The following is a 256,558-nucleotide window of genomic DNA, read 5'->3' as shown; positions in this document are numbered from 1 at the left end:
GTCATGTATCTTTCTAGATGTCACCAGAGCTGCAGGTACACAGGTAAAGTCCTAGGTATAGGTAAGAAGAACGTTCACTTCAACCCTCTGGGGGAAAAAAAAGTGCACCAGTATTACTGAGTTTGGTTATTTTTTAACAAAATGTTGGCACCCACGGGGCAGAATAAGAGATTTGTGGCTAAAATAGAGCCAGGGAAAGAGCAAGTGAATCTATTCAGGGATACAGTTGGGAACACTGTGCTTGGATCAGACAGCAATGGCTCTCACCAGATCCATTCCCAGCTCAGCCGTGCCTCCATCAGGGATCAACCAAGACGAGGGATCAGGTCACAGAAATGCTCCAGCAATTCTCTTCTTCCCAGAAATCTAAATTTAAAAAGGGCCTAGTGCACACATAGCAAATGTTTCACAAAGTTTGATGGTGTGTAATTGCTTGTGGCACATGCAATTCCTCAGCTGGGGTTTTCTGTGGATTTGCAGTAGGTCTTCCTCCCAAAGCTGCACTGTGTGCACAATCCTGTAATTACACCTGTAAATCCTCACCCCACCTCTTTCAACTAAATATAAAACATGTTTCAATTTGCAAAAATGGTAAAATTGTGTGTTGCAACCTTCACACCTGTTGCAGAAACTATAAATTTTTCAAGTATCTACAGTTTCCTCCATGGTACTGCAGGAAAATTCTGAGTCAAGGATCACATCTTGTCTGCCCATGGTTTAAAAGCAGTTACTGATTTTTGTCTGCCCATTGGAATGGCTTTTCCTTGTAGAAAACAGAGCCAATTCAGACACATTTAATGCAAGCACCAGTTTGCTTGGACCAAGAAGAACATGACACCATCCTGCAGCATGCAGGAAAAGAAAACCAGGAGCACCCATGGGAAGGGGGCACCCCAGTGCTGCTGGACAAGGGGGTCCTTTTGTAGGATGCCAAATACCACAGATGCTCATTTGTAAGAGAAAAAACTGCAGATCTTGAGAAGGGCAGATCCAGCTAACTCACATTTTCCTCATTCTTCTACTTCTTGTCCTGACTTGGAGCCACAGAAAATCCTCCCTCATTTGTATCACATAAGACTATTTTTATGTGCCTTTTCACTGCCTTCCACCTACTCATGAAGTCCTGCTGATGACTTTAGTGTCACTTCCCATTATTTGACTGCAGCTCTTGGTCATTTCCCCAGGTTTTTTGCTGTTTTATGCTGTGCTATAAAATGGAGTTACCTCATGGCAGCAGGACTGACTCAGCTCTACCTTGGGAACGCTGGTAGCTGATCTCTAGTCAGTGTTTTAGAGCTTCTACCATGTTTTCTTGCCATTATTTCCTAATGGCTTAAGACTCTGCTTCAGTTTGGTTATAGCCTGTTTGTTGTCTGCCTAATTCCTGAGCATGTCCTGAGAAACTGCAAGCAGGTGGAGTGGGAGCTTGGTGCTGGGCTGGGCTAGGTGACATCAATGACTGCCACTTGTAAAGTCCTTCTCTTGCTCTTTAATCCTTGGGACTCCCACATGCCCACAGTTCCACTCACAGCAACCCTAACACTCCTATTTTGAATAAGAAAGTGCCTTTTTACTTCCTCCCCTTTTTTTTTTTAAGCAGCAGAGTGCCATGGAAGTCCCTGCCCTGAGTGTTTGTAGCTATAAAAGCATGTCAGATGTGGCTGTATTTGCAGACAACAGTGGCACTTCCTCTCTTCGGAAATGGAGCAAGTTTCTATTTTGGGCTCTGCTGACTCAAGGCTGAGGTACCCAAGCTGATTCAGCAGCTGGGCAAGTGAGGAGAACTTCTGGTTATGAATGAAATGAGCAGTAAATTTAAGCTTGTCTTCATCTTAAAGAAATGTGTATTTGAGTGAAGCCACCTCCTGGTGGCAGACATTTTGTCAGATAAGTGGAATTTTCTGCACTGCTTTTGGCAAAAAGACCACTCCAATGAGCCAACCATAAAGCCTGCAAGTAAAATCCTGGTCCCAGAGGAGTCAGAGATTTCCACTCATCCAGACTGGGATTCATCCTCTCTCTTGAGTCACATAAAAAGATCTTCTACTGCTTACTTGCTTATTTAATCTGTGCATCTCATCTGGGATATGAAATCCTCTCAGTGATATGAATAAATTGAACAGCAATTTCAGAAGGATGAAAATAGAGAACACAAAACCAACCTGGGCACTGCAAGGAGGTGAGAATGCCCCACCCATTTACTCAGCTTCTGTGGGTTCATATGGAACAGATGTCAAAGGCAACCCATGTGCTCTTCTGCTATGGAATAATGAAATAAACATTGTGATACTTTATAATTTTTAAAACCATGAAGGAGTAACAGTGTTTCACAATATTTGTCAAGGTTTACCTGTTAGTCTGTGAAAAGAAGCCAGAAGATTTGTTGAGTTTTGGTTTTCCTAAATGAGTTCTTTCACCTGGAGGCTTCCAGGATTCAAAACAAAACTTACAATGATTGCTCTGCATGTCAGTAAGGATGAAGATACAGCAATTTGTCACAAAGTGAGATCTTTCTGTTTATTAAGAGAAGATAGCATGACATGGGGCATCTGAGCTGTCTCCCTTGAGCCCCCTTCTGTCTGTGGATGGTCCAAACATGTTTTAACATATTTGCCTCCATCTTTATGCTGTTTCCAGGCAGGATCAATAATAACCCCCACAGTCCCCACCCATGGCATCCACCATGCTGTTCCTTCAGGCTGCAAGCTCTTCCTTTGACAGCACACAACAAAAGCTGCAAACCTTCAAAGGCCATTTCTCCTCCCCAGCCCCAGCAGCCCTGCTGGCATTAAGGCAGGCTGTTGTTGCAGCTAGCCAGGTTCTCCTCCCTCCTGAAGGCGGTTTGTGAAGTCTAAAAAAGCATCATGTGGGCTGTCACATTTCAGAAGCCCCTAAATAGCTTTGCATACCTCCATCAGATAAGCAGTCAAGTACAATATTATGAATGTCAAACAACAGCTCATCATTACAGCTGACAAAGCTTGTTCCTCTGAGAGGGGAAGTAAATACAGTTCCATAGACTAAATGTGTATTCAGTGGCTTGAAGTTAAAAGAACTCTGCAAGGAGGGTTTGCATTTGCCCAGCTATTGCTCTGTGAAATATTTCCTCTAACTAATTTTCCTCTGAGAAAGGAAAGCAGTCCCAGAGTATTTTGGAAGGGTGGTCAGAGTTCTCCACAGGGAAGCAGCACAACCAAGTCCAGAATGAAGCCAGGGCTCAGGATCCAGCCTGCATGGAGGATCCCAGCTCTACAGGATGGCTCATTGTGCTGGCTAAAAAGTGATCCAGAGGAAGCATCTTCCTTAAAGGATGCCACAGACATGACCCACTCAGGTGCTGCCTTAGGGACACAATGGCTGTTACACCCATCTGGATAAAAACAAATCAGAAGGTGGTGGTGGTGAGGAAATAACAAATACAACCTCAAACCACTTCTTGTTCTCTAAAACAAATCTCAGTCACACTTAAAATGAATCCAAGCATCACTGGTGTTTGTGGTTTTCTGCTTCATGCATTTAATCTGCTACTTGAATTCAACAGAGAAAAATTTACACAATAAAAGCAAAGTGAAATTAAAAATTCAGTGTTTGAGGAGACAGCACGAGATCTGTCCCAGCCAGAGCTAATGAAAATTGAAGAGAACTGTTCCTTGACTGCACATGCAGGATGTTTCCATGGACAGGGGAAGATGGGGAGTGTTGGTGGCTGTTCCACCCAAAAGATCAAGTGGAGGAGCAGGATGGGAGCCTGCAGCTTAAAAGTTTAATGGGAGCTCCTTGGGGGAGCAAGGATTCTGCATAACCCTGAAACCCCCATGTGCAGTTTACCACAGGAGGGTCTGACAAGTCAGATGTCTCCTTCCATCCCATCTCCCTCCTTCAAACTCATAAACAAAAGCTGGGAAAGAGGAACTATTTGGCATCATGTGGGTGACTCAGTGAAAACTTGTGATGTAGCCAGTATCTTTGATGTGATTCTGTTTATTCTAAGAACATACAAAGTCCCACTTTATGGAGCCCAGGGGAACAAGACAAAAAAATCTATGCTGGAATTTCAGTATCTTTTAAATCTCTAAGTTCAAATCACCCAACATAAATCTTACAGGTTTGCTTAAAAAAAAAAAAAAAAAAAACCACTGGTAGTTTTACCTTAAATTCTCTGCCAATGAGGTAAAAAACTTTTTTCTTTTCCCACCACACCTTTGAATCCTTGGAAACTGTTGCACTTCTTTAATCCTGCAGATTAAATAAATTCATCATCCTGTATGAAGTAAGAATGTAACTTAAAGTATATTTAGATGAATCAATAAAAAGGCTGGAAAGAAGTTTTAGTAATTTTATCAATTAATAGCCAAGCCCAGGAGGCCATCCTGCCTTTCTGCTCTGTCAGCTCAGGGATTTCTCTCTTCCCAACAGTGTTTATGTAAGAGCTGCATGGTAAGCAGCACTTCCTATAAAATATTGATCAGCTGAGCCATTAGCTGGAATTCAAGAGACAACTATGTCACAGCAAAACCAGAACAATTATTGCTATTAACTGGAATTTTTGGAGATTACTTTGATATTTGAGCATGTCAGGAAATACAAATTTCTTCTAAACAATAACACTACGAACATATGTTACAGCATGGTTACAGGACATCTTTACAAAGGTAATGGAAAATAGGGCAGGTTTCAATTTCAGTCATGGTGTGGCCACAGATTTTCTATTACTATTTTTGAAAAAGAGTACAGAGAGTCATAGATCATTATGGCTGGAAAAGACCTCCAAGGCCATTGAGTCCACCCTTTGACCCAATATTACTGTGCCCACTAATCCATACTGTGAAGTACCATGTCCACTTGTTTTTTGAGCACTTCCAGGGATGGTGACTCCACCACTGCCACGGGCACCTTGTGCCAGTGTCTGACTGCCTTTCCAGTGAAGAATTGTTCCCAGTATCTGATCTGAACTGGTTTTGGCACAACTTGAGGCTGTTTCATCCTGTCCCTGTTCCCTGGGAGCAGAGCCCAACCCTTACCCGGCTGTCCCCTCCTGTCAGGAGCTGTGCAGAGCCACAGGGTCCCCCCTGAGCCTCCTTTTCTCCAGGCTGAGCCCCTTCCCAGCTCCCTCAGCCCCTCCTGGTGCTCCTGACCCATCCCAGAACACTCTCCAGCCCCTCAATGTCTGTCTTGTCTTGAGAGGCCAAAAACTCACCCCGGGATTGGAGGTGCCCAGCACAGGGGATGGTCACTGCCCTGTTCCCATGGCCACAATGTCACTATTTTTACATTAGCGCCATTGGCTTTATTTTACGGTATGCTGGGGTCTTCAGAGGAGAAGGGACCGCAGGAGGAAGGGAGGCTGGAGTGAAGTGCTTCACTGGAGAAGGCTCATCTGGAATAAAGTAAATGGGATTCAGGGAAGGAGAAGCCACAGCAGGAAGAACTGGGGCTGGAGCTGAGGGGGATGAGGTGGGACCAATACGGGAACATCACCTGTGAGCAAGAGTGAGGGATGCAGAGCTGGGGAGAGGAGAGGGAGCTCTAGCACCAGCAGAGAGAAGCCCTGTGAAGAAGGAAAGCTACGGTCCATCTGCGAGGAGAGATAATGAAACCGAGGGAGCGGTGCAGGCGAGATAGCGTCAGCCATAAACAAGCGGAGAACGAGGAGAAAAATAACCCAGCGAGTTTGCAGCGGGGCTCGGGCTGAATTGTTTGGTGAAGTGCATGTTGTCTGCGCATGGCAAATGTCAGCCGGTGGGGAGGGCGGTGGCGGGGGCAGCCCGGGAACCCCGGCGCTCGGCCCCGCGGACTGTCCCCGCTAAGGTGCCGCCCGGCCCCCGCCACCCTCGCTGTCCCGTCCCTGCCTCACGGAGAGCGATATTGACATCACGCCCGTCCCTGTCTGAGGGCACCGTCCCCGCTCCTGCCCGCGACCCTCGCGCTGAGGCGGGAAGTGTGTGTTTGTGTGTAGGGGGGGGCGCGCTCCCGCCGCGCCGCCGCGCCCAATTGGCCAGCGGGGGCGCGCTCCCGCAGCCCCCCCGAACCCCCCCCCGCGCCGTGAGGAAGATGGTGGCGGCCGCTTGAGCGCGTCCCCGCGCTCCCCTTCCTCCCCTCAGACGGGCGGGCGGGCGGAGCAGAGGACCGCGGCTGCTGCTGCCGTCCCGGCTGGGCGGGCGGCTGAGGGCGGGAGGCGGCCCCTCGTCGGCGGCCGTGCGGGGAGGAAGCGGCGGGCAGCTGCAGCCGACATGGAGGAGCGGTCCCCTCCCGGCGGGGGCCCGACGTCCCCCCCGCGGGGCTGAGCCAGCGGCCCGCCCGCCCCGCGCCTCGGGAGGGCTGCGGGGGAGCGGGGCCGGCGGCGGGCAGCGGCAGCCCCGGCCCGGCTCGGCCCAGGCGAGGGGACTATGCGGGGCAGCCCCGGCGCGCAGTGTGCGGAGCCCGGCGAGCGGCCGATCGCCGCGGCGCTGCCCGGCCGCCCCTACGCGGCGGGGACCGGAGGAGACTAGAGGCGACTCTGCGAGGAGCCCGGTGGCTTCGGCAACCCCAGAGACCCAAGTCCGGCGCGGGCTCTTGAGGAGGAATTGACAACATGGCTTCCCCACCGCACCAGCAGCTGCTGCATCACCACAGCACCGAGGTGAGCTGCGACTCCAGCGGGGACAGCAACAGCGTGACGGTGAAAATCAACCCCAAGCAGCACCAGGGCTGCACCTCTTCCAAGCACTGCAAGTACAGCATCTCCTCCAGCTGCAGCTCGGGGGAGTCGGGGGGCGCCCGCCGAGCCGGCGGAGCGGGCGGCACTGGCTCCGGCCTCCGCCGGCAGAAGAAGCTGCCGCAGCTCTTCGAGAGGGCCTCTTCCAAGTGGTGGAACCCCAAGTTCGACTCCAACAACCTGGAGGAGGCTTGCATGGAGAGATGCTTCCCGCAGACGCAGCGCAGGTTTCGCTATGCCCTCTTCTACATTGGCGTGGCCTGTCTGCTCTGGGGCATCTACTTCGGCATACACATGAGAGAGAAACAGATTGTTTTCATGGTGCCGGCTCTGTGCTTCCTCCTGGTATGTGTAGCTTTTTTTGTGTTCACTTTCACTAAGACTTATGCCCGCCATTACGTATGGACTTCGCTGATACTCACCCTCCTGGTGTTTGCTCTGACCCTCGCTCCGCAGTTCCAGGCTCTGAAGCCTGTCTCAGGAAGTGGTGACATGTCCAACCGGACTCTCCCGGCAGATCCCACGGACACTTGTCTTTCTCAAGTGGGCAGTTTTTCTATGTGTATTGAAGTGCTCTTGTTGCTTTACACAGTGATGCACTTACCCCTGTATTTAAGCTTGTTCCTGGGACTGTCGTACTCGGTCCTCTTCGAGACCTTTGGTTATCACTTCCGTGATGAGAACTGTTTCACACCTCTGGGAGCTGGTGCGGTTTACTGGGAGCTGTTGAGTAAAGCCTTCCTGCACATCTGCATCCACGCCATCGGTATTCATTTATTTATCATGTCCGAAGTCAGATCAAGAAGCACATTCCTGAAAGTGGGGCAATCCATCATGCATGGAAAAGACTTGGAAGTGGAAAAAGCCCTGAAAGAGAGGATGATTCATTCTGTTATGCCAAGAATAATAGCCGATGACTTAATGAAGCAGGGGGATGATGAAAGTGAAAACTCCATCAAACGTCATTCCACCTCAAGCCCCAAAAACAGGAAGAAGAAGCCCTCCATACAGAAAACCCCCATAATATTCCGTCCCTTTAAAATGCAGCAGATCGAGCAAGTGAGCATTTTGTTCGCGGATATCGTCGGCTTCACGAAAATGAGCGCCAACAAATCAGCCCACGCCCTGGTGGGACTCCTGAATGACCTCTTCGGACGCTTTGACCGTCTGTGTGAGGACACTAAATGTGAGAAGATCAGCACTTTGGGGGACTGTTACTACTGCGTGGCCGGCTGCCCTGAGCCCCGGGCAGACCATGCCTACTGCTGCATCGAGATGGGCTTGGGGATGATCAAAGCCATCGAGCAGTTCTGCCAGGAGAAGAAAGAAATGGTGAACATGAGAGTCGGTGTTCACACCGGGACAGTCCTGTGTGGCATCTTAGGCATGAGGAGGTTCAAGTTCGATGTGTGGTCCAACGATGTCAATTTGGCCAATCTGATGGAGCAGCTTGGGGTGGCTGGCAAGGTCCATATTTCGGAAGCTACTGCCAAATATTTGGATGATCGCTATGAAATGGAGGATGGCAAGGTGGTGGAGCGCGTCGGTCAGAGCGTGGTAGCCGACCAGTTAAAAGGTACGTGCTTTTATTTTGTGCTTGTTTTTCTTTTGTGAGGTAACAGAGTTGCCCCAGTGCCTGCTCTGTGCTTGCTGACCGTGTTTTACATTTAACTCAGTGTGCTGACCATCACAAACACCGGGGGAATTACAGGATAAAAGATGCCAGGGAGATAAGCGTGAGAGATCATCTGTGGTACTCAACATAGGCTTTGAAACTCAGCGCTCCTTCTGAGAGTGTTGCTTTGCAGGGAGGAGAAGGTTCGTGTGTTTGCTGTCTGCGAGAGGTTTTTGTTTTACTGTTGTGTGTCATCCTTTAATTCTGTAAGTAAACTTGTTAATTGACTTCATGTGCCATACAGAGAGCATATGTGTTTTGCAAAATTATGTATATCTGTGAAAAGGTTTTTTTTGGCATCAGGAGAGTTGGGACTGAGAAGGCATTTGGGAAAAATGACAGCTGGATTCACAGAAAGAAATGAGCACTGTAGATTTGGCAGTTTGATATGGCAAGTTGTTGCAGTTTGGAGTTAGGCTGGAAAAAGTTACTCAGGTGGCTCAGTGAGCTGGCAGATGCTCTCATTTCTGCAGCTCAAGGGATCTGGGGATGAAATGGCAAATTTGCCTTTTGGAGAAGAAAATTAAGGATCCTTCGGTTCCCCTTGGTTAAAAGTCTGATTTTCATTTTTTCACAATGTTCATTTTGAAGGGAAACTCCTGGCTGCTTTCTAGCAGCACTTAGAGGCGCGTGCAGGAGGGTTGTACGAGCTGAGGGTTTAATTGTCTCTTTTGTCAGAGCTGTGTCTCCCCAGTGCCCTGCCTTTGTCTCACAGAGAGATTGTTGTCTGCAGTGCTCCCAGTCCAAGGTGGGGAGCAGATGGATCTAAATGGGAGTGGAATATGTAACGAACCCTGGCATGCCCTGTGAGTTTATTTGTTCTGCTTATAAAAATACCCATTTTGATGAAGTAACCTGGAAAACTGAGTGGAAGAACCCGAAGGAGTCATAAACTGGCATAGTGATGGAGGAAGGAGATATTTGTGGCAGCAAACACAAAAGGAGGCCGGGATGGTGGTGGAAAGGTCAGTGAGTAAGGACGTGGGGACAGCACTGCAGAGCAGTGGTGGCAGTGGCAGCTGCTTGCCCCTGGCAGGTGCTTGTTTTGATGTGACACAAAAACTTATTTTTGGTGAGCGAGCTGTCTGCCTGCACAGGGCAGCGTGGCTGCAGCAGGAGCCTCCCAGGCAGCAGCGACATCAGCTGTGACATTGCTGCCTGGGGCCACGGGGCTGAAGCAGATGTGTGTCCCTGGGCTTGGGCTTTCTGCTTGGCTCCTAAAAATACCGATTCACTGAATTTCTTTGGGAAGTGTTGACACTGATGGATTTCAGTGGGAGTGTGCTTTCAAGAAAACAGCATAAGATGTAACCTCGTTGTTACTCTAAGATGAATTTTGCTGTTCTAATGGAAATAGATTGAACAGGTTGTAGAGGAGCAGCCCTGTGATATTTCCCCCTTCCATGTACCTTTACAGCCAAATGCAGTGTGAAGGCTGTGTTGTAGGTACAAATAAAATTCAATGTTTTTGCTGCATTTATTACTGTCCTCAATATTAGTCCCAAACTGACATGAACTTAGCTGTGGAGACTGCTCCTAAATATTCTTATTTGTTTATATTTTCTAGGAGATCACAAGAGCACTGTGTAGAGCAATTATACCACATGCCAGCAGTGTGTTTTTCATGGTCTTTCTCAGACTTCTGTTCTGTCCTTGGTTGCCATTTATCACGAGAGGGCACAGGCTGCTCTGCCTCCTCAGTACAGAGGTTTGGATTTTGCAGCTCTGAATGCCTTTCACAGCTCCTGCTTCAGCCAGGGTACCACAGATGGACAAACTGACGTGCAGGCTAGATAAGATGAGATTTGCTTTGTGAATTGACATTTAATGGTCTCTTCTTACCCTGAAGTGTAGCTACGAAAGCAGCTGGAGCATGTGGTAAGAATTACTTTAACAAGGAATATGGGTTGGGCTTTGCTTTTTCCCCATTTCACTTCTGTATTTTTCTTTTTTTTGTAGAGCTGTAATCAGCTGCCATTTCTTACCAATGTCTTATGCAGTTATAGAAATCAGAGGCTGTGTGTGTTTCTAAGCCAAGCAGACCTTTGCCATGACTTTGCCCTTAGCCACAGGTTTGTAGCACACTTAACTCTGTTCCCTCCCTGCCCAGACCCTCAGGGGATGTGGTAGTTAGTGGATGCTTCAGAGCTGCCCATTTTTCCTGTTTCCTCAGAACTTTGTTCTGCAGCCAGATTACTCAGCTTATAGGTAAATGCCATCAGGGGAAAAAATACATCAAAGGCAATGATAAAAGCCATCAAACAGCAGTGCCAGGGGCTGGTGTGTAGAATCTGCTGCAGGGGAGGGTTTTGTTAGGGAGCAGCTCTGAGATTTAATAAGGAAAACTGAGATTTCACCTCTTAATTAATTGATCTCTGCCAAGCACCTGCTCAGTTCTGTGAATGGAGGTGCTGTTAGGAAGCTTTGCTTTACTGTTTTCCCTGAAAATCTGTTGATAGTAGCAATAGAGAAGAGGAAGTTTGTAGTGGTTGTTTAATTATCTCATACCCTGTACTCTCTTCAAGTATAAAAGTGTTGTACAGATAGCACACATAAGCTTTGTTTCCCTACCAGTACTTCAATTCTCAGCTTCCTTTCAACCTTTGATATCTTAATTATATCCTATTTTTGATGCTGTATGTCTAGTGTATTATCTCTTAATTGTCTGAGCTGCAGCAGGCGTAGCTATCTTTGAGGCTGAGTCAACAGGAGCAAGTAAACTCTTCAAAGAGCACAAGTAGGAGGTGCTGAGCACACCGTGTCCACGTTCTGCACACTTCAGGACTTGCACCTAACACTGCTTCTGGAGCAGCTCTTGGAACAAAAGCCCCTCTGTGCTGGAGCATGCCAGGCTGCTCCTTTGGCTGCCTTCACCCCCAAGGAACCCAGGTACAGCTCTCCAGGGTGTGGGGGAATCACTTGGGAAACTGCTTCAAAACCCTGCTCCCCATTCCCTTTGAAACACTCAGCTTCATGTGCTCCAAGTTATCCTAGTGCTGCTCTTCCTGGATTTGGAGATGAGGCAAAACTCAATTTCTTTCTGGAATCTTAGGATGGGAGTATCTTATCTTCCTCCTTTGCTTCCTTGGCTCCTTAGTGCAAGCAGGGAGGCCCTGGTGTGTTCCCTGCAGTTTCTGACTTTGGAATTAAATAGATGGTGTCTAGAAGAAATGAACAAGGAGAGCTTACCAGTGATGCCTTGCAAAAAAATTTGCCTATTTCTGACTGCTCTATGTTTTAAGATTCCTTAGATCCCTGTTTTCACAGTACCTGATCCCCTTGGATGTGAAGGGAGTGCAGGAGAGTTTTGCAGGGAAATTTTTGAGATCCACAGATAAACCCCAGCCATCAGTCCAATTATATCTTCCATAATAATTTTCCTGTAGGATTTGAGACAATTCACTTTTTCTGTTTTCTTGCAGAGCTTCCTAGCAAATAAATTTATTGAGGATTGTGAGATACTGAGAGTCACATAACACAGGTTAATGTGTCCCTTTTGAGCTCTGGAGGCAGAGATCTCTTGGGATAGAAAAACTTCTGCTTATGGAAATATTTTTGTTTTGCTCTGTTCTTCTTGGTTGTTTGCATTTCTCTTTCTTGTTGCTTGGGAGGTCACAATATTGCTATTTACCAGCCAGCAACTCTTCCAGAAATATCAGGGTCACTGGCATCTTGTTTTTTAAGTGCTCAAAATAAGTATGTTGGGGCAAGAATGCTTTCTCTGTGTTTATAGGGCATAGCACAGCAGAACCAAGATTTCATTTGGGGCCTCTCTGTGTGCACTGATACCCAAAATAATTCCCAAACTTTTTGCAGCCAGACATCTCCTTGTTAAGTTTGCCTCAAGGAGTGGCTTTATTGCTGTACTCCTGTTAGAAGCTCTTGATAATACAGCCACGCTTTTCTCTCTGATTTTATCCCTTATTTCATCATGGAGAAAGTGCTGAGGGATTGCTGTGCTCTGTGTCACCTGGCTGAGGCAGGGCTGGTGGCACAGGGAAGGGTGGCTTTCGCAGCAAATACTGCAGGAGCACCCACCAGGTCACCTGTGGCCAGCAGTTCCTGATAAAGCTTTTCAAAGATCTCCTCTGATGTGCTGCTTTCACTGTTCTCTGTGTTTCTTTTAATATTTACTAATAAATGTTTCTTTAGTAATAAGTAAATTGGTTATAAAAATCACCATTTTGCTCAGTGGTGAAACCTTTTAGTCCATGAATAAATAGCCTGGCTCTTTTCAGGGTGGCAGCCTGTGAGCTTCTCCCATGGCACATGGGCTGCAGCTCTGCTTGGTGACTTGATATCCCACTGCTGCTTCATGTTTGGGTTGCAGGGAGCAGGACATGGGTGCTGCTGAAAGACAAAATCTTGGGTCAAGTTATGAAGAGAAATCATTGAATTTTTCTTCCCTTCCTCCCCTCTGCAGCTGCTCAGGGAAGAGCACCCCTGACAAGCACTGGAGCCTGCCCTGACTCCCTGGCCTTTACCAGCACTGGGCACAGAGAGAACCTGTAGCTGTCATGTGCTTCTGGAAGTTCAGAGGTAGATGAAAGATCAGATGACAGTTTTCCTTGGCCTTTTGAGCCCAGCCTGCTCAGTGGTGAAACCTTTTAGTCCATGAATAACCTGGCTCTTTTCAGGGTGGCAGCCTGTGATCTTCTCCCTTGGCACATGGGCTGCAGCTCTGCTTGGTGACTTGATACTCCACTGCTGCTTCATGTTTGGGCTGCAGGGAACATGGCAGGGGTGTTCCTGAAAGACAAAAATCTCGGTCAGTTATGAAGAGAAATAATTGAATTTTTTTCCCTCCCCTCTGCAGCTGGTCAGGGGAGACCTTAAAACAAGCCCTGGAGTCTGCCCTGCCTGCCCTGACTCCCTGGCCTTTACCAGCACTCTGCACAGAGAGAACCTGTAGCTGTCTTGTGCTTCTGGAAGTTCAGAGGTAGAGAAAGATCAGATGAAAGTTTTCCTTGGCTTTTTGAGGCCAGCCTGCTGGGCACAGTGTAAATCTAGAAGGCTTGTGCTTGTGCCAGCAGGATGGCTCTGCAGAGAGCTCTGCAGATTCAGCTTTGCTCTGGGGCTAAGGGCAGCTTTAGTCCTTAACAAGTGAAGGTTTTGGAGTCAATGAGGGGGTTAGGGTGCTTGTCTTGTGTCTTGCCAGCTGCTGTGCAGGTCTTTTTGTTCAATTTCTGGTTTCATCATGTTCTATAAAAGTAAGTCTTTAGATACAGGCTTTTTATATTTATTGAGCTGGCTTGTGACACACTGATTCTGGATTTCATGTGTTCTGATACTGATCTGATGATCAGGCCAAAGTAGACAGAACAAATGTCCATTTTTTAAAAAAGTGGTAATTAGGTAAGCATGTGTATATATTTCTGCTTTCCCACAAACAGAATTTTAAGTGCTGCTCATGATAGAAAATTGTAGTGACCAGTCAGTTTATCAGCTTTACATAATCTGACTATTAACTGTTGTTGAGGTAGTGAGGTTCATGATTTTATGTGTGACATAAGGTAGGGAACCTCATGTTGTGAGGTTCATGATTTTCTGTGTGACAGTGAAAATAAAATATCATACACAGGCTGACTTCACTCTGGTATTTCAAAAATAGAAAGTATTCAGTGACAGATAAAGAATAATAATTAGAGGTAATTTGCACAAAGGCATATTGCCAGGGAGAAGCAAATTCTACATTGATTTAACATTTTGACATGATCTGTAATTTTACCATGTAATAGCATAAAGAAAAGGAGGTAAATAGTGACTGTAGTTGCTCAACCTGGTTCTTGTCAAGTCTTCACTCTGTGAAGATGTCTTTCACAGCTATAAACAAAAGAAAGAACTCAGTAGGAAAACCTAGTGAATACTGAGCTTTCCAAGTATGACTTGATGAAATGACAGAACTTTTTCTCTAAGTAAGCCTGAGTTTGTGTGCAGGTACTGCCAGACCTGGACAGGAAGGCCACAATTTCTTCACATTTTGAGGAAGATTTTTTTGAGTTGCTCATAGTTTTATTTGTGCAAAACCAAGTAGAAAAAAATCTCTCCATTAAAAATACTCACACTTCAGCTGCTTTTATTATTTAAGGGAAACTTGGATGTTGGCATTTGAGGCTTTGAGTTTTGATAAGTGGGACAGAGTGAAAAATAATTTATAAACAGTGTTAGAACTTGTGTAAGGTTCTTCACTTTGAAGGGGATGGAGCCTAACCATACACTTTATTTAACAACACGGGCTCTGATTTCAATTTCTCATATCCTGACACTAGTTAATCAATAAGTCAATGCAATACTGAGGGTCTGGTTGTCAGGTGATGCAGCTCTGCCTGCTTAAACCCTTTAGCCCTGAACCACTGTGGGGTGAAGGAACAGTTTGAACAGACCTTAAAACATTTATATCCTGCAGGAACTGAAGTGAGCATGGCCACAGTGGAGCTTCATTCCAGAAATCTCAGGTCCTGGGATACTGGAGGGGCTTCTGCTGCATCCTTGATCATCTGCAGAGTCTTTGACCTGTATGTCTGCCTTTGGTTACCCCAAATCTGGGTGCATGGTGTACACAGGTACCCTACCAATTCAAATCTGAGTTTTCTTCTCCTGTTTACATCAGAAAATCTTGAGAGGTAGGGAACTGTTTAAATGCGAGAGATCACCGTTTTTAAATAAAAGCCTTGACATGGTGCTTTTTGGGGAAAAAGATTGATGGAAAAGACAAAACAAAGTCAAAGACATGTAATTTATATTCATCTTCTGTCGTGAGGAGGATGCATTATTTGAATGGGTTGTTTGAAACTCTTTTTGCAGTTATTTCACAATATGTACTTGTGCTAGTAGGCAAAGATTATAAGAATTTACATTCACCAGTTTTAAAGTACAATATCACTGGATTTCAATTTGCTGTAGATTGTCCTGGAATATTATTAAAATGAGGAAATTAGAATTATTTCTGACCATCTACAGTTTGTGTGTAAGCTCTCTATCTTGATCCTGGATCACAAGCTCCCTCCATCCATCCTGGCTCTGTAAGGAGAGACAGCCATTCCTCTTTGCGTTACAGCTGACACTTGAAAATTCTCTGCTATTTTTAGATGATTCTCAATCTCATTTCTGTCCTTTGAAAAGAAAGGAAGAAAAATAAATTCCTAGCCTTTAAATTTTTAACTTCCAGTGGGAGTTGCTTTTGCAGAGAAGCCAGCTAGTCAATATAGTCTCATTAACACATTTTAACAGGTTCTGTTATATAAGTTTGCATTATTGTGATGGCTCTTTCATAGGTTTGGAGGGAATTGTTGGAACTCAATTTAAAGAGGAGCCATGCAGGGTTTGAAAGTGTAGCTGCTTGCTTCCAAGTAATAATTTTTGAAAATATAAAGTGGCAGTTGGAAGAGAAGCCTAAATTGGGGATGTACCATGGAATTACAGCTCGTTCTTTCCTCAGAGGTTGTGTTTGGGCACGGCTTCTGTCTTAGGCAGCAGCACAGATTTGGCTGGTGAGGTGGTTCTGGGAAGGCATTTCTCAGTATTGGACTACCCCAGAAATCTTTACTGCCCTTTCAAGCCAAATTGTTTCCACCAAATTAATATTCTCTTTCATTTGCCCCCCCAAAATGTTTTAACCTTGAGCACTAAGCCTGCTTTGAGGGATTGGTATTTTTTCATGGTTCTGAAATTTCTTTGTGGAGGAACAACATGTTCTAGATATATTTCTTCAGCTAACATCCCTCAGGATCACAATCTCCCTCTCAACTGCTTGTAAATTTTTTGAGTTTGTATTTGCTACAGTAACTTACTGTGGGAATTCTTGGCAAACCATGTAAATAACGATTATATTGCAAGTCTTTATTTCACTGATAGCACTTAATGTTCCTCTTGTTGCACGTATAAAACTGTTGCCTTCTACTTGACTTGATAAATTTAGAAATCACGTTGCTGTCATAAAATAGCATTACTTCTAAAATCTCCAAAATTGGCACAGTCCAGAAGAACTGGCTGAATAAAGTCCACTAGAGCTTGGTGATGGGATCTTTCCTTCTGCCTGCCTGCCTAATGTGTATGGGAACATGCAAACAAAGGAAAAGTAACATCTTGATCATCTGCTCATGAAAGAGCATTTGCTTCCTTTTGGTGGGTTTTTTTCCCCTTCAGCTGAAGTTAACTCAAATCTGCACGGGCTGGAATTCCCAGAGAACCTGCTGGGTACATGATTCCATAAAGCACAGGTCCTGCCACTGCAATGGGGACAAAGGGGCTGGGCAGAAAAGACCTCAAAAGCATCCAAATCCAGCTGTCTCTGTTTGTAAAGGCTTAATTTCCTTCCAGTGTTACTGATTTTTAGGCCTTGATGGGAAGGCCTTCAAAACAGAGGGTGAAAAGTGGAAAGCAAAACTAGCTGATAAACAGTACCATTGATATTAACAATTATTTGTATGTTTGAAGGGGCAAAGTTGTTGTAGTTTGACTGTGTTTAACTGCTCAATAAGCTAAAAAAACCACTAAAAACCCTCAGCAACACCCACCTCATAAAAAAAGGTAAAGTCTATAATTGAAATAAAACATGCTATGAAACATTGACACAGACCACAGGAAATGTATGAAAACTTCTTCAGATGTTGGATGCTTAATTCTTGAAGTTTATTAGATAAATGAGGGCGTTTGAGTCAGAAATGGGATCTTTTCAGTGTTTAAATGTGCAGCTTTGCTGTTTGATTCAGATGCACGTGCCTGAGAGATGGAGCAGAAGTTAATCTTTGTTTGTGCTGTTTTCAGATGACCTCCCTGGGAAGTTTTTTCATAGGTGTTTCCAGTAGTTCTTGGAATCAAATCTTTGCTTCTTTAAGTGGTGTTTAGTGGCCATTTGAAGTGTGTCCTGTAGGTACTGAGTGTCTCTAACCTCTGACCGACTTGGACGGGCGAGCAGCAGATAAATCTCCTGGAATTGCTCAGGGCCTGACAGGAGTGGTGCTACAGGCAGGATGTCATGAGGAAATGTTCCTCTATAAGGGCATTATTTGCAAAGAGACCAGGTACAACATCAGCTCCAAATTTCCTTTGTTTAGACAGCATGATGCTTGGGAAAAGCTGTTCCAGCAGGTCTGAGCTCAGTTTGTGCTTAGAGAAGAAGTGGCCACAGGCTTCCAGGGCAGGGATGGGGACCCTGTGGTGTCACACACTGTGACTGTGCACCAGCAGATAACCAGGCTTTGGTCCAAGGCTTTTCCAGCTTTTCCCATCTATTTCCAGGTTTTAAAACTTGGCTTTTATTTGGAGTGGGTCCAGAGGAGGCCACTGAGTTGATTAGAGAGATGGAGCACCTCTCCTGTGAGGAAATGCTGAGGGAATGGGGAATGTTCATCCTGAGAAGAGAAGGCTTTGGGTGACCTGGTGGTTTTCCAGTACCTGAAGGGAACTGACAAGAAACATGAAGAGAGATTATTTACAAGGGTCTGGAGGGACAGGACAAGGGGCAGTGGCTTCCTATTGCTGAAGGGCAGGGTTAGTTGGGATATTGGGAATGAGGAATTGTTCCCTGTGAGGGTGGGCAGGCCCTGGCACAGGGTGCCCAGAGCAGCTGTGGCTGCCCCTGGATCCCTGGCAGTGCCCAAGGCCAGGCTGGGCAGGGCTTGGAGTGACCTGGGACAGTGGAAATTGTCCCTGCCCATAGCAGGGGTAGCACTGGATGGTGTAAGGTCCTTCCAACCCAAACCATTCCATGATTTTGGGAAGTTGTTTGCATCTGTCTGACTCCCTGTTTGGGACTGACCTTGCTGGTAAGATCCATGTTATGAAAGAGATTCTCTCTCATGCACATATAAGTTACTAATGAGACAATATGAGTAGTGTTTAATCTTTCACTTGCTGCTTGGCAATGTGGCATCATCTAGAAGCAGAGTGTGTTCTTAAAAGTACCATGTGAGGATGAGAAAATTTATTATAAGTTGTTTCATAATTCCAATAAACTGTTGAAGAGAAACATACACACCCCGTGCCTCACCCGAGGTTCTGGAATCCTTGATGATCAGCAACTGCATTTTTCTGCTGAGAATGTTAAAGTAACATATATGTCTTTGGTTATGAAACACTGGTGCTGCTGGAAATTTCTGTGGATACAGAAATAAACAAAAGGTCTGTTAGTCTTCACTGAAGTCATATTTTCTTACCTGTGTCAGATGCTTTAATTTGATATTTGATGATAATTTTCTGCAGATAAGTCTGAAAATCTTACATAAAGCTGTTGAGTTCAAAGCATTGTGGAATGATTTGGGTTGGAAGGGATCTTGAATATCATCTAGTTCTGCTTCCCTACCTTGGGTGGGGACACCTCCCACTGTCCCAGGCTGCTCCCAGCCCTGCCCAGCCTGGCCTTGGGCACTGCCAGGGATCCAGGGGCAGCCACAGCTGCTCTGGGCACCCTGTGCCAGGGCCTGCCCACCCTCACAGGGAACAATTCCCAATTCCCAATATCCCATCCATCCCTGCCCTCTGGCACTGGGAGCCATTCCCCCTTCTCCTGTCACTCTCTCTTTCCCCATATATATGTGTATATATAGCATTTCAGTAACTATGTGCACCCTTAGAATGTTTTTTTTTATATGAAAATGATCTGAGTTGTTGCTGCAGTCTGTTATTTCTCCAGAATCAGATGCTTGGATCGTGTTTAGTCAGCTTGGAAAACGTGTTTAATTCTTGTAGCATGAATGGCTGTGTGTTCATGAACTGGGTGACACTAATTAGTAAAATTTTGCTTGGCTCTGTTTAATAGGGAGCATCACAGAATTTACCTGTTGGCAGTGCAAGGTGGGTTCAGCACATCAAGAATGGCATTTTTAGGTGTGAAGGCAGAGGATCCTGACAGGAAGGTGCTGTTTCTGAGCCCTGGGATGATCCTTTTGCTTGGTTGCTTATCCCTGCTCATAGACAGAGCCAGTTTGGCCATTGCTGTTTGCTGATCAGGAGTCAGGAATGATTTTGTGTCCATAATGGGGTACTGAAAGTGAATCAGAGCACAAGGGAGGCATTTTTATCAGGCACAGTGTTTTCTGTGTGTTCTAAAAAACGCGTGCGTGATGTGGCTATATTTAAAATGGAGTACATCTGTTATGCATTTCATTCTTTCCAAGATTTCAGGAGGTGACAAAGTTGGAATTTGTCTTAAAATTCAGATTAAAATTTTGTTTTTCCAAGTTAGGAGATTTGCCTGCTTGGCTTTCATCCTCACCAGTGTTTCTTTGAAGCAGTGTATTTGCAGAGCACTTAAAGAAATGGTATTAGTTATGTATTTTGGGATTTAGGTTGTGATGGGAGTTGTATGATCCTAATATCAGCCCCAGCCAAGTGTGCAGCCAAGAGGGTCATAAATCACTGTGAGTTGTGCTGCTGCTGTAATGGAGTGGGATTGTGCTGACGGGGCATTATTTGTGTGCCTCATTTGGAGCAAAGGATTTGTTAATTCTTGTGCTGCTTATTAGTGCAGCAGTTGGACCATGCCCCACCAGTGTTTGGGGCAGCTTTTGAAACACCAAATCCTCTGAATTCAAATGGCACTTGTTGAAGTTTACGGTTTGAATTGTGACACTTCAAAGAGGAGCTGGTTGGTTTTAAATTAATGAATGAAATAGGTTTTAAATAGCAGAATTATTGATTTGTGGAAATAATGTGATTGTTTGTGTTAAATGTCATCTTTGGGATGTTATGGTAACACAACAGCCTGGGTGAGGGAAATACATAACACAATTCAGGAACTGCATCTAATATACATTGAGCATGCCTATAGCCTGTCTAAATAAAACAGCTTTAAATGTAGCCTATGACTCACTGATATAAGTAAAGCAAAATGTTGCTCCAAAAGTCTTTGCTGCTGTATTTAGGTGATTCAGTATCAAATCAGAGAATCACAGAATGGTTTGGGTTGGAAGGGACCTTAAAGCTCATCCAGCTCCACTCCCTGCTATGGGCAGGGACACTTTCCACTGCACCAGGTTGGTCCAAGCCCCATCCCAGCCTGGTCTTGGACACTTCCAGGGATTCAGGGGCAGCCACAGCTTCTCTGGGCAGCAAACACAAAGAGTTACTCTATAAACACAGATTTTTGGGGTCAGAAGAAGGATGACCTGCTGTATTTATGTATTTTATTGCCCTTCCAATGCATGTATAAAATTACAGCCCTGCTGTAATGACTGTTGGAGGGCAATCTTATGGAGAGTGAGGCAGTGAAGTATAGCTGGTGTTAGATATCACTGAAAGGGTTAATTCACAGAATCACAGAAGTTCAAGACTGGAAGAGACCTATAAGATCATCAAGTCCAGCCGATGTTCTAACTGTTCAACTAGATCATGGCAGCAAGTGCCACATCCAGTCTTTTGAATTCTTCAAGGGATGATGACACCACCACCTCACTGGGTAAATGATTCCAGTATCTGACCACTCTTTCTGTGAAATATTTCCTTCTTAATTCTAACTTACATCTCGCTTGACGCAACTTGAGACTGTGTCCTCTTGTTCTATCTGTTGTCGCCCGGAGAAAGAGACCGACCCCAGCTCACTACAGCCACCCTTCAGGAGAGACCGACCCCAGCTCACTACAGCCACCCTTCAGGAGAGACCGACCCCCAGCTCACCACAGCCACCCTTCAGGAAGTTGTAGAGAGTGAGAAGGTCACCCCTGAGTCTCCTTTTCTCCAGGCTGAACAACCCCAGCTCCCTCAGTTGTTCTTCATATGGCTTGTGCTCCAAGCCCCTCACCAGTCTCGTTGCCCTCCTCTGGACACGCTCAAGTAACTCAATGTCCCTCCTAAAGTGAGGGGCCCAGAACTGGATACAATACTCCAGGTGAGGCCTCACCAGTGCCGAGTACAGGGGAAGAATGACCTCCCTGCTCCTGCTGGCCACACCCTTCCTGATACTGGCCAGGATGGCATTGGCCCTCTTGGCTACCTGGGTACATTGCTGGCTCATATTCAATCGACTGTCAACCAGCACCCCCAGGTCCCTTTCCACCTGGGCACTATCCAGCCACTCCATCCCCAGCTTATATCGGTGCAGGGGGTTATTGTGGCCAAAGTGCAGTACTCGGCACTTGGACTTACTGAAGTTCATCCCGTTTGATTCTGCCCATGCGTCCAACCGTTCCAAATCTCTCTGGAGAGCCCTACACCCCTCTAGCAGATCTACACACGTTCCCAATTTAGTGTCATCAGCAAATTTACTAATAAAAGACTCTAAGCCCTCATCCATGTCGTCAATAAAAATATTGAACAAAACTGGCCCCAGCACAGACCCCTGAGGGACACCACTGGTGACTGGTCGCCAGCTGGATGTGACACCATTCACCAGCACTCTCTGGGCCCGGCCATCCAGCCAGTTCTGAACCCAGCAAAGAGTATTCCTATCCAGACCAGGGCCGGCGAGTTTGTCTAGGAGTATGCTATGGGAAACAGTGTCGAGGGCCTTGCTGAAATTGGTACTTTATTTGTAAACTGAGGCAAGGAGCAGCATTGACCTGATGATGCCTCTGCTGCTGCCTGGGCTCCCCAGGTGCTGAGGAGCCAGGGGGGCTGAGCCCCAGTGAGGTTTGTGCTCACAGAATGACAGCAGACAGACCCCAATAACCCACTCCACGTGTGCTGAGGGGCTGTGGATGATCAAGGAAGGAAGGAAGGTGAGGCAGCCTGAATTCATGGCTGGGCCACAATCCAGTAAATCCAGCAAGGATCCCATCCCTGTGCTGGAGCTGCTCACGGCTCTGTTAGAACCTTGCAGGACAAAGAAATGCTTCTCATTTTCTGAGCTGCTTCTTTTCCTGGTCTGACTTTGCCCTGTCTCCTAAATTGAAGGAAATCATGCTTTACTTTCAAGGAAGTTTTGATTTATATACATTTGGTTATTTCCATGTTAATATATATCTGAACCATGATAAATGGGGATGAAATTTTACTTTTTAGTATTTACTCTTTCCTTTGTCAGGGGATAAAAATCTCCCACATTGGCACAGTACAAGCACTGGAAAGATTACCAGGTATTTGAATAACTGGTGTGGATTAAAGGAGTGTTATTTGTGCATGGATATTGCAGTGAAGGAGGGTGGGTCAGGTGCCTGATTTGAAAACTCTTTAGAATCTTTTTATTTTCCTGATGAATAAACTCACCTGTGGCTGTGGAGCCCATTCCTAAAACCCCCTTGTCCAGACATTTTGCTGAGTGTTTCATTTTTGGCCATGCCAGCTCAATAACCTGCCAGAGGAGATGAGTCCTCCATCCAGCTCCACTTCAAGCTCTTGTTGGGTGTCTCAGGGGCTGTTTTGTGGTGTTCCTGCTTGCTCTTACAAACTTCTGGAAAACCCTGCTTCAAACTTCTGGAAAACCCTGCTGTTTCCTGTTCCATGAAGTGGAATTGTTGCCAGTGTGAGGAATTTAAATGTGACACCAGACACATCCTGAAGATCTGGTGTTGCTTGAGATTTCTACTACACATTGTGCTGTGGGAATCCTGTAGCCAGCTTTAATCCCAAGCAGGTTTAAATCCCTGTGTTCACTTCTAAACTGTGCCTGTGGTCCATGAGACCCTCCAAGTGCTGCTCTGTGCTGAGGCAGGGACATGAACTCATTTATTCATAAGAAACTGTGCTAATGTTTTGGTGACAGTGGTTCCCAAAATGCTGTGTTTGAAATTTGTCCAGAAATCCAGGTGCTTGTTACTGGAGCAGGGTTAAATGGACTAAATAGTGAATAGTGAGTAGCTAAAATTAGAATTACTGTTCCATGGGACACAGGGTGTCTCACTCTTTTTATTTTCTCATATCACAGTCTCAAATATTTTCAGCCTACTGCATTTTTATTCACATGTTGAAGGGGGAATAAAGGGGAGAATTGTACTTTGTGGCAGTAGAAATCCTTCATAAAGTAATGGGAAGTCTTAAAACGTCAAATCTGCTTTTGGATATTAGAATGAAAAGAGATGGGGGACTGTGGGCATACCAGGCACTGACATTCCAAAAATGGGATAAAGGATTGCAAGTTCAGCACAACAGCATTTGAATTTTATTTTATTTTTGTAATTTGTTTGTTTATCTGTTTAAAAACAAAGCATTTAATGACTACTCTTTCTTTTGCACTGGCTCTAGAAGACAGAGGGGTTTTAAGTGACACTTTTTGGGAGGAAGGAAATGATTCTTTAATAGCCTAAAGTTTTCAAATGCTGCTTTGCATCTGGGGCAATTCCTGCTGTTTCCTGAACCAAAATTTAACTTTTAGGGTGTTTAAGATAGAAAGAACATGCTGAAAGAAAAAAAGAAATATCTGAACATACTGAAATAACAATATCCACGATTATTTTTGTTATTTTATGCTTCCCAAAGAAAATTCCAGGACCTTTAAAACGTGGAGGAGCCTCCACCTGTGCCAGATGTGGAAGTGGCTGATTCAGTAAATATATCCAGCTAATAATTTTGTTTTGGATACAGGGACTACTTAGCACAACTGTTTATGTGAGCACTTCTGTTGTCAGCATGTCTCCATGTGGGGAGAAATTGGGAGTTTTTGAACTGTCAGTGTACATTGTACAAAAATGTTCACATGTTTTTAGCTGCTTCACATGAGAAGTTCACATATTTCCATCAGCCAAGAAAGCAGAGAGCAAATGTATATAAACCTTGAAAATCTGAGAGGTCATCACTAAAGTGATGTTAACAACACAATAAGTAAATTGAGTTTCTTCATGTTTGAATCTAAAATATACTATTATCAGATTTAATTGCTTAATTTAAAAATATATTGCCCTTTTTGATTGTTTTTTAAATCTACTTAAATAAGCTGTTAATGGATGAAAAAGTTTTAAAAGAATCTAAGTGAAAGGGAGATTAACAGCTGATTTTTGGCCCAGTGGGGATGATTAATTCCCATGATCTCCTGAGCACTGAGACCATGGTGCTTCTCTATTTTGTGAGCTCTCCATGAAGGCTGAGTTTTCCTTCTGGATGCTCTTCCATGTTCTTGATTGCAGATTTTAGGGGCCACACAGGAGTTGAATTTTCTCTGTGAAGCACAACCCATGATAACTCATGTGCTCTGAAGAAAGGTCGTATTTGCTGGTAGTTCATTCTTCCTCCTCCCAAAAAAACCTGACAGCTGTTTTAAGAAGTTATTTTCAGGCTGGAACGTGAAGCTTGGAAGAGAACCAGGCTCCTTTATATACAAACTTTGCAGTCCTTGTCCCCCACATAAAAACTACTCCATATTTTTAAGTTTCATGTACTTGCTCATATGTTAATTCTCTCATTTATTCCCCTCTTTTTATTTACTTCAATATTTCTTAGTACTTGTTTGCCAATAATGCAAAAGCATAAACAAGTAGTGATGGATTTCATGGTGGGAGTTGTAACAGTGTTGCCAATGCAATTTGCTGATATGAAATAGGAAAAGTGGGATTTGCAGATATTGGTAATATTGTTGTTTCTAGCCATGGAACTGAAGAGCAAAACTGACCTCTGAGCAGTATCTCACATATTTTGGTGCAAGTTTCCAAGGTCCCATAGCACTGTAGCAGCTTTTCTCAAAATATTGTGGCTTTTTAAGATAATTTTTAAGTGTTTGTTTTCATTGTTCTCTTGCAACTGAAGATAATCCCTGTAGGCATTATGACTGCAAAATATTTTAATGGGATGGAAGCTGTTAGGGGAAAATACTTATTCCTAAATTTTCTTTTGTATTTTTAATTACCCATTAGATTGTATCTTCTGAGAAGTAAATTAGAGAGGAATTTCGTGATGGTGTTTGGAAAAACTGGAAGGCAGTGGTGAAGTGAAAGCCAAAGGCAGGGTGGGTTACAGTGTGAGAGAAGAGATTGTAAGAAATTAAAATCTGCAGGAAACCAATCTGAAGCACTTTTTGAGGGGTGTTTTCTGTTTAGTCCTTAAATCTCAGAAGTTGTTTCAATAGTAGAAGAAACATGAATTAAAGAGATGTGAACTAAATGCAGAGAGCAAGTGGGATGGATGGATGGATGGATGGATGGATGGATGGATGGATGGATGGATGGATGGATGGATGGATGGATGGATGGATGGATGGATGGATGGATGGATGGATATCTAGAAAAGAGCAAGGAACTGCAGTTCCTGCAGTCTGGAGGGAAAAGCTCTGGATGGGAGAGATGGCCACGTTCTCCAGACAAGGAAGGGAAGGAGCTGGAGCTGGAATCTCTGTGCTTGAATGCTGCAGGAGCACTGCCTTGGTGGGAGCACCAACACCTCCAGCAGGGATTCAGGAGCTCTGTGGGAGCAGCTCTGGGCTGTGGCCTTGGGGCAGGTGGGCCTGGAGTGGTGAGAGAGTAATTCAGCACCTCCCAGGAGGCACTGGAGCAGCCATGGATCATGGGGATGGATCACTGCTGTGCCACTGGGAAATAACCACACAGTGTTCAGCAACAGGGCATTGCAAGAATTTTAATCCTCTTTCTGAATAATTTGAATAATTTGGCATAGAGCTGTTGCTGATTTACTGAGGTTGTTGTTTTGGGGTTTTTTGTGTGTTGTGAACTGTCTGGCTCGTCCAGGACATGGAATGAAGGAGAATTGCTCCACTCATCTTTGCTGTCATCAAGAGCCACATGGAGCCACTGGATTGCTGGAGCTGTGCCTCTCTCTCCTCACTGCTGGCATGGAGGTGCTCCATCCCTGTGTTGCCCAAGGAGCTCAGGGGTGCACAGGTCCAGGTTTGCCCACAAGTGCCAGCTGCATGTTGATATCTGGTGCCCATTTCTGGCTGAGCACAGCAAGGGGCTTCAGAGGGTTACAGTCTCTTTTTTTCTTCTTTTCTATTTTAGCATTCAATCAGTCTCTGCTTCTCATTACCAAAGTTTTTCCTATTGGTAGAAATCCAACACCCAATGATACTAATTTTTGTCTCTATGTGCACATGTATAAGTATATAAATAAACCCATTGATTCAGTTAGTTCAGAACTGAAAAAAATACATCACAAAGGAACATTTGGGGGTTGTTTTGCTTTTGATGTGAAAACCTTTGGATGCTGCAGCCTTTCCAAATGCCAAGCCAGAAGCTGGATGTCTCTTTCCATGCCTGGTGCTGGAGCTGCAGGAGCAGCCCATGTCCCTGCAGGTGGATGTGCCAGCCCAGGGCAGCAGTGCCTGTTGTGTCTTCCCTTCCCATGTTTATCCTTGGCCAGCTGACCCAATCCCAGTGAACTCAGCCAGGTTTGCAGAGCTGCTGATCCCTGCTCTGAAGGTGCTTTTGTTGTGGGTACACTTGTGTGATAAGTTTTTGTGATTACAAATGTGTTTGTTGTTGGAATTTATTCTGCCCTGCTCTGCAGTTCTTGCATTTCCAAGTCCATTTAACTGGAAACTTCACTCACACTGTCTAAACTTAAAAAAGCAAACCAGATGTAGCTATCTGGAAAAGGTTTTGTGTGAGCCATTCTTTCTGTGGATTTTCCAAAATTATGTTGCAAATGGTCAGATGAAAATGAAAAATAGGTGATTTGGGTGAAAATATGAGCCATGGTAGGAAAAAATCCATTTCCTCCTTGTGCAAACAAGAGCACTTGCATCGTAAGACATTCTCAAATATTTTCCCTTTTCAAATATTTTCCCTTTCTATTTTCATTTTTCCTTATCTACCTGTACAATTATATAGGCTTATCAATAAGCAGGTAAATATCAAAGAACAAGAAAAGAAATTTGATTTTTTGATTGAGATGAAGCTGGCAAGTGATGGAAGCTCTCTGTGTGTGTGTGTGTTCTCTGAGGCTGCTGAGCCCTAATGGTTTGTTAGTAATATTTCAGACTTAAAGCTTCTCTCAGCCATCAAATCATTAATTTAATATTGTGTTAGCAGCTCCTCCTTGCAGTTATCTACAGGGAGACTAAATAAAAATACCTTAAAACCCATGTGACTAAGATCAAAATATCCTGAGGGGAGGAGCCCTTCAAGGGCTGTTTTTAGGTACCGAAAACTTGAGACTCTTCCCTCTCCCTCCTGCACACTTTGGGTGTTTTTGGTGCCTTTGTTTGGTGGCTTTATTTGGTTTTTTGTTGTTTTAGGATTTTTTCAAATGAATTATATTTCTTTTCTTAATTGGGAAAATTGTTGCCTTGAAGTACTAATTTTTGAGGGTCACAGCAAGTTTTAAGGAATTGTATTTTTAGATTAATTTTAATCAGTTTTTTTACATAAGGATTTCTTTGCATCTATTTTATTAATTTATATACCTCTTTAATTTCCCTGGTAAATTGCACAGGGCCATGTTTATTACAAAAGTCTGCCAGTGTATATTTGTATCCAGTTTCCTCAATAATTTGTTCTCTCTCCAAGTTTGAAACTTGAATCTTTTATTTGGTTTTGTTCAAGTCTGATGTAACAGTGCCAGATCTAATTATTTAAATTTCCCATTATAACCGTCTTACAATTTAAACAGTTTCTACAACACTGAACTTTCACAAGCCCCAAGTTTCTCCAGGCTATGCCTTGCCTTTAATTTGCAATTTAAAATTACAGTGGGAGTTGTGTCCCTAACTCATTTTGATCTCTCCATCTACAGGTTGTGGAAACTGAGTTTTAAACTTGAATTGGGGAAGAAAAGCAAAATATAAATATATTTCACTCATTTTAAGGCCTTGGTATGATTAGCACATTCCCAAGAAGCAGTGGGGAGAACTGGTGGCCTGTTTGTCCAGTCTCCCACTCCTGTGGGATCAATGTAATTGGAATAGAACTGAGATTTACTCCAAAAATCTACATCCCTCCTTCTCACAGAACCATGGAATCTCAGCCTGGTTTGGGCTGGAGAGACCTTAAAGCCCATCCCATCCCACCCCTGCCATGGCAGGGACAGCTCCCACTGTCCCAGGCTGCTCCCAGCCCTGCCCAGCCTGGCCTTGGGCACTGCCAGGGATCCAGGGGCAGCCACAGCTGCTCTGGGCACCCTGTGCCAGGGCCTGCCCACCCTGCCAGGGAACAATTCCCAATTCCCAATCTCCCATCCAGCCCTGCCCTCTGGCAGTGGGAGTCATTGCCCCTTGTGCAGTCCCTCCAGACCCTTGCAAATAATCTCTCTTTGGTGCTTCTGACAGAAAGGAGACAAATTTTTAATTTCTCCATTCAGTTTCCAAGCTCAGTTTTTTCAGAATTGCTGGAGTTGCACATTGTGTGCAGGAGGAGCAGAGGAGCCCAACCAGGCTGGGGCTGAGGCAGTGGCCAGGATGTGTTTCCCTGCAGGATTTTCCATCACAGGAGGTTTTGTGTTTCCTGACAACCTTTGCAGTTTTCCCATGCCTGTAAAGCTTGTGCAAATAACTGACCAGCAAAGCTGCATCCCTACAGCTCAGCCTCCAGGCTCAGCACTAATGCCCCTCAGGCTGATTCCCTCCATTCCTGCTGCTCACTTGCAGGTTTTCCCCTGGTTTTCCCCCTTTCTCTGCTGGTTCTCCCCCTCTCTTCTCTTTTATTCAAGTAAGGAACCACATGGGAAAGTAAATTCAGTTCAAGAGGCTGGTTCTCCTCTGCTTGTGCAGTGGTTGAGTTTGCCTTCATCAAAATGCCATTTTTTGCTGCTTGAGTTTGTCTTCATCAAAATTTCAGTTTTGCTTTGTTTTAGAAAAGATCAGAAGTTAGATAAGCATTTTTAAGTAGGGGAGGTAATTATGCTTTGCTGTTTGTAATATGATGCAGACACTGTTCAGCCCTGATTTCTTGGCCTTCTACTTTCCATGTAGATTAGAACTGTTGAATTTCCAATTAACCCTTTGGAAAATTTGCTTTATCTTCCTATGTTTTTCTTCCATGCCTCCAGCGTCTTGCTTTTCCCTGTTGCCCTTTTCTTCCTTCCAGTCTTTCCTTCCAGGTTTCCACACTGAGATTAAAGCTACAAAAAAGGGCTGGCTCAGTGTTTGATAGAAGTGGAGAGCTGAAGTAAATGAAGGAATGGGAGTAAGTGGGCAGGGTTGGGATCCTGCTCAGCAGATCTGCTCCTGGGCAGGTGTTCCTTGTCTATCTGCAGCTCATCTGCTACAGGGCTTTCCCACTTTCTCTGCCCTCTTGCTTTCTTCCTTGCAGTTGTTCCAGCTTAAGTGCCCCTCAGTTCAGAATTCCCAAGGAAACAGCCAAAATCTTGATTGGAAACGGTCACAGTCATCCTTTAATTCTGTACAGCCACAACATGGGACATTGTGCAATCTCAGTGTTGGTGAATTGGCAGTGAATTTCCAGGCCATTTGTTCTTCAAAATCCATTTTAGCTGGTTTTAATGGCACAAAAATGTAAATATACAAGTGAAAAAGTGGTAGAGCAGTTGAGCCTGTCTTGGTTCCTTTGCAGGAGAGGAGCCCAGATCTGGTGGGCTGGGAAGTGCCCATAAACGGATTTCAGTCCGAGTCGCTTGTTTAAACTCTGCATTTATGGGACCTAAAATAGAGCAGAAGGGAAAGTAAAGAATACAATATCCTATCTGGAGTGTTTCTTCTGCACTTGAAAATAAGTGAGTGCTAGAAGGGAGCCATCAGGGTGTCCCTGGGAAGAGCAGCTGGACCTGGGATGGCAGCGCTGTCGGATGAAGCTTGGGGTGTTTGCCCGCTGCCTTCCCACCCCAGACTACAGCCACCAACTCTGGCCCATAAAAGGAAACAACTTTTCTTGTCAAAATACAGCTGCCCAGCCCATTTGCTTTCTGGGAAAAATGTCCAGTAACTGCTGGTACAGCTGTGTGATGTGCAGCTCTTCATAGAAAACTTACTCTGAACTTACTCGTTGGTTTTTCAGAGCCCATGTGGCAGGGAATAACATAATGCTGCCAGCTGATGAATGGTCTCCATGTAGCAATGGAAAGCCTGGATAGAGTTTAAAGTTCAAAACAGTTTGCTTTCCAAAAAAAGTTGATTTTTTAAAATCAGAACAAATAATGTGAAGTACCTGATTACTTGTAGAAATCGTGCATCTCTGCATGAAATTAATTTTTGCATCAAATGTAGCAAATATGTTTTGCCTTCTAATTTAATTTCTTACTTCATAATACCTTTCCTCATTGCTCTGATAGTTTTAAATTTCTATAAGCTCTTTAAATGATGCAAGAAAGTGCTCTGCTGGCACAACATATAAACCAAGTGAGTGGAAAAGTAAATATTTAGGGCTGACATATTGAAGTATAAATAGCGGTTACTGTGTGTAATGTTTCAATTGTAAAACTATTTCTAGGACTCTATTAGTGTGCACCATTGCTTGTTAAAATGGGAATGTTTTCTAAAAGCTGCATTTCTGTTTTGGAAAGTGGATCCCAAAGTGGTCACCAAAACGTCTCTGACATGGATCCCTTGCGTGTTTGTCACGTAACCTGGAACGGGTCAGAGCAGCACAAACTGATGGGCAGTGAAGTTTAACATTCTTAGAGGTTTATCCATCTATTCCAGGCTGGATTTGGTGCTGTCCAGTGAAAAAAGGAGGAATATGGTCAGGTAATGGGAGCTGGCTCTGTCACATGCCAGGGTTGAGTCATTTGAGGTCCAGGGTTTCTGCCTGGCTCCAGCAGGAGCAGCATTCCCTGGGAGCTGCTCTGGGGGATGTGAGTGTTACCCTCAGAGACACTGAGTTAACTTATGTGTGAGTTACCCTCAGAGACACTGAGTTAACTTAGGTGTGAGTTACCCTCAGAGACACTGAGTTAACTTACCTGTGTGTTACCCTCAGAGACACTGAGTTAACTTACCTGTGTGTTACCCTCAGAGACACTGAGTTAACTTATCTGTGTGTTACCCTCAGAGACACTGAGTTAACTTACCTGTGTGTTACCCTCAGAGACACTGAGTTAACTTATGTGTGAGTTACCCTCAGAGACACTGAGTTAACTTACCTGTGTGTTACCCTCAGAGACACTGAGTTAACTTACCTGTGTGTTACCCTCAGAGACACTGAGTTAACTTATGTGTGAGTTACCCTCAGAGACACTGAGTTAACTTATGTGTGTGTTACCCTCAGAGACACTGAGTTAACTTATGTGTGAGTTACCCTCAGAGACACTGAGTTAGCTTATGTGTGAGTTATCCTCAGAGACACTGAGTTAACTTATCTGTGTGTTACCCTCAGAGACACTGAGTTAACTTATCTCACACATCTCACTCAACAAGTGGAGTTTGCTTCTTCTTTTCTCTGGAATTTGATCTTTAGCATTTGTGTTTTGCAAGAGCAGGGAATTTATCCTACCTTGTGTCTTGGGGTACCTTGTCCCACTCTCCTCTAGAGAGTCCTCTCCTCTACAATTCCCTTTCTTGCAGATTTAGGGAAGAGCCCAGTGGTGTTTTAGCTCAGTTCTGTTCAGCAGCAATGAACAATTTTCCTGTCCATTCTCTGTGGCAGGAGGGCTGGGTGGCTTCCACATGGGCACAAAAATGAAGCTTTTAGTGCTGTGATATTGCACAAGAGCTGTAAACTACTCAGAGCTAAAGTTTAGCTCAGGCTGAGCCAACCTGACATTTGAATTTAATGTTTAACGTGTTTTGCTGTAGAAATAATATTGTAGGAAGGCATCCCTCTGTTGAGAAGTTATTGTGGTAGCAGGTATTGGTGATCCTGCTGGTAACTGCAGCTAAATCTGCTTATATTTTGTACTGGAAACAGATTCTTACCAAAACTTTTCTGGAAGAGAATAATGTGAGTGATCTTCTGAATTTCAGCTTTTATAGCTCTTAAAATAATAAGTCTGAAATGCAAAAATTTGGGCTTGGATTGCCCTGTAGGGTGTGATCACACTGGAATCTTTCAGAGTATTCCTTTTCTGAAATTTCTAGTTTGCTTGGGCCAGGTTAATAACTTTGTCACTGGTTCTAAATCTCATTATGTCTATGTCAGCTCATGCTTTCTCCTGTTGGTTTTTATTTAATTTACTGGTTTTTGTAATTTATGTGAAACATGCTGAAGCATTTAGCAATAAAGAGTTGCTCTTGCACTCCCATACCCCTTCTCAGCCTGACACACATTTTTGTTATTACCTCAATATAAATAATTAATTTAGTAAGTTATTCCTTTATGTATTAGTTTCAAATCTAATATATAATTATAAAATAGTGTTAATCAAAATCATTGTCCCAAGTACTCTTAAAATGAAACAAAAAACTCTTCATTTCTGTAAATTCTGATTTCAATAAACAAGATAGAGAGATACAGCCCACAGCAGAAATGAATTGGTATTCAGGATAGGAATATACCTAAATATTTTCTCTCAAAATGAGGTTTTAGAGAGTACTATTTAATGTCCCATCTTAGATACTTAAAAGTCTGAAAGCTTTGTTCAGAATGATCAAATGTGCTGTGCTGATGATGCAATACAGATAATTCAGAGGCTGTTTAGCACTTAACAAAAGACCAATCCTGCCAACTTTCCTCTTAGATTTGTTCTCTCCTCCATTTGATCAGCTGCATTTTTGCAGCCTCCTGCTCCTTTTCCATCTCCCCAGTTCCATCATTTATTTGCTCTCCCTGACATTCCAGAATCAGCATTTGGGAACTGTGGAATGTGACCATGTTCACAGGGGTCTGAGGATGATGGAGGAGATGAGGATCTGACTCCATGTTTCAGAAGGCTGATTTATTATTTTATTATATATATTATATTTAAACTATACTAAATGAATAGAAGAAAGGATTTCATCAGAAGGCTGGCTAAGAATAGAATAGGAAAGAATGATAACAAAGGTTTGTGGCTCAGAGAGAGAGTCCAAGCCAGCTGACTGTGATTGGCCATTAATTAGAAACAACCACATGGGACCAATCACAGATGCACCTGTTGCATTCCACAGCAGCAGATAATCAATGTTCACATTTTGTTCCTGAGGCCTCTCAGCTTCTCAGGAGAAAAAGTCCTAAGGAAAGGATTTTTCATAAAATGTGTCTGTGACAGTGGAAGAGCAGGGCTGCCCTGCAGCTGCTGTGCAGCAGGGAGATACCCAGGGGTATCCATCCTGGAATCACAGAATCAGCCAGGGTTGGATTGGAAGGGACCTCAGAGCTCATCTCCTTCCACCCCATCCACCATCCCAGGCTGCTCCCAGCCCTGCCCAGCCTGGCCTTGGGCACTGCCAGGGATCCAGGGGCAGCCACAGCTGCTCTGGGCACCCTGTGCCAGGGCCTGCCCACCCTCACAGGGAACAATTCCCAATTCCCAATATCCCATCCAGCCCTGCCCTCTGGCACTGGGAGCCATTCCCTGTGTCCTGTCCCTCCATCCCTTGTCCAAAGTCTCTCTCGTGTTCCTTGCAGGTTCCCCTTCCCTGGAAGGGGCAGTTCCATCACTCAGGATCCTTCTCTTCTCCAGACTGAACAATTCCAGCTCTCTCAGCTTTCACTTCTCTTAGCCCACCACAAGCACTTTTTGCCTTCTATTTTTTTCTAATGGTGATTTTTAAAATCTCTTCTACTTGCTACTTTAAAATCTCAGACTCACTTGCTGTGTTTTAAGCATATTCACATACTTTAGTCCACATGGCTGTTTGGAAACAAACTACTCAAATTCATTTAGGTAGTAACTGTAAGCAGCACATTTAAATCCCATTTCATATTTTTTCACAGTTTGTAAATCCATCAGTAATTGATTAGAAATATTCTTCAGGTATTCTGGATATGGTACAGCCAGGTACTTTGGGTGCTTGCTTTAGGCTTATTCCCTTCTTAGTGCTAAAAAAAGTAGATTTTTTTTTCTCCTCATGGTAGTGCCCATCATGCAAGTGTTTGAATGCTGGAGGTGAGAGTTTTCCAGTAGCTCCTCCCTAATTTCAGAGCTCAGGAAGGACCAGCTCACTTCCTGAGGTAGGAATTACTGATTTGACTTCTGTAAACCATACATATTTCTGCCTTCAGCAGCATTAACTCCAATACATTTGTATAATCTATAAAGCTTTAATCCCCACATGTTGTACAGGTTGTACATAGTTGATTCTTATCTCACAATGTTATCTTGAGCAAATATTTAATTTCTTTTATCTCCCCAGAAACACAAAGTGCTAATTTATGATGCAGTTGCATTCAGGTTGACTCTTAATTTCATGTGTGTATCACTTAACAGATGCTCTGGGGAGTAAAGATTCCTATAATTAGGTTTGACATATGTTTTCATGCGAGGTGAAATAGTTTGCATGCTTCTAGAATAAATATTGACTGGAGCCTGGATTTCTAATCCCAGTAAACAATTGGACATGTGCTGGGAGCCCTCCATGCCAAGTGTAAGCTGTGGCTTTGGGAGCATGGACCCTTGTGATTCCCAAATATTGAGTCCTTCCTAATGGCCTTTTTTTGTTGTTGTTTTTGCTCCAAAAAAGGGCAAGATCAAAGTGCAGTCTGTTCTTTCCTGCCCTTCTAGATATACAAAACAGCTGCAAAGCACAATCAGCTATTGTAGTGATATGTGCCCCAGGTCTATAAATAGATGGAGAGCTGCAGGCTTGGGCTGTGCTGCTGCAGAGGCCAGGGGATTTTTGCTTGGGGTTACCAAACATTCCCTTGCTTGTTTGTGGTTTAGAACCATCATTTCCGAGGCTGCTGACTTCCAATTGAATTGGAATTCAAAAGGATTTTGCCATGGAAGCTTTATGTGACTTCACCGTTTGCATTTGCATTTTCTCCTTCCTTTTTTTTTTTTTTTTTTTGCAGGTTTCTAAAGGAAGCCAATTCAAACACAATAATTAATTTGCTCAACTAAAAAAAAAAAAAAAAAAAAAAAAAGGGGGGGCAAGAAAAAGCTGTGATATATAGCCCTAAGTGGGAAGTTTCCAGAGACATGTATGGAGAGTGAGAATGAGAACCACTTTTCATGAAATTGTGCTCTGGCCTCTCCTCCAGGCTGGAAATGTGGAGTGAGACACTTGATGGGAGCTCTGTGTTCTCCTGAGCTGGGAGGTGGGTGGCTGTGAGTGTGCTCTGCCTCCTGTCTCCTGTGCAGGAGGGACCAAATCTGCATGGCAGAGCCAGAGCTGGCAGAGCTGTTCCCAGATTTTATTTTTTTTTCTTTTAATTCAATATGCTGCATATTTTTTATTCATTATGTTAACTCAGAAGAGCTGTTGAGAGTGTGCAAGCTAAGGACTTGTTAGAGATGAGAGAAAAATGAGTGTGTTTGGTAGAAGTGAGGTGTTGGAGATAATTTGGGTTTTGGTTATCCAGGAGGTGGCTGAAGCTGCTGCTGGCAGAGGTGAAGCAGTTTTAAACTGCTCATCTCCTTTTCCAAGCTCTCTCTTCCTGGAAAAACTATTGATTCCCCTTGCATTTCAACAACATTAGCACCTCACAGTATCACTACTGTTGTCCTGCTTTAAATTTAAATGAGAGGGAGGGATAAAAATAACTCCTGTGGCATTTCACATGGATACTTTTCAGCTGTAACCTTCATGCTTTGAGTCAGGTGAACCGGTTCACCTCTGGAGCTTTTTTCCTTTCAACAACAGGACCTGAAAATTGGATTTCCCACTGTGAATCAGGAGGTCTTGCCCCACATAGGCATCTCACTGATGGTGCAGAAATGCAGTCCCAGTAATGTGGTCAGTGTTTTCCAAGGCCATGTGAGGTTATGGTGGAAATTCCTCAGAACAGGGCAGGAATTTCTCATTTCTAACCTCCTTCTTGTTTCTGAAGAAACAACAGTAAGAATGTTGAAGGAAAAATGTTGAAAATGTTGAAATCTCAACTAAAAGGAATTCATATTTACCTGAATTCAAAGAATTCACCTAATATGACCTTTCTCTGGGAAAATTAGAGCATGAACTGGAGTTTTAAAGCCAAGTATGACAATAACTTGGAAAACTTCTACCTGCCTATGTGTTCTGCTGCATCAGTGACAATGTAAACCAGAGGGGCACACAGCAGATCTTGGAGGGAAATCTGACTTTTCCTGTAGTTTTCTATGTGGCAGCCATTTGATTTCCATTGGTTTGGTTAAACATAACACACAGGCTGTTGAGGGACCTCTGAGGTTGCCTTGTCCAAACTCAGGCTCAGCAGAGGTTTGGAGCTGGTTTTAGGCATCTCTCCCACTGTAACTTGTCCTTGTCACATCCTGCCTGGTGCTGTGCTCCTCTGTGGAGAGCCTGCTCTGGTAGGTGATTGTAGCTTCCTCCTCTCAGAGCTCCCCAAACCCAGCTCTGTCCTTACACACCAAGTACTTCAGCCCCTGATCATTGTGGGGTCCTCTCTGGTGTTTTTGCAGATGGTTTTGCAGGTGCTGTTTTGGTGCTCACTGGGATGCTCTCAGGGCTGAGGTCCCTCTGAAGAGCAGCCTGGTCTGTTGACTGCTCCCAGCTTGGCATTGTGAACTCAGTGGTGACATGAAGTTGTCATCTTGCTCAGACTGAGATCTGCAAACTGAGCTGTCACTCTGTGTGGCAAGGAGCCAGAACAAACCTGGGTGCAGCACTTGGTGACAAAAACTCCATTTGAGAGACCCCAGTGCTTCACCTCATCAGCTTCCAGCAAACAGATCTTTATGAATCCCAGCAGAATGAGGAGGGGAAGTGCCAAACCTTGCTCTCAGATCTTGCTTTCAGGCTGAGGCAGCCACAAGGAGAGAGGATCCCTCTCTCCCAGCCACTGAGGCTCATCTGTGTGGAGGCAAACACGGTGGGAGAGGCTGAGAGAGAAAATCAGCCTCCTTCCTGCAGATGCACTGAGGATTTTAGCTGCTTTGGGAAGACTTGTGCTCTTCCTTTGCGTAGATTTTGATTTATCCCCTCTTTTTCAGGAGAAACATTTCAAAATGTAATTACAAGATGGATTTCAGCTCTTCTCATTGGAGTGAAACAGAGGGAATAAAACCACAGAGAGATGGAGGTGCAGATGATCCAACTGATCACACACAGAAGCAGAGAGAGGGAGGGAAAGGAGCAGAGCACTTTTTGTTTTCATTTCCATCCAGGGTTCCTGTGGCAGCCCCAGCTGCAGGCACAGCAGGGATGTGGAAACTGAGGAGATACCAGCCATGGAGAGGGTCCAGGGGCAGCACAGCTTCCACCCCAAAATAACAGCTTCAGGATGCAGTCAGCACAGCTACATTTTATTTTTAATTATCTTTTCCCCCCCCCAGGCTTCTGTGCTTGCTGGTTTGCCTTGGAAAGTGCAGCTTCCCTGCATGCATGCACAATCCAGGTCCAGCAGAAAAGATAAATGCTTTGCTTGTGCTCTGGTGCTAATGGGAGAGCAGACTTCAAATAATCAGTTTTCCTCTAAAGTAAACATCTTCTATGCTTCTGACAGAAAAGATGAAAAGCACACCTCCTTTTAAAAGCAGACCTTGCTCCTTAACACTGTGGCAGCTTTATAAATAAAAAAAGAAAATTAAAACTACTGTATAGGCTTGGTATGAGAAATTCTTTCTAGGAAATAGTGTATGAATTCCATATTCTGTGTATTCCCTGTATTCTGCAAAGAGGACACCCAGCTGTTCTGTATCACCTTGGCTAGATGGCTGTGACTCAGTGGAGCCCTCCAGTAACTATTAGAAAAATATTTATTTTCTCACTTTTAAGTTCATACAGTTCCATTCCAGTTCCCCAGGCAAAGTCTTGCATGAGATTCCAATGGCACAGATCAATGAGAAATTGAAATGTCCTTTCTTGGGCTAGGAAGCTAACTGGAAAAAAAAAGCAACCTATGGATTTAGCACCAAAAAAAAACCTGGTATAGGTTGGGTTTTGTGCTCTGTAGGAAGATAATGCTTTTCATTTTGAAACTTCATTTTCCTGAGAGCCATGAGTAGAGGTTTCCAGCCTAGGGAAGTGTCCCAAGTGGAACAAGCCCCATTGTATTAGCAATGTGTATTTCCATTGTTTCTGTGTATCATAATATACTTACCATTCTGATTTTCTTGGTGTTTCTGAGATACCCTGTGATGATCAAGAAAAATCTCCTGCTTATGATACCCACAGCAGTAACATGTCTTCCTTTATATTCAAAACTGTGTTTACAACATATTTCTTCATTTATTGAAAAGTATGAACATTAAGCAAGTTTAACAAAGTTTTTAAAATTTAATAATTTAGGAGGACAAGCTTTTATTTTGACATCAAATTCATCTATGATTTATCTGTTGGTGATTACGGAATGAAAGTGTGCAAGAGCAACAGGACAAGTGAAACGAAGTCAGAAATCCACTCAGGAGGGCAAAATATCCATAAAGAGCAGAGATCTCTCTGTACACACAGTGATGTGAAAACTTAGAGTGGATTTTGGTGCTGGTGCCAAGGAATAGATGTACTGAGCAAGCTGTGAGCTCACCTGTAAATCATGCACTCTGTCTGAAACCATTCTGTGATATCAGTCTTTAATTTCAGTTTCCTTGAGGGAAGACATTGTAAATCAAATGGTGATTTTAGCACTGTGATTTTTTTTCTCTCTGCTTTTTTGCTTTGCCCCTCTGAGGTGTGCAGCTGCCTTGCTGCACTCTAGATAAGCTGTTGCTTCTAAACCAGCAAAAGCTCATACTGGTTATCTCAGGGTCATGCTGAAAAATGTCAAAAGTTGATTATAAAATCCTCCCTTTGCATAAAATAGTTTACACAAGTGTGAGGGTAGCAAAAAGCATATTCTGTTTCTCATTCAAACAAGTTGTCTCAAATACTTTTGAAAAAAAGAATTGCTTGTTATCAGATTAAAAAACCCACACTTTTTAAGATGAGTAAGCTAAAACCACTGTGACTCATGGTGTTTCTGAGAAACCTTGATCCCTAACCTCAGGGAAAGAGTAATCCCACAAAACACTTCATTCTTCATTGAGGAATTTTGTTTTTGAATGCTTAAATCTTCAAATAAGCCATGAAAGACTTCATTAGGCAAGTGATTCTGTGGAAGTACAAAGGAATTGGGCTATGAAGTTGTCTCTTCCAATTCTAACAGAGTTGTGGCAGCAAATGGCAGCAGCATCAGAGAGGCAAATACAGAGGTTAGGGAAATATTTAGTCTTTGTTGGATTTCTTTCAGTTTTTCTAAGCACAGCCAAGAGCTTTTTTTTTTTTAGAGTGTGATGGGAAAGGGGATATTTTCTTTGTTTCTGTGCTTTCATTTGATCTTAATTCTTTAGGTTGTTTTTAAAGCTTTTTTTTTTTTTTTTTTTTTTTTTTTTTGCCTAAAGGCTGCAAATAAATAGGTTGTTTTTACAACAGTCTTCTTCTGGAGACCCATAATCTTTACTTTCCCCAGTGTCTTCTGTACCTCAAAGTGATTGAGAATAGCTCAATGAGAAGGGATCTAAGTTACACAGAGGCAGCACAAAGCCCCAAAAAGCAAACTAGGGGGATGGATCCCTAATTTCCATGGGTGCCATAAATCCTGTTCACAGCCTTTGCAGGGCTGCTCTCTTGCTGAGTGCTGAAACCCCCTTGCAGAGACTGCAAGGAGAGACCAGACCTCAGTGATGATCTCATGGCTTAATCCTCAGCTTGAACTTCCAGGTGGAGGCTGATGCAGGAATCTGCTTGGACCACAGTAAGTTTGTATACCAGAAACTTTCTGTCAATAAACCTGCCATCATTCAACCATGGAGAAAGCTTCCCTAAGAATAACTTTTTCCCCCATTTCTTTCCAAGATGTGAAGCATTTGGCATATCACGAAACTGCCGTCTCTTACGTGAGTTTATCAACAGATTACGCAGGGTGCTTCTCTGTCTGGCATGCAAGCACAACAAAACATTATTGATGGATTTGTGGAGATTGGACATGCCTCTTCTAAGGGCTGGGAGATGGCTGACTCAGTTCTCCAGTGAGATTAACTGGAGGAGATAAGGGGCACTGTCTTTGGGTTTGGTTTTTGAGAGGAGATGAGTTTCCACAGGGAACTATCTATTTATACCAGCTCAGAGCCCACTGATTTTTCACCCCCGTTGTTTTTGCATTCCAGACACATTCCTGCACTCCCCAGTAATAACTTTTAGCCCGAGGGTTTGAAATGTAATCAGCTAGTTATTAGCACAAAGTCTGAGAATGTTTTTGCAAAGGATGAAAAAATCAAATGTGGGCCATGAGCTGATGGAGGAGCTGGTGGTTGGGGGCTTGCTCTGGTATGTGCTAGGTTGCCAGGACTGGTCCAAGTGCAGAGAATAATAATAGATGATTTATAGAATATTCAAACCTGGGAGAAACAGAAATGCTGATTTTACCCATGTCTGGTTTATGTCACTTGAAGGACTTCTCCTTGTTTGTGTGGTGGTGCTGGTACCTCCTTCACCCTTAAAAATAGGTTTGAGCATCAGCACTGGGCAAAGATTTGCTGCTGGGAGCATGGGGGTGGAGTAATTTCAAAAGAACAAATAGAATGTTTCAATGGATGTGCATTTAGAGAATGTTTCTTTAACTGCATGTTATTTAATGTCCTTCCCACTGGATAGATTTACTGACATGATGTAATGGTGATCAAGCAAATCTGTTGGGTACCAAGTGACAAATCTCCATATCTGTTTCTTTGGGTGTTCCCGTGGATACATGAAAGAATTCATTGCCTGTGTTATGTACTTTATGGGCATGAATCATGTTCTAATCCATGTGTTGTGTTACTTGGTGAGGTACGTGCTGCTGCAGTGCTCCAGCATTTGCAGTGAGTACACAGGAGCACAGGTTCACCTGTGGTCACCACACGTGGTTTAAGGCTTGGTACAAGATATTTCTGTGAGCTCTGATGATTCCTCACCCAGGTGTTTGGCTCCTCTGTGCTAGGAGCTCTGAGGGATGAGCTAAAACCCTCAGCAGCTGCTTGTGTGACAGAGAATTTGTTTTCTGTCCTTGCAGTTTTGGGGGTGGGAGTGTCATCACCCTTTTTGCCCTTCATGGTGTTTTCCAGAAATAAGAGATGCAGTGAACTCCACTGGACAGTGATCCATTGGGGAGAGCAGTAGAATGTCCTAGAAGATCAAGGCCAGGTTGGAACTGGTCTAGTGGAGAAGTCCCTGCTCATGGCAGGAGGGTGTGGAACTAGATGGGTTTTAAGGTGCCTTCCAACCCAAACCATTCCGCAATTCCTGATTCTTGGTTGTGGTGCTTTCAGAGTTTGGGTGCCTTGGCACACTTAGAGGCCACAGCCCGAGGAGCACAAGGTGGAAACCTTCACTGGAGGTTGGATCAGCTGTTGGAGAAGACTGTTCCAGTGAAGAGCTGGCCATGGCTGTCCCACCACGCTGCCCAGCCAAGAGCACAGTGTCCTTTTCACCGGGTGACAGGGCTGTCCTGCAGCCAGCATCACTGCAGCCCCATGGCCTTGAGGGCCTGCCCCGTGTGTAGCAACTCTTGATCCATCTCCAGGATGGGTTTAGTGTCACCTGGGTGGAAGAGATCCATGCTGTGGATCCAGCCTGGTGTGCAAAGAGGAGGGGACAATTCATATGTGGCCTGTCAGGACTGGAGGTTTCTTCAGTGTTGTACACTGAGGAAATGGAAGGAATTTCAGAAACGTTTTGACTGTGTAAATAAACACATTTCTGGTACTATTTCCTTTTTAACCTTGTTTTTGGACTTTCAGATGGTTTTTATTTTGGGGACTGATTATTTGCTTACAATTTTACCTAAGGAGAGGAATAAACTGAAAAGCTGATCCTCTGCTTGGGGGAGACACAACACTCATGTAGCTGTTCTGAAAAGAGCAGTGGCTCTGAAATTCTTATTTTGAGCTAGAAACACTGCAAATACTCAGTGGCTGAAGCTTGCCAGTTAAAATACAGCTCTGTAGTGATACATACTTAGGTGGTGGCAGCTCTTGGGAGTTTCTTCTTCACCACCTCACCAGTGTTTATACCACTGTGAGATATTGTTATTCTGAAGTGCCTCCTGCAGCAGTTTTATTTGCATTAGCTTTATTTTTCAGTACTGAATTAGTAACCATTTAAAACTGTCAACCACATGTAAACAAGTGGTGTGTAAGTTATGAATAACAACTTACCTGGAATTACAACTGCCTGTTTGGATTGCACAAGGCTCGGCGCTGGGGGAGTTGTGAAATGACTGAATTCACTACTGCAACATGATTTCTGTTTGTCTGGCTTCTTGCAGCCAATTTGAATAAATACCCTGGTGCTCACATGGTTCCCTCAGCCAGCAATCCTTGGGGGGGAATGCTGGCTTCCCAAGTGTTGGAATATGTGTGCTCAACTCCAGCCCATGTGATGAGCAGCATTTTTTGCAGGCTCTGTCAAAACTGTGCTTGCTCACTGGGTAACTTGTCAGTTCAGACCAAAGATCCTGGATGGGGGAAGAAATACCATTATTAACTGATCTAATAATAAAATGTGTTGAACGAGTGTTTGGTATAAACATCAACTCTTCAAACTGTGCTGGTGGGCTCTGATGGCAGGTGGGGAAATGATCATAGAATTGTGGAATGGTTTGAGTTGGAAAGGACCTTAAAGTGTTGGTTTTTCGGCTGTTTTTATGGCCTGGAAAGGCTTGGGATGGCCTTGGGCAGCCCGCGCTCCAAAGGACGAGAAGAGGCTTCAGGTTTTTTCTCGGTCTTCAGTGTTTATTAGTTATTTATCTAAAAGATTTTCTCTCGGCCCGACAGAGGTCTGCACAGCAGCCAGCCATGAGCACACTGAGAGCCCCCGGGGCAGTCACTTATCTTTATACTCAAAACTACATATACAATATTTACCTATTTCCCCAATACCTTTCACCCTTATTGACCAGTGCACCTTTAGTAATAACCAATCCCAAAGTGCCAACATCACCACAGAAGATGGAGGCCAAGAAGAAGAAGAAGAAGAAGGACAGGACACGCCCCAATTCCTCCATCTTACTTCTTTAGACCCCCCTGTACAGAAATCCTAGACCCTGTGTTTCACACTCTAATTAACCTATCCCTTCACCATTCACCCCAGTGAAATCCTCCCATCCTCACACAGGTGTTGTCTCCCGTGCAGGATCAAAGTCCAGCCACCAGACACTTCTGGCAACATTCCAGGACCTCCAAGCCCCCCAAGGGTGGTCTCGGTGACTCTGCACATCAGTCCTGAGGTGCTGAGATCCCACATTAAAGCTCATCTTGTTCCCTAAATATGCCATGGGCAGGGACACCTCCCACGGTCCCAGGCTGCTCCAAGCCCTGTCCAGCCTGGCCTTGGGCACTGCCAGGGATCCAGGGGCAGCCACAGCCAGGCCCTCCCCACCCTCACAGGGAACAATTTTTCCTCAATAACCCATCTAACCCTGCCCTTCTGTGACAGTGGGAAGCCATTCCTCCTTTCCTGTCACTCCAGGCCCTTGCCCAAAGTCTCTCTCATCTTCCTGGCAGGTTCCCTTCAGGTCCTGGAAGGCCACAATTAGGTCACCCCAAAGGTTCTTTTCTCCAGGCAGAACAATCCCAATTCCCCCAGGCTTTCCTCAAAGCAGAGCTGCTCCATCCCTCTGCTCACCTTGGTGACCTCCTCAGGACTCTCTCCCCACAGGTCCATGTCCTTCCTGTGCTGGGGACCCCAGGTGACCTTTTTCTTTGCTTGGAGCACTGATACACAGACATATACAACTTTTTAAAAACCCTATGTTTTAATGCAGGAATTATCTAAGACATGCAGATTTACTTCTTTTCATTTGATCCCTTAAGGACAAATCTTTTATGTTCTCTGAGTATGTCTTAAGGCTAATCAAGCTAATGAATTGTTGTTCAAGGTAACAGCATGGAAGGTACTTGTGTTCCCCATGCAGAGCCCACCAGCTTTGCACGTGGATTTGAGCTGATTTGGGTTTTGCTTCCCTCTGAATCCCTGGAGCACAGGACACTGCCAGCCCGTGGGATTGCCCTGCTCCCTGTAAAATGCTGATTAAGCATCCAGCTACCTGCATTATGCAACAGGGAAAGAATTTGCCTGATGGTAGAGCCCTGTCAACACAAAGGGATTGCAGCAGTAGAACAAAACAGGCTTCTAAAGTCTTGTTTAAATTGAATCTGGATTCTATTAAAAGTGTTAGTCCAGAGAGCCACAATAGCTCACTCGGTTACCATGGGCCGAGCAGGCTCCAGTTGCATCAGACTATTGTTCTTTATTGGAGTCCTCTCTTCCATCCTGCACGTTTGTTATTCATTAATTCTGAAATATCAATCAAAAAGATAGGTGGCATCCTCTGGTCCCAAGTGGAATTTTCCTGGGTGGGATTTTAATAAGCTTCCAACTGCTTTCACTGTGGCCTCGCCTTTTTAGTTTAAAATGAATGATTTTCCATTCTTAAAAGCCTGGAGCTAAGAAAACTTGCACCTAGAGCCTCTCTTTGACTTCTTTTTAATTCTGCCTGTGTGTAGCAGAGGCTGGTGCAGCCATCCATAGTTCCTGAGGTATGCCAGCTACTGTGTGGGAAGAAAATGTAATATATATGATGTCTTTCTGGGTGTTTGTGGCTTTGTATAATTGTCCTGTCTAGAGCAGTGGAATTTTTTTGTTGAGAAATCCTTATCTGTTCATAGATCTCTGGTTTATAATGCTGCTGTTTAAATAAATTGTTTGAAGTCCTTGCCTTGGAGATATCTCCTGTGCCGTGTTCACATTGCTTGTTTCCCTCCCACAGTGGTTTTAAGTTGGAAATGCTTTTCTGTTTATAATAAAAGGAAGTTTTGAAAGTATATTCTACACATCCCAAAGGATTGCTGCACTCTTTGGGTGATGTGGAATGTCAGAACTTCCCATGTGTGCAAATTCACCAGGGAAACGTGGACAGATCCTGCCCAAAAGTTTGGATGGCAGAGGCAATACAGAAAACTGTTCCCAAAGGTTTCCTCTGTCATCCTGCTGCCTTCCATGCTGCTGCCATGCAGCAGGGGTTTCAGGTGTGGACAGGGATGTGTGTAATGGATTTGTGTTGCAGAAGAGCCCCAGGGGCTGATCTGGGCCCTGTGTTTGACATTGTGGAGCTGCTGGGGTTGGTTCTGGCCTTGGCTGGCTGGGTTTGGGCTCTGAGGTACCTTCCTGGCAGTGATGAGGGGGAGAAAAAACTCCAAACCCACATTTGCATCCTGAACAAGAAACTGGAAGAAAGAGACTCTCAGTAATGTCTTCAAAAGACTTCACAGTGCTGTGACCTTATAATTTTCCTTGAAGCACAGAGTCCTGAGCTGCCAAAAGTGGCATTTTGTGTGTCAAAAGTGTATTTACACCTGCTTTACCTCACTGCAGCCACACTCAGAGGATGGAGCTCTGCATCCCACAGCTCCCAGTCTGCAGTGGGAGCAGCAGGAGCTGGACCCTGCTGGGCAGTGGCTGCACTGGGGCTGAGGCTCTCGGTCTCCATCCCTGCTCCTCCTGCTCTTCCACCTCTGCTCTGGCACCTCATTCCCACTCCAGCAGTGAAATGATGAATTCTGAATGGGCTGTGTCTTTATTAGATTCAGTTTCTAATTCATTATTATTTCTGTTTCCAGAAAAGGCATTCTGTGGGAGGAATATAATAATTGTTGAAGTGTTTGGACCCCCCTGCAAGTGCCATGCCCTCATTTGCTTGGGTGACTTGTGCTTTGGCCACCTGCATGGTTCAAACATTTCTGGTTCTCATAGCATGTTTATTTCTTTCCAGGTGTTAAAATTAACACAGAGGGCAAAGGGATTGTCAATAAATGTGAAAAATAATGTCAATAAAATAATAGCAGATGCCTTTTCAGGCGTGGCATTGCATCATGGAATTTGTTTTCGTGACCCAGACTGCAGGAGAGTTTACAGGGTGGCTGAGCAGTGTCAGTGAAAGCCAGACAGTATTTTTACCAGTTAATCCCCAACATCCTAGAGCTGGAATTAGGGCCTCTTTTTAGCTTTAAATGTAGGAACATGATATATCTCCTAAGTTTTGTGAGGGACCCTTAGGACAGAATCTCTTCTCTGCAGCATGTTAGTAAATTTGCTGGACTTCAAGCTTCCCTTGCCCCTGGCAAGACTGCAAAATCCCAGGCTTACCTTTCCTTAAACTTGCTTTTCTGTGCTATTAAGGTGACAAGCTGTGAGCTGAACTGAGGTGAAAAAATGAGTTAAAAACCCAGAGTCACTGCAGGGAATGGGCTCATCTGCTGTTCACTCTCAGGCTGCAGTCTGAGGCACTTGGGCACCAGCAGAGCTGAACATAAATAAGGGCAGTCATAAAGCCCAGTGTAGGAATCAGTCTCTCTTCAGCCTCTTTCATCTGCCAGGAGAGTTAAAAAATAATTATATATATATATATATATATATATATATATATATATATATATTTCTGAGCCAGCAGTGGCAGCTGGACCAGTGTGTTTGAGCTGCATGTTTGCCTAGGCCTTTTTCCTTTTTCTGCTGTGTTTTTCCTTTGGCTGGGTTATTTTATCTCACCCAGGTGAGAAGAAGATAAAAGACACCAAACAAGGGTGGATTACCAGCCTGCAACTTCCTTTCTGCAGCTTAGCTAGAAATGTAAATTGTGGGTTTGGGTCCAGGGTTCCCCACTTAAAACTGGCAGATGTTGAATACCAAAATTGCACATGTGTTGTTGATCAGCATTTTGCAAACCCACTGTTGTCTGTTGGAGGATCAAAAGATCAAAAATAAGTATTTTTCTGAACAAAGGAGGCATAAGGAAAAGAGCAGTTTACCATAATACAGAAGATGCCTCTGGTTTCTCTGGCTCTCTGCAGATCTTCCTTGGAGATTATGGGGATAGGTTTGGGGCTTTGGCTTTTTTGAGTTTCTTTTGTCTCTCCAGTCTATAAAGTTCTGTTTCTTATTATCATTGTTTCTGCTTTCCAGAGACCTAAGATAGCAAGTTGGCTCAGAAATTCTCTTTCTCATTTTAGCCACAGGAAATGTTGCTCCATACATTGAAAGTGCTTTTCCAGGTAGGCTTGTTTGGAATCTCAGTGCTTTGGGTTACAGGCTTTGTTTGCACTGAGCTGGAAGTGGTTTCTGTGGGTTAGAGGGTGGGATTTGCTTCATTGCTTTGCAGGTTGGGGGAAATAAATTCAATTTTTTATATATATTTTTTATATGCAATGTCCTTTTGTGCAGCCCTGCAGGGTGAGTGTCACAAAGCCTGCTGTATAAAAGACAGTGGTGTGATTCTGGCTTCCAGCTTTGTCACTGAAATATCTGCAGATAAAAAGCTGGAATTCTCTTAGGGGTATTTTTAGGGCTTTAAAATAGAAATAAAACCTCATGAATATTTTTTTTCACGTTATTCTGCACAGCCTCCATCAGAGCAGTCAGTTGCATTGTGTTTATCTTTACTGATGCTTCCCTGACTGTTTTTCAAGAATAGATATGATGATGTGGGTCTGTAGGGTGTATTTGGTCTTGAACTACTGTGTGTGATGTTACACACACCCTGGTTTGTAGGAGGAGTAGAAATAGGTAAGCTGGGTTTATAAGAATTAACATATTATTATTATTATTATTATTACTATTATTATTATTATTATCCCCAAACATGGGGTTATTATGGGGTTATAAAAATTAACATAAAACTCTTCATTAATTATGTATGTGTGGGAAATAAATTCAAAGAAAATTTTAAAATCTTGACAGAAGGCTCACATAATATACATTTGTATGTAAACTTTGAGATAAATGTTAACTAAGAAATGCTGTAGAATAAGAGACATTGTTGAGAGAGAAATAGAACTATAAAATATGTAATAAAATAATTACATATATGTAATAAACACATAAATATATAAAATATAAAATAATTGTATCAAAATAAGATAATATATAAAGAGATGTAAAATAATATTTAATATATTAAGATATTTTAATATATAATAATATACAAATAAATATATAATATATTTTAACATATGATATATTTTATATATTATTATATATTAATATATTAAGATATAATCTATTTTAATATATTAATATATGATAATATATAAATAAAATATAAAATAAATAACTATATATCTATATATATAGTAATTAAGAAATAGTTAGCTTCTAATTGTAATAGCATGAATGATGTGGCTCCTGGTGGCCCTGCAGCCCTGGCTGTTCTGCTGGCCCTTCCAATGCCTGGCTGCCCTTTCTCTGAAAAATTTTCCCTAATTCCCAAACTAAACCTTGAGTGGTGACAAAACAACAGCTTTTTGTTGTGGTGGTGTAAAATCCCAGTTCCCAGTTCAGTGTTGTGCAGGGAGGAAGGAAGAAATTTGTGTGAACTCCCTGGCTGTAATAAAGTGAGAAGCCAGTCCCCATAAATACAGATTTGGCAACTGTTGAACTTTAAGAATGAGGGAGAATATTTGCTACTGGAAATCATCTTTAGATTCAGCTTGGACCCAAAGAATGCTAAAGCTCCTGGACTGGTGATTTGTGCTGGATTGTTGCATGATAAGGTAGGTTAGTGCCTGAAAAATCATTTGGGCTTTGACAAGGGAAAAAAACAAACCAACCAGCACAGAAAAGTGAGATGCCTAAAAAACCTGCAATTAGAAGTAAATACATTGATGGGATTTTTTTAGTTACTATTTGCCAGTCATGTTACATACCAGAAATCACAGTGAATAATTTATTTTACAGAGCAAGTCAGTCTAATGAAATTGTGGAGCAGCACCTTTTATTGTATGAGGAAACCTCACCATTGGTCTGTTTCCTTTCCCTGGAGTGGCAGTGCCTGAATATCAGTATTTTCTTGATAAAGTGCAAAGATGTCTTTAAAAGGCATGGAGGAAACTTTTTATTGTCTTTGTAAAAAGAGAAAGCAAAAAGCTGATGGATTGCAGAGAAGCACAACCCAGAAATGAGTTATCCATCAGTTCAGAAAGGAGCTCAGACCTGAGATGTGATTAAATGGTTAAAGCAAGGAGACTGCAAGGGAAATGTTGGAAAGTTAAACAGTGAAAGAGCAGCATTAATATCCAGCTGTTTGGTCAAAGGGGTTGTAATCAATACAATTTGGATTTTATTACATCAGTAGAAGGAATGTTGCTGTCTCCCAGCACAGAGGGCTGTGGACTGGCAAACATTTAATCAGAAAAGGATGCTCACCTGTTGAACTGCCCATAGTGCAGCTAAAAAGGTGAAGTGATCCAGGGAGGGAGGAACAGGGGTGTATGAGAAAAATGAGATTTTATTTTGATGAAATGAATCCATAAGGCAATGACTGAAAATGTTGCCATTGTTTTTAGTCTCTTTTCAAATCAGTGCTGAGAAGCATTTCAAAAGAATTTGAATTTCTTACACAGAGACATTAGAAGTGTAAAAATCTTTGCTAGAGAAAGAAATTTTCCTGTGTGTTATCAACAGAGAGGTAAAAAGTTTCATTTCCAAACAGGTGAAGCATCAAAAATTGAAACTTGAATATTTTGTTCAAGAATTTCTTATCAGTATTTGTGTTAATCCCTCATTTCCTGTAGGAAAAGACATCCTGTCCTAAAGAGATGCATGGAGGGATGTCCTCTCCTAATGTAAAAATCAGATTAGATTGGATTACAGCAACTTCTGACCTGAAGCAGTGAGGATAAATGAGCTGAAAGGAAGGACTAAATGTCTGAATGAAGGACTTGAAGGATCAGAACATTTTCCCTCTCCCTTTCCCTGTTCCTTCCTGGCCAGTAACTTCCTACACATTACCTGGGCTGCTTTTCCTCTGCAGGCCCTGCTGGGGATGGGGATTCACCCCAGGGCTGCTCTGGGTGTCCCTGGGGATGGCAGGAGGGAGCTGCAGCCTCTCCCTGTGCTCCTAAATCCCCTTTTATCACTTCAGGAGGGAGCTGCAGCCTCTCCCTGTGCTCCTAAATCCCCTTTTCCCACTGCAGGAGGGAGCTGCAGCCTCTCCCTGTGCTCCTACATCCCCTTTGCTTGTGTCAGGAGGGAGCTGCAGCCTCTCCCTGTGCTCCTGAATCCCCTTTTATCACTGCAGGAGGGAGCTGCAGCCTCTCCCTGTGCTCCTGAATCCCCTTTTATCACTTCAGGAGGGAGCTGCAGCCTCTCCCTGTGCTCCTACATCCCCTTTGCTTGTGACAGGAGGGAGCTGCAGCCTCTCCCTGTGCTCCTGAATCCCCTTTTATCACTGCAGGAGGGAGCTGCAGCCTCTCCCTGTGCTCCTGAATCCCCTTTTCTCATGGCAGGAGGGAGCTGCAGCCTCTCCCTGTGCTCCTGAATCCCCTTTTATCACTGCAGGAGGGAGCTGCAGCCTCTCCCTGTGCTCCTGAATCCCCTCTGCTCACAGCCTCTGGCTTTTCTCACGCCACCACAACCTGGGGGAAGCCTGGGATGTTTATAGCCAGCCTTATTTATAATAACTCCTGTTTATTTTTGTGCAGACGGAAAAGAATTTGTGTGTGAGCGCATGCATCTGATTTTTTGTTGTTCTTAGCAGTGGTTTTTAGTGGTTGGGGTGGGTTTGCTGTTTTTGTAAGCTCAGAGAAATGCCAGGGATCAAAGCAAGGCAATCTGAAGGAAGGAGCCAAGTGCAGAGACTCACTAATGCTTCTGAAATTCCACAGTAGTAGGACTAAGAAAGCCACAGCCCTTCTATGAAGATCTCATCTGTTATTATTTTGTCAAAAATACACTTTGCAAACACTGCCATGTCAATATTCAAAGTAGATGACTTCAAGCAATGAGTGTTTTGGCTCAGTGTGCAGGAGCTGTTATTCTTTATAATGCTTACAGGATCTCAGACCTTGAAGAGCAGTGAAAGGAATGGTTTGTGTTCCTCAGAGAAACACCAGAGAGCTCAGTTTTTTCCCAAGGCAGAAAATATTACTGTGTTCAGTTGGTTTATTGGGGTTGTTGTAGCCTGTTCCCTGTCTTTCCTTCCAAGAACCACCTCTGGAAAAAGCAGAATTGCAGGTTAAAGCTTGCCAGAGGACAGATTTGCTATCAGGCACTTTGAGGTTGTGCTTCAGCATTTATTTTGGATAAATTTCGGGGAAGGAAGTGAGTACAAGATTGATCTTGGCCTTTATAAATAGCACTCCAAGCACCTCATATCATTTTCTGCATTGCCATGTCTTGAGTTACTTGGTTGCGCAGCAACACAGACCAAAAATTGCATTTTCACATAAAATAGCAGCTCCTCTATTTATTCATTCCTTATTGTCATGTTACTTAATTGATTTAAAGGTGCTGCTGTGGATGTTTTTCACTCCCTGCTTGTGTGGAAAATGACAGTGCTGGTTGTACCAATTCCCTGGAAATGTCAAAGGAGGAAGAACAGTTCTCAAATGATGCATTTTAGTTACACCAGTACAGTTCTACTCAATTAATGACCCTTTTTCTACCCAAATATTTCAGACTCAGCCTGGGAGGTGCTTTGTGAAGTGTCTCAGAGTTCCAAGGAACACTGAGGTAAATGGAGTTTTCCCATCATAGGGATTTAATAACAAACAAGTATCAGCTAAACCATGTTAGCAAAGTTTTGTAAAGATGAGAGGTTTTTACATCTCTCCTTTTCCAAAACTTTACAAAAATAACTTTTTTCTCCTCCTAGCTCTCCTGTTGGCTCCACACAAAACACATGCAGGATATTGGTTTTTCTCTTTCTGTCCCAATTTAAATTTCCCTTTTTGAGTAACACTCCTTGTGCAGGGATATGGTGGGGCTGGGAGCACAAGGAGGGAATACAGAGATTTTTAGCGTCCTTGGTGCCAACAACCAAACATTTTAGCCACATTTAAAGCCTGGAGGACAGAGTGGCTGCTCTTGATGTGCTGAGGGCTGGTGGGGTTGGCAGGGATGGAGAGGACAAGGTGGGCAGTGGGGTCAAGGAGTTGATGTTTCAGACTGGGATTCTGCTTTCCCAGATCCATTTGCAGTGTGTGGTGTGTTGTAGCCTTTCCTCCTTTTCCTCCTTTTCCTCCTTTTCCTTGGTGTGGAGCTCAAACTGGAGATAATTTTACTGCATGCAACAAGATTGACAAAATAATTTTCCTGCACGGCACAGTAAGACATGAAAAGTGCCTTTTCAAAAGTACAATAAACAAAGAAAAGATGTTTGTGTAGGAAAAAAAATTGGAGGAAATAATAGGAGCAGGGAAATTGCTCCTGTTGCTTTAAGGTAGCTTTTAAAAATAGGAGTAGTCAGTTAATGCTCCAGCCTTTACCACAGTAAACATATAATTGTGAGCTGATTGTGGTGAATTCCTAAACAACAGCCCCCATCAGCAGAAGTCTGAAAGAGAGAACTCGACATCTGGAAGCCAGCAGCAGTCAGGATTTTATTAAGCAGCACTGCCAAATAAAATCTGAGCACTGCTATAAATGATATAAAAATAAAGATTGGCTATGGTGTAACATCTCGAGATGCCAGCAAGTGTGCCTGGCTTTGGAGCTCTGAGAGCAGCAGAGCTTTCCCAGCAGCTTTGGAGCCTGAGGGGGACATGGTGGGTAGGGATGTGGCTTTCTGTGCTGCTTGTCATGTGGAATAAAGAGAGAAACTGCAAAATTGCTCTCAGTGTGCCTGAGTTATTTTTATTGGAAAGGTTTTGGCCACGTTCAGTCTGTGTTGTGTATTACAGACCTAAAGCAGGGTTTATGGAATATGATTTTCTGTCTGTGAAGGAGGTTATGAGAGAGTGACCTTATCACAGGGAGCAGGAACCTGCCCTCTTCCTCAGGCTGCAGCTTGACACATCTATTTGCAGTGCTCACCCTGTGCACGGAGCCAGTTGAATGAATGGGGGATGGCTGTGCCAGCCCTGTCTGGCTGCTCTGGGAGCCAGGCCTCAGGGTGAGGGAGGGGATGCAGAGCTGCCCCAGATGGCACCCAGCAGCCATCCCAGGAGCCTGGGACAGGGGGGATTTGGGGCAGCATCCCCTGGGAATGTGGCCTCTGGCAGCACAGAGAAAGGAACATTTTCCCCTTGTGCACACTCCTTTTGGGGGACATTGGTGCCCCTCCGTGCTGAGCAGGACATTGCCCATCCAGTGGCAATCAAATGAACGCCTGTGAATTCAGAAAGCTGTGATTAAGAGCTTCTTCTCAGCCTTTGTGTCTAGAAATAGCCCAGAACACCACAGCACAAAGTTCAAGGATGTAAAAGAAGTGCTATGTTAAATGAAATTCTGATCTTTCATTTTTTGAACAGGTTTTTGATACAGCTCAGCTTGATACAACCTGCTGTTTACCAGCCTGGCCTTTAATATTGGATCTGCTTTCCAATTATGCTTCAATTCATACACCAGTTGCAGAGGGCGTGTGTGGGTGTACGTGCGAGAGAGGGAGATTGATTTTGTTCTTTAAAAATGTGAAGTCTGCACTAACTATGAAAACCCATCAGAATTTCTAGCACTTAAATGCCATCTCCTTTCTCAATGTGCTACCAGCACTAAGTAATGTTCACGACATCTCTCTGGCAAGTGAAGGAGTACATGCTGCTTTTGCAGAAGTAGAATATTAATACAGATATCAGTGAAAACCAGGCTGCAGATCCTTTCCAGAAGTAAAGAGTTAAAGTGAAAGCTCAAATTATGACTTAGAAGCAAATGCATAAGGTCTTAGCTGTGTTTTTCAGAAATACATGAGTGAAAATGGAATAAATACATGAGTGAAAATGGAATAAAGAGAGTACACATTGCTGTGTGTTGGAGTCACCTCTTGTGTCTGGAACAGCAGATTTGGGGAACCCTTTGTGCCACCACTTTGCACAGAGCATATTTGAATTCCTGGTTGTTTTTCCCAGCCACTGTCTTTTCTGTGTGCTGTATTCCTGAATCTTGGCAGTGCTTTGGTAGTCACTGTGTCTGAGAAGCCCAAAGCAGTGTTCTCTCTGCCTTTCTGTAGTTCTGACTGGTCATTTCTATTTGTTCTAGGTTTAAAGACCTATCTGATCTCGGGTCAGAAGGTGAAGGAGCCCCAGTGCAGCTGTTCCCAAGCTTTGCTCCCTGGCTTGGAGTCTGCAGACGGAGCCAGGACTCCGGGGACGTCGGCAGCCGACAGCTCCAGCGACCCCTCCAAGACAACCAAACAGGTGGAGAAGCCCAAGGTGAGCTGTCCTCTCAAAGCCCAGCAGCACAGACCTCAAAGCAGGGCTGGGGAAACCTTATGGGCTTGTTTATGCACTGTTTTACATATTTACATATGTATGGGTGTGTGTGCATAGAGTGACAAAACAGAGTTTGAGGGAGGAAAAATGTACCGAGTTAAATGGCTCGCTCCCCACTTGGCAAACAATCCCTGAAATAAGGTGGTTTCACATAAATATTTCTATTTGTATTTCAGTTCTGAGAGGTCAGTGATGCTTTTTAAATGGTCTGGATTTTATGGGGGGGAAGAATATGATTTATGCAGCTGCTGGAACTTCTGGGATTTTCTGGTTTTGCTGCTTCTGCTGTTCCTCTGTTGTGAAGGTCATGTACCTGTGAACCTTTCCATGAGTATTCAACAGACCTCCCTGCAGAAGATAATTGGATTGTTTTTGTGATGGGAGAAAATGCGCTGGTGGGTTGGGAGATTGGTTTATCTGCTTGCTCTAGAAACCTATATCTGGAGCTGAGGGCAATGATTTGTATGGATTCAGCTTGGAGGAATGATGACACTTTGTTATGTTCACACCTCTCACAAGATCTCTTGACAAGGAAATCTGTGAAACAATGTGTATTGCTTCAGAGCTTTGCTGTTACTCTCCATCTTCCATCTCAGAGCAGATTTCCCAAACAACAGATGTCTATTCTCTCTTTTCATTTGTGCTAAGAATTCCTTCTCCTGGGCTGCCTGAGGTGGGCACAAATGTCAGAGCCAGGGGTGGCCATCTGCAGGTCCCTGTCCTTACACTTCAGTGTGGTCACTCCTGACTGCATCTCTTCAACTCAGGTTTGAGACTCAGCTGACAGAGTTGATGTGAGGATAATTGGATAATTTTCATGCTACTTCATTTTTACTGCTTCTCATTTGTTTCTGGATTAGGAGAGCATGAGTAGGGCACCTTTACCCTGCCTCTGCTCCCAGTTTTAAGATCTGAGGTAAAAACACTGGATTGCAGGTGAGATCAGCTGGAGGGCTGACCCAAAGAGATGGTCCAAGGTGGAGTGAGCTCCTTAGAGAGTAGGCCAGGGCTGTTTAACCACAGAAGGGAGCTGTAGCCATCTTTATCCCTCCCCAGAATGTGCTCTGAGTGTGGTTTGACAGCATCCAAGTTATGGGTGATATGTTGCTATTCCTTTTCCTGTGTAAGAAAGAATATATTTGGCATCCTACTGGCACCAGCTTTCCAGCTCCTTCTTGCCTTTCAGTGGAGGCAAAGGCAAATAAGGCAGGAAAATACATCTTAGAGCTGGGGGGAGCTGTGCAGATAAAGCTGTGAGTGCTGCCCAGGCTGTGGTCCTGCAGAGCTCCAGGTGTGGCAGTGACAGAAACTCCTCATTTCAAGCACTGAAGGGAGAAGAATATGCCAAGTGGAGCAGGATTGCTGAGCTGCCAGAGTGGAGCAGAAGGGAGAGAGGAGGGATGAAGCCAAGCAGTGAAGCTGTGGCTGCTGTTCTGAGAGACAGTGAGGATGCCTTGGGAATGTCAGACAGCAGAGGAGGCTGTGACTGAGGATTAAACTGCAGTGGAGGATGGGACTGACCTGCCTGCAGCTGGGGCTTGGTAACATTGATGTGGGATCTCAGCACCTCAGGACTGATGTGCAGAGTGACCAAGACCACCCTTGGGGGGCTCGGGAGTCCTGGGATGTTGCCAGCAGTGTCTGGTGGCTGGACTTTGATCCTGCACAGGAGACAACACCTGTATGAGGATGGGAGGATTTCACTGGGTGAATGGTGAAGGGATAGGTTAATTAGAGAGTGAAACACAGGGTTTAGGATTTCTGTACAGGGGGGTCTGGAGAAGTAAGATGGAGGAATTGGGGCGTGTCCTGTCCTTCTTCTTCTTCTTCTTCTTGGCCTCCATCTTCTGTGGTGGTGGTGGCACTTTGGGATTGGTTATTACTAAAAGTGCACTGGTTAATAAGGGTAAAAGGTATTGGGGAAAAATGATAAATATTGTATACGTAACTTTGGGTATAAAGATAAGTGACCGCCCCGGGGGCTCTCAGTGTGCTCATGGCTGGCTGCTGTGCAGACCTCTGTCGGGCCGAGAGAAAATCTTTTAGATAAACAATTAATAAACACCGAGACTGAGAAAAGATCTGAAGTCTCTCCTCGTCCTTTGAAGCGCCGGACTGTCCAAGGCCACCCTGGGCCTTTCCAGGCCACCTAAACAGCCGAGAAACCGACACATTGTTATGTACAAACTTGGGCTGGTACTTGTTAAAATGATCTGGGTGCAAAATGGAGTCTGTGGTTAAGGATCAGCTCTGAAATGTGAGGTGATTTACCTTGCACAAGGGCAGGTACATGTGCACCATTCTTCCTGAGCAGCTGGGATGTGATGTGGAGCATGCTGCTGCCCCACCACACTCAGTCTCTGATTTTCTGCTCTAGGACTATTGCTGGGTGTTAATTTAGAATATCCTGAGTGGAAGGGATTCACAAGGATCATTGCAGTCCACCTCCTGGCTCTTGAAATGTTTTATTGCTAAGTGAAAGTCTGTAGAGTGTAAAAATATCAGCATGGCTGTGAGTGAGATAGAGAAACTAAAAGAAGCTGCTCAGAAGAGCATCTCAGACAAGTGCCAGCCCAGATTCAGCTGCCTTGGCTGCCCTGTTGTGCTCCAGCTACTGCAGAGTTTGTGTCTGGAGGTGCCTGGTTTTACTCACCCCCTCAGCACTGCAGCTCTGGCCAGGGATTCCCTGAGTGGCCTCACAGCTGTGACTCCTGAGCCTGCCCTGCCCCAGGGCTCTGGTGCTGCAGGGAGTTCTGGATGAGCCCAGGTTTCCCTGTGACTGTGTGAGCACTGCCTACAACCTGTTCTGAGCCTGGAGAGGCAGCACAGCAGTGTGGAGCATCCCTGCCTCTCCAGCACAGCCAGCTCCAGGGATTCCTGACTCCACAGCACGCTCTGGATGTGCACCAGCCTTCCCTCTGCTGGGGAGAATCACAGAATCATGGAATGCTTTAGGTCCTTCCAACCTTACAGCCCATCTGATACACCCCATGCCACTTTCCACTCTCCCAGGTTGCTCCAAGCCCCCTCCAGCCTGGCCTTGGACACTTCCAGGGATGGAGCAGCCACCACCTCACTGGGCAAACCTGTGCCAGTGTTTCACCACTCCCATTGTAAAAAATTTCTTCATTGTATTGAATTTAAATTTCCTCTCTTTTGCTTTAAATATATATGTATGCTAAAAAACCCCCACAAGGTATGACTGCAGTTTGATCAGAGATCATGCACAATTTTTGAAAAGGAGTGGGTTTCTTTTTTACAGCTTTTGGGCTTTTCGTGAGGGTTTTTTTTAAAGCCTGCAGCTTGCTGGTAGGGTCTGGAGATAATAATTTGCAAAAGAATCATGACTTACATGCCGACTGTTTTAAATACAAAGCTGGAAATGGTGTCAGTGTAGGAGGAGATGACTCCAGCTCTGCAAAAGAGACTTAAGTAGGAGAGGCAAAATTACAGGCGAGTTGAAATATTTTTATTTTAAAGGGAATAAGTGGCTATATTGGATGCAAAGGATGACTTTCACATTTTGGGCTTAAAAGGATGTTCTAGAGGACAAGATCTGTAAAGGAAAGTCAGGAGGGAGAATGCAACAGTAATTGATCCATGAAAGGAATTGTATTTCCTCCTCTGGTGCATCTGTCGTTCATTTAACTGCAAACCTTGTTGCAGTTTGAATGTCAATAAGATGTGTTTACATTACTGAAATGGTGAACACAGAGGGTAAGAACTCTGAGTAAATCTATAATAGCAGGTGGGTTTTTGAATGAAAACACTCTACCCTGCTTAAGTGGTTTTGGTGTCAGTTTATCTTCCCTATCATCTTTTATGACATGCCTCACTTGACAGGGAATCATAAGCTGTTGTAAAAATGTTTTAATGATTGCTTGGTATGAAAACAGAAAGTCCTTTGCTTGTCTTAGTGTTTGCTGGAAGTGCATTAATGTTTTATTCATGGCACTGAGGTCACAGCACACAGCCTGTAAATGCCTGCCATAGAGAGGGAAGTTAATGATGTTGACTTGAACACATGGGGAAAGTCACAGGAACTTCTGCCTCTTCTCAAAGGTCAGGCTGCTTTTCCAAGCCCTTTGTCTTCTGGCTTCACCCTGGGAGCTGAGTGTTGGAGGTGGTCTTGCTAATTTATTAGCAGGATCAAACAGGGAGTGGTTTCTTCAATTTTTGTTACTTTTTTTTTGTCACCATTACCTGACTTTTGTCATGGATAAATGTAAATCTAACTCCCCAGAAGGTTAGTAAGGCTTGGTAGACCACTGCTGATTTATTTTTTAGTCCATCTAGCAATGCCTTCCACCAAGTGGCCAAGACATTTGTGATAGTTACTCAGAGATTATTTTTAAGCAAAACCATTTGAGAACCAACTCCACAGTTTCTTCAGCTGTGTTGGTATTTGTTCAGACTGCACAGGTTCAGAACTGGATGTAAATTGTTTATCTGATGCCAGCTTAGGAAACTCAGAGTAATTTCAGTGCCCAGCCTGGACTGTGTCCCTGAGGAACAGCAGACAGGATGATCTGCTGGCTGCTGAGGAGCCTCCAGGTCCTACATGAAAGCCTCTGAGAGGCATTGGTGAGTGGGTAGATGTCACAGGGAGAGCAGGCTGGGAGAAACATCTGAAAATTAAACAAGCTGGGTGTTTCCAGGTGGGACATCAAAGGTGGAAAGGGAGCATTAGGTGAAAAGTTAGTCCTGAAAAGACTCAACATGCTGGTCTCTGAAATGGGGAGTGAACCTGGAGGCAGAAGTTGTGGGTTTGGACTAGAGAGGCTTGAACATGTCCAGAACAAACTGACAAAATTAAATGGGATGTTGAGTTTGGGAGAAAAGGCTCAAGTTCTTGCTGGAAAACTTGCTGTGGTGTTAAGTAGCAGACTTTGGTGAGCCTGGTCACCCTGAACATCTCCAGAGCCAGGAGGGCTCAGGCTCAGGGTCCCTCTGAGCAGGATCCTGCCTCGACACTGCCTGCACTGGAGAAGAGAGTGAAGAACTTCCAGGCTTCATTCCTCTAAAGAAGATTGCATTTTAGCTTGAAGGAATTAGCTTGTTTTAAGAGCTCAAATGCAGCATTTAAAGTTTCTTCCAAAATGCACAACCTGAAACTGGTACAAATGCTGATGGTTTTGCTTTCCTTGTTCCCTGTGACATTTGCTGGGTGTTTGGCTCCAACAGCCTGATCTCCCCTCTCCTGTTTTAGAGCTCTGTATGAAAAAGCATTTGCCTTTATTAATTTCAGATTTGTTGCTTTCCATTTCCCTGGACTGTTCATAATGCATCATGGTGTTTCATGTTTTTTCTGGATTTTGCTGCATTTTGTGCTGTCTTGTCTCCTAATGGCATTTAGATCCCTTCACAGGCAGGTTTCACCCAGGAAATTGCACTTCTCCTGCTAAAGAGTGTTTTATTCCTCTTGGGGAAGTCCTTTGCCTGTGCACAGTGATTACAGTGTATCTGTGATCTTACACTAGTGAAGCTTTCCTGGATTAGATTTTGCTTCAGCAAACAGCAAATCTGTGATTTATTTTTGAAATGGTGCATTCTGTTCCAGTCAAATTTTGCTCCCTGCCTCCCATTCTGTAGCTTTGTTTATCTTTGAACAGTGCTGCAAGTATACAAGTGGACTGAATTACGAATTGCATCATCCTACAAGGACACCAGAACATTCCTGGCTAAAATTCTTTTGTCTCATTTCAGCCTTGCCCTTCATGTAGTACCACCCTTGCTCCCCAGTGCGATGTCAGCATAGATGAAGGAGCTATCCAAAATGGTTGTCAGGATGAGCATAAAAACAGTACAAAGGTAATTGAAGTATTTCTCACTTCCCTTTCCCCCTTATTTTTCTGCTTCCCCCAGCTTTCTTATTTTTGCACCACTGTTCCTTTATCTAAGCTCTTAAGCAGCAGAACTGATTCTGATTTTTTTTGTGTTCAGAAATTTAGTTGAGTTTCCCTGCCCCAATTTTCAAAATTTTAGTAATTTTGTGAGCTCAGCTTGATTCTGAGAAGGACCTGAAGTTAGGATTCTTTAACCTATGCTGATGGTACCCAAAGAGGGAGGTCCAAGGAGCACTCCCACACTCTCCATGCTCACACAGCAGGCTGGGTCACCTCACCACAAGTTCTGTGTCTCTCCAGCATCTCCTGCATCACTGCTCTAAGATGAGGTTATTCTGTTCACACACAGAATTCACAGCTTTAAGTCAGTTTGCATCCTTTCCTGACCTACAGAAACAGCCTCTCTCATATTCCTCATGCTGCTGCCATGCTTGTTTCCTTGCCTGTTGCTTTGATATTCTCACTAAAGCCACCTAATTCCTGTGCCATGCCAGACACTGCCTGTTTGTCATCCTGTTTGTGGCCTTTGCAGCCTCTCTGCTCTGCCTATTCCCTCTCACTCCTCCCTGAATGTTAAACTAAATGCAGACTGAGGACCAGTGCTCATTACCTGGTTGTTATATATTCAAATAAATAGAATATTTTCCCTCCTTGGGGAGAATCACTTCACAGACATGCTCTGAGACAGTGAGCTTGTTCTTCATGTCTGTCTTACAGCTCTTCTCACCAGTAAAGCAGATTGAAAACCTTGCCAGTGCTGAGCCACTGCATTAATGTGTGTTTGTCCCTCTCTGTACTTGACATGTTGTCTCATGCTGAAGCTGTAAGCTCAGGAGCAGGGCCTGCCTCACTGGGCTGGAGGGGTGTGTTACACAGCAGCTCTGTGCCAGAGTTCCAGGAAACAGCCTAGGAAAAGAATAAAACCATGATCCCTTCAGCCCTGAGGGAGGTGTCAGCAGGGACTTGTCTCGAACCAGCTGGAGATCTGTAAGACAGAGAACATGTGGGAGATCTGCCTGGGCTGCCAAGATGGTAGGCAGGAGATGCTTCTTCCCCAGGTGGCCTCTGCCCACGTGCAGGGATCTCCAAGAATCAGCTGAGGAGGGGTTGTTTGTCCTTAGGTGCCAACTGCCTGCTTTAAATTGCTTCCTACTGTACCTGCATTGGCTTCATGTGTGTGAATCAGCAAATCATCTGACCTTCCTTGGAGGAGATTTCTATACAGAGTTGAGGGAGAGCTCTGTAATTGCACTGGAGGAATTCCAGTGGAGCCCAAATCTCACTCCTTGGGTTTGGTTCAGTTTTCGCTCAGCCAAAAATGGGAGCTGTGTCATGGCTGTCAGTGAGTCTGGGGTGCCTGTTCAGCTGGAAGCTCAGGGAACAGCCACATGCACAGAGTTGCTGTGGCATTTGGTTCCCAAGCCTTCCTTGCAGCCTCAGCTCTCTTGGGAAGCAGAGATGGAAGCTCCCTCTGCCCATCTCTGTTCCCTTCCCACAGCCCGTGCTGCACTCCAGCCCCCTGTCTTTAGGGAATGTTAATGATGTTTAATCATATCCTTGGACTTGCAAGCCTCTGGAGCTTCCTTGTCTCTTGCTGGGACGAAACTCCACACAAGCCTCCAAGTTCTCAGGGAAACCCTACAGCCTGTTCCTTCAGAAGTCCCAGTAACATTGGAGCTAACAACATTTAATAAATAGGGATTTTCTCCTACACAAACAGTTTCATACTCTAATCCCTGCCTGTTGAGATTAACAGAGCACAGAGAAACCTTGAGCTGACTGAAGGGAAGAATTTTCTTGGGGATTTGAGCCTTTGCCAAGAAGCTAAAGAGAAAGTCCATGCTGACCTTCTTTGAAAGAGAGAAATTTTCGCTGCATTTTTCAAATGATCTTGAGGAACAGCAGGGAAAGCAGACAGTGCCTAGGAGTCCAAATCTTTTGTTTGAGCTGATCATGGCAAAAACTGAGTTCTTGGCTTCTGCTTTTCAAGTACCGAGTGGTGAGGAAGAGGAGAAAGATTGTTTCACAGGGGGAAAGAAAAGATTGTAACTATGACTTTCAGTTTTTCTTTAGGCCTCAGGTTGTTCTGGGAGATGCTCTAAGCAAATATAATCTTTAGCATAAATTAAGAAAAACCAACCCACCAAGCAATGAAGGCTCTCACTAAGAGCTAGTTGGTCAGTTGATTTGGTTTCCCTTTGCTACTCCTCCTCACCCCAAAACCAGAGGGGTTTGCCCTGGTGTGACAGAATTCACAGGGGTCTGAGGATGAGGGAAGAGATGAGGATCTGACTCCATGTTTCAGAAGGCTGATTTATTATTTTATGATATATATTATATTTAAACTATACTAAAAGAATAGAGAAAGGATTTCATCAGAAGGCTAGCTAAGAAAAGAAGAAGAAAGAATGATAACAAAGGTTTGTGTCTCAGACAGAGAGTCCAAGCCAGCTGACTGTGATTGGCCATTAATTAGAAACAACCACATGAGACCAATCCCAGATGCACCTGTTGCATTCCACAGCAGCAGATAATCATTGTTTACATTTTGTTCCTGAAGCCTCTCAGCTTCTCAGGAGAAAAAATCTTAAGGAAAGGATTTTTCAGAAAATATCATGGCTACAGCCTGGCTCTGCAGGATGCTCCATAGCCCTGTTCCCTCTGGGCAGCCTGGATAACCTGGCAGAGGTGTAGGAGCACTTGCTCAGGAGCTGCTCAGTCTCTTCTCTTAGAAAAGAACCTGGTGACATTTTATGTGAGGAATCCTTGTGCCTCTCCCTTCCAAGAGTGTCCCTGTGTCCCCTGGTGTGCCCCTGCTGGGATCTGTGGCTGCAATCCCCTTTTCCTTCTGCTGATTATGGTCTGCAGCAAAGCATTGGCAGCACCCCAAGGAAACCACCCCATTTCCTGTTCCTTCCTCAGCTGCTGTCACTGTGCTGGGAGCACCTGCAAGCTGCCAAAACAACTGCTGTGAGGGCTAGAAGGGCCCAGACTGGGCCTCCTTCCATCTCCTGGCTCCCAGCACGTGGCTCTGGGGCTCACAGGGGCCAGGGCAGCCCACAGGGTGGGGATCCCCATTCCCCAGGGAGGCAGGAGGAAGGGGAAGCACAACCCACCTCCCTCCTGCTTTTCCTGCAGCTCCAGGGAACCATTCCAACACACCTTGTTGTGCCTTTAGCTCTGGAGGTCCTGGCTGTGACAGGAGCCAAGCCCAAGGGCTTCCTGACCCTTCCCTGTGCAGGGTTCTCCTGCTGCCCCCTCAATCTTCTCTTGCCTGGCTCTGTCTGAACCTTTCCCTTCACCTCTCTGTGTTTATTTGCCTCCTTTGCTTCACAGGACACATCACACAAGGAAATGGAACTGATTTTGCATGGGCAGCCAGAAAGAATATATTTTTTAACTTTAACTAAGTTGATTTTACAATGTCAGTAACATATTTCAGCACGTGGTTGGGGTGGTGATGATATTTATGGTATTTATTTATGGTCACTGTGGTGGCATCTAAGAATAGTCTTCTGGAGGAGCTTGTCACTTCTGTACAAGCAGGAATGGAGAAACTTCTGTCATGAGTGGGCTTCAGGATGAGGATAAATGCTACATGATAAGTGATAAGATATGGAGGGGGGGAGATGAACACTCAAATATGCCAAGTTTGTTCTATGTTTGCATTTGAAAATGATCCTGACTAACTGCAGTTCATTTTCATTCTAACCACACTTAGCTGTCTAATTCTTTTGGAATTGCTTCAGTACATATTGGTCTAGGTCAAACAAAATGCAAAAGAGGAAACTTCAGGCTCCACAAAAATAGAATTATTTTTGTTTAAAAGTAATTTGTGCTCTCCGATGACAGCAGAATTGGTGATACTGTGTACCTAAGCCATGTTGCAAATTGTCAAAATTAAAGCTGTCTTAACTAACAAAAAGGTAAAAGAAAACCAGTAAAAAGAAGTGTATCTTAGAGAAGGAGATGTGGTTTAATTTGCAGGAGTTTTTGTTGTAGGATGAGATGCAGGAGTTTTTGTTGTAGGATGGGATGTACAAAAGGGCTGATCCCACAGGTGAGGAAGAGGAGGAACCTCTGGGAAAGCAGCAGGCCTGTGGTGGTCAGGGGCAGGATCAGCAAGGTCTGGCAGAGTGAGCTGTCTCATGACCCAGGGAGAGTCAGCACAAATTAAATGTGTATTTAAAATCTTTCTAGAAGAATCTTATCCATAAAATGAGTGAATGAAATTTGGGCTTGTGGTTGGTTATCATTGAGCGTGTGAAAATGTGCTTTATTTTCTGCTCCTTGGAGAGCACAAAGGTGGCACCTGAGGAGGCACATGGGAGGTGTGGGAGGTACAAGCCCAGGAAATGTGGATGGTTCAGGGCAGGGGCAGAGCTCAGGGTGCTGAGGGCAGAGCCCCTCTCAGTTTTTGTCCTTGCAACCTCTCCTGTCCATTTTTCTGACATTCCCTGGCTGTGTTTTGCTCTCTGCTGTCCAGGCTCCAGGAGGACACAGCCCAAAGACCCAGAATGGACTTCTGAGTCCTCCCCAGGAGGAGAAGCTGAGCAACAGCCAGACCTCTCTGTATGAGATGCTGCAGGAGAAGGGGCGCTGGGGCGGCGTCAGCCTGGACCAGTCAGCTCTGCTCCCCCTGAGGTTCAAAAACATCAGGGAAAAGACAGATGCCCACTTTGTGGATGTGATTAAAGAAGACAGGTAAGGAGAATGGAGCTGTGCAGTAGAAAACACTGTGAAGGTATAAAGGAAAATCCTGAGAAGGCATACTGGGGTCCCATATCTTTACTATTTGTGTGGTTTTTTTTCTGATTTCAGTAATTGTCAACATACAGCACGTTATAAGTTTTCTGATTTTAGTCTTTATTCTGCTTAAACTACAGGAGAAACTTGATGTCAGAAACTTTCTGTTTAAAATAAGTTAAACCAGTTTTTCATTGCTTCCAGGGTGAACAGTCCTCCTGTCAGTCCTTCAGCTGAGTCTTTGAAGGGGAAATTGCTCTTTAAATCACTTGTCACGAAGCTGAGCTCCATTTTATAATCCAAAGTCCTCTTAATGCATGTAGTGTGTACCCTCCTCTGCAGTTTAGGGTGTAACATAAAATCTGAACCACAAACCTTGTAGTAAAAGAAGGATGTCTGATAACATGTTATTAATGAAATCCTACTGGGCTTGGAGGCAGAATAATAGGAGTGAATTCTCATGGACTCACTATCTACTTAGACATTGTAAAATGAGTTTCTCTCTCTGTTTCAAACAAAAAAGCTTATTTTGGGCAGAGGAAATATTCTCAAAATTCAGAAATGTGGGATTTTTATCAACACACATCCATATCTCCATTATGGCAGGGACTTGACTGGAGCAGTTAAACAGATAATTGGAGTTTGTTATTATTTATTTTTATTTTTATTTCATTGCTTCCATTCAGATTGAGAGTATTTTGTCTAAATATCCTTGAAACTGTGTTCTCCTGTGGACTCAGCTGCTTGGAACAGGGACACCATCACCTTTATGGAAACATGACTTAGGCAGGGAGAAGTGAGAAGGAGGGACAGGAGTCCCTCTCCAGTCTCTTACCTAGATTTTGTCAGTCTACCTTTCTCCTGTTGCCACTTGAGTCAAAATTTAGGGTTCTTTATTGTTTTTCTCAGTGTGTGGTCTGTCATTAGTGGCTGAGAATGGAGATTTAGCTGATATTTCCAAATATTAGAAAATAAATTAATTTGGCATGTCCAGGTGTTGGCAGAAATCAGCCAGAACAAACAGGAATATTTTTTAAAATGTAACCAGCACTCTGCAAACTGTAAGTTAGAGAAACAGCTTAATTTATGCAGTTGGTCTGCTGAAGATACCTCACTCAAGTTCTTGTGTTCTGGTGCTTTCCTCCTCCACTCCCAAAATGGGTAATTTTTTCTGATTTGGAAGAAGTACCATGATTTGAGATCAGTCAAAGCCTGGCTTTTTTTTGGTCCCAATTAAATATCATCATTACCATATTAAGTGGGCCATTTCTTGTTGCCAGGGAAACTTCTCTGCTGAGTTCAGTTCATGTAAACATAACTTTCCAAAAATAATCTTCTGATTAATTAGATCTATGCAAAATGCTTTAAGCCTACCAGTTTACACTGATTTTTTTTCAACATTTCTCAATGAGAAATTATATGGAATAAGCCATTTTAAAAATGTTCTTGGTCCCCTTTTGTAAAACATAATGTTAGTCTTGATGAATCCAATATCTCTGAGGATTTTTGAATTTGAGGTGTCTCAAGGAGGGAACAAAATTTCTTCATGGTCATTTTACAGAAATCTCAATTTTCAGTGAGTTCTGCTGTGTTGGTTTGATGCTGTTGCACAGCCAAGTGATCTTCCCTGAGCACTGAGCAGTGATTTCCACTTGGATATAAATTCCTGTTAACAGAAAATACCTAACCCAGATATGATGATAAAGTGCATCAATTAATCCCACAGGCTTCCTGCAGAGCTGGGAAGGGTTAAACATCTCCTGGGGGGATTCAGGAGCCTGGAGACTGCATTAGGAAGCTGCTTGGGGCTAGCTGGGAGGAAATGCTGGACACTGGAGATATTGAGCTCAGCTGTGTGCTTGAGAGCTTTTGGCATGCCAAGATTTCACCTTGGAGCTGATACCTGGGCACAATTCCAATGTTCTTTAAAAATAATATTAATAAAGACAGTATTAGTGTGGTATGTTTGTATTAGTACATTACAAAAGAGTCCTTTTGTGAAAGTTACCAGTTCTTACAACTTGATTCTCTGTATTTGACAAACAGTGAATACTTCCAGCTTCAAGTCTGGCTTTACTTCTATAAAAATCCTGTTCTTTGTTCATTGTAACCTGCACATTATTGTGCTCTTTAAAAGAAAACTGTAGTGTAAGATTTAGAATGTTTGAATTTAATTTCACTGGGAATGTCCTCAAAGGATTCTTGCTTTGAGGACTTTTGTTTCCAACAAAAATTAGGTATTTCTTAGATTATAGAAGATACATAAACCTTCTGAAGTACATGAAGCAAGTACTGGTATGCTGCTCAGGGCAGTACTACAATGATCTCTTCAGACTCCAGAGCAGAATCTCAGGGATGTCTGAAGCTCCCCCAGAACTGGGTTCTGTGCACCCTTCATCCCCTCCTTCGGGCAGTTTCTTGTTGAAATATTTTTTCATTATTTAAATTATTTTTGTTTCTTTCATTTCCCACTTCTCAGTCTTGCTTGATCTGGGGAACACCCTGTGCTGGGAGGCAGAGACCTCCTGGGAAACAGATTCTGTACTTGACTGTTTCATCAAGTGGGCTCTTCCTTTTGGAGGCAGAATGAGCTGACAGGGAGCTGAGAAGGCCTCATGAATGCTGCCTTTCCCTGGCTCCATCGTGTTCCACCTCCTGTTTCGTGCTGCACTGTGGAGCTGGACTGATCCTCCTACACCCTCACCAGCACAGCAGCACCATCACCACCCCCCCTGAGCTTCCCTGCAGGAAAAAAAAGGGGATTCAGCAGTATTTTAAAAAAATTAACAACCCAAAAGCTTTCAAAAATTTTATTATAAGATGCTCTTAGAAATGTCTAAGAAAGGTGAGGAATGAAGACAAGAATGAAAGAGAGAGGGGTGACTCAAGTGAGTGTATCCTGATATTTTTAATGTGTTGGCCAAAGCCAGAATGTTTAAAGGTTACCAAGTATTGGCCTTATTCATGCTTAGACTCCTTTGTCTTCTCTAGCATCAGTCTAGGAATGTGTGTTTGGTTGATCTTGCATCTAAGTTTAAAAAAAAAATGCTTCCCACATGCCATCTTCTGCTGGGAGCTTCCAAGAAAACCTCTTAGGCAAGAGCTCCATAAAAATAAACAGAAAATAACCCTGAAACCAAACCCCCTTAAAAAGAGAATTCAGGCACAGACAAGCTCTGTAGGATCTTTCTTTCAGCTTCTTCATCTGCTTGGAATTTGACCTCATGTGCATCTCTGGTTTTTGCTCAGAGTCACCAGCTTGGAAATTGCCCACTGTGCCTGTGGCTTTGATGCTGCAGCTCCCAGGGTGGGAATAGGAGCCTTGGATTCAGATGGATTTTAGAAACAATTCCCTGTAAATAACACATGGAATCAGCTGGTTGAAAATGAGAGGAGGTTCCCAGGCAGGGAGGAGTGTGTTTGGAAGCTGCTCAGAGCAGGGGACAGGCACCCCAGTGCCACAAGCAGCTGTGACCTTGCTCTGTGACCCTGGCATGAAGCACTCGGTGCTCTCCAGTCCCTTCAGGGGACAAAAGACTGGCAGAAGTGCCATCAGGAAACTTCATTCATAAACCTCATACTGCAAAACTCAGCTTCTTCCAGAGGATGGGGAATAAACCTGACTTGCAATGATTGAAGTCTCTTTTATGTTGTTGTGGGATTTTTCCACCTTCTGTAGGAAAGATGAAGGTGAAGGAGGGCACAAACACCCTCTGGTGGATGCTGCCTCTGGGTTCCTTAGCCCTGATGTCATTAGTTGTCACTGCCTCTGTTGATGGTGCTGGTCATTCCAAATCTCCCAGTTCAGAAGTAAATCTCAGCTCTCCATCTCTTCTCTGCAACCCAGATCATTAAGGGAATGTTCCCAGTTGAGTTACTTAGTTATTTTAGTGTCTGAAATAACAAGAAACTGCTGTTTTCTAAAATGGGCAATGGGGTTTTTTTTCCCCCATAACAATTTGTCACCTTTGTCATCCTTGGCTTGCTTTGAGCCATAGAATTCCACCCAAGACACAAATATCCCACAGCCACGTGGCTCCAGAGGTTGTGTGTCTGCAGCAGCAATTAACCTTTACTATTTGCTGGCTTATGTTACAATTATCTGTACTCATCAGTTAGATCTGTTAAATTTCTGGAAGGACTTATTAGACTCTTCCTGGAAATATAAAAGTTTGCTTTTTTTGTGGAATATTTCCTTTCACTGAGCAAGTGATGTGGGTAAGAGGATACTTTGGTGATCAAGAAAGAAGAAAAACCACAGGAACTTCAAAGCCAAGTGCCAGCATCCTTGGAAACAGAAGCCACAGTCTGGGGGGGGGCTGAAGGAGGTACAGCTGAACAAACTGATGTTGATTTTGTCTTCTCTCTTCAGCCTCATGAAAGATTACTTCTTTAAACCACCTATTAACAAGCTGAGCCTCAACTTCTTGGATCAGGATTTGGAGATGTCCTACAGGACGAGCTACCAGGAGGAGGTGTGTTTCTGCTGGCATTGGTTTCTGTCTGTGATCTGTCTGAGCCCTGTCTGCCTGTCCTTGGGGTTTTTAACACATTTTGTTGCAGCTGTTTCATGAGAAGGGTTGTGAAATGTCAAATGTGATTTGCTGCTTGATATTGCTGCCTCTGTAAAGAGTCTCATTTCAGTTTATTATAGAAATGTGGAATGGTTTGGGTTGGAAAGGACCTTAAAGCTCATCCCACCCCACCCCTGCCATGGCAGGGGCACCTCCCACTGTCCCAGGCTGCTCCCAGCCCTGCCCAGCCTGGCCTTGGGCACTGCCAGGGATGCAGGGGCAGCCACAGCTGCTCTGGGCACCCTGTGCCAGGGCCTGCCCACCCTCACAGGGAACAATTCCCAATTCCCAATATCCCATCCATCCCTGTCCTCTGGCAGTGGGAAGCCATTCCCTGTGTCCTGTTACCCCAGGCCATCATCCAAAGTCCCTCTCCATCTCTCCTGGAGCCCCCTTAGGCCCTGGCAGGGGCTCTGAGGTGTCCCTGGAGCCTTCTCTTCTCCAGGCTGAACACCCCTAGCATTCCAAGCCTGACATCAGAGCAGAGGAGTTCCAGCCTCTGGAGCATCTTTGGCCATGCCCTAGTCCAGTGTTTGGGCTGGAAATCTGAGGTACACTGATTATCTCCAGGTCCAGGTTAATGTTCCAAGTCTTTAGGGTGGCCAGAGAACCATGCTGAGATGGTAAAGGACCAATTGCTGCTTGTCTTCTCATCAAATATTCTAACTTTGACAATGGTAACTTGGAATTTGGTTATTGTTTAGTCACAGTTTCATGGTTATCCCTGAATCCAAACCTGAATTCGAATGTCCTATTTCCAGAAGTGTGCAGCTCAAAACACTGGAATTGTAAGGAACTTGGTGTTTTCTTCAGTATTCTGCACTGAGTCTAAAAACTCCTTCATTCCCTTGGGGGCTAATAATATCACAGGCTTTCCACAGCACTGGATTTTCCTGCCTGACTGATAGGAACTGGCAAGATAGTTTAAATTTACCTAAAGTGACATTAGGTGTCAGTTAGAACTGAGGCTGCATTTCCACCAGCGGCTGCAAAATTGCTGCCAAGAAAAGGCAAATGCTCTGCCCTCCTTGCTCCTCCTCCTCCTCTTCCTCCCTGCTCCTTCTAATGGCTCTGGTGCTTCTCAGCCTTCCCCCTTGTGAACACTTCATTTACTGGCTTAGCATGAAATATTCATGATTGGTTTTTCTGTTTGGGGGCTCTTTTTATTTTCTGTTTGGGGCTCTTTCTCTTTGCATCTGGGGCTGTTTTGTGCTGGGTGGAAGCAGCAGCAGCTCTGGAGGGGTTGGCAAGTGCCCGAGGCAGCACAGATAAGCGTCCGGCAGCAGGAAGGGGAGTGGGCCCTTCCCTTCCAGCACCATGAGCTGCTCATTTGGGTGATCCCTCTGCACAACTGCATCTGGAGAAATCAGGGCTGGGTTTCTTTTCTTCCCAGTGTGTCCTGCATCTGAGGGCAGCACAATTTCTGCTTTTGCTGTTTGTTGTTTTGAGTTCTGGGCAGTGTTGTCACATTCTCCTTAGCAATATTTGCTTGTTTTCCAATACTTCCAGGTGACACCTCACTTAATTTATTGTATTTTAGCAAAGGAAAGCCCAGTTGTGCTGGAATTCAATCTCTTCACTTTGGTGAGCTCCATGCTCATCCTGTAATTTAGTTTCATCTCTCTGCATAAAGTTCCTGTAGCAACAACAGGGAGAAACTTCCTGTGGGATGCAGCCTGCAAAATTTGCAAACTTTACTTTTTTCTATTGTAAAGAAAATAGTAAAGTTTGCAAAGTTTTACTATTTTCTTTTGTAATAAAATAGTAAATCAAGTAGTTTCCAGTGGAAAGACTGGAAAGAGAAGCAAAGCAGAGATAGTAAAGCATATGGAGATGGACCTATTAATGTAGCTATGTAGGAAATTCCTAGAAAGAGCAGAAATGTGGCCTGTGCATTTTGTTAGTGGCAAGCTAATAATTTGAAAATTATCACATAAGCCTCCTTGAAAGTGGGAATTTTCACTCTCTAATAGTAACTCTGCATCATTGGGGCAAAAACTTGTTAAAGCAGAGTTCTGGTTCAAAACAACAATGAAACCTTTTTTCTTTTTCTCTCTAGATCACTGGGGCAAAAACCTGTTAAAGCTGTAATGTTAGCAGAGTTCTGGTTGAAAACAACAATGAAATCTTCTTTTGGAGAGTGAAAAGATTTGACGACAGTCCAGGTTCTCTAATGGCCTGACAGTCAATGCTGCTAAAAGTGACTCCAGCACCCCTGAATTCCCCTCTGATTATGCAGTGCCAGCTGCAGGCTCAAGTTGTGATCCCTCTCTGGAATCAGCTCTGCTTCCCAAGAGCCTCAATCTGTTCTCATTTGGAAATGAAGGCACTACTTAGCACTGTTAGAGCATCTCTGACTGTCACTGGGGACACAGTGCTGCTTCCCTTAATTCAATTGATGGCACTTGGTGTGCATGAACAGGGTTCTGCCACCCCTTCAAGTTAAAAGGTCATTTAGGCACTGAAGTGATGCTGGCTGGATTTGTTAGGTTGCAGAGAGGTACAAATGAGGAACAAGTTTGTTTCCCAGTGTTGCTGAGCACAGGAACAAAAGAAACTTCCAAATTAAACCAGAGCGCTCCAACTGGGCGCCTTCATGGTGACATTGATAACATAATTTCTGGTTTTCTTTGGAGCTTGCTTTCTAAGCTTGGGCAGATACAAACACTCCTAGGACTGGGCTCACCTTCATAATCAGCATGTGGAGCTCCTGATCTGGTTTTCAGCAGGACTGGCCATGGTAGCACAAAGCACAGCTGCACAAGCACTGGGCCAGGCCAGGATGGGATGGGAATGTGTGGTGAGGGGTTATGGAAGAGCAGAACTGGATGTCCTGGGCTCTGGTCAATTTGGATTACACAGCTTTTAATCTGGTGTGAAAGGGAAATGTGAATTCTGCCACAGGAGTTGTGTCTGTGGAGTGGTGTTAGGAGGGTTTTCTTAAGGTTAAAACGGTTATAGTAAAATCTGTTATTATTTTAGATTAAAAGAATAGAAGAAAATATCCCATAACTTACCTTCTACTTATTATATTTATCTTTCTTTGCACAGAATATTCAATTTTTGTGTTGTATTATTTCTATATCATAATAGTGTGTAAAAACCACCCCAGGCCTGGGGGCTGTGCCACCAATACTTCTTCTCAACATGGTCTGCTCAGAGAGCTGTGACACCATCAAACCACCTCTTCTGCTTCTTGTTTCCAACCAGTGCTTACACCGGATTAATGAAGTGGCCAAAATTTCCTCATTCTGTTGTTCATCATCCAATTGAATCCAACAAAATATCATTTATTCCTTTCCATCCCTTCCCTCAATCCCCGTGCTCCACACAGGTTATAAGGAATGCTCCAGTGAAGACGTTTGCCAGTGCCACCTTCAGCTCTCTGCTGGACGTGTTCCTGTCCACCACAGTCTTCCTCATCCTCTCCATCACGTGTTTCCTGAGGCACGGCATGGTGGCAGCCCCGCCGCCGCCCGCCGCCGTCGCCGTGTTCGTCATCGCCATCCTGCTGGAAGTGCTGTCCCTCGTCGTCTCCATCAGGTAAGGACAGTGTGACAAAGCCTGCAGAGAGCAGGGACAGCTGCACTGGTGCCTGGCTCAGGGACATTTTGTTTGACAGCATCCCAGGAGCTGCTTTATTGGAAAAATAGCTCCCAATATTCCCAGTTGGATTGTGCCTGGGCCAGTCTGACCCTCGCTGCAACTGCAAAGGCAGCAACTGCGGTGTGTCACCCCAGAGATACCTTGGCTTGCTGGTGGTTGCAGCTGGGCACTGAACAAGTCCAGGCTTGTTAGGAACCCCGTTTACCTCAGGAGGAATGACTTCAGGTGATGGTGAAGAGAAAAAGGAGAGGATTCTGCTGGAGGGTTTAATGTCCAGAGGTTTATTCCATGGTTACAGAGGTCTGAACGTGAGCAACTGCTCCAACAGAACCTCGGCCGCATGCTCTGATCACCTTTTAAGCTCAGGGACAGGGGGAGGGGAGGTACAGGTGAGCCACCAACCAGGTGAGAGGGGCAGGGTCTCAGGGGAAGATGACACCCAGACAGGCCAGTGACCCCTGGGCATAGGGGCATCCTTTGAACTTGACCAACCACACGAGGCCTTGCTGGAATGTTCAGCCTGATTGACAGGACTCACTCAGCATGGGGGCAAGGGGGAAGGGAGAGAGGTATAGGCACACCTGGGGGGATGACCTGGAAGGCCAAAATGGGACATTACAGCACACTGGTTGGGATGGGCTGGAAGAGCAGAGGCAGAGCAGCCAAGGCTCACAGCACAGGCTGGGCAGGGAGAGCTCTGGCTGCAGGAATTGCAGCAGGATTTTGTGACTGATAGAGTTCACATGGGGAAATGGAATCTGCACCCCATCCCTGCCCCTCTGACCGTTCCTTGGGATGCCATGTGCCACTGTATGTCTTCTCTCCTCACAGCACTGTCAGAATTCAAACAGAAAACTTTGATCTCTTGTTACAGGGCTTGCAAGGGTTCCTCAGGGGTGAAGAGATAGACAAGAATCTTGATCTCATGATCAGAAGGCTGGATTTATTATTTTATTATATATTTTACATTATGATTATGCTAATAGGAATAGAGAGAAAAGTTTAGAAGCTGCTATGCTAAGAATAGAATAGGAATGAATAAACAAGGGAGCTCTCTCTGATTCTGTCCCAGAGAGAGCTCAGTCTTTGATTGGCCATTAATTGTAAACATGGAACATGGGCCAATCACAGGTGCTCCTGTTGCATTCCACAGCAGCAGATAATCATTGTTTAAATTCTCTTTCTGGGGCCTCAGCCTTCCAGAAGAGGGAAAAATCCTAAAGAAAGGATTTTTCACAAAAGATGTCTGTGACAATCTCTCCTGCAAACAAATCCACCCAAAAAACTGCTCCTTTAAACTCCAAGATAAAAGTACAGAGTTCTGGGGTTAAAACTGACATCATGTGTCAGAGCTGCAAAGAGCAATGCTGCCCTCAACGAAGGAAAAAAGAGAAGTTGCTGAAGGCACATTGTGTCTGCCCAGAATTTATTTTTTTTTAAGTTTCATGGGTTAACATTGAGATAGTTCATGTTTTCTGTGTCTGGCATGTAACAGGAGTCCAGTGTTTCCCCAGAAGGGAAGGGGCACTGCTCTGTCTCTGCAGAAGGGGTGGCATTGGCAGGGCTGTGCTCAGAGGTGCCAACCCCACTCCTGAGCCCTTGTCCTGCCCCTCAGCCTCTCCTGTGCCCTCAGCACACTTGGCTGCAGGTGCCAGGTTTTTAACAGCAGCTCCTCATTCCCCATTTGTGCCCAGTCCCCCCAGTGCTGGGCTGTTCTGGGCTTCCAGGGCACTGCTGTGGTGACTGCTCCACCCCAGGGTTACTCACACACTCAGAGCACTTTGCTCAGTGCAGCTCCTGCTCTCCTGGGTGTAACCTGTCATTAACCCAGGGGATCGACCTGTGAATGAGCTGATTGTTTGTCTGGGCCTGAGGGAGCCCCTTCACTCTGCCCTCCTCATCCTGGTGTTCCCTCCCTTCCCTGACACAGGGATAAGGGTGGTGTGTGCACATGGGTGTCCTCTCCTGGACTTCTGCAGATCTGTCAGTCAAAATGCTTTTGTAATTATGAGCTGGAAGCAATTTCTGCTGCTGTTTCAAAAGAAACAAAAGATTGCAGTTTGCACTCCCATTTTGGCTTTGCAGGGTCGAGTTTAAAAACTACTGAATTAATGCTTTAGTCACTGAAGGAATTTGTACTTCACTGGGCATATAAATGTGTGCAAGTGGATTTACATCAAAGCTGGCATGTGAAGTGGAGAGAAGCCATCTCTGAAATACTTTAAAGATAGCATTTCTTAGCAGGTGTGTTTGCTTGTTGCAATTTGAATAGTTTTTAGAAAATCTAAAAATTCAGAGTTAAAAGCTGTACTGGGAGATGGTTGAACTGCTAGAGTTGTCATTCTAAACTGTGTTAATTATTGGTGTGTCCTCTCTCTTGCATCAGAAATGCATTTTCCCCTTTGCAGAAGATTCTGTACTCTGGTTTGGGTGGGGCAGAAGTTGAATTTCAGGCAGTTTTCAGGCAGCTCTTTCAGGTGGTCTGGGTTTGGTGGCCATGAATTTGTTCAGATGGGAACAGCTCAACCACTGCTTTCCAGAAGTGCTGCTCTCTGCTGTCCAAGTATATTTGGAGAAAATTTGTGTTCACTTGCTGTACAGGTGAATTCTTACTTCATTTTCGTGTTTTTCAATTTGTTGTTTTCCCCACAGGACATTGCTTTTGCCTTATTTTGTACATTTATAAAAATTATTGCTATAACATTAGAAATATTTATAGGTAGATACATAAGGTTTTATTGCTCTGTAATTGGTGGTTTATGAGTTCCTTAAGGAGAAGAAAAATTGTTGTTTTCAGTCTGTATAGAGTTGGCAAAGTGGTTTTGTGTGTGAGTGGCTGTGCAGGGGTTTGGCTTCCCTGCAGCTCTGTGCTGTCAGCTTGACCTGTGATCTCCAGACCCTTCAAACTGTCCTGGTTACCTTGGGAACCAGCAATGGCTGGATGGGACAGGTGACCTCTGCTTTTCCCTGTCCTCTCCTTCAAACCAGCAGGGATGTTTTGAATTTTTATTGTGTATTTGCTTTATAGTAAATACCCAAAATACACTTCTGGGCCACCCCAGTCTCCATAACCTGAGGCACACACTTTGTCAGGGAGGTGAAAATCATCTTTTTCCTCTTCAAATCCTCTTCCAAGTGAGGACTGCTCCCTCTGACCACTCATTATGCACAGAAACAGTGCAGAACTTCCTGTGCAGAAATGTCATCCCAAATGACAATCACAGAATACCACTGAGATATCTTTGGGGAGGAGACTGGACTACAATGCTGGGCACACTCCCAGAATTTCAGGAAAAGGGATTATTTTAAGACCAGAAAATTCTTGTCTAAGTTTCACATTGTATTTTCATTATCATGATGCTAAACACCCTGCCTTTAAATCAGCTAAATTGTAATTAAATGATTAAATCCAGGGCTCAGCCTAGCAAGGGCTCCCCTGGCTCAGCCCAGCTGTGGGAGGGGAGAGCACAGCACTGTCACAGCCTGGGCAGTGGAAACACCTTAAAACTTGAATTCTGCAACAGCAGAAGTCCTCATGGAGCAAAGCTTACGAGGGGGAAGGATGTTTTGATTCCTCTGAAGTGTCTGATAATAAATTATTGGAGTACCTATAGATGAGCATCCCACTGTTAGCACAAGAGCCACTCGAAAATTAATTGTATAAAGCTGCAGGCAAAAATTGGTGCTTCATTTGTGAGCACGTGGAAGATGTCATCTCCTCTGTGAATGTTCTCTGAAGAATGTCCTTCTGCCCACTTGAAATGCAGCTACTTTGACGAGCTCAGCTGAAGTGTAACAGATCCTAAAGTTCTGGTATTTAAAAAAACCCCGTTGTCATTGAATGTACAACGGTGTGTGAGATTCCACTTGGGAGTCTGAGGAGTGGCTCTGCAGGAATAGAGATTAGAGATTCTGCCCAGCAGCTGCCCAATATTTAGTGTAAATCTAGAAGTTTTGTTCACTAGATAATTTTGATACGTTACCCTCGAGTAAAACTGCTTATAAATAAGTTTATTTACAAGAAATGTGTTGCTTTTGATAGCGTGCTTCAGTGAGGGGTGGAGGGCAGAAGAGTGGGTGTTTAGCCCTGTTCAAGAGAGTCAACTTTCAGTTAATTCATGAATTTAAAAGGACCTTTTTAGACAGCAGAACAGAATCCTCTGGATGAAGAAAGCAAGTGCAATCCAACAGTCAAAGGGAAGAGCTGTTATATGACCAAAGAACTGTCTTATACCTGGTGCTTCACCTTCCCAACCTTGCTGAGGTGCCACTCCTGTCTCTCTCAGCCAAGACCTGTGGGCAGCATTGGATCTTCCTGAATTCCTCATGACCAGGAGCAGAAATTGCTCTCTGCCCCTCGAGCCTAATGAAGCAGATCTGTTAACACGGCTGATACAGAGTATTGATGCTGAGGAAAACAATGTAGTCTGTTTGCCTTTATTTATTTCTAACATCTGGTATTTAATATCCCACCAAATTGCTGCTATGCCAAAAGCTTTTGATTTGAACTCTGGGAATTGATTTTAAACTGCCAGTAAATACAAAAATGATGGTAACAGTCTCCATTAGCCATTAATCATTTATGTCAAAGTTACTAATTTGAACTCCAGCTTGTGTAAACAGCTCAGATGCTTTAGCATTTAAGCCCTGTTGAGCTGCCCACTGACACTGCATTATTTACTGATACTGCCCTGTAGCCATTAAATCTGTCTGCAGCTCTCACTGCTGTCTGGATTTAATGCACCCCTGACTTCCTGTGCTGGGAGCATTGGGCTGGATTCACTGCTAAGGAGGAGAATTCCATCCTGTAATTCCAGAGTGCAGAGCCCAACATTAAATCCATCCCAAAAAAAATGAGTGCAAGAAGGTAAAGATTAGCAGGAGAAAGGTGGCATTGCCCTGGAATCTGCACCTGCCTAAATAAAGCAGAGTCCTCCTGGCAGGATTAACCCCTCAGCTGCACCCCTGGATTTGTTGCTATGGTTCCCACAGGAGTTTGTCCTGGCATGGAGGCTTGGCAGGAAGGGAGATGCCAACCCTGGAGTCCCTGGTGTGTGGGCTGGGGTGAGAGACACGAGCTGGGCGTGTGCCACAGGGGCTGTGCCAGCCACAGGGGAGCGTGGGCACAGGTGGCACTGCTGCCTCACAGGGAGCCCTGGGCTGGCATCCCTTCCCTTCCCCTTTCCCCTTCCCGGGCTCCCAGCTCAGCCCTGGCACTGCCAATCCCAACCCATCGGTGCTGGAGGACGGGACTTCATTTCAGAGCTGGGAAGTTGGGTGGTGATTTCAGACCTGGGCACAGGGACAGTTCTTACACTCTGTACCCCTTCAGAAACCCCAGTTCATACTCTAGAGACCCTTTTAAAACATCTTTTATATGCAGTTTTGAAATTTCAGGGCTTTGCTGGAAATTCTGTTTTCCAGTGGAACACAGTTAGACTTTTTGGTGTGAGGGGAAGTTCATTAAACCTGCAAATCTGTGAGCACCCTCTCGTGGGCTCCCGATGAATTACAATGTGTTCCATCCTCCCAAATTCCTCATTTCCCATGAATTTAACTGTAATTTACAGATTTTAACACATGCAATTAGAGAAGAGTTCTTTATGCTGCACAAAATACTTCTGATTGCAATTCACAGAATTCCAGACTGGAGAATTAAAATCTCATTCACAAACAATTTATATTTAAAGGTGTGGAATGAGTGTCAAACAGGCATATAGAAATTTAAATTCAGCTTAGTTTGTGTCAGGTTTTTATCCCATATAAAACCTGGTATTTCAGACAACAGGGTTAAAAATGAGTGGATATATTTTCTCTTTTTGGAGGTATAGGTGATGTGGGGTAATTTATGTGACTTTGGAGACTGGGAATTTCATTTTTGGGGTTTTTTTTTCAGCTGTGAGCATCTCTGTCCATGCAGAAGGTGTGATTCTGTATTGTTTGGGCTCTGTAGTCCAGAATCACCTGCTCAGCCTGAGTCTGATCACTCCACACGTGCCATTCGTGGCTCTGGATGCAGCCAACTGTGCTCCACCACCTTTTTACAGCTTCTTAAAAATAATTAGGCACTTGAACAGCAGTTGCACTTTTTCTCAAGTGACTAATGTTGAGCTTTGAGAAGGATTTATCCCGAAGATGTATTTCTGTGGATAAATACGAGTTTTCTATGCAATGCCCTTGAGCATTGAGCATCCTTTTCCCTTCCCTTATTCATTTTAGCAATTAGAGCTGCTCTCATTTGAGAAGCATCTCCGGTAAGCTGCTCTCCAGAGCTTTCCCAGTTGGCTCCTTCAGCTTTTCACAGGTTGGGGCCGTGGTTTTCTCGGCAGCTCCGGGCGGGAGCGGCTCCTTCCCGCGGGGCGGTGCCAGCCGGGCTCGGCTCCTGCCAGCCCGCAGCCCACGCTCCCCTTCCCCTTCCTAATGACAGGGAGCTGCCTGCACAATGGCTGCTTCCAACTGGGAGAACTGGTTTGGGTTGCACTGTGATGGGTGCTGGAGCTGCCCTGCTCCTCAGACGGTCTTGGTGTTATTTTCAGTAGGTTTCACTTGGGAAAGTTTCCCCTCTCCCTGCCTGCTTTATTTATGAATGGAGAGGAGTCTTCTCTCTGCTTAAGCTTCCAAGGAAGTGAAGTTTGGCTTTCAATTTGCTTCCTCTCCCTCCCTTTGCTGCCTCTCCTCACTGGAGCAGCCGGGCTGGATTATTCCCTGGTGTCACCAGCAGGTGCTGTGGCACCTTGGTTGCTCACAGAACCCAAGTGATGGATTTGAAGCTGTGTTATTACAGGTAAATGAGGGGTACAGGGAGATGTGCTGCCATTAATGCCTGGCTCCCTGCTTTCCTGTGTTCCAGGATGGCTTTTTTCCTGGAGGAGGTGATGACTTGCACCAAGCGTCTCCTGGAGGTGATATCTGGCTGGCTGCCCCGACACTTCTTCGGTGCAATCCTGGTTTCTCTCCCAGCTCTTGCAGTTTTTTCACACTTCACCTCTGATTTTGAAACAAATATACATGTAAGTTGTTGAACTCCATTCCCTAAAGTGAGTGTTTGCAGCTACCAAAGCTTGTTGCTTGCCTGCCTTCCTCCACCTCCCTCCTGCTTTTCATCTGTGTGATAGAGATCCCTTGGAGGGATGGGGCTTTGTGGATGAAGGAATTCCTGGTCTGTTATGTAAACACAGCCATGGTGAAAACTCTCTGACAAAAGGGGAGAGGATACCTAGAAATTCCTGCTGCTTGCATACCTTTTTCTCTTAAACCAAGCACTTCTGCAGGATTTTTTTTGAGATAATTCCAGTGGTTTATCCCAGGATTATTGTCCTGGGCTGGATTTGGAGTTTGGAGTCAGAGAAGCTGTATCAGTGAACCTCAACAATGGGAACAGGATTAGTGGGGGGTGTTTTGGCTTTGCAGAGTGAGATGAAGGAACTCATCTCACTTGGTACCTAGGAATGGCCATTGCAGGGGTTGTGGGAATGGTTAAAGGAACCCAATAACTGCCTTCTGAAAAGGAAGGGAAAGAAATTGGCATGTTTAACCCAGACACAGAGATCCATAGGGAATTTGGTGTCTCTGTTATTAAAAGCACTCAGAAGGGGAGAACAAGGGGTTAAACATTCATAGAATCACAGAAGGGTTTGGGTTGGAAGGCACCTCTTGTTCCAGCCATGGGCAACAGTGAGGAGGGGGTAGAACAGTTTAATTTAAAAGCCAACTGTAGCATAAAATCAAGGCTTAAAAACTGTGAACAAAATGGCCTCAAGCTGGAGATGAAAGATTGTTTCTCTGCAGGTTTCTCTGAGGCAGCACAGTGTGCAATCCTTCCTTTGCAGGATCTTCAGGGAATTCTATTTCACAAAGCTTTGCTATTTCAGGGTGTAGGTAATGACCAGATCCTCTTCACTCTTCCTATCACAGCTTATTCCTGGTGCTGGGGGCTGTTTGTTCCATGGGAACATGTGACCACACAATTTTTGGTCCTTGCTGATTTAAACACACATCCTGTGGTTGTCACAGCCACAGCAGGGTGTGGCTGACATTCTGGTCCATCCCATGCTTAAGATCATTCTGCAGTTTCTACCTTTTGGAGCTTTAGGGAAGAAATTTTAAGCTGTAAATTTATTTATTTGTTCATTCAGTCTAATGATGGTCTTTCCCCTCCATGATTATCAGTAAATTAACCACAGGCATGTTTTCCTCCAGGGAAGGGAGCTGAAAACCTTCAAATCTCTCAAATCTGTCTGTTGATTTTGATACCATCCCATTCATCACCATCCTTGATCATCTCTCCAGATGTTTCAGATAATATCAGAACCACTTTATGAGTGTGTTCTCAACACAGGTCAGGTTGAGTCAAACCACTGGAGGCAGCAGCAGTAAAATGGTGATTTTCATCACCAAACTGAGAATGAGCTTTGCTTTTTTTCCTCTTGCAGGTGCTCCAGAGTCGTGGGGCTGTTGGCTCACTCTCCAAGAGATGTCCCAGCTCAGCTTGTGCTCAGTGTTCCCACACTCATGGAGCTCTAGGAAACAGAGCCAATCTATAGAGGGTCAGGTAAGTCTCCTCCTTTACTATGACATGGTTTTGCAAAGTTTTTTTTTTTAATTCATAGCATTTTATACCTTCCCTGGATATAAAATAATTATAAAATGAAAATTAACAAAAACAACCATGAAAAAAAAAAAAACAAAAAAACTTTCCAAAGCCATGCATCCATAGTAAAATCCAGCACATCCTGACCCTCTATAGGCTGGCTTCATGCTGGGGCATCACTTGGAGTGAGAAGCTCTGCCCTGCCACTTCAGGAGACCTCAAATGGGGGGAAAAAAGTAAGTTTAAGTTATGGGGTTTTTATGGACACTTCTGAAATTCCTTTATCCGTTTTTAAGTCACTAAAAAATCCAACAATTGTTGTTTGTGGTTTAAAAATGGTGAATTATGTAAGGATTTTTCCCATCCTCTGTGTCTGCTCTCAATCACATGCTTGTTTGTTATGCCACAGGACTGCCAGGCTGCAGAGTCTGTACTTCAGCTGCACAGGACACCTAAAAGGAGAGAGAAGGGGAGAGAATGATCATTTCATGCTGTAAAACACAGCATAAAGCTAGACCAGAACTCCTTCATCCAAGTGTGGAGTCTCTAGTTTAGCTTGGATGGTCATGAATATCTTTGGGAAACCAAAATTGGCACATCATTGGCACACTTGAGAGTTTTGAGCACTGTAAGGTTGTACTGGGGAAATGGAGGTGCTCTGAGCAGTGCATGTGCATTTCCTTTCATTTATCCAGGCAAGCTGTGGACAGGTAAAAGGGTTTTGAGATGAGGAATTTGGAACCTCATATCAATCAAACCTTAATCAAAATGTGAGCTTGTCCTTTGGCAGTGACTGCAGCTGCCTTTTGTCACTGAGGCAGATCCTTCCTTCCCTGGACTCACAGGGCACTGTGGGAACTTCTCTGAGGAGTTTCTAAAAGCAGGCAGGTGGGTGAAGTTGCACTCTGCATTTCCAATGCAATAGAATTTCAATATTCAGTTCAAAGCAGGCAGGATCTAACCCCAGCACTGGAGGAGAGTTTACCATGAATTTTCACCTTTTTTTTTTCCCTTTGTTTGAATGAGAAGAGGCACTGAGCTTTGACCAAGGTAAGCTGGAGGATCTGGAAATTACTGAAATAACTTGGTGTGTGATAAAACCTCCATCCAGGGAAAACAGTGACAAAGCTCCAGTGCTAAAGATTTTGTTGCTGCTGGAAGGGAAGATGTTCAGTGACAAAGCTCCAGTGCTAAAGGTTTTCTTGCTGCTGGAAGGGAAGATGTTCAGTGACAAAGCACCAGTGCTGAAGGTTTTCTTGCTGCTGGAAGGGAAGATGTTCAGTGACAAAGCACCAGTGCTGAAGGTTTTCTTGCTGCTGGAAGGGAAGATGTTCAGTGACAAAGCACCAGTGCTGAATGTTTTCTTGCTGCTGGAAGGGAAGATCTCCATCTCCACGTGGGCTCACCCCCTGTGCCCATCACCCAGGATGAATTCTCCATGCTGGCTGTGTGGCAGGGCCCTGGGCAGCTGCTAACCCCCCTCTCTCTCTCTGTTGCAGTACACCATGTTCATGTGTTGTGCCATTCTCATCACCATTGTGCAGTACTGTAACTTCTGCCAGCTCAGCTCCTGGATGAGATCCCTGCTGGCAACGGTGGTGGGAGCAGTGCTGCTCATCCTGCTCTACGTCTCCTTGTGTCCCTCCAGGTGAGCCTCACTCCAGGGAGCTCAGCTGGGCTCCTTCCAGGGAAACAAGGGGCTGGTGCACAGGATTTGCTGTCTGCCATGACTTTCTCCAGCATCTCAACCTTAATGATTTTTATTTCTTCATTATTTATTTATTTTTTGAAGGATTTCAGGGGTGCCTCTTCTGTGTGACACTCTGTGCTTCCTGATGTGTTTCTAGGACACAGTTACAGACCCACAGAATTGCCTTTCACCATTAGTTTGAAAATCTGTTTTATTAAGGAATTTCCCAGGTATTTTGTGGTGCCAGAGAGCCTAACTGCTCCCTAACACCCCTCTGGATTTATTTTTGCTCTTAGGATCCACATATTCTTCTTCCACCTCCTTCCTCAATTCATTTTCCAGTGTGGAAGGCAGGTCCTTAGGTTTAATAGGATCTAATAGCCAGTTCCATTCTCAGTTTCCTGCCTTTTCAGAGGACTCTGCAGAACTGTAACCAGAGGAATCAAGATAATGCAGTTTCTGTGCAATAACCTTAAATTTTTCCAGTTTTTCCCTGATAAATTATTTTCTGCAAGGAGAATTTGTTTGCACTATTCTCCTGCTGTTTTCTTGTCAAGGGGGTCCTTCCAGCCTTCTACTCCTATTGGCACAATTTTATAATCAACTTGCACTTCTCAGTAGCTTAAGACCCCACCTTGGGATGGATTTAGGAAGGTCTTCTCCTCAATCATTCAGTTCCTCTCCATCAGAGACCTGCTGAATCAGAAGGTGAAAAACATGAAAAAAACCCAAACAAACCAAAAAGAGTTTGCAGATACATATTTTAGTGAGTATTTAGCTTTGATTGCCTCTTTATGTGTCTTCAGTGGTCTCTTTTAATCTTGATCAAATTTATATTTTAAAAAAAGGGAGGATAAAAGTCCCCTCTTACCCCTGTTCACATCTGTGATTTGAGGTGGCTGTAAGGGTTGGAGGGAGAAAGTCCTGGAAAAAATATCCTGGAGCTGGAGTCAGTTGACAAATGATTTGTAAATCATAGTGACTACAGAAAAATCCCTTTCTTGTCTGTCTGCAGAGGACTTGGACAGGGAGGGCAGGGGAGATCTCTCCAGCTGCAGGGCAGGAAGGGAGTGCTTGGTTGTGAAGCCTCCCTGGTCTCCTCATGGGTTTGTCCCATTGGGTTCAGGATCCCCCATCTGTCCCCAGCCCTGAGTGACCCTCTCCCAGTCCCAAAGATTTCTCCCTGTGGTTTTTCCTTTTTCCCTTTGTAGCACAAGTGCTTTCAGTGGCTCAGCTTCACTGAGAGCCATGGAATCACAGAACCCTTGAGTTTGGAAAAACCCTCTGAGGCCATCAAATCCAGCTGTCCCCCAGCACTGCCAAGGCCACACTGCCCCATGTCCCCAAGTGCCACATCCACAGGACTTCGAAATCCCCCAGGGGTGGGTACTCCTGGATTTGCCAGGGCTTTTGTTTAAGACATTTTCCCCTGCTCTCCATCCAAACCTCCCCTGGCACAGCCTGAGGCTGTTTCCTCTTGAGGTGTCTCTGGTTCCCTGGGAGCAGAGCCCAACCCCCTGGCTCCAAACTCAACCCAGGCTTGGTTTTGCAGGGGAATTAGCAGAGAGCAGACCCTCAGTGCCATTTCTTGGTTCCCTGCTTGCTCTTCCCTGATGCCCCAGCAGTTCCTGGAGCTCCTGGAGCTCCTGGCAGAGCCTGGTGAAGGGGCCATGGATACTCTCCTGGACAAGCTCTGGGTTGAGACTTTGTGCAGAGAGAAAGACCCAGAACTGGGCATTTTCCCTGCATTTCAGCTTTATTAATGGCTCTTCCAAAGGTGGGAGGTGGAGACCTTGCTGTTGTGTCAGGTCACAGCATCAGCTCTTGCTGAGTGCTAAAGGGGCTCTGTGAATGATAAGAAACCCCATTCTCTTAATAATTCTCTTATTTCCACCTGTGGTGTGAACGGCAGTGACCATTAATGGGCAAGGTTCAGAAATCATGGAATATGTTGTTATTTCATCCCTCAAAAATAAATATTTCAAGTAATAGAGCTGTTGAACTGCAGGTCTGAAAGGGAATTGATAGAATTAATCCTGAACAAGAGTCACACAGGTTTAGTCAGTGAAACCCATTGCTTCAGGTTGTTAATAATCATCTTTTTGTTTGTCTCTTACCATGATTCTGATAATATTTTTGTCATGGTGGCAGCTGCAGCCCTGTCTGCAGTTTGACTTCCTTTTCCAGTTATAACTAATCCTGAGAGTTTGATACTCTCTTGCTACTTGGTTGCAGTATAGAAATTGTAATTCAAATAAATAAGCAAAGTGTTTGAATTACTTATTTTCTCTAATGGCATCTTAAAAATAGGTTCTGTGTTAGGGTTGTGGGGATTTGGGAGGTCTTTTGGTTTTGGATGGTTTGGTTTGTTTCTTTGTTTGCTTTGTTGGTTTTTGTTTGGGGTTTTTTGGTTTTGGTTTTTGTTTGGAGATGTTGGGGTTTGTTCTCTTTGTGTTTTATTTTTAAAATATTTGTGCTGTGTTCTCACATAAGATGGAGGCATAATGGAGTCTTAGAGCTCTGGGATTGCTTTTCCCTATTTCCAGGTAAGATGGGATTGTTTAACAATTACTTGTTCCAGGCATGACAGAGTTCCAATTTCCCTTTTCAGGGATTTGCAACTCTGGCTGGTTCTCTCTCCCAAGCAGATAAGTCATGTTCAGACAAAGTTTGTGTGCAGTTATCAGGTCTGCAGTGCAGTTCTTGGTCTGTGCAATAGGGAAATGGAAAATTCTGTCTGGAATGCTGCAGGATGTTTGTTTATTGCTTTAGCTTTCCCTCTGAAATCAGTGCTTTTCTCATTTCAGCTCCATGGAAGCTCCTCATCTAGATTTGGCACAGAACTTTAGGTAAGCTTTCTATAAAATTACCATCTTTATATTTAGGGATAAAAACATTTTCAGTGAATTACAGGGAGCAAAACTTTGCATCCACAGTAATAACTTGGGAATTCAACAAATTGGTTCAGCAAGTTGTGTTTAAGCTTCTCCTGTAATTTCCTTTACAGATTACTTGGGTATGACCAAAACTCATCAGAGCTGGTGCTGCACTCACAGAGTTGTGTAATGATATTTTCTCCTAAATTGGATTTCTAGGCAATAGAACTGTGGAGGAACTATTTAAAACAGCATCTGTTTTTCCAGTAGCAGCAGTTTTTAGAGCATTATGTGTCCACCACGAGCTGTTTCTTTGATTTCCTTGGCTGATTTGCACCATTCAGAAGCAGTGGGAGTTGGATGCTCTCACAGCTGGGCAGGTGAGAATTCCCTGGGGCAGAGGAAAAGCTGTGGAATAGCTGGATGTGCAGCCAGCTGCCTTCCCAGGCTGGGATGTGACACTCTGGGCCTGGCTGTCACCTTCCCAGGCAGGGCAGGGAGTCATAAAACTGAGAGCAAAGGGAATTTACCCTGGAGCCTTTCAAAGCAAACAAAAATCCCTTCCTGGGTAATTAATGGCCCCTTAAAAGAAGAGTGTTAAAGATTCACTCTGGTGATTTCAGTGTTGAGTTTCTCATGGGTTTATTGCAAGTTTTTTGCAATACCATTTCAGTGTTTTACTGGCCCTTGGTATTAGACAAGTCTGGGTTTGCTCATTGCAGATTTGGGGCAATATTTGGGCCTTGCTGGGTTTGACTGAACTGTGGGGCTGTGACTTTGGTAAAAGGGGTTTCAGGAGCATGCTGCTTGTCCTGGGAGGATGTGTTAAAACAAAATTCCTTTATAATGACTCTCATCTCCACAAATGCTGTGGTAGTTCAGAAAACACATGGGGTTTGGTACAGAGGGATGAGAACAGGATTGCTTTGGGTATTTCTTCACCAAGGACTCAGCTCTTACTGCACTGTTGGAGTTTGGGGGGGCTCTGGCTTTTCTTGCATGGATTTTCCTTTTTCCTGGTTTTGATTAATGAAAGTTCTTTTTTGTAACAGAATTCCAGTTCATTGAATCCAGAATGGAAAGTTAAAACCAAAATAATAGAGGAGGCTTTTTTTTTTTTCTTTTTGGTAAACATCAGTGTGCTGATCACTCCAGTAGTGTCTCAGGATCAGCCTAAGTTTGGATCCTTATTTTTTGTTTGTGAAGCTTTTGTGCTCCTCAGAATTCCAAATCTCTTCCCCAGCAGGCTCCTGGGCAGCTGCTGATCACTGATCAATAATTCATCCTGCCTTAAACCTTTGACAGCTGGGTCTTCCCCTCAGTGACAGAAATCTGTGAAAACATCACCTGTCAAGCATTGTTGTCCTGCAGATATTTTTCTTCCATAAATATGTAACTTCTGAGTGATGACAGGGGAAGGTGAGAGTTGCTGAGCAGACCATGGAGGTGTCTGTGGTGAGCAGCTGTGGAGTGAAGCTTTCCCTCCTTTGTAAGGCTTGGCTGGTGATCTGAAGGCCAAGTAAGGCAGTGACCAAGATGTGTCACCTGTTAAACATTCCTAAACTTCATTTTTCACTTTTTATTAGGATGTTGTCTGTGCTCCTTGAGCTGAGGAAGAGACCCATGTGCTAATTCTGCTCAGCACTGCCCTTCAGTCCAGCTCCCCTGCCTGACCCTGCCCAAACCTGGACATTAACAAACACTGGGAGTTAAAAGAGAGAGCTGGGAGTTAATCCTATTCTGTTTCTGCCATTAAAGAGAATTTGGCTTCTTTCTTCAGGATTCTTATGCTGTATATTATTGAATATCACATTTCTAGAGTACAGAGTTTCCCCTTTTTTCTGGTAATGGACTAACAGAAGGTGAAACTCTCTTAGCCTAACAAAATTTTTTGCTGTACCTTTCTGCCAGAATTACATAAATCAGGTTCCTTGCTTACCCCACTCAGCACTGAAGTTTTCTCATGTTTTAGGAGGGCTAGACAAGGTTGTGTGTTGTCTGTAATGGGGTTGTTCCCTCTCCTTGATCAAGAATTGAGATAATATTAATATTGCCTGGGAAGGGAGACAGTAGCAATGGTAATGAAGCCTTAGCACAGAGTTCACCTCTGGACTGCCTGTAAATAAAAATGTGGAGTTTCCCTTGTTTTCCAGGCAGCCCAAAGGATACAGCCATGAACTTTGAAGGAAACATTTCTCATTTTCATTCTTTCCTCACCTCAGAGCTGCTGGGATGTGCCACTTTCCAAGGGGAAGCAGGAATTGGTCACTTGAGTGGAGTCTGCACTCACCTGAGTGCGGGGAAGGGTTTGTAGGCACCCACTGCAGGATTTTCATGGACAGCAGCACTTTGATCCCCTTTTCCACACCTTTCCTCCCTTGCATTCTTCTCAGATTTAGCAGGGAGAGCTCCTCTTTCAATATAGCAAGATACCAAATCCAAACAGGGGTTACTGCTCAGAAGCAAACTGGCTTTCCAGAAAGTTCTGTAAGTGGGAAGCCATTATCTTGATGATTTGTGATCAAGCCAAAGGAGATTCTGTCTCTGGAGTCTCACTTGTTCCATGTTCCCAGCCTGGATGGAGGTGCCAAGTTAATAGTGAGGGGGCTGTGCCAGGCAGCATTTCACCAGTTTGAGTTAAAGAGACACTGTCAGCTCAAGATCTCAATTGGAATGATTTTTAAAATCAGTTTTCTGCTGCAGCACCTCATAAAAAGGAGAATTGGGAAAGATTGGGATGGGGGGTTGATTTTTTCTGTTGGAGGTGTGGGACAGTTTTTCTTCTTTTCATTCCAGAGTGACTCCAGGTCATGGCTGCTGCCTGGGGAGGTGATTTGGGTGATTTCCAGCCCTTTAGGTCCTGTACCCTGGTCACTGCAACATCCCAGGCTGGAATTCCACATGAGGGTGATGCAGTTCCTCTCTCCTTCAGGCTGGAATCAGAGCTTTCCATCCTGATGCAGAATGGGATAAAATCTCCTGCTCTGGAGGAGGGATCCCACCCCATTCTCCACTCATGGAAGGAGGTCAGGGCACAGTGAGTCCCTCCCTGCCCATGCCCATCTCAGGGCTGGAGCCCACGAGGTCAGGGCACGCTGAGCAGCTCATGGGGAGCTCCAGGAATGGGAGTGGGAGCAGCAGCTCCTTGCCCAAAGGCAGATCCTGCCTCCCACTGCTCCTCACAGAACTTTGGGTGCTCACCTCATTCACTGCAGAGGAGTTAAAGTGCTTTGAGAGTGTTTTGTACAGCAACCTGTAAATAAAAAGCCCTTAATGGCTTAAATAAATCCCTGTGGCAGGAATGTCTGATGTTAGAGGGGATTATCTGGATCAAACTCTCAGAGCAGTAACAGAGTCAGTAACAGATCTCTGCCCACAAGATGTGTGAAAAAATGAACTCAGATTCAAAGAATCTGAATTGTGCTCCTGAATCCAGATTCCTTCCTCACTTTCCCCCACCTCTTCTTATTTTCCAAGATATTTTCTCTGACCCACATAATTTTGTTTTATTGGCCCATCAAGCTGGGAGGGCATTTTGTCACCTCCAAAATAACAGGGATTGTATTTCAGGAATTGTTCCCTGCTAGTCGTTAATTATGGAATAATTTAAGCTGGAAAAGACCTCCAAGATCAGGGAATCATAGAATAAAAGGGACCAACAGAGATCATTGAGTCCAACCATTAACCCAGCCAAGGCCACCACTAAACCTTGTCTTTGTCTTTGTCTCTGACTTGTCTTTCAAGGGAGGAAATAAACAGGTTCAGACCAGAGGTTCTGTTGAGAATCAGGGAGGAGGGAGTGTCTTGGTACAGCAATTACAGGAACCTGATGGTGGGGCTCTGTTTGAGCTGGGACATCTCCTCCTTTCATGGTCCCCTTGTGAAGAGGGAATAAATGAATATACCTTCACTTCTCCTGGGAGAAGTGTATTTATGGTAGAAAACAAAAGAACAAATTTTCAATGTAATCTGTCCTGTCTTTCATCTGAAATTCAGCCTGCACTCTCTTGTAAATATTTCACTCACCAGAAACTTTTTTCCCCATAGGATTTCTGTAAAAAAGGGAACAGATACAAAGACTATGGCACAGAGAAATGTTTTTGGATATGGGGCACGTTCATCTGTCTCACAGCTGTGCTGTGGTTTTGTTTCATCACACTTTCCTGTCAATCAAGTATTTGAGAATGAAACTCAGAAAAAAAAAACCTGTGCCTGTAATAAAGTTCAGTTCTGAAATATATCCAGAGTGGAAGCCTGTCCCCCATGGACATGAAGCAACAAAATGAACTCAGGAATGTTTTCATATGTTACAGTAACAAATTCAGCCTTCTCTTCTTGAGCTGTTGCTCCAGTTGTGCTGAGTTTTAATCCCCTCCTGCCTTCCCAGAGAAGTGCAGGCAGGTGCTGAGTGTGGATTCCTGTCTGGCTCTCCAGGAGCAAGGTTGATGTGATGCTCTCCCTTTTCAAACCTTCTCTTAACTCAAAGAACTTCAGCGCATGTCTGCTCATATCAGATCTCAAGCTTTGGCATAATTTTATCCCAAAAATGCAGTTGGATCCCTGCAGAAATGACTGCATGCCAAGCTATCTGCCTTCAGCCTTCGCTTCTGGGAGTGCATAGGTGGGGCCTGCTCAGATTCAATTTGTGCCTTTGCATCTCTGCAGAAAGTTGAGATTGGAGAGTGCAGATGTCTCCTCGTTCAGGGTGGTTTGGCACTGGCAGAGGCTCCATCAGCACCTCATAATCTGCACAGGCAGGCACTGAACTGTCGAAAGGATCTGAAATATTGCTCCCAATCCATGGCAGACAGGAATTCTTGATTATTTTATGTAATCTTGGCACTTGGAGAAACTTTCTGTCTCCGCCATGAAAAGCTGAAGTGGTTTTATCACAGAAAAGCACAGCCATGTTCCCCACTTCCATGCAGCTCATAGAACCCCAGACTGGGCTGGGTCAGAAGGACCTTAAAGCTCATGAAGTTCCAACCCCCTGCCATGGGGTTCTCCACAATGTGTCTTTTACAGGGTTATCTTCTCCCAAACCCTTCTTGTGTAGCATGAAAGGCACATGGCAGAGGTTCCTGGTCCTTGGTGAGGACACAAGGGAAAGGCACAGGAGTGTAAAGCAGCTGGTTCTGAATATTGGAGGTAATAAAAAATACAAAACCAGATAAATTCCAGGAAACTCACAGGCACCCCCACATACAGACATTCAGTGCACTCAGATACCTAAACACACACACAGGTACAAATTTACATACAGTGTTTTTAGATATATATTTAGATATAAGAGTAACTGTTTCCTTGCTGAAGTCCTTAAAACAGGATTGCCCTGTGCCACTGAACATGATGATAAAGAAATCTTTGTGGGTTTATGGAAGTACTTGGTGAGTTTAAAAATTAAATTAATTCTTAGGCATTTCCTTAACAGCAGATGAAGTTCTCAATGGATATTTTATAATTTAGCATTTCTAACCCAGCATTTCTACCTGTGGGGCAGGGATGGCCATGCCCTAAGCTAAAACACCCCCGTGTGCTCTCCCCCTGTGCAGCTCCAGGAAGAGCCCGTGCAACAGCTCGGCTCCGAGCGAGGCGCGGCGGCCGGCGGAGCTCATCGGCCAGGAGGTGGTCCTGGTGTCCTTCCTGCTGCTCCTGCTCGTCTGGTTCCTGAACCGCGAGTTCGAGGTCAGTTACCGCCTGCACTACCACGGCGATGTGGAGGCCGACCTGCACCGCACCAAGATCCAGAGCATGAGGGATCAGGCTGACTGGCTGCTGAGGAACATCATCCCCTACCACGTGGCCGAGCAGCTGAAGGTGTCCCAGAGCTATTCCAAAAACCACGACAGCGGCGGGGTGATCTTTGCCAGCATCGTGAACTTCAGCGAGTTCTACGAGGAGAACTACGAGGGAGGCAAGGAGTGCTACCGGGTCCTGAACGAGCTCATCGGGGACTTCGACGAGCTGCTGAGCCAACCCCACTACAGCAGCATCGAGAAGATCAAAACCATCGGGGCCACCTACATGGCGGCGTCGGGGCTGAACACGTCGCAGTGCCAGGACAGCAGCCATCCCCACGGGCACCTGCAGACCCTTTTTGAATTTGCCAAAGAAATGATGCGGGTGGTGGACGACTTCAACAACAACATGCTGTGGTTTAACTTCAAACTGCGCATCGGCTTCAACCACGGCCCCCTCACGGCCGGGGTCATCGGCACCACCAAGCTGCTCTACGACATCTGGGGGGACACTGTGAACATCGCCAGCAGGATGGACACCACCGGCGTCGAGTGCCGCATCCAGGTGAGTGAGGAGAGCTACCGCATCCTCAGCAAGATGGGGTATGACTTTGACTACAGGGGGACGGTCAATGTGAAGGGGAAGGGGCAGATGAAGACCTACCTTTACCCCAAGTGCATGGACAACGGCATCGTGCCCCACCACCAGTTGTCCATATCTCCAGACATTCGGGTTCAAGTGGATGGCAGCATTGGGCGGTCTCCCACGGATGAGATTGCCAACCTGGTGCCTTCTGTACAGAATTCTGATAAGATAGCCCATGGCACAGATAGCTCAGAAGCCAAGGACATCCTTCCTTCCGCCAAGAAGCTCCAGAAGGACGTGGCCAAGGCAGAGGAGAGGTGCAGGTTTGGCAAAGCCGTGGAAAAGGATGACTGTGAGGAGATGGGGACTGAGGAGGTCAATGAACTGACAAAGCTAAATATCTCTAAGAGTGTATGATGAACTGTCAGAGTTGCATGAAGTGCTCTGTCCATAGAAACACACAGACTTTTGCAATTGGCAGTTTTCTTTTCCAAAAGAGACCTTCTCCACACCTGGGTTGTACGTTTGTGTTCATTTCGGCACCTGGGGCTGTGTGGATCATGGCTCTTCAGGGCTTGTTTTCATCCATCTCTCTCCTCCATGCCCCAAACCACATCCCAAGCTCCCCAGCTCCCTGTGCAACCATCTTACAGCTGAGTAGAGGATATTAAGTGCCTTCAGATATACTCCATTGGACTCCCTGTCAAGGTACAGAGGCCCCAAGTGAAATCATAGCTTTGGGTATTTATCTAATTTTAAAGAAAAGAAAAGCTGTGGTTATATCATTTTTATTGTTGTTTCTCACAAAACACTTTTTTTGGCTAACGCAACTCCTTGGGTTTTTTATATCTCTCGGAACAATGTTTTACTGTTATCAGACCTTTTGTATGTAACACACAGACATGTGCATGTATCTGCCATATGAGACTGCTATAAAGTGCCAGTAATGCACCACAAGAATGTCTGGGCGAGGGGTGGCACCCTTTGGGCCGGGCTGGAGGGGAGTTGTGCCGTGGCTCAGCCTTTAGTCAGGGCAGGAGGAGCAGCTGCTGCCCTTCTGTTCTCCTTTCCCCATGCTTCTGCAGCCTCCATGTGCCATCGTGTGCTTTGGATACACTTCTTTTCCATATAGCCAATGAGTTACTGATCCTGGGAATGGAAGGAGGGTTGGGACAGTGCCAGCTCTGGGGACAGATGTCCAGAAGCAGGAGAAACCACGGGAGTGCTGCAGTTCAGGGCTCCCTGCTCCGTGTGCAGCTCAGTGGGTGAAGGTAGGTGACATCGGTGTCTCTGAGCTGATTGGAGAGAGACAAAGAGAGAAGCAAAATAAATGTTTTGGGAATGCCTTTATTTATTTATTTATTTTATTCCTGTTTGGTTTCTTGGGGTTTTGTTAATTTCATTTGGGACTTCCGTGGAAGGGACTGGGAGAGATAAATCATTCATGGGTCTAATGGGAGTGATGAGACAGAGTTTGAGCCTCTTTGAACTACCAACCACTGTGAGGATGTTATCTTTGGCAATATTTGGTTCCAAGCTGGTGACACTTTGGAAGCCACCTAACACAGTTGAGTATCCCAGCTTCCCTCTGGACTGAACCAATGGTGCTGCACAATATTTTCAGGATTTTACACACCCACACACACACACACAGAAACACACACACACACACACACAGAAACACACACACACACACACACACACACCTCTGTGCTTTTGCAGCAGGGAGGAAATTAGAATGCTCCCTTCCTGCTGCTGCAAGCAGGAATAGGGAACAGTCCTTGTAATGAGCTGAGAAGCACAAACATTTCCCAGCCCTGCAGAGAGCTCTGTGCAGGTCCCTGGGAGCAGAGCCTGCAGGAGCCCAGGAGCTGCTTGCACAGAGGGAGCTCTGGGCCTGGGGGCTTGGCCTGTGCCAGTCTGTGCCCTCTGCATTCTTCCACCACCTCCCTCTCTGGCATTTGGTGCCCTGCTGGGGATCATATTGACCATTGAACTGTTCTAGTTCAGCCAACTCCCTCTGATTTCACCAAATCAAATCAAGTGAAAGGATTTTTATTCCCAAAACAAGTTGGTCAGCCAGGGAAGAGCTGGGGAAAGGTGGTGCTGCACTGGCTGCTGATGGAATGGGGGCTCTTTCCATCTGAACTCGAGTCAGAGTGTATTGATTCTTCCTCTCATCCCCATGTGATTTTGGGGTATGAGTAATAAATGTATCCATTGTGGGGCTCCTGTTCCATCTCCTCTCCACAGTCTGCATGGAGCCTGTGAAGCCTTTCTGAGATGTGAGTCTCTGGGATTTCTGGATCTCAGTTAAACAGAACTCTGTGCACAGGTCCTGCAAAGCTGCTCTTTATCCACGTCAGTATTCCATTGATAGCAAAGCTGCTCAGAATTCATCTTCTTTGCTCAATCTGCCAGCACACAACAGACCAGGGGATCCTCACCCCCAGATCCCTGTGCCACAGATGCTGTTGCCTGTTTGGAGGCTGTTCCCAGTAAGCAGCAATGTGAGTGTTTTGAGGGCAGATTTCCAGCAGCTTCCTACTCCCCTAGGTTACAACTTCCCCCTCCCCACAGTGGGTTGTACTTCCAACTTTCAGATAGTAATTCTGCAAATACCTCTCGCATCTGAAGAATGTGTTCCTGACACCATTGTTAGGGTTCTTGGTGCAGTTAAGGTGTGTCAGTATTCCTTTTCCTACAGTCAAAGAGCTAACATGATCCAGAATTGTTTACATGCCTTCCAGTATTACATTATTACCTTAGAGTCGTTCCAGCCTTTCTCCCTGACACTCCTTTCTCCAGTTTTATAGACCCTGCCCATCCTTGCTGTCTCCCTGCTCAGCTGTGTGCAAGGGCAGAGCTCAGTCAGGAGGCTCTGGCTCCTTGAGACCTGCACAAGAACCAAACCTGCACCAGGAGAGGTTGGCAACCTCTGGTTAAACCCAAAAGGAGAAGGTGCTGGAATGGGACCCTGGACCCCAACCACCTTCCCCTTCATTGTTCAGGATGCAGAATCCTTCTCCTCCAGCCCATAAAGTACACAAGGCTCCCAAGAGTCTGTGGGATCTTTGGATTTATGGGAACATCCAAATACCAAACTCCAAACCCACCAGGGCCTCTCTTTGTTGGCACTAAGCAAATGAAGGCACTGAGGACAGCAGCACTGGTGAACTCAGAAATCAAGGGCTGTTGTCTGCTCTGGGAACTGCCAGTGATGTACTCTGCCTTAACTGGATTGGGAAAAGGCTCCTGATGGGTGACCAGTGGTGCCCTGTTTGCTCCTTGCCAAGACAGCAGCAAGGATTCCACAGCTGGGGCTGCCAGGGGTTAAATCTCTTCAGTGCAGGGAGGAACCAAATCAAGAAGTTCAGTTCTCAATGGATGATTTGGAGGGGGAGGTTTCTACCTGTTTGTGTTGCAAACCAGTGTGAGCTGAACCTTCACACCTCCCTTGATGCTTTTGAAGATTTATCCTGACACAGAAATGACTCTGGAGGCATTTCCAGCAGTGTTGTGTGGCTGTGCTGCTGTGGGAGGCCACAGGCAGAGTTCACCCCATGAAATGCCTGTGCTGTGGGTGCTGTGGGTGCCAGCAGTGCTGTCAGGGAATATGGGGGGCTGGCTGGGTCCCCAGGGGTTTATTCCACAAGGACAATCCATGCCTGACTGTGCTTCCAATCTTTAGGGTGGTTTAATGATTTCAAAATGGTCCAGAGAAGGAACTGGGGAGGTTGCTGAGTATTTGTGAGCCCTGTGTTGCCTCCTGCCCCTTGCAGCCCCTGCTCCAGGGTGCAGAGTGACAGAGTGCACAGAGCACTGTCAGCAGTGAGGTCTCAATCTGCTGCTGACACACCAAGATGCATTTTCCTCCCTGCTGCTCCTGTGAGAGAGTTCTCAGTGAGAACCAAGTGAATGGCATTGCCATTGATTAAATTCTGGTATCAGGACTTTGAGAAGGGTGGATTTGCTGTTACTCCCCAGGATTTGGGGCCATTCCCCTTTGCTGGAGGTAACATGAGCAGGGTGAGCAGAGTGGGACAGTGCCACGATGTGGCTGCAGCTTCTGCTGTGCCCCAGGAGTGGCAAAATGAGGGCAGGAAAGGGTGGCTTCCCCAAGGGCTTTTCACAAAACAAATATTTGGGTACTTCTCTTTTAGGGCTAAAACACAGAAAGGAGGTGCCCAGAGCAAAACTGAAGGGAGCACCCTGTCCCCATAGCAGCTTTAGCTAAAGAGGAGTTTATTCCTGAGTAAAAGGCCAAGTTTTTAGGGTTTCTGGCATTTTAAAATTGCTAACTCTGACCTGTTTCTAAAACTTTCAGTCTGAATACAGCAAAAAGTGTTGCAGGGGAGCAGTTAATTCACATCACAACATCTCAAGAGGCTGAGGGTGCTTGAGACTGGCTGTAACACCTTTGGCTGCTTAAATCTGCACTTGGGCTTGGGGAGGTTCTGCCAAATTCAAACATTTGTTTTCTGCCTTGTTCCCTGCTGTGTTCTCATTCTCTCCATCTGGATGGGACACACAGGTGCTCGCTGCTCCTCACCTTTGGGAACCTTTGTCTTCCTCATTGCTGCTGAGCAGAGCTCAGGGCTCTGGGTGCTGCTGGTGCCTCCCTGTGTCCTGAGGAAAGGGGAGATGTCTTTGCTTTGATGCCTTGGTCCATTCTGCCTGGTCACAGCTGCAGCTTCCTCCTCGTGGTGGTGACAGAAGATACAGAAGAGGCACATCCCTGCAGTTAAATTTAAGAATTAAATTTAAAAATGCAGGTGTTGTTTATTGATGTGGTTTTTCCAGTTGCTGGAAATGCCAGAGGGGTGGCTTGGCTGTAAGAACAGAATGATTTGCAAGTGGGGACAGTTGAGGTGGAGGTGCAGGGATGACCCAGTGCCCTGGTACTGCCACCTCAATGCCCAGGCAGCTGTGAAAAGGCAGCTGAAGTCTCAGGGACTGCTGAGACTTGACTGGCTGCTTGTGGAACATTGATTTGTGCAGCAAAGTCGTTTGCTCTGATGTTTTTCTCCTTTTGAGTTCTCTCTGCAGGCTGTTGCTGTCCTTGGTTTGTTTCCTGGGGTAAAACTTGAACTGCCATTGCTGAGACTGAGCTGTGCAGGCAGTGGCAGTGGGATTCTGCAAAATCCTGTAGGAAAGTTGGAATTAGTGACCATTCCTCAGCAATTCCTGGGGCTATGTGAGTGCTGCCATGGTGTGAAGGTGTCTCAGTTCAGAGCTGGAGTGGGACTCAGTGTCATCCTTTGGCTCCATATGGTGATGTGCTTCCAGCTCTGGAACTGGGGGGGCAAGGAAAAGGGAATGTGGAATGAACTCCTGGCTGTTTCAAGGGCTGATCTGTGTGCCCAGGAGTGCTGTGCAGGAAGGTGTCTCAGAGGTGAAGCAGAGCCTTGGCTTCTCAAGCTGTTCTTGTTTTATGGGACAGGGAAACAGAGAGCTTTAAAATGGGCTGATTTTATTAAAGTCTGCATTAACACCACCCCCTGAACTCTGCACAGAGAGCTTTATTGGTGAAAGTCAGACAGCAGGAGCTTATTGCCTTTGTCTTATTTAAAGAGTTTGTTTAAAATGAAACAAAAGGCTCTGTAGAAGTTGATGGAGAAAATAAAATGAGTAGAATATGTCTTGTTTTGACACTGGTGCAGTTGGAGGGTGCCATGGAAAGGAAGTTTGAGGTGCTTTGCAAACACTGGGTAGGGCTCTGGTAGAAAAAAACATCCAAACATTTTGTATAAAATCTCTTCCAAGTCTTTGTGGTGTGAACTGCAGTTCTGTCTCAGCCCTGATAAGGGGCTGGGCTGTACAGCACGTACAGAACTGTTTGCTCCTTGCCTTGGGGAGTCAATATTGGCTTGGGAGAAAGAAGATTACTTTGGACAAAACAGATGGGTGGGAGATAGTTAAAGCTTTTTTATTTTCCTTGTTCCTTGTTGTAGCTGCTGAAGCTGTGCTGCCCTAGCCCAGCTGCCCAGGCTGAGGCTGGCAGGAGCTGGGGCAGGTGCTCAGTGTGTTCCCATCTCCTGCTCAGGGGGGGAGCTCAGCATCCTCCTCAGGAGCTGTCCCACAGGGGAGATCACTGTGTGAGGCTGCAGCCCTTGGTGTTCTGCACTCCTGGAATGGCCCCAGGCTGCTGTCAGCACCTCCTGTCCCAGCCTTGCTGTGCTTTGCTGCATTCTCTCCCTGTTCTCTGGCTCACTGCAACAATTGCACAGAATCCCAGAATGGTTTGGGTTGGAAGGGACCTTAAAGCCCATCCAGTGCCACCCCTGCCATGGCAGGGACACCTCCCACCATCCCAGGCTGCTCCCAGCCCTGCCCAGCCTGGCCTTGGGCACTGCCAGGGATCCAGGGGCAGCCACAGCTGCTCTGGGCACCCTGTGCCAGGGCCTGCCCACCCTCACAGGGAACAATTCCCAATTCCCAATATCCCATCCATCCCTGCCCTCTGGCAGTGGGAGCCATTCCCTGTGTCCTGTCCCTCCATCCCTTGTCCCCAGTCCCTCTGCAGCTCTTCTGGAGCCCCTTCAGGCCCTGGCAGGGGCTCTGAGGTGTCCCTGGAGCTTCTCCTCTCCAGGGGAGCACCCCCAGCTCTGCCAGCCTGGCTCCAGCCTTTGGGGCATCTCCATGCCTGTAATGGATTTTAATGTTCAGAAGTTGCAGCATTCACTGAATTGAAGAACTGCAGAGAAGGTCCTGGCTGGGAACAGCTGGTACAAGTTTGAGTTCCCACTCTCATGGGTGATGCTCTGACCAGTTTGTCATCAGCTCATTGCTGGATGTGTGGTGTAAGCCAGTGCCACCACTTGCATGTCACTGATGTGGCCACCAAATCCCAAATCCTCCTTCAGATGAATCAAAGTGACTTCCTCAAGTTTGTCCTCATTTTCCTCCCTCAGTTACTCAAAGTCTTCACTTGTTTCTACCTTGATGCTGTTTCCACCTTTGGAGTTGCAGATGGTTTGTATGGATTCCTGAAGGGTGGCTGTAGTGAGCTGGGGGTCGGCCTCTTTCTCCGGGCGACAACGGATAGAACAAGAGGACACAGTCTCCAGTTGCGTCAAGCGAGATGTAAGTTAGAAGTAAGAAGGAAATACTTCACAGAAAGAGTGGTCAGAAACTGGAATCATTTACCCAGTGAGGTGGTGGAGGCATCATCCCTTGAAGAATTCAAAAAAAGACTGGATGTGGCACTTGCTGCCATGATCTAGTTGAACAGTTAGAACATCGGCTGGACTAGATGATCTTATAGGTCTCTTCCAGTCTTGAACTTCTGTGATTCTGTGATTCTGTGATTTGTGCTGACAGGTCCAGCTCAGGGCAGGGAAGGACACATAACGTGCTCCATCTGTGGGTGTGCCCAAGGGAAATGCCTCTGCAGGGACTCTGAAGCTTTGCCTTTCCCAGGTGAGCCCAGAACTGTTTAGGGTTCATTTCCAGTACTGGCTGTGCCCCTCCATCGTGTCCAAAGGAGGGGGTGGCAGCACTGCCAGCTGTGCTCTGTGTCACAGCCTCAGCCAGGGATGGCCACTGCAGGAGTACTGGCATGGTCCCACTGGCAGCAGCAGATGCTCCAGGAGCCCACAGTTCCCAGTGACACTCTCCCCAGTTCCATTGCTTCTGGTTTCAGAGCCCATGCTGAGATACAGAGATACAGAATACCTGTGCTGAGACAGAGACCTGTTACACCCTGCTGCATGTACAGCTTTAAACTTCCAAAGTAATAAACTCTTTACAGCCAAGAGCCTTAACAACTCCAACTCTGCTGAGACAAGAAGCACAGTTCTGAGGTTGTGCTGAGTATTTGCTGAGTAATTTTTCCTGCTCCATGGCAGGTGTCTCTGGTTTGTAGGGAGGCAGCAGCAGTGTCCAAAGATGACAAGGACCTTGGCCACCCTCACCCAGTTCCCCAGGAACAGATAAACAAGCTCCCCTGTGTGCTCTCAGGAAAGTCACCTCACTGCCCAGGGCCAGCTGGATGGCTTTAGGTGTTGAACTGCTCAGGAAAGCTCCTCCTTTCCATGGAGCAGTGTTCTTAACTCAGCATCAAACGTTGTCTTTGCTGGTGGCAGGGGCTGCATTTCTCCTTCCTCACCCTTTGGGGAGGAGCTGCCATGTGGGTCCCACAGGGGTGCCTGGGCAGGAGGGGCTCCAGCAGCTGAGCTGTCCCCAAGCTCTGGGGAGGTTTTCTCCTGGGTTGCTGCCTGCTCCATGCAGCCAGGCCTTGGACACCTTGGGAAATGCTCCTTCCCTCCTGCCTTTGGTTTGGTTTTCTCACAGAACAAATTTCAGCTGGCACTGGGAATCAGCGCTGTGTCTGCCCATGCCTGGCTGGGGGTAAGGGTTGGGGTTGGGCTTTGGGTTGGATCTGCCCACCCTCAGTGACACCCACACAGTGACCCCCCCCTGTAAAGGCCATCCCTGGGCATTGAGGGTGGTGGTACCTGATTACAAACAGCTGGAGGAAGGTGATTTTTGCAGTGATCAGCTGAAACCAGGGTTGGCTTTGGTTTGCCAAGGGCAAGGAGTGGGCCTGGGAGCCAGCACAGGCCCCTGAGCATCCTCTGCTTCCTTGAGAAGCCCCCTCAGCACTGACCCAGGGCTTCAGCACTCCCTGTCCTTGCACAAGCACACGTGGGGATGGATAGAAATACAGATGGATAGAAAGCATTACTTGAAAATGCCATTGAAACAGTATTGAATTACAAATTGAAAATTGAGAACAGTTTCCAGGTAAAATATTTTTAAAGGCAAATTTAGGTGTTTTGAAGTCTCCGGGTTAGCTGGACATTATTTTCTCCTGGTACCTCTGGTTCCTTTCCCTCCTGCCCAGCGCAGCCCGTGTTCCCACCTCCTCCCTGCCTTGCAGAAGGACAGAACCGCTCTGTTTACACCCCCCCTGCTGGGGCAGCCTCGCCGGGGCTGCGCGGGGGACGGGGCTCCCTCGCAGCAGCCTCGCTGTAAATACTCTGCCAATGCTTCGTGGACAAACCGAGATGGCAAACAAACAGTTGTATGTGTGAAATATTAAGCTGTGTGTGTAAATAGATCCAACGTGTATTATCTGGGCTCTGTAATCAATTGTGTATTAAACTGCTCCACTGTACTGATCATTTCATGCTCTCTTAGATGTAGAAAAGCTGAGAAGTAATTCACAATACACTGTGTCAACTCCAAATTGGTTTTGCTTTTGTATTTTTGCTCCAACCCCACTTCAGCCGCAGCCCTTGGCACGTGATCTGGAAGAAGAATAGTGTGGAATAAGTTTTTCAGTTCTTTGGTTTGGATCTGGCTTTTAGCAGTGTTTCTTTGATAATCATGAAGCCACCAAGATGATTTTTGATTAGGTGCATATTTAGGAGGCATCCTGAACACGGAAGGGATTGTCACACAGACGTGCTGCACTTTGATACGTTGGTTGGCAGTGAGTGAATGCCCTTCCTGTTCCCAGGGCCCAGGCTGAGAAGAAAACTCCTTCCTGATTTTTCCTCATTTTAATCCAGCTCTGAAGTGTTGGGAAGGGGCCTTGCAGCCACCACCTCTGCAGCCACCTTAGGGCACTGCTGGGCAGAGCTTTTCCCCACAGGGAGCCTGTGTTGGCCCAAACTGGGGATGAGCTTTAAATAGTTATTTTTCTGTTTGGCAGAGAGCATTGATGGTTTACTCTGGAATTCCAGTGCCTTATTCAGATCCCTTTAATTTGCTTGGAAAGGGGAATGAGGCAGTTCTTCTGGAGTGAGTGTCCACAGAGCAAGGACTGGCTGAGTGGCAGTGGCTGGGCAAGAAGAGGAACCTTGGTAGTTCCAAAACTGAAATCTGGCCCAAAGAACAAACCCTCTGTCTGTCTGTCTGTCCCACACCCCCCACCTCTCTTGGGGTTTCTTGTCAGCATCCCACTGTGTGTTCATCAGGTTTCACTGGGGAATGGAAGCCCTAATGAGGCCCTGAGCTCTGTTCCCTGTCAGATGTTAAGGTGTCCTCTGGATCCTGCTGCCTGTCGATGACCAGTGACCCACCACCATTGTGTCCTGCAGCAGCAAACCCTTCTCCCAGGCAGCCAGAGCACCTGAATGTGTCCAGCCACCCTTCCAGCTTCCCTTTCCCTGCTCTCCCTCAGCTGCAGCAGCACAAGAGCTGCTGGAATTAAAGCAGCATCCAGTTTCTCTGGGTCCTCACTGATTCTTTCCCCCATCTTTTGAACATTTGTTTTTTCCCACACACCAGGTAAGTATCAGAGCACACAGCAACACCTGTGGTGTAATTGGCACCACAGGCAGGGTTTGCCCTGAGCTCCTCAGTGCCAGCCCAGTGTTTAATGCTAGTAGGGGTGTGCAGGCCTTGCTGGGGTGTTCCCAGGTGTTTGCCTTCTGTTGTAGGTGAAAACTGTTCCAATGTTGTCCAGTCAGGTTCTGATTGTGGATCGTGGTGATTGTCAACTGCCAAGGGTTATTTTTTAATAAATCTGGTCAAGGTATTTCAAATTAATTCAGTCTTGCTGTTTTCAGTTTGTCTTGTCCTGGGTAAGCCCATGTTGAAGTTTCTTTTCTCTCTGTGCTCTGGTTTGTGGTCAGGACGTGTCTTACACCAGTGTTGGGTGCATTGAAAGGCCCACCCTGTGTGTGGCGAGTTTGTGTGGGGATGTGTAACAAGGAAAGCCCACAGATCTCTCAGGGAGATGTTTCACAGCAGTTCCTGGAAGTCTGGGCTGTGTTTGTCCCTAGTGAGCCTCAGGAGCTCAGCCTGCAGCCATGGTGTGCTTGGCCCAGCTGGACAGTGGGGGACAGCAGGGCCAACCCAGAGGCTGCTCCATGTCCCTCAGCTACAGTGCTGCAATGGATCTGGCACCTCAGGCCTGCTGCAGAATGGGATCTCTGTGGGATCCACTGGCTTCTGCCTCCTCTGCTAGAAGGAGGCTCCAGGACTGCCCTGGCTGCTGGGAAGGTGAGTGGCGCCCGACCCCACAGGTTATTGGTGTGGGGTGCTCCCAGGTCCTGCACTGCCTGGCTGTGCCATTCTCAGGGTCTCCACTGCTGAGGAGCCGCCATCACCTTGGGGTAGTGGAGAGGTGCTGCAGCACCTGGAGCCATCCCCCAGAGTGTGACCCATGGGTGGCTGGAGACTGCCTGGCCTGTGCCCTCCTTGCTTAACCAGAGGTGATATGGCAGCCTTCCTGTGGAGGTGAGAACTTGCAGGTGACCTCTGGCCCAGCTTGGCCACATTTTAGGACCCCAGTGCCCTCCCAGTTCCAGCACTGTGGGAGGTGGGTGTGGAGCACATCTGCCAGCTCCTGCCCTGAGGGTTTCTTGGGGCTTTCTTGGGAATCTCCAATCCAAGCTATTCCCCCGTTTTCCTGGGGCTGTTCAGCTCTGTCTGGGTCACAGCCCTGGGCTCCATCTCTGCCCAGGTGTAGTGGAATAGAATGTAAGAAAATAAAGGTAGTATAGAAAGTAATCTTACCCCTAAGGAGTTGCAGCTGGGTTAATTATTCAAGATTAGGAGCAGGCCTGACTTTACCAGGCCACAGCTGCAGCCAGTAAGAAGAAGAGTGTTATAAAAGAGTGGATTGGTTGGTTGAGGGGAGGCTGGAGTCTGTTGGATACTGGGAGAAGAAGGAAGAGTCAGTGCTTAGAGGAGATGCCCATGAGAAACACCAAGGAGGTATGAAACTCTTGCATTAAGGAGCCAACAATATGGAACATTTGCAACATAATGACAACACCCAGGGAATGCCCATCTGCCTCTCTGCTGTGCCATCACCACAACTTCATCAAAGGGCTCTGCCCTGGTCCTGCTTTGGGGCAGCCCACGGAGAGGGTGCTCTCACCTGGCTTCCCACACCGGCCTCTGAGTTTCCTTTTCACACTAAAGAGCTTTTCCTTCATCTCTGGGTCAAGTCTTTCTGTGGAGCAATGATTTCTCTCTGGTTCTGTGACATTTCAGTCCAGCAAAGCCCTCAGCAGTTTGTATTGCTGGCTGTGGCCACTGCAGTGGCATGGGGGGCATGGTGTGTCATGGCTCTGCCAGGGGGACCTGCAGGGCTGTGCTCAGCCTGGCCTGGGTCTCACTCATTAATCACTACTTTGCTTTTGGTAACTAAACTTCTGCTGCTTTGTGACATCAAGCAGCATTTCTCATTTCCCAGAGTTTATGGGAATTTAAGAGCTAGATGCAAATGAACTTCATTAGCATGCTTAATTATCTTATAACCCTCATACCCATCTGTCCTGCATATGCTTTGTACTTGACTCTCGATGACGCAGTGACCATGAGAGAGGGAACCTTTGGGAAGAGCCCAGCTCTGCCTGCAGAGGGGCTGTGTTAGGGCCAGGGGCACACAGGAGGTGAAATGGCTTTTTTCAAAGGCTGTGTCCAAGCTGGGAGATGGGCAATGATATGTAGAACATGTGGGAGAATGGCACAATCTTAGGAATGATCTGTTAAAAGCAGAGAACCAGCATGGAAACAATTGAAACAAACCCCAAATCCCTGTTTGCAGCCCAAGATCCTGGACTGGATTCTGTGGTGGCACATGATGCATTTCACAGGGCAGAATGGGCTGCAGTCACAGCACTGGGTGCCTTGAGCAGTCTCAGGGAATGCTTCTGTCCTTATTTAATGTTATTGAAAAATAGCAGAAAAAATTAGCCTTTACTTCTAGGTTGGTTTGCAAACCCATGGATCTGCCTGGGTAAGGGACAATGCAAACCCCAGACTTGTTCCAGAGCCCCCTGAGGGTTTAGGGGCTGTGGCAGGGTCTGGGCACAGACTGCCAGCTCTTCTATATGACAGAATTGTGTTGGAGCCACCTCTGTCAGTGGACACTTGGTACATGGGGTGACCCTTTGGGTGCTGCTGCGTGCACCTCGCTCACCTCGTGGCATGGGAACAGTTGGTTTCTGCTTCTTGGGCGTGTGTTTGGAACCAAGCTGAAGCAGAACATGCAATTTTGCAGGCCTGAGGGGGATGAGCAGCCCTGGAACAGCTGTCCTGCCACCACAGCAGTGGTGTCCATGTGTCTGGGCAGCGGAGAGCAGGGAGCACAGTGCATAGCAAAGTGCTGACGAAGGATCTCCTTCCCTCCTCTCACTCTTGCCAGCTCACATCAAGCCAAAGACACCTTGTTCCTGCAGGGGCTTGGATGACACACCAGCCTGGGCACCCCTCTGCCTTCCACCCTCTGCCTCCAGCTCCTGGTCCCAGGCCAAGCTCCCTATCACGTTACCAGCCCCATCCCCTCCAGCGCCGGCAGTCGTGAAGTTTAGCAGAGAGAATGTTGGAAACTGTGGAGCTGGAGCTCTAAATAATTGCAAATATGAGCAAAGCAGAGATGTGGCTGCAGGGCAAGTATTGTCTCTGTGTGCTGTGGTTGTGACCAAACTGGGAAGTTGAAGAGAAAATACAGCTTTGCAGCAGGTTGGTGGTTTGGGGGGTTTTTTGTGTGGAGTTTGTGTGGGTTTTGGGGGGAGCCCAGGCCCCCAGGGCACAGTGGTTTGATAGCATTGCAAGTGATGTACAAACATGTATTAGTAGCATTTTTTTGTTAACTCTGTGCCAGCCACACTCTGAATCCTTCTTCCTGGAAAAAGAGGAAATAATTTAACTTTTCTTTCTAATCTATAGAAAATACAAGGGGAAAGTGCCTCCCTCACAAGGATCTTGCCTGCAGAGCTGCTGTTGCACAGTTCCTGCCCCAGCATCCAGCACTGATTCACCCCACAGGAGCCACAGCTGCACCTGTGGGTGCCACTGTGATCCAGCTGGGCATGGACACTCTGTTGGGGACAGGTCCTGCTGCTTCAGCTCCTTGTCTGCCAGGAGCTCCCCCAAACTCTGCCTGGTGAACTCATCTCATCTCTGCTGGGAGGGCTCACAGGGAGGCTGTGGAGAAGGGAACATCCACAGGAACAGAGGAGCTGGTGTGGTACCAGGATGGTACCTTGACCCAGAGGTCAAGGAAATGGTTTTTGTCCCTGAAGGTGCCCAGATTGCTGGTGGTGGGGTCCTGTCAAGGCTGTCACAGCTGTGCTGATGCCAAGTGCACCTAGGGGCATTGGGAAAGGGGAGTCAGATGTGACAGGCTGAGCCTCCAGCTGAGGTCTGCAGCAAGTGTCACTCTCTGCTTCCAGGCCATGCACCAGGACTCATCCTTCCCTGCTGACCCCCATTCTGGAGTTATATCTGTTCTCCTCCTTTCTGGATGGGTTTTGGGGTGTCCATTGCTACCTGCACGTGGGAGAAGGCAGACTCTTGCTTTTATACCTGCTGCATAAAGGTGTACATGCCATGAGGCCCCTCGTTGCCAAAGATGCTTCCCAAAGACTGAAGATGCCAGGAAAGACACCGCAAAGCAACGGGACTGTGATAGGCAGAACCCTGCAGTTCTCCCCTTTATCCCCGCCAGCAGCCGGGGCTGGGGTGGCCTTGGGGACAAGGGGACAGGAGAGGCTGGCAAGGGCGCAGGGCCCGGCATGTCCCGGCCTTTATCTCCCCCTAGTGCCACCCGCCAGGCTCCTTTGCTCCGGTGCTGCCCGAGCAGAGTCCGGCAGCGCCGCTCGCACACAGCAGCCCTGGGGCGTGAGGGGACCAACTCTGGTGCAGCCACACCCCAGAGCAGCACAGGGACTGTGGGGAACGGGACAGGGCACGGCTGTGGGGCAGGACCCTGTTGGCCACAGATGACCTGAAAATCCTGCTCAAGTAAGCCTCAGGAAGAGCCACGACATCCAACTGCAACAAGGAGGTGTTGGCATTGCAGGAGCTGCGGTGGTGATGGGAGGAGAGGAGATGGTGGAGAGTGAGGTGCTGAATGTGCCTTTGCTTGGCCTGAAGGGATCCAAAAGGTGACATTTCCGAGGCTGTTCTGGTGGCACTGTCACCTGAGCAAGGCCAAGGGTCCCTGGAGCAGTGACATTACTGAAGGCATGGGACAGGGTCACCCCTGGGGATGTGCAGCCCCGTGCTCGAGGCAGCCTGGCCCGTGGAGCTGGGGATCCCCTTCGGCCAGCAGGACCTTGCTCGGTGCTGAGCCGCTGTCATGAGCTGTGTGTGCTCTCAGTTGTGTCCGGGCTCAGCAGCAGCCAGGGGCAGCACACACCCCGCGGGGCTCTGCTCCTGTGGCTCCTCCTCTGTTCTCTCCGAGCTTCCCATCGCCCGCGCTTTGAGCAGGAAAAAGGGGCAAGAGGCTCTTCCTCACAGTCTGGCTCTCCCCTCAGCCCGGCAGGGTAAGGTATGGCAGGGAAATGGTTAAAAACATAACGATTGGCCCCACAAAAGGGCTCTGTACAGCTGGGTGGGGTCACAGGCGTCTCCTCGGTTTGGCTCCCCCGGGAGCCGCTGCACACCCTGCTGCAGGTGAGTGCTGAGCTCTGCCCGGGTGACCTGGCACCACTGGGGACTCCGCGTCTTGGGGCTGTCCCCAGGCTGGGCTTGGAGCCTGTGCTGATTTAGTGCCTTTCTGTTGCTCTCCAAGTTTTCCGATGTGTTTTAGCTCCTCTAAAAGGTCCCGGACGCGGGGCAGGCGGGGGGCACAGGGCTGGATGTGTGGGGGCATCCAGGGCAGGGTGTGGGTCTGTGCTCTGTGGGGCCATGTGGGGGGCAGGGCACGGGGCTGTGTAGCCTGAGGCCACGCTCTGTGGGGAATGTGGGGTGCACACGCAGCCTCTGCTTTATGGGGGGACCCCAGCCATGCTGGATCCACACCACTGCACCCCAACACAAAGAGCTGCCCAAGCTGGGGGTCACGCAGCAGCTGTGGATGTGCCTGGCCACAAAACTCCCGTCCACTGCAACATCATCCAGTGCTCTGAGCTCTTCCAGTCCCGGTTCCAATCGCAGGGCTCTTCCCAGCAGGAATCAGCCCACTGAAGGAGTTTGCTGCTCTCTTCTGGCTTTAGACACATTTCGAATCGGAGGATTCCTCTTTCTCAGAGCACACGGAGGGGACTCGTGTTCGCACAGGGTTAATTGAAGCAAAGCCGGTTGGGGTGAGCAGCCCCCCCGCGCCGGCCGGCCTGGCAGCGCTGTGCCCGGGTATTTATAGCACCGTGAACTTTGAGCGTGGCCAGCGAGCGGGCAGCACCCGCTGGGGACATGGGGACGGCCCCGGCAGAGCTGGAGGCTCTCGGGGGTCCTGGCCCAGGCTTCAGCAAAGCAACCCAGAGCATCCAGCAGCACATCCCGGCCCCTGTGCCCCACACACCCCACCCCAGGGACCCCTGTGAACACACCTGGGTGGCCAAGGATGTGGGGTTGAGCCTCCTCCAGCCACAGCAGCAGCACAGCAGCGTCCTCCCGAGCTGATGTTCCCGGTTTGAGCTGGCATTCCTGGTTCCAGCAGCAGCTGAATGCAGGCATCTTCCGTTTTCCATGACAAACAACCAGCAGAGGATCCCAGCTCTTCACGGTGTCCCGGGGCAGATTCCTTCCCCTCAGACAACCTGCCAGCCAGTTCACCATGTCTGGAGAGAAAATATCATGTGTGGCTTCCTTACTCTGAAATCAGGCAGAGGAAAGGGAGAGGGTATGGGTGGTAGGGGATGGGAAGCCTGTGTGTGTAAAGACTTGAAAAAGACCTAAAACAAAAAACAGAACAAAGCATCTTCCAAAAAAAACCAACCAAAAAAGAGGATTTGTTTATCTCTCAGCAGGTGGCATTTGGTGACCCCATTGAAGGGGCAGCCCAGAAAGCCAGCATTATCCTGGGCTCATCCCACAGCATGGGCAGCAGGTGAGGGTGGGATTCAAGTGAGATCCCACCTGCAGAGCTACTTCCAGTTCTGGGGTATCAGCATCAGGAGGATGTGGAGCTGTTGAAGTGAGTCCAGAGGAGGTCACAGAGGTGCCCCAAGGGCTGGAGCCCCTCTGCTCTGGAGGCTGGCAGAGCTGGGGGTGCTCCCCTGGAGAGGAGAAGCTCCAGGGACACCTCAGAGCCCCTGCCAGGGCCTGAAGGGGCTCCAGGAGAGCTGCAGAGGGACTGGGGACAAGGGATGGAGGGACAGGACACAGGGAATGGCTCCCACTGCCAGGGGGCAGGGATGGATGGGATATTGGGAATGAGGAATTGTTCCCTGTGAGGGTGGGCAGGCCCTGGCACAGGGTGCCCAGAGCAGCTGTGGCTGCCCCTGGATCCCTGGCAGTGCCCAAGGCCAGGCTGGGCAGGGCTGGGAGCAGCCTGGGACAGTGGGAGGTGTCCCTGCCATGGCAGAGGTGGCATTGGATGAGCTTTAAGGTCCCTTCCAACCTAAAATATTCCATATAAAGGGCTATGAAGGCACCCAGGGGCTGCAGTGTGGGGGTCTCTGGAAGACCCCAGCCCTACTGGTCAGTGTTTCTCCAGCATTTCAAGTCTGGAAGTTGGTTGGGGCATTATTTTTAGGAATGATTGAGACTGAAGCAAAGAGGAGAACAGGGAACCCTGCCTTGCCATGCCTCCATCCACACTGGGATTCTGCTCCAGCTGCTCCATGTGCTGAGATCCCCTTGACTCAAAATTGCTCTGTGGCTTTGCACAGAAGGTGTGGAAGAGGGAGAGATGGACATCAAAGAGTGTTAAAGAAATGCAGTAGCTTTCACCAAAGGAAGAACTGTACAGACTGGGATGCTTCATCCAGGGCAGGAAATGACAAGTGAATAAGACAGAAAGCAGAAGAAGTGAAGTTTTCCCCAGGTCAGAGAAGTCTGGGTGGATCTTCATGAGGACAGTGGGAGATTTTTGGTTCTATGAGATGAATCTCTGACGCAAAGATTATCTTCTCCTGGGGCCAAGTGTAGGATTTGCAGACCTGCTTACTGGAAATACAGCAAGACCATGGGGAGTTTTTGCTCTCAAAAGCAAATGAAATATTTTGACCAAAATTCCCTATTTTTCCTGTGTTTTCACTGTGATTCTGCCCCTAGAAGAGAGCATTTCATCTGCTGTGAGTAATGTGTGGCAGTGCTGGAAGCAAAGGAAAATTAGGTCCTGCAAAGGATAGTGTCTTCAAATTTTGATCATGGAGAACAAGCCTCATTTATAATTACAAATATACACAGATTTGTACAATTACACATCCCAGCTGGCTCTGAGGGCAGGTGCTCAAGGTTGCCCCTCTTTTCCTGAAAGCACTGGCAATTTATTTGTGGGAAAACTTATTTTATATCCTTGGGAAAAGATAAGGGTGTTGCTGTTGCCCTCTGAGATGTTTTTAGGTCCTGCCCACGCCAGGAATGGCCACAGAGCTTTGCATCAGCAGGCAAAGGAGCAAGCAGTGAAATTTCAGGGAAGGAAATGGAGGAATGGTTTCAGTCTTACAGATTCCTGCATAAAATAGAGGCTAAAGCACATCTTCAAAATGATTGAGCGAGGACACTGCTCATTACATAAGGTTGTTGGGGGGAAAAAATAGGCTGATTTACATTTTTATAGGAAATAAAAGGAGGTTTGTGGGTGACATAGCACCTTCCTCTAAGAATGTCAGCATGAGATAAGTGGGCTTCAAAGGGAAGAGTAACCATTTTCCTGCAGGGACAGAGTCCATCCCAGAGATCTGAGTCTGGGAGAAAAATGCTTTTGGAAGGAAATTTTTGTTGCTGTAACAAATACATTTATTTAGCACAATTCACATTGACTGCAAGGCTGCTACTTCTCATTTCTGCTGGTTCCTCTGAATTTTGGTGAAGCTTTGGGTAGCAGGAAAACCAAACTGCCTCTGTTTTGTGGATGTGGTGTTTTCAGGGCAGGAGAGGTCAATGTGCTTTTTAGGAATGGGGAGATTTTGTCAGGGTTGGAGTTTATGATACTTTCATTTCATTCACAGTGAGTTGCCTGGTGGGGGTTTAGCCTGGTTTCAGGTTGGTGGCCCTCTGAGATTTGCTGTGCTGTGCTTCAGATCCGTGGCTGTCTGGCAGAACAATTCCGGTTGCTCAAAAGCACCGATTAGCATAAATGAAGGAGTGGGTGAAATCTTCATTATATTGCCTACTGTCATGTTTGTGTACCAGATTTTGTTACCATCTGTCATTTCTGTTTTCTTGTTGTTGCCAAAAGTTGTCATTCTGAATGGAGGGTGGAGACTTATCTTCAAAAGCCAACATGAGATAATTTTAGGTACTTCAGGGCTCATGTGCTCCGTGCTGGGTGTCAGTGGCCCTCACGTACATCAGCCCCACGTGTCTTTGGTAAAATCTGGGCAATGGTTTAGTTAAAGGAGTTTTTGAAACCATTGGGGTCATGCAAATGCACGAGATTCTCATCTCTTGTCATTTAGAAGGAGTATCTAGTGCTTGCAATTGCAAAGAAATGCTTGAAAATAAAATATTTTCTTGAATCTTAAAAAAAATACAGAGTACAGAGAAGGGTGTATGTGGGGACATGACGGTGTTAAAATCCAAGCACTTGCCCAGAGATCTGACCGAGGGAAGCAACAGCTCTGCTAGAAGTGACTGCAGCATCCCCAGATAATTTGCAGAGATGTAAATATCCCAGGGGCTGAGGCTGGACAAATTCAACCTTGAAATGAGGCGCAGTCTCGTGCAGGAGCGGTGGCTGCGTGCTGCGACAGCGCGAGGGGAGCGGTGCCTGCGCCGGGGCTCGCTGCCTTCCAAGCAAAACGAGCTCATTTCAACCACAGGCTTTGAGTGCAGGCTGGGAGGAAGGGCTCAGCCTGCAAGCACAGAGCTGGGAGGTGAAGCCACGAGGATTTCTTGCCTTGTCCAAGTGCTTTGGGATCATCGGGTCTGAAAGCTCAGTGCCCTGTGCCAGCTGGGGAGGGACGGGGCTCAGGGTGCCTGCATCATCCTCCTTTCAGGCTGCTGCTGTGGACTGTCAAACCCTCCCTGGCAGTGCCAGGCCCATGCTGGCACCTCATCACTTCTCATGTCAGCCACAGCAGCTCTGCTCTCCACAGGGTTGCTGGGTTTTCATCTGGCCTGAGTGACAGAGCTCAATTAACCTGAAATGCAGTGACTTGTGACATCCAAAAATGCAGAAAAGATGATCTAATTACTTCAACTGGACTTAAACTCCAAGAAAATAACAAGCCAAACAGTTTGGAGATGTTTTTTTGTTAGTTTGGGCTCAGCCAGTGGTGCAAAGTCATAACCAAAGCCATGATGTGCCAGTGTTGTGGTGAGAACTCTCACTGGTGTGGGAGTGCAGAGGGTCACTGCTTCCTCCAGGAGAGCTGGGGAAGGAGGAGATGGAGCTGCCTGTGCTCTGGAAGCAGCAGATTGACTCTAGACATCTCTGATCAAAGGCTGGGGGGAAACCAGAACCATGCAATGACTGCAGTAATTACTGGGTACTTCTTTGAAGATGTCTCAGGTATCTGTAGTGTGTGTTGTGATCTGTATTATGAACCTTCCAGTGCCTAAAGGGGCTCCAGGAGAGCTGCAGAGAGACTTTAGACCAGGGCCTGGAGTGACAGGACACAGGGAGTGGCTTCCCACTGCCAGAGGGCAGGGTTAGATGGGATATTGGGAAGGAATTGCTCCCTGTGAAGCTGATCAGGCCCTGGCACAGGGTGCCCAGAGCAGCTGTGGCTGCCCCTGGATCCCTGGCAGTGTCCAAGGCCAGGTTGGACAGGACCTGGGGTAGTGGAAATTGTCCCTGCCCATGGCAGGGGTGGTAATGGATGGGCTTTAAGGTCCCTTCCAACCCAAACCAGTCTCTGATTCTATGAAAGCTCTGTACTTTATCAAATCTTTGGGTACTTTTATAATACAGATTTGAGGTAACAGCTCTGTCATGCTTTAACACTTCAGTAATGTAAATTGTCTTTCCTAGCTCAAATTCTCCCATATTTGCTCTCTCCCAGAGGATAATTCTCCAAAGCTCATGAGCAAATTCCACCCGAGCCTTTCAGGATGCTGTGAACATCACTGACAGCCGTTGTGAAAAAGTTGGGTCTGGGTTTGTTTCACAAGTGTGAAATAAATTTCAGAGCTCTCATATTCAAACCAGCCTGGTAAATTGCCCTAAATGAGCACCAAGTGTCATCTTGAGTGGATGACAGAGGAAGCTGGAATGCAGCTGAGAAGCCTTTGGACAAGCAGGAAGAAGTGGGTTTGGGCCATGGGGAGTGGAGCTGACCTGGCAGATGGGCTGATTTACCAGGTGTGAGCAGGCAGTGCATGTGGAGGAGCTGGGGGATTGGGAGGAGGTGCAGGAGTTTGTCAGGCCCTGCTCCAGGATGACAATGATGGGATCTCCAGGCTGGGTGGTTGAGAGCTGATCTGGCTCCACTTCCCTGGTAAGCACAAGGCTGGGATAAACTGATATGGGGTGGAAGAAAAGCAGGAAAAAAGGGAATTTCTCATCTTAACACCTAATGTGTTGCTGGCTTAAGACAGGAAGAAAAGTGACCTCAGCTGATTTCAGATGGAAGCACAGAGCACATTGACAGCCAAGCCATGACACTCCACACTGCAGGAATGAACCATGAGTGGAATGAACCATGGTGCCCAAGGTGGACAGCTTGGGTGAAAAGTTAATCCTGATATAATTAGAGACAGCCTTGAAACAGCAGAATCGTGGAGTCACAGGTCACAGGGTGAGATGCCACCAAGACCTTGCAGTGTGTCAAGTCCTGCAGGAATGGGACAGGAGTGTAACAGAAATCATCTGCCTCGTGCTTCAAAGGATGGAGCAGATCCTGAGAGAGCTGGGGAAGGTTTCTCTGTCCACCCAGTGAGGTGCTTGGCCTTGAGGAACTCAGGCAAGAATATCATGTCCAACCAAGGACACAAAACCCAAACAAATTAAAATGCATCTGGACTGATGTGCAGGTACATTAAAAGAGTTTCCTGACCTTTACAGGGATTGTTTTATTCCCTGGAGCATTACATTTTATTACTCTAACATTTTACATAATTTATCATAGAAAAATATTATTTTGGCTATAAAATTAATTGCCTTCATTTAAGCTCTGCGATAGCATTTAACTTTCTGGTCCTTTTTGAAACTAATTTCCCCAGGCAAATGACATCTTGAGCCAGAGATTCTTGTCATTAATGTCACAGAATGGGACACCACAGCTGGAGTGGGGGGGAGTTGAGGGGGAGCAGTCATTTCTTTGATAACATATAAAGCAACAGAGCAGAGCACCTCATTGGAATCATTCTCTGCCAGGTTTTCCTCCCATTTTATCCTGTGCTGATTATCACCATCACCTCGGTCACTTTGCTGCCCTGCTGTGATCCCCTCAATCTGAACAGGGTGCCAGAGAAGCTGTGGCTGCCCCTTCCCTGGGAGTGTTCAAGGCTGGGTTGGATGAGGCTTGGAGCAACCTGGGACAGTGGAAGGTGTCCCTGCCCATGGCAGGGGGTGGAACAGAATGGTCTTCAAAGTCCCTTCCAAACCAGTCTGTCATTCCAAATTTCTGTGAGCTAGAAGCCATAATGACAATAATTAGTTCTACTTTCACCTGAGCCCATTATTTAGGAGTTGGTGCAAACTTACAGTGAAAGGTGATTAATGCTGAAAAAAGGTTTTCCAGCTAAAGCCCTCATGTTGTGTTTGGGAGACACTCTGAACTGAGTCACCAGGAAAGGTTTGGGTTTGGCTCTGAGCTGGGCACCCAAGAAGTGCCAGGTGTGATTCAGGCAGCCAAAACAAGGTGACAGGAGGGATACAAGATGCATCCAGCTGGGATGGAGGAGAGCCAGGCTGCCCAAGGAGCTGCCTGAGAGAACCACAGGCCTGGAGAAATAGTGGAGCCTTTCAACTGGTTGTTGCCATAACGAGAAGAAATAAAGATTTTGGTTTGAATCAAACGTGAAAATTTTGCTGGAGGAGAAGGTGAGTGGATTGATGTGTTTTAGTCATTTTGTCTTTTCTTACTCCCTTTATTTTCCCAGTTTTGGAGATAAAAGCTGTTTTTAAAGTTTTGCTCACACAACAGGGAAATTAGATGTTTTCACAATCAATTAATAAATCAGAATGTTGCAGTGCTTTCTAAATTCTGAAAGCTGAAACGTTGGGGGGTTTTCTGAGTAGTTACTGAAGCCCTGAACACACCAGATTTACCTGCAGAGGGTGAAGCTTTCCACAAACAACTTATCTGCTAGGAAAAGGGTGAAAAGAGTCATCCTCATCCAACTTATGGAGCAATGTGGGGCTGGGCCAGTCCCACTTTCTACTGGTCCCAAACCAGTGAGCATTGAGCTTTAAGCTCCTGTAAAAGTTGTTCTTTTTTTACCCAAAACAAAGAAAAAACTCTTGTGGTGGGGGAAGAGCAAGGCTGGAGGCACAAACAGGCAGTTAATGTATTCCCCTTGTCAGCCCAGTTCAATGCCCTCCCTGCCCTGATGAATATTGAAGAATTTCATACAAATTGGAACTGGTTCAGCAGGACAGTTTTCCAAGACCCAGCCCAGAAAGGCTTCCTGGTCACGGCTGGGGGCCCTTTCCTCTAAGGGAGGAGTGCACAGTCTGCAGGAAGAAATTCTTCCCTGGCAGGGTGGGGAGCCCTGGCACGGGGTGCCCAGAGCAGCTGTGGCTGCCCCTGGATCCCTGGCAGTGCCCAAGGCCAGGCTGGATGGGGATTGGAGCTGCCTGGGATGGTGGAAGGTGCCCCTGCCCATGGCACAGGGTTGGAACTAAGGGGCTTTAAGGTCTCTTCCCATCATCCCAGGGAAGAACTCAGGGCAGCCACCTGAGTTTGTGCCATCCTCCAAGAACTTGGGCACAGTTAACTCTTGGAGCCTCATGCAGAGGGTGAGGGACCTGTCTGCCACCTAAATCCAAAATGTTTCACAGCTGGCTTTTAACTCAGCAGAGAGAGAGGCTGATGCTGCAGAAGAGCTTGGGGTTGTTCTCTGGATGACTATGGGAGTTCAGCAGAATCTCTGATGTAAAATAAAGTTTTTCAAGAGTTGTGATGAGTTGAATCCACACCAAAAGCTTAAAAGCTAGTGTGGGAGCCAGGATTAACACTGAGAAGATACAGAGAGTTTCCTAGGAATGAAGCTCCTTGAGATAACCAAGTCTTGCACTAAAGCTGTGACTGATAGCAAGAAGGGAAGAGGCAGAGGGACAGGCGAGGCTGAATGGAGCAGGAGGAATTGCAGAGCCATTCTGTTGTGGCTGCCTCCACCAACCAGGACAAGGGCAGAGCAGGGAAAAATGCCACCAGTGTCCCCATGGCCTGGCTTGACAGTGGCTCAGCAGAGTTTTGCACACAGGTCACTAACAGGATGGTGGTGGGACTGTGAGCTTGGCCAGAGTTTTCTTGGGAACACCAGATTTTGCTGCAGTAAAAAATAAGGACTGTCAGCCAGAACACAGGAGGGCATTTCCAAATGTGATCCCAGACACTTAACCTGAAGTCACTGCATTGCTGTGAGCATTGCTACTGATTAGGGGAAAAAAAAGCAAGCTATATGTAGAGACAGAAAAAAAAAAAAGAACTGTGAGATTTATGGTAATGAATTACTTCCACAAAAGACATATGCAGTGTGTCCAAGTAGGTTAATAAATGCTTGGATGGCATTGAATTGAAAGGAGCAATGCTTAGTGTGGTCAAAAGTGCTGAGCACTTGGTTACAGCAAGGATAGTGTTGTCTGGAGCACTTACACCTTATTTTGTTCTACCCCTCTGCCATGGCAGGGACACCTTCCAGCAGCCCAGGCTGCTCCAAGCCCCATCCAGCCAGGCCTTGGGCACTTCCAGGGGCAGCCACAGCTGCTCTGGGCACGCTGTGCCAGGGCCTGCCCACCCTCACAAGGAAGAATTTTTTTCTACTATCTAAGCTAAACCTACTCACAATTTGAACTCATGTCCCCTTGTCCTGTCACTACATGCTCTTGGAAATGGTCTTGTCCCATCCTTCCTTTCAGTTCCCTGCAGGTACTGGATGACCTTGTCTCTGTGATGCCATCATGGAATGAGCAGAGGACAGAAATGGCATGGGAGGAAAATCTGGAGACCTTTCAAGGGATGAGGAATCACCCAATCCCTCAGGTTTGAAGATGCTGACTGGGCACTGCTCTGAGCTGTGTGGAGGGAGCAGAATGAATGGAGGGAAGCACCAGCCCTGGTGGGAATGATGAGGTCTTGCTCCAAGGGTCAGGCAAGAGGTGGAGCCTGAGTGGATTTGGCAGAGGGAGTGTGAGCAGTGCTCACTCCTGAGCTCATAGCTCAGCACCCAGGCTCAGACTGAGCATCTGGGATTCAGCTCATGCCAGGCTGGGAGTGGCAGCACCTGAAGAGCTTGTGAATGTCCTCTCCTGCTGATGGTGCAATGGGAAGGCCACATCTTTAACCAGGGGACAAGGCAGGGAGGTGGGAAACACTGAAATCTTCCCATCTCAGGTGGCCAGAGCGTATCTGTGGGCATCCTGCCCTTCTCTGTGCTCAGGGAAGGGACCTTCACCATAATCTGCAGCAGAAAAATGTTCTGTGTCTTTTTGTTTGGCCCATGTTGGCTGAAACCGCCCATAAACCACTAATTGCCACTGCTAAAAGGGAGCTGGCAGACATGAAATTTGCCCAGATTACCCAGATTACTATTTTATGGGTAGGAATATGATTTTCAAGCTGACTGTGGGGCAGGTTGCAAGCTGGTGTCAGAGACATGAGAAACCATCATGTAGCAGAGCCCAAAGACAGACATTTTTTGTAGCAGTTTATTTTAAAAATAAAGCAAGTGGACTGTTGTCTCTCAGAAAAAGTCTGAGATTTGTCAAGCAACAACCCTGAGTGAGAGCACAAAGATTTATAGAGATTTTTCCTAATAGTTTGTCAGGCATGGCAAAGTTACAGGCAACTTCAGCAAAAAGGCTTCACGTTTGGGACTTAAGAAAGCAGGACCCCTCAGAGTGACAGATTCAATTATGCTGATGACAGAAGATTCTGTTTTTCCTGAACTGCTACTCTTGCTTTGGTGAGATAGCCTTACCCATTACTTGGGGGATTTCTCCACATCAGAGTTAGATGGTCCTGACAGATGATGGGCAGGATTCTGAGCAATTTGCTGAAAAGTCCAAGTCTGCATCCAGTCCCCACGAGACTCTACTCAACAAGTAGGTAGGAAATGGCTTTACATTAATGAATACTTAATGAAAAGAAGAGCAGAATCACATGTGATTGGTGCTTGTGGGGTATCACCCACAGAACATGTTTAGCCACCTGCAAATACTCTTTCAGCATGAAATGAAGCAAGGAGACCCTTTAGGATGTGTGTCAATCTTGCAGCCCAAGGAGCCAAGGGTTTGCAGAAGTTCACAGACACAGAGCTGAACACAAAGCAGTGCTGTGATTGTGGTCCCTGGGTTACCACCACTTCCTGAACACCACGGAATTCACACACACAATGAAAATCAGAAGCCAGAAACAACAGTGATTTCACATCAAATTGCTCCACAATCCCATGAGTGCAGGGTGTGTGTAACCAGACGTGCCTGGAGAAAGAATAGGCAGCACCTTCTGCAGCAGCCAGGAGGAGAGGAGACAACAGGCTCTGGGCTTTGCTTCTGTCCTGGAACAGCTCTGGCAGCACATGGGGATGGTAAGGCCACCAACTGCTGGGACACAACATTACCAGGAAAAACAGACTGCCATTCCCAAAGAGAACTCCTCTGATGGTGCCACAGTGACTACAAGTTACAGGGCAGAGCTCCTCAGAAGTTATTCAAACACTGCTAATTGTTTGGCTGTCAGGTTTTGAGGTCACAAGCTATAGAAATGATACTTCCATGTTGTGGGTGGGGAAGGAAGGTAGGATCTCAGGAACTGTGTCTTTAAGCAGCTTAGTTCTGGAGACAGGAAGTCTGGCCATGGGCTGCAGCAGTGCAGATTTTATTATGCAATTTCTCTTGGAACTAGTCCCTGAATAAAGGAGTTACCCATTAAGCACCTGCTTCACCCTCCCTCCTGAACACCACAAATGAAGGTCTCAGGAATCCTTTCAAGAGCTCACCCATCAGCAGGGGAGCAGGGAGCCATGCACTGGGGTCCAGACTGGGAATATTGGTGTATTTGGTATACAGTGTCTTTCAAAGGGCTTATCTTCATTAAATCCTCCTACTCTGTTTGAGCTTGCTCCATGTTTGGCATTACTAGTGGGTGAGGCCATCCAAGTCTTGCAATGGTGACACCAAAGGGCTGTGGTACCCAGGCTACTCTTAGGCCTTCAGGGCATTTAATCACAGCCCTCTTTCCAAGGGGCAGTGGATAACAGCCAAGTCTTCCTCTCCCTCCTGCCATTAACCCAGTGCTGTTCTGATCCCATGGAGGGGCAGCTGGGGCCATCCTAAAGGGACATTGCAGCACAGAGAAGCTGCAGGACACAGTGACAATAGGATCCTTCTCCTCTGCCCCTGCTGCCTGGGGTGAAGGATTCCCTCCCTCCAAAGCACCTCCTTTCCCTCCCACTCTGCTCCTGGGACTTCACCCATGTAGCAAGCCTGGCACTTGCTGTAAAGACAGAGGAGCTGTCCCAGCCAGTCATGGCCTCCATGCATCCTCTGCTTGTCTCCCAGTTGTGGGTTCCTGGCATTTCCCTCAGAGGCACCAACACAGCAGCTCCTGTCACAGCACTGGGGCTGTCAGGGCCCTTGGCACAGTGGCTGTGGGCTCAGGGCTGCACTACTGGTGTAACATGGGTGTGTTGTCCAGCACCATGAACATCCTCTGGAGAGGGGCAGTAGCTGTGGGACAGCTCAGGATCTGTCCCCAGGGGTAAATCTCCATCCTGACTTTATCCCAGAGCTGCAGAGTTAGTGCAGCACCAGGGAAGGAGTCGTGAGGAAAGCAAAGTGCTATGGAGGGCTCCTGGTGTCAGCCATATCCATAAGTGCTGTAATTGTAGAAGCACAGACTCGTTTGGGTTTGAGGGACTTTAAACACCAGCTCATTCCACCCCCCTGCCCTGGGCAGGGACACTTTCCACTAGCTCAGGGTGCCCAGGCTGCAATGACCAAGGCAAGCACAAAGAGTGATCCAAGATGCAGGTCAAAACACACCAACCAAACTTGTTAAAAAGATCAATCAGGAGCCAGAAAAAGACACTGCTGTGCTCAGCTGTGCCTTAGAGTCTGACCTGACTCCCACCCTTCACCTCCAACAGCAAAACATTTTCATTTAACCTAAACTGGGATAAATGCTTGATTTCACAGTAAAATGCTGCTGGACAAGAGCTGCTGCTTTTACATCTAGAGGCACTGGGAGACACTGAACCTGTCCCACACTGAAACATCCTGAAACAGATGGGAACTCACTGCTCTGGAAAGAAATTAAAGCAGGGACAACCAGGGAGCCCTTACTTGTGTAACTAATCAGCAATATAGTGATAGACCCAGAGGCCTGACAGAGACCTCCACGTGATTACAGCCAGACCTCAGCAAGGACAGGCACCTCGTAAATAAATACAGAATTTGCAAGTAAATGTAATGAAATTCATGTAAATGTAGAAGTAAATGTAATGAATTCGAGTTTTGCAGTAAACAAAAGGCAGACTTACTCTTTGCAAAGGAATCTGTCATTATAGATCTCCTTTAAATCAATAAATTATTGCTGTTGAATCCATCTCAGCTTATGGAGCTCATCCTCAGACTTGTGTCCAGATCTTCTCCAGCCTCTCCTCCCACTGTGGCTGCCCTTGGAGGACATTCCAGCATGAAGGTGATGAAAACAGCCCCAAGGAACCAGTTTGGGTACAAGGAGCTCTGCTGCCACACACGTCACTGGGGCTTATAGGACCTGATTCTCAGGTTGGGAACCAGTATGGAAATCCATGGAACTACCTGAGCTCCAGTCTTCTAAACCTGTTTTGGGCTGGGGAAGTCTGTCTAGACAGGGCAGAAAGTGTTTGTAAAGTGAGGCTGGGTTTGATGCTGGTGCCTGAGAGTGGGTCAGCTCTGATGGGACACTTGCCTTTGTGTGTGGCTGCTCTGAGGGCATGGGGGGAAATGGGGGCACTGAGGGGGAGCTTGGGAGGAGATGGTGTGAGGGGGACATTGAGAGGGAATGTCCAGAGTGGGATTGAGAGGGGAAACGGACTGAGAGGAGAAAACAGAGAGGGGACATTCTGAGGGGGACATTGAGAGATCATCTCTGTAGGACTGACTGAGAGGGGTAGTTGAGAGGTGACTGAGGGGAAACTGAGAAGGGAGGTGGTGAAGGGGGCATTGAGAGGGGACATCCATGGTGAGAGTGAGAAGGCAGGCTGGAAATGTAACTGTGAGGGAAAACTGAGGACGACGCAGGGAGAGACTGAGGTGGGAATCCATGGTGGGATTGAGAGGAGAGACTGGGGTGGTGGATCTGAGGAGAATGAGGGGAGGAAAGACCGTGAGGGGGCATTGAGCCATCCGTGGTGGGACTGAAAGGGGAGATTGTGGGGGTGAATCTGAAAGGACTGAGGGGAAGGGGGGATCCTGGGGAGACATGGAGGGGTCACTGCAACATCTGAGGAGAGTCAGAGAGGGGACTGTGAGGGGAGACTGGTGAACAACTGAAGCGAGGGCTCTGAGGGGAGACTCTGAAGGGCCAATGAGCCGTCCATGGTGGGACTGCGAGGGGAGATTGTGGGGGTCACTACGAGGGGACCGAGGAGAAAGGGGGACTGTGGGGAGACTTGGAGGGGACGCTGTGAGGGGAGCACTGAGACAGCTCTGGTGGGACGGAGGGGAGACTGCGGGGGATGCTGTGAGGGGGGAACAGACACCTGAGGGGAGTCGGAACACTGTGAGGGAACAGCTCGGGGGTCGTGAGGAGCCCCGACAGGAGCAAACAGGAAAGACCGAGGCGAGGACTTGGAGGGGGAGAAGTGCACTCTGAGGGGATTGAAGGGAGACTGTGAGGGGACACCGGGAGGAGGCACCTGAGAGCAGACGGAGAGGGGACGCTGTGAGGGGGTACTACGGGGGGCAGCCCCGACTGAAGAAAACAGGGCAGACCGAGGCAATGGCGGAGAGCGAGCGCACGGCACCCCAGGCACGGTGTGTGTACCGGGGTCGCCGCCCGACCCCTCCCGCCGCTCCCGAGCCCCTCAGCGGATCAACTGAGGACGGCACCGGGCGCTTCCGGCGCCTCGCGCGCCTTTCCGGCAGGGCGGGGCCGCGCCGCGAGCGCGGTGACGCAGCGCGCAGGCCCCGCCCCCGCCCCGCCCCCGAGGGCTCTGGAAAAGAGAAGAGAAAAAAAAACTTTTTTTTTTAATTGAGGAATCAACAGCCGCCATCTTGTCGCGGAGCCGGAGCGCGGCGCGGGCGGAGCGGGCCGGGCCGGGCCGGGCCGGGGCAGCGGGGCCGCCCCGCCGCCGCACGGGGCAGCCGCGCCGAGCGCCGCCGACGCGCACAGGGGGCTCGAGCCAGCGGGGCGCAGCCGCCCGGAGCCAACCGACCGCCGCCGCCGCCACCGGGAGCCGCCGCCGCCGCCGCGCCGCGCTCATTGTTTTGGGGCGTTTTTGGGGGGTCGGCGCGTTTTTCCGCTTTTTGGTGATTTTTTTTCCTTTTTTTTAATTTTTGCCCCCCCCCCCCCCCCCCCCCCGCTCCCTTCTCTTCTCCTCCCCCCCCCCTCCTCCCTCCCCTACCTCGGCCGCGGGCGGGCGGCGGGCGGGGGCCGGGGCGAAGCCGCCGCCGCGGAGGGGAGGGGACGGGGCGAGGCGAGGGGAGCGTGTGGGGGGGCGGAATGCGCCCCGAGTGACGGCCTGAGCCGCCATCCGGGCACCGCGGCGGGGGGAGCGCCCGGGAGGAGCGCGGCCGGCAGGGAGGGGGCGCTGGGCCCTTCGCTCCCCGCCCCGAGCCCTCCTCCCTGCGGCCTGCGGCGGCCCGGCATGGGGGAGCGGGGGCGGCCGGCCGGGCACTGAGCGGCGCTGTTGGGTTCCCGTGCGGCGGAGGAGCGGGGACAGCGAGCTCGGCCCCCCCCGAGCACCCCCCGACAACGATCACCGGCTCCGCCGCTCCGGCCACCATGGCGGAGAACTTACTCGACGGGCCGCCCAACCCCAAGCGAGCCAAGCTCAACTCGCCGGGCTTCTCCGCCAGCGATAGCACAGGTAAGGCCGCGGGGGTGGCTCGGGTGGGGCTCCACGGCGGTTCTCCCCCCACACCCCCCCGCCCCTAGCGCCCCGCCGGAGGGGGGGGCCCGGGGCCCGCCCGCCCTGCCGCGGTTCCTGGCGGGGGTGGGTTGGGCCTCCTGCAGTCGAAGTTACCGGGCGGGACCCGTACGCCAAGTACCGTCCCGGCTATAAATAGCGGTTGGAAAGAGACGTTTTTTGAGTTGGGTTTCCCTTCTTTTCCTTCACCATCTTCGTTTTTAGTGCCTCGGTTTGGGTGATGGGGGTGGGCAGGTGAGTGGGGTGTGGGTAGGGAAGGAGAAGGGCCAGGCATGGGAAGCACCGACCGTCCTGCTTATTGTACAGTCGTGGAATGGTTCGGCTTGGAAGGGACCTTAACGTCCGTCTTGTTCCATCTCCTGCCGTGGCAGGGACACCTTCCACTATCCCAGGGTGCTCCGAGCTCCGTCCAGCCTGGCCTTGGACACTTCCAGGCGTGGGGCAGCCGCAGCTTCTCTCGGCAGCCTGTGCGAGGGCCTCGCTATCGTCAAAGGAAGGAATTGCTCCCCGGTACAGAATCTAAATCTACCCTCCTTCAGCTTAAAGCTGAAGATGCCTTCTTGGAAGGGTAGTTGAGGTTTCTGTCTACTCCTTAAACCCCACAGATTACCCACAGCTAATAGCCCTATACAGGCTTTTTCACTGTGCCCCTGTGTGTGACACACTACGGAATAAAAACTCCTTAATAGCTTCTTAGTCATAGAATGATTTGGGTTGGAAAGGACCTTGAAGACCATCTAATTCTACCCTCCAGTTAATACTTTGTGCTTTTTTTTTACCTCCCAACCTGTGACCGAGGTTTTAAGGTATTTGGCTTAAACTGTTTCAAGCATTTTTCCTTTAAACCCCAACCGATTTGCCGATAATAATTGAAGTTGTGGGGTTGCTCGCGTGCCGAAATGCCCGGCAGCCTGGCAGTCACTGCGACTTGTCCGTGTCGTGTAGTGTCTCTGGCGTGCCTTTTTCTTCAATTGTGATGGATTTGTAGATAATAAAACACATCGAAATGTCTCGTTTCCAGCCAGTGTGTGCCCGTTGTAAGTACACACGTGTGTGCACAAGAGCATGTGTGCCTGGACCGGCCTCTCCCGGTGTTCCGACTGTTTCAATCCCTGAAAGAGTGGTTTCAGAACAACACGAAGTCTGTTGCACTTGAATTTCTGCTTTCAGAGATTAATGAATCTTGTGGAAAGGATAGTGATAAGTTAATCATGCTGTGCCTGCTGTGTTTTCATAGACTGAAAAAAATATTACTATAATTGAGCTGATAAATTCTGTGGGTTTTTTCGTCTTGCTCAATCTGCATTTGGCAACACTTTACAGATGCTTCGGTCCTTTAGGGGTTTTTTATGGAAACCTTCTCTTCTCAGCCTGCAAATAAATGAAACAAGCGAGAAAGAAACAGTATCGAGTAAGAATTGTCAGGGAATATCTAGGTGAGGTCTTGTGATTGAACCCTGTTAATCCCTGGTGTGGAAGCACTGGAATATATGGAAGGCTGATACACAAGTTGCTGCGAAATGCTCTTTGTAACTCAGAACAAATACAGTTTATAGTTCTTTAATTCTTCAGCGAGACATTTTAGACTCTCCTGGTAGCCAGTGTCTTGGTTTGGGTTTTTTTTTTTTTTTTTTCCTTTCTTCTTTCTTTTTTGAAGTTCACTTGGGCTGTTCTGGAATGCTTCAGTCTTAATTACGTCCTGTTCAGCAAGTTCTCGTGTGTCTCGGGGAGCTCTGTGTGCTGCTGGATGTGTGAACTCCAGCATCTGCAGAAAGTTCTGCAGGGCTCAGGGGGCCTGGGGGCACGGGCATGGCAAACCCCAAGTTCTGTTCTGGACGAATGTGTCCAAGGAGTTCTGTCATCATCCTGCTGTTCCATAGGCAAAAGTACCTCTCTGCCAAGGGTGTGGGTAATGTTTGTGCACTTAAAGAGAGGCTTGTTTTTAGGAAAAGGCACTTCTAGGTTTGTTGCCAGCAGTTAATGCTGCTCGTTGAAGGCTCGCTGAAGGTTTCCGTGCATTGTGGCAGGCGATACAAATAGTTTGAGTAGTGATTGCTGTCAAATGCCTGCTCCTGGAACTAAACCAGGCTGCTCCCTGCTGCTGGGGCTTAAATGGAAAAGTTCTGTTGCAGCCTGGAAAGTGGCCTTAGCGATCGGGGGAGCTTGGGTGTGAGGATTTAGCCCTGAGTTGAGCAGAATTACTGTAATTGCAGTGGCAGCCCCGCACGGGTGGGTGCTGTGGCTGCCGTGAGCAGGACGTGCTTTCACCGCCGCCGCGTCGGGCCCGGCTGAGCAGTTTGGCTCAAGCCTGCAAATGCTCACACCCGAGGCTCTGATGGCAGGCCTGAACATTGGGCAGAAAGCAACTGCTCTCCTCCTTGTTTATATTTCTCTTGATGCTTTGATGCGGTGATGTTAAGCAACTCCTTTTGTCAGGGTAAGTTTTAGCTGCCTTTAATCTTTCTGATAAAAATAGCTCCTCAGCTTACCGGGGCAAAGTTTGTGCCATTGAAATTGGTGTGTTTACCTACTGGAAATATGGCCTTTTCTGTTAAACCTAAGCAGCTAAATCCACTGTCTGGTGTTGCAGAAGGGTGAAGAGATGAAAGGATAACAGAAATGGGTGCTGTGACCATCGTTAAGTTTCATGATAGTCTCATTTCGCACTTGCCCTGCTGCTCTTTGTATCAATAAGGAAGGTTAAGACTCCTGGCTGTTAACTTCTCTTGCCATTGCTGGGCTGTATTGAACGAGCTGACTGCTGTGGTAAAATGTCTGTGGGAAAGATTTTTCCTTGTCTAGCCAGGTAGGAATAGTGCTTTTGTCTAATTACTGCTTTATTGGATACACAGGCGTTTTCATACCTAAACATTTGTCTCCTCTGTGGCTGTTGTGAGATGTTCTCATCCAGCGCCGCAGAATAAACAAGGGACTCCTACAGAAAGTAGAATTACAGTAACTTTGCTTATGGCAGTGTGTTATTTCAGTGCTGATTGTTTTGTACATTGCTGGCATTGGTCCTTCAGCAGAATGTACACAGACCTGGCGGCGTTCTCGAGCTGCTCTTGGGCTGGTTGGGAAAAACGTGTCTGAATGGAGCAGCAGCACAGCTGGAGGTGTTCAGGGGCCCCTGGACTGTGGTCCCTTCTGCAGGTAGCTCAGTGAGGGTCTGAGTTTCACTAAAGTCATGCTTCTGTCTGCCTTCATTGTGTTCCCTGCAGCTTGTGCTGCTGTGGTGCTGCGCCAGTTCCAGAAACAACACAGCGTAATCTGGGCCAGAGCAGAGGGTGTCCCTGACGGCATCAGGAGTTAACAAATTCCTAAACTAGGTGAAGTTGGGAAGAAGGTGAGATGAGCAGCTTCCAAAGTCTATTAGAGCTAGGTTTTCACTTCACACTTCCTTGTGTAAGGGCTTTTGTTGATTTTTAATAATTTTTTCCTCCGTAACTTCTGATCCTGCACAGATGAAGCCACGTGGCTGCTGCTGCTGCAAAAGCTGTGGGCCAAGCTCCCTGATAACTCCTGTTCTCTTCCTGGCCCATGTGTTGGCATCCAGGGCCTGGATTTTACACTGGGGAAAGGCTGCCCTGTTACACGTGCCTCCCTTCATGCTGAGATAAGGAGATCTCTGGCTGACTCCCAGCCAGCCACAGAACTGCACAGGAGCGAGTTCGTGTCGATGCGCAGCCTGATTTGATCCTGCTCTCCTGCCAAAAACCAGATAGGTGTATTGCACTGGGTTTAGGGTTTAGTTTGAGAAAAGAGGTGGACAAAAGCAAAGTAGCTTAAGGAAAGACAGCAAGGTTTTCTAAGCTAGTGTTCACATTCTTAGCAGAGACTTCAGATGGAGTGACGTCTCGGTGATCTAAGCCCAGATTTTGTTTGGGCACGTGAAAGCATTAGTATGGATGTTTTAAAGGGTTCATTGCTGCGTGCCTGAAAAGCCTCGTGGAAGCCTGTGTAATCCATCTGCTCTTGTTTTGTGTGGTACCTGCAGAACTCGAGTGTCATGTGTGTGCTGTGGCAGTAAGAATCACAGTTACACACTCCCTTATTCTCTCCCTGGAACAAGAAAAAGCATAATTTCATTAAGTGAACACACTCTCATTTATAGGCAGAAAATTTAGGGAAGAAATTCATTTTCTGAAAAGCTGTAGGTGAAGGAATGTGCATAGTTGTAATTATTCACGGGAATGTCCTTTTTGTTTGTTTTGTGGTACTTGTGCCCTAACTATCTGGGATGGGAAAACGAGGTGGGATATTCATGGCTATATTGTTTCTTGTAGAATACTTCATGGTTATATTGTTTAAGACTCGTGGAACCATGGGGGTGGATGATGCCAAGCAAGATGTTTACTTATGAGCTAGAGATTTGATACAAACTCTTTAGGTTTTTCTCACCTGGAGTGACTGACCTGCATAACTTGGTGCCAGCTCTTGTGATCTGGGACAGGAGATTTTTGAGATTAGAAATGTACTCATTTATAGAGTCTAGCACAGCTAATTCTTACCAGTTCCTGGGGCACTGCTGATAGCAGGGTACTGGGTACTCTCCCAATGTTTTTACAGGTTTTTCCAAGGAGTTTGACACTCATGTCTGTGTGGGATGAAAAGTTGAGCAGATGATCTGCTAGCCTGATCATATGTGACAGTCCACAGTCCTACCATTTTGCCCATTCCTTTATTTTTTGAAATTCATACTTTGATAATTGCACATGTGCTGGGGATTTCAAACTTCTTCCCTCTCCAGTGACTTAAAGTTAGCTAGGAAAATGCTGTGCCATAGAGCTCCTGGAGAAGCACTGCCAGCAGCAGGCAGGAATAGAGGCTGTGTCTTTGCTGTACTCCAGAGATCTCTTGGTAGCTTGTGAAATGATTCCCAGTTTTCTGCTGCAGATTATTCACTTTCTATTTTGGCTGGACATTCCTTGGAGTCGTCGTCCAGTGCCATTAATTATTTCTACAGCAACATGCTGTGCTTTTTCATTATACCTGCAGCTTCACATTAAAACCCTCCACATATTCTTAGTGTTTATCTTTATTCTATTTTACTTACTGTTGCTGTCTGCTAAGAGAGAAGAACATGAAAAAAAAACCCTCACCCTCTTAACAACACACTGCAGGTTAATGTGAAACCAGGGTGGAGAGGGTAGTTGAAAATCTCAATTTGAAAAATTCTGGTGTTTGTTCTTATACAGTGAAAAAAATTGAGGGATAACTTAGAAATCTTACACATCCACCCTAATTTGGTTTACACTTTCAAGAATTTTTGCTTTGTAAATCTTCCTTTTAACATATGTTATGTTTTCCATCTGTCTTCTCAGATGTCTAAGATACAGAGAGAACCTAAATTGTTTATTTGGAAAACTCTTTAATAAAGATGCTTCAACAAATACTATTAAGTATTTTGCAGAATCATAAGTGTGAATTAAAAGAAAACTGCAACTTCTATTAGCAGTGATAATTATAACTCTTAATCTAAATCTCTTAACACACTCTTCCTTTCCTGCTTTCTTATTTGCCATCACTGAGAAATAAGGATGTTATTTATGGTAACTAGATAAATACAGTATTTTTGGTTTGCAGTTTGTGTGTGGATATATTTTTATTTATACATCTGTAAGTCAGTAAAATAATCTCCAGCTTCCCTGCTGGTCACCTTTAGTGCCGTGGAAGCTTCCTTGGGAAGACAACATTGGGAAAAGGAGTTGTTCTTCCCTGGATGTCTGTTCCTCCCAATCTCCTGGGCACATGTCATTTTCCTGCTGCAGTTGGACACAGCAGAGGCAGGAATCAGAGCTGGAGCCCTTCTGCTGCAGAGTGAGAAGTCAAATGGAACACTGGATTACAGCCCCTGTCTGTGTGTGTGTCACCAGGAGAGCGTGAGCTGCTCTCTTGCTGTGCCCAGCTTTGCCACCACAGCTACCTGGGTTAGTGGGTGTTGCTGGTGACATCACTCCTGTGTCATCTCTTGTGTGGTGTCATCATCTCATGGAGAGAAGAGATGGGGAAATTACCAGGTGCCTTGAGTTAAGTACTGAGTGTGAGTCTGGTTCACTTCTTTGTGAAGTTTTTTCCTAAGTTCATAAACTCCCTAAAGGAAAGTATTAATGAGAATGGTTCAAAACAGCCTCATCCCACTAAAATCAATGCTTTGAAGTAAAAGATTCATGAGAGAGTTGGGTTTTTGGTATTGTCAGTTACAGCTGGAAGCTTTTTTAGACATAAATATACAAAAATTGTTAGTTTCGAGTGCTCGTCTGCTGTTACTTCCTTGTGTATGTTTGGTTTGAGTTGTATGTCCTTGCCAAGCAGAAGACAGTTCCCTTAAATTTGGTATCAGAAATAGGGAGGGGAAAAGTGGCATTAAAAATAATGGAATTTGTACTTTTTATGACTTCTATACATAACAGAGCAGACCCCAGACTTGCCTGTTTCATAGTAATGTTGCTTAGGTTTTTTTTTCCTTGTTTCATAATATTCCTTCAACTACATATTTATATATTTCACTCTTCCCAGAACAGGCCTGTTCTGTGGTTCTGTTGGAGAAGCTGTGTTAAATGGAATTGTCATAGAAGGACTTGTGTAGCTGAAGGGAGCTCCTGAGCCAGAACTGAGCTCCAGTTCTCACCCCTGACACTGTCACTCATTGTGGAGAGCAGGAGGAGCTGAACACTTCAAAACCTGAACCACCTGTGTTGGAAATATATTCACTGAGAAGTCTCTGGCCAGGGAATGTCACAACTAAAGTTTGTTTCTCAAGATAATTCCTGTCTTTATGTGTTGTGTGCTGATTCCCTTTCCAGGTGGGCAGTGAGGGTGGCACAGCCTTAAGGGACACTGGCTTGGTACAGACTGTGCATGTCATGCCCACTAATAATTACCAGAATCTCAGGTTATTCCTTTTAAAAGGGTCATTCAGAATTTAAATGTTCTGTCAGCTGTTAAATTTGGGGAAGAGGCACAGTGTGTGTTTGTGATAGGATGAGAAGGCTCACTGCTGGTAATGTTAATGTGCTGCAAGAACCTTAAAATATTTAATCTTCATCTGGATGATCTTGTGAATGAGAAGCTGATGTGTGGTGTCTCCCAGCCCATAGGCAGATTGCCTCCTCTTCCTTCTGTCTGGGTTTCTCTTCTTATGGTAAATAAAAGTACTGAAGACTTCTTTTGCCTGGTAGCCATGTGCACTGGGACAGTAGCCATGTGTTCTTGTGGATGCTGCTGGGTGGGATTTAGACTTATTCACAAGAGCAGACATGGCACCTGTGTCAAAATAGTGAAGATACCTTGGGAAACAATTAAGAGAAAGATTGGTTTTGGAGAGGGACAGAGGAAGGCAAAGGCAATCCATCATTTGCCACCTGATGCTTCCAAGAGCAGACCAGAGTGAGCACTGTTGTTGGGCTGCTTCTGCCACACATTTTGGGGTTACCTTGGCTTTATTCCCCTCTGGCCTCTGGGAAGAGGTTAGAGACTAGCTTCTTATCTGGATATTTTTCATATTTGCTTCTTTATATAAACCTTAGTGCCAGGTGCAAGGGCCATTTAATGTGCTCACATATACTACTTTGTAATTGATAGGGTAACATTCAAGTAATCTGTGATTTATTTTTATGAAAGGGTAGAATAATCCCTAAACCCACCAATTACTTCTGAAATAAACCAGTATCTCAGGTTTTTCTAGATTTTAACCCAGGCTGTGTTGTCACTATGAGTACAGCAAAAGAGAGATGATGGAGACAACTTGGACAAGTAGAACAGAGAGAACCTTGAGGTGATACAAAACATGGAAGTGGAAAGAGAGGCTGGGGACTGACCTGGTGTGACCAAGGAAGGATCTCAGTTTGTACTACTGTGTTTTCATGGAGGTGAGGAGGAGGACAGGGACAGAGCAGCTGGCTTTTCCTGTATCAGGTGGTAGTTGTTGTCACACTTTCGTGGTGGCACAAAGGATGAGAAAATGTGCATTTTCCCCATCCTGGCTCGTGTGTCTGCTGGTGGAGCTGGTGTCAGGAATACAGGCAGTACTGCAGCAGAGGTTAGAAGAGAACTGATTTTTTTCATTAGTTTCATGATTTGTTTGTTATAAGCTTCAGTTTTGAAAAGTCACTTAGTTGCTGAAACCTTACCAGAATGGATTGGGGAAGATACTAGGAACTGTCTCTAAAATTCCAACCACTGGAAAGCAAGCAAAGGCAAGTGTTAAACCCATTTCAAAAAGGGTTAAAAGACAATACAGTCAGACTGTTCAGCCTCCTCTCCATCACTGGGAAGGTCATGGAGGAGCTGGAGTGAGTTCAGGGAAGCTGCTCAGGAGTTTGGGGCTGGAGCATGTGCCCTGTGAGAGGAGGTGGAGAGCTGGGCTGCAGTCAGACCTGATGGCCCTTCCAACCTGAGTGACTTTGGACCTGTCAACAAGAGAGAGCTGTGATGATGATTCCAATGAATTTTCTAGAGATAAATCCCAAGGATTCCACATGGTGATGTTCATATCAACACATTTGAGTTTTGACCACTCCAGTGACTTAGGAACGAGCAACCCAGACTGTGTTCCTTTCTCATCCCAAGTACAAGCAGTTTAAGTGATCAGGCACGTAGAAATTTAGTTAAATATTTAAATCTCTTATTATTCAAGCCATAAATTGTTGAGAGTCATCCAGATCCTCCATGTTGGATCTCTTTCTTTCTGATCACCCTCCACCCAGCCAGGTCCCTCATCACCATCATTCTCAACCTGGTTGTTAAACATGGTGTTCAGAAGAAGTGATGCTGCTCTGCTGAAAATCAAGGTCACATGCATGTCAGTGCCCATGCTTTCCATGTCTTGTTAGGGAAAGACACAAATCTGAAGTTTCCTTACTGGAAATTTTAGATTTTTCTGTGAACATGTTAATCGTTCTAAAACATTAAAAGCAATAATTGTCTTTTGTGAAACAATAAATTACAGAATCTTCAAACCTGGAAAGGAAGTTGGAATGGACATGGTAATTGCTGACTGTGCCACACAGTGTGGCTATTGAGGAGAGCTACCTGACAGTGAATTTTTGGGAATGGCTGGAGCTCTGAACTGTTGAGGCTTTGTCTGCTGGGGTCTGGCGTGATTGAAAGAAGCCTTACAAAACAAAATTGGGCTCACTGAAATGTAACAGCTATGTTGGCATGAAAGAAAGGCCCGGTGAAAATACTGCTTGTGTGCTGGACTGGAGTGTCTGCTCCATGCCATGAACAGTCAGTTTGTGACAGGACAGCTCCCAGTCACGTCCCAAGCAAAGATTATGCTGTAAAAAATGAAACTGAATTTGATAGCTCTCCTCCTGCTTGCTGTGAGATACATTTGAGATAATAAGACACATAATGAAACACCTTAGGATGTTTGTCACCTCTCCAGGCTGAGCTAAAGGGGAAAAAATGGTGACATTGAAGCAAGTTAATTGATTGAATATGTATATTAGGAAAGTCTCTCAGTAACACTCGCAGGCAGTTGTACAGATGACAGTGTTCTGCCTTCAGGATGCAGCAGAGTTTTGGGTTTTTCTTCTTCTGAGAAGGCCTAGAGGGAAACAGAACATGTTTTTTTAAAATTCTGGTTGCTGAAAGTGTTGTCCAGGAAAGCAGAAAACTGTGACATTTAAGCTCACAAGACTGAAATTAGGAGAGAAACTGTCTCAAGTGTGGTTCTCTTCTATGTGTGAAAATAGCTGCTCGAGGAAGGCAGAATGCTCAGATTGGAGAAGGAGCCCTTTGGAAAGAGTGGGGGTGTGGTACTTGCCTAGTGCTTCTCCATGCCTTCCAGAAAACATAATCTCTGCTTTTTTGGTGCTCTGCTGTTAAGAGGACATTGGGGTTTATGTGACAGAGGTAATGAAAGGTATCAGAATCAGAGGTGCTGTGTTAGAAACAAGACACAACAAGGTGAATCTGCACAGCCTTGGTCAGCTCTGCTGCTTCACGAGCACTGAGTTAGAGGTTTGTGCCTTTTGGGTTTAGGGAATGTGCTCTCCTTTAAAATCCACATCACTTTTCCTGCCCTGATGTGTGCTGGGTGCATGGCAGCTTTGAGGATGGAGCAGGTTAAAGCTTGGTGGGACTTGTCAGCAAAGGTGTTCCCTGGCCATTGCTTCAGGTAACTGCATGTAAAGGCAAAGGCATCCCTTGGGGTTTTTTTGTTTTTAGCCTCCTGGTAGCTGCCTTTGAGAAACAGCTGAAGCATTGAGAATGGGATCAATTCTGTTCTTCTTGTGAGGATGGAGGCACTGCAGTTGCTTTTCATTTCTCTGTCAGTAGAAATGGGCCATGTTCTTATTATGGCAGATTTTTATATGTGTGTAAATATACTTATTCTTTTTATAACTGCCAAGACAATCTCTTATCTTTATGGATTTGTTGCAGACATGCTCAAGTAGATTTTTGTTTTCTGTTGTATTTTATAACCGTTGTAAAATGTGCCTTGTGTTTCTGTTTTTAATGTGCATGACTCTGATGAAATATAAAAGAAGATGATTAATCATTGCATGAACAATTGAATTCTTGGTGAATTTTTACAGGACCATTGTGTTAAGTTGTTTACCTGCTTTTTATTTTCCTGCTGGCAGAGCAGTACATTTTCCATGTCTAACCTAAATGTACAGCCTTCTTACAGGAGCTTAGGAGTGGTAGATTATTTCAGGTTTTAAGTGGCAATATTCCCAAATGCTTTCTTCACTCTTTTTTGTAAACTGCAAAAACATTTCCAGTTCTTGGCTGTGGCAAGACTGAGAGAGTCCAGCCAGCCAAGCAAAAAAACAAATTGAGCATTTATACTCCAGCATCCCATTTCAAAATACAGCTGGAAAAAACTACTCTTTAAGCCACAGCAACATCTTCCCCCTTGACATTTTGTCTCTTCTCTGCCCCTGTTCCTGCACCCACACATCTATTGTCCATGAAATATTAACAATTTTGATGTAGAAGCTTGGAAGAACACCTTTATATGGGATTTACAGAAGTTGTGTGAATGAAACCTTGAATTTGGGGGGCTGGGGTGATGAGAGCAGTTGAAGAGAGGGAGAACCTCAGCCCTGGCCCCATATGCCACCCTTGGTGATGCACAGGCAGATGGATTTGGTTGGGCTCCAGTGGCAGAGCCTCCCAGCATTCCCAGCTGAAATAGGGAAATTTGGAAGGGGGAAAGAACCAAAATGTCAAGAAAGGGGCAGACTGCAGCCTGGTCAGTGTCCAGATGTTGTGTGGGAAACTGGAGGAGAGATGAAACGATCATGGAGTCAAAGGTACACCAGGAAAGATGAACTAAAGACCTGAAATGAAAAGAAGCAAGTAAGAGAAATTAAAAATACTTTAATGAATCTTGCTAAGTGAAATGTTAGCTTGTTCTTTGCCTGCTTGGAGGGGAGCAGGGGCTCTGTTCTGAGCAGGGTGTGTTTGTCACAGCCGACATCATGCAACCCTGGAAGGATTATTGACTCTGGTAGGTGATGATGGCAATGTGGGCCCCTGAAGGACATGGTGCTTTGAGCACCTCAAAACAGCCAGAATTTAATGGTTTTGTCTTTGTTTCCTGTGCCTGTTTGTGTAACTCACCAGGCATTGCTAGTCTGACCATTTTTATTCGTTTTTCTTCAGCTAGGTTGAATTGGAAATGCACATGCTGATAAAAGCTATCACTACACTATTAAAATGTACTGAGATGGCTTGGTGATGCATCTGTGCTTTGTGATAGTTTGTGTTGCTTGAGGTTTGTTGTTTTTTTCCAATATACCATCTTACATAATTTTTGCAGCCTGGATCTTGCACCAACTTTTTGTGGTTGAAGAGTGAATTAAACTTTAAAACAATGAAGCCCTTGAAATATCCTTCTTAAGTAAAGAACTCTTCTTTGCTCTAACCTGGAAAAAATGTGGTTTGTTGCTCAGTGTGAAGGACTGGGGTTTGTCAGGGCTGGCTTGGGGGGCAAAATAATGTTTTCACTCATTTATGTTACAGTGAGAAGTGATTGTTTCAGTTCACATCCTTGGATTGGAAAACTCTTCCAAGATGTGTTGTGTGTTTGAACAGCTACTCTGGTGTATTGAGGCTGGTCTGCTTAGATGTTTATAAATATATGCCTGTCCTTATGTCTTCAAATATGTAACTTTTATTTTCACATGGCAGTACCTATATACAGTGAACCAACATTCTGTTTTTTAGTTACATACTAGAATAAATTGTTACAGAGATGCTGCTTATGATGTGCTATTAATAAAATATTTTAGTGAACCTGAGTTGGTCCTTTAAAGGAAAAAAAAAAGCCCCACCACTTTTTTATTAGTCTGGATGTTGCAGCCAGGCAGAGCTGTTCCTTCAAGTGGCTTAATGAAGATTTGATTGATTTATTTTGCTCATCTGGAGAGTGTGTGGATTACCTCTGTCAATATTGGGCATGATAAATGATGGCTGGGCACTTACAGAGCAATTTGAATTATTTGAGCTGTTCAGGAATCGAGCAGTGACTCGATTCCAGAGGCATTACAAGGAGAAAATGCTGAGTCCCTTTTGGGATCTTCTGAGGTAGCAGATCATGGTACAAATCAATGACTAGAAGCTGATCTTAAATGTCTTTATATGTGAGACTGGGATCAAACTGCTGAGGAAATCATTGTTGTTCTTTGAAGTTTTGAAGCAGTGCTGGAAGATGTTCTTTGGCCATGTGCACACATAAATGACAGGGTAGAATTGCTGGGTGAAATGCGGTGGCTTGGGATTACAGAGGAGGTTGGAAAAGGTGATGTAATTGCTCTTTTGGGAGCATAAATCAATAGGAAAAAAATCTGTTGTTATTTCTGCCTTCATCTTTTAGCCAAAACAAGGGAAATCTGAGCATTACATTAGATCATTGTATTCATGTCACCTTAGTTTTCTTAAGCTTCATTTTATTGAAATTCTTGCCAGAAAACCTGCGTATTGGCCAGGGCTGTGTACAGTGTGTGATGGCTGCGCTCTGAAAGGCTCTGGAGTTTGTGTCACAGGGACCCTCACTCACTTCCTAGTCCTGGGTAAAGACATCCTGAATGCCTGTAGATGTTAACACTGGTACAAAGTAGCAAAGATAAATATTTTAGCTGCTCATCTGTCATGTTTCCTCACCCATGTTTCTGTTTTTACTTGTAGATTTCGGATCTTTGTTTGACTTGGAAAATGATCTTCCCGATGAGCTGATCCCCAATGGCGAGTTGGGCCTTTTAAATAGCAGTGGCAACCTCGTTCCAGATGCGGCTTCCAAACACAAACAACTTTCTGAACTTCTGAGGGGCAGCAGCGGCTCTTCCTTGAACCCAGGGATTGGCAATGTGAACTCGAGCAGCCCCGTGCAGCAGGGAGTGGCTGCCCAGGTGCAGGGCCAGCCCAACAGCGCCGGCATCGGCAGCCTGGGCGCCATGGGCAAGAGCCCGCTCAACCCAGGGGACTCCTCTGCTCCTGGCCTGGCCAAACAAGCAGCCAGCACCTCTGGACCTACCACACCTGCATCCCAAACTCTGAACTCTCAAGCACAAAAACAAGTGGGAATGGTGACGAGCAGCCCTGCGACATCACAGACTGGACCTGGGATATGTATGAATACTAATTTCAGTCAGACACACCAGAGCCTTCTCAACAGTAATTCTGGTCACACTTTAATGAATCAGCCTCAGCAAGGACAAGGGCAGGTAATGAATGGATCTCTTGGGGCAGCTGGAAGAGGAAGGGGAGCAGGAATGCAATATTCTGCCCCTGCCATGCAGGGGAATGCAGGCAGTGTGCTGGCAGAGACTTTAACCCAAGTATCTCCACAGATGGCTGGGCACACCGGGCTGAACACAGCACAGACAGGAGCAATTACTAAAGTATGTACATGCCATTTACTGTATTCTATTTACTGCACTTGTTTTTCTCCATACAGGTGTTTAGGAAACACAGTAGATCCTTTTCTGGGACAGAACTAAAGGATGTGCTTTTCTTGAGTCTGTAGTTCCCCATTTCAGTCACCAGTGATATTGTGAAAAGGAGATAATTGAAGCAGTTCTTCTCATGTAATCAAAAATGAAAGCACTTGTTGAAAAAGACATCCTCGAAGCTAAAAGTTGGAAAGTATCTTAGCAGAGTGAATTAGAAAAGAGTAGCATAATCCTGCAGAAAGGAAGCAGATGATTTCTGGTGTGCAGGATCTCAATTTAGCTGCCAGACAACGCCATCTTCTAAAGCAATGGGAGCACTTGAAGATGGAAGGGAGAAGTGTAGCCATTGCTCCTTTTGTCAAGGACCTCTGTCAGCAGCCGTGCAGCAATGGTTTTAAAATATGGAAGAACTGATCTGGAAACATCAAATTTCACGTAGATTGCCAAGCTAATGCAAACTGTGCAAGGGGAGGGCAAGAGCCTCATTTGGTGGCCATTGTGGATCAGGGCAGGGAATGTATGCCTGGAAGTATCTGCTTCTGTCATGGGGTGCTGCTCTGGCTCCCTGTTTGATACAGTTACTGCTTTTTAGTTCTTTGTTTCCCTGGTGTGAGCTTAGAGCAGTGTTTTGACTGCTGCTCCTCCTGCCCTGTGCCTTATCTCTTGTTTGGATTGTTTTGGTATAGTTCCTTCATGAAATTTTGATGGCAAACCCACCATGTTCTGATATGTAGAAAAAAAGGTCAATTTTTATCTCTGATATTTTATCTATTCATACATCAGTAGCTGTTGTCACTGTAGTTGATTAGCATGTAAATGTTAATTCATTGATGTGTTAGTATTGTGGAAAAAATTGCATTGTCTGACATGAAAGTGTGTGTCCTGTACTCTGAAGAGGTGCTCACATCACTTTGGAGTACTGTATAGTTAATTTTAATTTTTTTAAAAATAAAAATCATAAAAAGCATTCTCTCTGCAGTGAAGAGATGCTTCTGCTTATGGAAGAGATACTTGTGTTATGAGTGAAGGTCAGAGCATCTGAAAGTTGACATAACTGTTTTGGAGGCTGGAGACAGCTAATTTTGTTGTGTGGAAGCTGATTGGTCTGCACTGAAAGAGAGTCAGCTTATCTTTCTTTTGTTTTCCTTTGAAGTTTGTGGGAAGAGGAGGAATTCTATTTATCTGGCTTATTTCTGTGAATTTACAGATACCTGAGTTCTTGGGAGTAGATTTTTCCTTGTCACTATTCAGTTTTATGTGAACCAACTGAAGTAGAATTACCCCAAAGCAAAGGACTTGCTGACACAGTCTGTGTGAGCCTGATGGGGGAGGTTCTGTGAGGTCTTGATTTATTTTAAACAAACCCACCTCTGGTAAAGAACAGGCTAGATCTCAGACAAATTCCACATTTCAAGGACTTCAGGCTTAGCCTGTTGCCAGCTGCAAATGGATTCACTAGCTTGGAGAGGGACCCAGAGTGCCTCAGTTTACACATGTGCAAAAAGCAAAGTAAAGTTGGCTTGAGCAAGGAATGCACTGGAAGAGAATAGTGACTTTTCATGACAGAGCACAAGTGATAAAATGGTGCTTCTTTGAAGGTGCACTTCAAATAATTTTAAAAACTTGGCCAAGTAAAACAGGAAAACTGGTGTTTTCCAGGGCTCCATCTCTTGTTGAATAAGATGAAACTTAAAAGCATTGTGTTTCTTTAAAAAGTTTAACTTTATATACATCTTCTTTTTCTCTTATTAAAGAGAGTAGATGAGCTGAGTATTTTACACAAAAAATTTTGTGTTTCCATTTTGGAACAAATACTTGCTCCCTGAATTTTCCTGTACCAAGCAGCAGTGCTCTCTGTCTTTGCCATTTTCTTAGTTGCCATTTGAGGATTGCTGTCCTTTTCCAGTCTCTCCCCATCCCCCAGTTTATTGTCCTAATAGGATTATCAGCCATGATTGTGTGTTAGCTTTTTCTTGTTGATGCTTCAGGAAAGCTTTTCTTAAAAGCAAAGAAAAACTTCAGTGAGTTTGTCTGTTCTTCTGAAACTGGAATTTCTGCTGAAGGAAAATTTGGGTTAGTTTGTTTTTTCACCTCCTGATTCCCTGGTGTTTACCACTTAATGTGTACAGCTTAAAAGATTTAAAGAGCTGTAATAAAAGTGGTGAGGCAGCTGATCTACCTAATAGTGAACAGTGTCCAACTTGTCTAAACAGCTTAACATGTAGCTGCCATCCTGCTGTATCTGAATCAAGGCTGGAAGGAAATTCTCTAGGCAAAGACTGTAGCAATATCTTAAGGGAAACAAAGAGCTGTGAAGTACAAATGCAGAAAAAATACCTAAAAGAACTATTTATTATTCTAATTACATTAAAAACAAGTGATGTGCATCTCTGACTAACCTTGTTCAAGGTTAGTCCTTGAACTCAGTAGCCCATTTTTCTCAGTTCAGTGGGTTTATATGCACTGTGGGGAACTCATGATCCTTCATGGTTTGGGACCAGTTTTGTTAGGCAAGACCTTGCTTCTGTGATGGTTGGTTCTAATCCTTTTTTAGTGTGTGACTAATCAATCCATTCCTTTTCCTGGTTTTGTTTGTTGTGGTGTGTTTATATAAGCATTCTTTCTATTAAGAGAAAAAGAAGGAAAAAATATCCAGAATATGGTCCCTTCACCTGATCTCAGAAACTGCAAGGATTCATTTCATCTGAATCATCATCAACCATGATTGTTAATTTTGGTCTGGACTTGCTCTTTTAAGGCAGGACTGAGCAGGGTGACTGAGGTTTGTGTTCCTGTGCTTGCATGAGCCAAAGGTGGGGATAAACCTTAGCCCTAACCCATTCAAGCAGGAGTGGAAAATAACTTAATTCCCAGTGTCAGAGGGCAAGAAGGTGCTGATATCAAGACAATAATTCTTCCATTGGCAAGGAGAGATTAAAGTGAAATACTTCCTCAATCTGTAGAGATGTGAGCAAAGATTTCACATGATACTCCAAAGATCAGTGATTTTTTCTTACTGAGATACCTGGAAACCTTTGAGGAACTCCCTCTTCCATGATACTGTGTGTATCTCTGCTCCCTTCACTGGCAGTCTCCTTTGCTGTAACAATTTTGCTTGTAATTGTGGCATTGTGGCTCTTTTTTTCTTGGATCACACTACAAGGAGAATTTTTATTGGACTGGGTTGAAGTTCCTTAGGAAATCAGCTTTAAAGAGGAAAGGATTTGTCTTTGAACAATTATTGATGGGAGTAGAGAAAACAGATCATCTTATCACAATCATTTCCAGCAGTAATGAATTGCCCTTTTGTGTTGTACCATGTTTTTTGTTGAGTCCATTAAGTCCAGAAAATATGTTCAAACCATCTAGAACATCTTATTAGAGGTGTTTTTTTAAGATTGTTGGTTGTTGGATGTGATGAGCAGTAGCAAAGCTCAGCAGATGGTCATTGCTTCCATAGGAATGAGCATTTCTTTGGAGACGTGGTTGTGTTTTACACTCCTGTTGCTGTGGGAGCTCTTCTTTCCCCAGGTGAAGGAGATGAAACCTTCCTGTTGTTTGTGGCTGCCAAGGGCTGGAAATTGAGTTTCTTTCATTGAGTTGTTAGAGAGTCTCTTGCTGAGATGCATTCCCTGTGTGTAGTACAGCTGTCAAAGCCCGTGGAAAGTTAGAAAAAAATGTTGGGGAGTTCCCATTTATTTTGTATGGTTCTCAGGCTTCCTTTTTGCCCTGTGTTAGGAGTTCTGGACTGTGATTCCTCTACCTGGTGCTTCTGCTCTTTCCCTTAAGAAGTGGTGAAGTTCCAATCAGATGAGAGGACTCTTGAGTGTTTTCTTTTCCATGTGTTTCCAAGCTACAATGCCTCCTCATACAATTCTGTAAAAGGAACCCCCTTTTCTTCACTGACTTCAGAGTCCTGTCACTCCTACAAGGATATTCTGGTACCCAGCAGCAGAAATTAGGAAAAAATCTGGAGTTGTGCCATGGCTGATAATCTGCAGAAGGTATTGCTGTTAACCTGCAGTGAAGATACAGCTTGCTGGGGGCTCCTTTCAAAGTGTTTTTCTTTACAGAACCATTAAACCTACCCCAAGTTCAGCTTTCCTTATGAAGGGCAGGCACAGTTTGATCAAACATTATTGGACTCTGTATGCCTTAGAAAAATATTTAATTGTTTGGTCAGACTGAATCTATAAAGAGATGAGAAGAAAATAGTTGTTTATTTTCATACCTGGTTATGAGGTTTGCAACATTAATGGTTGTTTGGGGTTTTTTGGGGAATACCTTTTTGAAGATGGAAGATTTTGAGTAACTTCAGTCTACCTGTTTTGAAAACTGTGAAGGAAAATACTAATATTGATATGAAATAGAACCTGTGTGCAGGGATAAAGTGATGGAAAAGCTGATCTGGCTGGCAGATCTTCCAGTGTAGTATTCCAGGAGGTTGCAGGGAGTTTAGATCCAGAGTTCCAAGTGCTGTGTGCAAGAGATGAGTTTTCCTTACCTCTGTGTATGGATTTAAGCCCCACTGGAAGTTGGTACCAGCATGGGATTGGCATCAAAACCTGAACAGACTCAAAACAATCACTAACTGTGCAAAACTAGATCTGGTCTGCTGGATTTTTGCCTATGAGTGCAGAACAGTTTTTTCCTCTAAATGGTATTGGCCTAATTTGTTTGGACAGTGCATGTTTTCAACTTTATTTCAGTCAAAATAACCACATGGCAGTGTATGCTTCAGTAAGAGTAGGGTCAGATTAAAGAGGAGGAAGAACTCTTACCAGAAGTGAACTTCAGAAACCAGTAAAACCATTTTTTACTTCTACCAAGAGAATAACTTGTTGTCTTGGGGCTTTTCAATGTAGAGCTATAAAAGAAGTGAATTCTGTCGTTGTTTCCAGGCAGGGTGTCTGTCTAATACATGTGCCCTGGACAAGCACATTCACAGTTTTGCTCCCTGAGTGGTGTTTTGGTGTTGGAAATTAATCTTGAGTAAATTAAATATGATAATGAGCTGTGTTAAAGAGCAGGATTTCCACAATGTATGTGGTTACGTTACTTGTGAGGAAAGTGTGGTAAGGAAAATTTGTGATGAGAAAAAATGAAGCCAACTATTTATTTAAACAGATCCCCCCAGTTGCTCTTGCTGAGTACCAGATTTAGATACGCTTGCTGATTGTGAATTAAGTCAGCTGAAGATGTTCTCATTCCTTTGCAGCTCTGTGTGTTTTAGCAAACTGCTGGTGCTGTTTGTTTCTGTGGTGGCTCTCAATCTGTCTGAATTCTGCCTGAATTGTTTTAACATGACTTGCAGTTAATTTGCTTCTCATCCACGGAGTTGTCCGTGCTCGGCTGCCAAGCTGCCTGTCTCCTAGCAGACCATGCCTCTGGCAAACACCAGTAGCCAGTCCAAATCATATTCCAAACAGGGCTGCTTCCCATTCTAGGGACTGCTAATAATGCTACAGACTCAACCATAGCTGCTCCATCCTCTGATAAATAAAGAGCACCAAAACAGCATTTTTACTGAGGTGAGACATATGTGTTTTTGTAATAATACAGCAGAAAAAAAGCTGTAAATACAGAGAAACACATAATAGCAAAACTCACTGACTCGTAGTAAAATGCAAGTCTCTGAGGCAGTTTTGTTTTGAAACATGAGCGTGGAAATTGCTGCTGCACAGATGAGTTTGCTGATACGTCAAAGAGATTTAGTGACTTAAAAAGCTCACTTCCCACAGCTCTTACTGCTGGCACCTGAAATTCACTTGTTTCCTGTTTCTAGTACATGAGTTAAGTCTTGTTTGCAGTTGTGCAATGTAATTGAAGATGTTTGCAGTGATAAGCACTTGGCTGGGGCTTATGCAGGTATCAAGGTTCAGTTTGGCTCCAGGGCTGCAAGAAGCAGAGCACTCAGCCTTGGTGGGGACAAACCTCAGCTCAGTTTCCTCTCCTCCTGCTTCACACCCAAAATTCTCTCTGTGCACTTGCACTGGCTTATCAGCCAGCTGACAAAAATTAAATGTTATGGGATCTCTTCAGAGCAGAATTGTGCCATTATCTTCTACCACAAACATTAAGCTTTTTGTCACTAACCATCAATTATGTTGCTAAGAGTCTTGTCATTCTTCAGTTTTTGTTGTTAGAGTGGTGTTTATTTCCAAGTTTATCTAAAAGAAGGTTTGGGGACTGAAACCAGCAGATTCACCAGTTCCTTTGGAAGCATTGATTAAAAGCAGGATTTAAGTGTTGTTTCTGGTTAGTCAAAATGACAGAAACTCCCAGATACTGACAGGTGTAACTGAGATGACATCATTCCAGTTTTCAGACTGCTTTCACATATCTTCCTGCTGCTGTTTGTAGTTTGGGGTTTTTAATACCCAGGTAAAAAATGACTCAGATGTTGGGAGGGAGAAAAACCTGCCAACTGAAACGCTGGTGAGTAGAAGTTATGAAATGCCTGGTTCCTTCAGTCAGAAGCAAATCTTTGTCACAGTCATTTTCTTAATAGACTCTAATCATGCATGTAGATATGATTTCACAGGAGCCTTTCTGATGAAAAGACCTTTTAGCAGGTCTCAAACCTTGCCCTTACTTAAAAGATAAACTTAATATTTGTGCTTGACAGTGAGCTGTGATTATATTGGGAATCTGTAATTGGAAGGACATACAGAAATGTGTTAAAGCAGGCAGTGCTGAGGTCTGGAATCTAAGTGCTGGTGGTCTGTTTCTTTAGAAAAAAGGCAGTGCAGGAAACTTGGAAAATTACATAGAGTTTGATAAACTGTGTCAGCCTTCCTGAGAAATGGATCAGGAGTGGAAGCAGTGAGAGGAGGCAATTCTCCTTTTGCAGCTTCCACAAGTGAAAAACACTTTGTTGAAGGAAAACAGGACACTTCAACCATCAGGCAAAAAAATAAGATGATGTTGGAAAGTTGCACTTTTGAATTTTGAAATTCACTCATTTCCATAGGGGGTTAAAATAAAAGAGCCCAATAAAAGAGCACAAACCATGCCCAAATCTACTTTGTAGATTATTCTTCACCTTGATTAAGATTTAAACTAGAAAAGGTGTTTCAATACACATTTTTCCTCCTTCTGTCAGAGAATAATTCTGAATTCTTACTGGCGCAATTGCTAGTTTACTCTGCAGGGCTGAGAATAAAGAATGGCAGAATATAATAGCATTTTCCTTTCTTCTTGTGAATGTTTGGAGGAAATACCTGTTGATTTTTGTTTGGAAGCTGAAGTCCATTTGTATGTGGCATCAGTTTGCTGTAGCTGTGTCCATGGACTGTAAATAGTATGTGCTTGTTTCTCCTCTTCACCCTCCTCCTCCTTGCTATTACAGTAAAGAGTATTTTTATTTACTCCAGAAATTACTGTGACTGTGAAGTGGCACACTAAGCTTGCTTGTGTTTTAACTGTTTGTGTGTAATCCAAGCAATGGCTTTAATTCTAAGGCCAGGAATACTTTGCAGAATTGAGATTTAGATTAATAAGGATTTGAGATGATTTTTGAACTCCTGGTGCTACAAAAACTACCTGTAAGTAGCACCTGGAAATGTCTGTGCTTGCATGTTCTGAAAATTCTCAAATTCCAAAGTGATGGACGTGTTCTTTGGTATCTGTGTACAAATCCTATTTAGGTTTGGGAAATAACAGTGTCCTGTACTCTAAAAAAGGTTCAACAGTGCCTTTGTTTTAGAGTGAATCATAATGAAAATACAGCATGTTAAATATAGGACCCTCCTTGCCAAAAGAAATGAAATAGATTTTTTTGAAGAGTGGTAAATAGATTATTTAGCACTCTGCTGCTGTTTTGGATGGAAAGGATTTGTGTTCTCCAAGTGACTGCAGCACAATGCTGCCCTGGCTGCATGGCTGCTCTGCTTGTCAGGGGAGTTTTGGAAACAAAACAAATGCCCTTTGAAGCTTTTGGCAAATTGACTTAATTAAATAACTGCCTTTAGGACGGGAGGATCTTTGTACCCTGCTAATGGACAAGTGTTGGAACACCACCAGCTGAAGATGAGATTTCTCTCTTGGAACAAACAGTGGTGGCTCCCTTAGTCTGATATGGGGCATCTTGGGTTAAAAAGCATTTCTGGATCCTCCTCTGTGCAGCTGCTGTCAGTGAGGAATGTGTGCACAGGCCTGGTTTGTTAAACTGTTCAATTTTAATCCTGTTTAAAGACAGCCATCAGATCTTGCCTTGTTTAAAAGCCTGTTCAGGATTGTTTCAATAGCTTCGTGGGTATTGTTAAGTCTTCAAGGAGGACATCTTTTATAGAAGGACTGGAAATGTCACAGTAGCTCTTGAAGTCATTGTGGTGTTTCAAAACAAACATATTTGTCTCTTAATGTTATTTTAAAATTATTTTAACAGTGTAAATTATTTATAGTTACATTTCTCCATAGTTAATATCAGGCTGTGATATTTGTGCTAAGTAGTTGCTTGGAGTAAGCAATATTGATTTTTGTTTCTTTTAATGTATTTAATGTAACCTGTACTGTGAGTTTGTTTCTTGTCTATTTGATTTTTCTCCTTGGTCTGCAATTGAAAAGTGTAGTTACTTTTAGAGTCACAGCCTCTCCCTTCAGTGTTGCCCCCTTTCCTTTAGGATTCATGTCTGTCAAGGAGAGTATACATTGTAGAGGAAGGACACAGAATATCTCTTTTCTTTATATTTTGGAGCTACTTTTCCTGTTGCTGTTCCTCCTCAGAGCTACTGTTGTCTTTTCTGCCACCTCTGTGGAATATCACATTCCTTGGGCTGCCTGATAATGTATCCTTGGCCAGCTTCTGGGAGATAAATGGGGAAAGAACCTCTTAAATAGTGCTACTGTTTTCTCTTACCAGAACAGCTTATTCCTTATAATACTCAATTTTTGGAGCATGATGTGCTCTCCCTTTCCTTGGCTGTCCCCAGCCAGCTATAGGCACTGCTGAGGTGCTGGCAGTTCTGTTGGGTACAGTCTGCAAGGCTGATATCCACAGGACAGGAAATAAAGGGAGGACTGCAGACTTTGAGTTGAGTTTGATATAGAAATCTGCATTTCTAGAATCACAGAATCATGGAATGGTTTGGGTTGGAAAGGACCATAAACTGATCCAGTGCCACTCCTGCCATGGCAGGGACACCTCCCACTGTCCCAGGCTGCTCCCAGCCCTGCCCAGCCTGGCCTTGGGCACTGCCAGGGATCCAGGGGCAGCCACAGCTGCTCTGGACACCCTGTGCCAGGGCCTGCCCACCCTCACAAGGAAGAGTTAACAAATGTAAATTTCCCTTCTTTCAGTTTGAAGACATTTCCCCTTGCTCTAAGCTTTGACTCAGCTTAATGGTGATGAGGTGCAGGACAGAGATACTCAGTTGGGAACCTATGTTAGAAAACTGTGTTTTGGTGTGACCATAAATGTATTTTAGTGCACACGGAAGCTTCTCCTGGAATTAACTCATAAAAATTTTGGCCTGTGAATATACAGTGGAGTATCTGTTGAGGCATATCTTCACTGAATTTCAGCCTTTCAAAATTCTCTTTTCAAGTATTGTTGAATTATTCTTCATGTCCAAACTAGATTTTCTTGATGAAACAAACCTTTGAAACATCTACAGTTAATTTTGTGGTTCTGGTTAAATTTCTGTTCTTGTATACTAAGAATAATTTTTGTTTATCTGAAGAAAGCCACTTGCTCTGCTTGGCACTTATAAAAGCTCTTGAAGCAATTGGAATGCATTGATCAATTGTGGCTAATTATTCATTAGAGCTTTGAAGTTGTTGTTTGCAGAGGTGACACTCATTACAAAGTAAACCTCCTCAGCTTTATTTTGCTTCATAAGTACAACAGTGATACTGAGTGCAGGAATTGTAGTAGATTTCTTTGTGTTTGTACTCAGGCTTGTGAGAATTTTGGAGACATTTTCATTCTTCAGCCATGTATACAGTGTAAGCATATGATCACTTGATTTTCTTTTCCTGGGAAAAGTTGATTTCCAGTTAAGTGTATTAAGAATCTGTTCTCTGTATATCCAGTCATTTGTAAAGAAGCTTTTCCCATGAAATTTTGTCTTTTGTATTTCAGTAATTGTGGGGAAACATGGGTTGATTTTTTTTTTTAAAGGCCTTGAAATACTGAAGTTCTTCTTTGGCCTCTGTGAAATGCTTGGAAGAGAATTTCACATCTTATTACAAGTAGTAGTAAAACATCTGGCTTCTTTTTAATGGGGTTTTTTAAATTTTATTTCTAGTTTTACCAAATTTTAGTAATAAAGGATGAAGTAAATTACAGTTATTCCTGGACATTTGAGTATTTTAATTTAAGTTAATTTACTGCTGAAGAACAAGACAGTAATTGCTTTATGAATCTGTTGTGGTAGGCCTTGGTTATAGCAATTAGCTTAAAGTGATGGGAGACTTGGAGCTTGGCTTCCTCTGACAGTGGTAGCCAGATCATGATTTAATTATCAAATCCAATTCTTGAAATGTTACATTTTAAGGCTTTCTTGTTACTGACTTCAAAGTGAGTATTTTTAACTGAATGTTTTGTCAAACTGCCAAACCTGCAGGTTGGTTTAGGTGAGCTCTCTCACCTCAGCTCAGATAACATCATTGCCACCATTCTTGCACTGGGACTGAATTCACTTTTTTTTTTTTTTTTTTTTTTTTTGGTAACACCACTGGCTTTCTGCCATAAAATGATTAATCTTTTCCTTGCCTCTCCATCTGTCCCTCTGGCATATACATTCCAAGTGCCATGGTGACTTTCTTTTGGAACACATTACTATAGGATGAAATAGCAATTAGTAGAGACTTACTTTTTTTTTTTTTGTCAGTAAACAGATGCAAGATGATGCCAGTGTAGTAAAGAAAGTCTGTCTTTCCCCTTCCCAAATGAGCATGAATTCCTAATGGACCTGTCTTCTGTGCTTCTCCTGGAGCCCTAATCAGTGAGGTGGACCTTGCTTCGTGCTGGAGGCTTGGGCCTCATTCCAGAGGGAGATAAGAGTCCAAAGAGCAAAGTCCTCAGCTGTGCTTGGTGGAAAGCTGCTCTTTGGTGTGGAGTTTGTGAGCAAAGCACTGCTGGGAGCTGGGGCAGCAGCACCCAGGGGCTGAGGAGGGGTTAACTCCAGGGGGTGATGCCAGATTGTAGCAGCTCTGGAGCTCTGTGTGTGCTGCTCACCTGGGATCTGCTGCTGAAGTGTGCAGATGGCAAGGCACAGGTCCCTGTCTCTGTGTGTTACCTCCCTGGGAAGCAGGAGTGAGCATTCTGAAAGCAGCCCTGTCCTCTTTCACTGTCACTAACAGCATTAAAAGCACCTGAATTGCCTGTCAGTCTGAATTTCTTAGGTCTTCCATTACCTAGAGAAGACTGACTCCTTCATTCACAGTACTTTGTAGACTTCAGTTTGTAACTTCTGAGCAGCTGAGACACCCAACTGTTTGATTTCCTTGTCTTGAGAGAGAGAGAATAAACATCCAAAGGAAGAAAGTTAAAACTATTTAAGCCAAGCAAGGTGATGTGCTGCTTGTAAAAACATTGCAGTGGATGGAAAGAGAGAAAAAGGCAGCAAAATGCTGAGCATTGTAACCAACTCATGTGTTGAAAGCCCAGATTTGAGGTAGGTGTGGTAATTTGATGGCAGGGGATTTAAAGGCTTAGTCTAATAACAGAGTATCAAGTGGCTGATTTTGGTGAATGAAGTGGCTGATTTTGGTGAGGCCCATAAAAGAAGGAAGGAAAGGGTGCTTGGGATGGCATATCCAGAAATTCTGAGTCATCCCTGTCCTGTAGTGAAGTGGACAGGGACTGCCTGGAGGCAGCAGCAGGTAGCTGGGGCTGTACCCATTCTCTTCATGCTGAACCCAGAGGATACTGCTTGGATGTGTAGGTCATAGTGGGAAGTACAGAAACTCCCATTTTGTGCCAGCTTGATCTATTTTCTAAAATAAAAACAAGAGAGAGAGAGAGAGAGAAGAAAAGTGTCCCTAACATCTCAGTGATGTAACTGGGGATTTTGGGTGAAGCATGAGTTGCTGAGTGGCTGTGGCTCTGTAAGGTTGGGGTGTTTGTGCACAGCTGCTCTCAGCCTAAACCTGTTGATGAAGTGGAACCTTGAAGTTCCAGCTCAGGCATTCAGAAAACAGCATCAGAGTTTATTTTACAGTAGCCCTGGAAGGGTGGGAATAGTTACTGTCTCCTCAGCCTTTAGTGTTTTGTATCACACAGGGTTGTGTGAGTGATACAGGAGGAGGAAGTAGGGAGAATGTCCTTCCTTGCAAATCCAGGGATTTAGGAGAAAGCAGTAGTGAGTGGCAGATGTGTTTTACTAGAGCAGTTTTCACTGTTGAACAGCCAAGCTCTCACGTATGCAACTCTTCAACACTGCTGTTAGTTTGTGAAGATCTGGCCTCTTATCAAAACAGATCAGATCTAGGATGCCTCTGCTCTCTCTCATCTTTAACTATGACAGGCATGTTCTGTTCTCTGAAATAATTTAAATTATTAATCTGGGACTTAAATTGGTTTTTAGCTTTGATACCATAGACTAAGTCCACAATAATACAGGGATAGTGGTGGCTCACTAAAAGGCTGACATTGTGACTTCCTCCTGCAGTTATTTTGTCTTGTTCAGAGGTGTGGGAAGAGTTTGGTGAGGAAAAAAAGGTGGTTCTGACCTTCCTGTTTTTCTATTGTCAGAACAGATCAGAGTAGCACACCCAGTGTGCTGGGGCTGTGTCCTCACTCTGCCACTGTCAAAGCTGCAGTTCTTTACAGCACCCTCACCACGGGGATCTTCTAAACTGTTTCCTGTCAAGCTTTCAGCTCACTCTGTGTCCTCAGATAATCTCTGAGGTGCTGACAGGACAATGCTGGCAACGGTGGTGGCTCCTCAAGAGCCCTGGGGAGTGTCTGCTGCTAATGCAGAGGGTGATGGCAGAGGTCTCTGCCTTCCTTCATGGACATGTCAGTCTGTGAGTCTGTCATGGTTTATTCCTGAATTTACTGCTCCCACTGAGATTCTCCAACCTGTGCTGCCACTCACTCAGTCTCCCTTTCCCTGCAGTGGGATGGAGGGGAGAATTGGAGGCAGAAAAGGCAAAGATCACAGGCTGAGATAAGAGCAATTTACTGGAAGCAGCAATTAGATAAGAAACAGGAACAGCAAGGGGTATTAATAACGAAAGTATATTGTAAAAAATCATGCAAGAGGATATGAGAGAGGCAGGTGATTCCCATGCAGAATGCTCAGAACAGCGTTACCCCCCTCCCTCCTGCTGGCTTACAGGGTTATCAAGAGGAACCCCTTCTCCCCAGAAGAGACTCCTGGGTTTGGCAATGGCATGAGGTGCTACAGAATAACCTCAAGATCCTGGCCCTGCCCTGTCCTGGCTGGAACCAGGACATTACCCCTTATTCCATACCATGTACTTATGTCCAATTCCTACACCTTCCAATTAGCTACACACATTTATATTTATATATATACACATCTCCCACAAGCACAGATATCACTTCTGTAGTCACTGGCTGTCCCTCCAAGATGTCTGTTGAGTTCATTTAGTCCATGCCTGTGGGTTCTGTCAGTCCTAGATGTTTTCCAGGGCAGGAGGGCTGGTGTGCTGTTGGCCAGTTGCAGACTGCATCAGGAGCTCACATGGCAGCATGATGTGAGAAAGGCACTTTTCCTTTGAACATCCAGCCCAGCAGCGCTAGTCAGGGTTCCAGGAGAAGCTGTGCTTCAGGGTCACTCACTTTGGAAGCAGCTTAAACCTATTCATGGACTACCAGGATCTTTTTCAGTTTAGGTGTTCCTTGGATCCTTTGTATCCCTGACTCCAGAATCCATGGGGTCATCCTCAAGTCTCCCCAGGTACTTTTTATCAGACTTGCCAGGAAGGACCATTCTCCCTGACTCTAGAGCAAGGTTTTTACGTCCTGTCCTGTCCTGGCTGGCCCAGGGGCTGCTGCTTGAACAAGCTCTTGTTTGATCTGTTCACAGCTTTTTGTTGTTCACTTTCAAGTGTTGTTCCACTTGAAATAATTTTTCTTCTGCGTCACAAGATGGAGAGAGCTGACAGTCTGTCCTCTGGGATGTGCATCCTCCAAAAACCTACAGTGAGGCCCTTTAACCTTACCTTGCTTTATGGCAAACCCAGCCTTCAGGAGGGTTTGGATTATCTTTCCCCTTTATCAAAACCCTCCTGTGCCCTGTTCTCCCATACAATGATGTCACCAATGTGCTGTAAATGTTCTGGAGCCTCACCCTTTCCAGTGCAGTCTGGATCAGTCCATGACAAGTGGTGGAGCTGTGCTTCTCCCCCTGGGGCATGTCCAGCTCCCAGTAATGGTGACTTCATTCAGGCCACCCTAGTCCTCTGTCAGTCTGCACTTTGCTCTGGACTGACACACTGGCTGTGCAGGGCTGTTGAAGGATGAGCAGGTCTGGCTGAGCTCTCCAATCCACAGCCCGTCCCATCGATGGGCTCCTGCAGGCCCAGCTGGTGCCACGTGGCCACCAGGACACTGTTGTGGTAGTGATCAGGGCTTGTTGTTCTTCATCCCTCCTCAGCCTCACAGCAGAAGGGTCCTCTGCTGTGAAGGAATTCAGCTGTCAAATTCTGTCTCCAGAGCAGCTCTTCTTGAAGCCAGACAATTCCCTTTTGGGACCTTGAAATACCAATACCCTCTCCTGAGGTGATCCATGCCAAGGATACCTGGGGCTTCTGGGCCAGTCACAATGGAGTGTTCTGCCATTTATTCCCAGTCAAACTCACTTCAGCTTCCAGTACAATCAGCTGTTGGGATCCCCATACCACCCTAAACACAGAGATGGATTCTGTCCCTATGGATCTCAGTGGCATCAGGGGACATTGTGTGCCAGTGTCAACTGAAGCCTTATATTCTTGTGTGTCTGATGTGCTGTGCCATGGATCCACATGGTCCAAGAGGTCCAAAGTCCCTTTTCTCCACCTGGCTGGGGAGCAGGGCCCCTCTAGTTCTGATCATGGTACTTGTTTGTAGCAAATATGAGCCAGAGGTTTCTTTAAGAGGATGTGAAATAACATCAGCCCTTCATTCTGTCTGAGGATGTGCCCACAGGAAACTGGAGGGGCATTTATCCTTGAAGAACTTCCTGTGGTGGTTACTCCTCTCAACTCTCATGCTCATGCTGCCAGGGCAGAGGTGGGATTTTCATGCCACTTCTTCATGTCCTCTCTGTGACCATGCAGGAAGAAGCAGAGGTTGCCTTGTGGTGTGTCCCCTCTCAAGCTGGGGGCAGCTTGCTCCCAGCAGCAGAGATTGTGGTCCCTTCTGGTGTCCACATGGGACTTTTACTTTCTAGTTTGCTCCATCTGATGTGCCCACAGTCTTGGTCAGTGCTTCCACAGGTTGGTAGGGAGGAAAGAAGATGATCTTCATCTTGCCAGAGTTCAGGAGTCCCCTGAAGCCCTGTTCTCATTTCACTGACATCATGGCCACTGAGCTGACCCATGGCCATGGTGCACTCCATGCAAACTTCCACCACATGCATTGTGTACTTAACATCCAAGGGAAATTAAAAACACTCTAAAACTTTTCTAACAGGCCTGAAGGAGGAAATGGGGGTGGCAAGCTGGAGAAAACCAATTTCTCCTGTTCCCCCACAGACTGCGCACGGTTATTAATGGATTCCCAAAGGCAGTGCCGAGGTGAGGGCTGGAGAGCAGCACCGAACACCCATCTCAAATGGCCCCATTGCTCTTGATGTTATCATCCCATAAACTGTCACCCCCCAGGAGAGCAGCAAAGCCACCCTGCTGCCTCTCCTGCTCTGGAGAAGAACACCATGATGGGCACTAAAGGGAACAGGTCAGGTACCACACCCACAGGAGCAGACAAAGCAGCCCTGTGACCAGCGGCTCCACACCTCATACAGCAAATGCTCGGATAAATTTGTTTCCAGCTCGCTTCAGCAGATCTGTTATCTCAATCCTGGGTGTCAGATAAGGCTGTTGTGCTTTAAGAATGGGATTCCCCAATTTGTGCTCCAGCTGAGACTGTCCCTGACCCCCTCCCCCTGTGGTGGGCTGGAGAGGAGAGAGGCACAAAAGGCAAAGATCAGGGGTTCAGATTAGAGCAAGAAACATCAGTGAGATAAAAAAACAAAGCAAATGCTCAGAAAACCCCTTCTCCCTGGAACAGACTCCCTTTCCCCTGCCCTCAGCTGTGATGGGAAGTGGTACAGAATAACCTCTGTGTCCTGGATGTGCCCCCTCCCAGCTACTGCAAAAAATAAATCTGTCCTGGCCAGAACCAGGGCTGTGTCATAATCTACCTGTCCATCTCTGCTCGGTAATCTTGGGAACTTAATTATCTCTGAGGCCATTAAGAAAAATGGGTCAAATTGACCAGTGATTTCCAAAGTGATTAGAGAAAAATTGATCTGAGGGAGGGGGAGGATGTGCAGTTTCCCTAGGATGCCTGACTAACAGTATAACTGGTTTGTGATCCTGCAGTCAATGTCAGTCTGAAGAGGCGACTTAATTGCTGCAGGATTGAGTGAGTGGATGGAATTCTGTGCTGGAGTCCATCCTGTGTGTGATCTCATGTCTTTACAGGAGCCATCACCTGGAGCTGCACTCAGCCGTGCTCAGTGACACTTCTGGGGTACACAGGAGGGTGCAATAGTTTGATTCATTTATTGGCTTCTGTTCTATACCTCTGCCTTCCTGGACTCTGGTCCCTGAGTTTGGTAAATGGATTCCAGTCAGAGTCTCAGATTATTTTTGCTTCCAGAGATAATTTTTTCTTTTCATCTTTTGGTGTTGTCTCTGGACAAGCAGAAGAGAATTTGTAATTATCTTTCTATTATAAGGTTCCATTTTATAAAGACCAGAGCATATGGAAATAACAGTGGTACAAAGACAGGATACCTCTGATTAGAGGCCTTATGATTTTTGTGAACTAACTCCTGTTGATGAGTAGAAGTGCACACTATTTAAATAAAACATTAATGCAATTTTAATGATTTCAGTGGTAGTCATTTCCATTTTTTTCTAATTTTGGCTCTGAAGCTACAGAGTTTCAGCTCCTACCTGTTGATCTGTCTTTGCTAAATAGAAAATATTTGTGTTACCACCTTTTTATTCTCAAAATCAGTACTTTAGAATTATATCAGCCCTTGCCTTAATAACATAAGCAAATTAATAAGCTTAAATAGTAAGCTAAATTAATTAGGCTATTAGATTGCAATTAGCCTGTCTTTGGCCATGCCCATTAGTCCTTTGAACATTACTTGAGGCCTCTCTGGATTCTGTCACTTTTACCTGCCATTCCTGCACTACTACAGCTGTTGGTCCTTGTTGCAGCAGCATTCCCATCACTCCAGACACATAATGATGGCACTTTCCCCTTATCCAATTGTCTTTTCATCCCTCCTCTTGGCATATTGAGGGCTCACATTTGTTCTTCTTCAAGCATTTTGCAGATTCATGACTTTCAAAGTCTGGCCAAGCTTGTCTCGTTTGCTTCCTTTCTTTCCAGGCTGTTTTCTAGTCAAAAAATCCAGCAGATACTGAATTGAATATTAATGATAACTATTTTTATTTTATAGGATTGGATCATAATCAGATTGCTTCAGCCAGGCTTATTTTCCACTGAGCCCATGCTGCTTTGAGTTCTCTGATTCTCATATCAACCTTTCAGTATTTTTTCTGTTGTCAGCTCAGTCCAAATCTCATGGTATTGTTTTGGTTTTAAATACTTGGCCAGAATAACCTTCTTCCATTTTTGTACAGAGTCAGTGCTTCAAAACTTAATGAAAATCAACATTTAACTTGGAGATAAGTTTGTTGCTTTGGGTGTTTGGTTTGGGTAGGTTTTGGGAGTTTTTTGACTAATCTGTCTGGACCAGCTAATTTTAAAAAAGATAATTATGGCATTAACTTTAGGTAGGTAGTGGTGGTGTAAGATACAAACCCAGGAGCACTGTCAGAGGTGGGTGCTGCTCCTTGGCACTTGCCTGAAATGCAGGTGCTTTCTCTCTCTCAGGAAAATGGAGGCTGAACTCAGTCTGTCCTGCCAGACCTTTTATTAAATTTGGAAACCCTGGAGTGAACAGTGGGCTGGAGCAACAGAGGAGAGCAGAATTTCCCAAGGGAAAAGGGATTGCAAGGAGCATAGCTGCATGCAGGTGTGAGGTTTCTGACAGTGTCTTGGAGAGAAAGCTGAAAAGAGAGTAGGAAATGATGAGCTTGTAGCAGGGAATGGGGTTTGTGTTGGTTGTGTGTCCTGGAGGAATGTGGTGGTGGAGTGCCCTGACTGCAGGAGTGAGAGCTGTGGTGGTGGACGTGAGGGGACAGCTGATAAAAAGTTAAAGGAGGAGGGAAGGGTGGAGTTTATTTACAGCCTGAACCCTTGGTGTACAAGAGGGAGCATAATTCATGCCCTTGATGCTGGGAGGAAGGAAGCACTGTGGTGTGCCAGTGTTGCTAAAGAAGGGAGGGAAAAAGGAAGCTTTGAAAGCAGAAGGAACAGCACAGTGTGGAGATCCAGTCTGCTCTGAAAGGTGTCTTCAGGAGCAGATAGGTGAACTTGTCACTTGTCACATCACCTCTCAGCTGCACCCTCAGGTGAGGTTTGTAGGTTTGGTCACAGGCTTCCTCTAGGAAATCTCTGAAACTCCAGGAACTAGAGAAAATGGAATTGCTGTTCTGCTTTGAAGAGAATAAGAAGTAAAACAGGAGAAGCAGCTCCCACAGCTTCTGCTCAGAGCACTGCAGTGTGATGGCTCCTGTAGTCCAAGGCAGCTGAACAAAGGTTTTAAGTGCTGGGGGGGTTTTCAGCTTGGAAGTTTGTGCATTCCTTGGCTTATGAGAGTAGAGTGAAATAGCCCATTTCCTATCCACACTCAGTAATAGATTCCAGTATCTTAGAGAGTTGCCATAGTGATAAAAAAGGGAACAGAATCTACTTGTCTTCCTGGGATAGCAGAATTATTAAATTAAATGCCTCTTTTCCATTAAAGGAGAGTGTCATTATCATATTTCTGAGAACTGCTTTATAGCAGAAATAATGTGTTTAAGGTGGTGGCCTGCATTAATCATGTTCCTTCTTGAGGCACCCCTGGCCTTAACTTGCACTTGGGATACACCCCTTTATCTCCCCCAGTGCAGCTGGTGGAACAGAGCAACACCTTTCTTGGGAAAGTCTGCTCTACCCCATCAGAATTCATGCAGCTGTGACCACAAAAAGCTGGGCAAAAGAAGCAAGATTTTCCCAAAATTGCAGCACAGAAAGAGAAGACATGAATTACAGAGGATGAAGTGGGATGAAAGGAGTGCATGGGATGGAGTGCAGGGAACTGAGCTGAAAATGCAGGAAGAGAAAGGAGATGAAATAATGGAGGGAGCAAAGGCAGCATGTAGGGAACATCTATGATGGGAGTGAACAACATAGCTTCTCTCTGACAATTTGAGTTTTCAGCTTTTGGGGTCATGGAGATGCACTGGGTGGAAGGTGGAGTAGCCCTTGATGCCCATCCTTGCCTGCTGCATGCAGGTGGAAAAAGAAACAGCTCACACTGCATTGCTCTTTGCTTCCCTTCCTTTTAGAAAAGTAAATTTAGCAAACTTTAAGCCAAATACAAATCTTTGTGATGGCTCAGAGTTCCCCATGAAAATGACCATTCTTACCAGGCTGTAAACTCCAGTGTTCTTGCTGGTTTATCTTCTTTGGTGACTTTTAATTACCTGGCAATCTTCTCCTGAACTATCTATTTTGGGATCAGAGTTCTGTTTCAGAAATATAAAAACAAAGGTCTTCTGAGTATCTGCCTTCCCTTACCTGCTTGGAAAAATCCTGGAAGCAGAGAGAGGAGTTGGAGTGTTTGAGCCTTCTGAGTCCTTTGCTTGGAGCTGCCAGTTTCCATTTGCAGAATAAACAAGCAGGATAAACTCTTTACAATGTGTAGGCTCAACCTTCTGCATATATTTACCAGTTGTTTTTTGAGATTTCAATCAGCCATGGTTTAAAGTTCCACAGAAGTCACTGGGCTCAGCGTTCAGATAATTAACCAGGAGCTGCAGTTTGTGCCTGTGTCTTTCAGTGGGTGATACTCAGGGATCTGCCTGATTCTTCCTTTCCTCTCCTTCCCCTCCTGTTTGCTGCCTTCCCACCAGGGAGGGGCTGACAGTGCTTTGCTTTGCTGGAGTCCCTACCTGGCTGTGTTTGGAATCAATTCCAGCTGCTCCTCAGGGTACCAGGAGCAGCTCTGGATCTCAGTGCTGTTTGTCAGCAGGTTGTTCTGCCACTGAGGCTCCTCGCTGATCCCAGACTTGGTTGGAAGATGTTAAAAATGGATAAGAGTTTGTTCAAGCAGGTCTCACATTGTGTTGTGCATTCTTAGTCCCTGGAAATCACAGTCCTGTTAATTTAAATTCTTCCCAGGAAAAAACCGAGTTTAAAACCCCCTGAAACCATGAACATCTATCAGTTTTAATAAAATCATCTTGTGGATGATTCCTCCTTATCTTTGTCTCCATATTTGCTTCAGGGATTGCCACCCAAGAAAGGTTTTTCCAGTTATTCAGACCTTTTTTTTTTTTTTAAGATGAATTTCAAACAAAAAATGAGTCTTAAGTACTTTGTTTCATTGTCAGTAATTTTCAAAAGTGAAGTGTAGGTTAAAAGGCAAGTCTGCTGTTTTACAATGTTACCAAGTGTTGCTAGTTTGTAAAAGTTACAGACTGGTGTAATGCTTTAGCTTTGGGTTCCTGTCCCTTAGGAAAACACAGCTTTGGACACTGAAATACAATTGAAGTACAATGTGGCAGAAGCAGGTTAACCAAAATACAGAGTTTCAAATGGAAGCTACTCTGCTTCCAGCTGGATTTCAGAGAACAGCAAAGCATTTCTTAAAATTTCCATCAAGTATTTATTACTTAATGACCACCTAGAGTAGGAAAAATTATCCTTATCCTATTAAGCACTCAGCTTGGAAGATTTAAAAGGTTGCTTTTTTGTTGTGATCTGTCTAATAACAAGATCTGTTGAAAAGGAAATGTTAAAATAAAAAAAAACGAACCATGTGGTGGTACTTGTTGGGATTGCAGAATGGGAATCTTCGAGTCATTTAGAATTTTAACAAACTTGAAGCTGTCTTTCGAGACCAAAATATTTCTAATATTTTTCCCTAAAAAAAACTATTTTAAACGTTCTTTTTTTAATTAAAAAAGCATTAATGTTTCCTGATAACGAGATGAGAACACCTCTGTGTTTCTTTTTGGAGCAAGAACTTGAATTTGAGGTAAATTCGCTTAGCATTCTCACTGCCCAAAGAAAATCTCTCTTCTGCTCTTTGAAAATGCAGCTGTATAAGATTCTGCCAGAAGCCTTTAACACCAATCTTCCAAGCTCAGCACATCCATTGGGCATTCATTGCCTGCACTGAGCCTTTTCCACCTCCTCCCTGGTGTCTGAGGCTGCTGCATCCATGAGCTGCCAGGCCCAGGATGGGCTCTGCTTGCCATGGGCAGAGGTTTGAGCAGCATTTGTCTCCCACTTTGGGCTCCCCATGGCTCTCCCAGTGACTGTAAACATCTGCAGGAATTGTAGTGGTGGCTGCCAGAGAAGTCTGTGTATTATTCCATTAAAAAACTCCTCCAAACTTTCAAGCAAGAAGGGCAAAGTCCTTCCAACAACAAAGTTTGTAGTTAGGAATTAGACATGAGGGGACTGACTAACAGCCCCAGAGTTAATGTTCCTATTTCTGGCTTCTGAAAGGTTTCAGTAGTTGTCCTAAGCTTTCTCAGAATCTCACTTTTAGTTTCAGAAATTTTCTTCCCTGTTGATCTGATAGACCCCTACAGCATTAATGAACAGCTGTCATTATCAGATGACACTTTCTCATACCTTGTCTGAAATAGTGGGTTGAGTGGGTAATTTTATTAAATGCTTTGCTATTAATTCTTCAGAGAAAGCTGCCAAAATCTGTGGTGTAATAAATAATAATTAAAATAATTTCTCTGAACATGCAGTCTGCAAAACAAACACAGAAATGCAGAAAATTAAAATCTTGATATTTGTGCAATGTGATAGCAGCTAACACCACTTCTCCTTAAAGGCAGTCTTGGGACTAAACTTTAGATGCTAATTTTTGGTCTTACTTGCTATTTGAATTATTCAGCTTTAACTCTGGGACACAGCACAGATTTGATAACCTCATATATTGCAAAGTAACAGCTTTTGGGATTTTTTAAATGTGTAAAGATAGAATGTCTTGTACAGTGAAGAAAGGCCCAAATCTGGCAACAGTCACTGGGCAGGATGCAGGGAAAGGGAGCATTTCCTAACATAAAACTGCTTGGAGAGTGGCAGGGCCAGCTGTCTGAAACCAGAGGGGACAAAGTACAGGGACAAAGAGGACAAGGCCCAGTCAAATTGTGTTTATTGGACTCTGCCCTGCTGTAATTTGCTGGTTATAACTGGTGGTTCCTCAACAGCTTGTTCAGCTCACTTCCTGTAAGCATAAAAAGCAAGCCCTGAATAATCCCTCATTATGAGGCTGTTGCAGTGATAAGCTGATGAGAGCAGTCCTCCTCCCAGCTTTGGGCACAGTCCCTGAGTCCCTGCTGGTGAGAGAAGAGACCAGGACCACAGAACTCCATTCTGTCCATTTTTGTGTTGAGGAAGGAAAGTTAAAGAGAGTTGAAGGGAGCAGGAAAATAGGATTTACTATTTCAAATAAAGACTTTTCTCAGTGGTTGGGTTCATATTTAGGACCAGGTCATAAAGTCACCTAGAAATCCTACCAGTGTGAGGCAGGAGAGTGAAACAAATATGATCTATTGAGTAGCTCCTATGGGAGGGACTGAGGGAGCTGAGGGGGCTCAGCCTGGAGAGCAGAAGGCTCAGGTGGGACCTTCTGGCTCTCCACAACTCCCTGACAGGAGGGGACAGCTGGTAGGGGTCAGGCTGCTCCCACAGAACAAGGGACAGGATGAGAGGGAACGGCCTGAAGCTGTGCCAGGAGAGGTCCAGGTTGGACATCAGCAGGAATTCCTTCCCAGAAATGGTGGTCAGACATTGTGAGGGGCTGCCCAGGGAGGGGGTGGAATCTCCATCTCTGGAGGAAGCCAAGGAAAGCCTGGGCATGGCACACAGGGCTCTGGGCTGGGTGACAAGGTGTGATGGGCTCAGGTTGGACTCTCAGTGGTCTTGGAGGTCTTTTCCAACCTCAGTGGTTCTGTAGTTCCAGCAGAGATTTCACCATGAGGGAGACTCCTGCAGGCCAAGTGGCTCTTTGGGTGTACAATGTTCTCTCCAGTCATTCAGGGGGAGTTGTGTCTCTGTTTTCTAGTCTTGGGAAGTTCTTGGGGTGTCATTTATCAAGGCTGTCAGTCTTAGACATCTTTTTGCTCAGACACTTCTCCTCGAGTACCAAAACACAAGTTGATAACCATTTGCTCGATGCCTCTATATATTCCCCTCCCTTCCCATCTGTCTGTGTGCAAAGTCATGCTTTGTGCTCAGAATGCACAAAGTATCACAGAATCTGAAGTTTGTTTGCTCTTCCAAAGTTCCTGTAGTGTTGGAAAAAGTAATTTCTATTCATGTGGATTGAGAAGAGTCATTTGATTTTGTAAGTTGAATTGTAAGACTTCAGCCCCACACAGTAGTATGTATTTGTAAAACATCTTTTTAGGATATATTTTAACTAGGTAAAAGTTGTGAAGTTGTGAATTTAATACTGAGCATTTAATATTGAGAAACTTACATTGGAAATTGGTCTCTGCAAATGTAAAGACGGATATTTGACATATGTTTGATTTTTTTTAATCTCCCTTTGGAATCACAAAAATTCTAATCACTTCATTCATTCATTCTTTTCCAGCTGGGAATGACAGGTAACACTACTCCCTTTGGGCAACCTTTCAGTCAAACTGGAGGGCAGCAGATGGGAGCTGCAGGAGTGAATCCTCAGTTGCCGAGCAAGCCGGGCATGGCCAACAGTCTGTCTCCCTTCCCTGCCGACATCAAGAGTACTCCCGTCACCAGTGTGCCAAACATGGTGAGTTGGACCTGCTGCTTCCTGCAATCTTTACCTCTTCCTCATGCTTTCTAAGTTTTTTGGGTGATCCAACACTATCAAATTACTTCTCCATGCTCATTTAAGCAGAGTTGTCCCATGGTTTCTCATTTCCACTTTTCAGTGTGTATATAGAACTTCTGTCCATTTTTATGCAGTGATTATACTCTGTCAAGAATCACAGTTATAAAAACTGCATTATGCACTATATTTTGTTTTAAAACAAAATATATTTTTTATTTATTTTTTATTTTTTATATTTTTTTAGTTACAAAACAACTCATAATGCCCCTAGACAAAAAAGGACACAAATGAGCCCCAATTTTAACATCCCCCATAATCTTCCTCCTACTCATTAACCCTCTAGGGCTGCTACCCTACACCTTCACCCCAACCACCCAACTATCTATAAACTTAGCTCTAGCCTTCCCCCAAGTGAATCCTTTCATTTTGGCTGGTATATTTAATTTTAAACCACATAAAAATGTCTTCTTCAGGTTCTATGTGTTAATTAGAATGTGTTGGGTCAATTACAATGTGTTTGGTACATCACCACCTTCCTGAAACTCAATAGTACCTCATATCCTTTGAAACTGATGTGGTAAACACCCCAGGTGCTTCTCACTTTATACTGTGCATGACTTGCATGTCACATACTTGCAAGAACAGTTCTTATTAGGACACCTTACAAGTTTATAGTATGATGTTTACCAGAGTTCTCTTCATAAAGTTAAATTAAATATTCCCGTTTGTCTCAGGATGTTGCGTATTAATCAAAAACTGCTTGTGTTGTTTCTATGGAAACTCCAGCTTGTTGCATTTTATATTCTTATACATGATAGCAGTTACTATAGAAACTTGTAAGACCTGCAAATTGCTTATTTTTTAATTTAAATCCAAAAAAGCTATTTTTTGGCACAACCAGTGCTTGCTCTTCCATCACTGTGTTTGCTACCTGCCTGTCACTAATAAGCTCTGTATGAGAGGCAAGGGGATGCAATAAACTTCCTCTTTTCTCAATTTTAGAGAATCACTTCCTAATTTTCCTCTCGTTACACTGTGAAATCTCTCTCTAATATCATCATTTACTGTTTATGATTATGGAAAGGAGCTTGTGACTGGATTAACACCATGCTCAGAACACTACTTGCACTCATGGAGAATATTTGTGAAAGACAATTTGCTGCATGACTACTCTTATTGTGTTAAGTGTTTGTACATCTGTACATCAGGTGTAAAGCAAGTGAGTTATTGTCCTGATGCTGCAGAAAGGGGATTGTCCTGCAGGTCTCCCCAAAATGCTGTATTCATCTCAGGGACTGGGTGATCTTAAAGCCTAATTTTATGCTCATTTAGAAGTCAGGTTTGGGAAAGTCTAAGTCTTAATATACTCACCAATATAGGATGTAGTGGTCAATTTTCAAGTGGAATAAAAAAGGCATCTGCCATCAAGGCTTGTGAGGTGATGGGAGAGAAAGAAAATCAAGAATTGTTTTCTTTCTCCCATCTTGTCCAAGAGAAAGAGGAAAGTAAGGGAAACTTTCCCAGTAGTATCAATTGCAGTTTCAAAATGTCAAAAATACCAACTGAGAGAACAATCAGAACCATTTGTCTTCATTTCTCAGGTGTCAAAAGCTTTGCATGTCCAATATATCTTCTTTTCTCTCACATCACCACAGAGAGTAACTGGCATTTCAGCCAGCAGACATTGGCACTGTGGAGCCCAAAGGTCTCAGCTCACGTGGGGGTTAGAGGCATGGTGGTCCTGACAGGGGTGTAACTTCAAAAACTGAATTTCCATCTAAACATTTTTATTGCAAAGCCAAGAACTTAAAAAGAAATGTCACACTTGTTAGAATTTAACCTTTATTTGGCAACAGCGGGTAAGGCAGTGTAATTATTTGGTAATAGCACATCCATGGCCATATGTTATTCCTTCCACAGGGACTTTGCTTTATTCAGTGAACAATATGAACAGAGCCCCTGGAAAGAGCACACAGTCAACATTTAGTTCTATTTTTGCAGCTCAGTGTGTAGCTGTGGGCATTGCTGGCTGAATGTTTCAATATATCTCACTTGGTCATTCCAAATGCTCTTTCCTGTGGCAGTCAGCACTGGAGCAGGTTTATGCTTTGGATTAGTTCATTTTCACAGCACCTCTCTGAGATAAAGATGTGTGTTGTCCCAGTTTTAAGCACAGAGGCACAAGGAGAGTAAGACTGGCAGAATCTGCTGACTCAGAACTTGAGGTTTGTAGGCTCTGGCTTGCTAAATCTTATTTGATATGTTAAGGCATTACCTTAGGGTAAAATAACATCCACAGCAGTTCCATGAGTTACAGAAACACACATCTAAGTGACATCTGTCACTCACATTGGGCAACCAAAATGTGACCCCAATGGCTCTTGTGAGAAGCAGCTGGTGACAGAGGCAGGTCCCCAGAGCAGAGCTGCAATCCTGCTGGGTGTGCTTGCTGCAATCCCACTGCCATTTTCTGTGTCCTGGGATGCTTTAGTCCCTGGAGATGATGGTTTATTTAATGTGCTTGGCCTGGAGACACTGAGGGAGGCAGCAGTGATGTGGAAAAGGCCATTGTGTTTTGTTAACATCCATCAGAAATGAACCTGTGCAGGGTCAGTTCAGGCTCCATCCACTACAGCAACTGAAAGACAGCTGCATATTAAAAAAAAAAAACAAAAAAACCCCATACAGGGTCCTTTGTGGGATGAGTGCAACCACATATCTTGCTAAACCAGCCCTCTGTGCTATCCTTATCTTAAAGGGCCCCCCAAGTACTATTCCATGTGAGAGACAAAGCCATGTGAATGAGAACACTTGGTGGTGTGAGGCAGGAAACCAGATTGCAGCATGGCACTGAGCACTGTGGTTACCACAGGGGGTATTTAAACAAGAGAAGAGGAAGCAGAAAAGTGCAGTCATTGTCTGAGGATTCCTAAGTCCTGAAAACCAAAATATTTTTAAATACTCCTTTCAGTCTTTAGCCTTACACCTTATACGTGCACTGCAAAAGCAAAAGATGATTAAATTTCTTAACCCACATTATTCTAATCATTACTGTGTGACACCCCTGTCCCCAACAGTAACCAGGACTTGTCCTGCTAGGCATAACCCTGGCAGCCAGGACAAATGTGCTGCAGCTGTGGATTTGGATTTTTGATCCAAATTCAGGCTACCACTCTGCTGAGAGCAGCACTGTCCATCCCCCTCAGTAAAGTGGGTCTCTGAAGGGTTAACTCAGTGCACCCATGCTCCAGGCATGACCTTACACTACACCCTGAGAAGCACGTTTGGATTAATCTCTTTAATTAGAAAAGAAGAACAAACCTTATGCTATTAAAATGATTAAGAGGTCAGCATTAAGGTATTAATTTTCAGTGCCAGCAGGATGGATTGATTTTGTTTATTTTTTTTTAATGGTGATGGGCAGAATGGGCAGCTTGAAAACTAGAGTGAAAGGTTTGTTTCTAAAAGAAAAGCCTTGCTTCTGATGTTGGAAGTTTTGGTGCCACATTGCTGAGCCTCAGTGCTGCTGGAATGGCAGTGCTGTGCTGGTGAGATCATGCACAGTCCCTGGGCTGGGGGTGGCAGCCACGCTCTGCTCTGGGGCTCTCAGCGTGGTCAGCAGCCACTCTGGGAGCCAGCAGCCAGTTCTGGAGTGTGCAGCCAGTTCTGGAGTGTGCAGCCTCTGGGAGGAGCTGCTGGGGCAGCCCTGTGAGGTTTTCCATCAAGGCAGCTGAAGCTTTGCTCTCCCTGCAGTGCTGCCCGTTCCAAGGGTGGTGGTGGATGGTTCCTTCGTGGGCATACCAGTAAATCTGGTATTTCTGCATGGCTTAGGAGCACAATGGGGGAACTTTGGCTTCCAGACACCAGCATGGTTTCACAGTTATCCCAATGACCAGCAGATGGAGTTGAGAGAATATTGCTTTTTGGGAGTGAAGGAAATAATTTTTCTTCAATTCTTGACTTAGAATTGGAGCAGCATATCTTCTCCTGTCCTTTTTTCCCCCCTCATCTCTTGCTAAACAGCATCAGGAGCTCTCTGTTGTGTTCTTCTTTGTTTTTTTTGATGTCCTATGGATTTCTGTAATAACAGATTTTGATCAGAAGACAGAAGTGAGTGGGGTGAGGATGTCTCAGGTGTGCTTTACTGCAGACCTCTGAGGGAGAGGAAGAAAGCTTTTAAACTGGGAGGCCAGGTTTAATTAGAGCAGGTAGAACTGTAGCTACTTAAAATAGACAACTGGTATTTTATTGTAGAGACGAGAGAGAAAAGGCTTTGTGAAGAATCACTTAACTCCAGTGCCCTTCCAGGGAGGAAGGCCTGTGTTCTGAGCCTTTCTGTGATTTTTCCTCTCTTGCAGCACAGCCACTCTCCCCTATCCCTGTGGAAAGGTCTGTGGCTCTTGCACTGGCAGCATGCTGAGTGTCTGCTTGCTGCTCTCTTCAGCATTCTCCCAGACTCTGCTGGGTTTGCTGTCACCGTGCTCACCTTCCCTGTGCCTGCCCTGACCTCCGCTCTGAAATTCAGATTCTCGTTCATAGGCAAGCTCACTCCTTCCCTTCCTCAAGAAAATCCCACCTGATTTACAGCAGTGGACAGCTGGGAAAAGGCTGTGCTTAGGTCTAAAGGAGAAGATCTTAATAACTTGGAAACAAATCCAGCAGCTACTGTTCAGTGCCAGGGAAAGGACACTGTTTTGTTGGGAGCAGAGCATCTCTGCCTTGCCTTAGTGCAGGAGTTCATGCTGGCCATGTGGATTGCTTTGAACTGTGGAATATTTTAGCATTTGCATCATCTGTAAATACAGTGCCAGGCTGGCAAAAGCTGACAAAGAGGAATTAATCTTTTCCCAATGCTCTGGCCCGTGTTCCACTCTCCCCTCCCCCATATGCAAACATAACAGTGGAGAGTATCCATTGCTGTGTCCTACCCTATTCCAGCAGCTGAGGTGCTCCACAGTCAGCACTCCAGCAGCATGGCTTTCCTTCCCTTACAAAATTCTCATTTGTGCTTTATCCTTTTTTCTATTCAGGATTTGCTGTCTGGGATTTTTACTGTTCCTCATTCCTCAGGTTGTTTTGTCCTCCATTAAAATACTGAGGTTTATGTAGGGTATATAAGCCCTCAATATTTTGCTGAGGCAATTTCCTATATGTGAGAGCTGGAATCTGTCTACACTTTCCTGTATTTTGTCCCCTTTTTCTACTTTGAAACACTTCTTCAGTGTATGTTTCTTGGCATTTGCTGATCCTGCAAATCAGAAAGATGAGATAAAACTCCACAAGTGTATCCTTAAGAAAGATGCTTATCCAGCCTTGATGCTTAGCAGACTCAATGGCATAGAATTGAGACCTTTACTGGTTTTAAAACAAAATTCTATTAACAATTAAAAGTGAAGTGCACTGACCAACTATTCAGGTTCTTTTTGTGGCCTGACCATAGGAGCCTTCCCACCTTTGAGGTAGTCATGGGCTTGCAGGTTCATTTGCCAGTGCCACCATTGAAAGTTAAAAATATTCCTGTTTACCCTTGACATGAAAACTCTGCCTTTATCCATGTCAGTGCCAAAGCTTTGAGATAAATCCTGAGCTCTAAACACATTCTTCATGTTAAGACTACAGCCTCAAGCTTCTCCGGGGGAGGTTCAGGAAGGATTTCCTCCCAGAGAGGTTTGTCAGCACTGGAATTGGCTGCCCAGGGAGGTGGTGGAGTCCCCATCACTGGAGGTGTCCAAGGAAGGCCTGGAGGTGGCACTCAGTGCTCTGGGCTGGTGACAAGGTGGGGATTGGGCACAGATTGGCTTTGATGATCTCAGAGGGCTCCTCCAACCTAAATAGTTCTGGGATTCTGTTGGCTTTGTGTTCAGGAGCTGGATACCTTCCTACCTCTCCTCATTTCCCACAGCACTGCCAGTGCTCAGGTTGGTGTTACAGGCTGACATCACTTATTTCCCTCCAGACAGCAGGACGGCCTTCTGAGGCCATGTCCAGTGCAGGAAACCTCTTTTCCTCTCCTGTGGAGCCTTCTGCCCACCATTCAGACTCAGATTCTGATTCCTCCTGCTCTTGGGTGAGGCAATGCAGCACTGCAGGGTTTTGGGGCACAAATGCAAATATTTGTGCATGCAGTGCTTATCTCAGCCCATTTGTGCACCTGTGAGCCTCCAACCTCTGTGGCCAAAGCTGGGGTTCCTAGTGTCACAAGGATCCTTCCTGTTTGGACAGGACCAGGCTGCTCATTCCATGCTGAGAGTGATTGCTGGAACCAGGGAAAACACCATCCGTGTGAACTGCAAGTAGTGTAAACAGGTTCTGTGTCACTTTCCCAGCGAAGCTCTGCTCATCAGGACTGCACTGGGGAATGCCTTTGGCCTTGCTGCCCCCCAGTAGCTGCTGCTTGATCTGTCCTTCAGTTTTGGGACAGAATGATGCTCCCTGGGCTCTGCAGAGCTGGTTCAACACTTACTAGAGCAGTCCTGCAAATCCTGTGGGCAGGAAAGACTTTTTTGAATCTTACTGGAAAAGTATGGGGATACTCATTATTGCAGTTGGTCACACTATGAACACTTAATTAAGATAGAAATATTGCTGATTGAAAGTTCTGTTTTTATATATATTACATATATTGTATATATTATAAGTATATTTTTATATATTGCTAATTGAAACATTTACAGTTCATGTGTGTATCCACTTTGTGCCTGCTATTCCTTCTCTGGAAGGGACCTTCAGGATCACACTTTAAACCTTTGGTTGGAAGAGAACTGAAGAAGTTTGGGGGTGTTTCACCTTAATGTACCTTTGTGTGGGATTTGTGGCAGTGGATTCTTAATAACCTCACTAAGACCTGCTGTTGATTCCAAACCTCTCTTATAGACCTAAAAGGCATTTTTTAAACACAGGATTTGTCCTCATACAGTGAAAGTCACATTCTTCTATCAGGGAGAAGGAAAAAAACATGGAAATAAACAGAAATTACAGAAGAAAAGTATTTTAAAACCATAATGCTCTGTAGAGTGGAGCTGAGGCAGAGTTCTGTATTGCATTGTTTACCTGCTGTAAGATTGCCACTGCTGCTGAGATTGCTGCCTACTTTGCTACAAAAAGGTACATAGTGTTCCATCTCAGCAGTGTTGAGTGCTTTTGTATATAAATACATAAAAACACAGAGAATTACTGGTCACTTCAGTAAAGTAAAACCACCAGGGAACTTTGAGTCCATCCAAGTCCACAAGAACCAGATACTTGTGCATCTGTGCTGCCCAGACCTGCAGGAAGGTTTTATCCTTCAGAATAGGGACAGGGCAGAACCATCTTCCTCTGTGAATGAGTTTCCATCATTTTCAAGGGTATTAATAGATGTATAAGTCAGTTTCTAGAAAACTGATTATTGACCTTTCCATCTCTGTCAGAGGCTTTAGCAGATTTCCAACCCCTGATCCATTTGCTCTGTTAATGGTGGAGCAAGTGGCAAGAGGGACAAAAATATCTCTTTTGCCTTGTTTATCTGATTGTTGAATTATTGATTTTAATTGTGGGTCCAGAAGTGCCTGAACTTCCTGCTTCAGCAAGAACATTGTCAGTCAGTCAGGTGAAGCAACCTGAAGAAGCTTTATATTCTGAGGGGGTTTTGTGCCTACCAACAACACACTGATCTGGACTGAAACTGCTTTGTTCTTCAAACCACTGATACTCTGCAATTCTGCTTTTTTTTTACTCAGTCTTCAAGTATCCCTCCTGGGTCAGGACATCTGTGCTGATACAGCTGCAGTTGTGTCTGTTAACTGGAAGGGTAGTAACAAAAGGAGGACTTGGCTTGGGAAACAATTCTTTGACTGGGATGAAAGCATCGCTTCCAACAAGATTTTCTTTGGCATGATCCCTGTATTTTTCTGCAGATTAGCTGAACTAATTGTTTCCTATTTGTGACCCAAGAATTGTTTCAGCAAAACCTCTCTGCTCTATGGATTTGCTCACAGGAGAAATGGAAGACTGAATTTCAGCTGCATGCAGTGGGAGCAGATGTTCATGGGTTTCCTTCATTCACCCCCTTATTCCTTTTATTGTTCTTTCTCTTGAAAGTTCAAGACAGATTCAGCATTTCCTCTTTGTCTAATACTTATTATAATCATTATCAAGTGGCAGAGTCTCCACTTCTTCCATCAAATACCAGACGTGGTGGCTTCTACTTGATCTTGTGTGCTTCATTCCCCAGAAGAAAAGCAAGCTCAAAAACCTGATGTGCAGGGACAAAGCTTGCTGCTGGACTAGGAAGAACTTGTGCAGGGAACTTTTTGTTTATCTAAGAAAATTAGGATTTTGTAGGCTGTGGAATTTCCTGGGGAGTCCTTCTCAAAGGTCAGAAGTAGAATGGGCTAGAACTGGTGTATGCTGACACTTAAACCTGATTTTCTTTAAATGTGGTACACAGGCTGTAGTCAGCTGTAGGTTAGTAGTTCTGCAGGCACTATTGAACTATTTCCTCTATGACCTCCTCAGCATAATCCTAGTGTTCCTATATTCTATTTAAAAGTCTTTTTCAGGGCTGGTTTTCATTAGGTAGCTTGAAATTTGGTGAACTTTCCTGTGGTAACCTGTTTTCACAGTGCATAATCAAATTGATTCTTGGGACAGTTGCTTGTTTGTCCATAAGATAAATTCAGGCTGCAAATCACAGGGATTGCAGCACTTACAGTCCCATATCTGTTCCTGCTAGGGGAGTCATTGCAGGCTGTGGATATGTTTAATTTTGAAAGTTAAGTTTCTCCATTTGTCCAGTAAGGTAGAAAAGCTGCCTGATCTGTGCTGAATAATTGACATGGTAAAGAGGCTGTTTCTCTTCTGCACTGTTATGAGCTGTGCCTTAAACTGAAGAGCTCTGTGGTTTGCAGCTGTCAGGCACAGCTCAGGCCTTGGTGCAGAAATGTGTCCATAAAGAATGGGTGCTGGAAATAAAACATTGGATTTTAAAGCTGATAGGACCCAGTGTCACCCTGTGGTATCTCTAGTTCTCCTCAGTAGCCATAATGCAATCCAGATTTAGGTGGCCCTTCCTAGGAGAAAACCATATACAGCTTGCCCTGGGAATTTTCTCTGTGGAAGGAATATCACTTGGAAGCAATAAGGATTAACTTAGGCTTGGAAAATCAGCTCGGCCTTCTGCTGTAATACATGGAGACAGTCATAGAATTTTGACTGTCTTCTCCCATTGGACTTCTTTTTGTTAGGGACAAGGAGCTAGGATTGATGTGTATAAAGTGTATGATACAAAAATCTGACCTATAGTATGAAAATAGAGTATTGAATTTATAGAATCATAGAATGGTGTGTGTTGGAAGGGACCTTAAAGAGTTCCACCTCTGAGCTCATAAGATAAGAGCTCATTGCTGTTGGACTGATGGTCTCTCTAATAAACAGTGTTTTGAATGGCTTGTTATATAAACTCTTGTTTGTCTAAGTGTTTTAACAGAGTGTTTAACTCTCAATACCTTGATGTTGTTTGAGCATTAGAAATGTTTTAGAGTGGTGCAATAACCCTTGTAGCTCACTGAACACTTAAAAAACAAGATGAAGACAGAACCGCGGCTCGCCGGCACAAGGCTGAACTCTCGTTTTTTCTCTCAGTCCCAGATGCAAACCCAAGTGCAGCAGGTGGGAATGGTCCCCACGCAGGCCATGGCCACCGGGCCCACGGCAGACCCCGAGAAGCGCAAGCTGATCCAGCAGCAGCTGGTCTTGCTGCTCCACGCCCACAAGTGTCAGCGGCGCGAGCAGGCCAACGGCGAGGTGCGCGCCTGCGCCCTGCCCCACTGCCGCACCATGAAGAACGTCCTCAACCACATGACACACTGCCAGGCTGGCAAGGCCTGCCAAGGTGAGCCCTCCCCGCCCTCCCCGGCCCCAGCCTTGCTCTGGCACTGCCATATTTGCTGAAAAATCCCTTTGCCGGGGTTTTTTCTCCTGGGAAGCTGAGAAGCCTCAGAGAAAAATGAAAACAATATTATCTGATTGCTTCTCCTGTGTTTTGCTCCTTTGGAATGTGGTTTGGACGTTGGTTACCAATTGGTCATTGTTTGATTGGTTTCATGTGAACTGTTGTAACTTAATGACCAATCACATCCAGCTGTGTTGGGATCCTGGAAGGAGTCATGGGTTTTTCATTAGTGTCCTGTTAAGCCTTCTGTCTGTATCCTTTCTCTATTCTTCAGTATAGTTTAGTATAGCATTGTATGATATGATATAATGTAATATTATGTAATGTAATGTGATATGATGTGATGATATGATATATAATATTATATAATGCAATGTAATATATGCTACAGTATAATATAATATAATATAATATAATATAATATAATATAATATAATATAATATAATATAATATAATATAATACTATATAATACTATATAATACTATATAATACTATATAATACAATAATGCAATATAATGCAATATAATATAATATAATATAATATAATATAATATAATATAATATAATATAATATAATATAATATAATATAATAATCAGCCTTCTAAGAGCATGAAGTCAGATTCATCATTTCCTTCCTGCCATGGGGGACCCCAAAAATACCACATTGCTCTTCTCAGCCCTGTGCCTGGCACAAAGGGATGTCAGCACTGGCTCTGTGGTTAAGCTGCTCCCAGCTCTGCCAGTTTAGAAAACAGAATGCAACATTTCCCCTCCTCAAGTAGGATGGTACCAGTACAGCCTTGCAAGCATCTTCTTCGTCTCCTCTGTTGTATTAAGTGTGATATCCACTGTGTCTTTTGTCTTAAATTTCAGTACTAGTTTCCTTCATTTGCACTTGGATCACAAGACGTTTCAGTTGTGTTTAGTTATATGTACAGTATTGCAATATTTGCCTTTTGGAAGTAGGATGGTAGCAGTGTAGCCTTGCTATCATCCTTTTCATCCCTGTTACATAAGGAGGGTGTAGTGTCCACCATGTCTGTCTTAAATGTTGGGACTGGTTTCCTTCATTTGCTGGTGGATCACAAAAAAATTTACTTGCTTGTGGTTTTAGTATTGCTTGTGAAGGAGAAGGAGTAGGGTTACTCTAAAAAATTAAATACTTCAAAACCAGTTGAAGAATAGAATTGCTCTAAAAACTGAAATAATTCAAAACCAATTAACCAAGGAGTGACTCTTAACTCTTGCTTTCCCTTGCTGCAGTTGCTCATTGTGCATCTTCGAGACAAATCATCTCCCACTGGAAGAATTGTACTCGGCACGACTGTCCCGTGTGCCTTCCTCTGAAAAATGCCAGTGACAAAAGAAACCAACAACGTGAGTATTTCTCTTACTGCTGTCACCATTGAAACTCTTAAACCAAAGTTGATCATGTGTGCAGTGGAGGAATAAACTCTTAGCAGTGTCCCAACAAACTTAGTAGCTGTTAACAATTTGTACAAGGATAAATATACCAGTGAATTTCCATTTCTGACCCTTAAAGGCAATTTATTACTTAAATACAGTAATACTTAAACACTTAAATATATAAATGTACTTAAATACACAATAATTGGGGAAGTCTGAGCTCAAGCACACATCTTTTCTAAAGGGTGTGGCAACTTCTAACTGATGTTCCATTGTGAGGCAGGTCAATAGATTCCAGTTATGAAGCAGTTTTGGATATAGGTAGGGGCTTGGGGAAGAGATAAGCTACTTGATTGTGTTTCTGGCTGCTAGAAACAAATCAAAAGGCTAATGATTTAAAATAATCAAAAATATTTGAAAAAATTATTCTCTCATGTAAAAAGGCCTGGGTGTCTTAATCATTTATTTAACACTGGCATAGATTAGCTGTAGTTCTGCAAATCATGCCTGGTTTTTATAATAGCTGAGCTGTTACTGATCCTTGGGGCCAGTCCATTTGTAGTTGATTTCTTCTTGCCTTTTGCTCTGAAAAAGAAAATTCTCAACTTATATTGGTAGGTTTGCTTCTCATCAAGTCCTTTGAAAAGATGCCAGGGTGGAACATTTTACAGCATCGATGTAAAGTTCTAGAAGTCTTAAGTAATGTTATGCCTAAGTATATATAAATAAGGGCTAAGAAGTGGAAAATAGCTGCAGGACTTGCAAAGCTTGTACATTGGAATTGGATTGGAAGCATTCTGCTAATTTCCAGCTAAGCTGAGACTGCAGTGGGGAACTCCAGTAAACCTTGGAGGATGGAGAATTTCTCCTAGGTTAGGGGGGAAAGTAGCTGCTAAAACTACCAAAATTATCCTTTGAGAATGTTCTCTTTATGGTGTAAGTAGGGGTTTTCTTCCTCCAAACTGAAAAAAAAGTTACAACTGTAGAGCTACTTGGAGGGCAGGATTTTGTTTTCATTTTACCAAACTTCTCCATGGTAAACAAGATAAATCTTGTGCTTTGAAGGTAGTAATTTGTTGCAAGTGATTACTTGTTTGACCCTTGAAAAATGTGTTGAAAGCTTTGCTTTTTAATATGATATGGTCTATTTGTGCTTAACATCCTTATTACACAGTTGTTATCAAAGTGCTAGCAACATCTACCAGAACAGAATTGTATTTTTCAATACAAGCTGCTGGTGAAAAGTAGTTTGTGCACCATTTGTTTGGTTGCTCATACAGCTGATCATAAGAGAACAAAAACTGGAACATAAACAAGCCTTAAAAATAATTTTGCTATGGAATCAAATATGATATTGTCTGAGTGCAACAGAATTGTAGTGGATAAGTGTAGAATTTGTCTCTCTTGTTGCATATGGAGGGAGATAAATATGAAATCTCCTTCTATTCAGTTAATCAATAAACCAGTGGTGCAGGGTTCTTTGTCCTGGATTGTGTCTGAGTCATACACATAACACCTCATGGTTTATTGGAAGTGAAAGAGGAGCACTTAAAGTACTTTTTTAGCTGTATTATAAAAGGTACCCCTTTTTGTGCATTCAGGAGGGTTTGTGAAATGATTTACATTGGTGTGTGCATTTTTAAATGTTGTGCCTGATCAGGTGGGTACTAACCAGAGCTGGATTAGACTGGAAGAAAATGTTGTCTTTCTTAAGAAAAATTCATAGTAGCTTCTACTGAATTGGGAGGAGGAGGGAGTCTGCATCTGGCAGAATACAGAGAATATTCAGAAAGGGAAAAAGGAATGAGGAGTGTACTGATCCTCCTCCTATTGCAGGGCTGCCTTCCTTGCAGAGAGTCCAGACCCTCCTTCCTGGGCCCACCCCTGTTTTCCTGTTGTTATTTCAGTCCTGGTGTGGCCATGCTGGGCTTTCAGAAGCTGTTTCAAAGGGTGCCCACCTTTTAGAACATTCTGCAGTGGAGCATGCTGAGCCATTGCAAGGTGGTGCCTCACTTCCATGCACAGCCATTCCTGTGCTTTTGTAGCTTTCTGTTCCTACTCCTTGGGGATCTGCAAGTCCTGGAAAGTCCTGGGGTTTAGGTTATTGCCTTGGAGCTGTTTCTGTGCAGGTCTTTTAGTGCTGGGATTTTTTGCAAAGAACATTGTGCTAGGTTTCTTTTGTATTGCCTTTTTTATTTATTTTTAAACACTCTTGAACTATATCTTACTATAATGGCTGATAGTGACCTGACTTGTTAACAGGACATATTGGGACAAATTTTAAATTCTTTTTGTTCCTCATGGTTTTTATTGTGTGTCCTATGTACCTCTGAGGGCGCTGGGGAAACTGGAAAACAAATACTATTTTGCACTAATGGTAAAACATTAAGCTTTTCTTTTGAATAAACAAGTGAATCCTGTGTTTTGAAGTAATGGCTTGAAATTTGATTGAAATATTTTGGAGTTGCAGGCTTGTTTTTTTTAGGAAGTTCTTCTTGTTCCCTATTGGGCCCAACACTATATGAGTTACAACCTTTTGCAAACAGTTGTTGATATATTTCCTAGTTTTGTAGCTGTGGCAGTTAATTTTTTGAAGATTCATCTTGTCATCCACTTGCTTGAGCTCCTTAATTCTTCCATTCCTGGCCTGAGCAGGTGTGTTGTGCCACAGCTCCTGGATCTGCTCCTGTTTGTCATGTCCTGGGCCATGCCCATGTGCAGCACTTGGTGTGCATCATTCCAGGATCAGGGGACCCTGCAAAACCCCTGGGATCTCACTCAGATGAGTGAGACGGGAAAGAGGAGTTGTGAACTTGGAGCTGGTCTCCTTGTAGGAAAATTTTAAATAAAATGCAGCAAGGAGAAAGCTGGATTAAGAAAGATGAAACTTGAGATAATTAATCTTCACCTAAAAGTGTGGTTTTAGAGGAAACACCAGAAATTCTGGTGTGTGTGAAGTCAGGGATGAAGGAGCAGAATCTGATGAGGGAAATGGAGGCAGGGACCATGATGTAGCTGGCTGATGCAGCAGGTTATTGAGTACAGGCAGGACATGGAGGAAAACCTGGATGTGGAGCTTCTGGGAGCCAGTCCTTTGCAGAGGAGGGAGTGAGTGCATCCATGCACAGGGAAATGTGTCCAGGAGAAGGAGGCAGCAACTCCTTCAGAGGAGTCTTGTTTCCTGTGAAAACAAAATGAAATCCAGCTTGTTCAAGTCTTACTGTCAGTGACTGTAAAATCTACAAACAAAACATGTCTCTTGTTTTTTTCAATTGCTAGAAATCAAATAGTGGTGACCCATCAGTTATCCCATGGAGCCCCATGGTGGATAATAGTCCTTGGATTAAGGAGCTCCACTGCTTGACTGATCCAATGTTGTACTGAAGGCTTATAATTTAATGCTTAACTTAAATAAAAATTAAAATGGCATTGGTGGTGAAGTTTTAAACTGACACTTCCTGCTTCAAGTTCCTCATAAAATCTTTGCCCCATGATTTGACTTAAGATACAGCCTTTAATTAAATGATTGTGTGCATTTATCTTCATGTACCTGCCTAATTCTGAGGGCAGGACTTGTGCTGAAGTGAGTCAAAAGCACCAGCACAGATTTTGCTCCACTGCAAGATGAGCAGAGTGAGGAACAGGACAAAACAAGACTCAGTTAAAGAATTCAGAAGTAAAATCAAACATTTTTAACCAGCATGGCTAAATTTAAATCAGCTCATAGCTTGTTGTCTGAGGTGATGAGGCAGAGTTGCTGAAGGATTTTGGTTTAACAATTGCCAGCTGTTTTAACAGACAGTTCTGTCTCAAATGCTACTTTCTTTTTGCATTTTAATTGTTAGTATTACCTTCTTTCAATTCTCCAAAATGGTTTAACATGTTCACTGGAGTGGTCAGGTTAGAGGAGTGCTGGGCGCTCATACTTAAAATAGCATTAGGGATCTGTGCTTAAAATAAATTTAATTAGCTGGAGGGGTTCCCCTCTAGAAGACTTGAGTGCAGTATCATTAAACAGCACCTGAGACAGACATTAAACAGTACCTGAGACAGGAATCCTGCAGGGGAGCTGCTCTTTGATGGCTTTGGTGCCTTCTGGGGCATTGGGATATCACTGGGGCTGCTCAGGAAGTTCTGGGGCTGCTTAACTTGTGCTTGTTTGAACCTTCCCTCCTCAGGTACATAAACACAAGTGACACTGGGGCACACAGAGCCAGCTGTCTTTACAGCATTTAGAATGTGAATTACAGAGCTCATTTCACACTTGCAGCTTCTGTCATGGGCTCCTCAACGTCTGAAACACCAGTTAAGAAAAATAAATTGCAGTAGACATTGCTTCACATAGCAGTGGCCTAATGTGTTTGTTCCAGGGCTGTGTTTATTTTAGTTGACTTTATTTCCTGCAGTATCTGCCACAGAAGGGACAGCATTTGCACTTGGGTCTCTCCAGAATAGAAATTTAATACTCTTTGCCTCCATCTTCTTGTTTGACAGATAATGTCATGCCTTCATATAAAACCAGTGAACAAACAGACAAAAAAAAAGAAAACCTCCTTCAAAACCAGGTTCCTGATATTGGGAAATACTCAGAACAGGATCCTGTTGAGTTGTGAATTGGTAGAAGAGCTGAGGCCAAATAGTTTAACACTGTTCTAACACAAAGGCTGAACTTGTGCTTTGTAGTGACTGAAGCTGCTGCCAAAGCCCAGCCCAGAGCTGTGGCTGGAGGGGCTGGACCTGTCCAAGTGAGCTCCAAGCCAAGCCTGCAGTCTCAGACAGTCACTGATTTTTCCCCAGAACGTGAGGGGTGGTGGAAGGCTGGGCTCTCCTCACTGGGGTGATCTGAGCCTTTTCCAGCTTCCCAAACATTGGCATCACCTGTGGGTGTTCTGCCATCTCTGCCATCTCCACACTTCAGCACTGAAAGCAGATTGGGGGGTTTTGTCCTAATTTTCTGGTGGAATATCATCCTCTAACAAGCTGGAATTCTTATTGGCTCCTGAATCAATCGGTGCTGTCAGGTTGATTGTCAGCCTTTTAAATCCCAGGGTGCCACAACTTTTGTGCTATTTAACTTTACTATTCCTTGGCTTGCAGTAGTGTGAAGGCATCTTTCTCCTAGGCTGTGTGATTCCAGAGTACTGCATGCAAGTCCAATGAGGAATTCATAAAAATGCTCTTTAATATGTCTTTTTTTGTAATTAAGCTGATAGGATCTTAATCAGCTTCTGCCTTTGTTTTTAAATTCTCTTGGAAGTGATCAGTAAGTTCAAAAGTTATTGTGAGTGTGTCCACAGAGTGTAAATATACATAAACCCTAATTTCCATGGTAATCCCAGCATTTAAAATACTGTGGATTGTCCTTTGGGGGAAAAAAGGATGTTTTTTGTAGGGCTGCTTATTCAGGAGAGTGAGATATCTGAGTTTATTTATTTGTAGTTCTTTGGCAAATGAGATCAAATTGATTTCTCATCTGGAGAGGGAGAAGTCTGGACTCTGCAGTGTGAGTGTTTTCTCTTGGGTGGAAGCTGGAAGCTTGTGTATCTCTTTCAGTGATTCAGTTTCCATGGTGGGTAAGGATTTAAGAAATCCTGGATAATGCTGTTAATGTCTCAGAAGGCTTGTTTTCCTGACTTTTTTATCTAACCACATGCCCCTACTAATATTTCAATAAAACAGTTATTGTTGCCTATATTAAGAGCCATTACTGTTGCTAAGTTTAGTTCACACATTTGTAATGCACATTACATATTTAATTACTTAAGGGGGAAAATGTGAAGGAAATGTTACTTCTACCAGAGTCCTGATTATCAAAATGCAGTGTCCCTGTGCTGAGGGTTGTACTCCATGGGTCATTCACCAGGGAACGTGGTATTACTTAGAATGGCAACTAAAATGAGAACCAGAATGCAAAATTTTGTTCTCTTCTGGATCAAGTAAATAGTACTTTTCCCTATTGTTTCCATTTCCTGTCTAAGGGAAATGACTCCTCCATACACCTGTGTGGTGGGAGAGGTTGGTTGGTTGTGGTAGCCATATAGGTTAATGAATACCTGAACATCATCTAAATTATTTACCAGGGTTCAACCCCTTACTGACTCTACAACTTATTTTAGATGTAGCCAGTACAATCTAAGTCTAAGACTCCTCAGGGTTTTTCATATCTCTTAAGTAATTTGGGGTTTAAGGTAATTTGGCCTTCAGAGGATTCATCTGGTGACTGCTCGCAATGAAAATTTCTACCAACAGATCTTCAGCATTACCTTTGTGTCCAAGGACACAGTGTTTCTGCTGAACTCAGGATCTCTGTTCTGGAGCCAAATATTTTGACCTAAAATGGGATTGATGGGAAAGAGGGAAGTAGAGGAATTAAATTTTTTTTCCCCTTTAGTTTACTGTCCCCAAGCATGAAAATCCTATTTAGCCTTATGTAGGAGCCTGTACTATATATCTATTACGAGTAATTATGGGCTTATCTGTCTGAAATTTACAGCACTTCTCTTTAGACTGCATGGAATAATAGCCAGGGTGGGTTCTGTCCTGTAGAATCAAAGGCTGAGTTTTCCCACAGTTGTTCTGTCCTCTGGCAGAAAAATATCTGTATCATAGAATATGTGCATGTTCTGGTGACTCTTGGCATGATTGGTTTTACTCCTTATTCCCATTGAGTTTTAATTTTTTATTATCCTTTCTCTTCTCTGTAGCCCTTTTAGGGTCTCCAGCAGGTGGGATCCAGAATTCCATCGGTTCTGTTGGCACGGGCCAGCAGAGCACTCCAGCACTAAGCAATCCCAACCCAATTGACCCCAGCTCCATGCAACGAGCCTATGCTGCCCTGGGGCTGCCATATGGCAACCAGCCCCAAACACAGCTGCAGCCCCAGGTCCAAGGCCAGCAGCCAGCACAGCCTCAGGCTCACCAGCAAATGAGGACCATTAATGCACTGGGTAGGTGGAGAAAAGACCAAGAAAAAAAAGAGTTAAAATGACTGATGTTGAATTTTAGCATAGTCTGGTATTTTGTTTGGTCAGAGTAGTGACTGTCTGTTCATGTTGTTTAGTAAGTTAAAAATACACTATTTATATACACTACCATTCATTTCCATTTGAATATTGAAAATTTTGAATTTAGTGCTTTTGACAAATAGCAGGAGTTTAAGTTTCTGTTAAAATATAGCTCATTCTGTTAAAATATAGCCCATAGCTCATTCTCTGATGTGATGAGACAGAATTTCTGAAGGATTTTTGTTTAACAATTGTTCCCTGTTCCAACAGATAATTCTGTCTCAAATACTTTATTTTTTGCATCTTAATTGCTAGTATTACCTTTAAAGCTTGTCGATCTAATCTTAAGAGTTTATGAATTTAAAATTTTAATTGATTGATTTTTGTAGTTCAGACTGAAAGTAACTTGGTTCCATAAGTAGCCATGTATGTGCAGCACAGCAGGTATTGTTATAAAAATACTTAACCTGATAAATTGCTTCTTTAGTTAGCCAGGTGGGTCAGTAAAGTGCAGTTTTGTCATATTATTGTCAAAATTGTGAACTGTGTACCAATGATGTTTAATTTTGTCCCAAAGGAGCCAACCAGATGAACCTTCCCGCAGGAGGAATAACAACAGACCAGCAACCGGGTCTAATTTCTGAAACTGCTCTTCCAACATCCCTTGGGACAAATAAGTAATGCACACATTTTCATTCTTGCTCAATTAAACATTTATTTCCATGTTTATGAAAGTAAATAAGAGCATGCTTTAAAAAGTGATTGTCTTGGCATGGAGATGGACGTGTACAGCTCTGCTCTCTCTCCTGTTTCAGTTCCAGAGCTGCCACTTTGTGCCTCCTGAGAGCCCCACAATATTTACTGCTTTTAAATGAAGTCCCAAAGGAAGAATATTTTTATTTTTAAGTTCATAGTTGTGATTCTTTACCATTCTCATTGTGAATGTGCCTTGTAAACTCCTGAGCTTTGCTGCTTTAGGGGTTGCAGTTTGTTGATGCCAAAATTTCATTTAAGAGAATGTTTAATGCAATCGCTAAAACTGATGAAAGCAACAACTCAAAAATTACTTCAGGCATCAAACCTATAACAAAACTCTGCATTCTGGTACTCTAACAGTCCCTTTTCTTTTTATTTCAGCCCACTAATGAATGATGGCACAAACTCTGGCAATGTTGGAAACCTCAGCTCAATGCCAACGGCTGCACCTCCTTCGAGTACCGGGGTAAGGAAAGCATGGCATGAACATGTCACTCAGGACCTGCGCAATCATTTAGTGCATAAACTGTAAGTATTCACCAAGGCTGCCTTTTTCTCAATGTTTTTAAAGAATTTCAATACAGTAGTTCTGCTATTAAGCTGAAAAGAAAGTTATCAGTAGTGGTTCTCAGGTGCTGGGACACTCAGGATGAGTTGTTACCTTTAATCCTCCTCTTCAGTTTGTTCTTTGTGCTCATTAAGGAGTGGGCATGGAATCAGTTTCTGTTGCTAGTAAATTTGCTCTGCTGTGGTGAACAGTTATTGAGACTCCAGACTGTTAAGCCTCACTTTATTTTCATAATTTCATTTGTTTTAATCTTGTGAGAAATAGTAAAATACTAACTTTTTAAAGCATTTTGATACGCTTTTACATATCTGATGTGTAAGGAAACATCCAGGGTGATTATCATAAAGCTGTATACAGATTTTGGGGTTTTTTTCTGAAGATCTTTTTCTGTTATTTCTGCTCTGTCCTTGCAGTGTCCAAGCCATCTTCCCCACTCCTGATCCAGCAGCACTGAAGGATCGCCGCATGGAGAACCTGGTGGCTTATGCCAGGAAAGTGGAAGGAGATATGTATGAATCTGCTAATAGTAGGGTATGTGGCTTCAGTCCAACATGTCACAGAACAGTAGTATCACAAATCTTAGAAGTGTAAAGAAAACCCCAGAGAATCATTTCACTGCCCTCTTCATGAGGAAAGTTGTGTTTTCTGTCTGTGACAGTGTTTGGCTAGTCCCAAGCCATGTAATTTATGTCACTCCAAGCTAATTCAGCTCTAGACACCATCTCCATCCCTACTTGCATCCTCCTGAAATGCAAGAAGCTTGGAGCACAACTTGCAGTTCTTGATGTTTTCCTTGCTGACTTCTTCCCTTTTTGAAAGTCTCTGTAAGCAGTAGTTTTAAATTTTTCTTAATGCCTCTTTTCCACTGGAGGTTTTCTCTAGGACCCAGTGCTGTTCCACTGCTTACCTTCCACCTGTACTGATGGAATTAATTCTCCTTTACTCTGCAGCACCAGGAGTAGTTGGGCTAAGACATAAGAAGTCAGTTTGGCTTCTTTGTGGATGGGAAATAAACCCAGAATTGCTGTTGTAGTTCACAATTTTTGCTGTCTGCACAGAGATGTCAGCTCAAATATCTCTTACTTGAAGGGAGCAAAGCCCTGCTGATTGACAGGCTGAGAATATGATATGGTGGTAATTCTACCCTAAAGGAGCCACTCCCTGGAAGTTTTCATTGGGAAAAGACAACAATATTAGTGCCAGTAGTAACAGCCAGCAAGATCCTACCTGATCAGAAACTTGAGATCCTTTCTTAAACAAGGGAGGAGCATCTAAAGAGAGCAGTTAGTGGCATTTCAGGTGATAATCAGATGATCTAGTCAGACATTTCTGCCTCTCTCAGCCCACCTGCCAGAAGAGCTGGAGATGGAAATGCAGGTTTTATTTCCTAGAGGCAGAGAGGCAGTGGCCATTCTTACAGTGCTGCTCAGTAACCACATTGTATCCTCCTTGTAGCTACACAGAGGTTGTTTACAAGGAAGACCTGGGTGTGCTCAGCCGTGGTTACCCTGGCAGCTTTAGACACCAGTTTTAGATAGAAGGAGGATTTCATGGTCACACCTGGCTGTCTAAATGCCTTCTCAGTAAGGATGAGCATAGCAAATTCCTGATTGTAAAATGAAATGCCTTCTGACAGACAAACACCCAGAAGTGTCTTCTCCTCACCCCTCAAAACAGCTGTCAGAGCCTCCTGGCCAGAAGTTTCTGTTTTTGGAATTTATCTAATGTATTTGGCTCCAAGCAGTGCACTTGGAAGAAGGCAGCAATTCAGAATGTGTTAACGATGCCGTGAGGAATTACATCCTTCCTTTTGAGGAGCTCCTGTTCTACTTTGACACTGAAAAACATATTAGTGGGAGGCATCATTGTAAGGAGTTTAATGCTGTTCTTGCAGTTGTGCTCCTTGTGAACACTGGCTTTGCAGTGGGAAAGCAGCACAATATTAAATTTACAAATAGGAGCTTACAACTGAAGTGGATTGAGAAGGGGAGGGGCTATAAAGCTTTTAAACTGGACAGCAGAAAGTGTCTGTGCTGATTTTTGAGAAACTCTGAGGAGAGAAGTGACCTGAAAAACAAAGCTTTATATTGCATGACTGGACTTCCTTAACAAGGCTGCTAAGGAATACATATATCATATTAAGTTTTCAGAAATTAATTAAATCCTGCTGGAATAACAAATTCTGTGCTCTGTGTAACCCTGGGTTCTGTGAGCATGGTGGCCCCACAAATAAAATGTAGCCTTGAGGGTTTGTGAGGTTTTTTTTGCCTTTAACAGGTGCATAATCACTTGGCAGATGTGTGTCCAGCAATTCTTGACAAGTAAAATTGTCAATGTGGTGTGCACTGTGGCTGTCTTATTGGATCTGTTGTCAGTGTGGGTTGAGTAAAATGGATTTTTCATCTTGTACAGATACAGTGTTTACTTGTCTCTGCATGTGAACTATTTTTCACTGAATTTTCTCCATTCCTTTGAGGTTTTGTCTGGTTTTGTTTATCCCTTGCCATGATTGTTGATAGACTCTTTAGGAAAAGAGCAGCTCTTTTCTTTATGTAAAAATTGATCTGTGTTTAACATCTGTCTCCTGAAAGTTTATTCAGTGTAACACTGTGTTGGGAATATCTTTTTCTTTTGTCTGTGAATTAGTGGAAATGTTCATTATGAAAATAACATTTAAAAATCATTAACACCTAGAAAATAATCACAGCTTCCTGGGTTTTGCTGAAGCAACAGAGAACCTCCAGCCTTCTCCTTTGCCTGCTAATTTACTCAGAGTAGGCATGCAGGGTAGCCATAAACAAGTGTAATTTCTGGAAGGTTTTCTTTTCCCTGTTCTGCATTAAAACAGAAAAGGGTGTCTTAATTTACAGGATTCTGAAAATAAATATTTTTCAATTAGGCAGGTGTATAAATTAAAAAACAACAAAAAAACCCAACCCAAAACCAGATGATAGTATTTAGGTAGACTGAATGAGTTTTGCTGCTGCTGATTATTCTCTGTTTTTCCCTTTTAGGATGAATACTATCATTTATTAGCAGAGAAGATCTATAAGATACAAAAGGAGCTAGAGGAGAAGAGGAGATCTCGTCTCCATAAACAAGGGATGCTGGGGAACCAAGCAGCCTTACAGACCCCTGGGCCCCAGCCCCCAGGGATTCCCCAGGTGGCTGCTGCCATGGGCCAGGCACAGCCCGTCAGGCCACCCAGTAAGTGCTGCTGGAGCTGCTTCTCAGGAGTCTCTGGACTCCAGCAAATCCTGAGGTTGTGTTTAGAAGTGGTTTTGCTGACCTTTCTTGTGCTGTGTTGCAGATGGGCCTATGTCCATGCCAACCGTGCCTATCAGTCGTATGCAGGTTTCTCAAGGTACCTGTTTTCCTCTCTAATTGCAATTTGTGGGTTCAGAATAATTGTTGGGGGTGGGAAAGGTGATCTTATGGTGGGGTTTTTTGGTGTTGGGAGGGAGGAACTACAGGAGCTGCCTTTTTTCAGCATTGCTCTGTGTGTCAGGGCAGTGCTAACAATATGGAGCCAGCACTTTGCTGGGGATTGGGAATTAATTCAGTGCTTCCAAAGAGAGGACAGCTCAAGCAAGAATACTGTGGATAACCTCACTTAAAGCACTGTAAAGGGAGAAGGATTTTGGCTTGTTTTCATCACTTAATTAGCCAAAAATACACCTGTAGCTGGAAACACAGCACATTAGTCCTAACATCTGTGTAACTAATGATAGCCTTTCTTGGTTTCTGCTGGAAAGTGCATCTAAAAAAGCCTTGGAGCTTGTTCACAACACTTGTTATTACTCACTGAGGCTGCTGTGAGCTCATGGGTGGTTTTTTTCCCAAAAAACAAACCCATTTCTTTTAGGTGCTTCAACTTCCTTCAAAAAAGTGTCCTCAGCTATTTTATTTCTTGGTTCAGAGTTAGTACTAAGTCAAAATTTCTGTTGAAATGTCCTTGGGAAATAATTTTAAAATTCATTTGAATAGGAGAACAAGTTGATAACAAGTATAGCTCCATAATTAGAGCTTTAGACAATTTTTTTGGAGGGATTCGATGTTTTGTAGGAAAAGCACAACCCCTGTTAAAGCATTTTGCCAACTTTTGTCCTGATTTGAGGCTTGGAGTTGCCTTCATACATCCCATATGTATTTTTATCATATTTACTTCAACCATTTCAGGTTGAATAAGACAACCTTATTTCAGGTCTGAATAAGACATTGCTGTTTCAAAGCAAATGCCTGATTTTAAGAAACCATCCCAAGGTATTATTTATAAATAGCATCCTGTCTCTGCAGATCATGCAGCATCTAGTCTTCATATTTTGCATTTAATTTCTTTTTAAAAAATTGTATTTCACCCTAAGTAGCATGGTTCTAAACACTTCTTGCATCTTGATTTGTCTGTTTAGTCAAGTAACTAAAAGATAAAGCACAGGTGGTCAAATTGCAGTCATAATAACTGTTAATTTTCTAGTAGAATATAGATCCATCAATTGTGCTGACTTGTTCCTAATGAGTTGTTTTGGGGGTGCATTTGCAGGAATGAATCAGTTTAACCCCATGTCCATAGGGAATGTACAGATGCCCCAAGCACCGCTGGGCCCGCGGGCGGCGTCTCCGATGAACCACCCGGTGCAGATGAACAACATGGGCGCCGTGCCCGCGGTTCGTACCCACACCCTGCCCACCCCAGCCCACCCCTCACCCCCTGGCACTGCTGCAAGCTGTGGGATCGTTTCATGGGAATGCAGCAAATGTGACAGGCCTTTATCGAGGTGTTTGTTTGCAATATTTACTTGTTCCAAAAACACCGCCCGTGCCACAGGTGCAGTAATCCCCAGCAATCTGGGGAAGAGCATCTACTGTCTTTGCAGTATACAAACCTTCTTTGTTCCCACATGAAAACATGTTTTTATTCTTTAGAAAAACAAAAATATTTTTAGTTTCCCTGGATTCTCTCTGTCAACCCAGGGAACAAAACAGAGTTAGCACTCTGAATGTTACCTGTTAAAAATAGTGAATTCTGTGGTGCAAATGCTGAAATGATGGGCATATGCCCACTTCCAGTTAGTGTAATTAAGCCAATTTTCCTTTTTATTTTTTTCCTATCTTTTGATTGTTTTCAGTGTATTTTTCCTTTGTCCTGCTCCATAGTACTAAATGGTAATTAGTTCATCTGGGTGCTAATTTTCAGATGGCAATGTCTCCTTCCCGAATGCCTCAGCCACAGAACATGATGGGAGCTCATTCCAACAACATGATGGGTCAGGCTCCTACCCAGAACCAATTCCTGCCCCAAAACCAGTTCCCAGCATCCACTGGAGCTATGAATGTGAACAATGTGGGCATGGGTCAGTCAACAGCCCAGGCCGGGGTGGCACAGGTGAGATGGATTCTCTTAAGATTTATTTGCTATTTATTATTTTGCTGTGATTTATTTGCTTATTTGTTTATTTGTATTTCTATATCCATTTTTTGATGTAGTCACCCCAATTTTGGGGGACCCTGGGTTACATCTGCCTTCTTCAGAAGCTCTTACATAACTTATCGACATCTGTTAATGGGGGCGCAACGCCCTGCAAGTCCTGATTTAAATCCCTTAAAAATGCATGCTGAGGAGATTTTTAGGGGAAATATCAGAAATCAGTTTATGGGATGCCTATGAACATATGTTTGGTCTCTGTGTGGACCGGAGTAGCTAACTTTAAATGTAAAATTATAATAAAGTGATTGGGCAAGATCTTCTAAAATTTGTTTTAACTTCTTTGCTTCTGGAGAGAAAATTGTTAGGTTTTTCCTGTAACATTTTTCTGTTGCAGTAGTGGTCAGTGAAGTAGCAGATGTGCTTATGATGCCAAAGTATCTGCTTTTCCAGAGGGAAAGGCTTGTTGTTTAAGTCAGAGCCCAAGTAATTTAGGCTAGTTAAAACCTCCAGAGTTCTGAGAGATTACTTAGATCAGGTTATGAAGGGCTCTGTCAAGCCAAGTTTGGAATATGCTCAGGATTGGAATATCTACAGTTTCATGGGCCCCTGGCTCAGTTGTTTGACTGCCTTTGTGGTGAACATTTTTTTCCCCAATGCATTTACTTCTGTAAAACTGCCTCTGTAAAGACAATGTAGAAGTGTATTTTAAATTTGAAACCTCATCTGCAGGAAATTAACTGATTTGTATTTCTAAGAGTAACAGTTACATTTGAGGATGGAGTATTCTTTTTTATCACCAGTCATCTGATGCAGTCTTCAGTAAAATGTATCACTTAAAGTTTAAGTACATCCAGAGTACTTTATTGTTGCTGCTCTGAAAAACAAATCCCAGGTTTTCTGAAGCATCTTGAGCAGTTTGATTAGAATTAAAGAGAAAACAAAAAGATTCTTCTTAAGTCTTGCTCTGTGCAACTTCAGCATTAAGTGTGTTGACCTGCCCTCTAAAGAAGAGCTGCATCAGAGTCCTGGCCTAAAAATGGGTATTTGCTCAAAACCATTTTGTGTCAAAGCCTGACCTTTGCCCAGCTAATGGCACGATTTAGAGGCTGCCTGTGGGTTTCTGTGTTACTGGCATTGGGAGGATTCCCTCTCTGTGGCAGTGGAATTAATGCAGGACATGCATGGCACAACTGGATCTGGGAGAAAGGTCCTTGAGAGCTGATGGCAGCAATGACAGAAATCAGAGCAGTCACTTGCAGCAGCAGCCTTTGTGCTGATCTGCTTGCACTGGCAGCATCCTGTCAGAGAAGGCTTCAGGGCTGTGATTGAAGGGATAAATGTGATTGCAGGCTCTGTAAGAACTCTGTCTCTCTCCCCAGCAGGGGCAGGTTCCCAGTGCTGCTCTTCCCAACTCCATGAACATGCTGGGGCCGCAGGGCGGGCAGCTGCCGTGTCCCCCGGTGAGCCAGCCCCCCCTGCACCAGGGCACGCCCCCGGTGTCCTCTGCAGCCGGGATGGCCCCGATGCAGCACCCCACCCCCCCGGGAATGACTCCTCCCCAGCCAGCAGCGCCCACCCAGCCATCCACGCCGGTCTCGTCCTCGGGACAAACTCCGACCCCGACGCCGGGCTCTGTGCCCACGGCCACGCAGACCCAGAGCACCCCCACGGGGCAGACTGCGGCCCAGGCGCAGGTGACACCGCAGCCACAGACCCCTGCCCAGCCCCAGTCTGTGCCAACCCCACAGCCAGCCCAGCAGCAGCCAACATCTGTGCAGGCACAGCCACCCGGCACTCCAGTAAGTACCAGCCAGCTCCTGTGCCTTGTGTCGTGACATGCCACGAGTGTCCCTGTCTGTAGCACCATGTCCTCGATGTGTAGAGCCCATAGCTGTCCATAGCAGCTTCTGCTTTAGACCAGGGGGTTGCTTAGAGGTGTGTTAAATGTGTGTGTTCAGATGTTCTCAGCATTGTGTGAAGGAGGGGGGGTTGAATGGCCAGACTGCTCAAAGTAAAATTGGCAGCAGTGTGCAGAAAGATGAGGTGTAACAAGGCCTAATGCTCTGTTTGGCCATAATCAGAATCTTTTCTGATCTTGAGATTTGCATAGATTTTTTGCTTTTAAGATACAGCCAGGGCAAATGCACGTTTCAAGGAATGTACAGTGTTTTACTGGGCAGGTGTTTTCTCTGTAAAAGAAGCCTTTTTGGGGCAGAATTTTTCCTTGGCTTCTCCTCTGTAAAGCAGAGTTATTAAATGTGTAATATCAAAACTTGGCTACAGTGACCTGTATCCATGTTCTGCACTGTTGTAGAATATCATCTCATGTCTCTTTTGTGCTGTTCATTTTTAGTAAAGGAAAATATTTCTATATATGCAGTGTCTTTCTTTTGTACTGTTTTTACAACAGCTATCCCAGGCAGCAGCTAGTATTGATAACAGGGTCCCCACCCCTGCCTCAGTTGCTAGTGCTGATACGAATTCCCAGCAACTAGGACCAGATGCACCAATGCTAGAAAGCAAATCAGAAGTTAAAACTGAAGAAACTGAGCCAGAGACTAGTGAGACACAAGTGGAAGCTAAGACTGAGGTAAATGAGATTCTCTACAGCTTAACTGAAAGCAGTGATAGATATAAAAGCACTTAATGATGTGTCTGACTCGGTGAGCTAAGGGGCGAGAGGAGGGTCGTTACTGCAAAGTAACTCCTGAGGAAAGCCATGGATGGAAAGTGCTTCAACAGTCTCAGACTAATATTTTGATGGCTGAAGTTTGGGTTGTAGATGTAACAGTACCTCTTGTTGCATCCTTTCTTAAGGTGGAGGAGGATTTACAAGGAACTTCACAAATAAAAGAGGAAACAGATGGAACGGAACTGAAGCAGGAGCCAATGGAGATTGAAGAAAAGAAGCCTGAAATTAAAACTGAGGCTAAAGAGGAAGAGGAGAGTGGCACTAATGGAACCACTTCACAATCCACATCACCATCTCAGCCCCGCAAGAAAAGTATGTGTGTGAGCACTGAGTTCCCCTGTGTGCTTTGCTTTCACTAACATTTGCTTTCCACAGTCTCAGCTCCTGCTGGGAGGTTTGTTTTACACTTGCGTTTCCAGCACGTGGAGCTCTGGGAGATCAATACTGTGTAACTTCATTTTGAAAGTAGCATTCCTTTAATGTTCCATGAATCAGGTGAGAAAAGCAAGTCACTGTGCCCTTGATCTCAGCAGTGCCTGCCCAGAAGGGCCAAGGCAGTAAGGCAGTGATTGCTGGAGGAATTAAATACATAAATCCCTCCTTGTACATCTTGGTGCTCTTTGAGAAGAGCTCAGTGCAGATAAGAGTGCTTTCAGTAACCAAGGATATCCATTGCTTTTCTTCTCCTGTGAAGAGGCTGCACACACCACCTTTATCCTGAGTTTTGTCATCACTTTTCTGAGAATCAGGCACTTGACCTCTCCTGAACCTGTGTTCCTCCTAGGCTGGACTGCTGCAAGAGGCTTAACATTTATTTTAGAGTCCTGTGTTTTCAGGACTTGAAAGTTTTCAGTGTAGTGTTCGTTTGCTCAGCACTCTCTTAAATTAAGCTGCAGTGTCAGCACAGATTGAGGTGTGACTGCATCTGTACTCAAGGGAACTTCATGGTGCTGCAGGTTATATAAATGTTTGGGTGCCTTGTGTTAGTAAGAAATAAATGAGATTATTAAAGCAGAAATATATTTCTCTGCTTGCAGTGCAGGCTTTGTGGCAGGCTGCAAGATAAGTTTTCAGACTCAAAAACCTTAGCAGTTTTGAGACCTCTGTTTTTTGGCATCTGCTTTATTGAGGTGATGTTTTCTGTGGTTAGGTTTTAGTTTTCAACCAAAGGGAACCTTTCAACATGCTGCAGATGTCTAAAAAATCTACATCTCCTTGATGTGCTTTGGGTTGCATTTTGTTACTAAGCATAACCTTTCTGTAATAAATCACTATAAAACACTTTTCCCTGCAGATTGGTGTTTCCAGCTGGCAGCAGAATGGGGCACCCAAACGAGAGCCCACTGCAGAACCACCTGGCAGAGCCTTTTCCAACCCAAATGTAACACAGGGAGTGGAAAAAAAAAAAGCTTATTAGCATTTCTGAGCCAGTGATATTCCCAGTGGAAGGAGTCACTGCTGCCTGGTAGGAATGTGCTTGCACAGGGAAGGTTCCTGCAGAGGCAGTTCAGGCTGGGTCACCACATATTCCAATTCCTCCTTTGGTGACACAATTTTATCTTGGAAGCTTTGTCACCCAGTAACTGTGTAGTGCAAAGCACGTGCTGTGTGGGCAGGTACAACCACGGACGTGAGTTTAAAGGGTGGCATTTTCTCACCAAGGAGTTTGTTCAATGTTAATGGAGCTTTGGTATTAAAATGCTGAATAAACCAAGAGGTATTGGAGAGTAATTACTGCCAAGTGTGCTGAAGGGATAGGTAATATTTTAAAACTACTGAAGAGACTGATCAGGAGTTTTGCATGGGTTGCAGAAGTATTGGAAATTCTTCCTCCTTCCCATGCAGACACATTCCTGAGGGTCATCCCACAGTAAGCTGGGACATAGCAGGCACTGAGGGGACTTTGTGCTATAATTTAGCAAGCTGAGCATTTTTTTGCCTTTTTTTGGCTTTTTTTGCAAATCTAATGTGAGCAAGAAAGGAAGGTCATGGTTTCTTGCCTTGCAGTCTCAAAAACCCACTGTAATACTCATTTGGGCAGCTCCTGTCTCCTTGTAGGTGGCAGCTTAGTTTGACCTTGAGGATGAGTTTTACTGGTTCCTTCACTTCTTTGTAAGGCATAATGGAAAACTTGCAGGAGCTTGGGTTTGAGGTGTATTTGTGTGCGCTGTCCTTGTAATTTTGAAAGTGTCTTATCTTCCTTTATGAAATTTCTCCTTAGTAATCATAAGCAGACTTGCCTTTGTTTGAAAAAGGCAAAAAACTTTAAAAGGTAGCATTGTACTGTTCTTTGGTGGGTTATACGTCATTGTGAGTCAGGCAAAGATCCCATTTTCTTTTTACCACCCACACATCCAAGACAAAATGGGATAACTGGATGCCAGCTCCTTGCAAAGGTCTTCAAGCTACTGGAGGAGAACTGAGAGCATTTAATTTTGGAAAAAGGAGAGTGGGAAAAACAAAACTTCCTTGTAAAATCCATGTACAGGGAGATGCTATGATCAAATGTGCTGGTATTAGTCATAATCCTTAGAGGCAGAGCAGCTGAAGATGAAGGCAATGTTTCTGTATGGTTTTAGGTAAAGTAATAAATTGAAATAACAACTAGATTTTCATTTTGATTTTTTTTCAAACTTCAAAATGAAAGTGGGTTATAAACTTTATCAGCAAAGATAATTAGGCTTTAAGGAACTTGGCAAAAGTCAAGCTGGGTCTCTGTAGTTTGAGTTTAAAATAAGATTGGATTTACTGTGAAGGATTCTGTAGCTTAGTGCTATGTTATTATAGGAGAAAATTCTAAAAGCAGTGTCAAGCAGGTAGTCAGAATAGATTATTAAAAGGTACTTTTTGACCTTTACATTTCATTAAATGAAATAATTCAGATTATCTCATTATGAACTATCTGAATCAGAGCAGTAGGGAATGCTGTTCCTCATTAATGGAATTTAATATTTATTTCTGTTTTTGAGGACCCCATCATATAATGTGCAAGAGTTGTTTATAAAACTTTGGAAGTCTATAGTAGGGAAAAGTGCCTGCATGTAGGGGATTGATAAATATGGGAGAGAATTGCCATTTTGTTGGGAGTGAGATTGTGGCAACAGCTGAAGTGATCATACAACCAATGGAGTAATGTCAGCTTAATTTGTCTTCCCTTTTTTTGTGTGTACTCTTTAAAATCATGGATTTTGATCTAGATGTCCCAAAAAGCAATTTATATCATACCAAAATACCGTTTGAGTGAGAAAAGCAATGATCAGCCTCAAAGGGGTCACTGAGCCCTGTTGATTCAAGTGCTTTTAGCAGAATTAATTGCTCCATTTTATTGGTATTGTTCTCATTTCGTCCAGGTAGATAAATATTAGATGCCATCCTGCTTTCCTTAGTTGTCTTTTTTTCTCAATGATAGGCATTCTTCCCTATTTAAAGACACTGTTCCTAAGGAAATAAATGTAATTACACTGCAGAGATGTTCAAAGAGCTCTCCAAGTTATCATTATTTTTCAGAAAATGTATTGCCTTTTTTTGTCCTTGTCAGCCACTCCTGAAAGAATCATGGCTGTTGCCATGCCACTGTTGCCAAGTGGTGGCATAGAAATCTGGAAGTATTAACACTTTCAAAATCAATTAAGGATCCATCAGAGCAGGACTGTTTGCACACCGTGGCCAGGAGAATTCCTGTGCCAGCTCTCAGGACATCTGGTCACTCTCTGTAGAGCTGGCTCCTCACCCCTGCCCACTGTAGAGGGTTTTGCTGGAGGAATCTTGGCTTGGAAATAGTGAGCAAGGTTAGAAGGGAGGGAAAATTATGCTCAGTCACTCCTTTGAGGAGAAAAGGTTCATTCATGTTGAAACAATTGATTTAATTTGATTCTTTGTAAGTTTTGAGGGTTTTTTTAATGCTACAGAATATGTATCATCATGGGCTAGAGTTGTTCCCACATCCCTATTTTGGGAATATCTCTGCTGTGATCTGATTGAATACAAGGCTGTGTTTGCCTCTTGTAAGTGAGGTTTTACCTCTGATCAGGAAAACCCTTTGCAGAGTTTTACTTAATGTATTTCTTTGGGGTTTTTTTTTAGGGGTGTCAAGAGATTAGAAAACAAAGAGGGCAATTTTCTAACCTTTCTGACTTCCATTTCCAGTTTTCAAGCCCGAGGAGCTGCGCCAGGCTCTCATGCCCACCCTGGAGGCTTTGTACAGGCAGGACCCAGAGTCCCTTCCCTTCAGACAGCCTGTGGATCCCCAGCTCCTAGGGATTCCGGTGAGTTGGCATTAAAAAAACCCTATAAAAATATTCTCCTACTTTTTAAATTTATTTATTTGTTTTTAAATACTCTCCTATTTTTTATCTTTGCCAGGTAAACATTTTCCCTTTTTTCAACATCTCGAAAAATCTAAAAAAATTGAAAAATTAATGGTTTTCACCTTAAAAAAATCAGGTTTTTTGGTGTTTTTCCAGGATTATTTTGACATTGTGAAGAATCCCATGGATCTGTCGACCATCAAGCGCAAGCTGGACACGGGGCAGTACCAGGAGCCCTGGCAGTACGTGGATGATGTGTGGCTGATGTTCAACAATGCCTGGCTCTACAACCGCAAGACTTCCAGGGTCTACAAGTTTTGCACTAAGCTGGCAGAGGTGTTTGAGCAGGAGATTGACCCAGTCATGCAGTCCCTGGGCTACTGCTGTGGGCGCAAGGTGGGTGTCCCAGTGTCCCAGGCAGTTCTTCCCAACAGCCCAGCTGCAGTCAGCACACAAAGCTTCAGCTTGGGGACTTTGTTTTTGAAGTAGAAATGCTGAATGGAAGGGTTGTAGGAAGTTTGGTTTTGTTATAAATATGTTCAGGGCTAAAAAGGTCAATAGCAGCTCTGCCCTTCTGTTATTATTGTTGTGTTTTTCTCCCTCAGAGGACATCTTCTTTAGTTATAAGTAATATTAAAATAACTCCCTGGTTTCCCATGTCCATAAAGCAGAGGTGAAAGGGGCCAGCTGCTTTTAGAGTTGATGATTGTCACCAGATTGAGAGGGCAGTGCTGGTAAATTCACAATGGCTGGATGGCTGTGGCAGTGTCCTCTGATACCCACAAGCCTCAGTTTGCTTTGTAGACCCCTGCTGAACAAAATCCCCCATGGTGAAGCTGCTTTTCTCCCTTGTTTTGCAGTATGAGTTCTCTCCCCAGACCTTGTGCTGCTATGGCAAGCAGCTGTGCACCATTCCCCGGGACGCTGCCTACTACAGCTACCAGAACAGGTAAGTCCCTGAACCCAGGATTTCCCTTTTTCAGCAAGTCAGATCTCTTGTGAGTTCTCTGCACATACAGAGGATGAGGAGGATCTTTAACTTTTCCTTCCCTTTGTCAGCCCAGTCAGGCAGAAGTTCTTTTTTTATCTTTCCACGCTGTCCTTTTGCAGGTGACTCTTTGTTTCTCTGTGCTGCAGTGTGAGGCACTCTGTTCCTCAGTGCTTGCTCTTAGCCAGGCTGCCCCATGAAATGCTTCAGTGCAGGTCAGGTTGTCCATGTTTGCCATAAAATCAGGAGCAGGGCTTGCTGCAGGGAGGAGAGCAGGACTGCAGAAAGGCACTGGGAAATCCTGTTACCTTGTTCTAGGAGAATTGTGAAAATATGCAGGTTTCTTTACAAGTTAGTGCCAGAATTTGCCAAGTAAAGGGTGCAGTGATTGATTGCAAGATTTATGTTTCCCCTTCCTAGTCATTGCTTCATTATATTTAAATTAGCTTGGAAATAGCATTAAAAACTACCCAGAGACTCCATGAGAAGCTGTGAAAATTAAAATTTCTCTCATTTTTTAATTAATATTAGGACGTGGTGTTTCTGTTATTATTAATGAAGAATTGTTAGATTAATTTTCCATTTAATGCTTAAATCACCAGTGTTAAAATCACAAAGCAAACTCAAAACTTGGCTTTAATTTTGATTTCTTAGATGATGTGTGTCTTCCTCCCCAAATAAAATACAAATGGGCTGAGACAAAAGCTTTGTATTAAATAGGGAAAAGAAAGTTATGAATTGCTTTCCAGAGGCTTGGCAGCCTCTAAGCCTTGCCAGCTGTGAAGTCACAGAACCAATTCAGACTTCCAGCACTTGTGTTTCATTTTTGGGCCATCCCTTCTCTCCAAACATGCTCTTGGGAAGCTCTCAGCCTGTTGAGCCCCACTCTGGAGCAGCACAATATGGGAGAGGAAAATGTCATCCCACCTCCTGTGGAGGGCCTTGGGTGGCCTTTGAGAGGCAGAAAGTATTGACAGGCAGGAATAAATTCATGAGCTCTCATAAAAAGTTTTATACAGCCACTGTGGACTCTGAAAAGTCAGGCTAAAGAGAAATAAAGCAATTAAAATGTATTTAAAGAGACATTTCAGTACTGGCATTGGGGGAAAATAACCCATACCCTTAAATGCTGGTAAAATTTAAAATACTTTTCATGTTATGCATTCTGTATTTGGAAAGAGTAGTAACTTCAAATTGAAGGGCTCATTCTTCTTTCAAAAATGCCTTCCCAGTTTAAGTTTATGTTAAATCCTTTGGATTATTCCATGGAAGGAAAGGTTGGTTAGTAGCAAGAAGTCCCGGGTGAGTGGAGCAGAGGGTTCCTCTGCAGTGGGGGCTGTAAAATTCCCCTTTTCTGCTCATTATAAACATGAAAGTCCATTTAAGTCTTATTTTTCTGCTCATCCAGTTGCCTTGGGAAGGGGGGAAAGGGTTTGTGGTTTGGGGTAGGGTTGAGTTCAGGAGGAGTGTGAGGTTTTCTGTTTTGGGCCCACTAAATGCAGTGATGAATGATTAAGGCTTTCAAAAAGATATTTCTAAACATAATCACCCAATTGTTAAATAATAGTCCATTTTGCATAGAAAGCCCCTGTTCATCAGCTCTAAACCAGTCAAATTTCCTGGGACAGTGATCTTCAATGTTCTTAAACAAGTAATCAAGTGAAAAACAAATTCCATGCTTCCAGCAGACCTTTAGTTGGTCAGATGTTCTTGAATTTTCCATGTACAGAGCAGGCAAAATTGGCAAAATTGTATGCACTTAAAGTCCAGAGTATCACATGACTAAATTACAACTAAGAATATTTAGACACCATTGAATAAATGAGCTCAGGCACTACAGTTCAATCATTAAGGTAATTATTTGGTATAGAACCATTCAGATTTCATAATAAGGCAGAAATTCAGGTTGAAGTGTTGAGAAAATGTGCTGCATGTGTGAATATCCAGTTGAGAAAACCAAGTGCTGTTTCAGGTCAATACTGCCATTCAGTTATGAATTTAGAATTGCCTTTGCACTGAATTACAGTGGGGAATTCACCTGTTCCTGTGAGATTGAGCATTTCTGGACTTTGCTGTTGAACCATAATGTTGCTCTTTAATAAACAGGAGTCCCCTGAACAGTCTGCATTTGAAAAGCTTTTCATGTTTGATGTGTTGCAATAAGTGCATTCTTTGGGGTTTCTCTGGCTGTGTAACTACAATATTGTGTGTTTTTTATGGGTTTTGCTGAATATTTGTGGTGACATGCAAAAGGCAGGTCTCTGTTTCTGAGGGTCCACATCCATAATAAGTTACAGCTGTTGCTTCACCTTGGTTATTTTATGGACAAATGTTCATGATCTTTAGGTGATTCATTTTCACTGTACTTCAGTTTTTATTTCCTCATTTTAATATCATGGATTAAAGCTTAGAGTGCTTTGAAAACCCATAAGTTATTCTGAAAATGGATCAGAATTAACGTTTTCTGGGACTGTTTAAATGTAGCAAATTATTAATAGGAGCCTTGGCTATGGATTTTTCTGCCTTCACTCTCCTGTATTTGGGTCCTCCTGATGTTCAGTCCTTCCCAATCTGACTCTTGAAATGATGAGCAACTGTGTTAGTAAGGAAAATAGTGGTGGGGGATTTTAATTTAAGAAAATTGAAAGAAGCACATTATAGGGAAAAGAGAAATGGATGATGTGTGAAAGGATATAAACCTCTGAACCTCTTATGTTTGGATTTTTTAAAAATTCTTAGCTGCTATGTTATCAGTTTAGGGATGGGTAGTGAGGGGTAAAGGAAGTCAGTGGAAATGAGATGTGCTGTGTCTGTGCACTCCTGAAAACTGAAACCCTGAAACCACTCCTGCCACCCTCCTCTCTAATAACCACAGTGTATTTATCATGCCCAATGATAAATTAGTGGAATACATTTGTTTTTCCCCTGGCCTTGCTGTGTTGCATTCTCAGCTCCCAAAGCCTGGTTTTCCCTGGGAGGATGATGTGTTTGGTGCCAGGGGAGTGCCCTAGGAGGAGCTGGGTGCAGTTTCAGGGGGGTTAGGCTGGCAGGGGTTCCCTGGCAGTGTCACTGGCGTTGGGTTAACTGGAACCAGCCCTTCCCAGGGCTCGCTGGGCCCCTCCTGCCCCTGCAGCTCCTGCAGCAGCTTCCAGGCTTCAGGGATGGCTGGTGGAGCATGTCCCCTGGCCAGGATGGCCCCAGTGTGTCCCAGCAGGAATTCTGATCCATCCCATGCCATCAGGGCTGTCTCCAGGCCAGGAGCTCTCTGGGATTGCATTGAGGTGTCCGGGGTGGGCTGAGGGGGCAGAGCTGCCCCCTTGCTCAGGCTCCACCCTGGAGTTGTTGGTTCATTGTGACCCTGAGTCCCCTTGGTGCCTGTGACACTCCATCCCCACGGCTCTGGTGTCTGAGTACTAAACCTGCCTCGTTCTGTGCTGCCATCACTGCTTCCACTCTCTCACTCTCCATAAAGCTCCTTTATTTTGATGATCCTTTGTGGCCTTCCTGCATTTTACAGCTGTGGCCTCTCTGTTACCTTTGTTCATGTGTGAATTCATATCCTTTCCAAACATTTAGCCTCCTTTTTTTTTTTTTTTTTTTTTATTTTAGTGACCCTGACAACTTTGGTTCCAGTTCATCTGAAACAAACAACCAAAAAAAACCCAAAACAAAACAAAAACCCCACCAAACCCCTCCTCCCCCCACAAAATCCATGTAACTTTGATGTTATTTTATTTTTTCAAATGCAGATTGTATTTTCATAGAGTTGTATTCCAATTTACTCAGCTTGGTTTGGTAAACTGCAGAATTGTTTTTGCTGAGTATGACTTGGATTGGCTCTTGGTCTGGTGACCAAAAATTGTACCTAGCCTTATGTTCAATTTGTAAAGCTTAATTAATTCCACATCCTGAATGTACCTGATAAATATATTGTATGTATGTACAATATTTCATGTTGTTCACATATATACATATATTGTATTTATTTATATAAATGGCTGGAAACTCTGACCCATAATTGCATTTCTGTTAAATGTTTGTCTAGAGTATGGATTTGGTTTCATTTATATGAAAGAATGTTAGCTGAGCAATTGGTCACATTTAATCTTACTATCAAATTTTGAATTTATTGTTTTTATGGATTTTTTTTCAATATCAAGTGTTTCTGCTTTTGCAGTTTTGACTCACAATCAGTAAATGCTTTCAGCATATTTCCTAATTACTTAAATCTGTAATAAATGTATCCTTAAAGCTTGTTGACAGGCTCCTTTTTACTCAAAGAAAACTCGATCAGTCGCAAGCCTGGAATCAAAGAGAATTTTTTTTTTCCCTGAGCGATGCAAATCAAATCCAAATTCTTAAATTTGAAGCCTGTACAAAGGTAGCTCTTGGTGGCTCCTGCCCAAACCCTGCCCAGCTTTGGGCAGTGAGGCCCAGCACTTGTTACAATGTGTGAAATGAGACCGAATGCTAATCTGTGCTTTGCCTTGGCTTTCTGCTCTGTGTTGTCTTGGTGTTTGCGTCTTACCTCTTACGTCTGTGCTGTTTGTTCCCTCCCCTGTTCTCTAATCCTGCCCTCCCCTCCCTCTGTGCCTCCTCATTGTCCACACTGACCCATCAATCAACCAACAACGTCCCCCCTTCCGTCGTGCTCCTGGTGATCTGCCCTGCCCTGGTTGGTGGCTCCGTGCTTGGGTGGCTGTGTTTGTGCTGGACCAGCTCACCCAAATATGGCCTTCTTGCTGACAGGTATCACTTCTGTGAGAAGTGTTTCACTGAAATCCAGGGGGAGAATGTCACCCTGGGTGATGACCCTTCCCAGCCTCAAACGTAAGTCTCTTCCTTTCTTCTGCAGCCTGAATTTGGGAGTGGGGCAGGGGGAGGGTGTGCTGGTTTGGGGGTAAAAGCCAAACCTGTGGGTGGTATCTGGGGGGAAATGCTTTATTTCTTAGCAGGAGATTTATAGGGATGGGATTAAGAGCTGCTGGGTCTGTTACTCTGCCCAGCACTGCTGCCCATTCCCAGGGTGCAGACCCTGGGTAATGTGTTTAGAGGAGAGCAGTGGAAGCTGTGTCAATAAATGTCACTAATCCATCACCTTTTCTAATGCAAAACCTGCATCTAATTCTGATACCTTCTGAGGCACAGCTCATGTTTCTAAAACCAAAGGCTTGCCTCTAACCTGGCCAGAAAAATCAGATTTGAGGCTTATGAGCTGGTTTGGAAGGTGGCTGCTTTACTGACAGTAGCTTCCCTTGTTCTTTATGATTTTAATTTTATGTGTAGACTTGGATATCTCTTGCTTTTAATTTACACAGAAAGTGAAATGGGAAAAATATTTTCTGTAGCTTAAAATACAATTAACTGAATTGCTTGCTCTGACCAGAAAATAAATACTGAGGTGCTTTCAGCAAAGCATGATATTGTGTGAGCCTCTGGTGTGAGGGTGCTACTGAGTTTTCATATTAACTCTTTGTCTCTAGAACCATCTCTAAGGATCAGTTTGAAAAGAAGAAAAACGATACCCTGGATCCAGAGCCGTGAGTACCAGGCTGTTGTTTTCTTTCCCAAAATCTCTGTGCTCCCACTTGTCCTTCAGCCAGCAGGGCAGAAATGGGGCAGGGATTTAAGAACTCTTCTGTACCTCTTCCCTGCCCAAACAGACTGCAGAATCATTCCCTAAAATTCATGGCACAGCACCCACAGCAAATGTCTGATTGCTACCCCAGAGGAACATGGGGGCCTGTTCCACAGACAGTTCCTGGTTCTGTTATTTGGGTAAATCCAGGGCTGAGCCCTCCCTGCTCCAGAGCTTTCAGTCTGCAGTCCTGGGGCACTTCTGCATTTCCCCTGGTGGTTCTAAACCACATTTTTCTCTTCCCTGGGTGCTGTGCCCACCCAAAGGCCAGGGCACCCTGTGTGAGCCTGGGGAGGCTCAGGGGATGCCCAGCTGAACACGGGGCTGCTTTCCCTGCAGAGGGATTTTATCAGCCTGCTCCATGTTCTCTGGCAGTTTGAGACACAACACAATTTGATTCCTTTGCTTATCTTTGCAAATTTTAAATAGAGCTCCTCCCCAGCCTGGAAGGCTGGACTGGGACAGACCCCAGGGCATTTGGCTTCTTAACCTGCCCTGCACTCTGGACTGGCAAAACCTCTAACAGTTTTCCCATCCAGAAAAAGAATTCTGACATACAATTTTTTGACCAGGAAACAAAAGATAAATACAAGACTACAGCAGAGCCATGCAGGCAAGGACAAGTTAATACATGTTTTTTTGGCAGGGTGGCTCATGAATGACTAGTTCTTACATTTACAGTAAGTTGAGCAACCATTTATTCAGCTTGTGGTTGTTGCAGCAATTCAGAATTAAATCTGTGGAGGTATTGTTGAGAATTCTGTGAAACTGGGACTCTGCTTAGAAGAGGATAGAAAAGATCCAGAAAAAGTTATTCATGACAGCCCCTTTCAGATTTTTAAACCAGCACATTCTGCAATTTATATATAGGTATAGAAATATATGTATAACTTGCACATGGATTGATAGATGTACATCTGAATCTATTCTGAGTATTTCTTTAAACTTAGATGTAAATTGGACCTGATGAAATTGATTCAGCTCTTAGCAGAGGATTGGCAACACCTTCTTTCATTCTGAATTCTGGAAAATTACTTACCTAACACCAAAGGTAATTTGCTGCTGTTTTTTTTCTCTTCAGGTTTGTTGACTGCAAAGAATGTGGTCGGAAGATGCACCAGATTTGTGTGTTACATTATGATATTATTTGGCCTTCAGGGTAAGAGATGTTTGTTAGTTTTTTACCCCTTGTATAATGAGACTGATGTAGTTTATGTAATTAAAGAATTTCTGCCTTTGTTCTTTTATATGTGGGCACAGCCTTTTAAAGAACTGGGTACAAAGGGACAAAGCATTTCTAAATAAAATACTTTTTTGTGTGGTTGGGGTCTTGGTTCAGTATATTCAGATGAAAATGTATATATTCATCCACACTGTGTGGTTTCTTCCTAACTCTTAACCAAGGGAGCTGGCTGGAGGGGAGTTTGTGTGCACAGAACACAAATGCAGGTGTGACTGCTTGGCACAGTTAAACCAGCTTTAAATCCCTCAAAAATGGAGTGAAGTAAGCTGTTCAAAGCCAAGGAAAAATATATTGTACTCTGACATTTAAATTACATGTTCAAACATTGGGTTTAAGCTCACCAATAATGGGTTTATGCTAAATTTTTGGCCTTTTTTTTTTTCCTCAATAGGTTTGTCTGTGATAATTGTCTGAAGAAAACTGGTAGAACACGCAAAGAAAACAAATTCAGTGCTAAAAGTGAGTTTGGTATTCCTGTTTTTATCTTCATCTTCTTCCTGCCACCCCTAATGGGTTTTTGATTGAGACTTTGTGTTGTCATGACAGACAGCACAGGAACATTTGCAAAATGGGGAGCAGCACAGCCTGAGGCTGTTGGAATTTTAATCAACATTTGAAAGCCCTGCTGTTTGTGTGTTTGTGGTCAGTCTTGTTGCTGCTTGGTGTGTTTGACATCTTTATCATTATTTTCTAGGGTTAAAAGCAGAAAGGGACAAATAGGAGGAGCACAGGGCTGTGTGTGCTTCAGTGGCTGCATTCAGCCAGGTCTCCATGGAGGGTTGGAGCTGTGGTGACACAATTGTCACCTCTGTGCCCTTCCCATAACCTATAGGAACCAATTGTGCTGCTGTTCAGGTGCTGCTGCCAGACTCCAGAGTGTGGGAAGAGCTTTTCTTGCCTCCAGAACAGGGATGGGATGAGAACTGAGTCACTCCTTGCACTGGGTGCTCCTGGCAGTGACCATTCCATGGTCTGGTGGAAATGGGCCCTGGAGAGAGGCCCAGGAGATGCAGCTCAGCTTGGCTCAGCCTCCAGAATCCTCCCAGGGAGCACAACTGGAACATTTGTATTCCTGCAGGTCAGGTGGGGCAGGAGAAGGGGCTGGTGTGGAAATGCAGAGTCAGTGCAGAGGGCAGAAAAATAAAGTGAGTGTGGACACCAAGGGGGTGATTCAGGCACCTGAACAAGAGGAACTTGCAGGGACATTTCATCCCTTCCTCGATCCTTCCTTGAGCAAGATGAGCTTTAAGCTCTCTTCCAACCCAAACCATTCCATGATTCTATAAAATAAAATTTTAAATGTATAAATCCCTTAGAAAGTTAAATAGTCCTTTGAGTATATGAGTTTTTTCCCCAGTATTGGACATTACTGGGTGATGTTGTGCCTGCAAACTTCCAAGCTGGGATGAAGGCAAAGGTTTGCATTAAAAATGTGACTTCTTGAGAGCTTCATGTGTGGTTGATTGTGTAACAGGAGATGTGGAGGGGGTGATTTGCAGATGATGATGATGTTGTGTGGGGCATGGTGGGTTCCAGCAATCAGAACAGTCTCTGGAGTAACCTGATGCACTCCAGAGGATTTTATTAAAGAGGCACAAATTAGTCTCATTAAAGACAGATTAAAATTGGAGGAGAACATTAATAAAATGATGAAATCCAACTGTAGTGTTAGACACCCATTTTAAATGGATTCTTTTCTGTTCTGTGCTGACTTTACAGCATGTATTGATGTAAATTTCCTTAAAATAAGTGTGTGATTCCCTGGATATCTGCAGTTGTTCTGTGGCTCTGGTTAAAGTTTGAGTAACCAGCCATGTAGTTCAAGGTAGCTACTCTGTTCTGGGCAGGGAAATAATGGTGCTGTTTTCCTTTCCTCCCTGTCCCTCTCCCTTCCCTGCTGTTGTCTCTCTCCCCTGGGGATGTGAGTGCTGCTGCCAGCTGTGACCCTCTGGTGGGCTCAGCTCTGGAGATCAGCTTTCTCCAAAAGTGCTCTGGTGGGAATGCAAGAGCAGGGAAGGGAAAGGAAAGTCTGTTCTTGTCATCAAAACCTTGGTCCTGCTGCTGACCTGAAAACAAACTTAAGCAGTGAAAGTTTGAAACATTACCATGTTCCTTCTTCTTGAAAAAAACATTTTCTGCCCAAGTTGCCATCAATATTTCTCCACTCTCTCAAGCCTGATGACACAACTGCTGATAACCAAGACAGCACATCCCTCAGCTCTTATGGAACATTCATGTTCCTAATGGACAGTGAGTAAAATTGGTTATTTTAACTGATAGCCTGCCAGATACAACCAGTGTGCAGCTGGGTTCTGCTGGAAAACCCTGAACTTCTGAACTATTTATTTCGCTAAGAAAATCTACAACTATTACCTCACCAGTAGCCAGTGCAGAGAGGTTCAAAGACAAAAGATATCCTGACAAATAATTCACCCAAAGCAGTTTCCTGACAAGGAGTCACAAGAGGGAATTGGAGTTTCTTCCTCTCTGTCCAGTTACTCACCACTAACAGAGGCCTGGCCATTGCTGCTGTCACTGACCTGTGCTGGGGGTTTCTCCTCAGCAGCTTGGGTGCCTTTCCCAGGTTTGCACTGCAGTTTGCACTGAGCTTTGAGCTTTTGTTAGAGGTGCATGTGTGAGAACTGTCCAAGAACCAAAACCCAACTGCTTTCTAAAACAACTTTCACTCACATTCTAAGAGATCAAAATATGCAACTTTTAGATCCTTTGCTTACAGTACATGTAATTTTAATGCTGCCTAGTTCTTTTATCTCCTCATCTGGTCTTTTTGGGTTTGTTGGTTTCCAAGCTTTAATGCATAAGGAAGGAAGAAGATATTCCTTGGTTGCTTAGCATTGGGAAGATGAAAAGATGAAAACACAACAAGACAGTAGAGTTAACTCCAGTGGCTTTCTGCAAATGTTCCCTCTCATCAGCTGAAATATGGAGCCCTTTCTTCTTTTTCTGTTTGTCTTCAGAGAAATGAACAGAACAAAACAATTCCCTCATAAAGTATTTGTGAATTTCCTTTAGAGTCATCCCCCTGCTATTACATATGGAAATGCCAAGACAGTATTGGAGTGGGAGATCCTGGGAAGGGCTCAGTGTGTTGGAATTGGTAAAGGCCATGGTGTTTTTACTTCAACCTGCCTTTAAATTGCATTTTTAAATTAAAAATTACTCCCAGGTAAATGATATTTAGACTGTTCTGTGCTGGTTATGACCACAGAATCTCACTGGACAAAGGGACAAGCTAAAAGATGTAAATCAAGATTGCTGCCTTTGGCAATTTCTGTAAACTGATTGTAATCAAACTGTCAGAGGGCAGGGATGGATGGGATATTGGGAATGAGGAATTGTTCCCTGTGAGGGTGGGCAGGCCCTGGCACAGGGTGCCCAGAGCAGCTGTGGCTGCCCCTGGATCCCTGGCAGTGCCCAAGGCCAGGCTGGGCAGGGCTGGGAGCAGCCTGGGACAGTGGGAGCTGTCCCTGCCATGACAGGGGAGGAGCAAGATGAGCTTTAAGGGCCCTTCCAACCCAAACCATTCCATTATTCTATAAAATAAAATGTTAAGTGTATAAATGCCTTAGAAAGTGAAATAGCCCTTTGAATATATGTGAGTTTTTTCCCCAGTATTGGAGCCCAGAGTAATTTTTAGCACAGATATTTCACTGCAGAACTCTGTGTGCAGTCTCAGAGTCAAGGAGGAACCAAGGGCCTTGTGTCAGGAGCCAAATATCAACTGAAAAATCAAGTCACAGAAAGCAAAAATTAAATGCATTTTATTAAAATGAACATCTGTGGATTACACCATTACTTTAGGAAAGACAGCAGATTGACCATAAAGTGAAGCAGAAATATGAGTGGTGAAATAAGTACAGCAAGATAAGGGAAATAGTCATAAATTTTCAAGTCAAAACAGTGGGGTCCTTCTGCTTTCTTAATTTAACCCAAAGTCATCATGGTCTGTGTAATTTGTTGGGGATTTATTTGAAAACCATCACATCCTGTAAGACCACAAACCCAGCTCCCCACAAAAGGCAATTGTGAATGTAAAGATGGAGTGAGGGCATCTGGACAATCTGTGGGCTTGAACTCCCCAGGACCTCCATCTCTGGGCAGGAACTATTTAACCTTGGTGTGCAGATTGCTGCAACTGCAGCCCAAAAGCTCTCTTGAAAAGAAAAGCAAAAGCAATGAAATCTCCATTGAAGTCAAAAGGCTTTTCATTTCTGTTGATTTGCTTTGCCTTGCTTGAAAAGGTGTGGCATGGAGCCAGATCTGTGAAGTGATGTAATCTCTGTCAGCCAGCCAGAGTGGGGCTGGGAGGAGAAAACATTGGCAGGGCTCATAAAATAAGGCTGAAATTGAAAAATGCTACGTAAAGCTGCCTTTGTTAGCTCACTTACAGGGTAACTGTGGCACTCCAGAGGGTTCAGCTGCAGCAATGGGGTGAGAAAAGCAGGGGGGGTTTACTTCTGGCTTTGCATCTCTTCATTTTGACTGTATAAATCAAACCATCCCATTTTTCACATGGAGGTAAAACAAAAGGGCGAAAAAACCATTTCCTTCCAGGGAATGAAGCTGCAGGAGCTCTGGAGCACAGCACAGCCTGAGCTGAGCAGCTCCAGGGTTAACATTTGCTCACTTGTTCTCCCCTTGCCTTGCAGGGCTGCAGACCACACGTTTAGGGAACCATTTGGAAGACAGAGTGAACAAATTCCTGCGGCGCCAGAACCATCCTGAGGCTGGAGAGGTTTTTGTCAGAGTGGTAGCAAGCTCAGATAAAACAGTAGAAGTTAAACCAGGAATGAAATCCAGGTTAGTCCTCTTCATTATAATGAATGCAATAATTTTTATTTATTTTATTTTGAAGCCTCCTTGGGAGCTCTTGTAAAATTGTGCCAATTTGCACCTTAATGCCTTTGCACATTTTTGAAATTTGGGCATGTTTAGGGTTATGAAAGGTTAAAAAATGTAGAGGAAATGACTGGTTTTGGGACATCCTTGCTTATAATACTGGGACTTTGTGTCACTCCATCTTGAGAGTGACCACATTTTGCTTTCAGAATCTGTTTGGAACAGTTGCTGAGTTCTGCTCCTTACTCTTCCTTCATTTTGTTGTGTTTTTAGAAACACTTCAGCTTTCAGGAGTAATTTTTAATTTGCTTCATTTTAAATGAAGCAAATTAAATGAAAAGCTTAAAATTAAATGAAGCAAATTATAAATGAAAAGTTTAAAAGCTTTAGTCTGTGAAGTATTTTTGGGTTAAATTCATAATAACTGTGTTTATGTGACATCACTTCATACTAATGCATCACATTTTCTGCTCTGTAGCCTATTTAAAGGCTTGTGGTCTCTGAGGATATTCATGTACTCAATGCTGGCCTGTTCAGCCCTGTGTTCTATATGGAAACAGTCTTCCCATGAATTTACAGGAGCAGGACTGCCTGTTTTACTCCAGCTCTGATCTGACCCCATTTAACTCCTGCCTAAAATCACAGAATCACAGAATGATGAGGTTGGAAGAGACCTGTGAGATCAAGTCCAACCTAAGCCCTGACACCTCAACCAGACCACAGCACCAAGTGCCATGTCCAGGCTTTTATTAAACACATCCAGAGATGGTGATTCTACCACCTCCCTGGGAAGGGCATTCCAGTACTTTATTATTCTTTTGGTGAAAATTTCTTCCTAAAATCCAACCTGTCCCTTCCCTGATGCAGCTGGAGACTGTGTCCTCTGGTTCTGTCAGAGACCAGCCCCACCTGTGTGCAGCCTCCCTCCAGGAAGGTGCAGAGAGCAATGAGGTCACCCTGAGCCTCCTCTTCTCCAGGCTGAACAGCCCCAGCTCCTTCAAACGTCCCTCAGTGTTCCTAAGGAGTTAAAAATAAAATTGACAATAATCCCCTCCTTCTGGTAGGACACTGCTTTAATAATTGGTATTTTCTTTGTTTGTTTTGTTTTGTCCTGCTGCCCTGTCCTCCAGATTTGTGGACTCTGGTGAGATGTCAGAATCGTTCCCTTACCGTACCAAAGCTCTGTTTGCCTTTGAGGAGATCGATGGTGTGGATGTTTGTTTCTTTGGGATGCACGTGCAGGAGTACGGCTCGGACTGCCCCCCTCCCAACACCAGGTACCCCCCTGGCCTCCTCCCTGAGCCCTGGGCAGCCACTGCACACACTTGGCACAGGCATTTCAGTTCTGGGCCACAGATCCATGCTGCTCTAGCACTGCAGATGACTTTGAAGGGAAAGACAAATAGCAAAAAAACGGAATTTATTAGGATAAATACTTATCCTAATTATCAACTCACACAACCTCCTACATCCACCAAAATAATAAATCAAAAAAAAATACAAAATGTACAGTTATAACAAACAAAAATGTTACATTTTTTGCATTCTGCTTTTAATTTTGCCCCTTGATGTGTATTCTTGCTGTGTGTGCTACACTGGCTGCATTCAGCCAGATCTCCATGTAGGATTGAACTGTAGTGACACGACTGTCACCTCTGTAGGAACCAATTGTGCTGCAGTGCAGGTGCTGCTGCCAAACACCAAAGTGTGAGAAGAGCTGAAGAAACGCAGCCCCTCTTTTGCTTTTGAGGACTGTTTACACCACATTATGACAATTGAATATGCATTAAAACACCATCAGCATTTTCTGCATGTTCACCTAGTGCAGAAAGCAGCTGTCAGCAGTGTTGAGGCAGGCCTGAGTGTGTCCCTGTGTCCCTGCAGGCGTGTGTACATCTCCTACCTGGACAGCATCCACTTCTTCCGGCCGCGCTGCCTGCGCACGGCCGTGTACCACGAGATCCTCATCGGCTACCTGGAGTACGTCAAGAAGCTGGGGTGAGTCCCACCTGCCAGGGAAAGGAGCCTGGGGCTCCAGGGGATTTGCACCTGGGGGGGTCTCTGTTTCCTTCTCACCTCTCTGAGATGTGTGCAGCAAATGTAGAGAGGGAAATTGGGATTTTGTCACTCCGGTGGATTTTGTTGTTGGGATAATGTCACCGTTAGGTTGGATGTGACACACACGTGATCAGGGTCCAAGAAGAAAAAGATTTTATTCTGCATGTTCTCCAGCTTATATACTCTTAACAAAGCATGATCTGAAGTCATTAACTACATCACAAGAACTGATTATATTCATTGGTGCAAAGGAATTAATGTCAATGTAATTGGCAAAAGTTTTACAGAAATTGAATAAGGCACATATACACATCTACTTATGCAAAAATTTCCCTGTATCTTTTCTAATCTGCTTCCATACTGACAGCCTTGTCTTCTTTCTTGCTATGGATACATTCAAAAATCATCAATTGTTATTTGTTCTGTTAACTCAGCTTTGCTTGCAGGCAGCTGTCAAGCCCCTCCATGTGATTCCTAAACTGACAGCACATCATTCATTTGGTCAGAGGCTCACTTGATGTTTAAACTTCATTATTATAGCCCTGACATTATCCCTTGTCAAAATATGGGGTTATTCCCTCAGAATCTTTGCTACAAAGAAAAAAATCTTAAAAATTTAAAAAATCAAGCCAGAGGTCTGGATTTATAACAAGGTTTGAGTTGGCTTTCTGGTGGGAGTCACAGCTGTTTGTTGTGTGTGACACAGGTATGTGACAGGGCACATCTGGGCCTGTCCCCCCAGTGAAGGAGATGATTACATCTTCCATTGCCACCCACCTGACCAGAAAATACCCAAACCCAAACGTTTGCAAGAGTGGTATAAGAAGATGCTGGACAAGGCATTTGCTGAGAGAATCATTCATGACTACAAGGTTTGTTACTATTTAATTTCTGAATCAATTTTTGTAGCGTTCTCATTTGAAGGGATCTATTATTGTTTCATAACACCTGAAAAGCAGAGTAATGTTGTACAAGGGGTTTATTCTCAACCAGTGTCTTCATTTTCTTAGATTTGCTTGAGGTTCTGCCTTTCAGGCTGAAAATTCCTTAGATTTGGTGGCTGCATGAAGGGAAATCTGCAAGAACCTGCCTTTGTGTATCTTTCTTTCACTGCATTTTCTAGGCAAGGAAATATGGAGCTTGTCAAGGTTTATGGAAGCTGTTTCTTTCTGGTGATTCTGGAGGAGCAGGTGAAATGCTGGACCCCACTAGTGTGAAATAAAAGAGCTCCTTATGACAAGAATGATTTTCATAACTGCAGAATATCACACATGTACCCAAGGAAATGAGTAGAAGGTGGCAAAGGGAGCATTTACCACTCCTTTCATGCTAAAATGTACAAGAATTCCTTAATGGTAGTGACAGTGCTGGAAAAAAATTGATGTTTTGATGGCAAGTGACAGTTCCTGAATGTGTGGAGTAGGAACAGCCTCTAACAAGCCTTGTTAGAGCTGGGAAAAGAAATCTGGGCCTCCTGATAAGGGGGTTTTGAAACCAGGGAGGGGTCAGCTGCATTTTCCAGGGGTATCTTGGTATCTGCCATCATGCCAGGAGCATGAGCTGATGGCATGATGGGGTCAGGAAAGCCTCAGCAGTGACCCTCAGGTGGAGCAGGGAGTGGGGCTGTGCCAGCATTGCCAGGCTGGCTCTGGGCTGTGTCTCTGGTTCTCCCCTCTCTCCCCTAAGTGATCTTCATTTATTTATTTATTGCTGCTCTGCTGTGATGTGCTCAACAGGACATCTTCAAACAAGCAACTGAGGACAGGCTGACCAGTGCCAAGGAGCTGCCTTACTTTGAAGGTGATTTCTGGCCTAATGTGCTGGAGGAAAGCATCAAGGAGCTGGAGCAGGAGGAGGAGGAGAGGAAGAAGGAAGAGAGCACTGCAGCTAGTGAAACAACAGAGGTGGGTTAGCTTTGTGTGCCATATTCTCCCTTAGCTTTGATATAGAGAGGTCACACCAGATAAACCAGAAAAGATTATTTACAGCAGGCATTCAATCAGGGGTCCTTTAACTGCATTTCTGTTTTTCTTCTTGGTTAACAAATCCACTGATGGCTTGGTTTGGGTTTTTTTAACAGACTCAGGAGTCACTTATGTCAGTTCAGCATCTCTCTGCTCAGAGAAATGTGTTAAGCTGCTTTTGCCACTGCTACATTTGCTTGCAGTCATTTGGCTGAGCTTCTGGTTCACACCTTTGCAAAGCACCTCCAGCATTTGCATTTTGAAAGGTGCTGGAGTTTTCAAAGCTGAATGGAACGTGGCTGTTATTTAAGCACAGGTACTTGTAGTCATTTGCAACAGCAAAGGGCTGAGATTTGAAAGTGTTTATTGCAGGCTCTGCGTTGGTGGGGAAAGTTGATCCTGATGGTTCTGTTCCTTCACCAACATCCTCTCTTTGTCTATAAAAACCAACCAAGCCAAAAAAATATCCACAAAAAAACAACAACCGTGTTTTTCGGGGCCCTGGACAGAATGTCATCATTCATTTTTATTTCCATCTTGATTTTATTTGCAACCAAATGGTCTCAGCACTTTTATACTGTCCCTTTCACTTGAGATTTGCAGCAAGTCGTTTTGAAAATAAATGTTGTAGGAAAATCTGAAGTCTCATAGATTGAGGTAGAACCAAAAGTTTTACCTGGGGAAAGCCCCCTTGAAGCTTAGATGCTGTGACTGCCTTCAATCTGTGTTATGTGAGGTTGATATGGAGGGATGCACCTTAATCCATCAATTTTGTGATGTCAGAAAGTTCCTTTGTTAAACCTTAGCAGCTCTTTCAAAGTTAATACAGTTTGTGGCTATGTTTTAATGGAACCACACAGTTAACAGCTTTCACTTTGTTCCTTCTGAATGAATATAACAAGTGGAAGGCAAGGTTTGGAATGAGGCAGCAGCCCTCTCTTGCTAACAGATCAATTCCAGTAAATCAGGGAAAACAGTGCTGTGAGCATTTACTCTGCATCTAGGAGGGGGTAAAAGGTGTTTGAAAAAGCCCAGAACAATTCACTGGGAGCTCAGACAAGTTGTGGCCTAAAATGAGATGGTGCAGCCTTAGTGGGGAACATCCCTGTGCCCCCCTTAGTGCCTGGGGACACAACCTGCACCCAGCCATGGCACACTGGGGTCTTTGCCTCTTGGCTCAGGAAAAGGGCAAATTTAAAAATATCAGAACTTCCCCCATGCAGAACCTAAACTGGGTCACTTTATGGCGGAAAGTGCCCAGCACTGGGGATCTCCATGGGTACAAGCACCACATGGATCTTGGTGCTGAAATGGCACAGAATTTCTGAATGTCTCTTACATTCTTTGTCCTAAGTGTTGTGTATGTGAAGAGAAAGCTTCCTGCCAGTGACCATGTGCTGCAGGTATCAGTCAAAGGGAGAGCAAAGAGCTGGGAAATATTCAGAGTTCTTGGCAGAGGTTCTGAAGGGGTGAGGCTCCCCCAGGAATTGTCCATCAGCATCTCTGGCTGGTCTGGCTGGATGTCAGAATGAAATGGTGCAAACACAACCCTACCACTTCTTAAAACAGCTTGGAATACTTTGTACAGTTTGCCAAATATAAACTTGCTAAAGGTGGAGTAGAAAGAAAATTTGGACTTGGCTTGTTTGATAAGTTTTAGTCTGTTCTTCCTTTTGGTGTTTAAATTTGAAGATCTCAGTTGGGGTTTTAGGATGTGGGGGCAAAGGAGGGCAGGCTCCAGTTCCATCTGTGGGAGGAAACTTGGGGGCAGTCAAGGTGGGAACATAAACCAGGTCACTTCTGAATCCCTCAGAGTCACTGAGAGCTCTGTCTGGTATCCCATAAAAGAGTCTCATTTTCATTTCCAAACAGGTTTGGTCAGAAAATCCACAAAATGAGTTAGAGAGAGCCCAGGAGTGGTCAGGGAATTCCTGTCCAAACCTAATTAATGGAATAGAAGGATGGATGGCAGCAGTCTGTAAATAGAATTGCTTTCTGCAGTTGGAATATTTTTGTTTTCCTGGAATAAATATGCCTGTGGACAAACTCTGTGTTTGCTTGTACATACTGTTCATGGCACTTGCTTGTGTATGTGTGTATATTTATATATATACACAAATATTTCACTGGCTTATTTTTAATTTTATGACCAACATTCTAGAAGTTGGAGAGGGGTTTTTCCTGAGCCCTCCCTGCTGAGGGCTTGGGGTTTGATTTTTTTAAGGACATGAGAACTATAAAAGTTATTTCTGTTTTCCCAGGTCATCTAAATAGCATCATTGCTATTTTCACTCTCTTTACTTCCATCTAACATTCAGTGTATGGACACTGTGCTCTCTATTATAACTTGGGCACAAGTGGAGTTTTGGAAATTATTTTTTGGGAGCTGCACATGCAGCTGGAAGTCTGCAGGATGGAGAATAATGTGTTTTGTTGGTTTCAATTCAAATCCTGCATGTTCTTATCTGTGTCCTAGCCCTAATTCTGTCCAGTAAAAACAAACCTTAAATCAGAGCTCAAGCAAGTATGTGACACACCAAATGCACAGTAAAGCAAAGTGCTGCACTCCTGGAACTTTAAGATCATATTTTTTGTGTCATTTTATCATCAGCTGCAAGATATAAAGCAGTGGAAGCTGAAGTATGATGTTGGAGAAGGAAAAATAACCAGTGTAAAATGGGAATTTTTTAATGTATACATACTTTGAAAGTTTATTTTTAAACAGTGTTTGGATTTGTTTGCCTGCCAGTTTGGCTTTTGATTTTTCCTGGAAGATAGGATATATTTAACACAGGAGGGCTGATTTACAGGCATTGGAACAAAGTTCTATTCCTGACAGCAGAAGTGTGTCACTGTGAGCCCAGTGAATGGAGAGAGCTCTCCAAAGTGTAACATCTCTCCCGTGCCTTCGTTGCAGGGGAGCCAGGGCGACAGCAAGAACGCCAAGAAAAAGAACAACAAAAAAACCAACAAGAATAAGAGCAGCATCAGCAGAGCTAACAAGAAGAAGCCCAGCATGCCAAACGTGTCCAATGACCTGTCTCAGAAGCTCTATGCCACCATGGAGAAGCATAAAGAGGTACTGTGGGAACCTGCTGTAAAAAGAGAAGGGTTTATTCCTGTAAATGCAGGCACGGGGATATTGAGAACTGAAAAACCAGGAGGAATAAACCCTGTGCTTGGGCTAGGAATGTTCCTGTTGCATAACAACATATTGGAGGAGATTAGCCTAAACTAAGTTAATTAGCTAAAGTTCTCACCGACCTCTTTGCCTTTTATTCCTCCCCGTTTACCCACAGGTGTTTTTTGTGATCCATTTGCACGCGGGGCCCGTGATCAACACCCTGCACCCCATCGTGGACCCCGACCCTCTGCTGAGCTGTGACCTGATGGACGGGCGCGACGCCTTCCTGACGCTGGCCCGGGACAAGCACTGGGAGTTCTCGTCCCTGCGCCGCTCCAAGTGGTCCACGCTGTGCATGCTGGTGGAGCTGCACACGCAGGGCCAGGACCGCTTCGTCTACACCTGCAACGAGTGCAAGCACCACGTGGAGACCAGGTGGCACTGCACGGTCTGCGAGGTACGTGTGGGCACGGGGGGCACTGCACCTTGTGAGGGGATGGGGGCACTGCACTGTGTGTGAGGTACATGTGGGCATGGGGGGCACTGCACAGTGTGTGAGGTACGTGTGGGCATGGGGGGCACTGCACCTTGTGAGGGGATGGTGGCACTGCACTGTGTGTGAGGTACATGTGGGCATGGGGGGCACTGCACAGTGTGCGAGGTACGTGTGGGCACGGGATGCACTGCACCTTGTGAGGGGATGGGGGCATTGCACAGTGTGTGAGGTACGTGTGGGCATGGGGGGCACTGCACCTTGTGAGGGGATGGTGGCACTGCACTGTGTGTGAGGTACGTGTGGGCATGGGGGGCACTGCACTCTGTGTGAGGTACGTGTGGGCACGGGGGGCACTGCACTGTGTGTGAGGTACATGTGGGCACGGGGGGCACTGCACTGTGTGTGAGGTACGTGTGGGCACGGGATGCACTGCACCTTGTGAGGGGATGGTGGCACTGCACTGTGTGTGAGGTATGTGTGGGCATGGGGGGCATTGCACTGTGTGAGGGGATGGGGGCACTGCACTGTCCCTGAGGGATGGTGGCACTGCACTGTGTGCCCGGTACATGTGGACATGGGGGGCACTGCACTGTCCCTGAGGAATGATGTCATTGCCCTCACTGAGGGATGGTGGCACTGCACTGTCCCTGAGAGATGGTGGCACTGCATTGTCCCTGAGGGATGGTGGCATTGCTCTGTCTGTGAGGGGATGGTGGCACTTCACTGTCCCTGAGGGTGGTGGCATTGCACTCACTGAGGGATGGTGGCATTGCACTGTCCCTGAGGGTGGTGGCATTGCTCTCTGAGGGATGGTGGCATTGCACTGTCCCTGAGGGTGGTGGCACTGCACTCACTGAGGGATGGTGGCATTGCTCTCTCTGAGGGATGGTGGCATTGCTCTGTCTGTGGCATACATGTGGGGCACCCCAGACCTCAGCCCTCTCTTGTCCTACAGCTGAGATTAATGGGGGTTTTTTGGATATTGCCCAAAGTTCCTCCAAATTAAGCTCATCCGTGTAAAAGGCTGCTAAGCCTTAAGGGGAGGTGGCTGCCAGCTGGTGCCTCTTCTTGTAGAAAAAGTGACTTTAGTTGCTGGACATGGAAAACACCAGTGCTCTGGAACAGCTCCTGTTGCATTGTTTATTCTGCTACTGCTCCCCTGCATAGAAAAGTTTTAAACTTAATTTTAAAGAATTATGAATTTTAGAATGGTTTAGGTTGGAAGGGATCTCAAAAACCATCTTGTTCCACCCCTCTGCCATGGGCAGGGACACCTTCCATTTCCAGACTGCTCAAATTTTAGGACCTGTGTTAGAGAGAAGTTATCCATGGGGCTGTACTGGTGTGCGTGAGGTTTCTTGGAGGACTTGTGTTCACCTCTGACTGTAGCTGCACAAAAGAAGTTTGAATAAGTGCAGCCTCGTTTTTACACTGCAAATTATTGCCAGGTTTGTGGGGGAAGAGTTTTAATTAATCCCTCTGAGGAAAGCACTGAGCTGAGCTTCTTGAGGCTGCAGGACATGGATTGGACACGCACAGGGAATTGGTGGTGGAAGGAGGCAGGGCCTTTAGGCTGCCCCTGGGTACCTCTGTGTAGGGAGTGCCTTTCCTCCAGCCAAAAAAGGGACGGGGCAGCAAAAACGTGGGGGTTTTCAGGTAAGTGTCTGTGTTTGCATGAAACTTGCTCTTATTTAGAGATTTTTAAAAATACATTCTTAAGGGTAGTAATTATTAGTCAGTAATTACACTAAGGATAAATGGAGGGCCAGACCCTACTTTTTAGGAGTGACCATAGATTTATCTTACTAGTTGGAGGCGTTGGCACCCACAGAAAAAAAAAAAAAAAACCAAAAAAAAAACAGTTAATGTCGTTGAAAGGAGAAGATTGGGAAAAAAAAATTCTGCAAGACTTTTTCATGTAACAAAATGACACAATGTTAGCTCCAATTGCATTGTTACCTGTGAAGAGCTGTGATTGCAGGCTGCCTTTGCTGAGGCTGCCCCAAAGCCTCTCCCACTGCCTGGACAGGCTGTGCAGCTCTTCCCTGGCTGGCTGCAGGTGTGAAGTGTGTGACTGTCATCCTGCGTGGTTGTACCCATGAGCACCCAGCACGTCCCTGCACAGGGGCTGGTGCTGCTCCCCTGTACTTTGTGCCCTGTCAGCTCCTGAGCTCTGGCTTTTCTTCTCTTGCAGGACTACGACCTCTGCATCAACTGCTACAACACTAAGAGCCATGACCACAAGATGGTTAAGTGGGGCCTGGGTCTGGACGATGAGAGCAACAACCAGGGAGAGCAGCAGTCCAAGAGCCCGCAGGAGTCGCGCAGGCTGAGCATCCAGCGCTGCATCCAGTCCCTCGTCCACGCCTGCCAGTGCCGCAACGCAAACTGCTCCCTGCCGTCCTGCCAGAAGATGAAACGGGTCGTGCAGCACACCAAGGGCTGCAAGCGCAAGACCAACGGCGGCTGCCCGGTGTGCAAACAGCTCATTGCTCTTTGCTGCTACCACGCCAAACACTGCCAAGAGAACAAATGCCCCGTGCCATTCTGTCTCAATATCAAACACAAGCTCCGACAGCAGCAGATCCAGCACCGCCTGCAGCAGGCTCAGCTCATGCGCAGAAGGATGGCTACCATGAACACCCGAAACGTGCCTCAGCAAAGTTTGCCTTCTCCTACCTCAGCGACGCCCGGTACCCCTACGCAGCAGCCAAGCACGCCGCAGACGCCGCAGCCCGCGCCCCAGCCCCAGCCCTCCCCTGTAAGTATGTCGCCGGCCGGCTTCCCCAGCGTGGCCAGAACCCAGCCCCCCACCACCGTCTCGACAGGAAAACCCACGAACCCGGTGTCGGCGCCGCCGCCCCCGGCCCAGCCGCCGCCCGCCGCCGTGGAAGCGGCTCGGCAGATCGAGAGAGAGGCCGCCCAGCAGCAGCAGCAGCAGCTCTACAGGGTCAACAACATGAACAATGGTTTGCCTCCCGGCCGCCCGGGACTCGTGAACCCCGCGGTGGGCTCGGTGAACCAGATGCCGCAAGTCAGCATGAATGTACCCCGGCCCAACCCCGTGAGCGGCCCCGTCATGTCCAACATGCAGCCCGGGCAGTGGCAGTCGGCGCCCATGCCGCAGCAGCAGCCGATGCAGCCGGGAATGGCCAGAGCGGTGATGCCCATGGCGACGCCGCAAGCCGTGGCCGGGCCCAGGATGCCGGGCGTGCAGCAGCCGCCGCGCAGCATCCCCCCCAATGCACTTCAGGACTTGCTGAGGACCTTGAAATCGCCGAGTTCTCCGCAGCAGCAGCAGCAGGTTCTTAATATCCTTAAATCCAACCCTCAGCTTATGGCAGCTTTTATAAAGCAAAGAACGGCCAAATACGTGGCGAACCAGCCCGGGATGCAGCCGCAAGCAGGAATCCAGCCCCAGCCCGGGATGCAGCAGCCGCAGACCGGCATGCAACAGCCGGGCATGCACGCGCAGGCGGGACTGCAGAACATGAACGCCATGCAAGCCGGAGTGCAGAGACCGAGCGTCCCCCCGCAGCAGCAAGGGATCGGAGCTATGAACCCCCAGGGACAGGCGATCAACATCATGAACCCCAGCCACAACCCCAGCATGGCCAACATGAGCCCGCAGTACCGCGAGATCCTGAGGAGGCAGCTACTGCAGCAACAGCAGCAGCAGCAGCAGCAGCAGGGAGGGGCCGGCATGGCAGGAGGGATGGCAGCTCACAACCAGTTCCAGCAGCCCCAAGGCCCGGGAGGTTACCCCCAAGCCATGCAGCAGCAGCGGATGCAGCAGCACCTATCCATACAGGGGAGTTCCATGGGACAGATGGCTCAGATGGGACAGCTGAACCAGATGGGCCAGCCCGGCCTGGGGGCGGACGGCGCTCCCAACATCCAGCAGGCCCTGCAGCAGCGCATCCTGCAGCAGCAGCAGATGAAGCAGCAGATAGGGTCCCCCGGGCAGCCCAACCCCATGAGCCCACAGCAGCACATGCTCTCAGGACAAGCGCAGGCGTCTCATCTCCCTGGCCAGCAGATCGCCACCTCCCTCAGCAACCAGGTGCGGTCCCCAGCGCCCGTTCAGTCTCCCCGTCCCCAGTCCCAGCCACCACATTCCAGCCCGTCACCCCGGATACAGCCCCAACCGTCACCGCACCACGTGTCTCCCCAGACTGGTTCCCCCCACCCAGGACTCGCAGTCACTATGGCTAGCTCCATGGATCAGGGACACTTGGGCAACCCAGAACAGAGTGCAATGCTTCCCCAACTAAACACCCCCAACCGCAGCGCGTTGTCTAACGAATTGTCTCTGGTCGGTGACACCACCGGGGACACATTAGAGAAATTTGTGGAGGGTTTGTAGCATTATGGGAGCATCACTTTTGTTTCTTCTTTCCTTTCGTGTTCTTGGATATTTTGTACTGAAAAATTCAGACATCTGGGTTGTTTTGAATCCTAGATGGAACTGCTGCTTCCTACAGATGGAAGAATTAATTGCTGTTTAAAAATAAAAAGAAAAAAAAAACAATACAAAGAATATATTTTTTTGTTAAAGCCAGGCGGTTAAAATATCTGGTCTCTTTTGTGGGTTTTTTTGGTTTTTATTTTTTTGTTGCTGTTGACTCATACCTTTTTTTTAACGGGGAAAACAAGTTCATTATATTCATATTTTTTATTTGTATTTTCAAGACTTTAAACATTTGAGTTTAAAAGAAGAAAAAAAAAATAATATTCAGAAACTGTTTCCTGAAATAATGCAACATTATAGCGTATCCCGGTAACTTTGACACATGGCGGGAAGATTTTTGTTTTCTATAGTGAACTCTGCAGGCGTTTGAAGTATTACCCCTGGGAAGATAGGAATTGACTCTTGCACACATTGGCCAACGCCAAAATCCTTGTCTTGCAGATGTAGAAATTGTTGCTTTGTTTCTCTGATAAAACTGGTCTTAGATGAAAATAGGGATGATCACTCTTAGGCCGTGCTGATCTGGATAGAGAAGAAACATTCTTTTCTTTCTTTCTTCTGTGTGAAACTTGAAACGAGGAAAGCAATTCTAGTGTAAATCATGCAAGCGCTATAATTACTATAAATAAGAAAATCCAAGAAGATTCAATCACTGTATAGAATGGTAAAAAGAAAAAAAACTCATTTCTTACTTATAATATCATATTGTTAAATAAACTGTGTGCAACAGACAAAAAGGGTGGTCCTTCTTGAATCCATGTACATGGTATTAACACTTAGTGTTTGGGTTTTTTGTTATGAAAATGCTGTTTTCAACATTGTATTTGGACTATGCATGTCTTTTTTCCATTGTATATAAAGTATTGCTTAAAATTGATATAAATTACTGAAGTTTTTAACATGTATTCTGTTCTTTAAAATCCATGTAAGAATGTTTAAGGTTTTTATTTATTTATATATTTTTTTCGATCATGTTCTTTGTAAGACATAGCTATGACGATTCACTCATGGCCCGGAGCAGCCAGAGGCAGCGGTGGGAGAGGCAGATCCATGGATATTGTAGCCAGCATGTCTGTTTGACAGCACCCTTAGCCATCATTTCCTTCAGGGGAGGGACAGGAGAGGGGAATGGTTCCCAGACATCGACTCTTCGCAGGTGTTCATCCATAAGGGTTAACTGGAATAAATTATTAATAGCCGTTGCTTTTTAAAAACTGCATTAATTTAGAGAAGGATCACCAATGAAAGGAAAATAGAGAGTATTGAGTTAATTCTAGGCTAATTTATTTAGTCTACAGTAAAATATGAACCTATTGACTTTAACACTATTTTTCTGCTGTTAACTCTGAGTCTAGATTTGAGGGTTTTCTGTGGAATAAAAAATAACAAATCATGTACATGTTCCCTTTAATATCCTGTCACCATGCCCTCACGTCCCTGGGATGCTCACTCCTCCTCCCCTCAGTGAATCGCTTTCTCGGAGTTAAAAAGTCCAGGGAAGGTTTCCCAGCGTAGGTGCGAGCTCAGAGCAGGAGGAGCCCGGAGCGCCGTCCCTCGGAGCCCGGGCTCGGCTCCGTGTGCCCGGCAGGGGCGGTGCAGTGAGCCCGGCCCGCTGCCCGCACGAGGCTTTTCACAGCCCCTCAGCGCTTCCTCCAGCCTTAACGTTTTTATCGGGACACTGGTGGGGGAAAACGGGGGAAAAAAGAGCAAATCTTAATCCCAGTTTTTGTCCCCGTGCGCTGCAGCGCCACTTCATCCTTTTTAACTGGAGAGGGTCTCTGCTTCAACTTTTACTTGCAAACTTTTAACTCTTGTACCTTTTTCACGACCATTGGATTCATCTGCCCACACAATTGTCTTCAGCAATTCAAGATGTCAAAATTTGGGGCTGGGGTGAGGTTAGTGAACACTAAACCCAAAGCTTGTCCAAAAGAAATTGCTGTAAAAAAAACCAAACAGAAAAAAAAAAAAAAAGATGGAAAGCCCTGATGCTGTGTCTCATGCTGTGTACTTAAAAAGAGGAAAAACACTATATTTGTGATCAAAAAGAGGAAACTTGAAATGTGCTGGTGTTTCTAATAAAAGCTGGTAAAACTGCTTGGATTGAAGGATGGTTCCACTTGGCTGGTGGCCCTGAGGATCAGCGAAGCCTGACGCCCCAGGTTCAGATCCCTGCGCTCAATCTCACTAATTCCTCTAAGCAGCCTCCATTTAAAGGCAGCAGCACCAATTCTGGATTTGGATAAGCTGAGTCCTCTTTGGAGCACGGAGCTGTGGCCAGGCTGCAGCTCGCTGGGTGCCCAGGCTGGGGAAAAGTGGAAAAAAACAACAATGGGAAGCAAATGTTGGAATAAGTTTTCAGTGCAGCCTGAAGTGTGGCGAGGTCGCAGCGCCAAGGGATCGATGTAGATCCAACACCCAGGTGTGTTGGGTAAGAGCAGATGGTTCACCAGGGAAAGGAGGGAAACGCAGAGCTGAAATCAGACCTGAGGAGGGGCTGGGGGTGCAGCCTCAGGGGGGCTTCACTCCAGTCTCCTGGGAGTGTTAATACAAAACTCAGCATATCTGAATGGGCATGGCTTTTCCAAGTCCCTGTCTGTTTGCTGGGGAGGTAGGGTCGGTAAGGAACAGCATCCTAGAAACGGGAATTGATAAGGTGAGAGTGCACTGGAGCTCGGTGCAGGAGCTTTGCCACCGAAGAGGGTGGGTAAGGCCTTCCCCTCGCTGAATTCTGGAGTGGAAGAAGGTGATTAAATCTGAACATTGAGCTGCAGTGATGGCTCTCTGCTCTCTTCCCGGGCTGCCCACCCTGCTCTGCTCTGGGAGCTCTCCCTCCCTCTGCCTGCACAGCTGGGCCTCCCCTCGTGGCTCATCCCTGTCCCACCGGGACACAGATCTGCCCACAGCGTCTGTGTGAGGGCTCCCCGCGCCCTCTGCCTCCCGACGCGCTAGAGCAAAGCGGGGAGGAGGAGGAGGAGCCCTCTGGCCACACCGGCCGGGACAGTCCCCCCTCGGTCACTGTGTCCCTTCCAGCCGGTGCCAGTGGACAGCAGTGAGTGACAGCAGTGAGTGACAGTGGTTCATAGCTTACAGGGAGATCTGGAGGTGTGTTGGGTGCTTCTCCCAAAGCAAATTTCAGCCCTTGGTTCTTCCAGGGCAGGGAAGCTGGAGCAGCCACCCTGGAGCTGGGGGAGCACCGCAGAGGTTGCTGTGCAGGGCGATCTGCGCTTCCCCGCACTTCTCACCAGTCAGGAATTTAAAATGCAAAGCAGGAAGTTAAAATGCCAGGGCAGAGGTTGAAGTAAGTTGGAGCCAACCCCCGAATAATTGAAATGAGGCTGGACAAAGGGAGGATCTGTATGAGATCCCCTGCGATCCCTGCAGGAGCAGAGTTCATGGCTGATGGTGAGAGCACACCCAGGTGAGGCAGGAGGAGGATTCAGGTGTTTCACAGCAGGGACAAGGGCTCTGACAGCGCTGCTCTGCGTGGGGTCAGCGGGAGGTAGCAGTGAGCACAGCCGGAGGAGGGAAGCGTTTGTAACCAGCTCAGAAGTCATTTTGGTTTTGGCTGCAGCACAGGGAATCTCGATGAAGGGCTGGAGTCGGTTCCAGGTGGAAGTGCAGCCAGCGGAAGGGTGTCGGAGTGATGCAAAGGCTCGTGCTGGGTTTGTTGCACCTAATCCAGAATGCTGAGTGCCCCACAAACCCTGCTCTGTGTGGGTGTTTTTCAGATATGAACCTCCAAAACAACACTCGGCTCGGCGTGGTCCCTAAAGATCAGCTGCAAGCACGAGTGAATTGCACATGGAGCTTTCCAATGAGCTCCCCAAGGCCTGGAGTTACAAAGCTGCCTCTGTTCGGTGGGCACGGTTCCCTCCTGACAGTTTCTCGGTCTGGAAGTGGTTAGTGCTCACCAAAGAGACCTGCTCCTTCTTTTATTTTTGGCTGTGGTGTTCATTGAGGCCAGGCTCTGCTCTCACGCACGTTCCAAATTCGGCTCTCACCAGAGTGGTTCATTTCCTCGCTCACCCACATCCCCTCTGAAGCCTTTGTCCTTTGCCTTGGCCCCTTAGATCTCGATGATGTTCGCTAAAACAGCCCGGGGAGATAAGGAGTTTGAGAGAAATGGGAAAATGGGATGATAAACAATTGGCCCAGAGTCGAGCAGGGTGCCCGGCCAAGGTGTGGCACACAGGGGCTTCCTGAGGGCTGCTCCCAGCCCGGCGCAGCCTCTCCTCGGCCCTCAGCCCCTTCTGTGGGGAAACAGGGAGAGAGCCACGGTACCCCCAGCTCTGCAGGCTGTGACTGCTGGGCTCCTGCCGCAGGCCGTCCCATGGAATGGGCTCACTGTGAGATACCCCAAGGGGTGTCCTACAGGGAGAGCAGGGTGCGTTTGTAACCTGTGTCTGACTCCTTTGCTAACAAGTCCTCAGAAACACGAACGGGATTTGAACAATCACAACAGCAGCGGTTTGGCAATGGTGTCTTGAGCTTGGCGTCTGACCTCTAGGCAGAGCCGTGGAAACGTCCCCGTGAGGGGACCCAGGCAGGGCCCTGAGGGAACAGAGCCCGAGCCGTGAGGGGACAGAGCCCCGGTGCCCCTGAAGAGCTCGCTCGGGCCGTGAGGGGACCAGCCCCGGTGCCCCTGAAGAGCTCGCTCGGGCCGTGAGGGGACCGAGCCCCGGTGTCCCCTGTAGAGCTCGGTCGGGCCATGAGGGGACCGAGCCCCGGTGTCCCCTGTAGAGCTCGCTCGGGCCGTGAGGGGACCGAGCCCCGGTGCCCCCTGAAGAGCTCGCTCGGGCCGTGAGGGGACCGAGCCCCGGTGCCCCTGTAGAGCTCGCTCGGGCCGTGAGGGGACAGAGACCCGGTGCCCCGTAGAGCTCGGTCGGGCCGTGAGGGGACCGAGCCCCGGTGCCCCTGAAGAGCTCGCTCGAGCCGTGAGGGGACCCGCGGGGAGCCCTCCCTGAGGGAAGCAGCGCGCGCGGGCTGAGGGGCAGGCTGACGTCACCGGGCGCGCGTCAAACGCAGCCCGCGCGCGGGGGACTGGGCGCGCCCCGCCCCGTGACGTCATCAGGTGGCGCGGCGGGAGGGCAGCGCGGGCATGGCGGCGGCGCGGGGCGGGCGGTGTCTGCTCGCGGCCCTGCGGCGCTCCGGGACCGCGCCCCGGCTGCGCCCGCCCGCAGGTGAGGGGGGACGGGCGGCGTGAGGGGCGCGGGCCCCGCGCTGAGGGGGCGGCCGGACCTCCATGGCTCGGCCCGGACGGGCGCGCCTGCCCGGAGTTGCGCTCGGCCTTGCGCGTCCTCTGGAGGTGCGGAGGGTCCGCGTCCCGCAGGCAGCGCCCGGTCGCTCTCGGCTGCTCGGAACGGCTCGGAACGGGCGCGGGCCCGGCAGCGCGCACAGCGCCCGGCGAGCTGAGCCGAGAGCGCCCAGCGCTCCTTCCCGGGGAGGGGCGAGTTCTCCTGGGGCTGTGCAGGGAATAGCGCGGGCTGGTGCGGGGCAGGGAGCGAGCTCAGGGCCAGCAGCGGCTCCAGGGCCATGTCCTGCCTCATACAGAGTGTACAGCATGCTCCGGTCGTGTGGCACCCTGAGGTTCATGCCCTGGCTCGATAAGGGGTGTGTAATATATCCATGTTTATGTCCTGGTTTGTACAGCACTCCCAGTTCATCTCCTGGCCTTTATAAGGTGTGCAGGACATCCAGAGGTACCTGCTGGCTCATACAGGCTGCACAGCACATTCACATCGGGTGTCATGTCCTGGTGCACGTCCCTGTTCACACAGGGAGCACAACCCAGTACCTGCATGAGAGCAGAAGGCAGAGAGAGGAGCACCTGTGTGAGAGCAGGAGGCAGAGAGAGGAGCTCCTGCATGAGAGTAGAAGGCAGCAGCAGCGTTGCTGTTCTCTGGTCAGTCACTACCAGGGGACTTTCCAGATGAGCCTGAAGGGTTTGTGTTTGCCAGGGGCGCACTTGGAGTTTCACCTCAGACAACTGACAGGAGTTAGTGCTAAGAAAACCCAACCCCTGAGGCCTCAGTTATGAGATGTGCTCCCTTGTCAAGGCCCTCATGCACTGGAAATGTGCCTGTGAGCTGCCATTAGCCAAAGCATGGTGAGCAGTGTCCTGCCTGTCAGCAGCCCGTGCTGTGTTCCCTTATCTTGTTGGCCCCTAAGTGACAGATCTGCGTGTTGTTGCTGTGGTCTGTGATTTCCCTGCAGGTTATGAAGAGAAAACGTGACAGGGGAAATTGTGTGACAAATAGGCTCACTTTCAGGGTCGGGTTGTCAGGTTTATTGTGTCACAGAGTGCCACTTGGGTGTTTCTGGGCAATCCAGCTCTTCCTCCACAGAAATCCCCAGAGCCTTGTTAGCATCCATGTCTGGAATCAAAGCTGCTGCCCCTGGTGGGTCAGACCCTGCAGCAGAGCTGAGTTCTATCCCTTAAGCTGTCATTCAGCCCTCAGGGGAGAAGCAGTGAGCAGAGGCTGTGTGGGGTGGGGATAAGAGGGAGGAGCAGGATTCTGCTTTGGGCTGTCCTGGCTGCAGGCACAGCCCTCCCTCCCCTCACCGGGCAGAGCTGCAGTGTTTGCTTCAGTTCAGAGGCTGGAGCTGGTGCAGAGCTTGTTGGGAGCTGTGTTGGTGTGAGTGGGTCAGGCAGGGAATTCTCTTTTCCCCACGTTCTCAGGGATCTGGTGCCCAGCTCTGGAGCCCTTTTGTGTGAGGAGATCTGAGCTGGGAGTGTTTAATTGCTGGAGCTTTTCCTGCACCAGCTTCCCCGGGCTCCTGCTGACCCAAATTCTTCTCTTTTGTTTTGAGCCACAAACTGCTTTGTGCAGGGTTTCCCACCATGAATCTCTGCCTGCTGCTGGGCTCTGCTCACTGCAGGGCTTTTCCAGGAGAGGCTGGGCTGTGTTCCTGGGGGATCACTGAGGTGTCTGGATTGAAAGGAGCCCCTGAGGGCTTTGCTGTGAGTGTGTGAGGCAGGTCTGTGGCCGTGGGCACACTGGGATCACTTGGGATCACAGAGAGTGGAATTTGGGGTGCAGTGGGGGTTTCTCCACCCTCACAGTGCAGTGATGGGAACAGGAAGGGGTGTGGGCTGTGCTAAAGCTCACTTTGATTAACTCACTATCAAAAGCCCTGATTTGCCCCAACACATCACAGTGCATATCTGGGGCAAGAGCCATTCCTTCTTTGTCACCTGGGCTTAGGAATTTGTTCCTGAGGCTCGTTATGAGTAGCACATCCCCTGTTACCTCAGCAGGTGCTTCTCAATAGCTCTTGTGTGCTGCTAATTGTGGTTTTATAGCAACCCAGAATAGCCAGGAGCCTTTTCTGCTCCCTTGCTCCAGGCAAGGACTCTCAAGAGGGAAATGGGCTGAAGGTGCTGCAGTTTGTATTTAATGAGCTGTGTCTCCCTGCCAGGGGACAGGCTGCTAATTAAGGATGATAAAACCAAACATTGCACAAATCTGACAGTAACTTCTGAGTTGATGGCTGGTGATTTATTATTGTGCTTTGGAGGTAGGGAGGCAAAAAATGTGAATACATCAACAATTATAAATAGCCAGAAATAAAATTATAAGCAGCTGTAGTTTCTAGAGCTGGTGTTCATGGGCTGGGGGTGACCTGTGTGGACTCTGGGGTTTTGCTGCCTGGACATCTGATGATAGAAATGAACTTAAGGTTTTAGGCTGCTGCTGATCTGTGTCTTTTTTGGATCTGGGAATCAGAGAGGGAGCAAAATTCTCTCTTTTGTTTCTGCTGTTTGGGAGATGTGTCTGTGTGTGCTTATGTACAGTGCAGTATCCTACAGCACCCAGCATAAAATGAGTATTATTGGAAAAATAGCTCCCAATATTCCCAGTTAGATTGTGCCTGGGCCAGTCTGACCCTCGCTGCCGGGCCAAAGGCAGCAACTGCGGTGTGTCACCCCAGAGATACCTTGGCTTGCTGGTGGTTGCAGCTGGGCACTGAACAAGTCCAGGCTTGTTAGGAACCCCGTTTACCTCAGGAGGAATAGCTTCAGGCGATGGTGAAGAGAAAAGGAGAGGATTCTGCTGGAGGGTTTAATGTCCAGAGGTTTATTCCATGGTTACAGAGGTCTGAACGTGAGCAACTGCTCCAACAGAACAATGACCGCATGCTCTGATCACCTTTTTAAGCTCAGGGACAGGGGGAGGGGAGGTACAGGTGAGCCACCAACCAGGTGAGAGGGGCAGGGTCTCAGGGGAAGGTGACACCCAGACAGGCCAATGACCCCTGGGCATAGGGGCATCCTTTGAACTTGACCAAGCACACGACGCCTTGCTGGAATGTTCAGCCTGATTGACAGGACTCACTCAGCAAGGGGGCAAGGGGGAAGGGAGAGAGGTATAGGCACACCTGGGGGGATGACCTGGAAGGCCAAAATGGGACATTACAGCACATCACAACAAGTATAAAACAGATAGAAACCCTGAGCTGCAGGCCCTTCCCCTCTGGAGCTGAGGGGCTGGACAGTGAGTGCTCTCTGCTCTCCACCTGAGCCAGGGCTGTGTGCCCCTTCCCAGGCAGTGCAGGCAGAGGAATGGGAGCTGCAGAAGGTGTCCTGTGATAATGCAGCAGAGCTGTTTGTGACGCAGAGAGCACAGTAATGTGTGTGGGAGGTGTTCAGATGCATTTAGAACTATTTGTGGGCTCTTTTCTTTAAGGGCAGAATGACTGGGGAGTCATTCAAGCTTCTGGCTGGAGAAGTGGATCTTGATTCAAAGCTTTCTGTGAGGAGGAGGAGGAGGAAGAATGAGGACTGACAGCCTCCTCTGTCAGCTCTTAGGGATGAGGTGCAGGAGGCAGAAGTTCTGTTGAAGCTCAGGGCTTCATGTTCACCTGCTGTGGAGCAGGTGAGAGCCCAGCATGATGGTGTGGAGCAGCAAGGCCTGTTCTTGATGACCACACTGACTGTAAGACCTGCTGTGGGGGGCAGGAGGTTTGCAGAGCACTTGTGAAGTGAGCCTGAGCTACAGGATGAGGGATGTTGGTGAAGAGGCTGCAATGCAGAGTTCACTCGAGGGCTGTGGCAAGGTGGAGGAAGGCTCAGGAGGGACTGAGCTCCCTCAGCTGGCCTGGAGGGCAGGGGATGGCCTTGGGAGCTGTGCCCAGGGAGGTCGCAGATGTGCTTTGGGACTCTCAGCATACTGATGGGGTTTGGTTCAGTCTTTGGCTGGTTTTGTCCCCAGTCATCTGAAGGAAGGACCCCTTGAGAATGTCAGTGCAGGGTTTGCCTCCTTCCCTTGCTGGATGAAACAGCCAACAGGCACAGAGTGAGCTGGAAGAAAACCTGAGCTTGTCACTGCTTCCAGCCACTTGTGCTGCTTATCCACGTTCTCCTGGCTCTGCCCAGGCTGTCCTGGCCCCTCCTGTGCTTCCCACACCATCCAGCCTTTGGTGTTCATTGGCCAAGGTGCTGCCTTCCCCTGCAGGGTCAGGTCTGCACCCTCTGGGATCCTGCTCTGCCATTCTCCCAGCAGTTCATGAATCACTCCAAGGAGCAGGCTTTGGACAGAGGTCTGTGGTGCTGCAGTGGTCTTTTTGTGACCAGGTTTGGTTTGATTCATCCCCCAACAGAGAGGAAACTGTTGGGTTCACCTGGGCATAATGACAGGAGGAGAATTGGGAATCCCTGACCTTAAGGGGTTGTGCCATTTCCTCACTGGTCTCATTTTCCCCACTGATTTTGTGACTGGTGGCCTTGCTGCTGCTGCATGTGCTGCTTGTCCTGGACCCAGCTTTGTTGGGGGGTGTAATCCCTGTGCTTGGACAGTCAAAGGCCAAATATTTATTGCCAATTTATATTTTCACAGGCAGTGATGTGAGAGGAAACAGCAGTGAAAGCTGCAGACTGCCTCTTCCTGGTTAATTCAGTGGGAAAGCTGCTAATTGTCATCTTCTGGATAAAATTTTGATTCAGAAGAGCCAAAGTAGCAGTAGCAGCTTGCCCTTTTTATGCAGTGAAGGCAATTCTGGAGGGGAATGGTGGGAGTTGGATGGAGAGGGAGCTGTTCAGACCCTCATGGGATTACCTAGGTGGGACCTCTGAGGAGTGCTCCTGTTGGTGCTGGACTTGTGATGTGTATTGAAATATCTTCATTTGTGTCTTTAGCAAAAGGAGCAGCATGTCTGCAAAGACAAATTCTCCACTGCTGGAGCCTCCAGCACCATGTTCCTGCCTCCAGCATTGCTGCTGTCAGGATGTACAGCACACAGACAGCAGAGAGCAAGGAGGAGGAGCCCCTGCACACCATCATCAGCAGCACAGAGAGCGTGAAAGGTGGGCCTGGCATAAATGTGGGGATGCTCTTGGGGGGCTCCTGGGTGAAGGTGTGGGGCAGGTGAGCCCTGCTTAGCAGTGCTGCTGCCTCTGGAGGAAGTGCAGGTGCTGCTCACCACTTTCCTTCCATCTGTGTGGCACCATCACCTCCCAAACCCTGGGGGTGGAGGTCAGCATGGCCTTTACTGAGGAACTGGGACATCAGGACTGCATCCATGGCACAGCCAGGCAGGTGATGGTCAGCTGTGTGTGTGTGGAGCCTCCACAGGCACTGGAATTGGCTGAAAAGAGTTTTCTGTCCCAGAAGCAAGCTGTGCCTGCCCAGGTCATTGCTGTACATTGTGGAGGTGTGATGAGAGTCCTGGTGTCAGCCCTTTAGCCAGAATGAATTGCTTTGCACAGCTTCAGGGACAGCTGCTCTAAAGCAGGCTGAGCAATGAGTTATTCCAGCACAGAAATAACATCTGAACTCTTCCTCTGTGGTTTTCCTGGAGATACCTTTGAGATAGGCTGAAGTCCCTGGTGGGGTTGATGTGCTGCCCACACTCCAGCTTCACCCCATCCCTGGGGGATGTACATCCTCACCAGCAAGGCATGGCACAGGTGATGTGTTTTCCCAGAGTTTTCCAATGGCTCTTGAGGGAGAAATGAGTTCTCTAATGCCTCTTGCTATTTTTAAAAGGCCAAGGATTGTCTTTCAGCTGAGATGTTTTGTAGTTTTAGTTTTTTCTGAGGAGGTTTCTCTTCCTGGGCACAGCTCCCTGCCTGCAGGGGTGGCAGTACAGATGTGTTCATCCAGCCTGGCCTTGGGCACTGCCAGGGATCCAGGGGCAGCCACAGCTGCTCTGAGCACCCTGTGCAGGGCCTCAGCACCTTCACAGGGAAGAATTTCTTCCCAATATCCCATCCATCCCTGCCCTCTGGCAGTGGAAACCATTCCCCCTTGTCCTGTCACTTCAGGCCCTTGTCCACAGTCCCTCTGCAGCTCTCCTGGAGCCCTTTAGGCCCTGGAACGGGCTCTTGATGCTCCCTGAGCTTTCTTTTCTTCAAGCTGAACAACCCCAACCCTCCCTTTATTCCAGGTGCAGCCTCTAAACATGAGTTCCAGGCTGAAACAAAGAAACTGCTGGACATTGTTGCCCGTTCCCTGTACTCAGAGAAAGAGGTAAGACACCCTCAAATTGCTGGGAGACCTTCTATTGGCAGAGCCCCATCTCTGTCAAGGGATACATCCAAAATGGTTGAGCTGGGAGAATAACTGTTCAGTTCCCAGTGAGTCCTGAGCTTTCATGTCAGGCTTTTTTGAATGATGTTTTTTAAGACACTTTGAAAATGTCTTTTTGAAAAAGTTTGTAGGTATAGCCAAGTGACTCCGAGCCTCGAGCCTCTGCATGGAGGAGCCTCCACATGGAGTTTGGACAAAGTGTTCTCCTGGCAGATAATGGGGAAGCACAGTTTGGGGAGCTGGGATCAGTTTGTGGGAGCCAGTGATCTCCCAGGTGTCTGGGAGGGCTGGGCAGGGCAGGCTGCAGGCTCAGGCTGTGTCTGTGCCCAGGTGTTCATCCGGGAGCTGATCTCCAACGGCAGCGACGCGCTGGAGAAGCTGCGGCACCGCCTGATGGCTGAGGGGAAAGCCTTGCCAGAGCTGGAGATCCACCTGCAGACAGACCCTGCAAAGGGAACCATCACCATCCAGGTAGGCTGTCATTCCCTGCTGCTCTCATCACTGCCCTGTGTCCTGTGAGGAGTCACTGGAAGCAGAGCAGCAGCAGCACCGTCCCCGGGCCTGCCCAAATATTCTGTCCTCAGCTCTGGTTCATGAGGGTGTAACCTCAGGATTTGACAAAAAACCAGCAATGCTGTCTGCTCCCCATTTGTAGCCATAGGAAAATTTGCTGCTTCTTCTTTCCCTGTTGGGAAGTACCAGTGGCATTTCTCCCTTTTCTCCTTCTTTCCCTGTTGGGAAGTACCAGTGGCATTTCTCCCTTTTCTCCTTCTTTCCCTGTTGGGAAGTACCAGTGGCATTTCTCTCTTTTTTCCTTCTTTCCCTGTTGGGAAGTACCAGTGGCTTTTCTCCCTCTACCCCTGCCCAGTGCACTTCCCAGGTTGTGTGAGTTTCTCACTAGTGGGTAAGTTGTGAATCTGGTTTCCTCCTGACCTTTGGGGAGGTTTTCATGCATCTCCTTAAGTCTGAGGTGTTACATGGTTTGCTTGCAGACCTTCTCTCTCCCCTGGGTGAGGGGAAATAAATGCCAGGGTAGTGAGAAGAACTTCTCATTCCTGTCTGTCTCTCTCTCTTCCTGCTGCAGGACAGGCTGAGTCCAGCTCCTGCTGAGGTTCTGCCCTCAGGCACAGTTGGCACTGTAGATTTGGGCAGTAGCACAGCACTCCCCTGTGCCCAGGTGTTGGTTGTCCCTGCTGGTGACAAAATGCTGACTGGGAGGGAGACAGTCTGTAAGAGCAGTCACCTTGGGCCTCAGTGTGGGGCTGGGCCTTCTCTCTGTACTTTGATCTTGCTGGTGGCTCTTGTCCAGGGTGGGAGGCTGAGCCTCAGTTTTGGTGTTTTCTTGGCAGAGTTCCTAGTGTTAAGAAGGCAAACTGGTCATTTTCTTGTGGAGCTGTCAGCCATGAGTGTGGCTGTGAGCATTCCTGGGAGAACAGAGGAGGAGGAGGATGAAGCAGGCAGCCCTGAGGGACCATGGCAGGTCCAGGGGAGATGTGGCACAGACAGAGCACACAGGCTGATATTTTTCATGTAGGACAGAAGCAGAGGGGGCTGTTGGAGGCTGCACAGTTATTTTATATTTCTGTTCCTCTGCAGAGCAAGTGCTGCAGTTGCCATGGGGAAGTTAGTGCTTGTCAGTGGGCACCACAGTCACCAAGCAGAGATTCTCAAACCACGGTGCAGGGGCTTTGCTATTCCTGTCACTCTGTTGCAGTTTTCTGACTCCAGTTAACACCAATTGTTTGAGGAGCCCTCACTTAGCCCCAGGCAGGGGGTCATTTCTGCCTTTCATCTTTCCCTTTTGAGGTTGTAGTGGACACAAAGCATCTGACTCCATCAAGACATTGTTCCCTCTCCTGCCCTGTCCCTGTGGCAGCTCTCCCCTTGTTTGGCAGTTTGGCTGGAGAGCTGCTTGCCCACCTTGCAGGGTGCCTGTGATGCCATCCCAGTCAGATGGGTTAAGGATTGGGATTTTATAACCCCCTGCCTGGCTGCCAGTGCCTCTCTAATGCCATTAAATGAGTCTTAACTAGGAAGCTTTTAAGTGCAGCAGTCCTGGGCTGTGGGGAGCAGTGAGAACAACGCTGCTCCAATCTCTTTAATAGCTTTGCCTTCTCCAGAGTGCCAAAAGCTCCTTACCTCCACTCAGGGGGTTATAAATAACTTCTTGAAGAAGCAAACTGCATACAATGATTACTGTGAGCAAGCATCATTCAGAACATTTCTCTGCCTTTCAGGAATGCAAAGGTGAAAGAAAGCTTGCTGCAGTGATTGAGGCAGAGATGGATATTCCCTTTGCCACTGTTTTGTTTTCTGTAGCTACCAGGACCCACCAAAAAAGAGGCAGCAGGTCCCTCATACATGACCTGTAGAAACAGTCACCCCTTTTTTATTCCTGGAAAGGTCCCATTGTCTCACTCTGACCCCTGGATCCTTCTCAGATCTTCATGGTGCTCTGTGCCTCTGGATCTGCTGAATCTCTCCCCTTCTCTTCCAAGCCCTGTAGCATCTCTTTGTGTCTCACTGGGCTGAGAAAAGGCAGGTCTGCAAGGTGTGGTGGCCATTACAGGCACATTCCTGGGGATTGTGTAGATCTGGTGTAGGACTGCACTCAGCTCTGTTCAGTGACTGCAGTTCTCCTCGTTCCCTGCCAGGACTGAATTCCAGCACAAGCACAGCAAGACTCAGAATTCTGGTGGATGTCCTCATGCAGGGATATTCCACCTAAGCATTGCAGTGTGGTAGCTGCTAAGAGGGACGTGTTACTGAATTCCACCACCTCCCTTCCTTCACCAAAGTCCTGTTGGTTTAGCAAATTCCACCATTTCCTCCATCCCTTTGCAAACTGCCTCATGTTTCTAGGACAGCTCCATCTGTAGCAGCCACAGCCTGCAAGGTCAGAGTGGTTAAGAAAATCCATTTGAAAATGTGAGGGGTGTGTTTCCAGTGAGAACAGCTCTGCAGAGCTCTGCAGCTCCACATGCTGAGGCTTTAGCAATGTGATTTTGGACCCTTTGAGGTGGGAACAGAGAGCCTCTTACAGACCCCAAGGCTCTGTGGGCACAGAGCTCACCTTCAGCACCTGCATGAGGTGACAGGGAGGTGACAGGCACTTGGTGGTGTTGGAGCTGTGCAGTTCTGCTGTGCTGGTGGTGATGTGTGAGCTCAGGGCTGCAGCCCTGCTCCTTGCTGAGGCTTAATTTAGGGCTAGGACAGTTTAGAGGAAATGGTTTGAAATGTTTACAGAGCTGATGGCTGCTTCTGCTGGGGGAGGGAGTGTGCTTGCTGTTCCAGCATGGGGAGCAGCCGGGGCTTGGGCTGCTCCGTTCCCCGTGTTGGGCTTTCATCTCTCTGGTGCTGTCATCCAAAATCAGTGTCTGTGAAACCACAAAATCACCAGTTTGCTGTGTTGGGAGGAGTTAAAATGACTGCAAACACCACTCCTCCCTGCAACAGCTCCCTGTGTCACTGAGCAGATCTCTCCTGCCTCACAAACAGCCTGGAACAGGGGCTGGGCTGTTTGGGCTGTAGCAGGTCAGTGCAGATGCACCCTTGTGTCCCCCAAAGCTGGGGGCAGGTGGGAGCAGGTCCCCCTCCCCTGTGGGACCAGGCTGCAGCACAGGGGGACCTGCACTGCAGCATCTGTGCCACTTGGGCTTGGGGAAGCAGGAGATGGGCAGGTGGAGGTAGAGGGGTAAATCTGGCCGTACTTTAGCAAGTCTTAGGTGCAATTAAACCTACAGAAACATGCCACAGATTGCAGGGGTGGGCTACAGCTTCCAGTGGTTGCATCACCTTTAACAAATCAGCCCAGGACCCAGAAGTGTAAACACATCTCAAATAACCCGTGGCCCAAGGAAGGAAGTGCACAATCCTTTAGTTCTCTTCACAGCAGAATCAGCACAAATCCTGAATAAAACTGGGAAATTCCAAGTGGATGAAAGGCAGTACTTTTCTGGACAGTGGGTATTTAGACCTGGGTGGGTGGAGGCTGAGCCTGTGGTTTTGCAAAGGAAAGCTCAGGCTCTCTGCTTTGGACACCTTCCATGTACTAGGCCAAGATTACCTCGTGTTCACAGGCATCTGTTTTATTCTGGCTTTTCATCTGCTGGGTGCTGCTGCTGCAGATGCTTTAATGATCCCAAACCAGAATGTTGCTCTAGTGCAGCTGCTGTCCTGGTCTTGTGAATTTGAAGTCTTTAATCAAGGTATTTAAATAACAGTGGGCACATTTGCTAATCAGACATTTTGGGATTTTATTGCCTTATCAGCTGGTGAAAGCAGCATGTCTTTATAATATACTCAGTGTTCTTCTGATGTCCTGTTGAGGTTTTACACTGAAAAAAGAAGTGTCAAGTGTTTGTTTTGCAACAAAGCAAAGTGAAAGACACAATAGTTCAGCCAGGTAGCTCTAACTGGGAGCATTCCTTGCAGTGCACTCATGGCAGAGGCAGCAGTTAATGGCTGCTTAAGGGGTTGTTAGGTGTAAGGAAGCTCTGCAAAACTTTAAATTGGGCTCAGGTAATGAGCAAAGCTACACTAATCTTACACACCAGGTCTCTGCAAACATCCAGCACCCCCACCACAGGGTTGGAACAAAGAGCACAAAGGCACAAAGGTGCAGGGCAGCAGCAGCTTAGGTACCTTGGAGCTCTCCACACATAAAAAGGTGCTAAAAACAAAGTTCAGCTGATGTCTTTTTGGGGTAAATGTTACTGAGTTTAGTTCAACACTTGTGGCCACCAGCCCTTCATAGTCTGAAGGTCTGCAGCCTCTTTGTTGTCTTTTATAAGGGATGGTCTGGGGAGGATTTTTACTGTGCACCCTGAGAAGTACCAGAGGAGAAATTCACCCAGGTGAGGAGGTGGTGGTTCTGAGGGGTAGCAGCAGGTCTTCTGTAATTAACATTCAGCTAATGAAGGGTCAGCACACTGTGTCTTGGTCTCTCCCAGCTGTAGAGAAACACCTGGCACATGGAACTAACTCTGAGCATATCCCTCCCATTTTGTAATCTGAGAAGCCCCAGTTAAAATTTGCTTTGTGCTGTTCCAAATAGCTCTCCTGTGCCTGTGGTCAGCCTGGTAAAGCTTTTCTTGCAGGCTGCAGGGAGGGCTAGAACTGTGTGCAGGGGAAGGGAAGTTGTAATGCTGATGGTGGAGCAAAGGCTGATGGTGGTGGGCAGAAGGAGTTTGGTGGTGGGTAGAAGGTTGGGTGATGCCATGGTGGTTCCTGGTGGAGATGCCCAGCAGCCAGGCAGCAGCTGATGCAGCACAGAGCAGTGTGAGAAGGGCAGCAGAAATTCCACCAGCTGCTTCCTTGGATTTCATGGAGCTGGAGCTGCCAGAACTTGTGTGAGCCAGGTTCAGTTGCCTCCCATGACTGCAGAGTTCCTGCTCTGCAGAGCTCAGCTCCCATCTCTCCTCTGCTGCTGCTTTATTCCCATTCCCCTGAGCAGCTCCATGTGGTGAAGGGAGCCAAAGGAGAGCTGCAGAAAATGTGGATATGGCAAAGGTGGCTTGAATCTTCATCCTAATGATGGTGGGTGTCTTCATCCTAATCCACCCAGGTGTTTTCCTGCAGTAGGGAATGTCTGCTTTGCCAGGCTCTTCACTTTTTGCTCTCCCTGTCAGCATCCTGGCTGTTTGAGCTCTGCTTTCTTTGTTCATGAGATTCACCCTCATCAAAGCAGTCTCCAGGAATTGTCATTAAGCATTCTGCAGTAAGTTTGGCAGGGCATTAGGAATTCAATAGCCAATAAATTAATGGGGTAAGGATGTATTTTATTTTTAACACACTGGAATTTGGGAATGACATGCTGTGCTATAAATAGAAATGGATCAGAGTTCTGTTCAGGGTCTGGCATGAAGAAAAACTGAACCAGATGCTGAAAGCTGTTCTTTCTGGCTTTTTCTTCCCTGGGGGAAGGGACCATGTCAGATTCCTGAGATTTTGCCATACGCTGTTTGTTTTCCTTGGCTTTTGATCTCTCACTGTTCAGATGGTACTGGGCATCATCCCTATTCTCAGCCAGGACTGGCCTGACTGGATTTAACCAAAGGAAAGGGATTGCTGTGCCCTGACTTGTGGGGGGCAGGAAAATGTCTTACCCACGTGGCACCTCACAGGCTGAACAGTTCAATCCTTCAGTGCAGTTAAGCACTGCATTAAGAAATCCATACTGCCATTAACTGACTTTGTGGAAACAAGCCCAGTAAATGTTCCATGGGTGGCAGAGGTGACTCTGGCTCCTCACCTCTGAGCCACCTAGCAGCTCCCAGCTCTGTTGCAGCTGATGTTGCTGACCCTGCACACCAAATCCCAGTCCTGGTAAGGCACTGGGGGTGTGTGAGCCCGCTCTGGATGTGCCAGCTGCTGTCAGCTGTGATAACCATGCTCACAGGTTAGAGCTGAACCCCTCATGGGAATGAGAACCACATCTCACTTGGCTACTTTTGACCTCAGAGAGTGGCTCAGAGAACATGTAACTGTGGGTTCTTGGGATGCTTGTGTTGGGTAGAGAAGCTGCTGGGATTTGGGAGGGGGAATGGCACTTTTTTCTTAGGAGTGGTATCCTGGAGGGCAGTAGCCTGCCCTTTGCTCCTGTGGAAAATGTGTGTGGAGCAAGTCTGAAAACACACTGGACAACAGAAAGGGAAACATTTTTTTTGTGAGAGGGTGGCCATCTCTAGCTGGGGTTTGCTGCTACCTTTGTTGCCTTGGTCTGTCATGCAAATTGAAGCTGCAGCCAGGTTTGAGACTTACTGCAGCCTTGTCTGGGTGGTGCTGCTGCAGGCTCTGCTGCCTGAGATGTGTGAGCTGCAGGGAGATGTTTATCTGCATGCAGCAGTGCAGTTCTGGAATAACCTGGGGGTGACAAGGAGCTTGGGCAGAGCATCACAAAGTGTAGCTGGTGCTTTGTATTTTGGCTGCTGTTCCCATGGTAATGTCTGCTGGACATTGGCAGCTTCATGCTCACACCATGGAGCACAGGGCTTGCAGAGAAGGGGCTGCATTACCTGAGAGTTGAGGGATTTGCTGCTCTGCTGCTGATTCCCAGTGTTCCACATCTGCAGGTTGCAAACAAGCTGCTTCTCTCTGCTCCTCAGCTCCCCCTCAGAGCAGTTCAGGAATGGAGGGTGTCTCTGTGCAGGACATCTGGCACTGTGGGGCCATGCCTGGGGTCACATCTCTTTCCTGCACTGCCATCCTGTGCTTTTTGGAGGGATGTAGAATCCAGCCTGTCCTGGCATGGTTTTGTCTTTCCTTGAGAAATGGCCAGAGTCTCTGAGCTTTCTGGTGGTTTGCAGGGAGCTGTGGCTGCCCCTGGGGCTCTGTGCCCTCTGTGTTCCTGGCCATGGGCAGATGGAGTCACAGCTGTTGGATTTACTACTCAGAGGGGAAGGAGAGAGTGGGAGCTGGAGGCAGAAGTTGCTTGGGTGCTGTTTGCTGGAGCAATGGTTCCCTGCTGGTATTTCAGCTGCAATTGCTGTTTCTTTTCAGGACACAGGGATTGGCATGACCCAGGAGGAGCTGATTTCTAACCTTGGTACCATTGCTCGATCAGGCTCAAAGGTAACTTGGGATGAGGACCCTTCTCCATCCCTTAGAAAACTCTTCTCCATGTACAGCCACTTTTATTCTCCTAGTAATTTTTCATTCTGTTTTGTCCCTTGGCCCTCAGCCCAGCTGTGAAATGACACCCCTCTTGGGAGGTGAAACCTGCCTGTGGAGCCTCCTGGCTCTCAGTGGTGCCTGCTGTGCTGTGGGAGGCCCTGGGAGCCCAGGCAGTGCTGTTGGGCCCTGTGTGTAGCACTGCTGCACCCACTGCCCTCCCTCCAAACACCCTCCTGCCCAGCCATCCCTACAGAGGGGCACCCACCCATTGGCATTTGCCCCCTGTCCAGGGGAGCAGCAGCTCTGTCCCCACAGCAAGGTGTTGTACATGTGTTGTTCATGTGTACCTGATATTTGATTTCATCTCTGGAGGCACCATTTTAAGGTTTCCTGCTCCTGATTCATTGAGCTCTCACTTGTTTTCCTTTTACTGCTCCCCTTCTCCAGAGGTGCAGTCCCTGTGAGAAACCCTTTCCTGAGAAAACCTTCCTTAGAGCATGGGGTGAGGGTGCTGGCCTGCCAGGCTGCAGTGCCTGGGGAGCCCAGCTGGGCATTGATCACAACCCCCAGCAATGCCTGAAGTCACTGTGTGCTGATTTGTGCCTCCTTTGTTCCTGCAGGCTTTTCTGGATGCTCTGCAGAGCCAGGCTGAAGCCAGCAGTAAAATCATCGGCCAGTTTGGAGTGGGTTTCTATTCAGCCTTCATGGTGGCTGATAAAGTGGAGGTGTTCTCACAGTCAGCAGAGCCAGGCAGCCCAGGCTACCACTGGTCATCTGATGGGTGAGGCTGGGCAGCATGGGGGGCTGTGTGCAGACCAGGCATGGCCTGACAGCTCTGCAAGGACAGGGCTTGTGTGTTCTGTCAGGACCTGGCTGAGTGCTTTAGGTCCTGCTCCAGTTACACACAGTAACAAAGCATGGCCAGATGTGCCAGGGTGGGAGCTGCAAGGGCAGGGTTGGTTTGTCAGAGCAGCCATGCTGTGGGCAGAGCACCTGGCTCTCCTGTTCATCCCTGCTGCAGGGAATCAGCTCAGGGGGCCACACAACAGGGACAACTGAACCTCTTTGCTCCAATCATCCTCTCAGGTTTGGCTTGGGGCACCCACAGAGAGCAGAGCTTGTGCAGCACTGGGGGCTGCAGGAACATCTCCCTGTGGGTCACAGCTGTGTGTTCATCCTTTGCTTTTGGCTTGAAGTTGCAAACATCTCTGATGGCAAAGCTGTGGGCTACTGGACGTGTTGAAATTGGAGCTTCTGAGGGTGACAAGCGCAGCATCCCCTTAAAATTTCCTCAGAATAAAGAATTTACTACATTCTTTAAGTTCTTGAGAAAAGTGAGACACCAGACTGGTTTGGGTTTTCAGTAGCTGGTGTCTTTGCAGAGCAGTGTGTCCTGGGTCTGGGGTCTCTGTGGGGAAAACAGTCACATGGGGTGGCTGGGGTGGTTTTTGGGGTTTCTCAGAGGCACAAGGAGCATTTTTTGCCTTTTCCTCTCAGCCATGAAGTGCTGTGTGTGCTCTCAGTTGAACAGTTTCTCTGTGCTATCATGAGTGTACCTGAGGCACAAACTGACACAGTGTTTGTTTCTAATCCTAGTTCAGGGATGTTTGAGATTGCAGAAGCATCTGGGGTCAGAGCTGGGACTAAGATTATCATACACCTCAAAGAAGACTGCAAAGAGTTTGCAAATGAAGACAGAGTCAAGGGTGAGTAGCAGAGGGCAATGCTGTTACCCCTGGGGTCTCTTGGGGCTCACAGATGGGAGGTGAATTTACAGGTTTTTTTCCTCTCCTGCACCTCCTCTCACCTGCTGTTCCTGAGGGAATTCCTGCTGTGTTGTTTCCACAAAAGTGACCCTTCTGTGTCTTCTTTCTATTCCAGAGGTGGTGACAAAATACAGCAACTTCATCAGCTTCCCCCTGTACCTCAATGGGAGAAGAATTAACACATTACAGGTGAGGTGGAGGCCACAGGCAGAGCACTCATGGAGATGAAGCTCTGTAATGCTCCTCTGGAGACAGGAAACAGCACAAAGCTGTCCCTGGAAACAGGGGAGGATTGTCCAGGGTATCACAGATCTTAAAGTGATCAGTTAATTAGAACAAAAGGAGACAATCCAGCTGCAACAGCTTCTTTGCATTTATTGTGGAAAAGTCTTGGAGATCAGCAAGATCTGTATCTTCCCTTGTCCTAAATTATTATTTCAGTGCTTTGTGATGCTTATTCTGTTCAAGCCATGTGATGTGTTAGTGCTGATGGGATTGCTCATATTGCTGGTGTGCTGACACCTCTCACTGCAGTTCTTTCTGTCCTTTACATGGAATAGCCACTGCCAGGGAGTGGTTGTGGTTTTTCAGCAGCTCACAGGGAGTGGTTGGGGTTTTTCAGTAGCTCACAGCCTGATTTATTCCCAGCTCCTAGCTTGATGCTGGCATTTTCTGACCACTGACATTGTACTGCAGCCAGATCCATTTTACTGAGATGTTCTTGGCCCAATTGCAGGCATCACTTGGGAGAAATTAATTATCTTTAAAACAGCAGTCTATGAATCATTTTCCAGCATGTCCTCTTCTGATTGTTTAAAGCTTTCTCACCTAAGAGAACAGGTAGAGAGCATTTGTGTGGCTTTTTTGTTTCCTGGAATGTGGCACTGACTGCACAGACTTTCAAGACTGTATTTAAACATTTTTCCACATGAATTTCTCTGAGGTTCTGTAATTGGTGTTATTAGTCACTGATTATTTATTTGGATTCCTGCATAATAGTGTTTCTGTTCCAAAGGCTTTCTGGCTGTGCCCCTTAAATTACAAAACCAGAAATAGCTTTAGACAGCTGTTTGCTCTCTCTGCCTGACAATCAATAGAACAGGCTCCCTGGAGAAGAGCAGTAGTAGAGCAAGGGGTGAAATGCCCTTAATAGAGTCTTGGACTTTTATCTTCTTATCAGAAAGTCTGTTCTCCCTTGGGTTACAGCAACAGCTTGAGTCTCATTATGCTCCCATTTTGTGCCTTTTCTTTATCCAGGATCTGGGCTTTGTGCTTTTCCACACATCAGCATCAGTTCACTGCAAACAGAGCCACAGTTGGTTCCCTGGTGGGGTTTCTCCTCGATGAGCTGCTGAATGCTCACAGCATGGAGCTGGGGTTTCTCTGGTCCAACTGGGATAACTGTTAGCTACAAGTGAGCCCCTGAGAATGCAGCACTTTCCCTAACACAGCAGAACACCTTAGCTCCTGTTCTCCCTGCCCCTGCACAGGCCCTGTGGATGCTGGAGCCCAAGGACATCGGAGAGTGGCAGCACGAGGAGTTTTACCGCTTCATAGCGCAGGCCTACGACAAACCCCGCTACGTCCTGCACTACAAAACCGACGCTCCCCTCAACATCCGCAGCATCTTCTACGTGCCCGAGCAAGTACGTGTGCTGTCCTGCAACTGGGACCTCTGCCCTGCTGCTCTGAGAGGGGACAAGGGCAGAGGTCCCTAGGGAAAGGAGGCAAACATGGCTGCAGGGTGGGGTATCTCTGCAGTGGGCTGCTGCTGCAGGGTAGTTGGGATACTGAGCCATGAGAGGAGTGGGGGGATGGCTTGGGTGGGTCCCTAGGGAAGAGAGCCAAGATTTCAGCTCTTGTTGGGTTCAGCATTGTAGGGAAGATCACAGTGTGATGTGGGCACCCTGCACAGTGCTGCTGTTACCTCCTGCCTCTTTTCCTGCAGAAGCCATCCATGTTTGACATCAGCAGGGAAATGGGCTCCAGCGTTGCCCTCTACAGCCGCAAAATCCTCATCCAAACCAAAGCTGCAGACATCCTGCCCAAGTGGCTGCGCTTCCTTAGAGGTGTGTGTGCAACCAGGAGTGGCACATTATGGACAATGGCTTCCACAGGGATGAGGCAGGGGCTGCCCTCCTGAGCCTGGCACTTGTTCAAGGGTTGCTTTGTGTTCCAGGTGTTGTGGACAGTGAGGATATACCCCTGAATCTCAGCAGGGAGCTTCTGCAGGAGAGTGCCCTGATCAGGTAAGCAAGAGTATCTCTGGACTGAGATACAAGGAAAAGATGTAAAGCCATGAGGGAAAGGGGACAGTGGACTCACTTGTACAAGCCTGCACAGAGAGATGTTCACCTAAAATGTCTTGTCTGGCTCTAGCAGCTGTCTTTAAAAAGGCTTGTTCCTCCTGCAGGAAGCTCCGTGATGTTTTGCAGAAGAGGTTGATCAAGTTCTTCATTGACCAGAGCAAGAAGGACCCTGAGAAATATGCCAAATTCTTTGAGGAGTATGGGATGTTCATGAGAGAGGGGATTGTCACGATAGCAGAGCAGGATGTCAAGGTACCATGAGTCTTGAAACACTGAAGGCTGATGGAAAGATTACCATGAGCTGGGATGAGGGAGACTGCTGCTTCCCATGGAACCTGCATGCCCATAACTTGTGTTCCTGGGTCTGCCAAGACCTATGGATTCTCTAGTGCCTAAACCTGCACTCTTTCTGGCTGGTGCTGCTTCCCATTTATTTTAAGACTCCATAGAGTCTCTGCACCCACGCTGTTGTCAGCCCTTGTCACAGACACATTTTATGAAAAATCCTTTCCTTAGGATTTTTTCTCCTGAGAAGCTGAGAGGCCTCAGAAACAAAATGTCAACAATGATTATCTGCTGCTGTGGAATGCAACAGGTGCATCTGGGATTGGTCTCATGTGGTTGTTTCTAATTAATGGCCAATCACAGTCAGCTGGCTCAGACTCTCTGTCTGAGACACAAGATTTTGTTATCATTCATTCCTTCCTTTTCTATTCTTAGCCAGCCTTCTGGTTAAATCCTTTCTTCTATTCTTTTAGTATAGTTTTAATATAACATATATCATAAAATAATAATAAATCAGCCTTCTGAAACATGGAGTCAGATCCTCATCTCTTCCCTCATCCTAAGACCCCTGTGAATATGGTCACAAGCCCTCTCTGGTGCAATGTCACCTACAACAGGCAATAAAGATGGGCCTTCCTCTTTTTTTGCCTAATTCCCATTTCCAGGAGAGCTTGACCTACATCCTCCCTAGATCACTTTTCTGCCTCTTTAATATCTGGAGCAAGAAAGGAGGGATTCAGAATGCCCTGAGCCATTTTGTAGGGCTGCCCAGAGGCACAGGAATCCTTGGGGCTGGGAGGGGTCGGGTAGAGCTCAGTGACCCAGAGGCTGCTCTGACACGTTTCTGCAGGAGGACATAGCGAAGCTGCTGCGTTTCGAGTCATCGGCGCTGCCCGCGGGGCAGCTGAGCAGCCTGAGCGACTACGGCTCGCGCATGAAGGCCGGCAGCAGGAACATCTACTACCTGTGTGCCCCCAACCGGCACCTGGCCGAGCACTCGCCCTACTTCGAGGCCATGAAGAAGAAGGACATGGAGGTGGGTGAGCAGTGGTGCTCAGTGATGCAGTGTGATGTCATACCTTGCCTCAGTTTCCCGGTCCTTCCCCAGGTGCCAATCACCACTCCTTTAGTGCTGTCTGTCAATCCAGCATTCCAGAAGGGCGTGAGTGATTGGTAGAGTTCAAAAGATGCCTCTCAGCCCTGGGGACATTGGGCCATCCAGGTGTCATTTGTCCTCTGAGACTTCCCCCCCCCCCATACCCCTTCCCCTTCCCTCCTCCTCTCCCTGGGGTTAAAAGACACAGCAACCACGTGGTTCCATAGGTTCTGTTAGGGCTGTTGCTGGATTCAGAGGCCTGTGGGCTGGAATAAAACTCTGGATCCAAACCCTTCAGCAGAACCCAACTCCTTTCCTTCACCATCACCTTAAGCTTCTCAGCCAGAGGTAAACCTGAGTTCCTGCATGCCTGGACTTGTCCCAAGTGCCCAGCTGCAACATCCAGCTAGCCAAAGGTGTCTCTGAGGTGAAACCACCACAGCTGCTGCCTTTGGTCAAGCAGCAAGGGCCAGATGAGCTCAGGCAGTTCCATCTGGCTCTATTGGTATTAATTCCAACAGCCACAGGTGGGGAAACACCCTGAGCTGCTGTAGCAGTGGTCAGGGCTGGCCCTCAGGGCTGAGCAGGGCACTGAGGCCTGTGATGGAGCCATGCCAGCACAGTGCCTTTGCCTGGCCTCCTCTGCCTCTGCTCTGTGGCATGAGGCCAGGAGGGACCTGTGACACACTCTTAACCACAACATTAAACAAAAAACCATTCAGCTGTTAGGAGTATCCAAAGGAGGGCCATGGGAGTGGTGAAGGGCATGGAGGAGAGGCCATATGAGGAGTGGCTGGGGGCACTTGGTCTGTTCAGCTGGAGGAAAGGAGACTGAGGGCAGACCTCATTGTGGTTTTCAACATCCTCACCAGGGCCAGCAGAGGGGCAGGTGTCAATCTCTTCACTCTCATGATCCAAGGGAATGGCTGGAGCTCAGCTGGGAGGTTTAGGTTTGGTATCAGGAGAGTTTTCACCCGGAGATGTTAGGCACTGGGACAGGCTCCCCAGGGAAGTGCTCACAGCACCAAGCCTGTCTGAGTTCAAGAAGCATTTGGACAATGCTCTCAGACACAGGGATTGCTGGGGTGTGCTGCACAGGGGAGAGCTGGGACAATGATCCTGATGGGTCCCCTATAACTCAGCATATTCTATGATTTAGTACTTGTACAGACACTTGGTTCTTATATCTGTTTCCTACCTTTGCTGGACCCCAGAGCAAGGAGGCTGGGAGCTGCTGTGCAGGGCTGGAATTGTGTTAGAGTTGTCCTCTGTGGGCAGGTGGCCCTCTCAGGCTGGAGTCAGTGCTGGTTCTCACTTTCCCTGGACTTGCTCAGCTGCAGACCTGCCACCCATGGTAACAAATCCCTCCAAGGGTTTGCTTTCATGTCAGGCCCTGAGTGGCAGTCACTGTGGGGTTGAACCTGTGAGTTTCCTGTGTGATGTTCCTGCTGGTTGGTATAGAGCTGCCTTGGGAAGGAGAGAATGCTGTTACACCCCAAACAACGTGTTGCTGTCCCTTTGTTGGCACAGGTGCTGTTCTGCTATGAGCAGTTTGATGAGCTGACACTCCTGCACCTCCGGGAGTTTGACAAGAAGAAGCTGATCTCTGTGGAGACAGACATTGTTGTCGATCACTATAAGGAGGAGAAGTTTGAGGAGAGCCGCCCAGGTACCGTGAGGCTCCCTGTCCCCTCCTGCTGCACACTGCCCTGAGCAAGCAGGGAGGGGACACCTTCCTCCCCTGCTCTTGCAGCTCCTGAACAAGAGCCTTCCACCCTCCCATTCTCATGGGAGGCAGCTTAGAGGTTTTGCAGATTGGTTTCATCTCACATGATCAAAGTTCAATGGAATGTCATGTGTAGAGTTGCCATGATTTTATTTCAACCCCATGCATATATCTGGTGCCCAGACAGAGGCAGGTAGCCCCTGGCAAGGGATGAGCCTGCCCTCTCCAGGTATGGCACAGTCTGGGATGAGGACAGGTAGGTGTGTGCTGAGTGGTGCTGCACTCCCACTCCCACAAGAGAAATGATAAATGAAAGTGTGAAATGGAAGAGTGAAAACTCAGCTCATTGTCCATTGCACACTATAGATGCACACTCAGATGTGCCCTCTTTCCCTGGCAGCTGGAGAACGTCTGACAGAGAAGGAGGCTGAGGATCTGATGGCCTGGATGAGGAATGCCTTAGGCTCCCGAGTCACTGGGGTGAAGGTGGGTATTCTGTGTTTGGTAACTGAGTACAGGAGATACACAGAGGTAATGATCTAGGGAAAAAGGATGACAGGTGTTTGGGGATCTGCTGCCACAGATTTTTCTTTGGATCCAGTGGGAAGACATTCTTCTCTGTGCCTCCTGTGTGTAACTGTGTGAATGCTGGCATTTGTCATTGCATGGTCAGTGTGGCAGCAGAAGAAGCACATCTCAGTGTGTATTGAGCAAAGCCATTGCAATTGATGCTCAGGTTACCAGAGCAGGCTGGTGACTTTTCTTGCTTGTGGACTAGAAAGGTGTATTGGCAAGGAATGCTTTGGGTCCAGCTGCAGCCACTGCCTGTGGACTGTGGGGCCATTTGAGCCCCCATCTTTCCTGCTGGTTTAGGTAGCTCTTGTGGAATGGAAAAGAATCATGAGGAGGCTTGGTGTGGATCTGTGCTGAGGAGACTCCAAGTCCTCAAACCTTCCCCACACGTCCAGGCTTTCCACATTGATAACAGTCCTTTGGAAGTCTCATTTTGCAATGTCTCATTGTTCTGCTGAAGTGCTGAGTTGAAGACATCAAGGGTTTGTCATCCTTTGCTTCTGCTTGATTTGTGAAAGCTTTTCAGAGTGTTTGCTTGAATGGTAGCTCTGTGTTGAGGGCTGCCAGTTTTACTGCAGGCTCTATCATCTGGTGTGGGATCTCAGCACCTCAGGACTGATGTGCAGAGTGGCCGAGATCACCCTTGGGGGGCTCGGAGGTCCTGGGATGTTGCCAGAAGTGTCTGGTGGCTGGACTTTGATCCTGCACAGGAGACAACACCTGTGTGAGGATGGGAGGATTTCACTGGGTGAATGGTGAAGGGATAAGTTAATTAGAGTGTGAGACACAGGGTCTAGGATTTCTGTACAGGGGGGTCTAAAGAAGTAAGATGGAGGAATTGGGGCGTGTCCTGTTCTTCTTCTTCTTCTTCTTGGCCTCCATCTTCTGTGGTGGTGGTGGCACTTTGGGATTGGTCATTACTAGAAGTGCACCGGTTAATAAGGGTAGAAGGTATTGGGGAAAAATGATAAATATTGTATACTTAACTTCGGGTATAAAGATAAGTGACCGCCCCGGGGGCTCTCAGTGTGCCCATGGCTGGCTGCTGTCCAGACCTCTGTTGGGCTGAGAGAAAATCTTGTAGATAAACAATTAATAAACACCGAGACCGAGAAAAGATCTGAAGCCTCTTCTCGTCCTTTGAACTGCCACTGTCCAAGGCCACCCTGGGCCTTTCCAGGCCACCTAAACAGCCGAGAAACCAACAATCTGGGGCAAGGCAGGATCAGGATCTTGCAATCCTTGGGTGACCTTTTTGCATTCTGGAGGTGCACTGTCCATGGCAGCCCTGACAGCTGTTGTGCCGTGCAGGTGACCACGCGGCTGGACACGCACCCTGCCATGATCACCGTGCTGGAGATGGGCGCTGCCCGCCACTTCCTGCGCATGCAGCAGCTGGCCAAGACCCAGGAGGAGCGAGCCCAGCTCCTGCAGCCCACCCTGGAGATCAACACAGGGTAAGGGACAGCACCAGCACCAGGCCTGGGGCACAGCAGCCTCTCAGGCGTGGAGGCAGTTTAAGGCTGCCACTTAGCAGAGTCCTCCCCATTAAGTGCAGTCAGTGCCACAGAGCCTTAATCTGTGAGGCTGCTTGGCCCCACACACAGTGTGCAGCCCTCTGGGGACCATGGGGGTTGTAGGGACAGATAGGAGAGAAGAGAGAAGCTCCCAGAACAGGAGCAAGGAAGTTGACTTTGGTGACCCACTGTGACTTAGCTGCTCGTTCTAGAAATAAATTTCTCACTGTGTCCTAAATCAGCAAGTTTCAATGTTGATCTCTCTGTTACAGGCATTCTCTGATTAAGAAGCTCAGCGAGCTGAAGGACAGTCAGCCTGATCTGGCCCAGATGTTGCTTGACCAGGTGAGAGCCAGACCTTCTCCAGAAGCAGCACCATCCTTCCCAGAACCAGCTTGCAGACCGTGCATGGCAGGGAACAGGGTGAACCATGACAGTGGGCAGGAGTCACAGCCTTCTGTGGTCCCTGGGTATTTCTGAGACTTGTGGTCCATGTTTTCCTAGCAGGTGCCCTAGAAGACATTCCTGGTTTCAGCATGCAGGTCCTGGGAGGGACATTCCCTCCCTCAGGCAGGTTGCTTTGGTGCTTATTCAGTGCTTTCTTCTCTTTTTCAGATTTATGAGAATGCCATGATTGCAGCAGGACTGAATGAGGACCCCAGGCCAATGGTGAACCGGCTGAACGAGCTCCTTACCAGAATCCTGGAGAAGAACTGAGCCCCAAGGACTGAAGGATGAACTCTGTGCTGATCTTGCCTCAGGCACTGCCCAGCACAGGTTCATGGGCAGAGGCAGGGACAGTGCTGGGGACATCCAGCCCTCCCTGCACGGGGAGGAGCCACCTGTAATTATCAGATCATCAGCTTGTTCAAAGTGCAGTGCTCTTAGTGGGGACAAAATCCAGAGGTTGTTGCTTAAATAATGTGCCCAGAATTTCTGACATAAGCCTGAAGAGCCTCATTTCATACTGTTTCTAAAAATGGCCTTTCTCAAAACAGATGTTGGCAGCAAGATCCCCAGTTAGGTCTGTGAATACACCCCCCTATCCACAAAATCCCTGCTCACCTTTGTGCTCTGAACAAGCACTGGAAAAATCAATTCATTAGGTAAGAAACCTGCAGGTCTGACCAGGCAGGAGCAGTTTGCTGGCATGGAGACAGCTTGCTGCCTTTGGCAGACACAGACACTCTTGGTGGAACGTGGCAGTGCAATCCCATGGCAGAAAAGATCACTGAGCTGCTGGCTAAGTGAGTTCATCCTGGTCTTGTGGAAAAAGGGAAGTAACTGGGAGGCAGCTTTCTACTGTGTGGCTTTCTGGAGAGTCTGGGATAAACTGCACACCTGGCTGATCTGTATTTATGCTAAATAAACACTTATTTTCCAGACATCCCCCCCACTTCACTCTCCTCTCTATTTTGTTGGTCTTTATGTCTTCCAGCTGATGTTAGTTTCTTTGTCTCTCTTTGGATGCTGTCTGGTTCTTCAGGACATCAAGCACTGGACATGGTGGCTGTGAAATCAAGAGGGTGTAGAGGAAAAGCAGGAGAATCTGTAGCTGTGAACCTTGTTAGTTTTGTCTCTGACAGTGGGATGTAGCCCTTGGTTTGAACCAGGCAGCAGTGGCTGTTCAGACAGAAATGCCATGCTAGAGTCCCTCTGTGTCTGCTTTACACCATGCAAATGCTTTATAAGAATCCTTTCTCCTGCTCAGTGGGGCTCTGAGCAGCCCTGCTATTTGTTTAGCTTATCTTTAAATTGCCAGATTAAGATGCTGGGACTGGGCTTGGTTAACTCTTTGGGTGCTGTGCTGGACAGGACAACCTCCAGCTCTTTAAGCTACAGGAAGCCTGGCTGTGCACAGAGGAGTGAAAAATTCCTGCTGCTTGGGGGACCATTTGAGAAGTTTTATTAACATCACCTAACACTTCATTTTTGTTCAGATGCAGAAGAGGAAAAAAATAATGACAGGGGGTGCTGAGACAATCAAGGAGCCATCTTCTGCATCCTACAGCTGGTGGTACATCTGTCAGGAACACTGTGGCCAGCAGGACCAGGGCAGTGACTGTCCCCATGGGCATTGCTGGGGCACCTCCAGTCCTGGGGGCAGTCCTGCTCCCCTCCCAGCAAGAAAGACATTGAGGGGCTGGAGTGTGTTCACAGAGAACAGAGCTCCTCACCAGGAGCAGCTGAGGGAGCTGGGGAGAAAAGGAGGCTCAGGGGGAACCTTCAGGCTCTGCACAGCTCCTGACAGGAGGGGACAGCCAGGTGGGAGTCAGGCTCTGCTCCCAGGGAACAGGGACAGGATGAGAGGAAACAGCCTCAAGTTATGCCAAGACAAGTTCAGATCAGATATTGGGGAAAATTCTTCACTGGAAAGGTGGTCAGGCACTGGCACAGCTGCCCAGGGCAGTGGTGGAGTCTCCATCCCTGGAGAGATTCAAAAGCCATGTGGATGTGGCACCTGGGACATGGGCTAGTGCTACACTAATGGCTGGACTTGAGGATCTTTTCCAACCCAAATGATTCTGTGATTGTAACATGGACTGAAGCAATTAAAACCTTTGGTGGTTTGTGCTGGGAGCAGCACAGCAGGTGAGTGTGGAATCCTGCAAGCTGCACACCTGATGAAGTGCCTAAAAACAGGAGTGTTGATACAATGAGCTGAGGCTGGATGCTGGTTTGTGACCTTTGCTGTGCTTAGAGCTGGCCATGAGCTGCCTGACACATCTTTAACCTCCCCATCCTGTCAATCCTCCAGGAATCCCAGCAGCCCTTCAGGTGCTCATTTTATGCCATGAGGGATTTGTGACTAAAATGTCACATAAGATGTCTGTTACTGGAGTGCACACCCACCCTGTGTCCCTGGGGAGAGGTGGTGATGGTCCTGGGATGCAGGAAGGAGCCACAGCAGCAGGAGGGTGCTTTGGCCCAAACCTCACATGTTCTATCACTGCTTTGTCTGAGCCACTGGATCCTCACCTCAGCTTTTCCTTTCATTTTGCAAACACCTGCAGGGAATGCTGGTGTGTGAGGATGACATTCCTGGCTAACTGAGCAGATCCTGGTGGGAAAAGGTGGATGTATGGCATCATGTTGATGAACACAAACCAGAGGGCTGATAGGAACATTGGGAAGCTGCTCTAAAGCTGGAGTCTGGATGATGATTCCATGTCTGAAAAGGCAACAGAGGCTCTTTGGAAAACAGTTTCCTGTAAGTAATGCTGCTTTGTGCAGAAAATTGATCTACTGGATTTAATTATTTTTCTGGGATCTTATTTACAGCTGCCTGACTTTATCTTGTGTTAGGTTCCTGGGGGTTTGTGGGGGGTTTTTCATTTTTCACTACAAGTTAAACTCTGTGTGCTGAAAAGCCATTGGTGATGAATAGCATGGCTTCCTCTCCTGCCCTGCCCAGACCCATCAGCTGGGAAGTCAAACCTATATTCTCCAGGGCAGGAGATGGAAAATATTTATGGGGAGGGAAATGCAGTTGGAAAGGACATTCCAGAGACCTCGTGCCTCCAAACTTGGACAGAATCCCTCTCACGTCTGCCGTGGGACGTTGGACTGGACTGGCCATGAAGGGGATCAGGGGCCACACTCAGAACAGTTTTCTCTTGTCCAGACTTCCTGCTGAGCCCATCAGGAGTGTCTTGGGCAGGCTCCAGGTCTGTGATTTACGGACAAACCACAAGCCAGGAATCTGCACTCTAAGCTCCTTGAGCAGCAACTGTTTAAAACATTATGGGAAGAAATGGCCACTGTTTCCAAGAGAAGAAAACTTGGGAGTCATTAATAATGTTTAGCACTTCTGCAGTTATTAATTAATCCTAAGTTATTGTTTTTGTTTAGAAAGAATTCTGCCAAAACTTAGTTCCTGAAAGAGATGGGGCAAATTCAAATAGTGTACTTGTTTTGCTTAATTTTAATTGTTTTTTGTCGTACAAATTTGCCTGTAGATCAACCGAAAACGAATGTTTGAGTAACCTTAGCCAAAGCTGCCAGATCAGATACTATATGTCTGTCTTAATTCAGAACCAGAAAAGCCTTTTTCAACCTGTCTAATTAGTGTGCCAGTGAAAGAGTTGCCTTTAGTCAAAAAACAATCCAATAGTAAACCAAGTAGAATTGACAATAGAAACAGTCCTTCCTTGATTTAGAACATTTCGTCCAAAAAACTTCTCAAAGCAGCATCTGAACCCCAAGAATTAGAAATCCTTAGTTCTTTGACCATAGATTTTTATTTTACTTTCATGAAGTGTGTCACTTGTTGTGAAGTGAATCAGAATTATTCTTACTGTACAAATAAGGTTTGCATGGAGCTTAAATAGATTTCCTTAAGAGACACAATCAATCTGCATTAAGGACACAGCACAGGACTCCAGAATCCCAGCACTAAGTGAGACAGATCCCTCAGGATCCAGAGGCATGAAAAGAATGGATTTGGATGAGGCAGTAAACACAAACTTACAGCACCTTCAAGGGGCTCTGCCCAACCCTGCTCAGCTGAAAGTTCTTCCCAGGGCAGTTCTAGGTCTGCCCAAATCTTACCCATTGAAATCATGTTGTTTCCCAATAACTCCTGGGTTCAAAAACTCCTGAGATTTCAGAGACTCTATGGAAGCTTGGCTGCTTATTGGAATTACCCAGTACTAAGTCCTTTCCAGCTGGTTTTCTCCCCTATTGTTTGGGAAGAAAAGGATGCTAAAATCTGTTTTGGTCTCTACTCAGAACTACTCACCTCCTGATGCTTCTGGAGTGAGTGAAACATGGGTTTTCCTCTTCTTTCATCAACAGGAAGGGAAAAAAATTGTCATTTGTTCTCCCTCTGTTCTCAGAATCATCTTTTGTTTCTCTGTTACCTCGTTTTACACTTCAGCTGCATCTTCCCATGGCTGATGCTGTGGTTCCATGCAGCCCAGGCCAGGGGAGGGTTTTCTCTGCCTGGACACTCATTGTCCCAGGATAAACAGTGTTCCTTGGTGCTGGAGATCCTTCTAGCAAGAATTTCATCTAAAATCACAAAATCCTTCCCATCACATCCCTCCTGGAACTGGTTTGACATGCAAACAAGTGGGAATAAGTGAAGTCTGCCATTAAGTCCTGGCTGAAATGGAAGAGCTGGCAGGAGCACAGGGACCAAAAGCTTCAGCAAGTACTTTAAATTTGTAAAGACTCCTGATGGTCTCATTGTTAAATCTATTTACAGCAGCAGGAAAGACGAAAAATTAGGGAAAGAAGCAGTTTCCTTGTCTTTTTAAATCCACATGGCAATGAGTTTAATGAGTTGTCCATTAAACATCCATCCAGTGTCATTCCAAATGTCAGACAGGATCTGCAGGGGATCTGGGGTCAGTTCATCCAGTCTGAGGAGCCAAGCAGAGCCTGTTCTCCTTCTGCAGCCCAAGTAAACCAAGCCTAACTGGGGTTAAAACCCAGAACTAGATCCATAAACCAGTCCTTCATGGAACTGTGCCACATGAAATCCTTTGAATCCCAGAAGTCAGAGCTGAGGCAGGAGGCACAGGGAGATTCAGCTGCAGTTTTGTTTCTCAATCCCTGCACTCGTTCTGTCCCAAGTAGTTTAGCAGGTATTTTATAAAACAAGTATTCAAAGGTACCTTGCACCATGGTTCAGGCAATCCAAGGACAGGGATTGGGGTTTTTAGATGGGAACTGTATTTTTAATGTGTTCAGAGATTCTTTAATGCCCAGTGCCCTGGCTGAATGATGGTGATTCTTCTTGGAAATGATAATTCATTTCACTGCCCAGGAGAACCAGATGGGTTTTGGTTTGCACCACTCAGACTCGTGCCATGTGAGTTACTGAATGGAACCAGGCTTGTTTTCCTGGCAGGTTACAAGAGGAGATGGATCCAGTGGCCTGTGCCATCCCAAAATTCACACCTGACAGCAAAACAAACCAAGCTGCTCTTGAGGAAAGTGCTGCATTTTCCTTTGTTTGGCCCTTTCAAGTCTCTGTGCTGAGTTTGCACTGAGCTGTCATCCAGAAGGGAGATTAACACAATAAACTGATGGAAACCCAAACCCCCCTCATTGGAATTGGCCTCAGTGGCTGCTCCTGTGATCACTGCTGACCTGGATTGAATCAATTTGTATGAAAAGCTTTAAAAAGTTTATCTGAAGATGCCAAAGAGCCACCAGTGTGCAAGTCTTAACAGAGAGCAGGGGATCTGCTCAGTTTAAAGTGAAGCAGGAATTTTGAGCAATGCTGACTGCAGCACACCGGGGATGAATATATAAATTCTGTGCAATATGTAATTAGTGTGTCACAGATATGTAGATAACAATATTTACTATAAATCCCACTGCACAGCCAATTCCAGCAGTTACTTTTATTTTGAAAACCTTTTCATGGCAGCAATGATGTTCACCAGCCCCATAAGGGTTGTTTTCTGCAGAGAAAACCCAAAGCCCCAGGTGACAGTAAATACCCTGCCCCTCTCAGTGTGTCCCAAGTGCTGGAGTTCAGGGTGAGTACACATTAAACTAAACCAAAATTTTCACTCTGGAGCCTAAAACACAGCAGCCCTGAGCAGTATCTGATACAGAGCAGTTCCTGGGGGGGGGCAGGAAAAGTGAATTATTAAAAAATTGGGAGTGCAAGTCAGATCAGCAGCCTGGTTTTGGGAGGGCTGCCTCTCCTTGCTGCAGCTGTCACTGGTGCTGCATCCTCCAGCTGATGTTGGGTACAAATGGTACCAGAGAACCAGAGAACCATGTCCTTGCTGCCTTTAGGAATGGCCTGTGGAACAGATGCCATTTGGGAGCCAGGATGAACCATTAAATGCCAGGGCTTTTGGATGCATTTCACTGGGAATACCACAATTCATCTGGCTTTTGAGTGTTCTGAGCTCAGTTTAGGGCACTGTGCAATGAGATGTTCTTGTGCCTTGGTGCAGTTCCTGTGTCTTGCTTCAGAACTGGAGGATTTTCAGTCTGTTTGTGCAATGGGCACTTGCAAGTCCTTGCAGGATTTTGTTCTGAGGGCTCCTCATTCCCACCAGTGCAGCAACTTGAGCAAGAACTGGAATGAACCAGCAGAAGTGTTGAAAGGCACCAACCAAAGGATTTCTTCTCATCAGTTTTGACAGGGACATGTTGAACCTCTGGGGAAGATTCACTGCAGAAAATACACCCCTCAGTTCTGCCAAAATAACCAATCTTTGCTTAAAATTCAAGGGTTTCCAGCTAAAATGCTTTGGGCAGATTAAAAATTAAATGGCTTTGCTGGAAGTGAAAACTCACAGTGCCTCAAGAGCTTATTTCATTCTAAAAGTTTTAGTTGATTCTTTTTTCTTAAGGTTTCCAAACAGGCAATGCCATGACAGCCTCAGGTTCTTTTGGTGATGTCAAATCATGGAGTGAGATGTAATTATGGGACAATGTTATGTGGAAAGGAGACATCACATTGTTCACCACTAGAACTGATTTGCAGTTATTAGTGAAGTGCCTGTCTTGATGTTTTCAAAGCTCCAGCATGTTCTGTGTACCACTAAACCTCTTTCCTCTGCCTCCTGGCCAGTTAGGAAGTGTTGCTCAGGAGTGATTTTGGTTCTCGCCACAGCCAGCCTGAGCATTGAGAAAGAAGTTCTGATTTCAACATTGAAATCCTAATTTCAATCACACATTCAAAATGCAGATCCAGCATATGAACCCCCCCACCCCATCTCAGGTGATTTTACACCTGCACACCTCTGGCCACAATTAGCTAATGATTTGGAGGAAATTCTTGTTTATCGTGACTCCAAGGTGATACTCACAGAGGACCCTGAGCCCTGAGGAGCTAAATGTAGTGAGTAGAGCACTTGTTTTCCTGCTCTACTCCAGGCAGAAAAAAGTACAAAAAAAAAAAAAGTACAAAAAAAAAAAAAAAAAAAAAAAAAAAAAAAAAAAAAGGCAACGCTCTTTTGACAGAAAAGCTTGAGCTATGCCACTGCTCACCGTGAAATTTCAATGTTTCCATCAATTTCCACATGAGCAGCACAGCTTTGATTACAACCCAAAACATTACAGTTGTAATGGGCTTCAGCTGCACAGCCGGCACAAGCGTGCCTGAGGTTTTAAGGTGATTTTAAATGTTATTCTGTGCTCACGAGCAAGTGGTGTGCATTCCTCTCCCTACTTAAAATTTATGTTTATATTTTTATATCTATATTGCTTGATTTCTATATATTGGAACTCCTCAAAAAATACAAACGAGCCGTGCTGTACCATATGCTCTCCTCTTTCGGTGGTGTTCTGGACATTCGCCTCAGTGACAGGCGGTGCTAAGGACTCGATCAAACGCCCTCCATGTTCTTACTTTACGTCCCCGCCGGGCTCGTTGGGGCCGTGAGGGGGGATGTGGTGACCGGGCCGCCGCCGGTGGCCGCGGCCCGCCCGCTTCGTGCTAGGTTCGCCTCAGTAGCCACGCCGCCCCGTCGGAAAGAGGTTCAGAGTGTTCCCCGGGAGAGATGAAAAGCCCTCGGCCCCGCCGGCGGGACGGGAGGAGCCCCCGGCCCCGTGAGGGGAACGGAAGATGGGGGGGGGGGGCGGGAACGGTCCTTACAACCGATGGCGGGAAGGCGCTGCGCATGCGCAGGTAGCGTGGGGGCCCTGTCAGCGTCCCGCCGACCGGGCCTGCGCATGCGCACCGCGCCGCGCCCGCAGCTAGTCGAGCAACACGGCTGGAGCCCCGCGCATGCGCTCCGGCCGCGCACCGGGGCTGCCCGCCGTGGCGGCGGGGCGCGGGCAGCGCCGCCGGCCCGGGGCGCGGACAGGTGGGTGGGCGGCCGGGCCGCGGCGGCGGGGCCTGGCCGGGCTGGGGCGGCCGGGCGGGATGGAGGGAAGCGCTCCCAACGGCGGCGGGCGGGCGGGAGTGAGTGACGTCATGACGCCGGCGGTTTCAGCGCGTCGCGGCGCCACCTGGTGGCGAGGAGGGGGTGGCGTTGGACCCGGGGCCTCATCACAGGCGTTACATCATCATATGACGTCACCGAGTGACGTCGTCGTTATGACGTCATCCCCGGGCGTACCGGGCGGTCCCTGTGGGGCTGAGGGGAGCCGCGGGCCCGGCCGGAGCTCAGCCCGGGGCAGCACCCGGGCACAAACGGTGCTGGAGGATGCGGCTCCATCCTCGGTGCTGGCACCAAAGGCAGAAATTCGGGCACAGAGCAGAGGCGGAGCTGCTCAGGGTAAGGAGAGAGGGCGCCAGGGACCCGAGCAGCTCTGCCATTGCCAGCCGGCAGGATTCCCTGGAAACCTTTTATGTAGCTACAAAGCAAGATCCTTTCTGGCAGGGTTACCAGGGAAAGCAATTCTCTGCATTTGTGGCAGAGAATTGACAACGTGCAGTTTTGTCTGTTGTTTCCAGGCTCAGGGGCACACGGAGCAGCAAATTCAGGGGATGAAGAGGGAGTCTGGACAAGAGCCTGAGCCACAGCACAAGGGGGAATGGCTCCCCACAGAGCAGGGTTAGATGGGATTTTGAGGAGAAATTGGTTCCTGTGAGGGTGGGCAGGCCCTGGCACAGGGTGCCCAGAGCAGCTGTGGCTGCCCCTGGATCCCTGGCAGTGCCCAAGGCCAGGCTG

The 256,558-nt window shown here is 45.9% G+C and overlaps 3 protein-coding genes and 1 long non-coding RNA gene across 9 annotated transcripts; 3 read left to right on the top strand and 1 right to left on the bottom strand.

Annotated features, from left to right (window-relative positions):
• Positions 1-2,503: 2,503 nt before the first annotated feature.
• On the bottom strand, positions 2,504-5,919 carry LOC134426417 (uncharacterized). The gene is made up of 4 exons (XR_010029984.1): positions 5,479-5,919; positions 5,198-5,377; positions 4,150-4,236; positions 2,504-3,370 (listed from the first exon to the last, which is right to left on the bottom strand). It is a non-coding gene; the product is annotated as an uncharacterized LOC134426417 (long non-coding RNA).
• Positions 5,920-6,432: 513 nt separating this feature from the next.
• On the top strand, positions 6,433-93,910 carry ADCY9 (adenylate cyclase 9). 2 transcript variants are annotated; one of them, XM_063171238.1, is made up of 10 exons: positions 6,433-8,270; positions 54,076-54,248; positions 60,015-60,119; positions 64,641-64,858; positions 69,273-69,375; positions 72,809-73,017; positions 79,931-80,090; positions 83,170-83,318; positions 86,168-86,209; positions 91,789-93,910. In XM_063171238.1, exons 1-10 carry the CDS (start codon positions 6,572-6,574, stop codon positions 92,975-92,977), a joined length of 4,047 nt encoding a protein of 1,348 aa, XP_063027308.1. In that variant the 5' UTR covers positions 6,433-6,571; the 3' UTR covers positions 92,978-93,910. The 2 variants fall into 2 exon arrangements, with proteins under 2 accessions (XP_063027308.1, XP_063027309.1); XM_063171239.1 differs by lacking the exon at positions 60,015-60,119.
• Positions 93,911-123,354: 29,444 nt separating this feature from the next.
• Positions 123,355-220,656, top strand: CREBBP (CREB binding protein). Of its 5 annotated transcripts, XM_063171236.1 has the most exons (32): positions 123,355-123,547; positions 136,754-137,289; positions 137,416-137,466; positions 161,394-161,570; positions 171,234-171,483; positions 172,811-172,924; positions 179,659-179,901; positions 180,536-180,635; positions 181,096-181,242; positions 181,696-181,813; positions 184,297-184,489; positions 184,593-184,646; positions 185,823-185,947; positions 186,477-186,665; positions 188,087-188,506; positions 189,118-189,297; positions 189,525-189,711; positions 193,546-193,664; positions 193,863-194,102; positions 194,567-194,655; positions 199,444-199,524; positions 200,178-200,234; positions 201,414-201,491; positions 201,967-202,034; positions 206,246-206,396; positions 207,566-207,712; positions 208,320-208,433; positions 209,200-209,365; positions 210,230-210,397; positions 213,375-213,536; positions 213,757-214,038; positions 216,272-220,656. In XM_063171236.1, exons 1-32 carry the CDS (start codon positions 123,463-123,465, stop codon positions 218,441-218,443), a joined length of 7,263 nt encoding a protein of 2,420 aa, XP_063027306.1. In that variant the 5' UTR covers positions 123,355-123,462; the 3' UTR covers positions 218,444-220,656. The 5 variants fall into 5 exon arrangements, with proteins under 5 accessions (XP_063027306.1, XP_063027305.1, XP_063027304.1 ...); XM_063171235.1 differs by having other exon boundaries at positions 136,754-137,466; positions 185,853-185,947; XM_063171234.1 differs by having other exon boundaries at positions 136,754-137,466; positions 188,090-188,506.
• Positions 220,657-223,647: 2,991 nt separating this feature from the next.
• Positions 223,648-248,361, top strand: TRAP1 (TNF receptor associated protein 1). The gene is made up of 18 exons (XM_063171231.1): positions 223,648-223,731; positions 228,687-228,854; positions 229,937-230,019; positions 230,410-230,550; positions 237,580-237,651; positions 238,314-238,474; positions 239,290-239,399; positions 239,575-239,648; positions 240,950-241,105; positions 241,408-241,528; positions 241,639-241,708; positions 241,873-242,020; positions 242,904-243,089; positions 244,680-244,818; positions 245,276-245,361; positions 246,760-246,905; positions 247,238-247,310; positions 247,581-248,361. Exons 1-18 carry the CDS (start codon positions 223,650-223,652, stop codon positions 247,680-247,682), a joined length of 2,118 nt encoding a protein of 705 aa, XP_063027301.1. The 5' UTR covers positions 223,648-223,649; the 3' UTR covers positions 247,683-248,361.
• Positions 248,362-256,558: the final 8,197 nt, after the last annotated feature.

This window comes from Melospiza melodia, chromosome 18 (genome assembly GCF_035770615.1).
Source record: "Melospiza melodia melodia isolate bMelMel2 chromosome 18, bMelMel2.pri, whole genome shotgun sequence".
Lineage (NCBI taxonomy): Eukaryota > Metazoa > Chordata > Aves > Passeriformes > Passerellidae > Melospiza > Melospiza melodia.
This window is presented reverse-complemented; position numbering and strand designations above follow the sequence as displayed.

Bases quoted from the DNA above. Each gene is read 5' to 3' on its own strand.
- ADCY9 (XM_063171238.1), top strand. From the start codon at position 6,572: ATGGCTTCCCCACCGCACCAGCAGCTGCTGCATCACCACAGCACCGAG. The intron at 54,249-60,014 runs GTGAGCTGTCCT...GTCTCATTTCAG, and splicing joins AACAGGTGGAGAAGCCCAAG to CCTTGCCCTTCATGTAGTAC. The intron at 69,376-72,808 runs GTGTGTTTCTGC...TGCTCCACACAG, and splicing joins GGACGAGCTACCAGGAGGAG to GTTATAAGGAATGCTCCAGT.
- CREBBP (XM_063171232.1), top strand. From the start codon at position 123,463: ATGGCGGAGAACTTACTCGACGGGCCGCCCAACCCCAAGCGAGCCAAG. The intron at 179,902-180,535 runs GTAGGTGGAGAA...TTTGTCCCAAAG, and splicing joins GAGGACCATTAATGCACTGG to GAGCCAACCAGATGAACCTT. The intron at 207,713-208,319 runs GTACCCCCCTGG...GTGTCCCTGCAG, and splicing joins TGCCCCCCTCCCAACACCAG to GCGTGTGTACATCTCCTACC.
- TRAP1 (XM_063171231.1), top strand. From the start codon at position 223,650: ATGGCGGCGGCGCGGGGCGGGCGGTGTCTGCTCGCGGCCCTGCGGCGC. The intron at 239,400-239,574 runs GTGAGTAGCAGA...TTTCTATTCCAG, and splicing joins AAATGAAGACAGAGTCAAGG to AGGTGGTGACAAAATACAGC. The intron at 241,106-241,407 runs GTACGTGTGCTG...CTTTTCCTGCAG, and splicing joins TCTTCTACGTGCCCGAGCAA to AAGCCATCCATGTTTGACAT.